At 40.2% G+C, this 288,358-nt stretch overlaps 1 protein-coding gene across 1 annotated transcript; it reads left to right on the top strand.

Annotated features, from left to right (window-relative positions):
- The first annotated feature begins 97,194 nt into the window (after positions 1–97,194).
- Positions 97,195–227,220, top strand: LOC126253253 (ATP-dependent DNA helicase 2 subunit 1). The gene is made up of 12 exons (XM_049954457.1): positions 97,195–97,427; positions 124,689–124,866; positions 126,919–127,012; positions 144,024–144,201; positions 163,031–163,248; positions 176,910–176,988; positions 183,466–183,543; positions 188,114–188,249; positions 192,386–192,577; positions 207,524–207,721; positions 209,781–209,977; positions 226,974–227,220. The coding sequence occupies exons 1-12, from the start codon at positions 97,248–97,250 to the stop codon at positions 227,088–227,090; spliced, it is 1,845 nt and encodes a 614-aa protein (XP_049810414.1). The 5' UTR covers positions 97,195–97,247; the 3' UTR covers positions 227,091–227,220.
- The last annotated feature ends 61,138 nt before the right edge of the window (positions 227,221–288,358 follow it).

Raw genomic sequence — 288,358 nt, forward strand, 5'->3', positions numbered from 1 at the left:
CAAAAATATTTCACAGGTCAAGAATTGGGTTACAAATCTGTAGAAACAAAAATCCTATGAATATAACAGTGTTCAAAAAGATTTTCGTCGGCATTGTGATACATTCACGCATTTACACACATTTCATAACTCTTAAAGTACGATTCTCGGTTTCCAACCAGAGTCCCTAACTTCTATTGATTATTCATATACATATAAACACGTAATCACATTCCTTATATAGCATCAGCTTATTGATCATAAACATACCTCAACAGCAGAATACACATCGTCGTCGTAAAAATAACGTCATAACACCTCAGTCAACTCTCAAAATCGTCGTAGCTTCCTCCAATAATATCAAAACTTAAAAAAAATTCTCTGCTCATGTCAAAAGTGTCATCTACCTCAAACGTACTTTAAAATCATGCTCCCTTACCAAATATATCATTCAAAGCTCTCATAGTATCACAATGGTTCTGAAAAAATATGAACAGTTCACAAAGTACAAACAACATACAATTTCGTAAGTGTGAAGTTATCCAACTGTGTAATTGCGTAAACATCTGTCACTGACGTAGTAAAAAGAATGTTTGTTTCTCTGTCAAATAATCAGATAGCTGTGTAATTTATGTGTTGGAGAAATATGGTACCGATGTGTAAAGTTGTATAAGCAAATACCATATTAGCTAGGGCTCCTTGTGCTCGCCAAACACATGGTACACAAAGTAAGCGTGTACCCCCCTGAGGATAAATGAATAATACCCTCAGGTGTTACAGATTACAGCAATGGAATGAAATGTATCACGAAATACCTTTGTATCATTGTACTTCAAATATCTTTAAAAATAAATGTTTTAAGTACAAAATTAATCACTCAAATGCGTGTACTGTAGCGCTAAACTGTGCGTCATGTTGTAAGATAATTCTGTGGAAGTCTCGTAGTTATCGTCCTCTGAAAGCTAAGTTCTGCAGAAGTCAATGTACTTACCTCATGATAAACAAAAGTGAAATGCTTTGCGTATAGATATCTTAGTTATTACGCTTATTGTTGTGATGAAGAAAGTACTGTGCTGTGACGTATTGTTGTGCCATGGAAAAGGCTGTCTCATTGTAGCTATACCACAAAAGTTAAATACTAAAACATGTTTTACTTTCCAGAAGAATTCAGAAAAACTGTGCAGATATAAAACAGATACACTGCAAATGCAACATTGTAAATTGTCACTCATTAGTAGCGTCGTGATAACATCGTGTAGCTGTCACATAAACTAACCACTGTGTCCTCTGGTATCTCACAGAAAGTACTTTAAATCCAGAATGTATTTTCAAGTAAACCAAAATGTTGCATTAAAATCTCATTAGCGTTGCCGGTATATGTTCTAAGTATGTGATCCTTATAGTCGTTACGTGATAGTGGAACTAACAAGCAAGAATGTACACACACAATAACACTGTGACGTCTGTTCACTATAACAATGCATTCGTAATTTCTGTTTAAATAAGTTCTCTTGGTTCTTGACTGGATATTTAACTTCAAACATTGTTGCATGTTAACAGTTTCTAAATCTGACAAGCATACTAGTAATGTAAAGTGAAAAATTTTATGGCAAAGACTAAGTTAAAAAGCAGATCATCTCTCAATAAACGGTTTTACATGTGAAATGTGGTGTAAACCTTTACTCTTCCTAGTACGCAGAGTTTCAACTTCAACGCAGTTATCATGTGGTATATGTCGGATTCTGTAAGGTCCATTGTAAACTAGAAAGAATTTGTGCCTCAAGGTTAGCGTCTATGTTATTTTTCCTTGAGCCAGCCGGCGCACGCGGCTGCCTGTGGTGCGAGTCATTGTCTGTTTCTTTGTTGGCGCGCGCCGTTATTGGGATTAGGAGACCTAATTTCTACAAATTCACTCTGACGAGAAGGCCCTGCCCTGTTTGAAGCTCGCCAGTTCTGATGGAATTCAGGTCTGTCGTTTTGTCGGTAGTTTACACAGTTTCTTTCTTGTCGGTCACGTGGTGAAGAATTTCTCCCTGAATCGTAACTGCGCGCTGGACCGTTGCGTCTAAAGTTATTCTGTCTCTCGTAATAATAATTGTTTTGGTTCCCATATTGTCTGTTTCTCTGATTGTCTCTGTGATAGTCATTACTACGGAAATGCGATCTTTCTCTGTAACTATTATTCTGCCAAAGGTTGGCATACGGGTCGTGTCTGTTTTGGTCACGATTTACGTTGTGAGAATAGCCTTGTCGCGTCCAGTTATTGTTTCTGTCGTCACGAAACTGTGACGTATGTGACCTGTAGTGATTGTTTTCCTGTTTTCGCATCCAGCGACTGTCTGTGTCAATTTCTAGTTCTTGTAACAGTCCCTGAAATGCTTCAGTGTCGTCTTTGCAACGTCCTGCTAAAATAATATGTCGTAAATGTTCAGGCAGTTTGATTAAGCAAATGCGGATGAGTTCTGAGGGGCTGTATGGGTTTGACAGGTACTGATTCTTGTGCAACATGTCTTCAAAATATTTCACAAGACTGGAGAATTCAGATTGTTCGAAATGTTTCATCATTATGATGCCATGTTTTACTCGGTCTTGTGTGGCTTGAGACCAATATGCTGAGAGGAAGGCATGGTAAAATTCTCCTTCACTATGACAATCGTGAATGACCGAACGCATTCTTACAGCTGGTTCATTCTCTAAATAGCCACACATAAATTCTAATCTGTGTTCTAATGACCAGTTGGGAGGAAAACAATGAGAGAATTGATGAAGCCACGCTTGTGGATGAATGTCGTTGGCAGAATTCTTAAACGTTTTGAATTTACGTGTAGTAATGAACAGCTTATAGTCAAAATCATCGTGTCGGCGAGTAGCATATCGGTCATTATTGCGTCGTGTCGGCGGATCAGTCTCAAAATTCGGTGCACATTGCCAATTTCTTACATAATTTCCGAAATGCCCTGTGTTATTATTTTGCGGCTTTTCCGTATTTCTAAGTCCCTCTTCCCGTGTTGGAGCGCGAGTGTCCTCTGAAATACGTAATTCTTGTATTACCTGTGTCAGCTGATCGTGTACTTCCCGGATTTCTCTTTGGTGTTGCGTATTAATTTGATTCAGATTTTGTTTCAGTTTCCTAATTTGTTCGCTCTCTTCTGTGTCATTAAAGACTACCGGTTTTGTGTCATTCAGATTATCATCTACTTTTGTAGATAAGTTAATGAACTGATCTGAAAGTTCGGCTACTTTCTCCGATAGTGTACTCATTTCCTCAGTGTATTTTTCTGAACCAAGTTTCAGAGTATCTACTGTGTCCTTTAAGTTTTCTTGAGTTTTTGCAAGTTGCGTAACCGAATCGGTAGATGCAACTGAATCAATTTTAGCTTGCAAGGTGTCGTGATTTTCATGAACAATGATTTGCAGTTGATTTATGGCTGCTTCGTGATTCTGTAATGCATTTTCATGCCGCGAAAAAATAGGTTGGAAATGCTCACAAATTTGTGTTTTTACGTCATTACAGACTTTTTGACATTTCGATTCAATGTTATGTAACTCAGTAGTTAAATCTTCACGTGTTTGTTCAAGAGTTTGTTCCAATGAGTCTAACTTTTTAAGATTTTGTTCCACTGTGTCTAACTTTTGAAGATTTTGTTCCATTGTGTCTAACTTTTGCTGTGTTTGACTCTGATTTTGTTCCATTTGTTTCTGATTTTGTTCAAGCGTTGTGTCTAACTTTTGTAGCCTTTGTCCCATTTGTTGCATTAACTGTAATAACAATGCAGTGGTGTCTGAAACACGTTCCTCAGTGCTTTTCGGCAGTGAAGTTGCACCGGCAACATTCACATTTTGACAAGCAGAAAATGTGTCTTGACTTATTTGAGAAAACGGTGAGGACCCAAATCCTGAATCCACAGCATTTGCGAGATTGTTTCCTGTCATTTCGGATTCCTGAGGCGAGCTGTCGCCGACCGATCGATCGATAATGCTTCCCTGTTCTCTAATTGTTTCGCTGTCTACACCATTGTTTGCCGCCCGCTCCATTTCCCTATGCACAATTACCAAATTACTACTTTGAACATTAGTTAATTCATTACTCGGTGGCGCTAACACACTGCTTTCGTCTTTACTGTCATTTCTCAGTTTACTTTGGAGCCTAGTATTACGTTTTTCACACGCCATTATTGTCACAGTATTTCACACGACAACACATAAAAACACAATTTGAAGAGCAAAAATAAGAGAACACATTAACATAACACTGAAAATAATATCTAGTTAATTGCAGCTGCGAAATACTTGGTGCAAATCTACATACATGCCACAACTGTTTTACTGTACAACAATGAAAAACTACAACTACAATGGAAATTCTCTCTATAATTACGCGCTAGCAATAAACAAAATCTACACTAATTACACAAACTACAAGAAAAAATCAGAAGATTCCAGTGAGGTATCCTAGGCTAAGGGTCGACATATGAAACGTCCCCTTTTTAACAATTATACACGAGACTGTGCTTAAACTGACACACAGTATTTTTTAGCGCAACGCAATCTGACTTTCAAAAATCTCTACAAAAGAATAGCCCTGACTAACATTAAACTATACCTTTCACAAATCACTAAATCACTTACCTCACAATAATCTTCGTTTCTCCCACTACTGCAATACAGCAAGCGCCACTACTGCCAGCTGATATCATCATATATAAATATAGCAGTTCATGACAAATTTCAAAACTCCGCCATCTCTCTCCCCACATCCACCACTGCTGGCGGCTCACCTCCAACTGCGCAACGCTACGCGCTGTTAACAGCCAGCTGCCTAACACTACAATGGCGAGTATTACAACAATGCAAAGCAGCCACAGACTGCACACAGCACAGCCAGTGATTTTCATACAGAGGTGGCGTTACCAATAAAAAAAACCTAAACAGCCTACTTACAAACCGCACTTACAGTCAAGCGAGATCGACCATGAAATTTCAAAATTTAAATTCATTTACAATGGACCATTTGTGATTATTAGTGTACCTCATACTAACGCTTACCGTTTAGCTTTTCCTAAATCAGGCAAGCTGTTAGGTGTGCGTAATATTGATGATTTAAAATTGTACCAGTCAAGGACTAATTAGTCCGAAATGAGAAAAGAGAAACCAAGCCATTACGTGCTATTCTTGTATTAATGAAGTTTGTGAACTTTGTGTATGTATGTATTATGAAAAAATTTTATTGTAATCTGTAAGCTGTTGCGGTTAAAGGCGCTGCAGTCTGGAACCGCAAGACCTCTACGGTCGCAGGTTCGAATCCTGCCTTGGGCATGGATGTTTGTGATGTCCTTAGGTTAGTTAGGTTTAGCTAGTTCTAAGTTCTAGGGGACTAATGACCTCAGCAGTTGAGTCCCATAGTGCTCAGAGCCATTTGAACCATTTTTTTCTGTAAGCTGTGTGTTATTACCGATGCACTTAGACGAACTGTAAGTTTCAGGTCTGTGTACACATTTGTAATAATGGACAGTGTTGAGTTATCCACTGTGATGGAATTAAAAAGAGGGCTCCTTGAGATCACTCGGGAGTGAGTAACAACGATTTGAGGCAGGTATTTATTTGTTTAATCGTATGGCTAGGCCAGGGCCCCCCGTCGGACAGGCCGTCCGCCTGGTGCCGATCTTTCAATTTGACGCCACTTCGGCGACCTGCAATCGATGAGGATGATTGGATGATGATGAGGACAGCACAACAGTCAGTCCCTGGGCGGAGAAAATCCCCCGACACAGTCGGGAATCGAACTCGGGCCCAGAGGATTGACAATCCGTCACGCTGACCATTCAGTTACCGGGGGCGTGTAACAACAACGACGCTGTACTATTGTACATATAAGTAAATTTTTTTTCATCTGATTTTTCGATAAACTAGTGTAATTGATGTTCTGATTTCATTTCTTTTTTTGTTTCATGTCATTGTGTTAAGAAAACTGTAAACAAGTTTCAATGTGAATATTAATGTTTATGTAAAATGTCAAGCAATATTGTAATAGAATTGAAATGTAACAAATGTTGAAACTATTGTAAGATGTTTAAAATTGTAACTGTGCGTCTGGTCCATACGTAGGCAATGTGTTAGAAAATGTAGAATGCAAAACCTCGGGTGAATACCCGGTCTGTCAAGGAGCGGTAAAAGGTGGATGGCAGGCGAGCGCGGGAAAATGCGCACGGGCACTGTACGGCACAACGGGCTCAGCAGAAGTAGTTGGAGTCTGGCACTGGTTTGAGCAACACCTTCTGGAGCGAGGAGGCTCTCCTGGAAGACGTAGTTTCATTGAGCCTCGGGTATGCCGTTCCAAATCCCACACAGCATGGCAAAATTCCATAGGCACTAAATGGAAAAGTGTTGCGACGCTAAGAAGAATTAAAGAAGTGCCGATACGTCAAGAGCCATAGCTGTGGTTGTATGTGTGCTCTGTGCCGCGCCATCTCGCCGCCCGCCAACCGCCGCATCGATACAAGCAGGTTGAAACTTTTAGTACTGTATTCGTATGGACCAGACAGTGAACTGTCCCATAATAACCTAAATTTTGCCAGAACTTTCCCATCATTTAATTATCCTCACAACTAACCTAGACAGGGTCTTTTCCAAATGTTGTGCAATCCGAGTGTCCCGAAATGAAAAATTAAATTTTGTGTTAATAAAAATTACTTGCAGACCTAGCTATGTTAGAATGGCGTTTAAAGAACTGTTTTGTTAATGAACCAGTAAATGAATAACGAAGGTCTAACGAAGTTGAAAGATAACTTTAATATTGATATAGTAATGAAGTTTAATTATTTCGAGACAGATATAAAGGTATTTAAATGAGCAGTAAATAAGATAAAAAGAGTAATAACTCATATACTGGAAATCTTGAACGCATAATAATTTCAGTAATCATTTTTTTAAATATAGTGATCATAACAGTTTCAGGGTCCCCCCCCCTTTTTATTCATTTGAATTCTGAAGTGTTCCACATTGGTTTGACCAGCAAAAGTTAAAGTCAATATAAAAGTCAAAATTTATCAGTGTTTTATCTTTATCAAAATTGACATTTTGTGTGTGGCACGAAAGTGATATTTCTAGGGTAACCTATGCCCGATTTTAATCAGATTAATAGACAGTATAAAGTTTTGTAGTATACATTGTAGTGTAGTGTTATGTATTCATGGTTTTTCCATACCAGTACAGAACGTGCTCGTGGTCTCGCGGTAGCATTCTCGCTTCCCGAGCATGGGGTCCCGGGTTCGATTCCCGGCGGGGTCAGGAATTTTTCCTCCCTCGAGATAACTGTTATTGTGTCTTCTTCATCATCATCATTCATTCCCATTACGGTCGGAGGAAGGCAATGGCAAACCACCTCCACTAGGACCTTGCCTAGTAAGGCGGCGCGGTTCTCCCGCGTCGCTCCCCTACGCTCTGTAAAGAAGTGTGGGACTCATCATCATCATCACAGAACGTGAAACTATCAGTTCAATAGATTTTCTGGTTCTAAAATTTTACTATGTTATGCAGTGTTACTACGTGTTGTTTTGCATGAATATACACCAACTTGTATAGGGAAGAAACTCAGTTAATGCCTAATTAGGCTGGCGACCATATTGTTATTAAATTGGTAGCATCTTCAGTGTTGCTTTTAGTCCATCCTGACGTGTAATTGCATTTTGAACTTACTTGACGGATCATTGTTATTACTGAGTGGGTGTAAGTCTGATTTGCCATCATTCAGGTACGCGCGGTCGATATCTGTAAGAAAATCCTTTCTCATAAGGTGAACCCCGCTCAATTACCATAGCACAGGCTTTAACGAGTATTGTGTGCCCCACGCGCATGTTACAGGCGGACTTGAGGACTGAATACACAAACACGGTGATCTAGCATGCCGCTATGTTGCATGCAACAATGCTCCGCTTGAACTGAGTCGTTGCTGGCTCTTGTAGAGCTGCGGCGTTCTTTGTGAATGTGCGTGTGGAACACGAATTGGTTTTCTTTCATCGCCAGCTGTTAAAAGCTTTTGATGTAAGTGTTTATGTTTGGTATCGACGTTATTTAAGGTCCGTTTCACATTGGGATACAGGTGACAGTCACCGACAGAGATACATTCGTTTGAACTGGAGCATTTACACCGGGACACTACACTGCCTCACCGAGCCACTGTGACCCAGCAGTGACTCATCCTCGCCACATGTGACCGCCACGGTCACTGTGTTCACAGCAGTCAACCGCCTGACGTACATTATTTTGAATTGGAGTGTTCGCACTGGGACACAGATCACAGACACAGCGCTGCATATTTTCCAAAAGACAGGCAGTCGTTTTCTGAGACAGTGCCGCGAAATATTCATTGCATATTTTACTGTACACATTTTAGCCATGAGTTTAGACTTCATTAACACGGAAGATTTTATAAGTGAAGTAGAAAGTCGTCCTGCTATTTGGGATGTCAAAAGCGATGACTATAGCAACAAAGTGGTGAAAACCAATGCGTGGCAAGACATTATAACGAAGTTTGTGCCTGATTTCAATGAGAAGAGCATGGATGAAAAAAACGAAATTGTTACGTTGTATGTTCTTTTTTCAAATTTAATACCTTATTTTTCGGACCATAAAAGACCAGCGAAATTTAGTTGCCATCCCTGTACGAGGCTAGGAGGGTAGTAACCTTCAAGCACATTTACATCCCTCACCCCTTTTCTTTTGCGTTAACCAGTATCAAGTGTACCGTTATGCAGTCTTAATGCGATAAGAAGGTAGAAAATGGATGAGCGTGAAAACCATGAACTCACCCCTACAGTGTGAATTGAGCCGTAGTTGTGTCCGGCTCTTCGAAAAGCGCGTCAGGCGGAGTGCTTTCGCTTCGCGTCTAGTGTTTGCGGTGGCACTTTCGGTTTGGCGCGCTGTTTGGATCTCTACCGCCCTCTGGCGTGACGATCGAGGAGTACGTACTGGGCAGTGACCGAGAGAGGTGGTGGCGCGAGCGGAGTCTGTTGGGGGTCGTCAACTGCTCGCCAGGAGCTTTGCCCGACCTCTTGGCTGTCAGGCGTAAGTCTGCCTTACCCGCATGTACGTGGTTTATGAAGCTTAGAAGCCGTGGTGCAGGAGATCAGCGCGTGGGATCGTATGTCTTCTTATCGGCCGTTGAAACCACTGGCAGCGGTTGGCTCTGACGAGCATTCGGAAGTGCAACGTGTCTCTGTGGTTCGGAGTCTGTGCAGGCACCGCCCTTGCTACATCTTCTGGTTTTGTGTAACTTGGGGAGGTGGTGGCTTGTAATGGAAGTTTTGGGGCTGATCTGCTGTGGCGCTGTAGACCACCAGTAACTATTCCGCCTATTGTGATTTGGGTCCCTTTACACATGTCAGTCCCTCACTGAACTAAGGAAAATTTGTTTGGGATCTGCCTTTAATGTGAAGGTTTGTGTGCTGACTTATTCATATTTATCTTGTAACAACTGACAGGTGTAATGTAAGTTATTTAACTGGCGAGAGACAACTATTTTAGCTTTAGTACAAACTAGCTATTTAAAGGTGTTTTTTAAGGAATTTTTCTCTTATAAATATAATAAGTTTAAAATCTTATTATTGGGATGTTGTTAACGTCATACCTTGCAATATCCTTTACATAGAGAAAATTTGCCAGCTATTTAAATGAGTTTTTTTTAAAACTGTTGTCTTATAAATATATGTCAAGTTAAAACCTTACTATTGGGAAGTTGTTAACGTCATACCTGGCAATCTCTTTTTGATAAATAAAATTTGTCAGCTATTCGAAATTGTTTTGAAATTTTTTTTTAAATGCCAGACTTAAAAATTTATTATTGAGAAAGCCTTTTAAAATAAAAAGATAACCTTAGCAGTGTGTGCTATTTCACCAGCACCTCCTGGCCCCTACATCCACGATAACGTTTTTGGAATAACATGTATACTTGAGTTGTTGTTTGTGAACCGGCCTTATTGACGGTTCATGAATGAAGAGAAAATCTAAAAAAAAAAAAAATACTAATATTTCAAAATGTTTATAACAAAATTAAGACGAAGATAGCTTGTTTATGCAGTCTTTAGTGTCTGAAATAAAAAAATTCCCAGTCATGCAAGACTGAAAGTGAAATCTGATCTGATGACTGTCATGCCCAACAATATTACAGCGCTTCCATTTCGTCGCAAATAGGATTTGTACCGGTACCGAATTACGCTACTGCGAGGCTATATCACGACCGTGCATATCGTGGAACAGTTCATGGCTACACTGGAGGACAGTGCAGATTGTTCGATCAGTTACCATCAGTGTGTTCGCCAACGGCCTCTGAGTACAGTGACGAATCCTTAATACACTTCGCAACAGCACATGCAGAGAAACAATGGAAGTAGAGTATCCATGAAAGTTTTACAGTAATTTGTAATGTATACTAATACCAGCTGAAATCTGTGAAATATGCTTTCAATAAAGTAACTTAATATTACAGTACCTACCTTAATGTGAGAGCAAGTTTTGCCTCTGCTGGGATATCCTTCCGTAGTGTAGTGTCCATTCCTCTGATTTCTTCTTTCACTTCTCCTAGCAGTTCATCAAATTAAGTTTTCGACATATGAAAATACTGAAAAAGCTTCTTCTGATCTTGTCTCAGATCGACATAAAGAGTATAAAACAATCCTTTCTCCAGCCGATCACACAGACGTGGATGTAAGTGTAATAAACGTTTTGTCTTCATTCCCCTCCTCCTCCTCCTCCTACTTAGAAATACTAACAAAATTTCGTCCTCGCTTGAGTCCATTTCACTAACTAATAAGTTGGCAATACCTGTGGTATCGGACACCGGTGATCCAGGAGTGTTCACCACAATTACCGGTGACTGTCACTGGTGACCGTCACCAGTGTCCCAGTGTGAAACGGGCCTAAAATACACTCACTGGCACAATGCGAGAGGACACTTGAAAAAAAAAATCATGTTCATTATACACATTTATGAAATGAATTTTGTAATTACTACTTCTTATTCTGTTTCTAAATTTTTTACTGTTCTTTATGTACCTTTAAATGATGCTTGAATTTTTCCATGCTAATATTGAGTATGCTTCTCATAATATGTGTAGTAATTTTAAAGTTACTGATTTCTTGAGGGAAGTGTTTGTTTTTTAGATGTGTTATCATACTACAATGTTTTGAGTAAAAATGGCACAGGGTTGTCATGTAAATATCGTGCGCCCAGCATAACTGCAATAATTATTTGAATTGATAACCCAGCGAGTAATGGATATTATGCAGACAAAATTGTTTAACTGTATGCATCTGCATTTCCGATTGTTTAAATTTTAGGACATTCTCTGAATTTGTTTCCGTCTGGAAAAAAAAGTCACGAAATGTGGGCACTTATAACACCGAAAATGCAGGATGCATGGCACCTGCTACAGACATATATTTTTTTCGGAATTGTATGTAAATGTCTGTAATTTAAATGATTTCTTTTAATAAGTAAGGACATTGCTTCACTATATGTGTAAATTTAGGTATAAGTCTGTTGACGTTTCATTGTATTTATCTGTGTCTTATTGTGAAACTTATAAGTTCTGATAAAAAGCCAAAAGAATTGTTATTTGCATCTACTAGCAATGATAACAGCAGTGCTTGTACGTTGTATAATCTTTGGGTAGGGAGTTTTTGCACGGAGCACGCGGAGAGGGAGAGAGATGTGTTCCAGCGCTTGTAGTGTGTGGAAGTGTGTTGTTAACGCGGGTTCCAGCGCTTGTAGTGTGTGGAAATGTGTTGTTAACGCTCTCACAGTAGAGAGTACCATTTTCGGCGGCATCATGTACGCGCGGCGGCCAGATATTTAGTAGCAGGAGTATAGACAGTGGCAGGCCGGGCAGAAGAGGCTGTATTAATTACGATTGCCCATTCCTGTAATTAGCCGTGGCTCCACAAGATGCTACTGTCTTCAATAACAGCAGCAATTCCAGCAACACAGTTTCGTCGTCGGCTCCGAGTTCGTCGTATGCACAGCGCTGAAGTAAGACTGTTGGTAGAAAGTATTAATGGCTAACCCAGCAGCACAACTATATGTGATTTGATTGATAAAATTTATTTAAATAATAATCAAACTCAAAGCGATTGTGTCCTCATTGACCCCAGACATTGTTATCAAGCAGGATACTTGTTCCTTTTTTCTCCTTATACGCTGAGTGTCATAAGAAACAAACTAAATAGTTACAGCCAGTTTATTAGTGAATAGTTTCACTTTTAAGAATTTTAGCCTCAGTCTACTTTCAACTAACTGTTGTACAAAGGAGGTTTCTGTATATGACTAAAGTAAAGCAATTTCATTTCTCAAGTTTGAGAATCAATCACTGGAAAAAATCCAAATCTAAAGAAATGCACAAATTAAGAGTGCGGAAGTTTTATTTGTCTTACATATAGCTTGGAGCACATGGCTGTTTGGTTTGGTACGTATTCTAGTGTTTAATTCTGTTCCAGTCAGTAAAAAAGGCTCAGTTGTTCAGACAATAATATGAAATCCAATTTGCAACATACGAAACGCCAAAGTAAAAAGTGCTTGTTTTTTTCTAAATTTCTTTGATGGCGTTATATTGAGGTCTCTGAAAATCATTGTTCACGTAACGAATTTCAATACTAACATAGAGTTCAATTATTTATTTATTTATTTATTTATGCATTTATTTTACCTGGCAAGATTAGGGCCTTCAGGCCCTCTCTTACACCTAACCAGGCATACTCAGATTCAACAAATTTCAGTTTCTACATAACATTAAGGACATATAACATGTTATACAGTATTAATGTTAAAGAAACAAATAGAGATTATAAACGTAGTACAATGATAATTACATATTTTCAAATCATTACTCCATTGCTTTTTTATTGTAATTTAATTTCAAAGACAACGTAAAAGTGACTTCTCAGTTTTCTTTATCATTACATACTCACCATCCCCCCATGAACTATGGACCTTGCCGTTGGTGGTGAGGATTGCGTGCCTCAGCGATACAGATGGCCGTATCGTAGGTGCAACAACAACGGAGGGGTATCTGTTGAGAGGCCAGACAAACGTCTGGTTCCTGAAGAGGGGCAGCAGCCTTTTCAGCAGTTGCAGGGGCAACAGTCTGGATGATTGACTGATCTGGCCTTGTAATACTAACCAAAACGGCCTTGCTGTGCTGGTACTGCGAACAGCTGAAAGCAAGGGGAAACTACAGCCGCAATTTTTCCCGAGGGCATGCAGCTTTACTGTATGATTAAATGATGATGGCGTCCTCTTGGGTAAAATATTCCGGAGGTAAAATAGTCCCCCATTCGGATCTCCGGGCAGGGACTACTCAAGAGGACGTCGTTATCAGGAGAAAGAAAACTGGCGTTCTACGGATTGGAGCGTGGAATGTCAGATCCCTTAATCGGGCAGGTAGGTTAGAAAATTTAAAAAGGGAAATGGATACGTTAAAGTTAGATATGGTGGGAATTAGCGATGTTCGGTGGCAGGAGGAACAGGACTTTTGGTCAGGTAAATACAGTGTTATAAATACAAAATCAAATTGCGGTAATGCAGGAGTAGGTTTAATAATGAATAAAAAAATAGGAGTGCGGGTAAGCTACTACAAACAGCATAGTGAACGCATTATTGTGGCCAAGATAGACACGAAGACCACGCCTACTGCAGTAGTACAAGTTTATATGCCAACTAGCTCTGCAGATGTCGAAGAAATTGAAGAAAGGTATGAGGGGATAAAAGAAATTATTCAGATAGTGAAGGGAGACGAAAATTTAGTAGTCATGGATGGCTGGAATTCAATAGCAGGAAAAGGAAGAGAAGGAAACGTAGTAGGTGAATATGGACTGGGGGGGAAGAAATGAAAGAGGAAGCTGCCTGGTAGAATTTTGCACAGAGCATAACTTAATCATAGCTAACACTTGGTTCAAGAATCATAAAAGGAGGTTGTATACATGGAAGAAGCCTTGAGATAGTGACAGGTTTCAGATAGATTATATAATGGTAAGACAGAGATTTAGGAACCAGGTTTTGAATTGTAAGGCATTTCCAGGGGCAGATGTGGACTCCGACCACGATCTATTGGTTATGAACTGTAGATTAAAACTGAAGAAACTGCAAAAAGGTGGGAACTTAAGGAGATGGGACCTGGATAAACTGAAAGAACCAGAGGTTGTACAGAGTTTCAGGGAGAGCATAAGGGAACAATTGACAGGAATGGGGGGAAAGAAATACAGTAGAAGAAGAATGGGTAGCTTTGAGGGATTTAGTAGTGAAGGCAGCAGAGGATCAAGTAGGTAAAAAGACGAAGGCTAGTAGAAATCCTTGGGTAACATAAGAAATATTGAATTTAAGTGATCAAAGGAGAAAATATAAAAATGCAATAAATGAAGCAGGCAAAAAGGAATACAAACGTCTCAAAAATGAGATCGACAGGAAGTGCAAAATGGCTAAGCAGGAATGGCTGGAGGACAAATGTAAGGATGTAGAGGCTTATCTCACTAGGGGTAAGATAGATACTGCCTACAGGAAAATTAAAGAGACCTTTGTAGAAAAGAGAACCATTTGTATGAATATCAAGAGCTCAGATGGAAACCCAGTTCTAAGCAAAGAAGGGAAAGCAGAAAGGTGGAAGGAGTATATAGAGGGTCTATACAAGGGCGATGTACTTGAGGACAATATTATGGAAAGGGAAGAGGATGTAGATGAAGATGAAATGGGAGATATGATACTGAGTGAAAAGTTTGAAAGAGCACTGAAAGACCTGAGTCGAAACAAGGCCCCGGAAGTAGACAACATTCCATTAGAACTACTGACAGCCTTGGGAGAGACAGTCCTGACAAAACTCTACCATCTGGTGAGCAAGATGTATTAGACAGGCGAAATACCCTCAGACTTCAAGAAGAATATAATAATTCCAATCCCAAAGAAAGCAGGTGTTGACAGATGTGAAAATTACCGAACTGTCAGTTTAATATGTCACAGCTGGAAAATACAAACACGAATTCTTTACATAAGAATGGAAAAACGTAGAAACCGACCTCGGGGAAGATCAGTTTGGATTCCGTAGAAATATTGGAACACGTGAGGCAATACTGACCTTACGACTCACCTTAGAAGAAAGATTAAGGAAAGGAAAACTTACGTTCCTAGCATTTGTAGACTTAAAGAAAGCTTTTGACAATGTTGACTGGAATACTCTCTTTCAAATTCTGAAGGTGGTAGGGGTAAAATACATTGAGCGAAAGGCTACTTACAATTTGTACAGAAACCAGATGGCAGTTATAAGTGTCGAGGGGCATGAAAGGGAAGCAGTGGTTTGGAAGGGAGTGAGACAGGGTTGTAGCCTCTCCCCGATGTTATTCAATCTGTATATTGAGCAAGCAGTAAAGGAAACAAAAGAAAAATTCGGAGCAGGTATTAAAATCCATGGAGAAGAAATAAAAACTTTGAGGTTCGCCGATGACATTGTAATTCTGTCAGAGACAGGAAAGGACTTGGAAGAGCAGTTGAACTGAATGGACAGTGTCTTCAAAGGAGGATATAAGATGAACATCAACAAAAGCAAAACGAGGATAATGGAATGTAGTCGAATTAAGTCGGGTGATGCTGAGGGTATTAGATTAGGAAATGAGACACTTAAAGTAGTAAAGGAGTTTTGCTATTTGGGGAGCAAAATAACTGATGATGGTCGAAGTAGAGAGGATATAAAATGTAGACAGGCAATGGCAAGGAAAGAGTTTCTGAAGAAGAGAAATTTGTTATCATCGAGTATAGATTTAAGTGTCAGGAAGTCGTTTCTGAAAGTATTTGTATGGAGCGTAGCCACGTATGGAAGTGAAACGTGGACAATAAATAGTTTGGACAAGAAGAGAATAAAAGCTTTCGAAATGTGGTGCTACAGAAGAATGCTGAAGATTAGATGGGTATATCACATAACTAATGAGGAGGTATTGAATAGGGTTGGGGAGAAGAGGAGTTTGTGGCACAACTTGACTAGAAGAATTGATCGGTTGGTAGGACATGTTCTGAGACATCGAGGGATCACCAATTTAGTATTGGAGGGCAGCATGGAGGGTAAAAATCGTAGAGGGAGACCAAGAGACGAATACACTAAGCAGATTCAGAAGGATGTAGGTTTTAGTAGTTACTGGGAGATGAAGAAGCTTGCACAGGATAGAGTAGCATGGAGAGCTGCTTCAAACCAGTCTCACGTCTGAAGACCGCAACAACAACAATACATACTCAATTAAAATTAATGTCAAAAAACGTGACTACCTTCAGTTTCCACGTCAGTGTTTAATAATATATGTTTTTCTTTCCCATTTTAGATGTAACTGCCCTAGTGGGCTGGCGACCATTGATTATTTCCTTTTCCTTGTAAGGCGTATGCTTCGCCGGCGATGGGCGAAGCTTGACAGAATCTCTGACCAGAGAGTAGTTTATTGTTAGCTGTTGCTAGTCTGCGCTTGACCGCGCGAGTGTTCAGTTGTACTCTGTCTGTAGTAGTAGTCAGTCGACAGTAGTAGCGAGTGGACGGTTGTACTGAGCGGGGGTCGGCATGCGTCGACGGCGTGCTCTTCTTGTGACTCTGGTCAGGATTGTGGTGGACGATGAGTATTGTTGTAGAAGGTAATGAAGCAGCATTGTGCACATCTAATAATGTAACGTTAATTGTAATTAATTTGTTCAAAGAAATGCCCCAATAATAATTTCATAATATAAAGCAACTCTTTTAAAGAAAAGCATTCATTTCAATTTAAAGAATTTCCAATCCATTATCATTGCATCCAAGAATCAAAAAAAAAAAATAATATATATGCCAGCATTGCACGAAGCTGTGTCAAAAAACATTGCAACATAAGAGCAGATATAGATGCAGTTTTTTATTGAGGTAAGAATTTTTGTTTTTTTATTCAGAATACAGGGCCGAAGGTCAGCTCTGCTGCCCTTATAAAATTTACCAGACATTATTATTTCTGTTAGGAAGTTACATTTCGTTCATGGTTCATTATTTAATTAATATTATTGTGGGTTTTATGCTCAATTTTCATTCCTTAATTTTTGTGGGGAATTTACATTTGGTTCACATTACCATTGACCATATTTCTGCGGGGAGGTTACACTTGGCGACATCCGGCCAGGATCGTATTTCTTTGTGAATCTTCTGAGAAGTAGTCATATATCTGCTCTTATTTACTTAAATGTAGTTTGTATCTGGCGCAACGCATTTACTAATTTGTCAGTTTTTCTTTCAAAGATCATCGGCAATTTGTTGCTCTTTGTTGTATTTGTGTTTGTTGGATTTTGAATTGTCTTTGTTTCATGTGTGATTAATTTTGTTTTATGAAAAATGCCGCGAAAGACTGTTAACAGTACATCGCGATGTATAATGAGTGAAACAGCCGACTTAAATAACTTGACCGATAGTACTTGCGACACGCAGTGTAATGATGACAATCCTCCATTTACGGACAATCAGTGCGTACCGACCACTTGTAATGATTTTTATCTTAACGATGAACAAACGAATTCAATTGTGTCCTCTGTTAATTTGACGACAATTGATGACGCGGGACGTTCTTTTACAATGAACGCTGCCCAGCTTGATACACCCGGTTTGCAAAATTTACGTGTGGAACAGACAAATTTTTCTAATGAAAATGAACAGTGTAATCAGAGTACGACAGATTTATTTAATTCCGGTGTAGTGACTAACAGTGCACATCCGATTGGTAAACATTTTCAAGAATCACAGAATAACCAAATGGTTACACAAAACGTGACAATTGCAGGTACGCCATCAAATAGCACAGAGAATAGAGCCGATAATTTTGGCTGGGATCAAGTTATGGCATTTTTACGACAAATGGATGAAAAACAAGACAACAATTCCAAACAGTCGAAGAAAGAACAAGACGAAAACCACAAACAACTTAGTGAACAGATCAAACAACTTAATGAAAAACATGACAACCTTAATGAAAAATTGGACAACAATTCCAGGCAGCTTAGTGAACAGATTGCAGCTGTTGCCGCGCAGTGTCATGATACTAAAGAACAATTACGTGTGGAAATTGAGGCTTGCGCTAGGAAAAGTAGTGAAGAAATTAGGTCTGTTGCTCAAGATTTAAGAGATATGCAAACAGCTACAACAGAATCACTTAGAGACAAAATAGTGCAGTCGGTAAACAATGCTCTAAAAAAGCAACACCGTTACGCGACGAGTTTAAATTAATGACAGCAGAACTTTCGCGCACGCTGGACGCAAAAGTAGACGCGAAATTCGACCAACAGAACAGTCAAATTGACGATCGTTTTAATCACCATCTGCAAAACAGTGAAACGCGTTTCCGTAAATTTATACAGGAACAGAATAAAGCAAAGCGACAAGTCATGGAAGCAATTACAGCACAGAGACAGGAAGATAAACGTAAATTGTTTGCGAAAGCAAAAACATACGTAGACAACAATATTGCTACAGTATTGGACAAAATTAATACCATCGAACAGTTGAACACCAAATTGCGTGATGAAATTTCCGATATTAAATCAAAAACAGATACACACACAGTAGATTTTCAAACAGTGACCGACATACTCGAACAATTAGAACTAACACAGGATTCCGATGTCATCAAAGCCGAAGTTAAAAATTGAACGAAACCACACGTAAATTACAAAAGCAGATTAATGCTTCTGACACTAAAAACGATGATCAGGTAAAAATACTGACTGAAAAATATGATGAATTGGCCAGTCGTATTGACGTTATTGAAAGTAATAATGATAACAAATCAGACGATACCTCACCGATTTCGTTTAACCAAACACCTAAATTCCAAAATTTACAGCAGACGATCAGTGAGATAGATTCGTCTAATAATACATTACGTAGGAAATTGTCAACTTTACAGCAAGAGGTTACAGAGATGAAAAATGTTTCAGTTAATAACACGTCACAGCATACGCCACATTCCGAACATTTCTCACACTTGTACAGCCAGTGTAACTTAAGCAATTTACAGAGACTACGCGACTTAAAATCTGAAAAGCTACGCGACTTAAAATCTGAAATGACACAGACAAACAGATTCTCACACAAACCTGAACGTGTTCTCAAATTCAGAGACGATAACGTTGATAACGAGCAATTTTTATCCGTAAGAAAATCTAAGGAATTTAATAATGAGAAAACACAGGTACACGTTTTGAACTGGATACGTCGATTTATTTTTGTACTTTCACCGCCATTGCATGTAATGCAGAAAGTAGCTTTGGACTTGATACAACAATTTATTTTTGAATTTTCACCGGCATTGCCTGTAACGCAAAAGCTAAAGTTTATTTGCAGGGCGTAATTGACCTCAGGGGATTCATTACGCTTTAATGAATATGTGCCATAGCGTGCACAGGGCCCCGAGCCGTAGTGGTGCTGTTTCATCTTTAGTTTTCTGCACTGCTGCCTTTTCTTCTACTATCCTTTATAACTATCAAAACAGCTCTTCAACTATTGCTCTATCTAGGATTAAGAAAGTGTACAGAAAACCCGATGTGACAATTTTTTACCGAAAGTGACAGTTCTCTTTAGACACTCTCGAAATGACAACTATCGCCGTAATTATAATAACAGATAAAATTGTAATCATCAGTATGTATAGCATTTTGAGCAATCGACAAAATTATCAACAGTCGCAAACACATTTTGGTAACAATAGAGGTTTTTCTCCACAACAGCATGAAAACCAGCCGGTTAGCATACCTAACCAACAATGTAATGCACAAGGTCAACCAAGCTTTAATGTTTCGCCGCGTACGCGTATAGCGTCGGCCCGAACGAATAGTAATGCACAGCAACAAGGAAATCAGTACGTACAGAAGACACACTACTTCAATTCCTATCGCAGTGCACCGTATAGAAATGACTATCATGAGAGACGTAAAAGTAATGAACACAATTACCAGCGTACATTTAATAATAGTCGGTCTTATCAGCAGCAAGAACATCCACAACAACACATTATCATGAATGAACCAGACAATAGGTATCATCCAGAACGTAATACGTCTGGAAGAAATAACAGAACAGTTCAAATAGTCGAAATGCCACAGCATCCTCCTGAAAATAACAACACGCGAGATAGAATTTGACTAGATACAGTGCAGGTTGCATCTTCCAGCAACGTAAGCAATCCTTCAGATACACAGAATCTTATTCACGAAAATGTTATTACTTTTGACGATATCCGAGACACTCTTTTGCAGGAAAGACCAGTTGTTCAAAAAACCATTTCACACCCTGTCATCGAAATTAAAATTGGATCATCGAAATTTTCAGCAGTAATCGATTCTGGATCACCTGTGTCAGTTATTAATGAAGAAACTTTCAACGAGTGTAACAAAGAGAATATCTATCCTACCATTAGGCAAAACAAAAGTGAAAGGAGCAGTATCGAGTAAAGGAGTAGATGTAAAATTACAGACACATTTATCATTTTGTATTGCAGGTCATACATTTCACTCAAATTTTTGGATTATTCCGTTATTGACGACAGACATTATTTTAGGTACGAATTTCCTGGTACAACACGATGCCATTATTGACTTTCAAAATTCCTATTTAATGTTAAAGGATGAAAATGTACAACTAGCTTTAGAATTTCAGCACTCTTTATCTGCAGAAGAACAAACAATTAATCGTACAGAGGTCATTTCCGCATCACGTAACATAGACTGTGATTCCATATTGTTCACAGATACGTACGTACACAACTATAATACTCCAGACGAAGCCGACTATGACGTTATACAGATGATTTCTGATAAAGTTAAACAGAGCAGTGCAACTACAGACGACGAACGTATTCAACTACGCAATATTCTTTTACAGCAAGCTCCTGTTTTTGACAACGTTCCTGGTACTATGTCCGGTTTTATGTATGAATTTCAAGTTAAACTGCACGACACATTTAAAGCCAAGCATTATCCCATTCCGTATATTCATAGACAACAGGTTAAGAAGGAATTGCAAGCTATGCTTGACCAAGGAATTATTGAACCGGCAGTTAGTCCTACATAAACCCGCTCCATATTGTTAAGAAAAAGGATGGTTCACTTCGCCTCGTACTTGATTCGCGTCACATCAATGACATTATTATTAATGAAACAGATCGGCCACAGACACTAGAAGAACTTCTACAGAAATTTCATGGTACTGCTATTTATTCCACATTAGATTTGAAATCGGGATTTTGGCAAATTCAACTCCATCCGAACTGCAGAAAGTACACAGCGTTTCTCTGTTTTGGTGACTGTTATCAATTTTGTAAATTACCGTTCAGTTTAACAATTCCTTCAGCAGCTTTTATTCGCGGTTTGAATACAATACTTCCGACAGAACTTAAAGACAGAATCACAACGTACGTAGACGACATTCTTATTGCAGAAGCTAACTGGTCTGAACACAATCAGATTCTTGAACAACTGTTGCAAACTTTTCGTGCACAAGGACTCACAGTTAATCTCAGTAAATCGCACTTTCATAAAACTTCTATAAAATTTCTTGGGCATTTAATTTCAGCAGAGGGCATTACGCCTGACCAGGAAAAACTTCAAGCTTTACGTGACATTACTGTTCCTACGACGAAGAAACAACTATGCAGTTTTTTGGGTTTAATTAACTTTTTTCGTAAATTTATTCATTACTCTGCTTTAGACACCCCTAGATTATGTCAATTGACAGGTAAAAACACTATTTGGTCCTGGGACAGGCAAGCACATTCTGAATTTGTGAAACTGAAAGAAGCCTTGTTGAATGCACCACTTTTATCGCACCCAAATCTTACTAGAAATTTTTCCATTGCCACCGACAGTTCTAACACCGCTTTAGGCGTACATATTTTTCAAGAAATTGAAGAAGATGGTTGTACAGTAATTAAAAACATCGCTTTTGCAAGTCGCATTCTATCACATGCTGAACGAAATTATTTCGTTACAGAACTTGAAACATTATGTGTTGTATGGGCTTTTACCAGATTTAGGCATTTTCTTTATGGAAGACACACTACAGTTTACACAGACCATAGAGCTATACAGTTTTTACTTTCGGCTAAATTTACACACGACAGATTAAGTAGATGGAAACTCTATTTGCAGGAATTTAATTTCACAATTGTTCACATTCCCGGTACACAAAATATTGTAGCAGACGCACTATCCCGTTCTCTCAGCAACAATCAGCAAGACATCGCAACCAACTTCTGCAAAGCAAATTTCAGCGTCATGTACATTCAACAAGTTGCATTTGAAAATTTCATTTCGTCGTCATTACAAGACATAGCACAGGAGCAGAGTAAAGACAACGTATGGAAAGAGATTAAACACCTTTGGCAAGACAGGAATAATGTTACCATTAGAAACCATTACACTGTACGCAATGACATTCTGTTTCGCCGCTCTCACCCTGACAGCAACAATTGGTTATTATGCATTCCTGACGAACTTGTTGACAAATTAATCTGGTATACTCATTTAAGTTACGCACATTACGGAGCCAGAAAATGTTTTCTTATACTGAGACAGAACTGTTGTTTTGCCAACATGGAGAAACGTATACGACGAGTTTTAACGTCATGTAAAATCTGCCAGAAAACTAAGTCAGACACAACTTCACATATTCCTCCATTACATCCCATTGTACCTGTTAAATTGAGACATATGGCCGCTGTAGACATTTTTGGTCCGATTCCCAGAACTAATAGAGGTTTTTGCTACATCTTTGTCGCTGTTGAACTCAAAATTTGTTACCTTCACTCCGTTACGCAAAGCTACTGCTAAAACTGTTTCGAAAGCATTTGTAAAACATTTTCTATTTCATGTAGGGCATGTATTGAAAGTAATTTCCGACAATGGATCACAGTTTCGATCTGCTATATGGACAAGAAATATTTCTCCGATCTATATATCCAGGTACCATGCTTCTTCGATCCCTTGTGAACGATTAATGAAAGAAATTGGTAAACTGTGTAGAATATACTGCCATAAAAGACATATTGATTGGGACACACACATACTCTCATTCCAAGATGTAATTAATTCCATGCCAAATGAATCTACTATGCTATCTCCGTCTGTTATACTGAAAAATGTTGAACCACCTAACAAAATTAAAGAATTAGTAACCTTTCCTACATGTCGTCGACTACGACACCATGAAATAATTGACACTGCGCTGAATAACATCAAACGTGCCGCAGAGCGCCGGAGAAGACAGCAAAAACAGGTTTGTACACGCCGTGACTTTCACATTGGACAGAAGATATTAGTACGTACACACTATTTATGCAACAGAATAAAAGGTAGGTGCAGTAAATTTGAACTTCTATACGCAGGTCCATATCGGATTCGCAGCATTCCTCACCCCAATGTTGTACACGCCGAAACTTTGAGAACCAGAAAATCCAAAGGAAACCACCACATATCGAATATTAAACCTTTTATTGAAGGAAGATACTTTATGATTTAACATGCTGTAGTGCCATTTCCTATTTTTTTTTGACCACTTATGCATTTATATTCACATGAATACTTACTGATGATTATCGTATTTTTTCTTGGCAATTGCCCGGCAAGGGAAGGTTAGCAGGTCGCTCTTCTTGTCGTTAATCATCAGACCGTGCATATTTTTCCAGATGAATTTACACATTTTATGACCATTTATGCAATTATATTTATGTGACTACTTACTGATGATTGTCGTATTTTTTCTTGGCAAGTGCCCGGCAAGGTAAGGTTAGCAGGCCGCTCTTCTTGTCGTTACATATCAGTCTGTGCACATTTTTCCAGATAAATTTACGTATCTTATGAATAATTATGTAATTTTATCTAGTGACATATTAATTCTATTAAATTCTCTCTCCATTAAAGTCTTTAATTCTCGCCTCTATTAACTACACAACATACAAGCTCAACACAAAGAAGGTCACATTTCTTGTCATCATTTTTTATGTATATACGATTGTTTCATGTTTTGTTTCTATGCACTATGAAATAGTTAAGATATAACAAACACCAGTTGACTTTGACATTTTGCCTTATGATATCTCAACATCGTGACTATTTTTACTTTTTTTTTTTTTTTTTTGCTACATTGTGATATTCTGTGTACATTTTTGCCTCTGAACACTGTCTATGTTTTTGACATATTACGTTGTCTGTCATGCTATGCTGTATGCTGAATTATGTTACTATAAACCAGTTTTTATTTAATGGGTATATGATTTAAATGCAAGACATTAATCTTTGTTCATCATTTTCAGAAAGAAATAACGTGTAAAAGAAATAAATTAAACAGAAATGGGAATTTCACCATCGGAAAGAGCGAAAGAAAATGCAATACCTCATGAGGAAGAGTAAATGGATCAGAATTAACAAGCATTAACAAGAATATACTATACACATCGTAGAATAGCAGTCTTAACTAATTTTTTCTTTCAGAATACGAGGCGATTGATGCAGGCTGTCAGACAGAACTACACACCTTAGTTTTAGTGAGGAAATATGCTAGACATAAGGATTAGTTGTATAATGAATAATGAAGTGACTTTTTTGCAGATGATAATGAATGACGATGAATAATGATGAAGAATATGCTACTATGGATAATGAAGTTTTTCTTTACAGGTGATGATAATAAAGGAGTTATGATAATATGGATAATGAAATTTTTTTCTTTACAGATGAGGATAATGTTGAAGTTTATGTATTTATGCTATGTAGTTATTTAAGTATTTGTTGCAGTTCGTTTTGACAGTATGTGTTATATTGCATAGTATGATGACTGAAGGTTTTGGAAAGGACAGCTAGGGAACACATTTTTTTTATACACATTTCACTACCTGTTAATTCGAAGTTCACTACTTTTCAGCATAAAATGCGTTTCTTCTTTCAGTTTAATAATCCATTTTTTTATATTTTGCAGGAGAAATTATTTATGAAATTAATGTGCTATAAGCAGTTGTTCATTAAACACATGTCATTTATGAATGTGATTACATATACTCTACTTGTTTCATAATCTTGCTACAGCTGACTCATGACAAATGACGTTACACATCTTCATTTGCAGCAATGACTCAAAAGCAAATATTTTCATTCCCCAGTAATTACCCAACGCAATGCATTGCTAGCAAAAAAAAAAATAATGCTTTGTAACTGGCCAATGTCTGCCAATGATTACTATAATTAGATTAATTATGTGCATTATTCTGTAATACTATGTCACTTATTAACTCCTGTTTTCAATGATGACTTCTGATGGTTTGTAATTAGGCAATGAGTGCCCATGTTCTCTGTAAAACGTCTCATGAATATTATTATATAATACTATGTCACTTATTAACTCCTGTTTTCAATGATGACTTCTGATGGTTTGTAATTAGGCAATGAGTGCCAATGTTCTCTGTAAAACGTCTCATGAATATTATTATATAATACTATGTCACTTATTAGCTCCTGTTTTCAATGATGACTTCTGATGGTTTGTAATTAGGCAATGAGTGCCCATGTTCTCTGTAAAACGTCTCATGAATATTATTATGTAATTCTATGTCATTTATTAGCTCCTGTTTTCAATGATGACTTCTGATGGTTTACAATTAGACAATGAATGCCAATGTTCTCTGTAAAACGTCTCATGAATATTATTATGTAATACTATGTCATTTATTAGCTCCTGTTTTCAATGATGACTTCTGATGGTTTGCAATTAGGCAATGAGTGCCAATGTTCTCTGTAAAACGTCTCATGAATATTATTATGTAATATTATGTCATTTATTGGCTCCTGTTTTCAATGGTGACTTCTGATGGTTTTCAATTAGGCAATGAGTGCCAATGTTCTCTGTAAAACGTCTCATGAATATTATTATGTAACACTATGTCATTTATTAGCTCCTGTTTTCAATGATGACTTATGATGGTTTGTAATTAGACAATGAATGCCAATGTTCTCTGTAAAACTACTCATGAACATTATTCTGTAATACTACATACATGGTACAGAAATGTTCAATAACTGGGCAATGAGTGCCACCCATTACTAGTGTAATTCTCAATGAAGACTAGTATGTGTCTTAATGTCCTTCACCTTCTACCCTAATTACCTGGAATTACTGCAATATCCGTTTGTCCTGTACATCCTCATGATCATGGAGCACTATATTTGGTTTTTGCACTAATTCTACTTTGGCATACCTTACAAGAACGTGGTGTTGACACGACATGCTGTCCACCACCATGAGCGATGGAGATGCTATTATGCTCCCACTGTTTGGTGTACCTAATGTACTACCAAAATGATAACATGGAATATTACTACAACATTTCAGTGTCTTGGCTACACTGATTAACACTTCTGGGAAAAGAACTTCAGATTGTCTCACTTGGTGTTGTGCTTCTGTAGAAAGATATGGACTTTCAGTGCAGCTGCGTGCAACTTAAAGTGCTACAACCATGACGCAATCCTTCCCTTTCCTATCCTAATTCTTGTAACATAGTAAAAATCATTTTGTTATCATGATTTGTATTCATGGCCTATACATTTTGTGATTTGCTGATATGTTCTGAACTACAGTGCATGTGCACTTTTGTCATTTTGTTAACATGATTTCTACTCATTGCATATACATTTTTTGTGATTTGCTGATATGTTCTGTACTACTGTGCGTGTGCACTTTATGTCATTTGTTAATATGATTTGTACTCATTGTATATATATTTTGTCATTGCCTGATATGTTCTGTACTCAGTGCATGTGCACTATATTTTATTTCATGTTCTGCACTTATATATATATATATATATATATATATATATATATATATATATATATATAGTGATTGTAAAGTTAATTAATTATGAAAAATTTGTTGCTCATGGCAAGTCCAATTGACTCACCATCGCTGCCAAATTTTTGCCCCTAGTGGAGGGTTATGTAAGGCGTATGCTTCACCGGCGATGGGCGAAGCATGACAGAATCTCTGACCAGAGAGTAGTTTATCGTTAGCAGTTGCTAGTCTGCGCTTGACCGCGCGAGTGTTCAGTTGTACTCTGTCTGTAGTAGTAGTCAGTCGACAGTAGTAGCAAGTGGACGGTTGTACTGAGCGGGGGTCGGCATGCGTCGACGGCGTGCTCTTCTTGTGATTCCTGTCAGGATTGTGGTGGACGATGAGTATTGTTGTAGAAGGTAATGAAGCAGCATTGCGCACATCTAATAATGTAATGTTAATTGTAATTAATTTGTTCAAAGAAATGCCCCAATAATAATTTCATAATATAAAGCAACTCTTTTAAAGAAAAGCATTCATTTCAATTTAAAGAATTTCCAATCCATTATCATTGCATCCAAGAATCAAAATAATAATAATAATAATATATACGCCAGCATTGCACGAAGCTGTGTCAAAAAAAATTGCAACATAAGAGCAGATATAGATGCAGTTTTTTATTGAGGTAAGAATTTTTGTTTTTTTATTCAGAATACAGGGCCGAAGGTCAGCTCTGCTGTCCTTATAAAATTTACCAGACATTATTATTTCTGTTAGGAAGTTACATTTCGTTCATGGTTCATTATTTAATTAATATTATTGTGGGTTTTATGCTCAATTTTCATTCCATAATTTTTGTGGGGAATTTACATTTGGCTCACATTATCATTGACCATATTTCTGCGGGAAGGTTACATCCTTCATTAGTGTAACTTTTGGATTCGTGATAACTGGTACCCCTTTTATGTCCAGTGTTGTTCGTGAGTGAATGCACAAAATAGCTTTCATTTTCGAAATTATAGCCCTGTTTCGTTTATTTACCTCTTATTTTTAGTAGTCTTTCCACCAGAAGGGTCGGTTGTACACTTTCCTCCCACTTATCGGTATCACTTCTTCGGGAAAGATAGCGTTATCCAATTAGAAAAAATCCATTAGGCATAGACACTATCCACGGTCATATTTTATATCGCAAGCAGGATAGGCCGATTAGTAAGAGGGAGGTCACAAGTAACATCGTGACACAAGGCCAGCGATCACAGCTAGTGAGTCCCATCACCACCGTCATGCCTTCACATTTGAGTTGATGCGCCATTTCGCTTTAGCCTACCTGTAGCTCTCCATGCTGCAAACCTCAATTTCTCATCCACAAGAGAGCGCTAGGGCCTGGCGCCTGTTCCTAGTTTTTCTTCTAAATACATGTCGCACAACCAGGTTATCAGTTACTACTTTCGTAACAAATCATTCTTTTCGTCTCCTGAACTGATTTTGATTCATCTGCTCACTTCACATAAACATATTTAGATCTCAAATGCAGAAGGTACATTTTGAATACATATAGCTTTCGTGTATTTTAATGGATCTGGAGGCTGGATTGTTTAAAATCTGCCATCTGTCTCTCACATTAGTTTTTTGTGGGAAAAACGTCATAGCAATGTCCTACACAGTGGACAAGTGTGCTCCTGTGATTTTTTAATTTCTCTTCCAGGACAACTGAAATAACATGGTGTAATTGGCAGTAGTTGTGTCGGAATAAATGTGTGGGTCATTGCATAACACATGAAATTTTGAACTTCAGACAATTTCGTATTTCTCTTCATTGAGCCTCTAGCATACACCTCAAATTATTTTAATTTCTCATCATCTAATGACATCTTGAATTTTTCAAAACTGAGGCCTTGGTGGTCATTTTAAATGGGTAGCAACTGGGGGTTTTTGAATTACTCTCTGTTTTAAACTTAACACAAGTGGGCTTTTATTTTCTTAACTTGGGACGCGGTGTCCATGATCTGGGTGTGAGTGTGGGGGTGGTGGAGGCAGTGTGGGCGTGCTGTGTGGACATTTCTGAATTTCCCAGCATTAGAATGAGTCCCCAACACTAGTTTTGAATTTCCTCCAATTTCAAATTAAACATAAGTGGGCTGTTGGTTTCTCGGCTTGGGGCTCAGTGCTCTTTACATGCTGCGGTAAAGGCTGTCTCATCATTTTAAACTGGAATTTTCTGCCAGTTTGCACAGGTGGGCTTGGTGCATTTTTTTTTCTTTTTAGGTTTGCATCATTAGCACAAGTGGCCATCTTGGATTCTAAACTTAGCACAAGTGATTTGGCAACCCTGAAGGCTGTCCTGGGGAACTGTGACATTCCAGTTTTAAACTAAAGGCAAGTGACCATCTTGGATTTGACAGGTAGTCATCTTGGATTTTATTCACAGCACAAATGACCTGGCTACCATGCAGGCTTTGTCAGTATCTATCTGGGATTCTAATGGCATATGGCAGAGGAAAACCTGGTAGCAAAATCAGTGCTCTCTGTTCACTATTTTGAATTCTGTACTGAGGGTGATTGAGCTAGGCCTGCCATCTTGACTTTGTCTGGCATCTTGGATTCTATAGTTCTACCACCTTGGATTTCACAATTGCCCATTTTTATTTTTTTTATTTCCCACTGATGTATACTTAGTGTAGTTGTGTTATGTCCACCTACTTGGATATTTTAATTTCCACCATATTTTACTAAGAACAATTGGACTATCTTGAATTTCCACCATTTTTTTAGTTTTTCACCTTGTTGTATACAGTGCAATTGGTCTAGGTCTGATGCAACATCAGTGGGGAGGGGGAGAAGTGGGACTGAAATCTGACAATAATGCATTTCATCATTGGATGATGTTGAACTCTGTCAACAATATAGATTGTCCCAGTATTGTCATTTCTCCACTACCTTTGTGCACACAGTAGTGTACAAAAGTCAGGGAATTAGCACCTTATTTCGTCCATTGTGCAAATCACAATTTAAATTTAGGCCTCAAATGCACTGTAGAAGCTAGTCAAGGAACAGACCAGTTTTTTTAAGGAATTGAGAAAAATACAATTTTTTTTGGCAGCAGTATGCTCCAGTGGCACGACACAAAACGTATTCCGTGAATACTTAAGTTAATGCTGAAGCTACTAAATAGAAGGTACTGGGCTGGGAGCTAGATTACCATCTGTGCACTCAAAGATCCTTTGTTCTGGGCTCTGAAGTACATAATTTTTGGGAGTAAGAAATGTAATGAAAAGAGTGTAGTAACAGGTCTTCAAAAAGTTGATCTTACAGCTCTCTTACCAATTTGGTACTTCAATGGAAGGTACGGTATTAGAAAAAAAATCAAAATTACATCTAAGGCTTTGCAGACTGAAAACATGGACATTGCAGCTGCACGCGACATCTTACGATCTGCGCTGTCAGAAATACTTGACATCCAAGAATCATTCATTGACAGATTGCTAGATGATGTTTTCAAATTGTATGAAATATAGGACATCGAGTTTAAATTCCATAGCAGATGAATGAGAATAGTAAACAAGCACTTTGATGGGCTCTGTGGCAACTATGGGCTGATATGCCATTAAGTAGATTTAGAATGACACTTTTTATCTGATGATTGATATCATTTATTTGCAAACTGATTACACAGTTTCAAGGAATGAAAGATGACAATTCAGTGTCTGTTCATATCTACCACTTGTGAAGAGGATCTGGAAAAAAGAAGCAGTTAAGTTCGCATTGGCATTTCTTAATGATGTTTCTCCTCTTTTTCCATCACAGCAGACATTGGTACAAAATTCATTTAAAATGTAAATACGGAAATGTCTGGTGTACAAGATCTAGTGGAGCTGTTATTAGTGAAACATGACTCATGGATGTTGAACTATCATGATGTCTTCAGAGCAGTCCTCATGAAGTCAATCAACAGTAACTTTTGAGTGTTTCAAAGGCTGAGCGTTCTCTTTTGATGCTAAAAACAAATGTTCTACAGTGAAACACGAATGTTTATCTGGTTTGGCAATAATACCAACAGAAAATGAAAACGCATAAAATACTGATTTATCTAAAATGTAGATCATTTTGCACATAAAAAGACGAGGAAAAAATCATTTATGTAAGACAGCAATTCAGGTTACTAAGCACATACATTTCACTAACGATTTTAATTTCAACATGAACATTCTAAATTCTACTTTCCACTAATTTTTCGTTTTTCTGTGCTATAATACTGTATTAGCCATTATTTGTAATTTCGTGATATTATTTTGTGTTGTAATTGAAAAATGTTTATTGTTTTAATTCTGAACGTCGGAAGGTTGGATTACTAGGCAAATACACGTTTTCTTAATATAGCGATTGTTTTTGTATTTGTTTATAATTTACCGTCGTTATTGTACAGCAGTCAAGTAGAAATCATCAGCTCTTTGGAGTATACAGGGTGGTCCATTGATCGTGACCGGGGCAAATATCTCACGAAATAAGCGTCAAACGAAAAAACTACAAAGAACAAAACTTGTCTAGCTTGAAGGGGGAAACCGGATGGCGCTATGGTTGGCCCACTAGATGGCGCTGCCATAGGTCAAACAGATATCAACTGCGTTTTCTTAAATAGGAACCCCCATTTTTTATTACTTATTCGTGTAGTAAGTAAATAAATATGAATGTTTTAGTTGGACCACTTTTATCGCTTTGTGATAGATGGCGCTGTAATAATCACAAACATATGCCTCACAATTTTAGACGAACAGTTGGTAACAGGTAGGTTTTTTTTTAATTAAAATACAGAACGTAGGTACGTCTGAACATTTTATTTCGGTTGTTCCAGTGTGATACATGTACCCTTGTGAACTTATCATTTCTGAGAACCCATGCTGTTATAGCGTGATTACCTGTAAATACCACATTAATGCAATAAATGCTCAAAATGATGTCCGTCAACCTCAATGCATCTGGCAATACGTGTAACATTCCTCTCAACAGCGAGTAGTTCGCCTTCCGTAATGTTCGTACATTCATTGACAATGCGCTGACGCATGTGTCAGGCGTTGTCGGTGGACCACAATAGCAAATAGCCTTCAACTTTCCCCCAGAAAGAAATCCGGGGACGTCAGATCCGGTGCACGTGCGGGCCATGGTATGGTGCTCCGATGACCAATCCACCTGTCATGAAATATGCTATTCAATACCGCTTCAACCGCACGCGAGCTATGTGCCGGACATCAATCATGTTGGAAGTACATTGCCATTCTGTCATGCAGTGAAACATCTTGTAGTAACATCGGTAGAACATTACGTAGGTAATCAGCATACATTGCACCATTTAGATTGCCATCGACAAAATGGGGGCCAATTATCCTTCCTCCCATAATGCCGCACCATACATTAACCCGCCAAGGTCGCTGATGTTCCATCTTTCGCAGCCATCGTGGATTTTCCGTTGCTCAATAGTGCATATTATGCCGGTTCACGTTACCGCTGTTGGTGAATGACACTTCGTCGCTAAATAGAGCGCGCGCAAAAAATCTGTCATCGTCCCGTAATTTCTCTTGTGCCCAGTGGCAGAAATGTAAATGACGTTCAAAGTCGTCGCCATGCAATTCCTGGTGCATAGAAATATGGTACGGGTCCAATCGATGTTGATGTAGCATTCTCAACACCGACGTTTTTGAGATTCCCGATTCTCGCGCAATTTGTCTGCTACTGATGTGCGGATTAGCCGCGACAGCAGCTAAAACACCTACTTGGGCATCATCATTTGTTGCAGGTCGTGGTTAACGTTTCACATGTAGCTGAACACTTCCTGTTTCCTTAAGTAACTTAACTATTCGGCGAACATTCTGGACACTTGGATGACGTCGTCCAGGATACCGCATACATGTCAGACGCCCGTTGGGCATTTTGATCACAATAGCCATACATCAACACGATTTCGACCTTTTCCGCAATTGGTAAACGGTCCATTTTAACACGGGTAATGTATCACGAAGCAAATACCGTCGGCACTGTCGGAATGTTACGTGATACCACGTACTTATACGTTTGTGGCTATTACAGCGCCATCTATCACAAAGCGAAAGAAGTGGTCAACTAAAACTTACATATTTCTTTACGTACTACACGAATATGTAATAGAAAAATGGGGGTTCCTATTTTAAAAAACGCAGTTGATATCCGTTTGACCTATGGCAGCGCCATCTAGTGGGCCAACCATAGCACCGTCTGGTTTCCCCCTTCAAGCTAGACGAGTTTCGTTCTTTGTAGTTTTTTCGTTTGATGCTTATTCCGTGAGATATTTGGCCCATTCACTATCAATGGACCACCCTGTAGATACATAAAAAAAGGATCGAAATAAGTGCGAGTAAGAGTCGCGCACCGAGGGTTCTGTACAAACGTAATTATGTATGTAGACAGGTCATCCATCCTGGGAAATTAGAATCTCGACTATTTTTGCCTGTTATCGATATCGATACTGGCAAGATATCAGTCCCGAGAATTCCAAGACTTTCAAGAATGACAAAAAAAACTATTTTTTCGTGTTATACATTTACAAATTAACAGTTTTCGATTTTTTTTCCTTTTGTTGTACTGTGAAGTCCTGCTTCTTGCCAAATTTCATGACTGTAGGTCACTGGGAAGTAAGCCATTATGAGTAGGTTTGCGAGTATCAAAGTATGTGACATAAATGACCGTATCTTTTGATTTAAGTGACTTAGAGGGTTACATTTGTTACACCGCCAAAAGACCATATGCGAAATTAATTTCAAAATTGATATATCCACCCGTTCCTTAGAAAACAGGTTTCTAACAGTCGGCAGACAGACAAACAGACGGACAATAAAGTGATCCTGTGGGGTTCCGTTTTTACCGATTTTGAACGGAACCATAAATTATGTTGTTTAGATTGTATTTAATTATCAAAAGTATTAAAAATAAAACAGACTGTTGTCTGAAAAAGATTTTTGCATTTATTTTACTTTTTGAGTCAAATGGGAGCGTACTAAGGCCACATAGTGTGTGTGTGTGTGTAGGGGAAAGGAAAGCTGCGAGCTGCGGGAGACGAGGTGTGGGCGACGTTCTGGTGCGCCGGGAACGATGGGGGGTGGGGGGTGGAGGGGGGAGTAAGGGCCCCCCACTTTAGGCTCTTGTCCCGGAGGCCGCACGACTGTAGTTAGCCCGTGCACGTATTCCCTGTTTCCGACATGTAAAAGCTTCAGGTCGCTACGTTTTCTTGACAAGGATGAAGTACAGAGGATAGTAGGAACCGAAATACAAACTTTCAGCGTGCCTACAGCACTGGAATTACCGGACGCGTACGACGGCTCTACATGAATACATGCATCAGTCGTCTATGCCCACTGAATATTCAGTGGATGGTCCACTGGAGGCCCTTTGGTGTACAGAGCTGGGTTACAGCTTCCTTCCTCCCCTTATTAGCCCTCAGTATTGACATGCCCAAACCCTTTACAACGGCGATGTACTTACTTAAACACAATTTTGCATCAATCTCTACGCTACTTGTATGGTTTATAATTGTATTTGAAATACAAATGTTACCTTGAAAGAATTAACTTCTAAAGCGGGTTACATTCCCCCAATTACTGAAAACTTGAATGTACTTTAAGCACTCATTTTAGTTTCGATGTATTATTATATTATTTTATATCCTCACCATCATTACACTTAAGCTGAAAAACAGGACATGGAAAAAGCAGCATATCCCAGGTAAGATGAGATGGAACTATGAGAAGCTAAGCACATTCACATTATTAGAATTTCACATCTGGTATATTCAACTCAGTGAAACACATACTGGTCCACGCATTTACAGTAATTAAGAACACTGGGCCTGGAAGCGATATGAAGTTGTATCGACGTGGAACTCTTTTTTTCTCCTTGTCCACACAGCCTCTATATATAGGGTTCACACAGAACGTTTGACTGGATGTAGGTTTTTCTTTCCAATTCAGTATAATCAATACGGCAGGGAGCCTTTCGTGTCACTCTCCCAGTCCTTTGACGCTTAAGTAAAGAAACATGCGAGGCTGTTGTATCCATCTGCTAGCACCAGACAGAGAATTATTCGTAAGTCTCACTTTTAAGCTAGCCTTTTTCCAACGGTGCTATTCTCGGTTGTCGCACAAACACCTCGAGCCTTCCGTCTTTTGCTTTGGCGCTTCGTCATCTTTCTACTTCAGATGGTTATCCCCTTCTTTTTCTTCTTAACTTTTCATATGTTCTTCTGTCGTTATCGCTATACATGGATGGGTCAAAACAGATAAAAATACATGCACGTCTCATTCAGACGAAATTTGAAATTCATTACAAAATTCCATCAGATATTTATTAAATGTTGACAAGCATTACCTGCGACTGTAGTGTAAATGTGGCACTGACTTAAAAGTATTAATAGTTATTCGGCAATTGTTCACAATGGCTTTACATTACTGTTTATTCTTACTACTGATAACGTATCCACAGCTTCTTCAGTCGATGATGGGAAGGTTTAGGTCACCAACCGTATGCAAGCGTACTTCTGTGCTATTTCGTTTATAGTATCTTTGAACTTTTCTAACACTAATGTGTCAATCTCGTCTACAGCAGAAATATCCAGTTACTAATCTATGTCCACTGACACTGTTTGATCTTGTCCATATTACTTCCCAGTCGGATTCAATCTGAACCTTGCAGCCTCCCTTCCCCTGTGCGTTTTGTCCTTGTTTCATACCACCAGCTCATTTCATTCCACCAGCTCAGTTTTTGGCAGTCGGTTTTGGGTTAAGGATGGTTACTAGAGAAATTTGCAAAATTTGGTCTTGTTGCATGAAACGAAAAACGTGTCTCTTTATAAATATTAAAGTTCCTCAAATATAAGTGGAAAAAAGTTACTTTCAAAGGACTTCGTTAACTGAATTCGTAAGCAACATACGTCCTACAAATGCCTAGACATAGCCATGTTTAGGTTAAAAACTAATTTTAGTTCTTCTTCCACGCTAAATGTGGCCAATGCTGTATTGCTTATCCAGATTAGTCTATCAAAATATAACAGTCCACGGCAGCCTTAATAACCGTTCAAACAATGATATGTCCCACCAACAGATGCTAATGACTAATATGACGATACTATTTTCTCCACTGATTTCGCGAATAATTACGAGCGCTTTCTGCAAATAAACCGAGTAATTACTGTCGGCTTCGCTACCAGTCGACGTTAAATTTTCAGACTCATATTTCATCACATTAGCAAACTTTTCAAATAATTTTTGGCACAATTCAACTGCATATGACTGTTCCACGTGGGACCCCAATGACGACCGCCTCCTCACTCTCTGGTGCGTAACCGATAGCACTTGGGTAATGCAGAACGTAAACGAGTCAGGCAATGCCACTGTTGGAAGCGACGCACTCAGCTCCGAAAATTCTAGAGCACAGGCGATGCGTAAGGGGTATGATTTACTACGTCATACCACTATCGATAGTACAGTCTTGCTATGCCAAATGTTTCTTTCTATCAATACAAACACTCCTCCGGTTTCTTTTATTTTCTTGAGAGGACAATCACAAATACATCTCAAAATTTAGTTATCGATTTCGACCAACCACGGATCTTCATCAGACTGTCTATATATAAAAAGGAGGAGACAATAAGAAACGTTATAGAATCTACAAAATCTGCTAAATAAATATTTACACAATGATAAAACTAGACAAATTATACGTAAACGTCATGCTACGAGCAGTGGGGTAAGGTTTCTGTTACGTTGTCGGCGGGTGTATAGGCTACTATTGGAAAACGTTGAGGCTTTATAGGCGAAATTCAATATTTAGTCAGTTAATTTATGTCTTCAAGTCGGCTGGAGTGGCCGAGTGGTTCTAGGCGCTTCAGTCTGGAACCGCGCGACCGCTACGGTCGCAGGTTCGAATCCTGCCTCGGGCATGGATGTGTGTGATGTTCTTAGGTTAGTTAGGTTTAAGTAGTTCTAAGTTCTAGGGGACTGATGACCTCAGACGTTAAGTCCCATAGTGCTCAGAGCCATATGAACCATTTGAACCACGTCTTCAATTGCAAAAGAAATAGCCACATTGTCAGACTGTATGATTGCATTATTAGAGCAACGTGACACGATATTTTAACCTTTTTTTTAAAATAATAAACATAAAAATTAAAACAAATTTTTAATTTCGTCATTTTTAAAGAGGGATTCGTGTGGGATGGTTCATATATCGTAGCCAAAGATCGATGAGCATGTATTAAGTAAGTAAATTGTCAGATGACCATTGTGTCTGAATCTGGTGGCTAGCAGAAATAACCGGTCAATAAGCTAACGCCCATGCCGTTGTTTGCTCTTGTCCAAGATACTAAAAGAGTTAGGTAAAGGAAGAAAAATAATTAGTTGTCTGCTATATATGTCTGCGGGAATAAATATGTGGTCCACGCCGACGTCTAGCTGTCAGTGTATTTCTGTCATGATATGGCGCCATTTCTTCGTAGCACGCAGGACTGGAAATGACGACACACCGTCGTCAAACACTGCGTCTGAGCGCTGGGCGCTAGTGGGGTCTCTGAAGGGCAGCCCGGCGTATGTTAGGTGAGCAGTTCGTCGCAGATGTTGAAAGAGACATCGGCAGAAGACTTCTCCTGTTCGTTCAGCAGAATGTTAACTCCCTTCCTTCTTGAAACATCTGTAGCTCACCTGGTCCTAGTTGCAGGTTACCTATCTACGGCTTCCAGGGGCAACACAAATTTGACTTTCAGTGCTTCATATAGTTATTGACCGAATTTTAAAATTTAAAATACGTACTTTCACAGTTTACTCATTACGAGGCATAATCTTATGTTAAAGGTTTAACACAGTAAGCAAAATATTATACGAGAAACTGCATATACAAAGTGATACAGGAGGAATGTCACAGAATTCTTGAGATGATTCTAAGTGTGAAAATAAAACAAAAAATTCCTATGAACGTGTGTCCGATTTTCGATCGTTACGGAACTGGAGAAGGTTGAAGACTACACATACCCATGAATGGATATGAAGACAGGTGTGAGTATAGCTTAACGAAATGCTGTGTTGGCGCTATGATGGACAGAGTAATGATGGGACAGATGATTGATCCATCTCCACCACAGAATGGATTGCTAGCCAGGGACTCGTATTTTAGCGAATCGACAGATTGTAATAATACATAGAAAGTGCATTTTTGTGCAAATATGAACATTTTATATGGCACAATGCTTGTTAAGAAACTAAATTAGAATGTCAGCAGTATTTGTTGCAGGATTCTAGTCCGAGTCGTTTACGAGAAACCGACACTTGTTTGTGCCATTTAACCTGTGTAGTTGCTAGGTACGATCTTGTTATGTTTGCTTATAGTGTGCTTACGTGTTCCTTGAGTACACAGCGACTTGTTGGTCAACTAGTGTGTGACAGTCCAAGCAGTAGGTCGTGAGTGGTTGGTGGATTTACCAATTCTTAAAAATCTGACACGTTTCTGGTACACGGAGAGTGTAGGAAGAATGCAATTCGTTCTTGTACGATGTATGCGGCAAAGTATCCCAATAAATGTCAACCGTCCCGGCAGTTATTTACCAACCTCTTGAACCAGTTACATGAAAGTGGCAGTGAAACTCCTACACAATATAACGGAAGGAAACAAGTGACGACAGAAGCGGGGGAAATTAATGTTTCAGATGCTACAGCAGTTGATTCTCACGTTAGCCCTCGCGCAATCCCACGAGGAAGTGGCATGAATCAGGCAAGTGTCCTACTGTGAGTTAACGAGCATTGCGCTCTCATTTAAATACAGTATATGGCCGAAAGAGTCAGCTTACAGGAATTGAGAAACAAACCTTGTCGTCCAGGACCGTGTGCCACAAAGGGCGCAGATTCACCACGAGATGGGAAAACTCACAACCGTCTATTGTCTATTGAGGCCTAAGCGCTGTAGACTGCGAGTGAGACAGACGAGAACCTACATCATAGGGAAATCCCGTAGAAGCCGTTTGTGGCCATGGAGACGTAGCAGTGTTAAATATGGCGGACCTCAGATCGGCCATAAAGGGACATTTATGGAAACTATTTAATTCCATAGTAATCACAGTTATTTTAATCTACCATCCTTAATAAATTTTCATGGTGATCCCAATAAAACTTGAATATTGATCTTATCTACACTCCTGGAAATGGAAAAAAGAACACATGGACACCGGTGTGTCAGACCCACCATACTTGCTCCGGACACTGCGAGAGGGCTGTACAAGCAATGATCACACGCACGGCACAGCGGACACACCAGGAACCGCGGTGTTGGCCGTCGAATGGCGCTAGCTGTGCAGCATTTGTGCACCGCCGCCGTCAGTGTCAGCCAGTTTGCCGTGGCATACGGAGCTGCATCGCAGTCTTTAACACTGGTAGCATGCCGCGACAGCGTGGACGTGAACCGTATGTGCAGTTGACGGACTTTGAGCGAGGGCGTATAGTGGGCTTGCGGGAGGCCGGGTGGACGTACCGCCGAATTGCTCAACACGTGGGGCGTGAGGTCTCCACAGTACATCGATGTTGTCGCCAGTGGTCGGCGGAAGGTGCACGTGCCCGTCGACCTGGGACCGGACCGCAGCGACGCACGGATGCACGCCAAGACCGTAGGATCCTACGCAGTGCCGTAGGGGACCGCACCGCCACTTCCCAGCAAATTAGGGACACTGTTGCTCCTGGGGTATCGGCGAGGACCATTCGCAACCGTCTCCATGAAGCTGGGCTACGGTCCCGCACACCGTTAGGCCGTCTTCCGCTCACGCCCCAACATCGTGCAGCCCGCCTCCAGTGGTGTCGCGACAGGCGTGAATGGAGGGACGAATGGAGACGTGTCGTCTTCAGCGATGAGAGTCGCTTCTGCCTTGGTGCCAATGATGGTCGTATGCGTGTTTGGCGCCGTGCAGGTGAGCGCCACAATCAGGACTGCATACGACCGAGGCACACAGGGCCAACACCCGGCATCATGGTGTGGGGAGCGATCTCCTACACTGGCCGTACACAACTGGTGATCGTCGAGGGGACACTGAATAGTGCACGGTACATCCAAACCGTCATCGAACCCATCGTTCTACCATTCCTAGACCGGCAAGGGAACTTGCTGTTCCAACAGGACAATGCACGTCCGCATGTATCCCGTGCCACCCAACGTGCTCTAGAAGGTGTAAGTCAACTACCCTGGCCAGCAAGATCTCCGGATCTGTCCCCCATTGAGTATGTTTGGGACTGGATGAAGCGTCGTCTCACGCGGTCTGCACGTCCAGCACGAACGCTGGTCCAACTGAGGCGCCAGGTGGAAATGGCATGGCAAGCCGTTCCACAGGACTACATCCAGCATCTCTACGATCGTCTCCATGGGAGAATAGCAGCCTGCATTGCTGCGAAAGGTAGATATACACTGTACTAGTGCCGACATTGTGCATGCTCTGTTGCCTGTGTCTATGTGCCTGTGGTTCTGTCAGTGTGATAATGTGATGTATCTGACCCCAGGAATGTGTCAATAAAGTTTCCCCTTCCTGGGACAATGAATTCACGGTGTTCTTATTTCAATTTCCAGGAGTGTATAATAGTTTAGGATTTACTGTTAAACTTTGTAACAAAGACCTGAATGCTAAAATCTGAACACTTTGGTCGATCTTAACGATCGACATTTCATATAGAAGCGCATCATTAAAATGACAAACATTGTAAATATCAACTCTGTAACTTCATTTGTTTAAAAGATATGGTAAAATTAAATCACTAGTATTTTCAGTTAAGCATCAGATTATCATTTCCTCCACACAAAGCACATTGAACGATGACAGCACATTATTGAATAATTTGATAATAGAATATTTATTGTAAAGTTTAGTGCATAATAGTTACTTTTGTTCTTTATTTATTTATCAGAAAGCACATGGGTCCAAGGCTACTGGCCGTGATATTCAAAGTTAAGAAGGAAATTGTATTGGTTTTATGTAAAAGAATTTAACGTTTATTAGGTAATGGATATTATTGTTACTTTATTTAGAACGTGAAAGTGGTCAAGATTTGATTATTTAAATATGTTAAAATGTAAAATAATGTAGAATAAGCTATAGCCAATCAGACGGACGGCTTCAGGAAAGGGAACTGCCCTAGTCAGTTGAGCGAAGATGTTCGGCGCGCGGGAAAATGCGGCTGGGGATGGGCAGAGACAGTGCTGGTGCAGACGCGAAAGCGCACAGTTCTGGGCTGGACACCAAAGGGTATGGGACGGATTGAGACGCGAAAGCGGATAGTCGGTCTTTAAGCAGCTAGGAAGTGAAACGACTTAGAAAATTTCACGTTGTGTGGTATCGCGGGACTTAGTCTCTGAGCGGTGAGCAGCCGCGCGCCTGGTGTGAACTCTAACTTCTCGTGAAAATGACGAGGTGGAGTATCGGACTTGTGTTTCGTGATGAGATTGTGAATGATCGAAATGTGTCAAATGGATATGCATTCGAGTATAACAGTAACTCTAAATACGACCACTTACGCTATTAGTTTTCTTTGTGAATAAACATTATTGTAACTAAATCGCAACTGTGTGGCCTACATCATTTATGGGTCGTTAATTTAGTTCCCGATATTATTGTTACTGTTATATGTTATATTAACTTCGTATTTCGCAAACTTGCCATCAGACAGACAATTTAACCAAAGGGGCACAAGCGTCTAATTTAGGGCGTGTAATGCGACACGTGTGTTTCAACCCCTAGACGATTTTGAGCCAAGACATTTCGACGAAGAGGAACCGCATGTGAGCCCGAAGATCTTTGTGATGTTAGCTCGCACTACTCATTCTCCATCGGTATAGGTTCCAGCCCTCCCACATCTCTCAGCATCAAGAGCTGTTTGGAAACGATTATGAGAATCGTGTTAACTTCTGTACGTGGGCATTAAGATAGGATACTCCAGATATATCAGAAACCACCCCTTAGAAAAATTTGAAAATGACAGTGCTGGAAAACCTCTTAGGTTATTTGATTTTCAAACAGCTGAGCACAACTGAACGTACTCAGACATTTCTCTCTTTACTTATTCTGATCAACACTAAACTGACACACAATATTTTTAGCGCAACGCACTCTGACTTTCAATAATCCCTACAAAAGAATGGCCCTGACTAACAATAACCTATACCTTTCATGAATCACTTAACTCAAAAAAATCTTCGTTACTCGAACTACTGCAACACAGCGAGCGCCAATGCTGCCAGCTAAATAAAAGATTCTAACTACTGAAGGCACTAACTACTGATTGGCATAGTCAGCAAACGAAAGATTTTGATAGAGAACAAACAATGTATTTACCTTAATAATGTTCAAAAGTCATAATATATGTATCAGTTAGTGACATCCAATCTTACAAATTTACTCTTTTTGACGGACACGCGTCCAGATCATCCGCTCTCAAAACTCCGCCATCTCTCTCCCCACATTCACCACTGCTAGCGGCTCACCTCCAACTGCGCAACGCTACGCGCTGTTCACGTCCAACACACTGCAATAGCAAATATTCCAACAATGCAAACCAGCCACAGACTGCACACAGCACAGTCGGTGATTTTCATACAGAGCGCTACGTGGCGTTACCAACATAAAAACCTAAACAGCCTACTTACATATCTTGTATGTTATTTAGTGATGAAGCCACATTAACTCACATTAACCAATCACAGTCTGATAAACGGCTGAAGCATGCACTTTTGCTACGTTGACAATCCTCATTTGCTTTGTCAGGTGGGACGTCAGTGTCCATGGAGTGTTAATGTGCAGTGGGATAGTGAACCATTGGCTCATAGGCCAGTTTTTCATAGAGGGGACACTGATCGCTCACAAGTATCGTAGTCCCCTAACGGACCAGTCCACGGATGCTAGAAAACGTTCCTCTGAAAACTAAGTGGAATCAGTGGTACCATCATGGTGGCTGTCCATCTTATGGGGTATTCGTACTACAGCATGACTTCAGGAATTGTTGGTCGTTCCGTTCCCCTTATGTCTAAGAGACATTATTCCGAGAGGAAAGCTTAAAGACGTTATCTACAAGGACATACCAACTACACCTGTTATATCCAACGACGTATTGCTGCAGCCTGGTAGGACATCATCCCTGAAATACTAATACGTGTGCAGCCCATACCAGATTAGAAGCGTGTATTGCCGCTGTCGGTGGTCATTTTGAACACAACCTGTGATGGTCAGTTGTCTCGTTACCGGTCAGAATCCACATAACTAGTGTATTCACTTGTCTATTCCTTAGTTTATGCTAACACAGGTACTGTACGAGTGCCGGTATGGGAACATTTCACAGTACGATATCTCGTAAAATACTCGCAAACGCCAGTGACATTCTAATTTACCCTACTTTTAGTTTGTTAATGTCAATACCCATTGTTTCATTTAAAAAGGTGTATGTTTGCACAAAAATACTCTTTCTAAGTATTATTCCAATCTGTTAATTGGCTAACAGTACGAGCCCCTGACTACTTTCTGTGAAATCGCACATCAATAGCACTTTCAATTTCTGCAATATCTGCGGTGCCCGTTTTAAGTGATTCACCCTGTTATATGCCTTGACGCTGCAAAATTCATGTCTGGCAAGTTACCCAGACTGTATTTATCTAGCTTTTAACCAATGAGAGAACTTATCGACTATCAACAAACTTAACGCAATTTCAAACCCTTCCAAAACTCACTGACAGCGGTGCAAAATATTGAAAAGAAAAATGTTATCACTTACCACATTTTCGTTGCTCACGCAATAACATTTCAGAAATAGGCACGACGTTTTAATTTATGACTTCTTTCTATACCACTGCATATAACTGCGAAATTACATCAGCGTAAAACACATAGATCAGGAGTAATGACGTCACAACATCGAGAAGGTTGGAAAAACAATCATTTCTTAAAACAGAGAGCGAATTATCCAGACTATATTCACCAAGTTTTGATTGTTTCGTCATTTTATGGGTGAATAATCAGAAATAAGTACAACCAACGTAATTAGGCGTTTGCGGCTTAAGCCATAAAGATTTTTTATGCTTAAGGTTAAATATTTCACACATTAACTCATTTGTAAAGTCAGCAGCCCTTTGAAGCTGTATAATGAGTGGAAGTCCGATTCTGTGAAAAATAAGGTTGGGAGCGGGGGAAAGGGGCAGAGGGATGGTTACTGGCAAATCTAGGTCTCCTCTAAAAATCTGTCTACTTACTTCTTTTAGATATAAGATCACTAACTGTTCTTAACTGCAGAGAATATTATGATTGCCGTTTGCAGTTTCTGAAGCTGTTTCATTGACTAGGGCTGGACTGTTCTATAAATTGTGTATAAGATGTTCTCTCCATCTGGTCTATATATTATACATCAAAATCTGGTATGAAACTTTCTGATTCTCGAGTGTTCGTACTTCTTTCACCGATAATTTATGTCGTATTTGTGTTTTAATATTATTTGCCATTCTAAAGGCGAATTTTATGTTAGTAATGAAGCAGTTACACAGAATAAACCACCTTATCAACATGGATCCTAAAGAAGATTTTTATATTGGTGGTGGAAGACAGAGGGTTGTAATAGAGATCTGCCATAATGATGAAACAATTATGCAGTGTTAACTGTCTGGATCGCACTTTGTTTATCCACATTAATTCTGAATAAGGTTAATTCTGAATAAGGTTTTTTATAATTCTGCCAAACGTGTGTTCGATTTTACCGTACGCCTCACCTACATATTTCACTGTGGTGTACTTTACTCTCTTTCATGGATCCAGAGACCACAAAGTGTTCTTCTTTTTCATAATTTTGTTAAATGTAGAGTCGACTATTTTGGGATTATTATTATGGATAATCTGTATTAGAATGCTGAGTTCTTTCCATACCTTGGACAGCTCTAAAGGGAGATGAACAATTAGGAATTAGTATGTTTATGCCATATAGGATAACAAGTTTGGCATTTATTATTTTGGTGCACTTTCGTTTGTGGAAAATTTGGAAGACGTGCTTGCTACTGTTGTTGCTGTGGAATTAATTTTAGGATGTGAGCCATTCATTTTGTTAGCTAGATCTTTGCACTGCGATTCCTCGCCCTTAATAAGAATGATGGATAATCTACGTATGTTTTGTAATAGAGAATTTCGTTTATCATCTCGGACTTTTGCTTGAAGAAAGAATTTTTTTTTATTCTTGGCTGTTATAGCTCGAGTAAAATAACTTTGTAACTGACTGGTTGCAGTGCGGTGGGTGGGTTGGGGGGGGGGGGGAGGAAGGAGCCTGAGTGCAACCAGCTACCCTTGACAAGGCTCTGCAGGCACCTAGAAAACAGGGAGAACCTGGTACCCACGAATGAGCTATGACTGACTGGCAGCGGGTTCCTAATACTTGACTCAGAGAAACATGAGTCACAAATTTATTTTAATTGAACTATAATGAAAATTTCAGCTCAGGTACTCACAGAGGCAAGATCCCATGACAAGTGCTTCTTCTTTCCGATGGTATTTACATTTAACACTTCTTTGTGGTGCAGATGTAGGACGAAACTGCGAAAAAAATTCGAATTGTTTTAATTACGTAATTTATTAGATTGATTCATTAAGAATAACATCGCAAAGTTTCATAATCTAATTCTGGATAGAACCATGTTTTAGAAAAGTTTGTTTATGCGTCTGCGCCTGCCACGCCCACTCTTTCTATGCTGTAATCCACACCTCCTCTACACTAGAAATTCTTTGTGCGTTAATTTTTAGTTCACACACTAGAAACGAACTTCAGATGAGTCTAGAAGGCTGTGAGAAAAATTATATTTGCTTGTTTCTTTGTTTAAAATGTGCTTTTTTTTAACAGTCTGTGCTACAAACTGATTTCAGGTTTTAGTTTCGTATATATCAACCTGGCCTGCTCGAAATGGGCTGTAACAGTGGATGCATATTCAAGAAAGAGAGGAAATGTCGAATTTCATGTGTAAAAGGTACAGGAAATTTAAATAACAATGTTATAGATGCTGCTTCTATGTGTGAAGAACAATTTTCCACAAGTCACTGAGTTCATCAAATACAAAAATTAGGAAGGAATAAATGATGCCATGTACAGCGCCAAAGATGAATTTTTCAGTGGATGTAGGTTAACTGACAGAAATATTTGACTATATGATTAAGTTTCACGTGCATGTGGTAATTGTGGGTCAAAGGGTCTTAGACTTATGATGACAGTGACAGAATTGGCATTGTAAGTACTATACACATTTTGTGTAAAGTTTGTAAATATGATGTTCGGTTCAAGACTTTTGCTCTCCGTGGGAAATGAGGCGAATACGACACTGTGTTACCCAATGAGATGCTTAGGTGTAGGCACAGAAGGCAGAAATTTGTTTTGTGGCTTGATGAACATCCCTGCACCAGAGACTAGATTCAGTGATTACAGCAGAAAACTCCTCAGTGCTCCTGAAGTTGGGTACAAGAAGCACAAGAAAGCAGCTGGTGAGGAAGCTGTAGATGTTATCATTGAAGGGGGAAGAAGGACACTATGTACTGAAGACAAATCTGTGTCTCTTGTGATGGAACCTGGATCAAGAGAGGCCATACATCATTGCATGGTGTATCATCTGTAGTTAGTGTGGATACAGGGAAAATCTTAGAGTTCCAAGTGATGAGCAAATATTGCTCTCAGTGTGAGACAAGAAAGAAAAATGTTGGCAGTGAAGAAGAAAGGTGGCAGCAGAAACACAAGAAAGTGTGCAGCAAGAATTACCAAGGGTCAAGTGGTGGAATGAAAGAAGCTAGGATGGAACTAATATTCCAAAGGTCAGTGTTGGGTATGTTAAGTGTCTAGGTAATAGAGATTCCATTGGTTCGAAAACTGTTTTAGAGAGAAATTCTTATGGCTCACAATCCAAAATTGAAAACAGGAACTTGTGGGGCATGTTCAAAAGTGAATGCTAAGTAGAATTCTCAGGCTGAAGAAAGAAATGAAAGGCAAGAAATTAGGAGATGGGAAACCACTGGGAGGTGTTAAGAGACTGACAGACAGAGAAACTCAAACTTTACAAACATATTATGAAAAGCTATCATAGATAACATACATAGTGTGAAAACAATGGAGCAAGAGATGTGGGCAATATTCTTTCATAAACTTTCCACTGATGGTACGCCTCAACATTCCCTTTGTGACCTATTGTGGTGCAAATGGCTTCAGTCAGCTGCCAGTGGAAGGCCATACACCCACAAAAACGGTTTACCACTTACTGTCTTAAATGTTACAAAACCTCCTTTCAGATACCTAGCCCATCCTGAAATGCTGAAAAAATATGTACATGGGAAAACAGAGAATACTTTGTGCAAATGAGACCTACAATCACCTTATATGGATGTGTTGTCGAAAAACAGTATTTTTGTTGTGAAGATAGCAGAATGTGATGCCTGTCTAGTGTTCCATAGTGGAAATGTAGGTAGGATTAAGTGCCTCCAGAGGCTAGGCTTTCATTCAGGTGCATTCCCACTGAAGATAATCAGAAGCATCGGTGAAGTGCGACTGGACAAAGTTCAACCAGCAGAAAAAAAAATGGAAAAGTTGGCACAGCAAAGGAGGCAGAGGAAGAGATTACTGCAGGAAGAAGAGGAAGGGAATAAAAATTAAGGACATGGGTAGCATTAGCACTAGCGGCATAGCAGTATTGTCAAAAATTGAAATAAAAACTTAAAGTGCGAATTGCCATAAAGTGACTTTTTTGAACTATAATGTACTTTTTCTCAGGAACTATAAAAGCTAACATCCTGAAGCTTGGTATAACTCTTAAGAATTTCTTACTGAATGATCATGTGCAGCACTTTTCTGTTTCCTTTCCTCTGAGAAAAGTTCTCCTTTAAAATCTGAGGAAATAGAGCAGTCCTCTGTAACACCAAACTGAAAAATTAATTTCAAAGCAACTATGACCTTAAACAAAAATCTGTTCCACACGTTTTATTAGCCTCTTATGCAGATGTACACTGTGAAATTCCAGTTTTATTGCTTGATAAGCTTAGCAGAAAAGGTACATTGCAGAAAAAATGTCAATTGTAAATAAAAATCCTTATTTTCAAACAAAAATTGCACAGTATATCAAGTATTACGTTGTACACAACAGTCTCAAGTTTTACTATTTTTGCTTTAATATTTTTGGAGACATATATGTTTAAGTACAAGAATGCATTTTACCCTATGTCTGTCCTTAAAAATCGCTATAGTTTCCTTAATCAGTATATTAAATTAATGGCTCTCGATATTCGTGGAACCGAAATGTCTTTACCTTCATGCACCTAAGGTAATACAATTTTTAATGCTTTAAGGAATATCAAACACGTAGTTTCTTCAAGACTTTGTCTGCCTCTTTGTTAATAGTATTAACTGGAGACGGAATGGATTTTTTCTCCTTGTGTAACTTTATTTGCATTCGTAATGCTGGAGTTGGTCGTGACATCCTCTCGATAATCTCGGTGGAATTTGCATGTGACATCACTCCTGACAGCAGTTTGGCACTACAGATTCGTTTATTCCCAAGAAAACTAGTAGCTGTAATATACTTGATGATCTTGTAAAAGTAGAAAATGCATTGTTAGTATTTGTGGGTCCAAAGTAGTAGCTCTTCAGAAATTTTACATTAAGGATTTTGTGAAAGTAATCGAAGCGAAGAGAAGGCCGTCAGTTCCAGCAATCCTAGTGGTTTATTGTAGTTTGTAGCACCACTAATATAGCATGCACATTAAAGTTTAAACATGGGCGCTAACAATGTGCAGTATTTCAACACATATCAAAATTGAAATTACGTCTTTTTCGCAATATATCTGGCAAGGATCTCACAACGCAGTTTTTCCATGCTAAACTTGACAACTTTCCAAAGTGAACACAGTTTTTGCGTATGGATTATGAAGATCACTGATAACTGCTCCGATGTAGAATAGAAATTATACAGTTATTGGTAACTGAAACATAATAACTGTATTTCTGTGATGATCACATTCTTTATAAATACACTTCGGAGTTCCTATTTCAAATAACCTTAGTAATTTAATATGGGTGGTTGTTGCTGATACTCCTGACGACAAAATTACCATTAAGGGTTTTCTTCCTTCTGAACATGATTTGTTCAGTTCTACATATTGTTTTAGTGTTACAAAAGTCCAAACATGGTGTTAATATCAGTATTTGTATGAATTAAGCACGTTTCTAAAATTCGATCTGAGACATAATTTATAAAATTAGTACTTGAATTTAATGACACCTTAAAAGTTTTGACATAATCTAAAGTTCATAGTGTTTGATCTGTCTCTGAAGCCTTTCGCTGAGCTGTAGACTATTGGTAGGTTACAACTTTTTATGAATACGCAAAATTGTGAATAATCTAAAATGCATTGTTTTTAATCTGGCCACCAAGCCTTTCACTGAGCTGTGAACTATCGCTAGGTTATAATTTTTTATAAATACGTGAATTCTGGAGCTAAGTTTTGCGCCAGATTGTATGTCAATTTGGCTTCTTTAATAATTTGGTTCCATTTTTATGCAAGACATGGTCATTACTGAAATACATCAAATATTAGCCACAGTTAAATTTCTTCTCAATATATTAACTTTAGATGTGTAGGTACTTGCAAACATCTTTATAATTTTTATGTGCCAAAATCCTGTATTTCTTTTACCACTATGCGAGAGTATAAAGTGAACATTATGTAATTCTAAGCGGTTAAATATCAAGGATAATAATTTGATGTGTTCTTCTTCACCTATAGATTTTCTCCTTGCTTACTTTTCAATGTTCCAAACGATGTAGTATCCAGTACTGGCCATTTTCGTCTCTACCTGCTTTCGTTATGTCTAACTGACATGTGACTGATTCCGAAGAATCAAAATTTAGGCTGTTGGTCTATAAACCCTGTCAGCTTTTTTATTACTCAACAAACAGACTCATAGATTTGGCTATAGTCTGAACCAACTTGGCCGCATGATAGGGTACAGTCATGTTCAAGTTCAAAGTGTTACCTCGCAGAACAAACCTCAAAAGTGACTGCAGAAAATGTCTTCACTGATTGCCATTAGCTGCGTTAGTGAAAAGGAGTGATAGTACTGTTGGATAATGCTCCAGCATGTGCAATGATAATGTTGTAGCTGTAAGCCGTTAATTTTCAAATTACAGACGAAGGTATAAGAGGCCAAGTATAGTGGATTCAAGTATCTGCTCCAAACAAGAAGAAGAAACGTGCACAGAATAAATATTCAACAGACAAAAACGTTAAATGCGTTAGTAGACAACAATTTCTACGACATTATGGAAAATACGACGAAACACCAACTTTGCAAAAACCAACTTTATATAACCAAAACTAGTTTTGGTTATATAAAAAGGAACTTCAAAACTAGGAAGGAAATTCCGAAAAATTGTTTCTATGGGACAAGTTTTCAAGGATGTCAGAATAAATGAGTCGTCATCCATGAATGAGAGGACACAGTTGCCAAAACTGCATGCTACAATAGATTTTTTACGAAAAATTAAGTGCCAAAATTGAAAATAATAGTGTTTTTTACAGTGAATTTGATTCACACTGTAAGAGGTATGCGCTATATGCGCTGCCTGCAACAGGCAAGACTTAGGAGAGTCTCTGACCAGAGAGCAGTATGTAGTTAGTTGTTGCTTGTCGCTAGTCGACAGTAGTCGACGGTAGTCTGCGTGAGTCGGTAGGAGTCTGCGCGTGTCTGCGCTTGTGTGCAGTCTGCTCTGCTCGGGACTCTGGAGGATGAGTATTATTGTAGAAGGTAAAGAAGCAGCCTTGCACATATCTAGTAATGTATGTTAACTGTCATCAATTTCCTTTTAAAAAAATGCCCCAATAATAATTTTTATAATATAAAGTAATTTTTTTTAAAAAAAAGCATTCATTTCAATTTAAAGATTTTATTCAATGGATTATCTTTCCTTTCATGAATCACAAAGCATAGGCCAGCATGGCACGGAGCTGTGCCGAAAATTTTTTTTGTTAGAGCAGATATATTCGCAGTTTTTATTGAGGTAAGAATTTTTGCTTTTTTTATTCAGAATACAGGGCTGTGGCGCAGCGCTGCTGTTGTCATAAAATTTACCAGGTTACTGAATTTTTTATTATACCCGGGTTTAGGAATTGAATTTTGTGGGTACATTAAATATGAACGCATTTCTGCACAGAGACTATAAATGGGAACCAATTTTGTTCAGAGGTTACAATATTTAAAAGTCATTTAATTCTTATTTCCGTGGTGAGGTTACACTTGGTTCATATTTTAAATTAATAATTTTTGTGAGGAGGTTACACTTGGTGACATCCGGCCAGGATCGTATTTCTTTGTGAATCTTCTGATAAGTAGTCATATATCTGCTCTTATTTATTTAAATGTAGTTTGCATATGGCGCAACGCATTTACTAATTTGTCACTCTTTCTTTCACAGATCATTGGCAATTTGTTGCTCTTTGCTGTAATTGTGTTTGTTGCATTTTTGCACTGTCTTTGTTTCATTTGTGCTTAATTTTGATTTGTGAAAAATGCCGCGAAAAACTGTTAACAGTACATCACGATGTACAATGAGTGAAATAGCCGACTCGAATAATTCGACCGATAGTACTTGCAACACTCAGTGTAATGATGATAATCCCCTAATTGTAGACAATCAGTGCGTACAGACCACTAATATTGATTTTGATCCTAGTGATGAGCAAACAAATTCAATTGTGTCGTCTGTCAATTTAACAACAATTGATGATGCGGCACGTTCTGTTACAATGAACGCTGCCCAGCTTGACACACCCGGTTTGCAAAATTTACGTAATGAACATTTAAATTTTTCTAACGAAAATGAACAATGTACTCAAAGTACGTCAAATTTATTTGATTCCGATTTAGCGACCAATAGTGCACATCCGATGGGCAAACCTTTTTGTGAATTACAGAATGACCAAATGGTTACAGAATACGTGACAAATGCAGATACACCAACACACAGTATAGAAAATAGAGTCGCTAATTTTGGCTTGGATCAAATTATGGCAGTATTACTACAGTTTAAGAAAGAATATGACAACAATCACAAACAACTTAATGAAAAACAAGACAACCTTAATGAAAATTTCAAACAACTTAATGAAAAACATGACAACCTTAATGAAAAATTAGACAACAATTCCAGACAGCTTAGTGAACAGATTACAGCCGTTGCCGCGCAATGTCATGATACTAAGGAACAATTACGTGAGGAAATTAAGGCTTGTGCTAGAAACAGTAGTGAAGAAATTAGATCTGTGGCACAAGAATTAAATAATAGACATACAGTTACAACAGAATCACTTAGAGACGAAATTAGTGCAGTCGGTAAACAATGCTCTGAAAACGCAACACAGTTACGCGACGAGTTTAAATTAATGTCAGCAGAACTTTCGCACACACTAGATGCAAAGGTAGACGCGAAATTTGAACAACAGAACAGCCAAATTGACGAACGTTTTAATCACCACCTACAAAACAGTGAAACGCGTTACCGTAAATTTATACAGGAACAGAATAAAATAAAACGACAAGTCATGGAACAATTACTGCACAGAGACAGGAAGATAAACGTAAATTGTTTACGAAAGCAAAAACATACGTAGACAACAATATTGCTACAGTATCAGACGAAATTAATTCTATCAAACAGTTGAACACCAAATTGCGTGATGAAATTTCTGATCTTAAATCAAAAACAGACACACACACAGTAGACTTTCAGACAGTGACTGACAGACTTGAACAATTAGAATTAATGCAGGATTCCGATGTCATCAAAGCAGACGTTAAAAAATTAAATGAAACCACACGTAAAATACAAAAACAAATTAATGCTTGTGACACTAAAAACGATGATCAGGTAAAAATACTGACTGAAAAATATGATGAATTGGCCAGTCGTATTGACGTTATTGAAAGTAATAATGACACCAAATCAGACGATACTTCACCGATTTCGTTTAATCAAACACCTGAATTCCAAAATTTACAGCAAACAATCAGTGAGATAGATTCGTCCAATAATACATTACGTAGAAAATTGTCAACTTTACATCAAGAAGTGACAGAGATGAAAAATGTTTCAGTCAATAACACGTCACAGCATACGGCACATTTCGAACATTTGTCACACTCATACAGCCAGTATAATTTAGGTAATTTACAGAGAGTACATGACTTAGATTCCGAACAATCACAGACAAATAGATTCTCATACAATCCTGAACCTGTTCAGACGTATAGAGACGATAATTTTGATTATAAACATTTTCTATCACTGAGAAAATTTAAAGTATTTAAAAATGACAGAACACAGAGTCACGCTTTGAACTGGATACGACAATTTCTTTTTGTACTTTCACCGCCATTGCGTGTAATGCAGAAACTAGAATTGGCATGGGTACAGCAATTTGCTTTTGTGTTTTCACTGGCATTGCCTGTAATGCAGAAGCTAAAATTTATTTGCAGCACGTAATAGACCTCAGGGGGTTCATTACGCTTTGATGAAAATGTGCCGTACCGTGCACAGGGCCCCGAGCCGTAGTAGTGCTGTTTCATCTTTAGTTTTCTGCACTGCTGCCTTCTCTTCTACTATCCTTTATATCTATTAAAACAGCTCTTTAACTATCGATCTATCTAGGATTAAGAATGAGTAAAGAAAACCTGATACGACAAGTTTTACCAAAAGTGACAATTTTATCATTATACTTTCCCGAAATGACAAGAACTACCAGTGTAATTTTAATAACAGACAAAATTTTCATTATCAGTATCGACAAAATTATCAGCAACAGGAACCACATTTTGGTAACAATAGAGGTTTTTTCCCAACAACAGCAACAAAACCAGTCGGTTAGCATACCTAACCAACAATGTCATGTACAAGGTCAACCAAGCTTTAATATTTCGCCGCCTACACGTATAGCGTCAGCACCAACAAATAGTAACGCACAGCAACAAGGAAATAACTACGTACAGAAAACACACTATTTCAATTCCTATCGCAATGCACCGTATAGAAATGACTATCATGACAAACGTAAAAGTAATGGTCACAATTTTCAGCGTACGTTTAATAACAGTCGGCCTTACCAGCAGCAAAATCATCCGCAACAACAAATTATCATGAATGAACCAGACAGTAGATATCATCCCGAACGTAATACGTCAGGAAGAAATAACAGAACAGTACAAACAGTGGAAATACCACAGCATCCTCCCGCAAATAATAGCACCTCAGATAGAATTTGACTAGATACGGTACAGGTTGCATCTTCCAGCAACGTAAGCAATACTTCAGATACACAGAATCTTGTTCACGAAAATGTTATTTGAAACATGCCTTGTTGAATGCACCTCTTTTATCATACCCAGATCTTACTAGAAATTTTTCCATTGCCACCTACAGTTCCAACACCGCTTAGGCGTACACATTTTTCAGGAGATTGAAGAAGATGGCACTACTGTAATTAAAAACATCGCCTTTGCGAGTCGCATTCTGTCACCTGCTGAACGCAATTATTCTGTTACAGAACTTGAAACATTATGTGTTGTATGGGCATTTACGAGATATCGGCATTTCCTTTATGGAAGACATACGACCGTTTACACAGACCATAGAGCGATACAGTTTTTACTTTCCGCTAAATTTACACACGACAGATTAAGCAGATGGAAACTTTATTTACAAGAATTTAATTTTACAATTGTTCACATTCCCGGTATACAAAATATTGTAGCATACACACTATCCCGTTCTCTCAGCAACAATCAGCAAGACATCGCAACCAACTTCCGCAAAGCAAATTTCAGCATCATGTACATTCAACAAGTTGCATTTGAGAATTTCATTTCGTCGTCATTGGAAGACATAGCACAAGAGCAGAGTAAAGACAACGTATGGAAAGAAATTAAACACCTTTGGCAAGATAGGAATAATGTTACCATTAGAAACCATTACACTGTACGCAATGACATTCTGTTTCGCCGCTCTCACCCTGACAGCAACAATTAGTTATTATGCATTCCTGACGAACTTGTTAACAAATTAATTTGGTATACTGATTTAAGTTACGCACATTACGGAGCCAGAAAATGTTTTCTTATACTGAGACAGAACTGTTATTTTACCATGGAGAAACGTATTCAACGAGTTTTAGCTTCATGTAAAATCTGCCAGAAAGCTAAGTCAGATACGACTTCACATATTCCTCCATTACATCCCATTGTACCTGTTAAATTGAGACACATGGCCTCTGTAGATATTTTTGGTCCGATTCCCAGAACCAATAGAGATTTTTGCTACATCTTTGTCGCTGTTGAACTCACTTCAAAATTTGTTACCTTCACTCCGTTACGCAAAGCTACTGCTAAAACTGTTTCGAAAGCATTTGTAAAACATTTTCTATTTCATGTAGGGCATGTGTTGAAAGTAATTTCCGACAATGGACCACAGTTTCTATCTGCTATATGGAGACGTATGTTACGAGCTAGAAACATTTCTCCGATCTATATATCCAGGTACCATGCTTCTTCGAACCCTTGTGAACGATTAATGAAAGAAATTGGTAAACTGTGTAGAATATACTGCCATAAAAAACATATTGATTGGGGGACACACATACTCTCATTCCAGGATGTAATTAATTCCATACCAAATGAATCTACTATACTATCTCCGTCTGTTATACTGAAAAATGTTGAACCACCTAACAAAATTAAAGAATTAGTTACCTTTCCTACATCTCATCGACTACGACACCATGAAATAATTGATATTGCGCTGAACAACATCAAACGTGCCGCAGAGCGCCGGAGAAGACAGCAAAAACAGGTTTGTACACACTGTGACTTTCACATTGGACAGAAGATATTAGTACGCACACTTTATTTATCTAATAGAGGAAAAAGTAGATGTAGTAAATTTGAGCTTTTATACGCAGGTCCATATCGAATTCGCAGCATTCCTCACCCCAATGAAGTACACGTCGAAACTTTGAGAACCAGAAAAACCAAAGGGAATCACTATAACTCCAGCATCAATCCCTTTTTGAATGAACATACTTAATGATTTATCACACTGTAATGCTATTTCCTGATTTTTTTTAGCACTTATGCAATTATATTCACATGAACACTTACTGATGATTATCATATTTTTTCTTGCCAAGTGCCCGGCAAGGTAAGGTTAGCAGGTCGCTTTTCTTGTCATTACACGTCAGACCGTGCACATTTTTTCAGATGAACTTACACTTTTTATGACCACTTATGCAATTATAGATATGTGATTACTTAGTGATGATTATCGTGAGTTTTCTTGGCAAGTGCCTGGCAAGGTAAGGTTAGCATGTCGCTCTTCTTGTCGTTACACATCAGACTGTGCACATTTTCCATTTTTCATGTATGTATGATTGTTTTCCTGTTTTGTTTGTATGCACTATGAAATAGTTAAGGTATAACAAACACCAGTTGACTTTGACATTTTGCCTTATGATATCTCAACATCGTGACTATTTTTCATTTTTTTTTTTTTTGCTGCTACATTGTGATACTCTGTGTACATTTTTGCATCTGAACACTGTCTATGTTTTTTGACATATTACGTTTTCTGTCATGCTACGCTGTATGTTCAATTATATCACTAGAAACCAGCTTTTATTTAATGGGTATATGATTTAAATGCAAGACATTAATAATTGTTCATCATTTCAGAAAGAAATAACGTTTAAAAGAAATAAATTAAACAGAAATGTGAATTTCACCTTCGGAATGACCGAAAGAAGATGCAATACCTCGTCACGAAGAGTAAATGGATCAGAATTAACAAGCATTAACAAGAATATACTACACACATCGTATGATAGCAGTCTTAACTAATTTTTTCTTTCAGAATACGAGGCGATTGATGCAGACTGTCAGACAGAACTACACATCTTAGTTTTAGTGATGAAACATGCTAGAAATAAGGAACTCTATACTATGAATAGTTGTATAATGAATAATGAAGTGACTTTTTGCAGATGATAATGAATGGTGATGAATAATGATGCAGAATATGCTAATATGGATAATTAAGTTTTTCTTTACAGGTGATGATAATAATGGAATTATGTTGATATGGATAATGAAGTTTTTCTTTGCCGGTGATGATAGTGATGACAATGAAGTTTTTCTCTGCAGATGAGGATAATGTTAAAGTTTATGTATTTATGCTATGTAGTTATTTAAGTATTTGTTGCAGTTCGTTTTGACAGTACGTCTTATGTCGCATGGTATGGTGACTGAATGCTTTGGAAAGAACAGCTACAGAACATATATATTTAATACACATTTCATTACCTGTTAATTCGAAGTTCACTACTTTTCGGCATAATATGCGTTCCTTCTTTCAGTTTAATAATCCATTTTGTATTTTTTGCAGGAGGAATTATTCATGAAATTAATGTGCTATAAGCAGTTGGTCATTAAACCTGTGTCATTCATGAATGTGATCACATATACTCTATTTGTTTCATAACCTTGCTACAGCTGACTCATGACAAATGACGTTACACATCTTCATTTGCAGCAATAAGTCAAATGCAAATATTGTTATGTCCTAGCAATTAATTATCGATCCCTACGCAATGCATTGCTAGCAAAAGTGTATTACCAGTCCCAAATAATACTACCAATTTAAAAGAGTTATGAGTAATACTGAATGATGTTTTCTAATCACAGACTTTGAGTAATAGTTACAGAGTGTTACATATTAATTATGTCTTATGTGACTTGAATGATGAGTTCTGAGTAATAGTGAATGATATTTTGTAATAATGCATGCATGCTCTACACTCATTAACTTCTGTTTTGATTGATGACTTCTGATGATTTGTAACTGGCCAATGAGTGCCAATAGCTATTTGTAAATACGTCATATGTCACTTGAATGATGAAAAATGTTTTGTAATACTCAATACTTGCTGGCCAACGAATGCCACTGTTCCTTATATTTTAAATTTATATTATGTCACTTTTATGCTATATATATGAATACCAGTAGCTTGATGCTACACTCATTAGCTCCTGTTTTGATTGATGACTTCTGATGGTTTGTAACTGGTCAATGAGTGCTAATGTTCTCTGTAAATAGATAACTTATGAACATTATTCTGTAATACTTCATACATGGTACAGAAATGTTCAGTAACTGGGCGATGAGTGCCTCCAATTAATCAAATCAGTTGATAGACCAGTAATTATCAATGATGACTGGCATAAGACTTAATGTCCTTCACCTTCTGATCTAATTACCAGAAATTACTGCAATATCCGTTTGTCCTGTCTATCCTCATGCTCATGGAGCACTATATTTGGTTTTTGCACTAATTCTACATTGGTGTACCTTACAAGAACGTGGTGTTGACATGATATGCTGTCCACCACCTTGAGCGATGGAGATGTTGTTATGGTCCCACTGTTTGGTGTACCTAATGTACTACCAAAATGATAACATGGAATATTACTACGACATTTCAGTGTCTTGGCTACACTGTTAATACTTCAGGGAAAAGAACTTCAGATTGTCTCACTTGGTGTTGTGCTTCTGTAGAAAGATATGGACTTTCAGTGCAGCTGCGTGCAACCTAATGTGCTACAACCATGATGCAATCCTTCCCTTTCCTATCCTAGTTCTTGTAAAATAGTAAAAAAAAAACTACAGTGCGTGTGCACTTATGTTATTTGTTAATATGATTTGTATCCATTGCGTATACATTTTGTGATTTGCTGATATATTCTGAACTTGATTGCGTGTGCACTTTATGTCATTTGTTAATATGATTTGTACTCATTGCCTATACATTTTGTGATTTCCTGGTATGTTCTGTACTACAGTGTGTGTGCACTTTCGACATTTGTTAATATGTTTTGTACTCATTGTGTATACATTTTGTCATTGCTTGATATGTTCTGTACTCAGTGCATGTGCACTATATTTTATTTCATGTTCTGCACTTATATATATATATATATATATATATATATATATATATATATATATATATATATATATATATATATATATATATATATATATATATATTCTGTGATTGTAAACTTAGTTAATTAGGAAAAATATGTTGCTCATGGCAAGTCCAATTGACTCACCATCGCTGCCAAATTTTTGCCCCCCCACTAGAGGGTTATGTAAGAGGTATGCACTATATGCGCTGCCTGCCACAGGCAAGACTTAGGAGAGTCTCTGACCAGAGAGCAGTATGTAGTTAGTTGTTGCTTGTCGCTAGTCGACAGTAGTCGACGGTAGTCTGCGTGAGTCGGTAGGAGTCTGCACGTGTCTGCGCTTGTGTGCAGTCTGCTCTGATCAGGACTCTGGAGGATGAGTATTATTGTAGAAGGTAAAGAAGCAGCCTTGCACATATCTAGTAATGTATGTTAACTGTCATCAATTTCTTTTAAATAATGCCCCAATAATAATTTTTATAATATAAAGTAATTTTTTTAAAAAAAAGGCTTTCATTTCAATTTAAAGATTTTATTCAATGGATTATCTTTCCTTTCATGAATCACAAAGTATAGGCCAGCATTGCACGGAGCTGTGCCGAAAATTTTTTATTTAAGAGCAGATATATTCGCAGTTTTTATTGAGGTAATTTTCCTTTTTTATTATTTTGGTGTTAGGCAATGCATTTCTGCACACAGATTATAAATGGGAGCCAATTTTTTTCAGAGGTTACAATATTTAAAATTCATTTAATTATTATTATTGTGGGGAGGTTACAACACATGTTGCACTGTTAATAAATATCAATTAATTCACAGGGTGCAAGGAGTATTGCCAAACAAATGTGCTAGTCATAGTTTAGTTTAACCTGACAATGAGTGATACCTTTAGCCATAGCCTCTAAATTAATAGAGTTGGTCTGGGAGCTTTGATGAATCCATGGATACACTGGTGGAATGCATATGCTGAATTCAGTCTGATATCTGTAATGAAACACTGGCGGTGTGAAACCTCTATAGTACTTGTACAATATCCCACAGTAGCACCAGAATTCCTGTTTTCAGATTTATGATGATGTGAAAGACCCATTTACTCGTTTGTCTGATCTGTACCATGACACCAGTGTCGATGACGATACTTTCCAAAACATTCATTCTTGTTGAGTTGCCCACATAAACAATCTTTTACCATAGAATGGTGATATTCACAATTTTACAGTTCGCTCGACAGAAATCCCTATCATTATGGATAATCAGAGGAAAGTGAAAGCTTATCTGTCAATTCATGACTCAAAAAAAGGAAGCGTTACTGGAATTGAAGACAAAGTTAACACTATGGATGAAAAACTTACAGACAAACTGCTACTACACACTGACACCCATTTTGCCAAAATAAATAAAGAATTTCATGACTGGGTTGATCAGAAAAATAAATATTTCGAACAGTGTATAGAGGAAAAATTACTGACGGTTTTGCACGACACCGTAGCCGAATTTATTAAAAATAACAATCATGTCATAGCTGAAGCAGCTCAGTCCAACGCAGCACAATAGAAACAACTAAACGATGACGTACGACCGGAGTGTAGTAATACTAATAATCAAAGTGCTCGCTTTGGTAATCAAAACAAATTTATGTGTGACACGTATTTTCCGTACACAACACACACCTCACAGCAACAACTGTACTCAGTTGTACACATGACACCTAATTGCAATCGCGACATTTATGGGCAGTACATTCCTTTCCATTCACCAGTCCATCACTACAATAATTACAGTGATAGCAATCGACATTACAGTGCCAAAGAAGAAGAAAGTCAGATTAAACATTGGCAATTTCAACCTTTCATCCCAGAAAAACATACTGTACATCCTGTAATTTTTCTGAAAGCATTTAGAAATGCGTTCCCAAGAGCATAGAGTGACCGAAAGAGAATTTCTTAGGTTGTAAATTACATTCAAGGTGACGCAGCTGTCCAGGCATATAATGAAGCCGACAGATGCGTCGCAGGCAATTTGAAAGAGCTTTTTTCTTGGCCTAATTTTAGTCGCAGTCGGTGCAAGAACGTCTAAGGAAACAGATTGTGGAACCTTAGCCTTTCAATGCTAAACATGACAATTTGCGCCGGTATTTTGAGAAATATTTGAATATGGACCACTTTCTTGATGAACCTGTACCTACGCGCGATATACTCCGCGCACTAAAAGCCAGATTGCCTTTTAACATTAAAGAGAAGTTACTGCACATTCCAGACAATGATGCAGAATATTTTCTGCCTGTGCTTGATTCTCTTGATACGTTATGTGAGGATCAACGTTCCGCACGGCAACCCGCTGCCACAATGTGCACGTCAGTGGCATGCAAAACGTACAGGCTAGCCAACTTAATCCTGGCGCTCCGGCCGCTGTCGGGTACGTACCGCAACAGGATGAACAGCTTCCTTCGGTAAACCAATACAAGTTCCAACACCAGCAGACACACCCTATTATGAACAATAATCATACATATCATACACAAGGAGCGACAACCCACACAAAAGGCGCCGCAACAATAGTAATAGAAATAACAGAAACGGAAACAATAAAAACTCGAACAAAAACACAAACAATTACCAGCCTGTACAAAAGCAACAGCAAAACTGGAACAGTAGCTACGGTAATACGTGCCAAAATACTGGTCCCCCACCTCAGTACAACATCAACACAAGTCCGTGGCAAATACTGCCCCAGCCAGTACAAAATCAAAATTGGGCTTTTCCCACCAATCAGCAGGTAAGTCATGGTGCTCAACCGCAAAAGCCACAACAGATTGGAGAGTGGAATACACAATGCCCTAATGAAAACATAATAGAAGTGTCAAGTGAATGTCCACCTCCGCCTTTATCATCACCTGCACCAATTACGACGACGTCTAACTAAAACCGGTCACTACTGTGCCCCAGGTCGTGGCTGAAGAAAGTTTGGGGGGCAACTTCAGGAACAAATCATTGTCTGATACACCCACTGATCAACAACACAATGATTATGTAGAAAATAATTTTAAGCAGCAACCACTGTTACTTATACGCTACAATCGTGTTGAGAGCGTAGCTGATGAACTACTTAATGAAAATACACAATGTCGTTCATCTAGCAATGAAACAAATTTAGCTACAGCAAATGGGATAGTAGGAGGAATTCCATCCAGTATGGTTCTGGACACAGGAGCGGCTGTGAGTGTTTTGTCGTATAATTTCTATAAGAAAATGATTGAATTTGAACCTGCACCAGAGTTTCTTGTTCAAAAGTGTAACATTTTAACTGACATAGGTAATAAGTCTAGTAGAGTTACGAAACAGGCTTTTGTTACCATTAAGATACGTAATGGAATATTACAATGGCCATTCCTCGTGGTCCAGAATCTAGTTACTAACTGTATTATAGGTTTAGATATGTTTTATGAGAAGGACAGTATTATTGACTTCTCGAAACGTAAATGTTTCCTTAGACATAAGGGCAGTGAAATAACGATTGACTTGGATACCAGGACTCTCAAACATGGCAAGTTTTGTACAGGGTACAAAATTCAATTTTTGCAACAGAGCGACTAAACAAACATACATGCACTCACGTCTGATAAAGAATATGATGACTTGAAAACACTGATTAGCCGTAAGTTAAGTGAAACCACTGCTATTACGCAATGAGCTTTATCAAGTACTATCTAAGTATATACAGGTCTTTACCAAACGATAAGGTGTGATTAAGACATATATTTATAAAATTAAAGTCAAGCTTCACCAAATTTTCTATCATAAAACCTATAATGTACCACTGTTTCAACAACCTGCGGTGTGGCAAGAACTTAAACAGATGTTAGAGTGGAAAATCATTGAACCTTCCACATTTCCCTACAACAGTCCATTACTTCTTGTCAAAAAACCTAACGTAAATATTAGAGTGGCTTTGGACGCACGTGCCATAAATAACATTATACTATCTGTACGCACTAAACCAGAAATCGACATAACAAATTCGTTTTGGCAAGTCCCAATCACGCCTGATTCCAGAATATATACTAATTTCATATTCGGGGGGGGGGGGGGCAACATATCAATTCTGTGTTCTTCCTTTCAGACTGAGCGTCAGTTCAGGCGTATTTGTATTTATTACTGCTTTGGATACTGTGCTTGGTGAAGAGTTAGTTGACACTGTTACACATGATGTCGATGATCTTTTCATAGGTACTAAGACTTGGAATGAACATCTTGACACCCTTAAAAAGATTCTGGATAAATTGCACAAATTGGTATAACAGCTAATCTAAAGAAGTCAAAATATGCTTGTCGTGAGATTAGGTATATTGGACACATAACTAATGCACAATGTATACGCCCTGATCCAGGTAAGTTAGACGCTATTAGGAATTTTCCTAGTTCTCGCACTAAAAAACAACTGAAGTCATTTCTAGAACTCTGTTCTTTCTTTCGACGTTGCCTGTCACAACAACTATTGAACAGTAAGCATCTCCTAGATTTACTTAAGAAGAATCAGGTATGTATCTGGTCTAAGCAGTGCCAGCAAGATTTTGATAACATTATGCAAGCATTGGTGAATGCAAAAATTTTAGACCATCCAGACTTTAGTTTAGATTTTTGTATGATGTTTGATGTGTCATGCGGTGGCTTGGGTTGTTGCCTATTTCAAGTAGTTAAAGATGGAGAAGAGGAACAGGTAAGAATCATTGGATTTGCCAGCCATACTTTAAGTGAATGTGGATGTACTTATTCAACCACTGAACTTGAAACTCTTTCTATTGTCTGGGCGTTCAAAAAATTCAACTATTATTTGTATGGTAAACACACGAAAATTTATACAGAGGACTAAGCTCTGATATTTTTGTTAGCATGTAAGTTAGTTCATCCTAGATTATCACACTGGGCTTTATCTCTGCAGAATTACTCATTTCATATTGTATACATTAAAGGTAAACACAACATCATTTCTGATGCTTTGTCCCGTCTTCCACAAGGTATGGATGATCGTAAGACAGATCTTGATAATGTCAACGACTACAGGATACTCCTAATGCAGGATGAACAGTATTATCAATATTATATTGATTTGTGTAGAAATATGGCAGCTTTACAAAAATCTGATCCACACTGGAACAAGGTAAGAACTATAGTCATAGATCAACCAGACCATCCACTGTCTAGCCGTTATCTTATATATTATGACGTGTTATAATATCGTCGTCATCCTGATGGCTTTAACTGGTGTGTATGTATTCCCAAGGACACTGTGGCGTCGATAGCTCGTAACGACCACGAAACTTAATATCTGTGAACTCTAAGTGCTCTGTCGAGCCTCCATCTTAACTTTACTTTAGTCAGTTTCTTTGTTATACTTCATTCTGTATGGACGCAGTGTCAAGTGTAAATATATACGAGCTACAACATAGATGGGAATTAAGTTTTCTACATCCAGATTACCGATCCCGTTCCCATAGTGGTGACCCCGCAGTTCGTTCGTGTTTCGCGTCTTCCGCGCTGGTGTTTATGCAACAGGTTATATGCAATACAAGCCGGCCGAAGTGGCCGTGCGGTTAAAGGCGCTGCAGTCTGGAACTGCAAGACCGCTACGGTCGCAGGTTCGAATCCTGCCTCGGGCATGGATGTTTGTGATGTCCTTAGGTTAGTTAGGTTTAACTAGTTCTAAGTTCTAGGGGACTAATGACCTCGGCAGTTGAGTCCCATAGTGCTCAGAGCCATTTTTTTTATATGCAATACACAATGACCACGCCAAACAATGCCTTGTTCGAAGATGTGGAAGCACAACTCCGCTCACCGAGTTTCGTCGTTTCTTCGCCAATGGCGTATTCATCATTTACGCACAGCGATTCGCGTTCTCAACCAACGCCGTGTGCTAACCTCATTAATTTTCAACGGTCGACAACTACGCCGTTAGAGAGAACAATGGTCTCAGGCTTCGCGTCACCGGATTATGCCTATCTGCCAGTGAAATGTAAACTGAACAATATTTCGAATTGTGTCTCTTCAAATCGAGTGTTTCAAGAACAAAGTGATCTCCATTCGAAGACGTGTTTAGCCATGCACCGGCATGCTACATCAGTTACTGTCAGGCCGTGTGCAACACCGCCATTACTACAAACCGCGCCGGATCCGTTCCGTGCAGATCGTGTTCCAGTTGTGTCTAATTTACCTGCACATTTCAGTGTTTCGCGTAACATGGACCCCTTACTTCGCCTCAGTGGCCCGCCACATGCGCTACAGGCATGTTATGCATCACATAGTTTCCATACGGGTGGCATTCTCAACACCACTGCCCTCCTCCCACTTGCGGGGGTCCCTGTTTCCGGTCGCTCAATCGCCTGCCACTCCCACAGCACCGCCTGTGTCTGCCGCTCCGGTCTTTCGCCCTGTTCCAGAAGCAGGTCGTTTCCATCTAGCACTTGTCACTCATGGTCCAGTTTCCGGGCCCCCCTTGTGTGCCATCCAACCACCCATTTCCACGGTACCGTCCGTGCCTGCCGCGCCGTGTTTTCGTGACACACAGTCAACTATGCCAGCTGCCGCTACTACAGATTCGCTCGCCTGGTTTAAATCCGGGCCTACCGCGCCGGCCTCTGACTTAACCTCAGCTCATCCGCTACCCCAGGAGACAGCGAAGCTGCCGTCGTCACCCCCTCCTGGCCGCCTGCCGAAGCTACCGCCCTTATACAAGGACAACCCGGCATTATGGTACGCGCTCGTCGAGCATCTGTCTGAGTTACATCATGTGTCTGACGGCAACTCAACGTTTCTCTGCTCGTCACACACCTCCATGACCACTGCTGTAAAGACATTCTACATACATTGCAATGCCTGTAACCGCGATGAAGTAAGTGTGAAAAATTGTTAAAACTATTCTTCATATATCGCTATGAGAATGATCGCGATGAAATATTTATGTAAAAACTTGATAACAAACATACTTTGTACGTCGCCAGATAAACTGTGAGCGCGATGGAACTGTGCATGTAAAGTGCAATAACATTTGTAGTGCACCGCCTAATGACATTTGCCATGATGTAACTGTGCAAAATAAGGAACTGATAAACCACTGGACCTACGGTCGCAACGCTCAAAAGCGTTGAAGACAGTTCCATGGGAGGAGCAATTTCCCATGGGACTTCAGGAAACGTAATGTTCTCAATGTTCTCGGAATAAGACGGCCACTCTTACCTGGACAAATCGAGGATCGATGTCAGCAGTTTGCTGTCCAAAGTCTTGCATCCATGCATTCACGGAACTTATGTTGTGGAATGGAAATTCTTCAGTCATGTGACGCATGACCTAGCAATAACAGTGTTATCAGTGAAAATAAACAGTGCAACGAGTGAACATGCCCACCTATTGGTTGTCAAATCTGTGAACAGTGACGTCGATATGCAATAACATTTAAGTTAGCCAAACTACTAAAACAATGCTCACATTTGCATTATTATTGTTTATTACGTATATGAACTGCAAAGGACGACACGTCGTACAAGGACAGCTACTCTGAAACAAAAAGACATTTTAAATGTTATACTTTCCATGAGGGACAATGACCAATAACGAAGTGTATTTTCCTTCAACATATGTAGTAATTTTAAGATTATTGTACCTCTTTTAGATGTTAGTGCATATTTTTTGTAAAAAAAAAAAACTTCTTGGAATGTCCTGTGACAGAGATGTCTTGCGCACACGAACTATATATATATAAACCGTGATCACCATGTCGCGAGTTCAACTGACAGCTACTGACAGACTGAAATACACATGACTGCATATGTGCGGCAATCGCAATACCAAAATCGAAATCTTCTGGGCGCACATGCCTCATTCAAATATTGTATACCATGAACTGTATTTGAATATGTGTGTAAATATTGTACTTAATGTGCTTTAGCGTGAATTGCTCGCCTGCAGGTGCGTCCTTTCGCCTCACAATTGAAGGGGCAATTTAAAGGCACATTTGTAGGATGGGCGTGGAAATATAGCAAAAACGTAGATCAAAATATAAACGTAGATCAGAATATAAAAACAGAATTACATAAGATATTAATTAGTATAAGCAGTTGTATCGATTGTGGCGTGCAACCGCTGAAACATTAGAATAATTACGCAGTTCAGTTGTCTTGGTGAGAAGACAGCACCTTTTTTCTTCTGGAAGTCGTCTGATCGGACGTATATCTGCCATCACTGCAGATAATTATTTGACACACCCTCATTATTATACAGGGTGATTCAAAAAGAATACCACAACTTTAAAAATGTGTATTTAATGAAAGAAACATAATATAACCTTCTGTTATACATCATTACAAAGAGTATTTAAAAAGGTTTTTTTTTCACTCAAAAACAAGTTCAGAGATGTTCAATATGGCCCCCTCCAGACACTCGAGCAATATCAACCCGATACTCCAACTCGTTCCACACTCTCTGTAGCATATCAGGCGTAACAGTTTGGATAGCTGCTGTTATTTCTCGTTTCAAATCATCAATGGTGGCTGGGAGAGGTGGCCGAAACACCATACCCTTAACATACCCCCATAAGAAAAAATCGCAGGGGGTAAGATCAGGGCTTCTTGGAGGCCAGTGATGAAGTGCTCTGTCACGGGCTGCCTGGCGGCCGATCCATCGCCTCGGGTAGTTGACGTTCAGGTAGTTACGGACAGATAAGTGCCAATGTGGTGGCGCTCCATCCTGCTGAAATATGAATTGTTGTGCTTCTTGTTCGAGCTGAGGGAACAGCCAATTCTCTAACATCTCCAGATACTGTAGTCCAGTTACAGTAGCACCTTCGAAGAAAAGGGACCAAAAACTTTATTGGCTGAAATGGCACAGAAAACGTTCACCTTAGGCGAGTCACGTTCATACTGAGTTGTTTCCCGCGGATTCTCAGTGCCCCATATACAGACATTGTGACAGTTGACTTTCCCGTTAGTGTGGAAAGTTGCTTCATCACTAAACACAATCTTTGAAACGAAAGATTCATCTTTTTCCATTTGAGCAAGGATAAAATCGCAGAAATCGATTCTTTTAATCTTATCAGCTGCAGACAGTGCTTGAACCAATTTCAGACGATAAGGTTTCATAACTAACCTTTTTCGTAGGACTCTCCATACAGTTGATTGTGGAATTTGCAGCTCTCTGCTAGCTCTGCGAGTCGATTTTCCTGGGCTGCGAACAAATGCTTGCTGGATGCGTGCTACATTTTCATCACTCGTTCTCGGCCGTCCAGAACTTTTCCCTTTGCACAAACACCCATTCTCTGTAAACTGTTTATACCAACATTTAATACACCACCTATCAGGAGGTTTAACACCATACTTCGTTCGAAATGCACGCTGAACAACTGTCGTCGATTCACTTCTGCTGTACTCAATAACACAAAAAGCTTTCTGTTGAGCGGTCGCCATATTAGCATCAACTGACGCTGACGCCTAGTCAACAGCGCCTCAAGCAAACAAATGTACAACTAAATGAAACTTTATAGCTCCCTTAATTCGCTGACAGATAGTGCTTAGCTCTGCCTTTTGTCGTTGCAGAGTTTTAAATTCCTAAAGTTGTGGTATTCTTTTTGAATCACCCTGTATATATTGAGATGCAGTCTCACTAGGCGTACTCATAGTTGTACACAGCAACAGAATTAACGTAAGTGTCTATGTTAATTTAGTGTAATATTTTGTGAATATACTGATATTATTTAATCTTGTATTTCATTTATGTTGCAAGCTATTGTTCCATTTAAACGGCGTCTTGGCAAGGTTATAGGTTCGGTGTTACAAACTATATAATTATATCAAAGGTCCAGTACAAACCATAGCTTTGCAATTATTCAGTGTACGAAGTCCAATAAAGAACCATACACGGTCAAACTTACACTGAACGGACGTTACTCAAAAAGGCATTGTCAAGCGAGCAAAGTTTGTATAAACTGATCACATGCTACTATTAATACTTATTATTATTTATCTGTTGTCTGATATTCACAAACCAGACAGGAAAAGCCACGGCGAGAAGAATCAAAACCTGATTAGTCTACCAAAGCCATCTTTACAAGATTGTTTGCCATTGATTTGGACGTATGAACAAAAGTGTCTATTTGCTGAAGCAATACACTATCACAATGGTGAAGTATTCAGTACCCTTGAACAACCAGCACGGCCAAGCAACCTGCAGAGAGAGATACCGGAAAACAAAGGAATGCACGCTACTCGACTTAAACAGCCAGAAAACTTTTTTAGAAATTCTAAACTACAAACTCTTTCACACTGGCGTAAAGCACAAAAGAGACGATTATTTCTATCGCAACAGGCGGTGTAATTACCGTAGAAAGACCGGACATAACGCTGAGGTGTGCAGAACGAAGCACAACCGACGAAAACAGCAGACTCTCAAGCACAGTAAAAATCATGTATTGTTAATAACAAACATGTGCAAATGCAAACACTTTCACTGACGAAACATCACGTGAATGTAATCTTTGCTAGCAGTAACAAGTCTTTAGCTGTAAGTGTTAGTTATCAAAACGTCGATCTGTTTTCAAATTGACATAGGCCGTCAATTTCAATCGATAACCTGCAGGCATACCGAAAGTTGGGAATGCTGAAGCAGTGATGAATTCAGGGGGTGACCCAGGGGGGAAAGTCCCCCCTGGAAATTGGAAATCCCCCCCCCCGAGAAATTCATATCTATAGTTGTGGTGAAACATAAAAATTATCACCTGGTCTGTTAACTTGTACCATTGTGACAAAATTTAAACTACGCCAGCTGCTGTTGCTAACGAAGTTTGGAGTCAACTATGGAGAAGTCGTGATGAGATGCAGTTTTTACAAGCAAAATGAATGGGTAACACAATATCTGGCAGCTGGGTCCCTATAGTTTGGTTTCGTTACTTATCGGTTCAGTTTGGAACACTTAACGTCGATTGTTCTGTTTTCATTATTATTATTAATATTATTATTTTTATTGCCAACGCCAACAAATTAGAAGTTGCTGTATAATAAGTGCGCAGTAAAGCTAAGCGTTGCAAGGTGTGTTGGCAATGCCGATTGTGGAGTAAGTCTGCCTTTCCTTTCTCATGTCTTCCCTCACCACACCTCCAATCGACCTAACGTGTAAGCTAATCCCTTAGCTACGCAGCCCACCCTCTCTGCGAACTTTATTCTTATCCGCCACTCGTATCTATACTTTATTTGCCCTTAGAATAAACCTGATGTCGCAAAACACCTCCCCGGGTATTGCTATGGAATAGGAAGTAGCATCTGACATTATAAAAGATTTTTTTATTGCATTACTGGGAATATTTCCAAGATTTAATAGCTATATAGATTTTTTCTAATCGATGAGTCCATAGCTCAAACCAAATCTTTGTGTAATGGGGATACACAATTTTTGCCTAAAGAAGCAGTACATTCCACCATGAGTGGGACGTTTGGCAACGCTGCTCTACGAGTATAATCTAAGCTTTCATTGTTGTATAAAAACTCAATTCATTGTTGAAACCGTTGTAAGGTTGTAACAGTCAGTCGACAGGTTACTATGGAAGTGTGATGTGATTATGTAGTGTACTACGTGCAGTCTTCGTCAGTTTATAAGATAAAAACAAGTGTTAGTGCCGAAATACAATGTTGAAACAACAAACTGTAATTTCTTTCTTTTCTAATAAAAGACAGTGTATTGCAAAAGACAAAGACGAGTGTGAGTCTACTGCAAAAAGTGCTAGTGATTGTGACGATGAATTGTGTAGGTCTACCAAGTTGTCAGTTACGCTTCCACAGTTTTCACACGATAAATGTGCTATTTCTGGCCCATCCGTAAATTGCAATTCTAAACAAAGTATTGAACGTGAGATTAAGTACCAGAAAAAGTGGGAGTGTAAGTACTATGGTTGTACTTTGATCACGAGTGGGGTGGGGCTTTCTGCAAATTGTGTGAAATGCATTTAAAAACGATATGGAAGCTCTACAGAAAACAGGAGGAGTGTTCATTTCTGTACCTTCCACTAAATTTAGAAAAGCTACCGGAAGTACAGGAAAACTAGAAAAGCACGCCAACTCAGAAAAACATGCAAGAGCCGTTGCACTTGAAAATTATAGATTACAGCAATTAAACGCTCCAATTCATACACAGATATTTAAACAAAATGAAAATGAAAAAGCTTTAAACTGCCAAGCATTGTCATCGTTAATTCGAAGTCTGTATTTCCTTAGTAAGGTATATGTACCCCACACAACAAAATGTGAACCTCTAATTCGTAAGGTAGTACAGAAAAGCGACATTAATCTTGAAAAGTGGTTAAACTATCTGAGCGAAAAGTCCAAATATCTTAGTAAGTATACTGCGTCAGAATTGTTTACATGTTTGGGAAAGTCTTTAGACTTTCAAGATGAAACATTTCTCCATGACAAATATTTTTCATTAATGACAGACGAATCTACAAATGTTTCCAACCAAAGTGAACTGTCTTTAGTATTTCGATATGTTTCACCGTCTTCATCATTTGAAGTGAAGGAAAGGTTTTTATGTCTCGTTGAATCCATATTTACAGCAATTGGTACTGAACTAAAGAAAAGAAAACTTTCTTACAACAGATTATTATCTTGTTCTTTCGACGGTACTGCTAATTTTAGTGTTTCTATCTCAGGAGTCCGCACTCAGTTGTCAGAGAGGAAGGGCCACAAGCTGCCATACATTCACTATAGAGCACATGTTTTGTCAATTGCTGCCACCAACTCAAGGAAGAAACACCCCATTATAAAACGCACATTACATGTTGTTAAAGACATTTACAAATGCTATTTTCCTAACATACAAGTCCATTATAATGGCATGTGAACAGATACACAAGGACAGCGCGGATTTAACAAGTTTAGCTGGAGGAATCTTGTTAGAAATGATGAATTTCAATTTCATTGTAGGTTTACTGATTTTAGACGATATGTTAAATGCAGTCTCAAATGTATGTAAAGTTTTGTAGGGCCAATCACTTAAAATTTCGTAAATCCCTCTACTTGTTTCTGCAACTCTGGAACATTTAAGACACATCGACCGTCTTTGTGACTGTGATGGACATAGTGCAGAAAATGAAACTCTTAATAAAATTAAAAAGCTGCAGGAGGAAGCAACAGAAGTTAAAGGTGTGCTATTCACGAACGTAGAGGAGCAGATTCAAGCTATGAAAAGCGCAAGGAAATTTGTTAAAAGTATGATTGATGAAATTGAGCAACGGTTTGATGAGAAGGCAATAAAAGTGATAGAACTAAGTGCATAATTTGAAAGTTTTAAAAAATTTCTAGAGTCTAGTGACAATGATTGTAAAGTTCTGTGCTTGATTTTGGGAGTTACAAACGTCGATGCTGTTATTGCAGACTTGCATTCTTTTAGATACGTTGTTACTAATAAATTAGATGATATGTCTTCTGATGTTGCTTTTTTCATTCTAAGAGCTGACATCGGCTACAAAACATTACGGACACTCGCTGAATTTGTACTGTGCATTCCCATTTCGACTTGCAGTGTGGAAAGGTCATTTAGTACAATGGAACAGGGTGATGACAAAATTAAAGAGTAGGATGGGTCAGGAAACGCTCCAAGCTTGTGTGACGATTTCAACTGAAGGGAGCGATGAGCTAACAGAAAGTTTTATTGATTACATCATCAAGAGATATACTGTAAAAAAGCCTCGATGGATTAGTTTGATGTAGATGTGAGTTTTCTGCATGCAATAAAATTACTTTATTATTTAATATAATTAACTTTGGCTTAGCCTAACAGCTTAGTACTTAGCCTACATATTATTTAATTATATATTAGCTACTCATGAAAAATTTTAAATATTAATAGCGCTGCTACGTCTTTAGAACGCTATCACTTAAATTTTAAACCTATAACTTTGTCCTCTCCCCTCCACCCCCGCCCCCCCATCAAGTTATATATGCCACATGGGGGAAAGTGGCTGTATTCATCACTGTGCCGAAGTTAACAGACTTTCAAAGTCCGCTGTTCAGTTACAGTACTCAGGAGGTACCAGTGGAACGATCATTTTCAACTGGTGTTATTTATACACAATTTACGAAACGGCTACATTCGTAGTTCTAAATTCTGGAAAGGGTGCGAATCAAATTCGAACTGACATTCGAAATGGAAAGTGAAATCAACTGCTGCAAAAATTTGACATCTCTTTCTGAGGCAAAAGGGGTATCGATGGTTATAAGGCACACATTGCAGTAAAACCGAAGACAGTGTCGAAATTTTTCAAAGCACACAACATTCATTTTGCATTAAAAGATAAAGTAAACCATGCACTTGGCAGTGTTGAATAGAACGAGGTTATTGTGGCCATAACTGGTAGTCAGTAGGCAACGCCGATTGTAGTTGCACAGAAACCGGACGACTCACTTAACATATGTGCAGATTTAAAAGCGACGGTTATGTCTCAGTCTGTTACTAACTCATATCCTATTCCAAAGCCAGAAGAATTTATGTCAAAATTAGCTGGTGGTGAGTATGTTGCCAAGCTGTATCTTAAAAAAGCAGTTTGCAAATTCCTTTGGACAAAGACACACAGGGCATAATGGTGATTAATACTCAATTTGGCTTCCATCAGTATAATAGCTTACACTGCAGAATAGCCAGTGAATAGAGTTTGTTCCAGCTGTATTTAGAACAGTTAATTCGAAAAGCTTCAAACGCTGTGAACTACATTGACAACATAACTGTCTCACACACAGCTGCACAGGAACATTTGCAGAATTTGGAATCTGGTTTCAAATTTTCTACAAGCGGCAAAGTTGAAATGCAAGAAAGACAAGTGCATCACCTTTCAATGCGAAGGGCAATACTTAGAACATATTGATTGACTGATTAATATGTTTATTCATCCATATAACAATACAAATTGTATGGATGTTCTCAATTTTGTATTATGAACTTAAACATACATGGGTTCTTACAATTTTTATAATTAAATTCTTACAATCTTTACATGTCCATTCTTACAAAATTTATAATTATGCCACATGCTGACACTTGATATAGGCCTCTGTGGTATTTGTGTCTACTAAATCGCTATCTACAATAATTCTAAATACTCATTTACTTTGTAAAAACTTTTTCTTAATAAATATGTTTTTAGCTTTTGGCAAAAATATAAAGTTCATTTACATCTTTTATTTCCTGTGGCAGTTTGTTGTACAGTTTTAGGCCATTATGTAGCACATTGTTCTGTGTTGTTGACTTGTTTTTTCCTGTTTAAGTATAAGTAGTTGCTGGATCTAGTTTGATGATCATGTACTGAGCGGTTTGTAACATACAGATGAGTATTTTTCATTACATGCATTGAGGTCTGGAAAATGTATTCACATGGAACAGTCTTAATTTCCAGTTTTTTGAATAAATCAGTACAATGGGCACTACTGCTGTTATTTGTTGTTATCCAGACAGCTCTTTTCTGTACCTTGAAGACAGACTGAATAGTCCCATCACTTGTTTCCCAAAACATGATTCCATAAGTAAAGATTGAGTGTATGTATCCATAAATATGTCATTTTGAGGCATGAAATATTGCACATTGTTGCAAGTATTCGTAGAGCATAGAATGCTGTGGATAGTCTCTTTCTTAAAGCTTTTACTTGTTCTGTCCATTTTAAATGACAATCTACCTCCAACCCCAAAAATTTGGTATCCATTACACATTCTATTACATCTTCATTAATTGTTAATTAATCATCATATTGTCTTTTATTCAATCTGAAGTACGTACAATTAGTTTTCTTTATGTTTAAAGTTATTTTATTTTTCAGTGACTACTTGTGAACATTTTTGAGGATTGCATTAGCCTTTTCTGTCAACTGTGTTGGAGTTTTGACTGTATCAGTATGTTGCTGTCATCAGCAAATGCCATATCTGATACTCTGTGGAAAATCGTTAATATAAATAATAAAAAGGATTGGACGTAATATACTACATTTGTGGGACACCTATATTAATATTTTTTGGATCTGATAAGTGTTTTAGTAGAAATCCTTCTGAAGTATGTGAAATCTCAACACACTGCATCCGGTTTTCTAGATATGACTTAAACCACTTCTTAACCACACCACTTATTCCTAGTAACTCTAATTAATGTAATACAATTATATGGTCCACTGTATCAAATGCCTTTGATAAGTCCAAGAAAATTCCATTCACATGGTCACCTTCGTCCAGTGCCTCAAGAATGGCCATTGTAAGCTGTGCAACAGTCGATTCTGTACCTCTTTTGGGCTTGAAACCATTTTGTTCACTGCAAAGAAGGTTAAACTTATTTAGATACTGTATTAACCTATTTTTCATTACTTTTTCAATCAATTTGGAAATAGTGGAAAGTAGGGTGACTGGCCTTTAGTTTTCTACATTTTCTGTATCACCATTTTTAAGTATTGGTACTACATTTGTTTGTTTTAGATGCTCCTGAAAACAGTCAGATTTGAACGATTCATTGATTATTTTTGTTAATAGAACTTTTATGGAATTTGCACATTCTTTAAGGACACAAGTTGGGATTTCATCTAGACCAATTGATTTTTTATTTTTTAACTGATGTATAACTTATGTGACACTTGCTCAGTTGAAGGATAGAGTGCCATTGAGTTTGGTGGATGGTTCTGGGTGGGTAAGACATACACGACTGTAATTTATTAGCAATGCTGTTGAAGTACACATTTACAAAGTTAGCTATTTCTTTTGGGTGGTTCGTTTGTCTATTTTTGTTCTTAAATTGCAAATTCAACAGCTTTTGCCCTGTGTTTTCTGTATCCCATTTGATGATATTCCAGGCTGCATATGGCATCAAGCTAACATTGCAACACATTGACACCATTAAAAACCTTCCAGCTCTCAAGGCTGTTAAGCAGTTGCATTATGTTTTAGGAAAAATAAACTGTTATTGGGAGCTTGTCCCTCATGCAGTTTCCATCAGTGAACGACTGTACAAGCCACCAATGGGAACTGGAACAGTCAATTCCAATATGCATTTAACAAATTAAAACGATGTTTACTAGACGCCAAATGTCTTGCGATATATGATCAGAACAAAATGCTTGCAATTGCTGTAGACTCTCAAGGCTATGGCAAAGGCGCCATTCTTCTGCATCGACTGCATGATTTTGAGCGACCAATTGCGTTCAATTCACACACTCTTGAAAGTAGCTCACAGAAATTACAGTCAGATCTTGAAGAAGACTCTTGCAATTATATTTGCACTCAAGAAGTTGTATGATTACATTTACGGATGCAAATCTATTCTTCCACAGACCACAAACCTTTAGTGGCTATATTTGGAACGAAAAATACTGTTCCTACATGGCCAGCTGAACTGTTGTAGTACTGGACTTTACTTTGTCAGATTACGACTACACGATTATATTCGAATCCACAGTGCACCAATGCAAATGCGTAGTTTCTTTCATGTCTTCCATAAGACAAATAAAAAAATTTGACTGATCAGCTGATGTATGTTTTTCAACAGATACCAGCAATCAAGATACAGTGGAAAATTTTCCCAGTAAACTCTAATTTGATTGCTAAACTTGTTCTGTAAGGCCCTTTTTTGTTTAAGATCAAATAGCATGTTCAAACAGGTGACTCACAGTTAAGAAGTTGCTTAATTAATCAGAGTTTAAATCTTACTGGAATATGAGGAATGCACTTAAATTGCATAAAGGTATCATTCTGATACTATCAGAACCACACAAGACACGAATGGCTGTTCTTTCGGTGCTTAAATATAAGATACAACAGATGCTACACCTATCCCATCGAGGCATAATGCATACCAAATACATTGCCACAAACTATTGCTACTGGAATAACCTTGACAAAGACATTGAAATTATTTTGGCTAAATGTCGCTTATTTAAAAAATACAATACTTTCCACGGTCGCAGGCAGCAGAATCCTAGTCACGTCCACGTACTGAGTTTGGAAGACCATGTTTCGGAAGCTACTGGCTCGTCCTCATCGACGCTTCCTCCAAATTTCCAATTGTGGTACAGATGTCATCGCTATCTTGAACAAAGACAATTCAGGCTTTGTCAAAATTCTTCTCTATTGAAGGACGCCAAAATATTGTCACTGACAATGGCACACAGCTTTTTGCCAGAAAGTTAAACAGTTTTTTTTTAAACCAATAGCACATTTCATACTTCAGGATTGCACCGTTACATCCTGAGGCCAATGGACTGACTGGAAAATTCGTATGAACTTACAAGCTACACATGACCAATGTGGTATAAGATTACAATAAAGACAATGTTTATTTGATGTTCCTCTCAGTAACGAGTCACTCCACACAATGCACAATCTCCCACTGAAAATACTCCATGGAAGACCGTGTTGAACATTAATGTCGGTTTTAGAGTCATTTGTGCTTCCATGTGCCAAAAATTTTTAAACTGAATGGTTCGGTAGACCTTTCAGTGTACAGGTATGAAAAAAAGATAAAGAGTGCAGCCCAGAAATGTTATGTTTGACATAAAAATCAAATCAGGCCGCTCATGCACACATGCATACAGGTAGGCTGATTTCTTTTGCAGAATAAGAAGACCTGTACGCAGCGAGCTGTCTGAGGGACGTTCCAATGCAAGTGGGAGCTGTCCCAGCCAGTGCCTCCAGCAGCTGCCCCAGCTGTATCAGCACAAGAGAGGGATGTTGTGTACCAAGCAACCGCAAGAGACAGCTACCACACAGGCACAACCGGTCACCTGGCGATTCTATTACGTGTAGCAACCTCTAGATGGCACTCACAGAGCCCGACCTCTTCCTGCTTCCACACCACTTCCTTCAGAGCGTCATATATGTCAACAGATAATGTAGACAAGCGCCATAGGGAGTTCTGTCAACCACAGAACATACTGCTTGAGCCTTGCACAGGCAGACATGAAAGTCCTTCCCCCGAAACGTACTAAAACACGTGCCGCATGTACTCACACAATTACGATCCAGCAGTCAGACAGATCAGTGCAGTGCCTGCAGCGAGCACGGTAAAGTACTCCATAAGCTTCCTTACGACTTACCACTTGCTATATAAGGAGTTACTGTACTATCAAAAATGACAGTAATCACTACTATCAGTTATAGTGACTATATCGTATTTGGGAAAGGGACAGCAAAGTTATTTACATTTCGTTTTATTAGGTTTGGTACATAAAGTGCCACATGTCAAGCTGTACCAAACTTAAGTACCATTTTGTAACATACTCTTAATAAATGTTGTTTAATGCATCTTATTTTGTTGCCATGCTTCTGTCATAGTGTAATTCTGTCAAGTAAGTGCTTAATTAACAGCCATGCAGTCATTGTTTAATTAATAAGAGTCCAATCAGACACCCTTTGGGAAGCATAGCAAGAAATCATTTTTCTGCTCTTTGGGCTAAATTAATAATAGCATTCAGTTACTGCATTCAGAATACTTACAAGTAATAATTCATGTACCTAATAGTGTGTAGATTATCACTAATTGTCATTATGTGTTTGCATACTTTAACAGAAGTTTTCTGCAGTGTCAGTTCCTCTCTGTGAATGTATGACTCGAGTCTAAACCACATGGCAAATTAAAACTGTGAGCCTGAAGATGACTTCAATCTGATACTTATCCTTCCATGGGCAATATCCTTATTGACTGAGCTATTTATACACAACTCAGAGCCTCTCTTCACAACTTATGTTTCTAAACTTCTCAGAAGCTTTTCTGCTGTAATTAGATCTCAACTATAGTCCATATGTAATTGGGATCTTCTATAAAGAATTTGTCTTTTATGTAAAATCCCTCAGATCTATTATTTAGAGCTTCTTCAATTGGTGAAGATGAAATCCCTAATCAGAAATGACAAAAGGACATTGGAATGACTTTTGTTATTGCATGTTCCCATCAATCTGATCCCCTACTGTTTACTCAAAATCTAACTATTCTAAAAACTTAACAGTATATATGTTCTTTAACTTTACATAAGTGAACTGATCATTTGCAGCTTGAAAAAATTCAATATTTATGCCAGTCTAAAAAAGTATGTACTGTACTTGAACTGAGAACGAAAATATGCCACTGGTATTCCTTACAGTGGAGTACGAAACATTGAACATCTATAGCTTTGTAATGTAAAGACCCCACGAAAGACAAACTTCTACAAGAATTGAAAACATGCACAAGATATATGGCAACCACGGCGTTTAACTGGTATGGACTATCTGTATTAGCAAGAACACAGAGATTTAACCGAATTATTGACCTGTTTGAGAAATTTAATCTGAACAAAAATACTTCAGTTTTCTTATCATTTACATATAGTACATTTACCTAATACCATAAGCTGCATCTGTCTATTGTTGTTCCTAAATTCCTCTAAGCTGAAATCCTGTATTATTAAAAAATTTCTTTATACTTCAAAGATTTAAAACTTCTCTTGACCTGAAATAAAATTCCATATAAATGCATTAGTGTTCATATTAGTATATTCACTGAATGATAATAAGTTCTACACAGTGGTACCAAGGTACCAAAACTAAATAGCGGAAAATTTATTTTTACAATATTTGTAACCTCTGAGAACGCTGAGCAGCTCTAGAAATCAAATAAAGCAGAACTTTTGACATAAAAGCCTTACTTTTTGAGATATCTTCAGGATGTTGTAGATAGTAACCAGAATTTTATACAAAAACTTAGAAATGTTACTGTTAGGAATGCAGAAGTATACTACACTGTCTGCAGTTTCAGTACATCAGTGTCACTTGTAACTTAGCAAGAGCTAGGATGACATCCTGCATATATGTTTCTGTCTTTTAGTAGGGAAAGAAATACAATGGAAAAGGAAATCATAATTAGTTTTACTCACCCAAAAATTATTTTTTAATGATGGTTCATTCCCTGGCAATAGGTCTTGTGTTAATGTGTTTGGAGCCCACGAATGATTTCTGCACTAAATTTATTTTCGTATCTGTATACAATTTCTGGGGTGTTCGTTTTCTCTTCATTAACGTTTCAGGAAGCTCTTGAGCCAAAACCAGCTCTGAAAGAAAGGAGGCGAAAACCATATGTTCTGTAGTAACATGATTCCTGGTGACTTCTTGTGCAAGTTGCCTGTTTGTCTCTATGAATGACGTTATCTTTGCTGAAGCGCCATCAATTTTTTAGGAGCAGTTCAGAAACAAGGATTTTCCCCTTTTTGAATCCCACTTAGGAGCATATCATCAGAGACATAAATCAACATAACATACAAATTTTCAGGGTGTAGAAAAGACAATAAATACCATAATGTATGTAGGTACGATAAGGAAAGTTCATTAACTCATTAATATCAGTCCACACTAAGGATATAACAAGCTTATAAATATTTTTCAGTTTAGATGGCAAATAGCTTAGCCAAGAGCATAATTTGATGTTCCACAAAAAAAGGGCACATGCATCAGAGAATAGCAGTACTAAGAAATTAAAACGTCCACTGTGTGATGATTTAGTTGCTTCTATGAAATACGTTTTAGATTGCTCAACATTGAAACATGATGTATCGACCACATCAGAAGAGATTAAATTTGAATCTTTCTAAGAATTTAGTGACTGGTAACGGCAGACTGAAAGAAATACATTGTCGCTTTGCATAAAAATAGTGTATCGAATTATATTTAAGACACCACATGGTATTTTTTTGTATACCACCTTTCATGATATTATGTATCTAAAAGTATGAACATATGCCAAATGAAATGCAACAGAATAAAAAACTGGCAGTGTCTGTCCTTCCACCACTGAAATAACTGTCATTGCAGATGGTAACTACAAATTGAAAACAACAAGACTCATTGAATCAACAGAATGTTATAAAGACTAACTCACACTAGATGTCACTGTCAAATGGTGGCATGTTCCTGCTAGATCTGTTCACTTCACTTAGGCCTTCACCAAATGGTGAAAGAGAGGTTATGAGACACTATCCAAGATGCAAAAAGTCGAAATACAGTATCAGAGCTAAGGAACTATTACTGGTAATGTTAAAGTTTCATAATGTAGAAGCTAACTTCGCAACAGATGTTCTTAATAAACTTTGTATGAAAAACTGCTGAGAACTAAAACTAATGGAAAACTGTCACCCAGACATCGACATTTATGTGCCAGTGAAATTATATACATACAAAGATATCGCAAAATATTGATAAGCCAATAAATGAAGCATGTTTACCTTATTCAATGAGTTTTTTCACTAGGTACCAAATAACATAAAAATTATTTAATTTTTCTCCTTTAATAGAGCTGATTGTTTCATTATTAAAAAGGATTATTTAATGAAAACTGCTTCATAAATTTATGTTTAGAATCATGTCGACTTTTTACTGTGGCCATTTAGTGTAACATCTAAATCACTTTTTACTGTCAGATATCTGCCTCTCTTGTGCAAGAACACCCAAGGGTATAAATATCCAAGTCAACATAAGACATTTGTCATGACTCACAAAAACAAGATAAAATCATAAAATAAAGACTAAGAAGATGGAAAGCATGAAATCCAAGGCTATACCTTCAGTGACCGCTATGAAAATAGATTTACTTCTGATATTAGTAGACAATGACACTATTCCATCATAAACCACCATCATCGACGTCAAAACTTCCTCTCTGAGAGGTCCTAATGTCACATTGTGTTCAAGTGACAGGCTGTGTGAATCCCACCGTTTAAAATGCATATTGGAATAGTTTTACATTCCACTTCATCAAGCATGACTTAAGGAGAAAGAAATATGCAATTTATTGATTACTAGCTGAGAAACCCAGCATTCCAAAGGTCAGAATATATGGCATGTTTGAAGGCATGAGTAGAATTCTACACATGAGATGCATATATTCTCATTAATGATATTATGAATGCAGTTTCCTGTTAGTAAGGTAGTTTAGTCATGGTGCATGGCAGTGGGTCAGTGTAATGCACCAAACTCTGCAAAATATAGAGCAGTAAACACTCTTATGTAAAGCTAAATAATATATGTCTTATGAATTTTACCATATATGTGAAAATTTATTTACTGTTTCATTCATGATGCAATATAATGGTGGTAAGGTCCTCAACATATTCATCCATACTGCACTGGGTGGAAGTCTGCATGACGAAACTGTGCAAGCATTGTATTATGTCAGACAAATAAAACAGTAAATTCATTCTCACATGTACAGTAAGGTACGGAAGTCACAGAGTACACAGCTTTTCCAAAAAGTATTTATTGCTTCAAATTTCACAGATTTTTGCTCGCCACACCCACCCACTGTCACACATCGCGAGCAAACTCCCCTGCTAACAGTATGAGGCTAAAAGCTATCAACAACCACACAAACGATATTGAAAAGCCTGCCAACATGGAATGAGACTAGCAGAATAAAGTTACCGAGTGGCAACTGTTCACTGGGTGAGATTGCAAATTAAGCCGACCAATTTGTGAGACTGCTGTTAATAAACAATTGTATTTGTTAAGTAATCATATCGATATGCATCTGACTATATGTACGTTTAAACAGATGCCAGTACACATATTGTGTGACAGTACAATCTATCATTACTTTGAAGATATTCCGATGACGCTCAAACAATAAACAACCTCTGTATGTCACTAACAGCCAGTTCCTACCCTTATAAATTGGATAAAGAAACTAAATCACAGATACATTTACTCTGACAGAAACTGACAATGCCACACCACCTAACTGTAAGTTAGTCTGATCTTAGAGGTTTTCAGTATGAAGTGCCTATTACTGTGAGTTCGTGCAGGCAATCAGCACAGATGGAAGAGGCTGTTTGAAAATTGTTTCTATCATATGCAGTCTGATAAGTCTGATGCCACTCAGTTGAAGAGAAGGAGTGCATAATATTGGTATCGTTACTAAGCATAGCTACAGTATTATGTCTCTAGAGAGGAAGCTATATTTCTTAAAGAGTCTACTATCCACAAGAACAGCACTGAGACTATACAACATGAAGGCTGAACCTATTGCATTGTATGGCATACTACTTATATACAGATACTCTATATACTCAAACAACTAGAGGAAATCGTGTTAGCTCAACTGAAAATCCTATGCATCTCAAAATACACTTAAGAACAATCTATACCTTGGTAACCACAACCTTCTGTAACACTGAAAGTAAAATGGTACTGAGTAGATGATAATGTAGTGCAATATGTTACAAAACCTACAGTCTCTCCCCCCTGCAGGTTCGAGGGTTAGAATTGGCCCACGGTATAACTGCCTGTCATAAGAGGCGACTAAAAGGAGTCTCACACGTTTCGGCCTTTATATGGTGGTCCCCTGTAGGGGTTGACCTCCTCACTTCCAAATTTTATTCCAAAGAGCGAGCCAGTTGGGGAAGGGTGCCTTACATGTTGCATAGTATCCATCGTGCATTGAGATCTTTAGCCCACATTCTCATTGTCGCATTGCAGTACCGCTCAATCTCCATCTGTTGGGCGAGGATACATTCCTGGGTGCAGTTTCCGCCATCCACTAGGCTGTGTCGCTTTCTGCGCCGACGACGACCATGGACTTCTTTGTACCTGATATCCAGCATGGTAGCCAGTCCGTTGTGGTGGGGCCACCATGTGCCCCCCTGTTGGTTGTAGCTCCCTGACAACACGGTGTCAAGTAGTAGATGCCTATCTCCCTGGGGCATCGGGACACCCGTCAATGGCCATCCTGCCAGGTGGCCCTTGCTGCGGCTGGGTGGCGCCTGTCGGGAGTGCCCTTGCTCGGCGTGCGTGGCATTAGGGCAGATGACATGCAATGAAGTGTGGCACATCTTCTCTTGCTTGTGGTAAGCCGCCAGCGGTCTCTAAGTGTTCCAGGGCTCAGTTTAATGCAAACACGTATGACCCCAAATCGTTTCCCTCCCTGGCCACACCATGGGAGAAGCGAAAGGCTAAGAATGGCAACAAAGCTTATTCGCCCCAGTAGCTAGTATGTACGAGAGCTGATAGGGAATCCTTTGTGTCCACGAAACCTCAGTTCTTTGTAGAGCATTTAGAGGGCAGGTTTGGGGAGGTGGAGGGCTTGTCTAAAATGCAGTCTGGGTCAGTCTTGATAAAAACAGCATCCTCTGCCCAGTCACGGGCAATACTCGCTTGTGACAATCTGGAGGATGTTTCTGTTACTATAACCCCCATAAAAGCTTAAACATGGTCCAGGGTATTATTTTCCATAGAGATCTTCTTTTACAGTTCGGCGACGAGCTGCGCGCCAACTTAGAGCGATGAGGAGTCCATTTCATCTGGCGCATCCACCGGGGTCTGAGGGACAACCAGGATGCCACCAGTGCCTTCATCTTGGCCTTCGAGGGTGACACATTACCCGAGAAGGTGAAGGTGATGGTCTACCACTGTGGTGTTAAGCCATATATCCCTCCCCTGATGCAGTGCTTTAAGTGTTGGAAGTTCGGCCATATGTCTTTTTGCTGTGCTTCCAGCCTCATATGTCGAGATTGTGGTCGTCCATCCCATCCCAATACTCCATGTGCCCTGCCTCCCATCTGTGTCAACTGTGGAGAGCACCATTCCCCTTGCTCGCTGGACTATTGGATTCTACAGAAGGAAAGGAAAATAAAGGAATACAAGACCCTGGACTGACTGACCTACACTGAGGCTAAAAGGAAATTTGAAAGGCTCCATCCCATGTGCATGAGAACATCTTATGCCGCTGCTATCACTACTGTTACAGCCCCATCCATTGCACCAATTCCAGTCAGCCCTCAGAGCAGTAAGATCACACCTGCCCCCTTGATGGTGGGGGACACTTCCCTCCCTGTTACTCCCACGCCACCTACCTCAGGAGCAGCACTCCCCCAACCATCAGAGACATAATTCCCCACTTCTAAGCCAGAGAAGCGTAAGTCTTCTTGAGCTTCTCTCGCTTGGAAGGGGTCCCTTGTGTCACTCCCTTCCCAGCTTCCTACCAGTGGCAAAGCAGACACCAATCAGTGGCTGAAGAAGCCACAGGTAGCTGGTCGTAGGGCTTCACAGTCCTCTTCAGTCCTGGAGACTGAATCAAAGAAGCCCTCCCAGCTAGAGCAACCCAAGGAACAGCGAGAGAAATCGAAACCGAAGACCCATAAGAAAAAGGAAATTGCAGTGGCACCCACACCACCGCTACCTACAAGCTGTACATCAGAGGATGAGGTGGAAATTCTGGTGTCTGCTGAGGACCTAGATCTCGCCAGACCCTCAGACACTATGGATGTCGTTCCCACAGGTACTCAATCGGTGGCAGCAGGTGACCCAGCTGCCTAATCTGCCTCCTCGGTCCCTTCCCGCCTTTTTCGGCTGTGGACAATGTCATCCTCCAGTGGAATTGCAGCGGTTTTTTCCACCACTTTGCTGAGCTCCGACAACTTATCAGCCTTCACCCTTTCTTTTGTATTTCTCTCCAGGAAACTTGGTTCCCAGCGATGCGCACCCCCGCTTTCCCTGGCTATCAGGGTCATTATAAGAATTGGGCAGCTCATGCGAGGATATCTGGTGGAGTCTGCATCTACGTCCTTAACTCTCTTTACAGCGAGTGTGTACCTCTACAAACACCTTTAGAGGCTGTCTCTGTTCGGGTGTGGACGCCTCAGGCAATTACTGTGTGCAGTATCTATCTTCCAGCGGATGGTAATGTCCCACAGCATGTATTGGATGCGCTGATAGCCCAACTGCCGGCCCCTTTTCTGTTACTGGGTGACTTTAACGCCCATAACCCTTTGTGGGGTGGATTGGTGGCAACAGGCTGAGGCACTGTCGTTGAGCAAGTGTTGGCACAGCTCGACCTTTCCCTCTTAAATAATGGTGCTCCCACACATTTCAGTGTGGCACATGGCACATACTCAGCCATCAACCTTTCGGTCTGCAGCCCTACCCTTCTACCATCTGTCCAATGGAGTGTGCATGACGACTTGTGCAGTAGTGACCACTTTCCGATCTTTCTGTCACTGCCAAAGCGTCACTCTTCTGGGCGCCTCCCCAGATGGGCTTTGAATAAGGCTGACTGGGACTTGCTCATCTCCATTGCCACTATTGAGCGTCTATCTCTTGACGCCATTCATGTGGTGGTTCACACAATCACCACCAGCATCGCTTCTGCAGCAGAATCTGCAATTCCCTGTTCTTCCAGGTCCCCTCGGTGGAGGGCTGTGCCTTGGTGGTCAGTGGAGATCGCTGAGGCGATTAGAGATCGCAGGCGGGCCCTCCAACATCATAAGTGACACCCATCACTGGAACACCTCATTACCTTTAAGCGGCTCTGTGCCTGCGCCCAACGCCTAATTCGCCAACAGAAGCAGGAGTTCTGGGAACGGTATGTCTCCACCACTGGCATCCGTACCTCTCCATTGCACATTTGGAGCAATGGGTATCAGACACCCATCAGCGCATCTGGGCTTTCCCTGAATGGAGCAGTCTGTATTGAATCAGACACAGTTGCAGAACTCTTAGCAGAGCATTATGTTCATAGTTCCCCTTCTACGAATTACCCACTGGCCTTCTGCTTCCTGAAAGAGTGGTTGGAACATTGGAGCCTTTCATTCCGTACGCGCCACCTCTAATGGTACAATGCTCCATTCAGTGAGTGGGAATTCCAAAGTGCCCTAGCCACTAGCCCTGATATGGCTCCCAGGGGCCCTATTCTGTACCGTTCATACCGATCGGTGTAGTAGGTTTGTCTCGGTAGTGACTTAATTTTCGGTTCTTTACCGAAATATCCTATTCAGTAACCTTCTGATACCTGTTACCGAACGGTCCTCCCAGTGATGTTACGACAGTTGTACAGAGAGGTTTTGGGTTTCGTGTGGCCCTGTCGATCGGTGAGCTGTGGTGTATGTACACCTATAATTTGTTATTTTAAGCATATTTAGAGGTTTTAGCTTTGGATTTAGTGATTGTGTTACTAAAGAATCACCAGAGGACGCATCCGGTTGGAAAGAGAGTTCATAATAGACTATTTTCCTTTGTTAGGTTGTTACTCTGAATGATTACATCAAAAAAAAGTTTTCGGACAATATTCTCTCAAAATACGTGTTATTTTTATGCAAATAAGAGTTTAAAGATCGTTAAATATCAAGTCATCGGCTGTGCTTACATATATTACATGAGTGTGAACTGACGTTACTAGTGACTGTGTACTTTTTCCCACAAATGGTTTAGTTAGTAATTATGGAAACGTGTTTACAACTTTCACGTAACAATGGAAGGCAATCATGTGATGCCTGATATTAGAAACCTTCCAAACTATCACGCATTTATGACTTACGCAACACAGTTTGGCAACGAAGTCAGCCTACGTTCCTCTCTCCTATAGTACAAGAATTGAGCGTTACTTTTACGTTGTTTTGCATGGCGAAGTGGTTAGCGCGCGGGAATGTGAAATGAAAGGATACGGGGGCGCCCACGGGTGGCTGCAGTTTTTTTTTTTTTTTTCCTCTTCATATATGCAACACGTTCTGAGACATAGTTATTCGTGTAAGTTAAGATTTTTCTGTAATATTCGTTATTACTTACATGTAGGGGCGCACTTCCTCAGTAATTATTTCGTGATTTGTGTGTGTTTAAAAAACCAAATATGAAATTGCTGGAGATGAAATTGCTGTGAGTGAAACAACCGACAGTGACCTTTATATTTTTTCTTGTGAGAAAAAATTCAGCATTTTTTCCGAATATGTACCGATTTCCGCGTATGCGGTTAGACAGGAATCCAAGAGAGCAACTTAAATTACTGGGAATGTAAGTAGCAGCAGCCATCTTCATAATCTTGCTTGTCACAACCATTCATCAGCGATCGAATCCTCAACAACAGTAGACCGAGATGAAAAATCTCCACCGTAATATTTTTAGACTTTAGCACCATATACGAAACATTTTCATTCATGAGATGCAGGTTATAAACTTCGACGAACTGCACGAGCTCTAGAAAATGCGTTTTTTCAGTTTTGTTATTAAGACCCAAACCGTTGACGTATCATATAGGGAAGTGGCTACTTAATCATTTGTATCTCTAGGAGCGAGTTATAACCACATTCTGTTTATCTTCTTATTCTTTGAACAGGTCAGATTTTTCTGATGTTTTTATAGATGTATTAGTACAGTGCGGTACTACACACTATTCCTAACTCATTTCCCGAAACGTAAACTCCAAAGCACGTCAGTGTGAATGAGAATAAGATGACATAACGCGGCATTTACGACAATCTGCAGAATGCAGTCAAATACGCTATCGTTATTATGCATGCATGGAAACATGTAGTCAGGGAAACTGTAAAAATTTCTATGCATTTCAGCTGAGAATCATGGAATTGGATATACTGCACCTGATACTGTTAAGGCGGAGGCAAGAGCGATGAAGGCGGACACGTCAGCTCGATGGAATGCGGCGTCATGCGTTATGGCATCGTAAACGCATTTTTCGGTACTTGGAAGAATAGCGCGCCTGTGTCGTCTGCTAGCCGCTTTGTGTTCGTGGTGCTGTGCGTGCTGCAGTGCGCAAGCGCGGATCTGCGGCCACTTGCTTTTGATTGGCTTGCGCGACTCGAACCGACAACAGCGCTTCTGTTCTCTAGACCCAAACAGTATCGCTTCCGAAATGCATACTGAATAACGCAGGGACTCTAATTCGAGTACTAGACCGTTCGGTGCTCTTGAGTACCGAAACGATCGGCACAGTGGCGTAAAGATACAGAATAGTCACCCAGGCCGGATCGCATCCACCATCAGATGTTCAAACACCTCTCGGTGGACTGCCAGCGACACCTCGTCGACGTTTTCAACTGTATCTGGGCTGAGGGTGAGTTCCCATCGCAATGGCGGGAAAGCATCGTCATCGCCGGATTGAAACTTGGCAAGAACCCACTGGAAGTGGACAGCTACCACCCCATTAGCTTCACCAACATTCTGTGCAAGTTGGTCGAACGCATGGTGAGCTGGAGGTTGAGTTGGCTACTTGAGTCTCGGAGCCTTCTGGCTCCATCCCAGGGTGGGTTCTGTAATGGCCACGCTGCCTCCAATAATCTGGTCTGCCTGGAGTCTGCCATCCGCATGGCATTTGCAAGCTATCAGCATCTGGTTGCTGTCTTTTTTTACATGCGGAAGGTGTATGATACAACGTGGCGACATCACGTCCTCACCACGCTTCAGGAATGTGGTCATAGAGGCCCACTCCCGATTTTTATTCAAAATTTTCTTTCGCTTCGTTTCTTCCACGTGCAAGTTGATTCCTCCCATAGTTCTTCCCGAGTCCAGAAGAATGGGGTCCTGCAAGGCTCAGTCTTGAGTGTCTGCCTCTTTTTAGTTGCTATCAATGGGCTAGCTGTACTATAGCTCCGCTGGCTTTGTGGCTGCTGAACGGCAGCTACAGGGCGCTATCCACAGGGTGCAGACTTGGGCCATCATGCATGGCTTCCAGTTCTCGGCTGCCAAGACCTGCGTCATGCATTTCTGCCGGCATCACACTGTCCACCCTGAGCCACAGCTTTATCTTGACAGCGAACGTCTTGCTGTGGTGGAGATGCATTGGTTTTTGGGCCTGCTTTTTGATGCCCAGTTGACTTGGTTCCATCATATTCGGCAGCTTAAACAAACGTGCTGGCGCCATCTTAACGCTCTTCATTGCTTGAGTCACACCAACTGGGGTGCCGATCGGTCTACCCTTCTACGACTGTATCCGGCGTTGATTCAGTCCCGTCTCTATTATGGGAGCCTGTCTTACAGTTTGGCATCGCCTTCCGCATGGCAGTTACTTGACCCCATACTTCACTGCAGGATCTGACTCGCAACTGGAGCTTTCCGTACAAGCCCTGAAAACAGCGTACTTGTAGAGGCTGGCGTCCTTCCATTGAGGATCCGGCGCCAATGACTACTGGCTGCTTATGCTGCACATGCTTGTAGTTTTCCCGGGCATCCAAATTACTGTCTCCTGGTACCCAACTTGGTCGTACATCTTCCAGAATGGCAGCCCTGGCCAGTGTGTACGCTCACAGTTCGTGTCCGGGTTCTTTTCTCTGGGCTTGAGTTTTTCCCCTCCCACGTCTTTTCCAGGGCCATATATACGTATACCCCCGTGGTATGTGCCCCACCCACGCCTTCGGCTGGATTTAGCACAGGGCCCAAAAGACTCAGTCCCTCCTGAGGCCCTCCGCAGCCGCTTTCTTTCCATCCTTGCCACGTTTCACGGCTCTGACGTTGTCTATACCGACGGTTCGATGGTTGCTGGTATATTGGGTTACGCTCTTACTCTTGGAGATCATTCTAAACAACGCTCATTGCCGGCTGGCTGCAGTGTTTTCACTACTGAGCTGGTAGCCATCTCTCGCACCCTATAGTATATCCACTCCTGCTCAGGTGGAGCCTTTGTTATCTATAGTGACTCCCTGAGCGATTTAAGAGGTATCGACCAGTTTTTCCTTGCTCTTGTCTGCTAATGGCTATCCAGGAGTCCATCCATACTCTTGCCTATTGCGGGCACTCTGTGGTTTTTATGTGGACCCCAGGTTATGTCGGCATCCCAGGTAGTGAATGTGTTGACACACTGGCCCTGGAGATTGGCCTTTTGGAGTGTGATCTCAGCGCTGTTGGTAAGTGGGGTGCACTCCACCCTTGTGAGGCCAATTGATGAGCTTCTTGATTGGAAGTAGCGGCCTCCGGTCACGAAAACTGACAATGGCTGAGAGTGCGATGACTCTCCCTATCCGCATCCATTGAAACCTGTGGCCTGAAGATGACACAGCAGTCAGTCAGTACTGTTGGGCCTTCAAGGCCAAGGTTCGAATTAATTAGGAAATTATTCGGACTAATGTGATTTAGCAAAACTGGTCCTGGTCTTATACTCTGAATTATAAAATGACAGCTTTCTCTTATGGCTCATGAAGAAAGCAGAAAAAAGGAACATTCAAGGAGGCAAATAACAAAACAAAATAGGATTGTGTCCCAGCTTGCTTTGCTGCATGGCATTGGCTACAGTGTGCAAGTCAAGATGTGTCTTTAAAAAGTAACAGTTGTAGAGTGTCAGAGTTTAGACCAGTGATTTTTGCTGCTTTAGGCCCAACCCACTCCTGCAGTTGCAACTAAGTGAAGACAGCAGTCACTAAGCAGTGACTATATTAACTATATGTCACAAAGTATGATCAGTAGACCTATGATCACTGTCCATAGTCTGTACCACTCTGCTTCAGATAACATCGTTTTTGCTGTGTCATGTTATCTTCTTTAGAACAGCCTGAATCTTCTGAAGTGTGTTGGTTATGGTCTTTTATCGATTACACCCTCAATCACCTACTTTGAGCTTTAATGTGAGGAATGAAAAAGAGAAATTAACTTTACGACACATGGGGCATGTTTCAGTCTAGGTGTGTATGTGTAATCTCATCTACAATCAACATGCTACAAAAATATCTATAGCTAAAATTTGAGACTTCAGATATTTTTATGTGTATCTGTACACCATGCATCAGCTATCTACAAATGAGTAATTGTTTGTCTTCAATTTTTGATTGTGCTGTCAATTTCTTGTAATTGCTAATTGTTTGCACATTAAGGTAACTGCCTAAGAACTAACAACCATCACATGTGAATGGAAGAATAAGAATGTATTGGCAGAATGTGCAGACAGAGGAGACTCAGATAGCAGATTCATAAGTAGGACAAAATTCCCTATGGAATCAAACCTGATGAAGACTCATATGTGTCAGTAGGTGTATGCAGCTGCAAGATTTCATCCAAGCGTAGGCTACCATTACTTGTTTTAGACCATTAAGAATGAACTCATGCCATATTTGATGTTTAGTATGGTTATGTTGTTTTTCTGAAGGTAACCTGCTACTTAAATGAACGTTTTTATAGATTCCATCGTAGGGTTTTGCTTATAGTTCATATGTTGCAATATATCTGTGTTGTGGGAACATCAACTGATGGCAGTTTATGCAGGCAACATCTGTCCTCATTACGTAGCTCTAATTGCAAAAGAAATATTGTAATGATCTGTCACATATACCTGACATCATGATTTGCTCTAAGCATCGTTGGCAGAGAATTCGGTCTTCAGATTCTCAGATATTACCTGCCATAAGAAAAAGCACTTAGGTCGTAAATTTTTGAATAGAAATTATTGTACACTTCACCTCACAAATATCTGAGATGGGTTTTCAAGATTTTCCTTACAACTGAAAACAATTACAGATAAGTGTACTGTTCAAATTTTGTAGCAGTATAGGCTAAGTAAAATCCTATCTGATGCAAATAACAGACTGATGAGTAATGCAGGTACTGTACATGAAAAATGTTGTTGTTGTTGTTGTGGTCTTCAGTCCCGAGACTGGTTGATGCAGCTCTCCATGCTACCCTATCCTGTGCAAGCTACTTCATCTCCCAGTACCTGCTGCAGCCTACATCCTTCTGAATCTGCTTAGTGTATTCATCTCTTGGTCTCCCTCTACGATTTTTACCCTCCATGCTACCCTCCAATACTGAATTGGTGATCCCTCGATGTCTCAGAACATGTCCTACCAACCGATCCCTTCTTCTAGTCAAGCTGTGCCACAAGCTCCTCTTCTCCCCAATTCTACTCAATACCTCCTCATTAGTTATGTGATCTACCCATCTAATCTTCAGCATTCTTCTGTAGCACCACATTTCGAAAGCTACTATTCTCTTCTTGTCTAAACTATTTATCGTCCACGTTTCACTTCCATACATGGCTACACTCCATACAAATACTTTCAGAAACAACTTCCTGACACTAGCAGTGAATTATCTGAATGGGCTGATGTGTCAGAATTATGTCGAGTTTCAGAAAACTGTCTTACGATAAAAAATCTTGAAAAAATATAGCTTTAATTATTATGCTTGTTAGCCTATTCAGCAATTAGAGACGCCTTATATGCTATTGCTCACAAAATAAATCTGAAATTGTGTGGATTGCCAAGTAAGTGGAACTACCCACAATAATTGTATAGATGTTCTCATTTTATTGGCTAGGGTCTCCTGTCGGGTAGACCAGTGAGCTGGTACAAATCTTTTGAGTTGACGCCACTTCGGTGACTTGCATGTCGATGAGTATGAGAAGATGATGAGGACAACTCAACACCCAGACCCTGAGCGGAGAAAAATCTCCGACCCAGCCGGTAATCGAACCCGGGCCCCTCTGCATGGCATTCGGTCGCACTGACCACTCAGCTACCGAGGCAGACAAGATCGTTCTACACGAACATGTACAAGAAGCCTCCACATGAGAATGCAGAATGTGCCTTAAGAGGTTCAAAGTATGAAAATAGTAAGCGTTCTGTTCTCAGGAGTGAGCCTGCTATAAGGAAGCTACAGAAGTGTAACAGGTGAACAAAGGGACACAATTCACTTATTATGTGGCCCACTAGAGAAATTATTTATACAGCATTTGTTGTAAAACCAAGAGGTAGCTAGCAATCAAGAAGTTGTTTCGCTCTATGTAGAGGACTGAGTAATGGCATGTTGATATAATACTTGGTGCCAGCATGTGCACAACAGAAATAAAACTAAATTTAATGGTGTACATTACAACTAAGCAATTACTTGGTGTTTAAGATTCTCGCTCTGTCTCTCTTTCTGTCTGTCTATCTCCCCACTCCCCGCTTTCGCTCTCCTCCCACCACTAAAACAATGTCATGTGTGTATTTTTCATCTTTTTAGCCTTTTAATGTTCAAATACCACAAGAGAGAGAGAGAGAGAGTGAGTAATGCAAATGATTTTTCCAGGGGAATGAGACATAGGAGACATGGGAAAATCTCTTGCATATCCAATTTCTTCAGCAAGATTGTACAGAGCTGTACTCATCCTATCCCAGCAGTATATTCTTATCTGCAAAACACGGTAGAAATTTCTTTGGATATTTCAGAGTTGTGGTTACATATTGCTCCTTTCACACCTGCGTCCCAAAGGGTGTCTTACTCCCTCTGATTGTTTTTCCAGATAGGGCGCGAAATATGGATGAAGTTGACTGAAATGCCCCCAGGTGCTCCAGAGGTATGATTGCACTTATGGCAGTGCCTGCCTGCATTATCTGTTAAACCCTTGGACTCAAAATCTTGGAGACCAGCCATAAACAGAATTATAGGAATCATGCAAATGATGCACACTGCACAATTTCAAAGTAACATGACTTTTTCCATATTATTAACACCAGAAAGACTGAGATGACCAAATTTTATTGCACATCAAAATGTTTCTATGCAAGTAGATAGCCTCATTCACCTACCACACAGTTCCACAGTGGAACATATAATCACTGTCTGTAGTTACAGTGCTTTCTAGACACAATGTTTTCAGTAGATAGTTTGTCAAATGGTAACATGCTTTTGTGTAGCAAACAGTTACTGCTGTTTAAATGAGTCAGCAGTTTCGAAACTTTCTTTCTATACAACATCCTTTTATTAAATAGTTCTTTTTTCCCCCATCCTAAATGACTGTGTAACCATATTTGTAGATACTCCATGCAAGATGTTTGTTCAGTCACAGCCCTAAATTCAAATACTATATTGCTTTCAATTGGAAAATAAATAGAACCAGATGTCCAGTTCCTCACATGCATTTCCCTTACTCATCTCTAACTTTTTACTATGGGAATATTTAAAGCGTATTACACTACACCAGTAAGAATAGTAGTTAGGTTTTACCAGTGTATGTGTTCAGCTTTCTATAGTGAAACATAATGCTTTTAGCAACAGTCTTAAGGCATCACTAATGCTTTATTTGGACTTGATGGCATTATTAGGTATATTTCAATATACTGCAAGCATATGAAAACTGATGTGCACCATTCACTATTACTATTAATAATTCTTTGTTGCTAAATGTTTTCATTAGATACAATTTATCAGTGGAACATTATTCCCCAAACTCTGAAACCAACTCTCAGCAACGCAACACTTTTGATTTTTACCTGTAGGATGATTGTTCCTCTATATCTGAATGAAGTAAGGAGATGCATAATGTTTATTTAACACAAATAAAACAGTTGACCACCTGCTTGAAAGCTTCTTAATCAAACAAAAAATTATTTTCACACTCTTTATGAGACTTATTGTGCAAAAATCGTACATACAACAATTACATTACAATATACAATTTAACAAGAAGACTGATGAATCATAAACTGTCCAAATGTATCAACATTTTTTCATTTCAATTTTTCATAAATACGATTATAATTTTCTTTCTACATGAGACACTGCCTTTCTTCTACCAACTGTATTACTGAAACATGGTAGTTTGAACATTATCGATGTTTCTAAAAAGTCTAACTGTCTATCATTTGATGCAGAGAGCAATTCCAACATAAAATAATCTCCAGTTATTGTTTCTTTTTTTTAAGAAAAAAGATACATTACTATTTCATAGTAATAATTAACTTAAGTCTTCATACTGGAGTGACTTGGTAAATGTGTTTCAAATAGCATTTGAGCAACATTGGTTTGGATTATACAATTCACATAGGTATACTGCAAACTTTGAATGAATAGAAATTTTGATACAAGTTTTTTTTTTCTTGGAGAATGCTAGGAAGTTCTTTTGTTGGAGTGAGAGAGACAAAGCTTTACACTGCTCCACTCTGGTATTCACATACATGTTGCCACAAAAATGTCCCCTGTAAGAAGCCCAACAATAGAACAATACCTGATATCTATCTTGCACCTGATTTTCAGTGCAATACATTGTCTTGAGGGCATCTTCAGGTTGACAACTGCCGTAGGTTGACAGTTATAGCAGGCTGATAAAAGCTGTGGGTCAGTAACAGCAACAAGTTGTTGACAGCATGGAGATGGCAATAGGAACATGACTCTGTGTACTCTTCAGGATCTTGTGATAGTGGTCATGTTGCACATGCAACATATTGTACTGTACATATTAGTTTCATGCCACAGTAAACAACACCAGGGTTGGGCAAGTGTTCACAGGCCCATACGTTCAGCCTGCAGTGGTGTGAAAAACATAATGACAAAAATAATTTATGGGTGGTGTGTCACCGTCTAGTAACATAGCTTAAGTACCACAGCTTGATCAAACCATACAAAGAAATAAGTACTTGACTACAGGACAGAGGTTAACCAAAAGAAATATATAAGTCAAAAACAGAAATGATGCTTTCATTCAAAAACAATAGTTACCATGAAGTCACTGTGGTTTATAAAGGTTTCCTTGACATTACACAAGGTAGAAGATGGTTCTTAATAGGGTGTGTGATAACTATGGATGGCCATACATGCTCTGCTACATGCTCCCACGTTGGTCACAAGTTTACTAAGGAGTACTTGTGGTAGGTTGTTTCCATTTCTCCACCAGTGACGTTGAAAGCAACTGGGTAGTCGTTTTGCACGTGGCCATGCTGCAAAACTTCTCCCCATCATGCTCGATGGGATTTAAGCTAGGGAACAGGCAGGACAGTCCATTCTCCGAATATCCTTGCGTTCCAAGAGCTCCTCCACGCATTTGCTAACACACAAATCAACGTCAGAAGTTAATTTCCAGTCGATTCGAGTCGATCATTTTCATTGATTGGTGGTAACTTCGTTCCCAATGGTTGAGTGCACTGCCGAGACTTATGATTGGAATAGAATGTATTGTAGGTCAAGGTAATAAGCGCTCGTCTTACCAAGCAGATATAATTACTTCACAGATTCTATACAATTTTACTAATTGTGTTTGTTGATAACAGAACAAAGCATCAAGTATGCGAATGACCTGCCTGTCATCAGATATATCAGAGTTACTCCTAATCTCTCAGCGAAACCGACTGATAACTCATTAACGTAAGTTATACGCTGTTCATTTTTATCGACACTCGTAATTTGTCATATGATGCAACACTGATCCGAAAATAGTTTATGAAATCTTTCGGGAACGTGATTCTGATTTCAGTCAGTAATTTCGCATGTGACAATTGGCTCCTGTTTTTCAGCTATTTTCTGACCAATTTCCCCGTTTCCGTTGTTTAGTGCTGTTGCAGCTAATAAAATTTCGCCACGCGCTTTCTTCTGGCTGTTCGACATCTTAACGTTGTAAAATCGCTTTGCCAATTGAAAACATTAACAATAATACAAATGGTGTACTGGTTGCTATAATACACTGAAGGTCTGTCAAACTACTATTTCCAATAGTGCAGGTCCCCTTATAGGTTTAGCCCATAGATTAACTTACTGGCGTAGTGGTTTAGGGGAGTATGTCTTTGATACACAACGCATGATCTCTGCTCAGCGATAAGACGCGCGTGTTTTTGTTTTGGTGCAAGGTATCAAAACACAAAATGGATATAGCTGCGTTGTTGGAGGAGGTAGATGATAAACTGGACAATGCTTCTGCAGTACATTATGGAGGCACTGATGGCACTATTTTTGTGATAGATTGCACGGACGTCATGTACGAAAAATGTCAATATAATGTCAGTGAACTGAACGGTGAGAAACTGCTCACGATCTGCTTACAGGTACACTTATCTATTCCTTTGTTTAGTAAGTGAAATAGGTGATGTCATTTGGGTCTGTTCCAGAGGTTTGAATTACAATACTTAAATTTATGCAGTAGATGCATAACATATTTATTTCTACTAACAAACATTTATTTTGATTGAATCTGAAATATCAATATACTGTATACAGATTGATTTGCGTCAATTTGTTCGCCGATTTTGCTTCTGTATCGCCATTTGACATAACAATTATTTGTTTGTGGAGACCACACTCGCGCAGAATAAGAAAACTTTAGACGTGCAAATAGATTAATAAATATTTGGAAACTGGGATTACAGAAGCGTCTGATTCCACCCGTCTGCTTCGACCCATGACATCACCAATATGACGGAAAGACCATTCTCGACGCCTCCAATATGGCGCCTGTGACGTCATTACATAATCGACATCAAACACAAAAATAAATACAAAACCAACAATCATAGCTCTCTCCAAAAATATAATCAAACTAACGGGACCAAGGCGCGAAATTGGGGGGGGGGGGGGTTTGGGGTAGGGACAAACGAAATATAAACACATACAGACATGCACCACGATCCCAAACCACAAAAGCCGGCCGCGGTGGTCTCGCGGTTCTAGGCGCGCAGTCCGGAACCGTGGGACTGCTATGGTCGCAGGTTCGAATCCTGCCTCGGGCATGGATGTGTGTGATGTCCTTAGGTTAGTTAGGTTTAAGTAGTTCTAAGTTCTGGGGGACTGATAACCACGGCAGTTGAGTCCCATAGTGCTCAGAGCCATTTGAACCTTTTTGAACCAAACCACAAAAACGACGACCTAAAAACACCACAAAATTCCGCTACTTACAATATCGATAGGAATCAGTCACTTCCCTTCACCTATAGAGCTCAACCACGATTGTCGATACATCAAAATAAAAACCAGCTACTCCACAAATCATATTCACACCGCAACTATCTATACCACAAAACCAGCACGTAGAACAACAACAATTGGAATAGGACACTTCCCTTGACCTATATAGGTCAACAGCAACTCACGATACCAAAACACACAGTTACGTCAAATTGGAATCGGTCACTTCTCATGACCTATACAACTCAGATACAAAAAACTTAAATTGAGTACTTCCCCTAAGATACATAAATGAACCACAAGTGCCGATACCAAAACATCAACCAACAACACATGCAGTAAATAACACCAACCCCACAACACACACGAACCCCACCAAACATCATAACATGTGAACAATAGAAAAAAAAAAAAAAAAAAAACGACTACTTACCATAAAAAAGTTCCGGCGCTACACGCTAACCCCCAACTCTCATATTCTGCTTGGTTGGTTGGTTGGTTGGTTGTTTTGGGGAAGGAGACCAGACAGCGAGGTCATCGGTCTCATCGGATTACGGAAGGAAGTCGGCCGTGCCCTTTGAAAGGAACCATCCCGGCATTTGTCTGGAGCGATTTAGGGAAATCACGGAAAACCTAAATCAGGATGGTCGGACGCGGGATTGAACCGTCGTCCTCCCGAATGCGAGTCCAGTGTCTAACCACTGCGCCACCTCGCTCGGTACAATTCTGCTTGGATACGCTGCATTTCACTATCTCCGTCACAAGCCCAAAAAGTTGCAGAAACGTAATGATGGGCAACATGTCGTCCCCCATTTCAGCCCGCAGACACGCACTATTAAACTTAGCAGTCACATCCATACCTAACAAAAGAAACCATAAATTTAATTAAACGACTTACTGCGCAGCAAACAGCAAACCAATAACATCAAACGACAGCGCAATAACGTAAACCGACTTACCGCGTGACAAACAGCAAACCAATAACACCAAACGACAGCACAGTAACGTAAGCACAATGGAAACTTAATTCTTAACTCACTGAAACTAATTTCCGTTCTTCTACAACAGTCATGACCGATAAATTGACATTTCAAGCACTGACACCCCAATTACCCCAATACACCACATAACACGCGGACTATACACACAGCACCAGAAGACACTAGCAACTGCAACAAGACGACATCTACAAACACAACACACTCATAAACTAAACTCCGCACCATCATGACATCACACAACACCCTTACGTCACGGGTCAAAGCCGACGGGTGGGATCGGACGCCGCCAATGACCCTTGCAAAATATAATCGTCCAATAAGAAGGTACTGCTAATAGAAACGTTTCCCTTTTCAATTCTCTGTTGGATACAAAACCTTAGACATTTTGTCTTTTTGTTTATTGAGGCTTTTTAGTCGTGATGCGCTGAACTGTAGTGTACCTCGATATCTACTCATGCTCATAAATTATGGATAATTGCAGAATGTGGTGCCATACAATGTGGCACCACACAAAACTGGCGCTAATAGCATAGGCACATAGAGAACACACAATACACAGATTTGTAAGCGCATGGTATTGGTGATAAATTGAGAAAACCATCCTAAAACACATGTGCTACAAAACACCACTGTTTCCTGTGCATGTAGCCCGACATCGATGTGGGATGTGATCACTATCCACGTTTACACAGGCCGCACAACGGGTTGGCATACCCTGGATCAGGTGGTCGAGCAGCTGCTGGGGTATAGCCTCCCATTCTTGCACCAGTGCTTGTCGGAGCTCCTGAAGTGTCCTCGGGGTTTGAAGATGTGCAGTGATACGTCGACCGAGAGCATCCTAGACGTGCTCGGTGGGGTTTAAGTCTGGAGAACAAGCAGGCCACTCCATTCGCGTGATATCTTCTGTTTCAAGGTACTCCTCCACAGTGGCAGCTCGGTGGGGCTGTGCATTATCATCCATCAAGAGGAAGGTGGGACCCACTGCTCCCCTGCACTGGTGCAAAATGACGTCCCGACGCACGCGACCTGTTACAGTTCCTCTGTCAAAGACACGCAGGGGTATATGTGCACCAATCATAATACCACCCCACACCATCAAACCACGACCTCCATGCTGCGGTCCTGCAGTACTCCGTGGCTGTGTGCGGGCACTGATGGTGAGATATCGGTCTTCTTGTGGTGTTGTACACTGTGGACGTCCCATACTGTAGTGCCTGGACACGTTTCCTGTCTGCTGGAATCATTGCCATAATCTTGAGATCACACTTTGTGGCACACAGAGGGCCCGTGCTATGACCTGCTGTGTTTGACCAGCCTCCAGTCGCCCTAATCTTCTATCCCTCATAACGTCATCAATATGTGTTCTTTGAGCCATTTTCAACACACAGTCACCATTAGCACATCTGAAAACGACTGTACACTTACTCGCTGAACTGTATTCTGACATGCACCAACACACCTCTGCGTATGTGGACTGCTGTCAGCGCCAATCTGCGACGACCGCAGGTCAAATGCGCCGCATGGTCATACCCCAAGGTGATTTAAACCCGCAGACTACCCACCAGAGCGTTGTTTCACCATGTATCAGCATTATCCGTAATTTATGAGCATGAGTGTAGATTTGAAAGGTGCCAGTGTGGTTGTCAGTTGGTGAAGTAGTATTGAACACTTCACTTAATCAGCAGTCTTAGTTCTGAAAATGGAGTTAAGTAGTGGTTTGTCTCTAGCGTTTTGCCGACATTGTCAGTCAGAGCAAGCAGGTAGTATACAAAAAAATCTAACTTTGCTGCATAATCTTAAACTGGTCTCAGAAGCTAGAATCTAAGCTGGGCCACTGCATATAAAATCCAGCAAAGGTTTAGAAGGAAGCTTACTGTTTAACAACCCAGTAGTGACATGGCCATCAGCCTTGGAGCATATGCTCGAATTGAGGAAGGAAAGTGGCCACACCCTTTCAAAGGAATAAGTCAGGCATTTGTCTTAGGCTACCTGTGCAGTAATAGAGAGAGGCTAAGTTTCAGTAGCTTGACAGTGATTTTAACTGCAAATCTCCTGAGTTTGTTACCATTGCGCCATCTCACTCTGTTTTGAGGCATGGACCTCACAGTGTCAAAAATATTTATTACCTTTGTTTATTGTAAGTGCTTATGGGGTAAATAAGAAATACAAGATTACTTATTCTTTTGATGCATAGATCTCAAGTATGAGAGACAATGATCTTCATGACTTCAAAAGTTCTGATGTCACTGTGAATGTCTTGGTTCAGACTTAAATTTAATATGGGATAACACAATAGCGCTGTAACATTTGTCTGATTTTACTAAAACCCATAGATTTTGCTAAACCTCAATATCCTTACACACACTCAGTCACTCTGCGTGACCAAAAAACGTGACACACCCAGAGTAAATTGTCGGATGTGAATAGTGTATTAATATTGTTCATGTTTAGTGTTGTTACCAGGCCTGGTTGAGTATATAAGGGATGTGAACAGTGTCAGATGTTGTGTGGTTGCCATGAAGGACATGGAGATGTCATGTATGCCGTGAGACAGCGTTATCAGCACCTGAAGGAGTTTGAAAGCAGCTTCATTGTGTATCTCCATTTGGCTGTCTGATTGAACTGTGCAATAACCAGATTTGTGGGAAGGCATACTTGTTGTCAAGTAATGTCAGTTTACTGTTTGCAACATCTAGTATCATCCCCCATGATTGATTGCAGACCAGAAGTAGTCAGACTAGGGAATTACTGTCCCATTCTCAGGCTGCCATTAACGTGATACGAACAACTGCATTTGGAGTGGCACCTTGATAGGGAAGCATTGACTGCTTGTGAATAGATCACATTGTGTTCAGTGATGAATTACAGTCCTGCACTGTCCTGGATGACCGTTGTTGACAAGTATGGCGGTGACCTGGGGAGAGGTTCCATTCTTCCATTAATTTGGAGAGGCACCGCAGTGTTACTCCTGGCATCATGGTGTGGGAAGCGATCAGGTATGACTTCATGCCACAACTGGTAATGATTGTGCAAATTCTGACAGCACAAAGGTATGTCACGAAGCCCCATGTGCTAGCTTTCATGCAACAGTGTAATCACATCATTTTTGAACAGGGCAGTGGTCTGAATTTATGGTTGAGAAATAGTCGTTCTCCATTGTTGTTATTCTGCTTTTTTAAAACTATTTTTCATGTTATCAACCAAATTCATTTCATTGTGTATTGTACACTGGTAAAAATCAAACGAAATAGTACATTTGTTAAGGCACTGGCCTCAGATTTGGGAGGATAAAAGTATGTGCTCTGTTTGGTCATCCTTATTTAAATTTCTCATGGGTTTTGTGAATTGTTTCAGACATGCTGACATGATTTCTTCAACAATTTTACAACCATCCACTTTATCCCATCTTTGTTTACACATGTGTACATGTATGTGCCTGCTCATATGACTGTTTTTTTCTATATGTTAAGCTGGAAAATTCTCTTTCATTGTAAAATAGTTGCCTTGATGAATAAATTGCTATACTACAGGCTTGTATCACTAACTTAGCTGTTCTTGGATTTAATGCCTTTTTACATTTAGCATTTGAAATGCTCAGAGTACTCTTTTCCGTAACCAGTTTTTTAATTGGATGGGCATGTAGTTTGAAGAGCCAAATGTTTTATATATTATTAACACTCCAACTCATTGGCAAGGGAATGGTACCATTATTCCCTCCCCTCTCTTCCCCAACCCCATTTATTCATTCACACATTGTGTTAATGTAAGTATCATAATGAAGGAGATCTTTCAGGGATATGTAAAGAATCAAGTAATAGCTTAACAGGTAAAAGCAACCACTGCTGGCTTCTTCTGTAAATTGTAGAAACAACAAATTATAGTCAACACTAGTCTTCTCAAAGAGGAGGAGGAGGAGATTAGTGTTTAACGTCCCGTCGACAACGAGGTCATTAGAGACCTCAAGCTCGGGTGAGGGAAGGACGGGGAAGGAAATCGGCCGTGCCCTTTCAAAGGAACCATCCCTGCATTTGCCTGAAGCTATTTAGGGAAATCACGGAAAACCTAAATCAGGATGGCCGGAGACGGGATTGAACCGTCGTCCTCCCGAATGCGAGTCCAGTGTGCTAACCACAGTCTTCTCAAAGAGATAATTGCATTAATTACTAGTAGATTACTTTATATGTGTGTGTGTGTTAGGAAGAAAAACTGACAGATTGACAAAACTCAGTACTCCACCTGTTGTACCATTTTTTGAGGTTTTCATCTCATACTTCTAAGAAAGCATTTTTGTTATTTACATAAACTTCTACCAGATGTCACAATATTGTCGTGCAGAAGCTCAAATATTATGGTACTGAGCCATTCCAAATCAAATCAACATCCTGTAAATTAAAATTTTACATCACCATGTTAGATTTTGCTAAAATTTGGTATACTCATAGTGGGTGCTGAGACTAAGACAAATACCAAATTACAATTTTTATCTCAAACCATTTCTGAAATATTTTCCAAAACTGGCCAAAAAGCATGATTTTTTTTAAATTGCTCTAGGAGCTGGCCTAATTGGCAGAGAAATTGTGACAGCTGGGGAAGGTGGGTCATTTAGCTGCATATTTTATGCTCCTTCCAGTAATTTGCAACATGACATAGGCTCTAATTAAGACTTTTCAAAATACAAATTGAAATCTTGATTTAATTTTTTTCTGAAAAATGTGTAATTTAAAATTTCCATAAATACTTAGTAATGTTGTAAATCACATCACAAAATATAGATATAGGATGATGAAGTGCCCAATGTTTAAAAAAAAAAAAAAATTCTAACTCCTATTTTTCAGTAACAGTCCCATTTTGATAAGCCTACCTTTAACAAACGGGAATTTGATTAAAATATGTGGAAAAATAACTAAAAATCATCTTCTTGAAACAAAACCAGTCAGCATATTGTATAATTAAATTAAGTTGATTGCTTACTTTAATTTTATACAGTTTAAACTGGCAGCCTATTAATTGGCAAAACAAAAATATTAGACATGGGACCTGTAACTATGAATTAAAAGCAGGTATGAAAAATGTGTAAGTATTAATGTAATAGTTCTGGTCCAAACAGATTAATCAGACTGTACATTTCATTTCTTACAATTAAGCCAGAGTATGCCAGGCTGAACAAATTGGTTCTTGTCCATGCATGCTCACCGTGAACAAGTTGAAATAAGCACAGTCTGCCTGCAGCCATGCACTTGCTGTCTGTACAATCATTCAGCGACTAAAGCCTTTGTGGAGAGGGTGTATTCTGTATTGTTTCCGTCTGAGGAGGATAATTAATTTTTCTATATTAGTGTTCCTAAGTCATTGTAATGCACCATGGTGTTAGTGTAAAACGGTTATTACCCCTATGTTGAACAATTTTTATCTAATATATTTTAGTGGAACTTGGTATTTTTTAATAGTGCAGTTACAAGTGAAATTGGAAACTGAAGGAGTGTTTTTTGTATCAATATGGAACATAGTAACAAGTGCAGTGTTGAAATCAAATAATTGTATTAGAGACAGAAAAAAGCTAAGATTTGTCACAGCTTGGATGCCAGACTTATTGCCACAAATACCTAAAGAATCCGTGATTTGTGATGAATGAAGAAAAGAGGTAACGATGTTGATAAATACAGAGCTAATCAGTGATCAAAATGCCGAAGATGAAGATTCTTCTGCATTGAAGGTAATCATCGCAGTCAAAGACCCAGACTTCACTACAACTTCAATGTTCGTTTCAACACTTAACACATTACTTCAAGAATTATGAGAGTCCCCATTTGATAAGATAAAAATAATATGTAAGCACTATGTTAAATTAAAAGTGGAAAAAAACTCCTCATCAGTGAACATAAACTTTCTGTTGCTGGTGAAAATTCATTGTCTGATAATGATATCAATCTTGACACATCTGTTCCAAATTCTCAGAACGAACTTATTTAATTCTACAAGCAGGAAAAAATCTCTAATTAGTATTAGAAATTTACCAGAAAAGTGGAGTATCAGGAACATAATGAGCAAATTTAGTGCTCCTAATTACATTATTTGACAGTTCAAAAAAATTTTGAAAGAAAAAGACACTGTGGAAGGTCAAAACGAAAAACCAGGGAAATATTTACCAGTAGAAACTGTCAGAATTGTACATTCATTTTGTGAAAACAATGAAGTGCTGAGCAGTGCCAGGTATTCAAGATTGCCCAACTGTTACAGAACAAAATGGAAATAAAAATGGAAATAAAACAAAAATATGAAAAAGACTTATTTTGGATAACCTTAAAGAAGCTTACAAATGTTTCAAACACGAATTTCCTAACATAAAAATAGGTTCCTCTAAATTTGCTGTTTTTACACTAAAACATTATGTATTCGCTGGACATAGTGGCACGCACTCTGCTTGTGTATGCACAGCTCACCAAAATATAAAATTTATGATAGGAAACACTAAACTGAAGACAGTAACAAATGGCAACTTAAACAATTACTTGTGCTAAAAAATGCTTTGCAAACCCATAATTAGTCGATTGCAAAATGGGGAAAAAGTGAATATTGCCCAGGAGAAACTGTAATACGTAATTTTTACAAAACACTCTTGATAAAAACTTTATTGGACAAGTTCATTTCCACCAGTGGGAGTCAGATGACTACTGTAATCTGGAAATCGTACAGATAAGTTCCGAAGAATTTATAAATTTATTCTGTAGTAATCGAATGAGTTCTTTGCCAAACAACAAAGAGCATTCCTTAACTCCACAAAAGAAAATCTAAGTGCCTCAGAATTTGTTGTTATATGTGATTTTTCAGAAAATTATAGTGTAGTTCTACAGCATGAAGCTCAGAGTTATCACTGGACAATCCAGCAGATTACTATACATCTTTTTGTTATATATTACAAACAGGGAGGCAAAATTGGGCATGAGAGCTTTGTCATTGTTTCTGATTGTCTAGATCGCATTCAAGAGCGTGATGGTTCAAACCCGGTTTCGGCCATCCTGGTTAGGTTTTCTGTGATTTCCACAAATCGCTTCAGGCAAATGCCAGGATAGTTCCTTTGGAAGGACGTCCGCTATTTCCTTCCCCATTCTTCTCTAATCCGAGCTTGTGCTCTGTCTCTAATGACCTTGTTGTCGGCGGGGCATTAATCACTAAAGTCCTCCTCCGATTGCCTAGAGCACAATACAGCTTCTGTTTACACATTTCAAAAGAAGCTAATTTTGTATCAAACAAGTAAATTTTGAAAGCTTCCCAAAAAATATTTACTGTTTTTCAGACAGTTTTCTGGTCAATACAAATCTAAGAAAAACTTTCTGGACCTTTGCTTTCATAAGGAAAGACTTCAAAATAAAAGTCAAGTGGCGCTTTTCAACAACAGCACATAGAAAATGGCCTTGCTATGGAGTAGGGGATTCCTTTAAGAGATTGACAGTTTGTGCAAGTTTGCAAAGGCCGTGTCACGACCAGATCCAAACCTCTTGAGATCTATTTGAGTGGGCAGTAGATAACATACCAAAAATAAATTTTGCGTGTTGCACTCAAGAAGATTACGCTGCTTCAGAAATGTTCTTAAACAGCCAGGATGAAGAATCATGGGCAATCAAAAGAGCACAGCAATTTCATGCATTCATCCCCAACACTACATCAAAATTATTAGTAAAACGCTTTTTACACAATGTGCAGGATTGGGAGACAGAGGTGACTACATCACTGGATAAATTGAAGTTACAAGACATAGCAGGTTATGTCACCACAGTGTATGACAGAAACTAGTGGCTTGGTACATTTTAGAAAAAAATTAAGAACTTGGTGAAGTGAAAATAACTTCTCTTTATCCATGTGGACTAGCTGCATCATTCTCCTGTCTTACACTTGTGGATGCCCTTTGGGTGTCAGTTGTGGATGTTCTGCCGGAAAGTTTCTTATTGATAGTTGTTTAAAAATTAATGTTAGTACATATTGTCTTACATGTAGCTATATATAGATATCTGTTATTCAAAAACAAGCATCATGTCTTTAATTTTTGTGTATTTAATAGTTCTGGCCCAAGCCTCGTGCACAAGAAGTATTACCAGCACATAAATACTTACACGTTTTTCATACCTTATTTAGGTTTGTAGTTACTGGTCCATTGTTCAATATATTTGTTTTACCAGTTAGTAGGTTATTAGTCTGAATTTTATAAAATTAAAGTAAGCAATCAACTCAGTTTAATTATAGAATATGCTGATAAGCTTTGTTTTAAGATGATGATATTTTGATATTTTTAATTTTTTAGTTACCGTTCTGTATATTTAAATTAAATTCTTATTCGTTAAAGGTAGATTTAGTCAAAATATAGCTATTAGTGAAAAACAAGAGTCAGAAATAATTTTGTTTAATGATGAACCCACCATCATCACATTATTATATTTTACCATGTGACTTATAACAGTACTAAATATTTATGGAAATATTTTGAAAATTTTAACTTGTGTACTTCCTGGAAAAAATTGAATCAAAGTTGCCGGTTGTATTTTGAAAAAAATCTTAATTAGAACCTATGTTGTGTTGTATATCACTGGAAGGAGTATAAAAAATACTGCAGAATGACTTCTTTTCCAATTGTCCGGATCAGTTAGGACAGCGCCTGGAGCGATTTTTAAAGAAGTCCATTTATGCTTTTTTGGCCAGTTTTTGAAAATTTCACGTAGCAATAGATCAAAAATGGTTTGAGATTTAAAAAATGAAATTTGATATTTTTCTTAAACCCACTATGAGTATACCAAATTTTAGTAATATCTAAAATGGTGGGGTAAGTTGGTGTGACATGGAATGGACCTATCAGAGATCTTGCTTGTAACTGTTTTGCATCCTACCTAAAAGAATGTAGAGTGTTGCATTATGAAACAGAGATTATATACAATGAAACAGCATTCTTCTGGATACTACAGGTCGATACTGGATCTGCACTTGTTCTTGATATATACCAGTTATCTTCCATCATATATCCAAGAAACATGAATAGATCTCTTTGTTGTGGATGCTGGTACTATAATCAAACACAGAAAATCTAAATAATATTTACATGAAAATTAAAAACTGGTTCTCTGCAAACAGGCTGTCTCTGAATTTAAATAAAACCAATATGTTAAGTTTGGGGCTGCACAATGCCTGACCGTACCATTAGAAACAATGTGTGGTGGTAAACCAATTAATGAGGTAGAATATTCTAAATTCGTAGGTGTTTATATCAATAAGAACATGAACATGAAGTCACACATTACAGTTCTTCTTAAATGTGTAAGCCCAGCAAATTTTACAACTAAATCTGCTAAGACAAGCATTATATATTCACATCTCTATTCACATCTGTAGTAGCAGTGATTTGATGTCATGATCTGTGGTCACCAATTTTCTGTTAATTTATTTGTTCGTTTGTTTATTCAGTCATCCATCGATCCATGCATTGTCTTACAGTGCCGTAGGACTTCTCATCATAATACAATGAAAATAAATACACACAGAATATGTATGTATGCTTTTAAACAGTGGAAAATCCTGGATGGAATAATGACAATATTATGAAAAGGATAGATTGCTACTCACCATATAGTGGAAATGTTGAGCTGCAGACAGGCACAACAAAAAGACTATTAAATATGTAAGTTTCCGGCCGAAAGCTTACATGTTTAGTAGTTTTTTTGTTTGGCCTGTCTGCCACTCACCATTTCTGCTATATGAGGAGTAGCAATCTATCTGTTTCATAATACTGTAAGTATGCTTTTTTGGGTGGGGATAGGACAGTTGGTCAGCTGTGGCCTTACCAACATTTGCCTGAAATTATTTAGAAAAAAACCTAAATCGGGATGACCAGACAGAGCAAACTCCATCCTCCTGAATATGAAGTCAGTGTCTTAACAACTTCATGCCTTCATTCAGCTGGTCTTTATTGAACAATGTTCTTTGATATAAAATCAGTTTTCTGCAGATAACTTATATTATAAAAGTAATATTCCTCTTTATCGCTGCACACATCAATACTACCCGCTGCTGGCTCCTGAGCCATGAAGATGCTGCTGTGGCCCTTGCACTAGCCCCAGTCTGATCGTAAAACTGACACCAGGACCATAAACATGCCACTATATTTTATGTATGTCTTCATATCCTCCCCTTAGTCCACCTGGAAAAACTGATTCTGCATCCCCCAATGATGAGTGATATGTGAGATGTTGAACTCAGGAGAATGACAAGATGTTACTGTCATGCATTATGGATCTTGGCACATGACTTCCTTGTAAAATAGTTACATTTTGATTGCCTGGGGAATTTCATCTCAAATCGTACAAGTCAAGATCAAATTTCAAAGTTTGCGGAAAAAAATTTATGTTGAAGTTCCACATGATACCTCTCCGAAACTACAATATTTTGATTTTCTGCTGATTTGTTACATGCCTATCTAATTTTTAACTTTTGTGAATTTCAAAATTATATTTTGAAAATATGTATAGTCATAGGATGTTAACTGACTTGATAAATGATGAAGTGGAAGGACTGCTAACTGTCAGCTATGAAATTAATGCATGAAATTCTTAAACTGTCAAAATATTTGTGCATAAAGGTGAAAGAATCTGAAATTTTTGGTTATTTAGAAATTATTTTCTCCAAATCACCCATCCTAAATGTCCTAAAATTCCATGGTACGTTAGTTGAGTATTGTACTTAGGGAATGAACAATCAGAAATTTTGTCTGTACAAAATGTGAGAAATTTTTTAGGTAGACGTAGCTCTACTCTCACAGTCAAAAAATCATGAACACTTACATATTTAAATTTATCTCTGATTTTAAGTAAATGTCACGCAAAACTGGTATTTCTGCATCAAAATAATTACATTACAACATTATAAGTGAGTGGTAAAACAATTCATAATTTTGTTCCTTAGCATTTTGTAACAAAAATGTGATATAAAATATTTATACCCATTTTTCTTTTTATGATATTATTCACAAATTTTAATGTCTTCTGTCATGATTTTACCTCACCTCATGACTTTCCATGATTTAAAATTGCCTACAATGTAACAATCAGCAGTGCACTGTTGGAAAAAGTAATTTATTTTATTTTTTATTTCTTCATCTGCTTCTCATTGAATTTGTATAGCCAAGCTGAATTTACACATGGACAAGGATGATCCAACAAGAGCAGTACTTGGATAATGGGAACTACAATTTTGATGAGGCTATTTGAAAGCATTAGCAGGACCATGAGGCGTCATAAAGGAGACAGTTATATCTTGCAGCTCATGAGAGACACTTGGTATCTGTTCCACCAACCACTGATTGTCATATGAGTGTTGAAACTTTAATATTGGCAGCTATTTATTTACAGCTCATACAAAATAGATACGAGTTTCAAAGTTTTACTGACCTTCAAAGTAGTCACTGGAATTGTGTATAACCCATTGCCAGTGATGTGTGGAAGTCACAGGATACTCTTAGCAGTGCCAGTTGTGTTGACAGTTTGAGTGGCACGGTCTATTGCCTGACGAATTTGAAGCAGTTCTGAAGCGAATGCTGTCAAATGTTTCCTTCAGTTTAGAAATTGAGTTGAACTCACGAGGGCTTAAGTCACGGGAGTGCAGTAGGTGGTATAGCACTTAGCAGCCCCATCAGTCAAACAAATCAGTAACAGCTTGCACTGTACGTGTTTGAGCATTGTCCTGCAAAATGATGGTCAGGTCCTGCAGAAAATGTCATCACTTCTGTCTCTATGCGGTTCATTTTTGGAATACAACCTACGACCAGCTTAGAGACAGAAGTGATGACACTTTCTGCAGGACCTGACTATCATTTTGCAGGACAATGCTCAAGCACGTACAGTTCAAGCTGTTACTGATTTGTTTGACTGATGGGGCTGCTAAATGCTATACAACCTACTGCACTCCCGTGACTTAAGCCCTCGTGAGTTCAACTCAGTTTCTAAACTGAAGGAAACACTTCACAGCATTCGCTTCAGAACTGCTTCAGATTCGTCACGCAATAGACCACGCCGCTCAAACTGTCAACACAACTGGCATTGCTAAGAGTATCCTACAACTTCCACACTGCTGGCAACGGGTTATACACAATGCTGGTAACTACTTTGAAGGTCAGTAAAACTTTGGAACACATATATATTTTCTACGAGCTGTAAATAAATAGTTGCCACTATTAAAGTTCCAACCCTCGTACACACAAGAAATAAAGTGGTTCACTACAAAGTCTTCTAATGAATACTACGGTCTCTGCATTTCACACACACTAACAGGGTGCATTTCGTGGAGAACCATTCTTGCAATGTATTTGCCACCCCGGGATGCTATCCAGTAGTGGCTTCATTGAGTTTCTACCACGTGCTTCATAGCAGACCACTCTTCTCTCTCTCTTTTAAACAGAATTTCCTTAATGTACTTTCATTTAGAATTAAGAGTTGCATGTTTGTTACTAATGTTGATATGGTGTCTACAAATCCAGTATAGCAACAACAGCTTCACACTGGAGATTAAATCTTGTTGCAAGATGTTTACAGAGACCTCCTACCTCATCATATGCACTTTTTCCATGATCTGTTGCTGAAACTATCCAATTTTTCTTCTTAATTCCTGTACTACAGTGTTGACAAAGCTCACAAAGCTGAAAGTGGTTTCTAAAATGAGATGCTGCACCATCAGTCACATACACTTGTTTAGGAAATACATGGCCTCTGGATGATGTGTCACCAATTATCATGCTGACAGATAGCATGCTTGTGTCTGTCATGAATGAGATCATCACAGACAATAGCAAAATAGTGTGACATTCCAAGGAAGTGAGCAACACATGTGAATATTGATACCTCTGATGTGTGCCAGTGGTAACTTTCAATTTTGCTCTGCAAAGCTACAAACCAGTTCTCAGCAAAGTCAAAATGATGAACACGTGTCAGTATTCTGGGATTTGGCTGATTTTAGTTCTGCTATGGCCTGACTCTGAATCCCCTGGATATGATGGTGAGCTATTCCTTTCATGACCCAATGCCTAACCCCTGTAATGAAGTTCTCTGGCTCTACTATCTTCTTCGTCAACTATCCTCACCCCCCCCCTCCCCCCCACACACAATGCATAGGTTATGTTATTGTCAGTGCCCTAAAGGTGTAATGCTTCAACAGTCACTATTTCAGCACAGGGACACATTGCACACTCCTACAACCAACATTTATCTTGCAACTCTTGACATATACACAAAAGCGATCCATCTCTGTGTACATCTTTTCTGTGACACTGCTTATGGTGAAACAGACAATTTTCGGATTAGTGCAGTAAATACATGTGGTTACTTCCTTCATTGGTTGGTATTTTACCCATTATGGTTGTAAGGAGAAGAATTTTGTGAGACCAATTTTTAAATTCAGTTTCTACTTTTTCATTAGGAGATATGCTTCTCTTATTGATCTTGTCATATATCTTTCTACCTTTTTCACCGTTTTCACTAACAGAGATAACATCCGCCCAGTTGGGACTGTGCCTACTGCAATCTTTGTCATCACTTAGGTAATATTCCAGAGCTACAGTAAATGTATCATCTTGCAATGGATGCCCATGAATCTGGGCATGCCCCAAGGCCTTTCTCATTCTTTATTTTATGAGCTTTTGAAATTGTCAATAACTGTATCTTCTGAGTAAAGGTGCTGCTGAGATAGCAGTATTTAGGTTTTGAAACCACACATCACATTTCATGCGCGTATCACTATCTTCACGTTCTGCACCAAGTGCATCTGCATTATACACTTCGCAAAGTTTTGAAGATGTTGCTTGTGTAAAACTTGTTTTAATTTCTTCCACTTTTCTTTTTACATACAGTTTTCTCCTTGTGCTTCTTACCTGACCTGGCCATTTAAGGGAGGATAAAGTTAGCATTTCTGCTAACATTCAATGCATCAATAACTTCACACCAAGGAATTTAAACATCTCAACTGTCTTCTTCAGTTTCATGTTTGGATGATGGTGATTGTTCAGGTGGGTTGTCACTAAATTTCCTCTTGCAATGAATGTAGCGATTCCTGCACAATGGATATGACACTAATACCATTACTTGAGGACCAAGATATTTCTGCAATACCTCTGACAGATTTCCAGCAACTGTGAAGGGTTTTTAACTTTTCTTAAACACCACCTTCTTGGCTTTTTTCATAGTCCACACACCTCACTCTTTCACTACTGTATTTCCTCACTGACATTGTCTCTAACAAAAAGTTCAAACCAAGCGCAAAACTCGATGCAGAATGGTTTATGTGCAGGTTCTCATTCTTTTGTTATAAACATAAGAGCAGTGGAAACAGTGTTGCTAACATGCATATTTTACACTAAAAATTCAATGATGCAAAATATGCAGAATGTTTGAAAATTTTTAACATTTTACACAAAGATATTACCCACTGTGTTTGTACTGACTACTAACATATTAACCAAACAATATTTTGTGTAGTTCTGAAAAGTTTTTGGATGAGGGTTTTCGAGTAAATAATTCATAAAAATGCAGTTTTTTTACATTTTTACTTATAAACATTTACATGATACAGATAGCTGTAGCGGGGAAGATTCTATTTATAATGACATCAGTAGTGTCTGGCAATATGACAGAAAAGGTAGCATTCTCTGACTTTCCAAATTAGAAAAAAAAAATCTGTGGAAAAATTAACTTAAATTTCATATTTTTATCTTAAATTTGTTAGTTCAATGAAGTCCATTAGTGTGCGGTTGTCAACTAAACTTTAACGCACTATGAGGGAGCTGTAATGCAAAACATCTGTCAGGTACCCAGTACTTTTGGGGTTTATATATATATATATATATATATATATATATATATATATATATATATATATATATAGGGAAACATTCCACATGGGAAAAATATATCTAAAAACAAAGATGATGTGACTTACCGAACGAAAGCGCTGGCAGGTCGATAGACACACAAACAAACACAAACACACACACACAAAATTCAAGCTTTCGCAACAAACTGTTGCCTCATCAGGAAAGAGGGAAGGAGAGGGAAAGACGAAAGGATGTGGGTTTTAAGGGAGAGGGTAAGGAGTCATTCCAATCCCAGGAGCGGAAAGACTTACCTTAGGGGGAAAAAAGGACGGGTATACCCTTGCGCACACACACACATCCATCCACACATATACAGACACAAGCAGACATCTCACATGCAGACATATTTGAAGACAAAGAGTTTGGGCAGAGATGTCAGTCGAGGCAGAAGTGAAGAGGCAAAGATGATGTTGAATGACAGGTGAGGTATGAGTGGCAGCAACTTGAAATTAGCGGAGATTGAGGCCTGGTGGGTAACGGGAAGAGAGGATATATTGAAGAGCAAGTTCCCATCTCCAGAGTTCGGATAGGTTGGTGTTGGTGGGAAGTATCCAGATAACCCGGAGGGTGTAACACTGTGCCAAGATGTGCTGGCCGTGCACCAAGGCATGTTTAGCCACAGGGTGATCCTCATTACCAACAAACACTGTCTGCCTGTGTCCATTCATGCGAATGGACAGTTTGTTGCTGGTCATTCCCACATAGAATGCATCACAGTGTAGGCAGGTCAGTTGGTAAATCACGTGGGTGCTTTCACATGTGGCTCTGCCTTTGATCGTGTACACCTTCCGGGTTACAGGACTGGAGTAGGTGGTGGTGGGAGGGTGCATGGGACAGGTTTTACACCGGGGGCGGTTACAAGGATAGGAGCCAGAGGGTAGGGAAGGTGGTTTGGGGATTTCATAGGGATGAACTAACAGGTTAGGTGGCCAGCGGAAAGACACTCTTGGTGGAGTGGGGAGGATTTCATGAAGGATGGATCTCATTTCAGGGCAGGATTTGAGGAAGTCGTATCCCTGCTGGAGAGCCACATTCAGAGTCTGGTCCAGTCCCGGAAAGTATCCTGTCACAAGTGGGGCACTTTTGTGGTTCTTCTGTGGGGGATTCTGGGTTCGAGGGGATGAGGAGGTGGCTCTGGTTATTTGCTTCTGTACCAGGTCGGGAGGGTAGTTGCGAGATGCGAAAGCTGTTGTCAGGTTGTGGGTGTAATGGTTCAGGGATTCCGGACTGGACCAGATTCGTTTGCCACGAAGACCTAGGCTGTAGGGAAGGGACTGTTTGATGTGGAATGGGTGGCAGCTGTCATAATGGAGGTACTGTTGCTTGTTGGTGGGTTTGATGTGGACGGACGTGTGAAGCTGGCTATTGGATAGGTGGAGGTCAACGTCAAGGAAAGTGGCATGGGATTTGGAGTAGGACCAGGTGAATCTGATGGAACCAAAGGAGTTGAGGTTGGAGAGGAAATTCTGGAGTTCTTCTTCACTGTGAATCCAGATCATGAAGATGTCATCAATAAATCTGTACCAAACTTTGGGTTGGCAGGCCTGGGTAACCAAGAAGGCTTCCTCTAAGCGACCCATGAATAGGTTGGCATACGAGGGGGCCATCCTGGTACCCATGGCTGTTCCCTTTAGTTGTTGGTATGTCTGGCCTTCAAAAGTGAAGAAGTTGTGGGTCAGGATGAAGCTGGCTAGGGTGATGAGGAAAGAGGTTTTAGGTAGGGTGGCAGGTGATCGGCGTGAAAGGAAATGCTCCATCGCAGCGAGGCCCTGGACGTGCGGAATATTTGTGTTTAAGGAAGTGGCATCAATGGTTACAAGGATGGTTTCCGGGGGTAACAGATTGGGTAAGGATTCCAGGCGTTCGAGAAAGTGGTTGGTGTCTTTGATGAAGGATGGGAGACTGCATGTAATGGGTTGAAGGTGTTGATCTACGTAGGCAGAGATACGTTCTGTGGGGGCTTGGTAACCAGCTACAATGGGGCGGCCGCGATGATTGGGTTTGTGGATTTTAGGAAGAAGGTAGAAGGTAGGGGTGCGGGGTGTCGGTGGGGTCAGGAGGTTGATGGAATCAGGTGAAAGGTTTTGCAGGGGGCCTAAGGTTCTGAGGATTCCTTGAAGCTCCGCCTGGACATCGGGAATGGGGTTACCTTGGCAAACTTTGTATGTGGTGTTGTCTGAAAGCTGACGCAGTCCCTCAGCCACATACTCCCGACGATCAAGTACCACGGTCGTGGAACCCTTGTCCGCCGGAAGAATGACGATGGATCGGTCAGCCTTCAGATCACGGATAGCCTGGGCTTCAGCAGTGGTGATGTTGGGAGTAGGATTAAGGTTTTTTAAGAAGGATTGAGATGCAAGGCTGGAAGTCAGAAATTCCTGGAAGGTTTGGAGAGGGTGATTTTGAGGAAGAGGAGGTGGGTCCCGCTGCGACGGAGGACGGAACTGTTCCAGGCAGGGTTCAATTTGGATGGTGACTTGGGGAGTTGGATCATTAGGAGTAGGATTAGGATCATTTTTCTTCGTGGCAAAGTGATATTTCCAGCAGAGAGTACGAGTGTAGGACAGTAAATCTTTGACGAGGGCTGTTTGGTTGAATCTGGGAGTGGGGCTGAAGGTGAGGCCTTTGGATAGGACAGAGGTTTCGGATTGGGAGAGAGGTTTGGAGGAAAGGTTAACTACTGAATTAGGGTGTTGTGGTTCCAGATTGTGTTGATTGGAATTTTGAGGTTTTGGAGGGAGTGGAGCTGGAAGTGGGAGATTGAGTAGATGGGAGAGACTGGGTTTGTGTGCAATGAGAGGAGGTTGAGGTTTGCTGGAAAGGTTGTGAAGGGTGAGTGAGTTGCCTTTCCGGAGGTGGGAAACTAGGAGATTGGATAGTTTTTTGAGGTGGAGGGTGGCATGCTGTTCTAATTTACGGTTGGCCTGTAGGAGGATGCTCTGAACAGCCGGTGTGGATGTGGGAGAGGAAAGATTAAGGACTTTTATTAAGGATAGGAGTTGACGGGTGTGTTCATTGGCTGAGTTGATGTGTAGGTGAAGGATTAGGTGGGTAAGGGCAATGGATTGTTCGTTTTGGAACTGGTATAGGGACTGATGGAAAGAGGAGTTGCAGCCAGAGATGGGAACTTTAAGTGTGAGGCCTTTGGGGGTAATGCCAAATGTCAGACAAGCCTGAGAAAATAGAATATGGGAGCGTAATCTGGCTAGGGCGAAGGCATGTTTGCGGAGGGAATGTAAATAAAACTTAATGGGGTCGTTGTGGGGGTGTTGTGAGGGTGACATGGTATTAGAAGGTGGAAAGTGTAAAATGAGGCTGAAATGAAAATGAAAATAAAAATAAAAATATATGGGGAGAGATAAAGGAGAACTGGAAAGTAACTGGAGATCTGGTGTGAAAAAGGGCGAGAAGGTGTTGGTTACAGCTGGGCTATGTTGGACTTGGGTTGGTAGACAACGATGTGCACAAAGGTTAGGTGGTTGTGTTGCCGCCAAAACACGTTAAAGGACGGAGAAATTCGGGAAAATTTCGAAAAACTGCGTGTCATATATTAAAAGGAGTGGTTTTGTGGTGGCAGATTATGAAAATGAGGCTAACAATTGTCTGAAGGAGAAATAATGACGTTAAAACCTGTGGGAAGCGGATGAAAATTATCAGTGATGTGCGAAAAACGGAAATGGAAATAAAGCAAAAGATATTAGAACTAGCCGAAATGGTTGTTAAAAAGGTGAAAGGAAATGTTTGTGAACTAGAAATGGTGGATTTTATAGCGGCGGTAGTGTTGAAAGCAGCAAAAAAAATTTATTTTTCCTCCCCAACCTCAACTCCTTTGGTTCCATCAGATTCACCTGGTTCTACTCCAAATCCCATGCCACTTTCCTTGACGTTGACCTCCACCTATCCAATGGCCAGCTTCACACGTCCGTCCACATCAAACCCACCAACAAGCAACAGTACCTCCATTATGACAGCTGCCACCCATTCCACATCAAACGGTCCCTTCCCTACAGCCTAGGTCTTCGTGGCAAACGAATCTGGTCCAGTCCGGAATCCCTGAACCATTACACCCACAACCTGACAACAGCTTTCGCATCTCGCAACTACCCTCCCGACCTGGTACAGAAGCAAATAACCAGAGCCACCTCCTCATCCCCTCGAACCCAGAATCCCCCACAGAAGAACCACAAAAGTGCCCCACTTGTGACAGGATACTTTCCGGGACTGGACCAGACTCTGAATGTGGCTCTCCAGCAGGGATACGACTTCCTCAAATCCTGCCCTGAAATGAGATCCATCCTTCATGAAATCCTCCCCACTCCACCAAGAGTGTCTTTCCGCCGTCCACCTAACCTTCGTAACCTGTTAATTCATCCCTATGAAATCCCCAAACCACCTTCCCTACCCTCTGGCTCCTATCCTTGTAACCGCCCCCGGTGTAAAACCTGTCCCATGCACCCTCCCACCACCACCTACTCCAGTCCTGTAACCCGGAAGGTGTACACGATCAAAGGCAGAGCCACATGTGAAAGCACCCACGTGATTTACCAACTGACCTGCCTACACTGTGATGCATTCTATGTGGGAATGACCAGCAACAAACTGTCCATTCGCATGAATGGACATAGGCAGACAATGTTTGTTGGTAATGAGGATCACCCTGTGGCTAAACATGCCTTGGTGCACAGCCAGCACATCTTGACACAGTGTTACACCGTCCGGGTTATCTGGATACTTCCCACCAACACCAACCTATCCGAACTCCGGAGATGGGAACTTGCTCTTCAATATATCCTCTCTTCCCGTTACCCACCAGGCCTCAATCTCCGCTAATTTCAAGTTGCCGCCACTCATACCTCACCTGTCATTCAACATCATCTTTGCCTCTTCACTTCTGCCTCGACTGACATCTCTGCCCAAACTCTTTGTCTTCAAATATGTCTGCATGTGAGATGTCTGCTTGTGTCTGTATATGTATGGATGGATATGTGTGTGTGTGCGAGTGTATACCCGTCCTTTTTTCCCCCTAAGGTAAGTCTTTCCGCTCCCGGGATTGGAATGACTCCTTACCCTCTCCCTTAAAACCCACATCCTTTCGTCTTTCCCTCTCCTTCCCTCTTTCCTGATGAGACAACAGTTTGTTGCGAAAGCTTGAATTTTGTGTGTGTGTTTGTGTTTGTTTGTGGGTCTATCGACCTGCCAGCGCTTTCGTTCGGTAAGTCACATCATCTTTGTTTTTAGATATATTTTTCCCACGTGGAATGTTTACCTCTATTATATATATATATATATATATATATATATATATATATATATATATATATATATATATATATATATATATTTATCTACTGTTTTAAGAATTATTTACAAAATATACATTTTTCGAAGGTCCATACCATTTACAAAAATTAAGGTAAAACGCAAACACTTTATTTCTTAACACTTATGATGTAGAGATCCAATATATATTTTTTCCAGAAAAATTGATGGTCACGAGTTGACATGATCTGTATGATTTGAGATGAAATCACCCATCTGTAGTACTACATGAAGACAAGTTGTTTAACATTGTTTCCACAGATCTCTAATAGTCCAGGACTGATTTACTTCAAATTTTTACATGATGCTCTAACAAACATTCAGATGGACGTGAGCTATTTATTTTTTTAAACAACAATGTGCAAGTGTTTGTTAAAACCAACAGCAGGAAAGAAAATGTCATACTGTGCTGAAAACATGCAGTTTTGATTTCTTTCTTGCAGTCAGTTTCAGTTATGATAAGAGGGCATATATTAAAACAGAGAAGCTGTATTTGCAGCATTTGGCTTATGATTCTGGAATCTGAATCATCTAAAATTTTGTAATGTGTCTCTCATCCCTTTTTACCAATGATCCCAACCGATTTACCCATTCATCTTAAGCTTATTCAGTTCCCAGGAAAAGTGTTGTTAGCAAGGCTCAAGGTCAGAGAGAGAAATAGGTCAGAGACGGGGGAGGGTCAGGGGGGGAGGTGGACATAGAGAGGTGAGAGGGATGCACAGGCAAAGGGGGGAGGGGGTGGAGATGGAGGTGGACAGAGAGGGGAGGGAGGGAAGGAGTTTAGGATGTATGTCCAATTCCCATACATATAAGGGGTGTTCAAAAAGAAATGAGCCGGAGTCTTGAATACACAAACCGGTGACAGAAGGTTAATATCATGGCATGTGTAATGAGGTGTGGTTCCGACCAGAGTGTGGAAGTTCACGGCCCATCGCTAGAGGGCACGCGTGCACATCACGTGACTATACAGAGCTAGCAGCAGCATGGCTCAATCGTCCAACGCTGCCAGTCACATTGCATACAGTGACATGGAGGTGTCAACAGAAGAGCAAAGAGGTGTTGGAGCAAAGAGGCGGTGTTTGTTTTCTGACAGTGGAAGCAGTAGGAGGAATGGTCATTCATCGACAAATGTCACAAGTGTACGGCAAACACTGTATGTCCCTTGCAAGGGTCAAGGTGTGGCACAAGCGCTTCAGGTAAGAGCGGGTGTCGTTAGCCGATGATGCACGGTCTGGAGCACCACACTGCATTACCAATGACACCGTCCAGCTGGTGGATGCAGTCATTACCTAGGACTGCCGAGTAACAGTGAAAGCCATAGCCACCGTGGTCGGATTGAGTGTCGGAAGTGTTCACACTATCATGAAGGAACGACTGCACATGTGCAAAGTGTGTGCCCAATGGGTGCCCCATAGTCTTCAACCACACCAGGAAGCATGTTGAAGGCCTACCATCATGCTCATCTGCAGCGCTATGCTCGGGAAGGGAATGCATTCCTGGCACGATTGGTGGCTGGAGATAGTCATGGTGTCATCACTTCGAGCCAGAATCATAACGACAAAGTCTCCAATGGAAGCATCCAGGGTAAACACCACCAAAAAAGGCCAAGGCCATCCACACGAGTGCAGGAAAGGTTATGCTGACGTTCTTCTTTGACCAAGATGGCCCCCTTCTGATTCACTTCCTGCAGCATGTGACAACAGTGAATGCCCAGCGTTACTTGCATACCTTCACCACCCTTCTCCAAATGACCAAAAAGACCAGGCAATCTCTCCCGTGGGGTCATTCTGCTCCATGACAATGCAAAGCCTCATTTGGCCAACACAGTCATGGCACTCCTGCAGAAATTCAAATGGGAGGTTCTCAGCCACCCTCCAGTAAGTCCGGAAATCTCTCTCTGTGATTATGCCATTTTTGGTCCCCTTAGAAAGGCTCTGAGGAGCAACCGATTCACCTCAGACTACGACGTCCAGCTGTATGTGCAAAACTGGTTAACATCACAGCCCCAGCAATTTTATGAGACAGCCATTCACCACCTTGTGTCACAGTGAGACAAGTGTCGCTACAGCCAAGGTCAATACTTCTAACATACAGGTACTGGTTTCTGTAATTATTTCTCCGGCTTGTTTCTTTTTGAACGCCCCTTATAGTATTTTTACTACCCATGAACCTTTCTGTGTTGCTAAATTCTCCCCCAAATCACTAGGACAAGAAATGGATGTTCAAAGGTGGGAGTATCTGCTGCAGTCCTAGGCTGTCAATAAAAAGGAGATAGCTGTCCACTTTGAAAATGTGATGAGTGACGTTAGACTAATACAAATAGTATTACATGGACAAAGCAGTACCTGCCTCAAAAATTGAGCATTGTAGTGCAGTAGTTAAGACATTGGATTTGTGTTATTTAGGGCGGGGGTTCAAATCCTTATCTGGCCAGTCAGATTCTTTATGGTTCCTGTAAATCAATTTAGATGAATGGTAGAATGATTCTTTTGACAAGGACACAGCCAGTATCCTTCCCATGCCTGTCCAATCTGAGTTTGTGGTGCATAGACCTTACTGACTTCATGGTCAATGAACCATTAAACCCTAACCTTCCTTTCTTGTTTCTGCACACACACTTTTAATTAATGTATGTCAAGCTGAGAAAGTACCTTTCACAGGTGATACTAGTGTTATAATTAATCCTATTAGAGAGTTCAAAACAGAAGACATTTTTAATAATCATTAAGTAGTTTACTTCAGATTGATTTTCCTTCATTTCGTGTGTGTGTGTGGGGGGGGGGGGGGGGGGGGGGAGAATGTTCATACACTGTATATTCATCCCATTCTGTACCACACAAAGATTAACACAGATGGTAAATTTACAACAGGACTGAATTTTCAAAGTTTTGAGTGCACATGTTGACAAACATTTAAGGGAAAGTAACAGATTATTGAGCTACTCAAACCATAAGTTCATCTTTTTGCACTTCATGTAATTGCTAGTTTTGGGAAAAAACAAATCAGTAACTTTAAATGTTTAACATATTTCCACTCTTTAACAGTCTCGGGTAATGAATTTCAGAACTTAGCAAGAAAGTATGTATTGCACCAGAGCAAGCATTGGAATAATTTACAGTTTACCAAGTGTCATCCCGTTTCCACTCCTCCAAGGAGTTTGGAAAGAATGGTAATGTCCACAGAAAGAACATTAGAAAAAAATTATGTTAATAGCTTACCATTAAAGATGTAAATGGCTCCGAAAGTGTTTATAATGTTTACCTGTGCCTCACTGAGATTATCCTTCAAAGAAAAAGTGTGAAGTGAGTTATTGAGCAATTTCTTCCTCTTCAGCTTGCAAAATTTCTCACTCATTCAGAAAATATGACATATTTGTTGCAGAATTACAACAAATTGTGAAATGTAACAAGTACACACATGAAATTACGTCATCTCCTCATCAACGAACATAAACTTTTTGTTACTGCTGAAAATTCATCTGATCATGACATCAATTTTGATGAATCAGTTCTCCAAGCTTTCAGAACTAACTTATTTAATTCTACGAGTAGGGCAAAAACTCTTAACGATTCTTACAAGTTTATTTGAAAAGTAGTGTATCAGGAACATAATGAGTGAATTTTGTGCTCCTAATTACATTGCTCAGCAATCCAAATGAATTTTGAATTAAAAATTGTTTATGGAAGGTCCAAACCAAAAACCAAGGAAATGTTCACCAGTAGAAACTGTCAAAGCTGTACATTCACTTTATGAAAACAATTAAGGTAGCCGAGCAGTGCCAGGTATTACAAATTGCATAACAGTTAAAGAACCAAATGGAAGTAAAACAAAAATATCAAAAAGATTTATTTTTGGCAACCTTAAAGAAGCTTACAAGTATTTTAAACAAAAGTTTCCTAACATAAAAATAAATTTCTCTAAATTTGCTGAGTTAGAGCAAAAAATGATAATGTTAACCTGTGCCTCACTGAGATTATGCTCCAAAGAAAATAGTGTGAGGTGAGTTATTGAGCAATTTCTTTCTCTTCAGATTCCAAAATTTCTCGCTCATTCAGAAAATGTGGCATATTTGTAGCTGAAATTACGTTATCTCCTAGTCATCGAATGTAAACTTTTTGTTGCTGCTGAAATGATATTATGGCATTGCAATCATATTAGCTCTGCCATTCATGACAGCAGCTGTTAAGTTCACAAATGTTTCTTTCGAAATAATTCTGAAAATTGGCCACAGAGGGCAGCACGAGTCAAGGGGCAGGTCACGAGACATCTGTACATTGTCCTCCCATGAAATGAGTCCAGTTTCTGAGCAATGGGTGGCTCACATGATGAGAAGATGGCAGCCCGACCTGTACTCAGGGACAGTCTTTTTAACACAAAGTTGTGGCCCAAGCTATACTTGTGCTTTGTCTCCAAAGTGTTAAAATACATCTCTGAACCAGTTGTAAAATAGTGTGGTCACCATCCAACCTTCTTCTCTTGCTGACATTGTAGTCTATGTAGGCACCTCTCTGTCAGTCCAGTTTTCCAATACTTACTTTCCTTCAAACACACAAAGAATTTTTGTTATTTTATCTTAAGTTGATGAGCACAGTAAGAAGGTAGTATTTTCTTGCCAAGAACAACTAGTTTTATGTTTGGTTTTGATGCTAACTGTTCCAACAACTCCAGTTTTAGAAGGAAATGATAAAATTCTATAGAGAAAATAAAGCCTTTACCTAAATGAAAGAAAAATCTATGACTGACTGATTTTTCAGTTGTTTTTAAACCACTCCATAATATCAAGGATGACAGTCCAAATTCATTTTTGTCCATTGTGCAGATTAAAATTGACAGTTCTTCTTCATCTTCATCATCATCTTCATCATCTACGTGTGTGCATGTGTGTGCGTGCTTTTTCTCTTTTCTCTTGTACCATAACATAACGTTTTAACATGGAGTGAGTACTGTAGAAAACTGCTGCACTACGGATAGCCTCATTTCCATTTTTCATCACCTATTGCTTGGTCAGGACTTAAACATCGTAAGTAAATCCAGCCCATTTTCTCCCATATGTCTACACCATGTCATTGTGACAATTATTGTGTTTGAATGCCTCAAACTTATTTTCATCACATGTGACCTGATGTTTTTTCTTATAATGGTTGCATGTGTCTCTTGTGAATTATGTAATCATTTAAATAAATTTTTAGTGTTGCAGAGGGACAATTCTCAGTATGCTGCACAATGCTCCCCGTGATTTTGTAAGCATTGTTTTATTTGGAACACAATTAAGTAACAATCCTCTCAGTGTTAATCATATATATATACTACAAGACCTCGACTTCCCAAAAGTGGAGAGAATAAAACAGTTAGATGAAGCAATAAAAGGTAACATTTTAATTTCTATACCATCTTCCTCCCACATTTATTATAACTGTTGCTGTTTTATGTAATTATAACATATAGAGATAATATTAGAGAAAAGGGAGTTTAATTGTGAATGCTGTTAAGTTTAGTAACAGTACCCATAGTTTTACCCATTAAAAGTGAATTTACTTATTGAATGTAATGGTATAGATTCTGCCAAGCATAATTGGAATTTAGTTAAAGATGTGAAAAGTAATATTTCTTTCTGTTTTCATAGTTACAAACTATTACATTTGTAACTAAAATAAGCCATTCACATTCACTGTGTTGTCAGATTTACGTAACACAGTAATTACTTCTGGCTTCATTGCTAATACAAACTTTTATTAACACCTTCCTCTTTTACCCCAATACTAGTCATACTTTCACTGTCATTGCTACCTTGACTGTAATTACGAGACTTCTTCTGCTGTTAGTTTATTCGTTAAGTCATCTCTTCCCTTGTGGAACTAAATATTTCAAAACTGTTAAGGGTTGTTTTATGCCACTGGGTTCATCATGAAATAAGCCTAGTCATCAGCCATTGCCTGTCGGATTCTATTATTACAAATATACTTGTGCTATTGGGAAGTTTGATTTTCTTAACAGAAATAATATCTCAGTCCCTATTATGATTACTCAGCTTGAGACTTGTCATTTTGCTCCAGTTTACTGTCTTCATTTACTTGAGCTCTAAGCTTGTGACTTGTCACTTTGCTCTAGTTTACCATCATCGTTTACTTAGCTCTAAAACATGTCCATAAAGTATTTTCAGATTGGCTTTTTTGTATGTCTCCTATTTGATAATTGATTCTGATACACTATTGAAAAAGCAGTTGTGTAATTTTCCTGTTGCTGTGTCGCAGTATGTGTTTACTGTGTCAGATGTAAACATTTGGTACAACAGAATGGTTTGCCTATCACTATATTCTAGTTCATAGAACTCAGTAATTTCATTATCTGCCATCATTGTTTTGTCACTCAAAATTGGTTTTACAGTGCATCTTAAACCTCCCATACTACAGTTTTCGAAGTGAATCATGTCTGTTTCATGTCCTTTAGTCTCCACTTCATCCCATAAAACATATAGCTAAATTAAAATCTTAGTTATAGCCGAATTATAGAAGCATGTTATACAATTTGAGGTATAAAATAAACTTTCATAAATTTTAAGACAGATGATTTTTTTGAAACATCAGCAATTCTAATGCTAATTCTTTTCTCCTTATTTTACACACATAGTGTGGAAATTCAGGATATTAAATAAGAAAATAGAGATATGTCAGTGACACTAACTCCTTTCACCTGTTCTACTTCACTTTTTTATTTAATAAGCAATGTTTGTGGCTTTTTAGTGTCCAGCAAAGCTGATTCTGTAAGCAAACTTTACAATATATATTTGCTTCCTGTTGCTTTTACCTGATTGTCCCTTCATTTCTTTAAAGTACTTATTTTGGTGAACAATTTCTATGGGATATCAGGAACAACATTCTTTTACCTTAGGTCAGCAAACTATAATTCAATTTTATCTTCAAACATCTCAGTGATATGCTCTTACCAACATATCAGTGGTATGCTTTTACCATCAGGTAATATTGTTTATAAGCTTTTACAAACAGATTTTTGTGCTAGAGATTATTACTTTTCACTGTTAACGATGAGGGGCAATCAAGTAAAAACTGAAGACCCACCACAACAGGACCACGGAATGGCTCCATTCAAAAGTAATCACTACACTCATCAAGACATTTATCCCAGTGGGAGATGAGATGATCAGTTCCATCCCTGTTTCCTTCCTCAGAAAGGAACTTTTATAAGTGTTTATAAGCAGTAACTGCAGTTTTACGTTTTAAGGTAGTACTGACCAGCGAATACTCCCCTTGTAATTCTGTTGTTAAATACTTTTAATGTTTAATTGTGTGTTATCTATTGATATCCTTATACATGTTTTAGGAGGTCTGGATATATTCAGACTGATGTTTAATTATGTGTTTAATTATATATTTTCTTGTGATATCACTGAACACATTTCAGGAGGTCTGGATAAATTCAGACAAGAATATGGATGTTCTGATGATTACGAAATGCATGATGTATTCTGGGTGTGTCACAGGATTTTTACTGAGAGGTTAGTTGATTTACAAATAGCATTCAAACTTAAAATAAAATTGTATTGGCAGTAGTGTGCATTACATACAACAGTTATTGTAAAATATTTTACAACAAAGTGTCCTTCAAAACTAGTTCATATTGTTTAGTTTGTTCTAAGAGTTACTGGAGTGCTGTGCCTGCATATATGATGGCCGTCCCAGAAGTATCTGACCTAACAAAGAAAAAACAAAAATTTTGGGTGAAATGTTCATTTCTTTACGGATTTTTCATTTGTTACACCTTTCCCAATGATGATCAATAGCTTTGATACCCTGTTCATAGTAAGAACTGTTGAGCTCTGTGATCAACTGTGGACTCCACCTTTTCATTTTTGGCAAGTCTTTTGCCACCAAGACATTTCTTGAAGTTTGGAAATGGAAAATAATCAGAGGGGCTAAATCTGGCAAATAGGATAAATCAGCAAGTAATTCAAATTTTACTCATGGATTTTGGCCATGATGATAATGAGTGTGTGAACTGGTGCACTGTTGTGATGAAACAAAAGTTTCTTTTTTTCTAAGTGTTACCATTTTTGCTGGATTACATCACAACACTACAATAAGATCACATTATAATCAGTACTTTCCCTTTTTGAAGATAATCAGTGAAAATTATCCTGTGTGCATCCCAAAAAAATCTAATGCTAGGACTTTGCATGCAAATGGAACTGTCTTCACCTTCTTTGTAGCCAATTCTTTCAGTTCACTGTTCTGTCTGTTCCTTCTTCTCAGGTGTGAAGTGGTGGTTGCTTGTATCATTCATAGTTATGAGTTGAAGCAAAAACTTGGCTTTATTGGAGTGATACGTCACCATTCAATCACCTGAAACATAGTTATAGGAATAACCAAATGAAAACAGTTGATTCATTTGGTTGCTGGAAAACAATCGACTCATTCAGTTTTAGTTATACATATTGATCGAATTAATCATTCATTCTTTTAAGTGAAATTAGTCTGTGAGAACAACCAAATGAAAACAATCATTCAGATGGTTGGACTACTCATTCCTTTTTTTGAATGAAACTAGTATGTAGGATCAACTGAAAGAAAACAATCATGTCAAGTCGGTTGTAGTTTGTACCTGTTGGTTGGATTATTATTCATTTTTTCTTTTTGAGTGAAAGCAGTCATTAGGAGCAATCAAATGAAAAGATAAGGCACCATTATAACTTAACATATTGACTGAATTATTCCACTATTTCTTTTCAACTGAAAACAGTAGTTTTTCCATCGGTTGAACCATGTACTCATTCTTTTAACTGAAAATGCTCTTCAGTGTTTCAGGTGACCAAGCTATCCATTCATTCTTCTGAGTGAGTGAAACCAGGCTGCAATACTTTAATTAGCTGAATTAAAGCAGCGCTACATTATACTGACAGAGGGTGGTCCTAAGTGAAGACGTATTTCAGGGATATTCCAAAGTTAACATAAGCAGAATACATGTTCCTTTAATTATGAACTGAATGGAGTGATTTTTCTTTTCATCATTTAAAACTGATTCATATACTACTCTGGATAAAATTGTTCCAGGTGCCATTAACACGTGACTAATTAATCTGAGGTATCAGTGGGTAGTTTTGCCTCACTTAAATTGCCAACCTTAGATGAAAACTTCGAAAATCCCGGACGTGTAGGTCAGATCAGAGTATTTTCCCAGACACAAACAGTCTGTAGACAATAATTTGACAGATGGCCTCGATGTTCCGCAGGGAGCAGGGACACGTTCTCAGATTTACAGATAGTGTCATAGCTATTAAAAATTCACAAGCACAAATTTTCAGGACTATCTGTATGGCGTTAGGAATCTGTGTGGGGTTAGGCGAGATTATTTAATATTTATTAGTCTATTTTAGAATGATGTTATATTAAAAAGTTTTTTATTTAAATAGTTATTGTCTGCTTTTTAGTCTTGTGTGTGTGAAATTTTTCAGTTGCTTTCAAACATTTTGATGAGATTACAGCAGGGCATGTGGTAAACTTCATGTTTATTTCAGTTTCTCTTCAAATGAGTCAACCAGTATATTGCTTCCTCATAGATATATCTCACAAGAAGACTGTGAATGTGAAAATTAGAGAGAATTGAGCTGACAGGGAAGCTTAGCAGCAATTGTTCTTAAGTGCGAAACATCCGTGACTGGAACAAGAAAACAGGGAAATAGCAGTGGTACACCAAGTATCTACTCTCAGTCACACAACAGAAAAGAAAGCAAGTTAATTTTCATTGTCATCCAGTTCTGAGTTAAGTTAGTTTCAAGACTGTAGCTTATCGGAAAGTTAGTTTAAAATTGGTTGCAAAATTTGTACTGAACAGACACAGCAGACAGGAAAACAAAGTACCCTCCATCACACACCAGACTTGAAAGTGAGTTAATATTACAGTATCACCCAGTTCTGAACTATGTTGAAACTTTGAAGTCTCTAGCTTATCGGGAAACTAGTTTAAAACCAATTGCAAAATTTGTACCAATGAAAAAAAAAAAAGAAAAAAGAAACCGACCTAATAAAAACATGTCAAAAAGTGATTTTTGATTTATACATATACACACAGATTTACAGTGTAGCTCCAGATATTACATTTTTAAAACCAAGCAAAAATCAATATTTAATGTCACAGTGAAAATTCGTATTTCAGTAAGTAAATACATACATTTCAAATGTACTTTATTTTTAGAGATATACTTTTTATTCAGTTCTCCTTGAAATAATATACTGTATTTGTCTCTAAAAAAGTTCTCAACCCTAATCATATTTCATGTACAACTGGAAAGGCTGAAAAAGAATATAAATGAAAATTAGTCAAATCTGGTGTGTGAGTGAAAACATCATATAATGGCCAAAACCGATGAAGACTTGTTTCAGTCGATTGTCTCTCATTAAGTGGAACCACTCAAACCTGGTGTGTGAGTGAAAACATTCATATAGCTGACATGGGCACTGAGAATAGTTTCATTCAGTTCTTTCATTCGACTGACTGAATGAAATTGTCCCATCACTACTAAAACATCCTCGTGACACTTTTGTGTTCCATTGTGAGTCAACCTGGCACCCATCTTGTGCACAGCTTTCTCATGTCCAAATTTTCAGTCAGTATGTGATATACAACTCTTTTTGAAATTCTTATGGTGTCTACTAACTTGTGCACTTTCAGTCAATGGTCACCCGCTATCATTTTGTGGATTTTCATCACAATTTCCACTGTGGTCTTCTCATTTGGTAGACTACTGTGCTGTTTGTCTTGACAGCTCTTATGGCCTCGCTTAAACTCTACGTTTTACTGTTACTGTTGCAAATGAAGGAGCAGAGTTTCACAAGCTAGAATCTTGCTCAGCCTTAATATTTGTTGGACCAAGACCTTTCAGATGAAAGTATTGTATCACATAATGACGACCACTTTTTTCATTATTTACAAATTCACTGAGAATGGTCAATATTGACACCTGCCAAACGAATATTAAACATCATAGCATAGTCAAACTTCAAACTTAAGTTGGGTTTTACAGTCCTGACACAAGGAGTCTCACCTCAGATTATCAATAGCCTTCAGATATGTTGGAGAATCAAACTGTATTTGATAACATTCCCATATCCTGACAATTGAAAAATAAACTTGTGAATGGAACAGCTCATGTCTTGAGTGTGGATGCTGAAGGAGAGGAGCAAGAATTGCCTGACTATGTTCTCAGGAAATTTGACAATTTAGCCTTTTTTTTCTTAAAATATTCCCTACTTATATGTCTGTCAGACATTACTTAAGACTGGAATTCAGGAGAGTAAGAGGAATGAAGCCAAAGCTCTGCATAATGACAGGATTTTAGGTATTTTTATATGATTAAATGATTTTAAAATGTAAAGATAGAGAGGAATAAATTTAAGTTAGATTTCATTAAGAGAGCTAACATCAAATGGGAGGAACAGAAATTGTTGACATTCGGTAGTACACAAAATGGCAAGACAGAAACAAAAATTGAATGTGTAGTTTGCTTAAAGCAATGAAATTTGAAGGAGACAGACAATATTTCCTTGAGCAGTACTGAAATATATTGAATTTCATTATTTCTGTGAGCAGAAGACAATGGAAGACAAAAATATGCAAGAGCTTTTGGCAAGTACTACCCTACATAAATTTGATGCAGTTTATTAATCCTGTAACGAAAATCTTGGTGACTTCAGAGAAATGCATACATTATAAAATTTGACTGTTAATAAATAGTTCAAATCTTATTGGAAAAAAGTGATTGTTGAGCTCTTTGAATGGTTTGGAAATTCTCCAGTTGTATTAGTAGTAAATTTTTCATTTGCAATTATTAGCATTTCATCTTTGTGGCTTTTTTGAACACGAGGAAGCTTTTCTTTAAAAAAAATGTGTGTTTAACCTGGTATTTACAATGGTTGATTATGTCATTAAATAAAAATTTAAGAGCATTAAAAAACTGTGTCTAACTCAAAAGTAAAATTCAATTGTTTATTGACTTCCAAGTTCCCCAAATGAATTATGTTTAACCATAGCACAACTACTAAAAATCAGTCATTAAAAAGACCTTCCTTAGAAGCAAATACTGGTGTTTCGAAATGAGATATACGTATTTGCAGCTGTTGGAACATTATAATCTTCAAAGCAACAAGCTGTACATGAACTTCTAGCCTGCCTATGATGAACTTTGTTCAAGTCTTTGTAAGAAGAGGTGTGATAACCCTTACAAGTCTCCATATTGGATATTGCTCTTAGACTGTCACTTACCTCATCCACTGAGAAGATAGTGTGGAATGCTGTACCTGTGGTGTATCACTCATTATAAACATCATCATAACTCTTTTTATATGGCGGCAAGATTGACCCTTTCCATTGCCAAAATCATTTACCCTCAATTTTGGTCAGTGGTGACAGTTTTAAATGAGTTCTAAAATGTTGTGTTTTTTCCTATCCTTTCAAGCACTGATACAAAGTTTTCAAAATGAACAGTAGTTTATTTCAGTATATATCAATATTGCTGTGGACTAAAAATTAAATGAACATGGTAATGTCCGAAAACACAATAAATAAAACAGTATTTGATTTCAGAGATTAGGGAAAAGAAAGGCAGTACGTACACCTTTGACATAGGATTGATAACACCAACTCTAGTTAAAAGACAATTGTAGCTGAGGAACCAAAGTGATCGCTGCAGCTGAGTCGCAAGATGTAATCTTTTATTTGTGTGTTCTGCCACCGCTTGATGAGTAGATTTTTTTTATCTATACAGTTACCTTATTTTTGAGAAGTTAATTAGATAGAGCTGTGATGTACTACAAACAGTTGGCAAGACCTGATACTCAGTGTGCTGGATATAGGCTGTCAAGTGCTGGTTTAAATTCTGGAACTTCAGAGAATGTGATGTGATCCTTTTCCTCAACTGATAATATCTGTACCAAGGATACTGGAATGTCACATCACTATTTTACACAAATTCTTAGACAAAAATTTGAACATATCTCAGGGTAGCCATTTCATCCTATACTTTCAGCAGTCAACCACCCAATATATTTATTTCTTTTTTATTATATTGTAGCCTGTTACCTATAACTTAAACACAGGCTGTATTCATTCTCATGCAAATTATTACTATCAACAGCCATTTCTTTCCTTGACATTGACAACTACAATAATACAACCATTTTTGTCTGCCACATTCTGTAGTACCCTCCATCATACCTGTCCTTTTTTCCACCTAAGGTAAGTCTTTCCGCTCCCGGGATTGGAATGACTCCTTACCCTCTCCCTTAAAACCCACATCCTTTCATCTTTCCCTCTCCTTCCCTCTTTCCTGATGAGGCAACAGTTTGTTGCGAAAGCTTGAATTTCGTGTGTATGTTTGTGTTTGTTTGTGTGTCTATCGACCTGCCAGCACTTTCGTTCGGTAAGTCACATCATCTGTGTTTTTAGATATATAAATATATTGTAGCTTTCATGTTACTGGGTCAGGTGTCCTAGAGGGCAGGACCACTTGTGGATGCCTGTGGCCAACCTTTTAAAATTTCTTTTTTAATTGTCTCTTCTGGGCACAACAGTGTTGCTTCTATTTTTTGAGAACAGCTACAGCATGTTTATGTGGAGCATTATTTGCAAGTCTTATTGCTTCATTTACAGTGTCCCAAATTGACTTCCCAACTTTTAATCCATATTGTTGGGAGTCCATTCCATGAATAAGTCTTTTCTCTTGTAATTTGCTGCATAGCAGCTTCTCCACCACTTTCCCTGAGGTATTGAGAAGGCAAATTTGTCTTTAGGGCTTTGTTAGTAAGAAATCCTTGTCTTCTCCGTTTCTCAAGATAATCACATTTGCTTTCTTCCATATATCTAGTATTCTTCCTTGCAATAAACATGTGTTATACAATTGGCACAAATATAAAGTTATGGGCATATGAAGGGCATGAAGAACTTCAGCAGGGGTGCTGTCAGGATCAGGTGATTTATTGCTTTTCAGTCTCATGATTTGTTTTTTGATCTCCTCTGAAAATGGAAAAACTATCCTGTCTCCATGTAAGATTCCCTGCCTTTGTTCCTGTTCTCCATGTTTATCATATTTGTCGTCTGCCACTTGTGCAGCCTGCTGCCAGTTCTCTGTCCTGCCGCTGTCTGCTCATTTTAGAGGTGATAACATTGTCAGAGATTTTATATTTTGACATATGAATTTGTACGATGCACCCCATATGTCAAAATGCAGTCTTCTATGCCACAAATCAGTTCCTGCTCTACTCTTGCATGGTTGTCTCTAAATTGCTGCTTAATATTTCTGTATCTGCCCAGTCTGTGAACTCTTTCTTTCGCTGTGTGCCATTTCTTTTAGCATTTTCATGCCCTTCTGACTTCCATTCTCAGTCTTTGGAAATGCAGTCCCATGATGCTTTTGAAATCCAGCCCATTTGTCTTATTACTGGTGTAGCACCTTTGTGGCATCTTGTATTGTGGTGACAGTTTTATGAGCTTTTGTGTTTACATTATCATCTACTTCCAGTGGGTCTGGACAGTAGAAAATACCCCTCATGTGGTTCCAGTTGGCCTTTCTTATGTTGTGTCATGTCTTGAACATGTTTAATGCACTGTCATCTCTAAGTTCAGTTCTGTTGGAGTCAACCATAAAGATTATTTGTGGTTGCTCACAGTGACATCTCTTTCAACTGTCTATGATCTGGTCATCCTGACTGCATTTAATTAAATATTGTCACATCTATATTGGACTGTGCACCAGTCCTTCATTCGTGTGTTGGTGCATTCCCACTTCTGTTTGCCACTTCCGTATTTAATTCCGTAATGGCTTCGTATAGTGTGCATCATACCTGCTCAGTAAGTTGTCTTCTTGTCTGGCAAATTATTTTCTTGTTTTGTAGTACTCAGTCATCTGGTATTATCAGTGTTTTGCTCATAACCGATGTATAGGATAACTCTGTCTAAAACATCCAGTCTTTTCAGTTTGCATTACATGACGATATACACATTAAGCTTCGTTTTTCCACAGTGTACCTTCTCTGCCCATCTTCCCCACTGTGAACACAAGTGGTTCCTGTACTAGCACAGTTTTTTGCCATGTGATTGTAATTCTGACATTTACTGTGTTAGTACGAGGCAGTCCTTCACAGCTATACCTTTGAAGCCTACATATACCTTCTGCTTGTTGAGAAGGGTTTTCCGTATATTAGGTCCTATCTTCATGATGTGATGAACTGCTTTGTTTTGTTGCTGTTAAATTTTGTAATAAACTTTAAGTCAGATTGATCCCTATTGAATTCCGCTCAGACAAATATAACCATTTCGTACTGTCAACTAATTTTCAGTTCCTTTTTGAAATGTTTGTAAACTGTAGGAACTTACAGATTTTAATGTAGTGTGCCTGATAATTAGTGTTTGCAGTTTGTGTGCAAGTGTAGTCCAAATGATTTAATATTAGTTTTGATACAATTATCACATTTTAGAATTAATGTTAACTACACTCACTCGTTCAGACTCCATTTTCTATAAAGCCCATAATTATGGCAACACTTCAGGGATGTCAATTGAGTCAAATTATTTGTCAGAAGACAGAAGCAGCAATTGCAGTTGTCTTCTGAAATATATATTAACTATTAATTACAAGTAGTTTTACATTGACTTAGAATTATGGGAATTACTTCTGGATTAATTTACATACTATCAGAAAAATATCTACTTTGAAAAATGCCACTGCTCTTCCTTTTACACCATTCAGTTGCTGTTTTTATCTACTACTTCAAATTTAAATATACTCTTTATGTAACTTTGCACAGAACACTTTGGTCTGTATACCAATTAAGTTAAAGCTTGTTTAATGTGAGCAATAGTGTCAACCAAAATTACATGCCATGGTCCAGATATTCTGAGAAATTATACAGTAGAGGAGTGGCTAATGAAGTCATCTTTTGCTTTAATTTTGAATATTTGAGGATTCTGAGTGTCTGATGTCTGCTGGAAATCTGTCAAAAGGCTTTGGCACCAGATTATAATACTCCGTTCTGAATCCCAAACAGAAATTATTTTTACGTTTAGTATTGTGATTGTCAGTTATAGTTACACAGCTCATCTGAAATTCATGGTTATTGTTAACTGCAATAACCTTTAGGGGGCAAATGTGTTAGCACATAATCTAAGCCATAAGGTGCCTGACTATGCTTCTGCACAATGTTTGTTTATCAGGTTTACATACTATTCGTACTGCATCCTTCTGTAGGTTTTTACCTTTTCTGCAGTGCCCCAAAAGATTATGCTATGGGAAAGTTACCGAGAATGTCAACAGTTGCAGCTGCAGCTAAACAAATTTTGAAGGGCAAAGTAGGCCAAACTGATCCTAGCACTGATTGAGGATCAAATCCCAGACCTTTAAATCCATAGTGTGGCACTTAACCACTGAGCCTCACTACTGTAAGCATTAAGTCATTGTCGGCAGACTGTTTAATGAAATCAACAGCAGATTTTACATTACACGAGCAGGAATGATTATTAAAGATTTCGGTCCAAAGTAACAGTAGTACCATGGTTCTTTATAATTGAATTACTCTGCTGATATTTCTGTGACATACAAATTCTGTAATATAATAGAAAATTATTGCATATACTTGACTATATAATGAGGTTTCGTTTTCCAAAATCGTCATTCGAAAAGTACAAAGTCATCTTACATTTGCATTAAACTTTTGTTGTTGAGGGTCAGTGGTTTTAAATTGTGTAATGGCTTATTGTAGGGATGTCTTAGATTTTACAAATGAAGGTTTGAAACTGAGCCCATGAACAGATGTGATTTAAAGAATTTGGAAGGATGGGAGGGGGAGGAGTGACATTGACTTGGTCGAGCACTAGGACAAATGTGGAGAGAGAGGAGTGGTGATTGGATAGTTAAATTTTAACATGCTGCAAACAATGGAAATATATACCTCATACTTTAGCTTTTTATGAACATCTGCCATGCTCAAACTGCAGTTTGCCTGAATCCAGTTGTAATTGGAATTGAACTGACTTAAAATTGGACATAACTTCAACAGTAGTATAGATTTCTCTAGTAGACAAATTAATGCTGAAAAAAATATTACGCACAGAACATGTGAAACTCAGCGCAACAAATGAAACATGAGCTTAAATGACAAAGCTAAAGCACCGTTGATTTTCAGGGACGGTGATATGATCCTGGTGATTCAGCAATAGGAAGCCGAAAGAACAACCTATAGTTGTCATTCACTGTGCTTATACAGTCAGCACTGTAAGAATTGTAAAACAGTAGCAATCAATAATGGGTGCAAGTCACAGCCAAATCTCTGTTGAGAAATGTGACTCATGTAATTGTTTGTGGTTCACAGTTGGTTCACAGTTGGTTCACACAGGCAACACAGAACTAATTTTAAGTAAATGGTTATTCATAAAGCAGAGATTTTAAACAACAATGCAACAGGAAGAACAACTGGTTTTACAGAAATGAATGTTTGTAGATGGTGTCAAATAACGAATAATTTAAAGAATGCCAGTTCTACATTCCCGACATTAACGGGACTGAAGCAGGGGAAGGTTTCATGAATTTTAAACCCAACTCCCACTTTTCTCACATGACATTTTGAAAGCCGTGGATCAAGGAAGTCAGTTAGATACAGTAGTCCTTGATTTCTGAAAAGCATTTGATTGATTACCATAAGGGGCTATTAAGCAAGATTTTTGACAGGATTGAGGGCTGTTTGGTAGTGAATATGCAGCAAATTATTTAGAATTCAGAGTCGTTTACAGAATTAAAAGTAATTTCAGGTGTACTCCGGAGAAGTGTGTTGGGGTCCTTGCTGTTCTTGTTGTGTATTAATGACCTTGCAGATGACATTAATAATAACCTTAGACTTGTCACAGCAAGTGCAGTTATCTGTAATGAAGTACTGTCTGAAAGAAGCAATACAAATATTCAGTCAGGTCTTGATAAGATTTCAAAGTGTTGCAAAGAGTGGTCACTTGCTTTGAATGTTCATAAATGTAAAATTATGCTTGTCACAAAACAAAAACTCATAATATCCTAGTCATAGTATAGTATCAGTGAGACACAGTTGGAATCAGTCAGTTCATTCAAGAGCCTGGACGTATTAATTTTGTAAGGATATGAAATGGAATGATCGCATAGTCTCAATCGTAGGTGAAGCAGGTCGCAGACTGCAGTTCATTGGTAGAATGCTAGCGAAATGCAATCATTATACAAAGGAGACTATGCAATACACATGTGCAACACATCCTAGAATATTGCTCACATGTGTGGAACTGATACTAAATATGACAAAAAGAGGATACTGAATGGATACGAAGAAGGGCAGCACAAATGATTACATGTTTGTTTGACCCACAGGAGTGTGTGTCCAAGATGTTGAAAGAACTAAACTTGAAGATAGGCACAAGCTATCCCACGAAAACCTACTTAGAAAGTGTCTAGAACCAGCGTTAAGTGACAAATCTAGGAATATGTTAAAATAACCAGCGTTAAGTGACAAATCTAGGAATATGTTAAAATAACCTACATATCACTCCCTTTGAGATTGTGAAGACCATGCACAGAGGCATTTAGACAGTCATTCTTCCTGCAATCTACATAATGGAACGGGCACACACTTCACGGTGGATAACAGGTAATAGATGTGGATGTAGATTGAAAGGGGATTTTTTCCAGCTGCATGCATCACAGAATTGAAAGCAAGTTCTGGATGGTACATGAGGATGAGGAAAAGGATGGGGCATATGTTGCAGCATAGAACAGTGCTACCTCAAGCGACTTCTCATGGTGTTTGATGAAGAAATATATGCGCATCAGTGTTATATAATCAATCTAAGAAAATGACACAACTGTATGCTAGGCCATATGGGCTATGTTGGTCAGATGCCTGTTTATTTTGATGTACCTTCAAATGTTTTTGATGTGAGGGCCATAAAAAGTGTTCCTGTAAGAAGTCATGGCAGTGAAGAGGCTAGGATGTAAGGAAGCTTGACCCATTCTTTGCAGGAAAACTGTACCAAAAGAAAGAGAAATTGCTTGCAGGACTTACCTTTAGATACCAAGGAAAGAGATGGATGATAAATGACCTGTAGCTAGACTGGTTAAAGGTTGTTTAGAACAGAGTACCAGGCTCTTTTCTTAACAGAAGGAAAATGTTGGAGCTCTATTTTTTTTAATGTTAAACCTCAGCCAGAAAGTTAAGGATCTGATACCAAAGAACAACACAGACCTGGTAGCAATTCTTGGTAGCATGACCACACAGTTTCAAATAAGCGATGCTGTTGTGAATAGACCTTTTAAGGCTCACCTGTGACAGCTTTACAGTGAGTGACTTTTTCAAGGAGACTGTCATCACTTCAGTGGCATAAGTTGAAGACACCATCAGAATTCATGTCAGGCCAGAGGATGCTTACTGTCTGGTGCAGAGCCTCAAGTGACTCTGTAATGAAAGTATTCAGAAAGTGCTACATATCCAATGAATGCATGACTTAGTGTGGAAGGAGTGCCAAGAAGTGGCAGTAGGCTTACAATGAAGGATGGTGATACCAGTGGGGCATCAGCGATGATGATGATGATGATGATGATGATGATGATGATGGGTAGGACAATGATTAAAAGTAGTGGTGCTCTGACTTCCGGCACAAGTTTAAAATAGGTATGATGTTAACTTTTCTTAACAGATATGTTATATCAATAAAACAATCAGTAATTTTAGTCAGTCAGAATGTGTTAAAATTTGTCAAGAACCCTCTTAGAAAAGGTAAATAGTATATATAAGACAAAACATTTCTCCTAGCAGTTACCAGAATTTTTATATTTGCATACTGGCTCCAGAGCATTGTAAATCAGTTTACAATGTATTAAAAGTTAGGTGATATAAATTATTACTTCCAAACAAAAGAAAGTTAAAAATATTCATCTCTATATAAAACGTGTTAACATATGCAACTTGTCTCATTAATTTAGACTTGTACTTAAATTGCATTAGGGCATTGACTATTCCCAATGTAAAACAATAAATGCTCCCTGTGGCGGACCCAACACATTCTACCAGTATGTGGAAAAGCCTAAAATTGTAATAAATGTCGTCCCTCTTTATTGTTTCTTATTGAGTTCATACAGATTTTCATTAAAATTTGTGACTGTCACTTTATACTGCTATAGTTGATTGCAACTTTGATCATATATTTTTCAGGTAATTTTACCACATCATTTTTTATGATAATCATTAAATACGATACTCCATGACAACCTAAAAGCTAGTAATCAACAATTACTATGCTATATACCCAATATGCTTTATGCAAAATAAACTGCGGAGCTTTGATAAATTGTTCTCTTGAAGGTTTTTTGATAAACATGGGACATTTAAGTCTCCTGAACCTTTAGATTAAGTTTAATGGTCCAAACTTAGCATATAACTCACCGTACTGCTTGACATCTTTCAGCAAGTGAATCTTCATTGTGTCATTGGTCACAACATACATATCTTCGCTTGTAGGAGACAGTAAGATCAGTAAGTGGTAAAAGTCTTCAGCCAAAAAAGTTTATTAACCCACTGGCTTATATAACCGGATCACAGCTGGTGCAGGTCTCATGTCCATTGTTAAGTTGCCAGCTGTGAGACAAGCCAAACAGCTATAGCTTCTGTCAATAGATTGCATGACTTATTCCATTGGAAAGCTGATAACTTGATCTATATAATTCTGTATATAACTCAACGTCTTCAGTATTTTGCTAGTTATAAGTAATTGTTTTCAGGGTTTTTCACCAGCTGTGTAGTAGCAAGCATTGTTGTACAAGTTTCTTTCATACAAGGAAATTGAAAGTCTATTGAATAAAAGTGACAGTGATGTTTCTGAAAGTGATATTTCTGATAGTTCTGATAATGAAGACAGCAAGGCAAATGATACTAGTGATCACATGAAGCAAGTGAAAGAGAGAGTGACAGTGATGTTGCAGCAACAGATGCAATTGTTGCTTTAAAAAAAAAAATCTGAAGGTAGAAAAAATGGAAATGAGGACTAAATCAGGATAAACCTTTCCTTTTCTTGTTCTAGTGGCATCAATCCTAGGGTTTAAAGACAATTCTTTCAACAAGTAACCTCCTTAGATATGTGCAGAAAAATGGTTCATATGTCTTTCTGGGAGAATGTAGCAGTAGAAACAAATAAATAAGCAACAGGTTATTAAAAAAAAATGTCCTACTTCGAATTCAAGCAGTGCTTGGTTTCGTACTACATCTGATGAAATTCAAGCATGTTTTGCTTTATGTGTTCTTACGGCACATCTGAAGAAGCCAACCCTTCTATCATACTGGTCCATAAAAATCAATTCGTACTCCTTATTTTTCTGATGTCATGCCATACAGAAGATTCTTACCTGTTTGTAAATTCCTTCATTTAGGAAATAATGAAAATGCTGATCCTGCAAACCATATGAACAAGTTGCAGCCTGTTAGTGGCCATCTCAAACAAAATTTCTAATGTGTTTATTACCCTGAAGAAGATATTGCAATTGATGAAAGATTCATGAAATTCAGTCTGCTACATCCAGTTCAGTTCTCAAAAATGGTCATGTCTTGAAATAAAGTTCTTCAAAATTTTTGAGTCAGATAGTGGCTACTGTTCAGGATTTGATATTTAAACAGGAAAAAAAATTGAGCCAAGTAATAAAGAAATCCTGCTGTTATGGACCTCATGCAACTATACTTGGGCAATGGTCATACAGTACATGTCGACAACTGGTAATGTTTCTCTGTCATTGTTCGTAAGGCTCACTGAAAGGGGCACAAATGCAGTAGGGACACTTAGATCAACAAGACAAAATATGCCAGACTAGTTCCAAATATCTAAACTAAAAAATGGAGAGACTCCTGTGTTATTTTCACACAATCTCATGGCCCTGAAGTAGATGGATGAAAAAGAAGTAAATATTCTATGCAGTATCCATATAGATGTCAGTATGACAGCAACATGAAAAGCTTACAGGAAAACCAAAACCCCATCCAGAAGTCCCAAGCAATTATACAACAACTCAATGAATGCACTTGGAAGACAGGACCAGCAGTTGCCATCTTTCCGTCTCATGAGAAGGTATGCCGAAGGATATTAGAAAATTTTCTTTTACCTGATAGACACTGGGATTTTAAATTCATATGTTCTACTAAACAAAGTGACAGGAAAATATCTTGTTTGTCTTTTTAGAATTCAGCTGGCTGAGGACATAACAGAGCAGGTCACTTTACTAGACTACCCTAGACATGGATGGCCCCTGTCTGAAATTTCCTCTGTTAGACTGCAAGCAGCACATGGGGCACATTTCGTTAGGTTTATACCCCCAGTCCCATCAAGAAAACACCCTTCAGAAACTGTGTACCGTGCAGAGCAAGGAAGAAGAAAAGTGACAAACGGTACGAAATGAGAAATGTCTAGTGGCCTTGCCCAGTCTGAATGTTTTGTGTATACCAAACCAATAAAAACTTCCGAAACAGCTTTATCTTCACTCCTCATCACTTCAATAAATAGTAAGCCAAGATTTGTAAAGAATTCTTATCAAAAAAATTGTTAATTTTCAGAAAAGTGTGTAAGACAAAGTGTGCTTATTTTTGTAAATTTAAGTGGTAAATATAGGGTCGACTATGGAAGAAAACATTTATTAGTCATGGGTTAAATGTCCATTTGTGGAGATACTCTGTAGAGTGTTCAGCCAAAAAGTATGTTGTCCTCTTTGCAGAACAACAGGAAAACATCATATAGTTGCCAGCAGGAAATTTTCTCATTAGTAAACCAGAAAAATTTTGTTTATGTATTGAAATCAAATCTTCCTTCAGAGAGAGTAGTGCTACTTCCGAGGCATCTGAACAAATACTTTTAAACATTGTGATGGTCTAGCATAGCAAAACATACAGATAGCTAATTTAAAATGAATAAAAAGTAATGCTTTCTAAGTGCAAAAGTTTATGAAATCCAAATACAAGAAGTGGTGTTGGATACAGTACTAACAGTGGTGGAGAGAAGTTGGTGCAGTGAATAAAAGTTGTCGGTAAAGCAAACACAAAGGGTTAATAAAAATAGAAACAACAAGGTAAATGGCCTCAGCTGTCAAAGACAGTGGTCATATGTGTGTGAACTGCAATTGCTTGAATATGTGTGTGTGTGTGTGTGTGTGTGTGTGTGTGTGTGTGTGTGTGTGTTTTATCTAAATCAGAATAATACTTTTTGGCTGAAAGTGTACTTGTTTAGCAGTATTTTTTGTGCCCACTCAACATTTCCACTATATGGTGAGTATCAATCTAACCTTTTTTACAATATTATCATTGTTCCATCCTGGATTTTGCAAGGTAAATAAAACTGTCTGTGGCAGTTGTGGTTGATGAATACAATACTCACTAACTAGGAAGACAGCTACATTCACCTGGTTGATTCAACTGTTAATCGTGATTAAAATACACAAATGGAATGCGTGCTTGGATTTGTCAAATTTTGTTTTGATTAATCTGAGGTCAAAGCAACAGAATAGAACTACCTGCTTCTCCTTCTGAGATTTAACAACAGTTTTGCAGCCACAGCAAGGCATGTTGTTCTGTACGAGGTTAAAATACTTTCTCCTGCTGCTGCACAAATGTGAAAAATATGAAAAATTCGAATTTCATGCACTGATAACATTCAGCCTCCATTTTCTTTACTTTGGTGTTACTTTGAACTGTTAGGAATATTACTGTTGACATAACCATTAGAAAGCACACAAGTTTGTAACAAATGTGAAAGAGAGAACCTGGTAGCTGTTAGATATTTAATGATACCGTGCTCCAGGGAAACAGACTACAATGTTAATAATCAATCACTGTGGAAGATCCACAAGTGAGTGTCTTTGAAACATCTTCAGTTAGTATTTATATACTGTTATTTTAAGAGTCTGTTGTTTTTGTAACTAATGTCTGTCTTTGTCAAATCATGTTTATGATGTCTTCCTTCCAGTTAATTGCAGTGCATCACATTAAGTATTTCATTTGCTTGTGTGCACCAAATTAGTCTTTCCATGTGCTTCCTTCCTACTTTGCCATTTGGAATTTTTCATTTTAATTGCTGATTGATCAGACGAAGGATGGGCAACCAGCAGGGCTGTGGGCTGCACCCGGCCTGTGATTTGTTTTAATTCAGCCTGGGGAAGAAATTCAATGTGAAAATGAAATGAATATGCTCTCAGATTGTGTTTTGAGGCACAATTTGTTGGCGTGGTGTGATGGGAAATGGGTGCCATTTGAATTGGTGTTTTACTCCATAAACATTAATGTCATGGATAGTACAGTTTTTACTTAATGTCCTAGAAGTGGTGCTGTCATGTTGCGTCACATGAGGCGGCCCACATGCTTAAATATGTGAATCACACCCATTGGTTACTAAAGGTTGCCCATGCCTGGATCAGACCATATATATTAGACAAGGAACAAAATTCCAAAAGAAATTTCTAAAGTAATTTACTTCTGTTGCAGTCGAAAAAAGTTGGGGTCCAAAAGAATTGTATTAATGACCAATTCAGATGATCCTCACAATGGTTCACTAACCAAACAACATAATGCAAGAATCACAGCAAAAAATTTACGTAAAGACAGAGTTGACCTGTCTTTAGTATATTTCAGTGACACCTTTGATCCTTCCAGATTTTATGAGGTATGTTCTTCAATTTACTTCGTATGAGCTATTCTGTGCTGTGACGTAATATTAAATATTTATGTTTGTATTAACTTTTTTCAGCACCGTAGAACAGGATGTACATGGTGCCCCGAACAAGACTAATTTTTATTATTGAAATTTTTGTAAGGAGTCCACCTATTTCATCTGTCCCCTTTCAGCTGATGTGACGACGATGACTGGTTCATGTCGGAAGAGGCCAAATCATTAGCAGCAAAACTGCCTAACCCATCAAATCACATCACAAAATCACCTGACATGAGAGTTTGAGGGCTCTCAGAGTCACAACCAAAAACCATCTCTCTCTTTATGTTGCGAGCTGCCACCTAGAGGAGACACCAAATGGCTTACTTTCTCCACCTTTGAATTTCCCCTTCTCCTTCGAGATGGGTCTAGGTGTGCTGGGGTTATCTACTCTTGTCCCCCTGTCAAGCCTCACCATGTAATCCCCTTGAGCAAATAAACTGATATGGTGTTTTTTTTTTTTTTTTTTTTTTTTTTTTTAAACTGAGTACCCTATATTATTGGGTTGGTGCGTAAGTTTGTAGCTTTTTTCCCCTAAGTTTAATTAACACTGCAGGTACTTACAACAGACTTTAGTCATCAATAATATATTCTCCTTCACTATTTCCAACAGTCTGCCAATGGTGGGATGACTTTTCGATTCTGCAACTGTAGAAATCATGTGGTTTTGAGGTGAAGAACTTGTCGAGACATGTTCGGCTCGCATTTTCTTCCAGAAAGGAAGTTCCGAAGTTGTTTGATAGAGAGTAGAGAAGGTGAAAATCTGAGGGTGCAAGATCAGATAAATAAGATGAGTGCAGAATGACTTCCAAACCCAACTCCTGTATAATGTAATTTTTTTCAGTATAACAGAACGTGGGCAGGTGTTATCGTGGAATAGCAGCACTTCATTCAGTCCTCCTGGTTCTTGTTCTTGAATTGTGTCTGCAAGTGTCACATTTGTTGACAGTAAATGTCAGCAGTGATGCTTACACCTCAGGGAAGCAATTTGTAGTCCATCACACCGTTACTGTTCCACCAGATGTATAACATTATATTTTGTGTGCATAGGTCTTTGTGTGGGGAGTTGCTGCTTTTCGTCGATTCAACGATTCCTGTCTTTCCGTATGTTATCTTAAAGATACCATTTCTCATCCCCGGTAATGACACAAGATAGGTTTTGTGATTTTGGGTTACAGCATGTGGTACCCTTACACCCAATTTTTGAACCTTGTCCACTGCAAGCAAATGTCACATGATGGTGTAACAATCACATTTCAGTGCATTTGCCAGTTCTTGAGTAAAGTTTCATAGTGCATTGTGAATTAGTACGTTTAACCGATCTCCATCAAACACTGAAGGTCTTCCTGAATGTGGAGAGTCATTAATGTCAAAATGATCCTCCTTAAAACAAGGAAACCATTTTCTTGTTGTGCTGTGTCCAATGGCATTACCGGCATACTTGGTGCAAATGTTTCTCACTGCCTCTACTGCTGTCACCACTCTATTGAATTCAAACAGAAAAATATGTCGGAAACGATCCAATTTCTTCACTGGACACTATTTTTTGGTGTCCACTACTCCACTCACTATCTCCAAATGACAAAATGACAATATGTAAACTCAAATAGCAGCAGTGAACTACCAATAAAAGTAACAATCATTAAATAAAGCCATAGCAACTTGAATACCAATGTATGAAACAGAAATGCTGTTTTCTTATGCACCAACTTTATAACTGCAAGCCAACACTACTTTCTAATCCAGACTACACCTTGGAGAGGGTGTACAAACTGGTGCCAGAAAAATAAAATTTGTTTGCAGGATTACACAGCAGATAAAAAATGGTTTACATGTGCCAATAAAGAAATATAAAAAAAGTGACCATGTGATGTACCAGGTGTGTTTTACAATGAGATTTCACTCTTAACAGTGCTCACTTGTACCCTGCCAGACCAAATAAACTTAAACAGAACTCCCCCCCAAGGGACTCGTTGTTCTTTTGCGAGTTCATGCATGGCACACATGGGGCCCCGAGCTATTGTGGCCCATTCTTCATTCCCTGGCTACAATTCCTTCCCCCTGCCCCCTCCTTCCCTATCCTTGCTCCTTTCCCATTGTCACCTCCTTCCCCTCTCTCGGTGATTTATGTCAACCTGGCTATCCACCTAGTTTCCTGTATTGGTTACAGTTTTGTTCCTTTTGCCTCTTCTTTCATCCTTTTTGGCATTTAGGTCCCTACTTGAGGTTTGACCTCCACTTCACAATTTCCTGTTTTTGGCGTGAGCCTTATGGGGAAGAACTCACTCCTTAGTATCTACGGTGTGGATTCTTTCCCCTCTCCCTTCCCCACTGTAGCCGCCTTCCACCCTCCTAGGTCACCAGCATGTGTAGCTAGTCTGTGTGGTGGGGCTGTTATGTACCCATATGGCTGAGCCCCCTGACCCCACTACTGGTAGCTGAGCTGTTGCCTCCCCATGTATGTCAAGGAGTGGTTGCTTATCTTCATGGAGCATTGGAACTCCCTGCAATGGCCGCTGTGCCAGACGACCCTCTCTGTGGCTGTGTGGCGCCCATGGGGACAGCCCCTAGTCAGAGTTGGTCTGAGTGGGTAGTATCAGGGCAGATGCTTGGTTCATGAAGTGTATCAACCTGCAAAAATCTGTCTGTTCTCAAACAGCCATCTCTTCGAATGGTGGAGGATCCTTGAATGCTGCTTCGTATGACCCGGAAACATTCCCTTATTGTTTTTTGTGAAAAATATCAAGGACAAGTTTGATGAAGTGGAGTCTCTTAGTAAGATGTGGTTGGGCTCCCTGTTGATCACAGCTTCTTCTGCCACCTAATCCGCAGCTCTTCGAGCCTGTGATCATCTTGGCACTGCCCTGGTGTGTATCACTCCTCACCAATCTCTGACTATGGTCCAGGGAGTAATTTTTCATAGGTACCTCATCCTGCAAACTGATGAGGAACTCTGGGCTAATCTGGAGTGGCGTGGTGTTCATTTTGTTCGATGTGTGCAGAAGGGTCGCAAAGACAACCGCATCGATACTGCCGCCTTCATTCTGGCTTTTGAGGGGGATGCCCTCGCAGAGAAGTCGAGGTTATGTGCTACAGATATGAGGTGAAGCCGTACAGCCCTCCACCTAGGCGGTGTTTTTGATGCATGCGTTTTGGGCATATGTCTTCCCACTGTATGGTAGACTCTTTGTGTAGTGACTGTGGCCACCCACTCCATGAGGTAAGCCCCTGTGTTCCGCCGCAGTGTGTGTGTATTGTGCTGACTGCCGCTCCCCTCACTCGCCAGATTGCCCGGCTTACAAGAGAGAAAAGAAGATCCAAGAATACAAGTCCCTGGATTGCCTGTCTCACACTGAGTGTCGCCAAAAGTATGAGAGACTCCATCCAGTGTCACTATCTTCAACTTTTGCTTCTGTAACTTCCTTTCCTCCACCTCCCCCATCCTTACCCCAGCCCCGTCCAACTCTCCCCTCCCCCTCCCCCACCCCCTCCCCTCCCATGCAGTCCCCACAACCACCAGTCAGGGAGCCACCCCCCCTCCCTGGTCGTAGAAGTACTCCCCTTCTTCGGCATCTGCCAGTGACCAGGCTCCCTCCCGGGATCCCTCTCCCCAGCTTCTCTCAGGCCAAAAGACTGTTACCACCACTCAGCCACAAGGCACATCATCTGTGTGCCCCAAGGTTGCTTGCTCTCTTTTAGTTCCCGATCTTGCAGAAGCCTGTACTCCCCCTGTGCCCTGTCCTCCTCCACCTCAGAAAGAGAAGAAGAAACATAAATCCCAAGACAAGGCACCTCCGGAGGTGCCATCTTCCCCTCGCAACCTGAGTCTGACATCTTATGCGGTAGCGTTCTCGCTTCCCGCGCCCGGGTTCTCGGGTTCGATTCCCGGCGGGGTCAGGGATTTTCTCTGCCTCATGATGACTGGGTGTTGTGTGCTGTCCTTAGGTTAGTTAGGTTTAAGTAGTTCTGAGTTCTAGGGGACTGATGACCATAGATGTTAAGTCCCATAGTGCTCAGAGCCATTTGAACCATTTGAATCTGACATCTTATTTATGGATGTCATCCCATCCTTGTCGGTGACAACTACTGACTGAGTGACCTGACCTCCTCCTTGGCTTCTTGATGTCTACCTTGGACTCACACCACACGATCATCCAGTGGAATTTCAACTGGAAATGTGTCTTGTCTCCTCTTATTCTGGGTTCTATCTTGTTCTTCAAGAAAGGCATTTCCGTGATGCTCTCGAACTATTCGTGGTTATCGGGCGTTCTGTCAGAACCATCCAGGCCCTGGGGTAGCATCTGGTGGGGTCTGCGCTTTGGTTCGCTCTGATGTCATTAGTGACTGGATCCCCCTACGTACCACCTTGGAAGCAATAGCGGTTTGAGTGCAAATGACTCCGGCAATCACCATTTGCAATGTCTACCTCCCTCCAGGTAGGCCTGTTGCTTATGTTGTGCTGTCTCCCATAATCCAGCAACTCCCACCCCTGTTTCTGCTTCTTGGGGACTTCAATGCCCACCATCCACTGTGGGGGAGTGTCATTTCAACACCTAGGGGAATCCTACTTGACCAACTTATCATGGAACTCGATTTGTGTCTACTCGATGATGGTTCCACTACCCACTTCAGTGCCGCTCATGGCACCTTCTGTGCCATTGATCTCACGATCTCCTCCCCTGCTCTCGTGGCTTGCCTACATTGGTCATCCCATGATGACCTTTGTGACAGTGACCACTTTCCAGTGATTCTATCATTCCCCTGCTGCCGCGAAGTGGACAGGCCCCTGCATTGGGATTCTGCAGGGCCAGTTGGCCTTTATATATGTCTGATGTCTACTTTGACACATCCCTCTTTAATTCCGTTGATGTAGTCGTGAAAGGCATATCTGCCGCTCTTCTTCATGCTGCTGGCGCTGCTGTCCCCCTATCCACAGGTCCCTTTCATTGTTGGTTGGTACCATGGTGGACCAAGGATGTCACAGTTGCTGTCCAGGACTGCTGATGGGCACTGCAGCGATTTAAGTGACACCCTTCACAGACGAACCTCCTCACTTTTAAGTGTCTCCGTGTAAGGCTCGTTATCTTATTAAGTGGAGTAAAAAGGAATGCTGGGAGTGCTACATTTCCTCCCTGTGGACATATGCCTCTTCATCGCAGATTTGGTCAAAGCTCGGTAGCCTTTTGGCCAGGGTCTGAACCTCCAAGGTGCTCTGCGCACTGATCCATTGGTTCTCGCAGAACACCTCGCGACACACTTTAAGATGTCATCATCGTCTGCTTCCTACCCTACTACCTTTCTCTGGCAGAAACCAGAAACGCAGAGTTGAACAGACCCCCCCTCTGTTTCATCCCACACCACGTTGAGCCCTATAATGCACCTTTCACTGAATGGGAATTGGTGCAGGCTCTTAGCTCTTCACTAGACACAGCCCCAGGACTGGATTCCATCCACAACCAGATGATCCAACATTTGGACGTTCCCCAGAGGCAACAGCTCTTCAGGGTCTTCAACCACATTTGGCTCATGATTGCTTTTCCATCACAATGGTGAGAGAGTACCGTTATCCCTGTTCTTAAGTCCAGGAAAAACCCAATGTCTCTCGATGGCTACTGCCCAATTAGCATTACGAATGTACCTTGTAAACTGCTTGAAAGGATGGTCAACTTCAGATTATGTTGGGTACACGAATCTTGGGACCTTTTGTCCCCGTATCAGTGTGGCTTCTGGGCAGGGCAATCTCCAACTGACCATTTACTCCGATTGGAATGAATCAGCCATCTGACAGGCTTTTACTCACTGCCGGCACCTTGTTGCGGTCTTCTTTGACCTACATAAGGCATGTGACGTGGCTTGGGGCCATCACATTTTAGTTACCCTCCATGACAGGGGCTTCCGTGGTCCTCTTCTGATTTTTAGCTGCGAGTTTCTATCTTACCGGCTCTTCCAGGTTCGAGTTGGCACTTCATTCAGTGCCCCCCAGATTCAGGAGAATGGTATCCCACAGGGTTCTGTGCTAAGTGTCACACTCTTCCACATTGCCATGAATGGGCCTGCGATCTCTGTGTTGGGCCTCTGGTTACTCCGGTGTTGTAAGTTGATGATTTTTGCATGTGGTGCAGCTACGACTCAGTAGTGTCTACTGAGTGCCAGCTCCAAGGTGACATGTGGCGAGCCTCTGAATGGGCCACCACTGATGGCTTCCAGTTTTCTCCCTCCAAAACGCCCACAGTACACCCCGAGTCAGAACTTTATTTAAGCAATGAGCCCCTCAATGTTGTAGCACAGTCCCATTTCTTGGGCCTTATTTTTGATAACAAGCTGACATGGTTGCCCCACATTCACCACCTAAAAACTACATGTATGCGGAAGCTTAATACTCCGACTCCTAGCCCACACATCTTGGGGTGCAGACCATTCCACTGTTCTCCATCTTTACTGTGCTCTGGTCTTGTCCAGACTAGATTATGGCAGTCAGGTTTATGGCTCAACAGCTCCTTCCAATCTGAAACTCCTTCACCCTGTCAATCATTGTGGGATGCGTATGGCTGTTGGTGTCTTTCGCACTAGTCCTGTTGGTAGTCTCCTCACAGAAGTGGGGATTCCCACTCTACACATTCGACGGAGCCAACTCCTTGCTTCTTACGCAAGTTGCCATTCGCCAGTTCCCTGACCATCCTGTGTACCCTGTGCTCTTCGCCAATGAGGGATGTCTCCCTCCTAACACCTGCCCATGGGTGGGATTGCCGATTGGCATGCGTCTCACTTCCCCCTATCGGAATCTCCATCTCCACTCACTGGACTGCACTCCCGTGTCTTTCCTCCAATACCCCCATCCCCCCAACCCCTCGATGGTGCCTAGATTACGGATTAGGACCGATCTATTTCAGGGTCCTAAGGTCTCTGCTGTTCCTGTGGTTTACCAGTGTCTTGTATGTGCCATCCTTGCAGGGTTCTAGGGTGCCACCATCTTTTACACTGATGGTTCTAAGACTATTGATAAGAAGGGATAAGCTTTCACGTCTCGTACTGGCTTCAGGCAACATTTCTTGCTGGGATCATGCAGTGTGTTCACAGCAGAGGTTCTAGCCATTCAAAGGGCCCTCCTTTTTGTTTCTCAGGCCTCCCTCCAGCATGTTTTAATTTGTTCAGACTCCATGAGCCGTTGCAGGCTATCGATTGATGCTACTCTCATCACCCTTTGGTCTCTGCTGTCCATAGCTTCTCTCTTTGTCCTTGAGTGTGGCTCCTGTTCAGTCGTCTTTCTCTGGGTCCCAAGTCATGTGGGAAGCAAATACTTACCCCCGTTTCCTTTCATGATTCCAGCTGCAGATAAGGGGATCTATGTCAAATCTCTCTTTGCCCAACAGTGGAATGCCATCTGGAGCACTACTGCTCGTGGTAATAAACTCCGCGCAACCAACGAGTCTGTGGCAATTTGGCGCTCTTTTTTCCGCTCCTCTCGGAAGGAGGCTGCTGTTTTATACCATTTACGCATTGGTCATACCTGGCTCACCCATTGTTTCCTCCTACATAACGATCCACCCCCACAATGTGGTTGTGGAGCCAGACTGACGATATCTCACATATTGGTGGAATGTCTCCTTCTTTCGGCCCTTCGTGTTAAGTATAATCTTCCCAATTCCTTAAATTTAATATTAGGAGACGATCCACAGATGGTTGAACTGGTTGTTGGTTTCCTCCATGAAAGTGGTTTTTATTTCCAGAGAGAAAGTTCTCCTGTAGTCTTGGAACAGGGGCAGGTTGGTTGTGGTTGGGACTTATTTTACAGTCTTCTCGGTCTGTGACACCTTGACTGCCCCCCTTTTTATCCAGTTTTTAGATTTGGTCTCACCTTTTATGCTTTTATTGTGTGTGTTTAATGTTCATTATTTTATAATTTGACTCCCCTGACTGGATCCGTCCACTTTTAGCAGACCCTCTTTCTTCTGTAACTCACTTTGTAATCATAGGACTGGTGACCTCGCTTTTTGGTCCCCTACCCCTCAATTAATCAATAAATCAAACAGAACTCAGTGTTACAACATTCTAGATACAGGACGGGGCAAGAAGGACGTTTCCTTCTCATCCCGTTCGGTATTGCACAGAAACCAGTACCCTCATAGGCAGGCAGTATTTGGTGCTCAGTGCTCTGGCTTTTTTCTAAAACTGTCACAGGTGCCGTATTGGTTTTAGCCGAGAAAAACTAGATTGCGGCCTCAGAAAGAAGTCTGAGAAAATTGTTGCATCATTTAGCACTTCGGACTGGTGTGTCAGTAGCCTCAGCAAGATTATGCAGAAAATCCAGCTGACACCATACAGAGTACCAATAGTGCATCTTCTGATCAATTCAGATACTGTTGCTCAGCGTCAGTACTGCAACTTGCTATTGCAATATGTTCGTGAGGGAGAGATTGGTCCTGAAGTGCTTCTTTTTTTTCTGATGAACCTCGTCTTCAGTTATCAGTTACATGAACTTGCAGAACAATTGACGTTGAAGTTGTGAAAATCCTCGTAGGTTACATCAAAGAGTCCGTGCATTACATGAAAACAGGAGAGTGGCGTGCAACCAATCTTTTGCCTACAAACCATTTCTTCAGTATGTGAACAATGGACTGCAACCTTTTTCTCAGAGAGGAAACAACTTGACATGCGGTTATTTCATGCAGTACATTGCCACTGTGTGTATGACAGTTTTTTCGAACAAAGAACAAACTGTTCTTCATCAGAAGAAGAGGATTTCAGGATCAGTCTCTCTAAAACCCACAGACAGCAATTGCCAGTTGCATTAATGTTATTGAGCGACAGTATCTGAATTGATCAGTTGATGCACTGCTGTTACTTTGTAAGGATTCTGTTTGAATTTGTGCACTGCTCTGTGAACAGCTGCTAATGACCAGCCTGAAGTGCTAAATGTCACAATGATTTCCTCAGGTGTCTTTCCAAAATCACCCCTAAATTTTCTAGTTTATTCTCTGTTAAAGACAATATGCCATGTGCTGCAGTCTGAGCAATGGGCAAGGTATCATGCAGCAGTTGCAGTTATTGGTTCCCATGCAACATCAGAAACAGTGCTTGCATAAGTGAAATGCACTGCATAAGGATTCATTTGTCCTTTTGCTCATTCTGTAACCTACGTTATCTCGACTACCATGGCTTTATTGTTCCTGGCTATACCAGTGCAGTACATTAGTGAGCTACAGCAATTAAATGATTGATGTTGTACTCTTCAGTCCAGAGACTCCTGACTAGTGTGTCCTCTGTCAGTCTCTTCATCTCTGTCTACTACTGCAACCTGCATCCACATGAACCTGCTTGCTGCAGTCAAACATTAGTCTCCTCCTACAATTTTTACTCCACATATTTCCCTCTATCACTAAATTAACTTTTGCTTGATGCCTGAGGATGTGTCCAATCAACGCACCCCACATTTATGTCAAGTTATATCATAGAGCTCTATTTTTTCCAACCCAGTTCAGTATCTCTTCATTAGGTACTCAGTGTGCTCATCTAATATTTAACGTTCTTCCATAGCACCACATTTCCAAAGCTTCTAATCTCTTGTTTGTAATGTGTTTCATCCTTGTTTTATATCCCAGACAAATACTTTCAAAAATACTTCTTAACACTTAAATTTATATTCAGTCTTAACACATTTCTCTTTTCCAGAACACTTTTCTTGCTGTTGCCAGCTTGTATCTTCTACAATCTTTACTTCAGTCATTGTCGGTAATTTTGTTGCACAAGTAGCAAAACTCTTTTACTACTTTTAGTGTTCAGTTTCCTAATCTAATTGTGTGAGCAGTGCATGATTCCATTTGGATACACTGCATTATTTGTTTTACTTTTGTTGATATTCATCCCATTATTTCATTTCAAGATGCTATTCATTGTGTTCAACTGATCTTCCATCCGCCCCAATAGCTGAGTGGTCCGCGTGATGGATTGCCGTCCTACGGGCCCGGGTTCAATTCTCGGCTGGGTCAGGGATTTTCTCTACTCAGGGACTGGGTGTTGTGTTGTCTTCATCATCATTTCATCCCCATCCGGCACGCAGGTCACCCAATGTGGTGTCGAATGTAATAAGACCTGCACCAAGGCGGCCTCCCAGCCAATGACGCAAAAACGCTTATTTCATTTCAACTGATCTTCCGAGCTTTCTGCCATCCCTGACAGAACTACACACAGTTACTGGCTAACCTCAAAGTTATATTTCTTCTACTATTAATTTTGATTACTTTTACATATCTTTCTTTGGAGTCCTTTTATATTTGTTCTGTGTACAGACTAAATAATGTGGGTCATAGGCTGCGATCTTAACTCACTCACTTTCCTTTCATGTCCTTCAACCGCAGTAACTGCAATCTGTTTTCTGTACAAGTTACAGATAGCCCCTGATAACTTCAAAATATCACAGATGTATATCATTTAGAATCATCAAAAGTATTTTATTCTGATTCTACAAATGCTAAAAATGTACTCCCCATTCCCTTCCTTTCCCTTCAGTTTATCTCCTAAGGTAAGTTATAGGATTAGTATTGTCTCACATGTTTCTGTATTTTACTGGAGCCCAAACTCACCTCTGCTCATATTGGCTTAAACTAGTCAATCCATTCACTGTGTACTAAATAAACAGTCACTAGTCAATATCCTCATTCATCAGTTATGTCAGTATTGACTTAATTTCTATATATATACACTGGTCAGGGATCAGTTGAGATGTATAGGTTCTGAAGTATTGTCATCAGCAGAATAAACTAAAATGGTTTGATGCCTTTCTGTTGGTTCTGCGGAGTGGAGACGACAGCATTACAGTCACTGAGATAGTGGTAATGACAGAAAGTTGCTGCAGAAGGGGTTGGTGTTGACTTGTGTTTTCTCTACCAAACCAATTACAGAAGCAGTTGGGTTCAGATAGTGTAGTGAGCAACATGACTTACCTGAAGCTATGGCATGGAGAGCCATAGGACAGTCAGAAGTAGAACAGACACAGATGGAGGTGACTGCAGCTATTGGAGTGTCCCAAAGTGTAATATCCAGGACCTGTTTGTGATTTCAAACAATAGGAACCATTAAAAGAAGGCAATGCTGAGGTCGTCCATGGATAACATCAGCAAGAGATGACCATTATCTCCGGTGAACAGCCTGTTGAGGCAGGAAGCTGAATGCAACTCAGCTGCAATGCACCCTCCAGGCAGCAACAAGACGTGCAATATCAACACAAGCAGTCCGAAATCGCCTTCAGGAATGTGGCCTCTATGCACGGAGGCCTATGGTGTATGTCCTATTAAAAACACGACACCATTTAGCCCACAGAAACTGGGTGGAGGAAAATCAGGATTGGAGTCGTAATGAATGGTGCCGGGTGCTGTTCACAGGTGAGTCAAGATTTTGTGTTCAGCCGGACAATCGTCGCTCCCTCATCTGGAGAGAACGTGGAACTCGGTACAATCCTGCTTATGTGCAGGAACATAACGATATCACGGTGGTGGGCGAATGGTGTGGGCAGGAGTCAATATTGGTGGACGTATGGACCTCTGTGCCATTCAGAATGGTGCTTTGACTGCTCAGAGATATAGAGATAAGATCCTTCGACCTTTTGTTGTTCACTAAGCTGGTGTCATAGGTGATGGGTTCCTTCTATTGGACGATAATGCTCATCCCCACAGAGGTGCACTGGTGGACAACATGTTTGAAGCTGAGGGAATTGAATGAATGAAGTGACCAGCTTGTTCACAGGACTTAAACCCGATTTAGCATGTTTGGAATGCAGGGCAATGCGAATGACTTGTTTCTCTATTTTGGTAGCCCCATGGTGCCTTGTTCTATGTAAACGCCATGTAAACCTCAAGTAAAGAGTTGAGACAGCAAAATATCGTACTGTATCACACACAAATTACAATTGCAATGGATATCTGAATAAAATACGTTACCATATGTCTATTGTGTATGATATCTCACCCAATCGCCAAATTGTTTTGAGCAGTGTATATTAGTAGAAACAGCCAAATTGAGTCCAGTCTGTAACCAAGTATAGACAACCACATTATATGGAAACTGCAAATACAGCAAGTTAGTACTACTAAGGACAAGTTAGTACTAGTAAGGATAGACAATACAAGTCATGCCAGGTTGTTCTGACAAGACATCACCCCACTACAAACAGCCAAGGACAGTTAGTATCCATAGCTAAGTGTTGTCAACTATGTAAGCAATAAGAGTGCATATAATATCCAGTACGTTGAAAACTATGTAAATACTAGGTTGAAATACTCTGTGCAGCATTTTAATGTACAACGAGTGAGGTTGTTTTCTCACAGTGTTGCTCCTTTATGATCTGCATTGGTAACTTGATTTGTCTAGTGTGCTGTTGAGTGGTGGAGTGGTGCGTTATGGTCACACCTGTCACCTTTGATGACTTTCCGTCCTCAAAGTAAGACTGGGATCCGGAAAAAAAAGGCAACATATGAGCTGACGTGTGAAATACACTTGCAGCAGAGCAGAAGAAACAAAAACTCAGGAGACCAATTGAGGGTGAAAGAAAGACTACAAAGAGAATCAGCCTGAAATAATTAAGAGGAAAACTGGATTCCTGAATACAGGAAACCAAAGCACACATGCAAATATTTGCGCAAGCTCTTAGGTCACTACCCCAACAAAAAAGAGAGATTGTTGCAGCATAATTAAGTCCAAATCTGAAAGCAGAGTTGTCCGTGAAGTACAAAATTTACCACTGAAAGCCCATTTATTACTGACACATACCAACATACAGAACAAAACTGATGTCGTGGATGGAGAGTGCTGCTGTTTATACAAACATCAAATATTCTATAGTATTCAAACATTATAAACGTATGAAATTGTGATAATCTTGCAGAAATGATAAATGCTATATAACAAATAATTGCTGATTGTCAGGTTTGAACCGGTGATCTGCAGCATGCCAGTCAGTGACACTAACTGCTACACCACATAGCATGGAACACAGCTCACAGCATTTCTCCCTTTCCTGTAGAAACAGTGGTGTGAGCCTCTACAGCACCATGGATCTAAATCTTGTCTGTGTTACCCTCTATGTCAACACTGGCAGGTCTTCGTATTCTGATCATGTTGTTACATTCTCTTCCCTGTGATGAATGTTGAAGGCAGCCCCCGTCATCGAAGTTTTGTGATTGTTGAGTGGGTCTTCCTCAGAACGGAAGCCCTCCTCATCAATCTATACCACAGGACGTTAATGGGGCTACATATGACATATGACAGTTCTGTGCTTTTGTCTTCTTGATGAAAGGCCGTGCTTGATTTGTGATGGTACACAGCGGTATGCCATAGTGGTACCTCTGATGCGAAAAAAAGTGTTAAAGTAATCTTTGAAGATGTCTAAATTTCTAAAAACTTACCCAGATGGCTACAGTACTGGAAACTATTTTTTTACAAATTAAGCACTAATGAAGGGTATAACCCTCAACTGTGTATATGATGCCTAACAAGCGATGAAGGAAGCCGAAAGTAGTGCTTCAGTTACTTTTCCAGTAGTCACTATCCACATATGTGTAATAATTCATACTAAACATGGTTGTATCTCAGTGGTCGTGTTCGGCAATGTAGTGATCTCTATTTTCTTCTAGGCATTCAGGGTCCACATGCATTCAAGTCCTAGTGATGAGATGTTTCATGTAGTCATACTGCAGATGGTCTGGTTGAAAAAGGGATGGTGTATCCAGGAAGAGTGTACCCATTGTCATTTCAGTCTTGTGTCCATAAAGCAGTTTATTACCTTGTTTTGCTGTGTTATTTGCATCACAAAAGGCAGTGTTGCACCACAATCTCTCAATTCGACATCAGTGTACCTCAAGAGCACATCTGCCAATGTCTTATTAAAGCATTCTGTGAGGCCATTAGTCTATGGGTGTTTAGGCAGTTGTCATTCTGTGGCTGATATCTCAAAATGAAATTAACTCTGAGTCTAGTGTTGACTGGAAAACTTTTCCACTATTAGATATCATCACATGGGGTGGTCCAGCTTCAAAATAATGTCTTCTATAAGGGACCTTTCAATTTCTTGAGCTTCAGCAGTTGGCACAGCTTTGGTGACACTGTAGTGGTTGAGGGTAGTTAGAACTGACCATCCATTAATTCTCATTTGCCAACTTCAGGAACCTCCCAAAAGGTCGAGTTCAGTTTGGTGGAATGGCGCTGCAGGCAGAATTAGTACCAGATGCCCTGGAGGGAAAAGTGGCAAGTGCTCTCATCACTGGAATTCCTTACAGTGGCCCACATAGTGCCAGAATGGTTGGGTAGAGATCTGACCTGTCGTGAAACCCGGGTGACCAGATGTTGGAGCATCATTGAGGAACTTCAGGCTAGCTGGCCATAGATGTGCTGGGATTACAAGCAACTATTCCCGTACCTTTAGGGTTGAGTTGTTGCTGCTCTTCATAGTTAGTGATCCAAAGTTTGACTTGACCGTCTGCAATGCTTATGACTGTTGCTGCTATTTACATTTCTTTTGTGAGCCTGTTTAGCTTTCTGCAGTCGACAAAAGCATCACAGTTTAACTGAGCATCTAAATTGACAAATGGGGGCACACACTGTTAATGATTGCGAGATAACAATGTCTTCATCGCCAAACAACCTCCCAGAGAAAGTTTTATCATGTATACTTATTGGAATAGCTTTTTCAATCTGGAGCTCTCATCTTCCGCAGTCTGTGACTGCTTATGGTGCTTGCAAGAAGTTCCATCAGAAAACATTATAATGTCTACATTTTGTTAAAATGACAAATTCAAAGAGCTTTGTCATGTCATTGTTAGCTATTCTTGCAATAGATCTTCCTGTTGGCTAGACGTATTTCCTATTTGTGACTTCCAGCATAATCGATTTTTTATCACATAAAATGGTGTTTTTAGCTGGCAACAATAAGCATTTGATTTTACAGAAAAAGAAGCCCCTGATTTGACTGGCACCTAGACATTTTGCCTGTCAATGATAAGGTGTCTCTCTTCTGTAGATTGTCACCTTATTTAGTTTTCCTGAATTTGGCAGCTAAGCACGTGGTTGATATTTTGTTTACTGTTGTCCACTGAGGACTTTCACCAGTGATGCTAACCTCCATGGATGGCTGTATTGCTTAGTTTTCCTAAAATCATCTGCTAGGTGAGTGGCAGTTACATCTTTTTCTCCATGGATGGCTGTGTTGCTTAGTTTTCCTAAAATCATCTGCTAGGTGAGTGGCTGGTACATCTTTTTGGCAGTAGAGAATGGAGTGACCTTGTCCAGGAAATGGTGGTGGACCTCATTCTACAGGTTGAATATAATTTTTTGCAATTGACTGGTGTGAATAGAACTGTTTTAATGATTGATGTCTGGTGGCATAGTGTTCATCAAACACTCGTCTTCTCTCTCTGTAGTAGTGTACAACATGTCTGGGATGTTGACAGTGGAAATATGCCAACATGTTAACCTCCTTCCTCCAAAGGCCAGTTCCTCACAACACTTGGCAGAGGAGTTGGCTGGACACTGGATTATTGTAACATTTGTGGCATAAGTCCAAGTTAGCCAAGTCAGTTCTTTCTGGTACGTTCGACTGGTGGCAGAGATTGATGCTAAAGATTGATACACCTCTTCTTCAGCATTCTGTGTAACATCCTGCAAGGGGTCAACGTTCATGGTTGCTACCTCTCGCTTACTTGGTTCGACAGTTCTGGGTACCTTAGCAAACTATATTTTTTCTCTTACAACCTTTCATATGAGAGAGGCCGAGGTCATAGTGGTCTTCTGCAAGTACTATAGGGACCACATTCAGAAGTCAGTCATACTATTTTTGTTTGACTTTTTTCCATTGAATTTCCTCAGTGCAAACATTATAAATGTAAGAAATTTTGAGAGCATTACAGAAATGGCAAATACTAAATAACAAATACACTGCCTACCAAAAAAATCGAAGCACCCTGAAGTCACAGTCTGATGTCATTGTCACATACACACCATCAGTGGGTACATAAATGATTAAGAGTTGGAATTCTCTATGACTGGTAGGGCATCCAGAGGGCATTAGTGTTGTTCATGTTTAGTGTTGTTACCAGGTCTGGTAATTTATATAAAGATGTGAACAACATCAGATATTGATGATCACTGTGAAGGACATGGAGATGATGGGTATTCGTGTGAGACAGTGTTATCAGACCAGAAAGGGGCCTCATTGTGGGTCTTTATTTGGCCAGCTGGTCGAATCTTGCAGTGTCCTGTATTGTGTAGCATTTGGATGTGACAGAACAATATTGGACTGCATTGGAATGTAAGGGCAGGTATACTTGTTGTCAGAGTTCTGTTCAACCACATCTGACCACCACAAGGGAGGATCACCATATTGTGCCTGCTGTCCGAGAACAAGTAATGAACGCCCTACGACATTCTGCGTCATCCCGAAGCTTTTGGTCAAAGACTAGCAGCAGCTAGACTAGGTAATTACTGTCCCACGCATAAGTTCCATTAACATCACAACACAAACAGCTATGTTTGGAGTGATGATGTGTTAAGGAAATGTAGACTGTTGATGAATGGTGTCGCATTGTACTGAGCGGGGAGTTGCAATTCTGCACTATCACAGGTTACCATTGACAATGAGTTTGACTGTGACCTTGGGAGAGGTCCCACCCCTCCAATACTCTGGAGAGGCACAGCAGAGTTAATCCTGGCTTCATGCTGTGGGAAGCCATTGGGTATGACTTCGGGTCATAGCAGGTAGTGATTCACAGAACACTGATGCGACAATGGTATGTCATGGACATCTTGCATCCTCATGTGTTACTTCTCATGTGACAGTATTGAGGTGCCATTTTTCAGCAGGACAGAGTTTGTCCAAAAGTGGCACATGTCTCTGTGAACTATGTGCATGATGTTGAGGTACACCTGTGGCCAACAAGATCACCAGCTCTGTCCACGATAGGACATATGTGGGACCAGTTCAGGTGCCAACTCCTTCTGAGCCAGTATCCAGGATATCAAGGATCAGTTACAACCATTATGGGTCAGCTTGCCTCAAGAAAGGATATAACGGCTTTGACAGCTTCCCAACCAAATCAGTGTTTGCATCCAACCAGAGAAATTACTGAAATACCGTGTCAACATGTGAAGTTTTATTTAGTTTCTTCCGCTCCTTCTTGATGTTCACTTTTTTTCTCAGGCAATGTAACTGCTGGTCGTCGGGTTTGAATTGACAAACTCCAGCTTCCCAGTCAGCGATGCTAACTTCTGTACCACACCATGTGCAGCACAACTCACAGCTATGTGATAGGCACACTCATAGGTCATGTTAACAGTGAATGTAGGCAAGATGCAATACTTTTAGAAGTGGTCTACGTACTATGGCAGAAATTAAAAAGGCTCAGGTCAAATCCTGGCCTGTGATGAATGATACTTCATTGGGCAAATCTTCCCAGCAACAATAGATATAATTGGCTGGATATTACAGAAAATAATCAAATCAAGGAATTAATCCAAAATAAGCAAGGTGAGCATAGTATTGCAAGAGTGTGTCTTATTCCAGATATCTGCAGAAGATTGAATGTTGGTATATTAAAGATAATGTGAAAATTAGGACTCCATGCCATGAGAAGGAATGAAAATTGTGAGAGATGAAAAATAAATATTTCTAATGTCATGGTGATTGTGTTAGTTTAACACTTGACTAAAAAAAAGGGGGAGGGGGGTACATGCAGTTCATTAATACTAAATGGGGAACACTTCCTAATTTCTGCAATATTTTTTTTTTAATTTGGTCACAAATTTGCTTTCGGTTTCTTGTGGTCACCTAAGGATAGCATAAGAAACCAAAAGCCAGATTGTCACCAAATAAATATAATTTTGCAGAACATTAGAAAATGTTTCCTATTTAATACTGTTATCACGTTCTGCCAGGCACTGACGGAAAATTCGGTTAATGGGAGTTCATTGTTTGACTCCCGCAACATACTGTGCTTGTGCAATTGCTGCAGAATTTTTAGATATGTTGCTGTAATATAGCTTTCGATGCTTAGGGCTCTTTGAATCAAAATAGGGAAAAAAATGGCTGGATGAAATGAGAATTTTTGTTGATTATGTTGAAGGCAATTTTGATACCTTGGGAAGGAACTAGCAGTACGTTAGAATGAAAATGGTATGTCAGTAGTGAAATATGTGCAGACAGAATAAGATAATAGAGGTCATAGGAGCTTCAATGCAATTTAGTATACTTCATTCTCGAGTACTGTAAGTTCTGTAGATATAGGTTATGACTTCTTTGTTTCCGGTGGACTATTAAGTTTCATAACTGTAATTATTGTGCTCTTGTGAATTAATATTGTTGTAAATGGTAGTGCAAATCTTTTGATAGTATATGTGGTATTAAAGCAAATACAGCTCGTATCTCACTTTGTGTGCAACAGTGTACTGAATATAGTCAGCTCTTAGTTTGATCTTTTCTTAACTACTCTGATAGTGCTCAAAATCTGAAATGAAGGATGTAGTGCAGTGGCTAACACATTGGACTCATATTCAAGAGGAGTGGGCTCATAATCCTCATCTGGGCATCCTGATTTATGTTTCCTCTAAGGCTATGTCTGATTTTCTTCCTCATCCTTGCCTCATCTGAGATTGAATTGCAGCTGCACAACCACATCAAAGCAGAATATAAAAATGTAACTTTCCTGCCTTCAAAACCTTAAAATGTACTGAAACCAGTTTCACATTTAGGGGAATTCTTTGAGCATTTTGGATATACTATTAAGTTTTGCTTTTTTATTTGTAGGCATTGTATGAGAAAGATGCAGATGAATTTGGAGTAGAATGGAGTTTCTTGCAGAAAGAACTAATTCTTTCTGATTTGAAAAATCGTACTATGATTAGGAGTCATACCATGCGTGCCTACGCAACATTACGATTCAAACTGAAGCCTAAAGATGCGACAGAAGCACAAAAAGATGAAAATGATCTGGAATTTGCTGTTCGCCTCTTTCATCTCATGAGGTAAGTTAACTAACTTGCACTTCTTGCTAGTATTCCATACATGAGTAATGCCAGTTGCAAATCTAATGTAAAAAGTACATCATTGTACTAATGAGTATATAAAATCGCTCACCTCACACTTAACCCTCGTTCAGCATGGCTGTGAAGCACTGAAAGTTTGCCACCATATTGGTCAGCACTGACATAATAGTGGGAATCTCTCTCTCTGTACATCTCCGTATGGTGTGTGGCAAAATGAGCCATGTAACACTGCTAGTCATTCCCTTTCATGTCCCACTCACAAATGGAGTGAGAGATAAATGACAGCCTGTATTCCTCTGCACAAGCCCTGATTTATCTTGTCTTTGCAGTCCTTAAGCAAAATATATGTTGGTGGCAGCAGTATCGTTTTGCAGGCTGTAACAAATGCCATTTCTCTAAACTTTCTCAGTAGTAGTTTATGAAAAGGATGTCTTCTCTCCTCCAGAATTTTGCTTGTCGAGCAAACCTACCAGTCTATTTGAAAACTACAAAATTCATTTTTTCCCTTCTCATCATTATTAATTTACATTTTTCCAAGGTTTGTCATTTCCGTGTAGCAGTGTTGCTGCTAAAGACTGCTACACTTAACACTCCATTATCCAATGTGTATTTGCTGAAATTGTATAGATAATCAGAGAAGATAAAATAGTATGTATGCAGCAGAACACAATTTCAGATCACATCTAAATATTAAATACAGAAGAGACTTTTTGGAAGGTTTAATTGTATACATGGTGTTGTCCCAGTATTTGTAGTGAATGTGTTACACATCATTCATTTGTGGGTGAATATGATGGTCGAAGTAGAGGGGATATAAAATGAAGACTGGCAATGGCAAGGAAAGTGTTACTGAAGAAGAGAAATTTGTTAACATCAAGTATAGATTTAAGTGTCAGGAAGTTGTTTCTGAAACAAGAAGAGAATAGAAGCTTTCAAAATGTGGTGCTACAGAAGAATGTTGAAGATTAGATGGGTAGATCACATAACTAATGAGGAGGTATTGAATAGAAATGGAGAGAAGAGAAATTTGTGGCACATCTTGACTAGAAGAAGGGATCGGTTGGTTGGGCATATTCTGAGGCATCAAGGGATCACCAATTTAGTATTGGAGGGCAGTGTGGAGGGTAAAAATCGTAGAGGGAGACCAGGAGATGAATACACTAAACAGATTCAGAAGGATGTAGGTTGCAGTAAGTACTGGGAGATGAAGAAGCTTGCACAGGATAGAGTAGCGTGGAGAGCTGCATCAAACCAATCTCTGGACTGAAGATCACAACAACAACATGTAAGTAACATTATTATTTTGGAAAGATTCATTGTTTTTTATTGTTTAGATTTAGAGAAACAGCATATTACTGTTCTGATTTGAGTTACTACATTATTTCCCTTTTTAAGGAAAAAATAAATAAAACACACTATTTACCACTTATTCAAGACGATAATCTGTGAAGACATGTTCTAACAAGTTCCTACAGCAACAACAAAAGCCGACATGACTCTGATACTGTTGAGTTAGTAAATTCTATTTGTAATGGGTGCTTTCATAATAGTTCTGACAATCCTGAGAAAGAATGGCTTAAACTTGATATTTATGATTCTCTTTGGCTTTCTTAATAATCGATTTTTCTGTATATAATTTCAAGACATCTGAGAATTTGTTGCCATTCTTCATTGGGAACTCATTTATAGCCTAGATCTTAAAAACGTCCAGATGAAACTGTACCGATCTCAGATCTTTAACAGTAAGTTTTTTAAAGCTCTTTCACATATGTTTTGCACCATAGTTAGTTAAATAGAAGTCATGTAAGTTATAAACTTCACAAAAAATTCCTTGCCTCTTTCGCTCTACATCTACATACATACTCCACAAATTACCCAACGGTGCATGGTGAAGGGTACCTTGTACCAGTACTAGCTGTTCCCTTCTCTTTTCTGCTTTCAAGGAGTGAGGGACAAATGACTGCATATGTGGCTCTATATGGGCCCTAATTTCTCTTATCTTGTTCTTACTTGAAGTGTACATTGGTAGACCCATTCTGCAGTCAGCCACAAATGCTGATTCTCCAAATTTTTCAGTATTGTTTCTCAAAAAGAACATCATCTTTCCTCCAGTGATTCCCATTTGAGTTCACAAAGCGTATCTATAATATTCGCATGTTTATCAAATGTATCAGTAAAAAATCTAGCAGCATGCCTCTGAATTGATTTGATGTCTTCCCTAAATCCAATCTGGTGGGGATTTCAAGCACTCCAACAGTACTCAGGAATGAGTTGTACTAGTATTTTATACACAGTTTCCTTTATAGGAGAGCTAAACTTTCCTAAAATTCTCCCAATAAACTGAAGTGTATCTTTCACATTCCTTGCTACTGACCTTATGTGGTCATTGCATTTCATTTTTCTTTGCAACATTACACCTGGATACTTAATCGACATGACTGGGTCAGACAACACACCACAAATACTGTATTCGAACATTACAGGGTTGTTTCTCCTTCTTACCTGCATTAACTTACATTTTGGAACAAGCTGCCATTTGTCACACCAAATAGAAATAACTAGGAATATTAATTAGGAATTGTACCTTTATGTCCTATAAGCTTACACTCCATTGAATAGTGTATTGAGTCATATTCCATCTGAATAGTGATCTGAGTCACTTCCCATCTAAATATGACTTTTGAAAAATTTGGCATATTCAATACCCAGAATGAGATTTTCACTCTGCAGCGGAGTGTGCGCTGATATGAAACTTCCTGGCAGATTAAAACTGTGTGCCCGACCGAGACTCGAACTCGGGACCTTTGCCTTTCGCGGGCAAGTGCTCTACCAACTGAGCCACCGAAGCACGACTCACGCCCGGTACTCACAGCTTTACTTCTGCCAGTACCTCGTCTCCTACCTTCCAAACTTTACAGAAGCTCTCCTGCGAACCTTGCAGAACTAGCACTCCTGAAAGAAAGGATATTGCGGAGACATGGCTTAGCCACAGCCTGGGGGATGTTTCCAGAATGAGATTTTCACTCTGCAGCGGAGTGTGCGCTGATATGAAACTTCCTGGCAGATTAAAACTGTGTGCCCGACCGAGACTCGAACTCGGGACCTTTGCCTTTCGCGGGCAAGTGCTCTACCAACTGAGCTACCGAAGCACGACTCACGCCCGGTACTCACAGCTTTACTTCTGCCAGTACCTCGTCTCCTACCTTCCAAACTTTACAGAAGCTCTCCTGCGAACCTTGCAGAACTAGCACTCCTGAAAGCACATTCTGGAAACATCCCCCAGGCTGTGGCTAAGCCATGTCTCCGCAATATCCTTTCTTTCAGGAGTGCTAGTTCTGCAAGGTTCGCAGGAGAGCTTCTGTAAAGTTTGGAAGGTAGGAGACGAGGTACTGGCAGAAGTAAAGCTGTGAGTACCGGGCGTGAGTCGTGCTTCGGTAGCTCAGTTGGTAGAGCACTTGCCCGCGAAAGGCAAAGGTCCCGAGTTCGAGTCTCGGTCGGGCACACAGTTTTAATCTGCCAGGAAGTTTCATATTCAATACCCTTCTATCACCATTGTATCAATTACTAATAATAGAAGAGCATTTGATACTGTCACTTTTCTATCCTGAGATGTGCAAACCTCAGAATATAGAATGACTTGAAGAGGATTTTCCATAAACTTTCTGGACAGGATGTTAATGACACATGAGGTAAGCTATGTTGAAACCAATTCTCGTTGAGTGTCTCAGAACCAGAAGCACACTGCGTCATGGCTTTATAAAATGTACATTGTCAAGTTAGAAACAACCAACTTCGTTTTCTTCCATTCTCTGTGCCACACCATATGCCACCACTAAGGTTCTCAGCTCTCTAACTGCAACACGTTTTCCACTTGTTAAAGTTAAAAGTGGTTTAGTTTAGGGTGGAACAATCTCCACATTGAAGTTTTCTTTGTAGACTCCATAAGGCTGTTGTTTGGATTTTACAGAGTGCTCACTGAACAACTTAGAGGGGCATTTCCTGCAGTAGTGTGATGGCATTTTTGGAACACTGTCCAGGAATTCTTTTGTGTAGATATTCCCGTACTTTTCTTTTGTTTGGTTTATTTGAGAACTTGAAGCTTCTGAATGAGGACTCAGCCTATCCAAGGAATGAATGTCAGTGAGTCCATTCTTTGATCTCAGGGGCATTCAGAAACATATTTTTTATGAAGTCTTGTTTCCTCATTTCATTTCATTTCTCAAATATCAATTGTCAAGTGATCTTTCACAGAACCATTTGTCAAGTGACCTTTTACAGAACCCAAAGACATTCTGGTCATATGTAAAGGCCGTTTGTGGCACCAGAGTTAGTGTCCAGTCCCTAGTTAATGAGACAGGAACTGAAATTGAAGGTAGCAAAGAAAAATTTGAATGCTTAACTCCCTTTTTAAATGTTCCTTTACAATGGGAAACCTAGGAGAATTACCCCAACGTAATACTCATACCACTGAAAAGATGAATGAAGTAAGTATTAGTGTCAGTGGTGTTGAAAAACAGCTGAAATAATTAAAATTGAACAAACTTCCAGAGCGTGATGGAATACCTGTCAGATTCTATACTGATTTTGCAGGTGAGTTAGGCCCTCTTCTAACTCTAATCTATTGTAGATCCCTTGAACAAAAAACCATGCCTAGTTCTTGGAAAAAAATACAGGCCACACCTTAAATGCCCTCTAAACCCGCTGGGCAGAACAGGTAACTAGGATTGAGGAAAGGGCCAAATAAGGTTGGGGTCAGTTTCACCTTCTAATTGTAATTTATTGTAATTTAATAACACATTTACAACCAAAGTGGCACATACCCGAACCTTTACCAAATGCAACTCTTTCACAGCTGAAGGCCTCCAAACAAGAAATCTTAAAAATCAACAAGATAAAAATGCAGTGAAAATAGCAAATAAAATAATTAAAAAACATATATCACAACTAGGTGGAAAGCCTCAAGGCAAAGTAGATAGAACAAACATATGCAAGGTGCAATACAAATGGCTGAAGGCCACAATTAAGTTTCAAAATTTTAAAATATATTACCATAATCTTTTAAAGGCAGAAGGGCGCAGTGTTTAAGCTTGAAAGATAATTTTAAAAATAAGGTTGCTCTCGTTCACTTAGGTGAGACAGGTTGTGAGCCCACCTACACTTGATCCGTCGGAACCCAACCAGGGGACAGCCACGGACTGACCGACACAACTTGCTTGCCATCAATCAGTACACGAGAACCCAAACACAAAAGGTTACGCACGTGATAATCCACAATTAAGTATGTATTAGCTGTCAAAATTACACACCAAGTTGGACAGCGACAACAGGTGAGGAAAGGACACTGCCTGAAATAAGGCTAGTGGCCAGGGCAGGTAACTGAAACACTAACGGCCACAAGGCAGAAAATTCCACTGGTACACTTGAATTTGAAATACGGGAATATAGTTAACTTCACCCAAAAAGAACACTGCATGAATTTACATCAGTGACCAGGGAAGGTAACCAGAACACTAACGGCCACTAGACAGAAAATTCCGCTGGTGCACTCAAAATGTAGTCAACAAATATAGTTAATTGTAGTGCATGCTGGCTAAATTTCAGCAATAGAAACACTCGGTGTTGCTCACAGGAAAACCTCTTCAACAGCAAACCACCGAAATGAACCACCAGAACATGAACGGACATGACTTGGGTAGTTGAAACCACTACTCAACTTTGACATCGTGGGTCGGTGAACCACGAAGCTAGTAGTGATTGGACAGCTCCACACATGCTCTGACACTGCTCAGGGACTGCCTGCAGACCCAGCCAACTGCACCACGTGGAGATAACTTCCCTGGTCCGCAGCAACCAACCGACTCCCCTCAGAATGCCGAGAACATGAAAATAATCATCAGTGGACATAACGCCAACTACACACACAACCTGACAAACACTTGCACGAAGACCTCAATGATACACAGCAGTAACTAAGCACACACAAAGACAAATTGGGAGTCAATGCACACACGCACAGCCGACTCATGAACGATTGGCGAGCCAAAACGCATCGTCCAGCAGGACAACCGACCGACAAACCACCAATACCGTGGCCTGGCTCAAGTGATGCATGGCAGCAATGGTTGGGCGAGCCAAGTTGATGCAGGTCTCACTTCTCCAACCCAACTGCACTAGTGCCACATTGCAACTCCCCGACTGGAAGGTCCGGACTGTGCTCCAGATGCGTTCCAACTGACTGGCAGCCCGAACTCGCGACCCACACTGGCTTATGACAGACAACGACCGGGAAGTAATAGCAGTCAAGCAAAGATACTACGAGAGGGGATATATCGATAAGCACTGCTAATGCCGCTACAGTCACACAAAGCAGCAACTCAGTGACAGCAGTAACTTAAATTAACGTAGTGAGGTGGAAGTACGTCAAAAATAGGGTGTAAAATACATGATGGCGGGAATACGAGCCACGCACGGATCAACACCTGTCCAAAAGAAGGGTAGTGAAAGTGATACACGTAACTACCGTCCAATATCCTTGACATTGATTTGTTGTAGATTCTTAGAACATATTCTGAGCTCAAACATAATGAGTTGTCATGAAAGGAATCGCCTCATCAATACCAATCAGCGTGGATTTCAAAAACATCAATCATGTGAAACCTAAATGCACTTTTCTCACTTTGGATCAAGGCCATCAGGTAGGTGCTGTATTTCTTGTTTTTGTAAAAGCATCTGACTCGGTACCACACCAACACGTATTGTCAAAAGTACAATCATATGGGGTATCAAGTGAAATCAGTGACTGGACCGAAGGCTTTTTGTTAGAGAGGGTGTAGCATGTTATCTTGGATGGAGAGTAATTGTCAGATGTAGAAGTAACTTTGGGTGTACCCTAGGGAAGAGTGTTGGCACCCTTGCTGTTCATGTTGTATATTAATGACCTTGCAGACAGTATTAATAGTAAAATAGGCTTCTTGCAGATGATGCAGTTACCTATAGTGAAGTACTATCTGAAAGAAGCAGCATAAATATTCAGTGAGATATTGATAAGATTTCAAAGTGGTGCAGAGATTGGCAGCTTGCTTTAAATGTTCAGAAATGCACTTCACAAAACGAAAAAACATAGTATTCTATGACTATAATATCAATGAGTCACTGCTAGAATTGGTCAACTCGTGCAATACAAATACCTGGCTGTAACACTTTATAGGGATATGAAATGGAGTGATCACATAGGTTCAGTCATGGGTAAAGCAGGTGGTAGACTTCAGTTTACTGATAGAATACTGGGGAAATACCATCAATCTACAAAGGAGATTCCAGTGGGACTTATCCTCTGCCACACACCTCACAGTGTTTTGCAGAGTATAGCTGTAGATGTGGATGATAAACCACAGTACCCTTTCTCCTGAATTCACCATTGATCTTCCCAGGATGTTTGGTTGTATAATGTCAACAATCCTGATAACTTAAATTTTCCTCTGATCCTATGATGTCATTTTCCAGAATGTCAGTTGCTACCTGCTGTCATCAGCAGAAAATTCATGACACTTTCTTTGAGTGAGTTTCTGACACATCTTCAGTGTACATGTGAAATCCAATTTTCTTGGGTCCCCAGATTGTAATGGATAATTTTGTCGCACTGCTTTTTAGTATACAGTTGCCAGTTGTGTAGCAATATAAGTCAATGAAATTTTCAGTAACATCTGTAAAACAATAATCATCACATGGCAGTTTGAACAGAGTCTCTGAACATCACTAGCTTCAAAGCCATAATGGACCTCTAATGGGTCACATAAAAAAGATTAATTTTTATCTCCTCCAAACACTGTAAAACTTCTGTACACTAAGTGGTGTTTCTTTATATCCTTGTATATAAACTCACTTTTCCATGAGTTCTCAGCAGGTTATTGGCATATTTCTCATAGTCTTTTGGTCTTCATTTTCAAGTCACCACTAAGTTATCGTAAAATGCTTGGCATTAACTTTCACTATCCTTACTTTTTCCATCTTCCTGTGAGTTTTCATAATTATTTGGTAAAATTTCAATATCATCATTTAGCATTGAGTGTACAGATAACTTGTACAAACGGTGACTGCAGTATTGTTGAGACTTCATTTCTGTCGGTCCCATTGAGAAGTAGAAGCTCCAAAGATGTGTAATGAGGTATGCATTAACAAAAAAGAAACGATATCATAGAATATTAATCTGTCTACTGCGTCAACAACAAATAATCACTATAGCGCTATTCATGCTTATGCCATCTAAAATTAATCAAGTCAGTTTGAAAGAAAGCTGCTTTTCTTTGAAAAGCTTCTGTGTCCTCATTACCCTAATTAGCTGCTGCTTATCTGCTTTTCTTAACTTATACACTTCTGACCATTAACAGTGCAGCTTCAAGAACGATAGCAAATAACTGAATTTTACTTATTGTGCTTACATAGTACAATAAGGAGAATACATTACTATATACGTTGGTGATTTTGTTGTATATAAGGTACAAAATTTAGTACACAGACCTGCCACTTCCAGCAAGAACAATGACTAACTCATCTGAACTTGGATGGCAGCTACAGGTACATCTGTGTCAAAATTCATCTACACAGTGTCTGGGGAATGGTGACATACTAGTCTGTCAGCAGTCTGTCATATACCCTCTGCTTCGAGGTAGTGCAAGAAAGCAAGAGCGACATGCGGCCTTGCTTATCTTCTTGAAGGATAACATCATGGAGACCTCGAAGATAGGGCGAAGCCATCAGTCTTAACATATCAGGCCTGCTATCTTAAATTACCTGCTTTGTGAATCAAAAATAAGATTATGATGATGGTGAATGCAATGTGGCAACATTTCTTCTCTTTGGAGACTCCACACATGAATAGCTCTAGCGTGATGATGTATAAGGAACCAGGACTCATCTTAAAAGACTATGTGGTGCCATTCCTCTGTCAAGTGTTGTTGTTGGTTGCACCACTGTTGGTGTACACTGTGCTGCTGTCAAGCAAAGCCACACACAATAGTCACTATGCTGACATTGTGTGTTGCTTCAGATGTCATCGCACAGTCTGTAAGTATACTTGTCTAAAGAAGTTTATTTCCTGACTCTGTGTTGCTTGACTATATGATCCTGTACTGGTGAGCAAACAATGGCTTTTCTCTTGGGCACAGTAACATTGGCCTGCTGAGATCCTGCATCATGTTAAGGATGGCCCTCCTAAACCCATTGATTCCATATTCGCATGATGGTCGTTGGATCCCAACCAACACAAGCAGCAGTATCATAAACAGTAAAACCACAGTTACGATAGACCACGGTCCTATGACTGTCAAATGCTGTCACATGCCAATTTGGAATTTGTTGCATGCCATCATCATGATGTTGCAGTTTTAATGGGTGGCAGCATATTTACTTGATTACAATGATAATTTTTAAACAAAATATTACAATACAGTCCTTGTGAGTTCACTTCATACTTTTATCAAAAATGCGTTTGGTAGGTGCCTAGCTCTGACGTCATCTGAGGCAGAATGTATGCCGGTGTTTGACTGATGTGGATATATTTATAGCTTGGTGCAAAGTGTCTCTTCGCTGCCTTCCTGGCTGTATTTGTATATGGGCTCAGTGGACTGCCAAAAGGAACATCTGCTATCAGCAGCCATAGGCAGAATTTGCAGCATCTAAATTGCCCCCGTCTCGGATTTGTATTAATTAATATCTCTGTTGTGTAATAATTTACAATCTTCATAATTTTTGTATAACTGAAGTTAAGTTTAACAATGGAAAATCCAGGATGGGAAGTAACAGTATTGAAACGGATAGGTGCTGCTGACCATACAGCACCTTCATTACTCTGTAAATCACTGATTTTGACCAAAATACTGCACCAATCTAGTTGAGACTTGTAACTTCTGCTTGTGACATACATTTGAACATTCTAAACAATTTTCTATTTTCTAGCTTCATTATTGAGCACCACTTAATTTTTCTCAAAATAATGTATTTAACAAAACTTATTCATCTGATCATTGTGAGATTTAACAATTTTAACATTAATATATTGAAGGATACACTGACAAAGTTTGGAAAAGCTGTTTCAATTTTTTTTCTTAATTTGACTCTTAGATTACGACGCAATACTTTGTGTGCAATGCACAGGCATGTTATGATAACGTGGCACTAGTAGTAGGGAACTGGGGTAAGTCCCAGCTTACTCACTTGCATCTGTATCTTTCACAATGATACAGCACTTGTTTTGCCACGGCACTTCAAACTGAACAGCGAGCACTAAGCCGCACCCTTTTAGTACAAAGAGGCTTTCCCATGAGTGATGCTAACTCAATGGAACAAAGATGCATAAGGGTAGTTTCAATCTATCCAGAGTACCTTACATCATGCAGTTTTACAATGAACACAGCAACCTGACATGTACCTAACAAAGCTTTTCAGCACCAGAATCTAGATATACAGGTAAGATATAGGTGTTTGTTTTTTCCATTTGCTGTTTGAGACTGGAATAGTAGAGAATTATTGTGAAGGTGGTTTGATGAACCCTCTGCCATGCATTTAAGTGTGGTTTGTGGAGTATCGATGTAGATGTAGATACTGCATTCAGGGAGTGAAAGATCCCTAGAGGTATCACTTGGAAGAGAAACAGTGACCTCGCCCCAGGGACCAACAATTGTAGAATCAGAACTGCCATCCATACTGCAGAGGGGAGGGGGTCATCGGCTAAACACCAGGCTGGTTTGAGCCAGTTTACAGACACTGCTTCTTCCCATTAAATAGAATTTCCTGCTGTCTACTGAGGACTCTGTGCAGGCCAGAGTAGGGGGGTTGGAGTGTGGCTTAACTGACTCATCACATAGCATAATGTAGTGTCACTGTTTGAGGTCTTTATATAGGAATACGCGAGGAATGGTATGATCTCTTGGAGGGAGGAGAGAGTGTATGTATTTTAGAAATGCATTCATGCGTTCGTTTAACAGTTCTGGAAGTTTATCTGTGGTTAGAATTGGCGCTGGCTCAACAAACTGAGTGAGTAGGACAAGGACTTCGCTGTATAAGACTCTGTTAATGAGGCTTGGAGGTCATCTTTACATGCTGTGTGCATCCTAAGTAGAACCCACGGAAATGTGGAGGGCCGAGAGCCACCTTGGCACATAAGTGCCGCCTTCAGAGTGCAATGACATCTATCCAGTATGCCTTTACTCTTGGGATGATATGCTGTCATGTGGAATTTCTCCACCCCACAGAGCAGGCAGAAGAACAATGCTGACTCGAAGAGTGGGACGGCGTCAGCTGATATCAGAGAGGGGAACGGCTTCAACCCACTGTGTTGTATAATCAGTAGTAGACAGTACATAACGGAAGCAGTTCGGTAGGTGTAGAGGGCTGATGATGTCGATGTGGAGGTGTTGTAACCTGTCCTTCGGTGTGCCAAATGTTTTGAGGGATGGCTGGGCATGTCTGCCAACTTTGCTCCTTTTACATGGTTCTCATGCATGTGTCCACTCCCTGCAGTCATTTGAATCCCTGACCAGACGAAGTGTTTCAGTGATGGTAGTTGTAGCCTTAATCCCTGAATGGGTGAGGCCATGAAGGGCGTTGAAAAGTGCACGACGGAGGGAGTTGGGGACGGCCGGGTGGAGTGTACCTGTGGAAGTGCCGCCGAAGATAAGTGTTGTGGAGCCTGGGAGGAGGTATTGCTTGAACATTGGAGTACAATTCAATTCCTGAAGCATTTGCGACAACTCTGAATCATTCACGTGTATGTTGGGAAGCTCATCCATATTGATGGGGGAGGTTATAGATTTCACACAAGAGAGCTAGTCCGCAGCGATATTGTCTGCACCTCGTATACGCCACAAATTGGGGGACTATTGACAGATGAAGTTCGTGTAGTGTAGGCATCGTGCAGATACATCTTTGCTTGGGTTTCGTATTGCATCTGCTAGGGGACTGTGATCTGTGTTGATGGTGAACTCACAGCCCTCAATGTTATCACAAAAACCAGCATACCACTTCGTAGACTGTCATTAATTTGCAGTCAAATGTGAAGCATTTGTGCTGAGAGGCTGTCAGTTTCTTGGAAAAAAATTTCAAAGGCTCTGTTGTATTGCCCAAGTATTGCTGTAACACTGCACCTATTCACGAATCACTCGCGCCGTAATGGAAATATGAGTGTCTGCAACAGGAGGTGTCAAAGTTCCAGTGCAGGAAAGAGCTCATTTCAGTGTGTTGAAAGCCTGATGTATGTTTTCCAGAGCGGAGCCAAAACACCAGGTCACTAATAGGGTAGTCTTGAAGGTAGGTGATTAGGTACACAAAACAAGAATTGTTGTCCACTATACCATGCAAGTTGAATAAATTCTCGAAGATAGAAACCCAAGTGCATTGAGAGTGGAGGCAACTTTGACACTTTGCTCCTAAGTGTATGGTATGAGTAAGCAGGCAAATGCAGGAGGTTGGTGGGCTTGCGTTGAGAGGCGAAATCTTGATTGAGTACAGCAGGTTGTCCAGTGGGGTCGTCGCCTTTGGCCATCGTGGTGTAGTGCTCGCCGAGGGGAGTAGGAGGCATGGAGACAAGGTCGACTCGCGTGATAGAAGGCAGTACCATTGTCAGATACAAGCAGCAAATGCTGCAACACCTGAGGCCCCAATGCTGGGCACTGTAGATGACAAAAAACGGGATGGTGACAAAGGCATGTACGGAGTACAAGTTGCCCCAGGCACCATATGTGGGACATAACAGTTTGTGGGACCCAGGCCAAAAAATGTCTTTTCCAGGGAGTAACATACACCAGACCCGAACTGTGCAGTAAAGTCGAGTCTGATACACACATGGGATAAGGTTAAAGTGTCTGAGCAGGTACGTATGAATCCAGTCCAGGCAGAGATGCGGAAGGGTGAGATGCCAAAACCAGGCTATTGTGAAGTCGTATAGGTTAGGCCATGTGAATATGGGGAAACAATGGGTGCACGTTCATGTTCCGTTTTAACGATTGTTTGCCCTTTATATTTCACTGGGTTCTCACAATCTTGATGTGAAATGCCTTGTGGAAGCACTTGGAAGTGTATTGGTAATGGCAGAAGGTCCGTTGCTTGTAGCAAACAACACTACTGATCAAAAAATTTTTGCAGGGACAAAATGAACGATGAACACAGTCCGGGGTCACCAATGTGGATATTACATATGGTAGTTACGTAAACTACATTAGTAATAGTCAACCACATGATGATTGAATAGATTTATTCGGCATGAGAACACAATATGACACGAAACTTTACAAAGCATGGCATGAAAATGTCCAAATGTCAAAGAAGTCAGCGTAGAGGAGAATACAAAACCAGTGCTATACTTTGCTGTGGTCAACACTCACCACAGACATACATAAACCTCCCCCATTCTGTACTCTTTTCTCACAGAGGAAAGAAAGTTTTGAAAGTCTGTTCTACTTTTATGTGTGTCTGTATACAGTACTAAAAATTTCATGTCTTGGAGATAACTGCAGGCCAACTGTTCTGTCCCCTTGTAATTTTATACATAGTTTTTTTCTTAAGATGATCCTTTTTGATTGAAAATGCAAAAATGTTTGCAGTAACCATTAATTCGCTACTTTCAGCATATATCTATTTCATTTCAGAAAGGTACCAAAACCTAAGAAAACTCATGTTCATAGAGAGACAAATGAAACAGTACATCGTGGAGGTCGCATCAATGCAGTAAGTGATCTAATTCTGTTCAAATTAGTGTTTTTTGTGTAACAATTATGTTTGAATTTTATAGTTGTGGACTGCAAGTCATGTTGCTGGTAGAACAGGTGATGTGCCTTGAGAATGAGAAAATCTAATGGGGGATGAAAGACCAGCTATTGGATTAGATTTAGATTTACAACAGCCAAGTGCATGTAATGTGAAGTTCTCTGGTGGGAGGTTGGTAGAAAGCTCAGCACCATATACTGCACTATACACTGTGTATTCAATTTTGGAAGATAAGTTTATGTGTGGATGACAGGGACATAGGTAGCAGAAATAAGATGCCCGAAAGAAGATGCCTAGACTGTCGTATGAATCACTCAACAGATATGTGTGTGCTGGATTTTCTCATTTATCAGCAAATACCCATCACGCCCAGAACCAAAATAGACCAATGACACAAAGAGAGAAAGGAACTATGAAATTGGCTGTTTGTTCAAGTAATAACAACAGTGTAGCTTTAGAGTAGAGTTGCTAACTTTTTTCATTCTAATTACAGCAGACATGAGTTCTCTTAAGAGACTGAATGAAAGAAAAATAGCATTAATGTCATTGTAGAAGTATCACATGTGTATGTTGGCTGAGTTGTTATGTTGTCCACAAGAAAAGTCAAGCCTAGTGCTGATTTTGCACATCCCTTAATTGGATAATATTTACATTGCCCATTCTATTTTCACTCTCACTCCCTCATGGTTTTTTTCTCCTGTATGCAGATAGGCTAGTCACACCAAATACTACACAGCAAAATAAGTTTTGTGAATAATCAAATGTTTATGTTAAAGGGGAGAATGTGGTAAAACTTTTACTTTCTGTGTAATTTGTTACAAGAAGAATTTTCTGGGGCCGCGCGGCTATCTGCGTTGTCTGGGGCGCCTTGCCATGGTTCACGCGGCTCCCCCATCAGAGGTTCGAGTCCTCCCTTGGGCATGGGTGTGTGTGGTGTCTTTAGAGTTAAGTAGCATGTAAGCCTAGGGACCGATGACCTCAGCAGTTTGGTCCCATAGGAACTTACCACAAATTCCCAATTTTCTGGAACTAGCACTCTCATATGTCCATTATCTACAGTTAAATGAATATGCAAAGGAACATTCTCCTCTTCCTCCTCCTCAAATATCCAGGATTTCAGTCTTGTTAGAATGTCAGTGGATCATGTAGTAACAGAGTTGCTACTTGGATAGCATATTGTGGAGCCGAATTTTAAAATTGCTATCAGTGTGCCAGATATGCAGAGAGATACATTCAGATTTTAGTATGCCTAAAATTCTTGTAAGTGCTCTGGCATTGGTCCTAAAACTCAAGAGATTTTGGCTGAAATCATGCATTTCACAGTGTTTTGTAAGTATTAATAGTGAATTCTAGTACATGAACTTCAAATTAATTATGCCATTCAGCAAGACAACTAAAAGATGAGCTTCGATGTTGTCAGCCAAGAAACAGTCTCTAGGAGCTGCTGTTATCCAATAGCATAAGATTTTAGCCTAGTTGAATACTGTGATACAGGAAAATTAACATGTTCTATAGCTCCTGCGATGCATGTAACATTCCAACAAAACTTTCCAAGAATGTCAGAAGTGTCATCACTCAGCAGAGTGATGCTCACTTGTCAGCTGACTCCAAATTTAAGTTACACACTAACTCTTCATACACATTTACTTTGATCCCTCTGCATTATTATGAGTTATTCAAAACACCAATTTCATGGTGACAATTTAATGGTACACATAGAATCTGTGAGATTGTTTATACACACTACTGCTATTTACTGGGGGTTGTATTACCACTCGGAGACACTGAAGTTCCATTATTCTGCTTTATAGAAGTAAAAAGTACATACAAATTCCATTCTATTCAGCAATAATGCTTATATTCGTAGCTCTGTTGATGGGTTGCTTCCTAGGCGGGAAAAATTGAGGTTAATTCAGTGCCCGATTTAAAATGTTTCTGTTGGACATGTGTTATCTAATAAACTGCTTCATCTGATAAACTGCTTGAGATTATTGATTTTAACAGAACATTAAGCCTGTGCCTCCCTTTGTTACATGGATGTTGGGTGGACACAACAGACTTGATAAATTTAAAGAACAACATTGTTTCCATCAAGCTCTTATTTTAAATAGTAATTTATTAGGCATTACTACCAAATTCTAAGCTTTGGCCATTCTCAAATGCATCTACAAACATAACAGCACACCAGAATGAAGTGGAAATCAAAATATAAAAGTCTACAACTGCACTGGACATAGAGTTTTCCCAAAACAGACTGAGTAATTAAAATAGATGTAGATACTTCATCCTTGTATGTAGTGTAAAGCAGAAATTTCATGCCATGCACAGTTAAGCGTGTCATGGTCATCAGTATACACAACCTAAAATGTAACATGGGGAGAGTAATTGTAGGTGTAAGAATAACGCTAATAATAGACAGCAAAAACTCAAATATAACCACAAACAATAGGAAGAGACATCTACTGACAGCTATCCCCAGACCACACATACACAAAGCTGTTTACAGTTTCACCATGTGTGAACAAGTATATGCACCTACTGTTACTACATGCATATTGTAATTTAGGTCTGTACATTAATGTCCCCCCTCCCCCATGAACCATGGACCTTGCCATTGGAGGGGAGGCTTGCGTGGCTCAGCTATACAGATAGCCGTATCGTAGGTGCAACCACAACGGAGGGGTATCTTTTGAGAGGCCAGACAAACATGTGGTTCCTGAAGAGGGGCAGCAGCCTTTTCAGTAGTTGCAGGGGCAACAGTCTGGATGATTGACTGATCTGGCCTTGTAATACTAACCAAAACGTCCTTGTTGTGCTGGTACTGCGAATGGCTGAAAGCAAGGGGAAACTACAGCCGTAATTTTTCCCGAGGACATGCTGCTTTACTGAATGGTTAAATGATGATGGCGTCCTCTTGGGTAAAATATTCCGGAGGTAAAATAGTCCCCCATTCGGATCTCCAGGCGGGGACTACTCAGGAGGACGTTATCAGGAGAAAGAAAACTGGCGTTCTACGGGTCAGAGCGTGGAATGTCAGATCCCTTAATTGGGCATATAGGTTAGAAAATTTAAAAAGGGAAATAGATAGGTGAAAGTTAGATATAGTGTGAATTATTGAAGTTCGGTGGCAGGTGGAACAAAACTTCTGGTCAGGTGAATACAGGGTTATAAATACAAAATCAAATAGGGGTAATGCAGGAGTAGGTTTAATAATGAATTAAAAAATAGGAATGCGGGTATGCATAGTGAATGCATTATTGTGGGCAAGATACATACTAAGCCCACGCCTACCACAGTAGAACAAGTTTATATGCCGACTAGCTCCACAGATGACGAAGAGATTGATGAAATGTGTGATGAGATAAAAGAAATGATTCATATAGTGAAGGGAGGCGAAAATTTAATAGTCATGGGCGACTGGTATTCGATATTAGGAAAAGGAAGAGAAGGAAACTTAGTAGGTGAATATGGAATTGGGGTAAGAAATGAAAGAGGAAGCCGCCTGGTAGAATTTTGCACAGAGCATAACTTAATCATAACTAACACATGGTTCAAGAATCATAAAAGAAGGTTGTATACGTAGGAGAGGCCTGGAGATACTCGAAAGTATATAATGGTAAGAGTATATAATGGTAAGGCAGAGATTTAGGAACCAGGTTTTAAATTGTAAGACATTTCCAGGGGCACATGTGGACTCTGACCACAATCTATTGGTTATTAACTGTAGATTAAAACTGAAGAAATTGCAAAAAGGTGGGAATTTAAGGATATGGGACCTGGATAAACTGACAGAACCAGAGGTTGTAGAGAGTTTCAGGGGGAGCATTATGGAATGATTGACAAGAGTGGGAGAAAGAAATACTGTAGAACAAGAATGGGTAGCTTTGGGAGATGAAATATTGAAGGCAGCAGAGGATCAAGTAGGTGAAAAGACGAGGGCTAATAGAAATCCTTGGGTAACAGAAGAGATTCTGAATTTAATTGATGAAAGGAGAAAATACAAAAATGCACTAAATGAAGCAGGCAAAAAGGAATACAAACGTCTCAAAAATGAGATCGACAGGAAGTGCAAAATGGCTAAGCAGGGATGGCTAGAGGACAAAGGTAAGGCTGTAGAGGCGTATATCACTAGGGGTAAGATAGATACAGCCTACAGGAAAATTAGAGAGACCTTTGGAGAAAAGAGAACCACTTGCATGAATATCAAGAGCTCAGATGGAAACCCAGTTCTAAGTAATGAAGGCAAAGCAGAAAGGTGGAAGGAGTATATAGAGGGTCTATACAAGGGCGATGTTCTTCAGGACAATATTATGGCAATGGAAGAGGATGTAGATGAAGGTGAAATGGAAGATATGATACTGCGTGAAGAGTTTGACAGAGCACTGAAAGACCTCAGTCGAAACAAGACCCCAGGAGTAAACAACATTCCATTAGAACTACTCATAGCCTTGGGAGAGCCAGTCATGACAGAACTCTTCCATCTGGTGAGCAAGATGTATGAGACAGGCGAAATACCTTCAGACTTGAGGAAGAATATAATAATTCCAATCCCAAACAAAACAGGTGTTGACAGATGTGAAAATTACCGAACTATCAGTTTAATACTCCACAGCTGCAAAATACTAACACGAATTCATTATTGACGAATGGGAAAACTGGTAGAAGCTGACCTCGGGGAAGATCAGTTTGGATTCCGTAGAAATGTTGGAACACGTGAAGCAATAGTTGGAACACGTGAGGCAATACTGACCCTACGACTTATCTTAGAAAATAGATTAAGGAAAGGCAAACCTATGTTTCTAGCATTTGTAGAGACAGAGAAAGCTTTTGACAATGTTGACTGGAAAACTCTCTTTCAAATTCTGAAGGTGGCAGGGGCAAAATACAGGGAGCGAAAGGCTATTTACAATTTGTACAGAAATCAGTTGGCAGTTATAGGAGTCGACGGGCATGAAAGGGAAGCAGTGATTGGGAAGCAAGTGACACAGGGTTTTAGCCTATCCCTGATGTTATTCAGTCTGTATATTGAGCAAGCAGTAAAGGAAACAAAAGAAAAATTTGGATTAGGGATTAAAATCCATGGAGAAGAAATAAAAACTTTGAGGTTTGCCGATGACATTGTAATTCTGTCAGAGACAGCAAAGGACTTGGAAGAGCAGTTGAATGGAATGAGCAGTGTCTTGAAAGAAGGATATAAGATGAACATCAATAAAAGCAAAACAAGGATAATGGAATGTGGTCGAATTAAATCGGGTGATGCTGAGGGAATTAGATTAGGAAATGAGACGCTTAAAGTAGTAAATGAGTTTTGCTATTTGGGAAGCAAAATAACTGATGGTGGTCAAAGTAGAGAGATATAAAATGTAGACTGGCAATGGCAAGGAAAGCGTTTCTGAAGAAGAGAAATTTGTTAACATCGAGTATAGATTTAAGTGTCAGGAAGTCTTTTCTGAAACTATTTGTATGGAATGTAGCCATGTATGGAAGCGAAACATGGACGATAAATAGTTATGACAAAAAGAGAATAGGAAGTTTTCGAAATTTGGTGCTACAGAAGAATGCTGAAGATTAGATGGGTAGATCACTTAACCAATGAGGAGGTATTGAATAGAATTGGGCAGAAGAGAAATTTGTGACTCATCTTGACTAGAAGAAGGGATCGGTTGGTAGAGCATATTCTGAGGTATCAAGGGATCACCAATTTAGTATTGGAGGGCAGCGCAGAGGGTAACAATCGTAGAGGGAGACCAAGAGATGAATACGCTAAACAGATTCAGAAGGATGTTGGATGCAGTAGGTACAGGGAGATGAAGAAGCTTGCACAGGATAGAGCAGCGTGGAGAGCTGCATCAAACCAGTCTCTGGACTGAAGACAACAACAACATTAATGTCTATGCTATGTATAACTGTGCGTGGTATGTGGTTTCTGTTTTATTCTACATCAGACTATTGAGAAAACATTACATTCAGCACAGTAGAGTGTTTAATATTTTGACTTCCCTTTAATTCTGGTGTATTGCTGTTTTTGTAGATACAACCCAAAAATTGCTAACACTCAAAACTAGTTAATAGTATTAATAAAGTACAATTTTAAATGACATCCTGATGGAAACAATATTTTACTTTTGATTTATATCTGTAGAGAACTACCTGCTCACAACATAGTTATTTGTGTCTTGTAAACATTATAACTGTCAAAGATCAGTAAATAAATAAGTATCCACTGAAGATGATGTGACAGTATTAAACTTATTGGGCATATAAAAACGTAAATAACTGTATCTGCAAAGGTGAAAACTCTGTATGTACTTTAAGCAGCAAGCACAGAATCAGAGCAGTTAGCTTCCAAGTGGTCAAGTACATAAAGTACTTCGTGTGTTATCAAACTTTATTTCTGAATTTTGTTATTTACTTTGCTTTCTGTTTATATTTTTCCAGGACACAGGGGAATTGGTCGAAACATTCAATGTTTCCTATTCAAAAGTATTTGCTGGCGAGAAAGTGGAATTCACTTCTGTAAGTATATTTAGAATCGTACCTAGTATCAGGTTAATATGTTTATTTATCAGTGAAAAATATGTTAGTTTTTGTAATTCAGAATCAGTTTTTAAACTGTTAAGTCTCTGTATTGCACTGAACAGGATGAGAAGGAAAGACTGACTGACTGGGGCTGCACCAGATGAGATTTGAAAACCTGAGAGCTTAAAGGTGGAAGCCAGGGTAATATGCAAGGCAGAAATTACTACTAAAACATTGTACATGAGTTAATAAGAGTGAAAACCTAACTGCATTTTATGTAACACTGGTGGAAGGGTGGATGGTGAAAAATAGGCAAGGCAGAAAATGAAAGACATAGAAAACTAAAATGGAATTAAGAAATGAGTAGTTAACAGTGAAGAAATGCTGAGACAGAAGGAATTAATGTGAATTAAGGCCAGGTGGATGGCGAGAACCAGGGGCATTGTGGTGCTAGTGCCCACCTGCATAGTTTTGAGAAACTGATGTCTGAATCCAAATGGTGAAACAGGCACCAAGGCCAAGACTGTCATGTTTTAGAGCATACTCTGCAACATGATATTGTGTGTTGCCAGTATACACCCTCTGCCTATGTCCATTCATCCTAGCTGATAATTGGATGGTAGTTTTTTGGAGGGATCAGCATCACCAGGATTTGACGTGATGGCTTGGAAATCTGCTTTTGAACTAGGCTGGGGGAGTAGTTACATTCAGTGATGGCTGTGGTGCACCCAAACAGATATGTTTGCTATGAAAGCCAAAGCTGTATGGGAGAGAATGTTTGACATGGAAAGGATGACAACTCTTAAAAATGTAAGTATTGTTGTTTGTTAGTAGGTTTAATGTGGACAGAAGCACATAGCTGGCCTATGGTGAGGATGAAATCAACATCAAGGAAAGTGGTATGGAATTCGGAATAAAACTACATGAAATTTAATTGGGAGAAGGTATTTAGAGATTCCAGAAATTTTAACAGGTCATCTTCACCATGAGTCCATATGACAAAGATGTCATCAATGAATGTAATCCAAACCTGGGGCTGAAGGCTTATGGACCCAGGAAAGCCCCCCTCCAAGCGACCAATGAAAAGTTTAACATAGGAAGGAGCCATCCTGGTTCCCATGGCCATACCACTGATCTGTTTTATGTCTGCTCCTCAAAGGCGAAGTAATTGTTGGTAAGTATAAAGTTTATTAAGGTAAGCAGGAAGGATGTCATAGGTTTGGACTCAGGTGGCCACTGACAGAGTAAATGTTCAGCAGCAGACAGACCATGTATGTGGGTGCGTGGGGTTTGCTGGTATAGAAAGAGATGACATCAGTGGCGACAAGCAAGGTGTGTGGTGGGAGTGCGACAGCATGGATTTCAGATGATCTTGGAAATGGTTGGTATCTTTAATACAGGAGGGAAGTCTTTGTACTATGGGTTTCAGGTGTTGATCAACTAAGGCAGATACACATTCGGTGGGTGCTTTGAAGACAGGAACTATAGGGTGAGTGGGTTTGTGGATCTTAGGAAGAATGTAAAAGGTGGTTTGTAGTTTGGGTGTGGTAAGAAGTTCTGCAGATTGAGGTGTAAGTCCTAGTGAGGGGCCTGAGGTTTTTAGGAGGGACTGCAGGTCAATTTGAATCGCAGGGATGGGATCTTGATGGCAGGTGCTTTATGTAGAGGTGTCAGACATCTGGCATAGACCTTCATTAATATATGCCTGCCAGTCAAGTATCAAAGTGGTAGAGCCTTTGTCTTCACATAGAGACTGGAGTTCTACAGAGGACAGGTTAGGGTCATGTTGTAGGGACCTGAGGAAGGGCGGTGAAGAAATGCTGGATGTGTGTAGTTCTTGGAAGGCTTGTAGGGGATGAATTTGAGGTAGTGGTGATGGATCAAGTTGGGATTGTGGTCGGAACTGTTCTAGGCAGGGTTCAGTGTCAGGTTTGCTGTTGGAAAGATTTTGGGATGGGTTGCCAAGTGATATTTCAAGTCGATATTACAATTAAAGGAAAGTAGTTGCTTCAACAAAGCAGCATGTTTAAGTGCAGGTGTACGGCTGAAAGTGAGACCCTTGCATAATACAATTAATTCAGAAGGGGAGAGAATTTTAGACAAGAGTTTGGAAACACTGTACTGTTGTGACGGGTTCTTGTGATTATGAATTATTATTGGTCTGGGAGGCAGTGGTGAAGGCTGTGGGATGTTAAGGAGTTTGGCCAAGCTCGGTTTGTAGGAGAGGAGTGGTGGTTGATGGTGTGACTGTTTGGGTGCTGCGGATGAACAAGATGGGAAATACCACTGCTGAGGTAGATTAGGAGAAGGTGGGATAGCTTTTTGAGTTGAAGTCTGGCGTTTTGTTGCAGTCTGAAGTTGGCGTGTTGGATGATACGATCCAAGGAAACATGAGGGGCAGATAACTGTAGTATTTTGTAGAAGAAGAGAAGTCTGGTGGTATGGAAATTGGCAGATGAGGCATGTAGGTCACAGATTAGCAGAGGAAGTGCAAGAGATTGCTTTATTTGAAACTGTAAAAGAGCCTGGTGTACAGTAGGATTACATCCAGAAACAGGGATTTTCAATGTTAGGCCTTTGGAAGTAACTCCAAGGGACAAGCACCGTTTCAAGAAACAAAATGTGGGACCATAGTTTTTATGTACCATCGAAGGGAGAGCCCTGTGTGAAATGACACCTTGTATACTGGTTGTTACGTAAACACTGTTCAGCCTTTTACATCAGCGTGACTACCACCCAGTTACCAGTTAGGATGAATGGGTGTAAGCAGAGGGTGTATATCGGTAACACACAATATCCTGTTGCAGAGAGTGTAACAGGACCTCAGTGTCTGTTTCACCACACACACCATCTGGTTTCTTCCCCCAGACACCAGTTTCTCAGAACTTCGTACCGAGCGAGGTGGCGCAGTGGTTAGCACACTGGACTCGCATTCGGGAGGACGACGGTTCAATCCCGTCTCCGGCCATCCTGATTTAGGTTTTCCGTGATTTCCCTAAATCGTTTCAGGCAAATGCCGGGATGGTTCCTTTGAAAGGGCACGGCCAATTTCCTTCCCAATCCTTCCCTAACCCGAGCTTGCGCTCCATCTCTAATGACCTCGTTGTCGACGGGACGTTAAACACTAACCACCACCACCAGAACTTCGCAGTTGGGAACCAGCACCACAACATGTCCTTTGTTCTCACCACCCACCTGACCTTAATTTACTTTAATTATTTCTGTCTCAGCATTTCTTCACAGTGATTACTCCTTGCTTCACTCCATTTTAGTTTTCTATATCTTTTTTTCTGACCTGTCTATTTTTCACCATTCCCCATCCCACCTCTGTTACATAGAATGTACTTAGCTTTTCATCCTCACTAACTCATGCGAGATGTTTTAGCAGTAATCTCTGTCTTGCATATTACCCTGTCTTTAAGCTCTCTGGTTTTCAAATCTTGGCTGGCACAGTTCCCAACAATCAGCCCTTCCTTCTCATCCCGTCTGGTAAGTCTCCCCAGACCCGGGGTTCTGGGTTACTTTCCAAACTGAACCCCTTTTTGTAAACCTCTCCAGTCCTTTTCCTTCATTCCTCTTCCCACATGAAGATGGACCTTAGTGTTCATCTTCATTTTGTGTGAACAAAGGATGAAGGGGGGGGGGGGGGGGGAGCAGGAAACAGAGGTTACAAAGTAAAGGTTGAGTTTGAAAGCTAAAAAATTCATGCTGCCCAAAAACTACCAGTATTATATCATCATTCAATTCAGTGGCCAAAACAAAATTTCAAAATCAGAATTTTGCATTGTGTATTTAGGAACTGAAAGCAGCATTAACCTTGCACTTGCAATTGTGTACCAGAGCTTAAATCAGTGCTTCCCCATGCCCCACCCCCATCATCCCCACTTCCTTCAGTGATACTATCAGTTCTCATAAATATGTGCAGATCAACAATATTATATAAAGGTTAGATAGCTACTCACTGTAAAGATGGCATGTTGAGATGATCCCTGTGACAAATGGTTGGACATAGGGGTGGACTAGGATGGGGAGGTTGGGTGGGTGATGAAACACCACTTGAGGGGAGCTGGGAAGGACCTTACATAGGATGTACCTCATTTCAGGTGAACATAACGTGCTTCAATCTAAGGTAACCTACTGTCCCAACATCCTCCACCCAATAGTTTCCATCCCCTCTGCCCTGTCACCTCCTCCCAATTTATGTTCCTCACCCTCATTGTGCTCCACTCTCTTCCAATGCCACTGGTCTTTTCCCCTCTCTGTAGCTTCACCAGAAAGCCACATGTTCATCCCTTCAGGCAGAAATAGAACTGTTAAATATCGCCTCCTCAGAAAGAGGAGACCCAAGGTGTGTGTGTGTGTGTGTGTGTGTGTGTGTGTGTGTGTGTGTGTGTGTGTGAGAGAGAGAGAGAGAGAGAGAGAGAGAGAGAGAGAGAGTGAGAGTGTAGGTGAAACACTTACCTCCCAGCAATCCCTATATCAAAGGAATTATTTTTAGTTCCACTCTATGGTGTTTGTGTTTGAAGGTCTTTGGTGTACGTGATTTCATTGCTCTTTTTTTTTCCAGCTAGAGTTGAAAGAGATTAAGAATATCGTGGAGCCTGGAATTCAGTTAGTAGGCTTCAAGCCAAAGACAATGATAAAACCAGAACTGCATGTGAAACGTCCAACATTCATCTACCCTGCAAATGATGTTATTAAAGGTGATTTTTGACTTTTTTTAATTTAAGATAAATTTAATATATTTAAGGTAAAATGCTTACCAGATTGGTCATATTTTGAAATGAAAACTAGATAGTTGCTATGGAGACACTAGAACTGTGAACATATTTTCTACTAAAACACCTTTCCTGCATGATATTTCCAACCTCTATGAAATTACACAAGATATTTCATGTTTTGTTTGCATTTCTCATAGTGTCACTAATCCATTTATGCAGCAGGTGTAACCTCTATTAGTTTATTGCTTTTTTACACACTTGGTTTATACTTTTATTCATAGCATTTTCATTTGACTCATGCATCACATCCAGATTCATGTTTTTCATTGCCTCCCATTACAATAATTTGCACTGTTTTGGGATTTATAACTGTTGCATTAAAGGCTTTTTTTCATGTATTTTCATCAGAATGTGATTTATGCTCTTAAAAATTTCCAGTTCTCATGCTTGGAAAGGAAAGATGAGTGATCAGTCTTACAAGATTTATATACTTGATTATGTACTCAGTAACCTTAAGGATATGGTTATCAAAATTAAGAAAGAAAGAAAGACAGACACCATCTGGGTCCTTTTTAAGTTTATTGGGATTAGTTGTTTCGACCCTTGTCACAGCTCACTTCCAGATCCAAATCTAATTACTGCGAATGACAGTTCTGCATTTTAAATGTGATTCATAGTACCTGTAATTAGAATCAAACTTGAAGATGAAATGTGGTCACATTGTCATCAGATAGCGTCATGTCTAATAATATAATCAAAAGTGGCCAAGGGGCATCCTTCCCACTGTCACCTCTCTTGTCTTGCAGTACTTTGGATATAGGTGCTATTTGTCATTTTACGTAATAGTACAAAAATCACAGCCAAAGGTACAGTCTTGTGCCGGCTGACTAAACTGAAATGCAGCATGCCACTTTTTTACCCACAATAGGGCACCAGTAACCCACAATAGGGCACCAGTAACCCAGAATGGGAAATACTAACCTATAAGGGCCCTTCAGTATTTTGGAACTATCCCAAGAAGACACAAGAACTTTCCTGCGAATAGGATACATTGTCATTTTTATATTTAATGCATTGTATGTTCTTATTGCCGTTGAGGTCCCCTGCAGGTGGAATCCGATCAAGACCAACAATAGAACAATATCTAATTGTTTGGCAAACCTTCACGAATGTGTGTGTGTTGGAGACTGGTCCTGATGGAAACAGGTTACTCCTTTATGATATAGCTTTTGCACTCGTGAGAGTATGAAATTATAAAATTACTCATAATATGATTATATTGTGAAGCATCAAGTAGATCATCTTCTCTGTGAAGTATTTGTTGTATACATAAAAGGATCCAGCCAAATGTCGCTACTCACTCATGGCTTTTGTAAAATATCTGATGGATTTAATGGACATCAAAACAGGACAAAATGCAGTCAGTTTACTTGTGAGAGGCATTCAATCGTTGAAGAAATTGATTTCCCAGAAAATACGTCACCAATTAACATTTATATTGTCCTCAACAGATGAATGGTGGGTAAATTAATGATCATTTTTGCAGATTATGAGTAAGATAAATTAGAAAGAGGTTTCTTTTGACAAAGGAAGATTCTGGTCTTCTGGTTTGTTAAAATTTGAATAAAGGCTGCACAAAACTTTTTGTAGCTGGTTGGTGTCAGATTATGAAATCCTTTATGTCACGGATAAATAATTTGGTTTCATCTCACCTTTACTCAGATTGGCACGCAGCAGTTTGGCATTGCTTGACACAAGACACATGAAGACTGTGATAGAGATATTGTAAAAGCACGTATGGCGAGGTGACACAACAGTTAGCACGCTGGTGTTGCTTTCAGGAGGGTGATGGTTCAAATCTGCATCTGGCCATCCAGATTTAGGTTTTACACATTTTCTCTAATCACTCATAGAAAATGCCAGGATGGTTCCTTTGAAGGGATGTGGCCATCCTTGAAACGTTTGAAGTTTGTGCTCCATCTCTAATAACCTCGATGTCAACAGGACGTTAAACCCTGATCTTCCTCCCTTCCTTCCGCACCTTGCATACTGTCTCAAACACTGCCTCCCACCTGAGACAACAATCAAAGGCTTCATTAATATACTATTAGCTTTTTCTTTGGTTCTCTGTGTATGTCATATAGAATATATTAGGACTGTCAGCATCATGTTCTATTGAAAACCTCACACGATATGAGCTATCAAGTTTACATACTTCCTTAAGTCCTCTGACCATTCTAGAACATATGTGGTCCATTCGAGTGTCACAAATAATGTTTTGCTACACTTACAAAAGCTATATTAACACTAAACCGTAGCATGTCCTGTGCAAGTTGTGTGTCACAATACAGTTCACTGACAAGCAGGAAGTGAGTCACGTACTTAATGAAATGGAACATAGCTAGCTATTGCCTATAATATGTGCATAGAAATAAAATTAAGGTCATGGTGTATTCATAGACAGAGATGCTGAATGGCTAAGTGTGAGACTCTTGAACAGGTTGCTCAGTTTTGCTAACTTGAGAGTTGAACAGTAGAAAAAAGATGTAGTAGCAAGGATTGTGCAAAGCAAAAGGGCTTTCTGTAAAAAGCCACAGCTGCAAACATTCAAAAATGTACACCTTGAGATCAGGAAAATGGTTCATCTAAATAATTGTCATACGGTCAGTGAAGGCTTCAGTGAGACACTCAATATATTCCGAGAGGGACAGCTCGTCACTGCACATGCGATGACCGCGGGTGGCTGGGCTGTACAGAAGGGACTTCTTGGTATGAAACGAGTGCCTCATGTAAGTACATTAAATCTTTCAGATATCATGGTTTAAAAATGAGACTGTTCATCTAAATAATTGTCGTACAGTCAAGCACAAGCTTCAGTATCTTGAGACAATGTGGCATTTCTTCTGTTGTATTTATACAAGGTGAAAGTGTCAGTTGCTACATCATATATACGGACACTCCATGTCAAGTGGTCCACATGATCCTCTCCAATTTTGATGAAGTTTTTATGGGGTGTACATATAGGTCTTACATGAAGCCGTGCCAAATTACTGTTTGATAAGTAGTGTGGTGGGACCATTAGTAATGCTGCATAAAGGACAGTTTTTCCATGGTGCGACAGATAGGAATAAATCATCAAGTTTGCTTTGCTGCTGTTCATGATCTGATAGGACTTCCATGCTGAAACTTGGAGATTCTACTTTGTGGGTACAACAGTCTAATTGCTGAACATGTGCTCAATTTACAGCAGATTTATTAATTTTCTGTCACAGTAACTCAGAAATATTGTTAGAGGAAATTTGGATCATGTTTGGCAGTTTTTATCATATGACAGAATGACTTTCTGCTTCTGATGTGTTCTTCATTTGCAGCCTACCTGCGTGTAATGTGTCTGTACAAGCAGCGTCTTGATTACTCAGATAATAACTGAGTTATCCAAGATTAAAATTGATTCAAAAAATTTATTCATCAATTTCGTCAGATTTTTCAAAAGACGATATCTCAAAAGAGTCATCTCAGATTTAACTTTTCTTTGCACCATTTCCTGATAAAACGGAATGAGCTCTTTTCAGTGGTGCAAAGAAAAATCAAATCTGAGATGACCCCTTTTTGAGATATAGTCTTTTGAAAATCAGACAAAATTGATGAATAAATTTTTGGAATCATCTTTAATTGTGGATAAATCAGTAATTATTTCAGCAACGAAAATTCTAGGTTCTAAAATCTGCAATTTAGTGAGAGGTACATTGCTTCTCACTATAAAGATGACATGTTAAGTGGCAGGCAAGTACAGTTAAGACACACAAAAGCTTTCAGCCACAGCCTTCTTCTGAAAAAGAAAGAAAAATACACACCATTCATTCACACAAGCAACCACACCTCACACACACATGGCCACCATGGTAGCTCGGACCAAAATGCCAATCATTCTACCACCTGTATATACAACCTATAAAAATTTAATCAAAACTCTGGAGGCATGAGAGGGGAGCTTCTTTAAATTTATGCCACTTGACTTAGGGTGACCTATAGATTTATTCAGTTCTAAACTTTAATGGAGTTATTACATCATCTGGTATTAGAGATGTACATCCTTTGACTTTTCTTTTATTTTTCAGGTAGTTCAACAATATTTTCTGCCTTGCTGTTGAAATGCATTGCACGAAGTGTAGTTCCTATATGCTGGGTATGTGAACGCAGAGGGGCAAGTCCCCGTTTGGGAGCTTTGCTTCCACAAAGACAGGAATTTGATAAACACAACAGGCCAAAGGCATATGATGGGTTCCATATCATCTACATACCCTTTAGAAGTAAGTGCATTATGTTACTTACCTAATCCTACAAAGTTGCCAAGAATTAGAAAAAGGTTTTTTTGTTATTTTCATTGATTGGTACGGAACAGTAACAGTAATATTGGGATAATGTAAGAGAATAAGGAATGATGATAATGAGTAAAGTGAAACATATTGTTGTTCATAAAATTTGATGTTCATGTTTATAAATGTTTATCTACAATCCCTAATCTCATTTTTACACTTGTAAGACGCATTTGGAATTGCAGTTCATGCTTCACCATTGTTTGCATTGTTACATCTCACCATTGTGAGGGTATGTATGCATGCATGCATGTCTCTATTCCATTTGTTTCCCACGTGTTAAAGTGTACCATTCGTTAACAAGAGGTGAAACACTAATCTTCCATTATTTTTTATGTTATCTGAGCTGTTGTGTGGATTGAAAGAGGATCTTATCAAATCCATCTTGAAGGCCTTTATGTGTAGATTAGTTTATTGGCAACTTTCAATTTTAATTACAGCTTAAATTCAATAGGTTAATTTTTTCCCAAGCCTAATGTAACATCAAAGAGAGTCCTCAATGTATGATAATTTTTGTGAAGCTCTTTCAGCAAAACATTTTAGTTTTTCCAACACATTTTAATTTTATTTTGGGTAACTGCTTATGTGCTTGAATAGATGAGAATACAGAATGGAATATAATATGTACTTGAGGATTGATTGCAGTGCATCAAATAAAGGAGTATTGGTTGTTTCCTTATAACTTGTAGTTGACACTTGATAGGAATCTCTTTTGTGGGCTCTTATGGTTAATATTCTTATGTGTAGTAGATGTGGTGACAGACAGACAAAAACAGTTATATATGTCCACTGAAAAAGACATGTCCTACTATTAACATTAATCTCCATTTGTCACCTGATTACACATAGTCATTGAGAAGATTGTAATGGCTTTGCCCCTGATAGTGAGAACCATTGTCTTATAATGCAGTGTCGTTCTGTTATTTGCTTGACTCACATGTTTTAATGAATTGGTTCCAAATCTCTCTGACATCATATTCTGAGAGACTGTTTAATTGCCTCAGCTTAAATACAATCTTTGAATAAATAGTGTTGCCTGGAAGGTTCCTGTAGAGATGCACATCATAATCATTTATATAGTAAAATCATGTACCACAATGATGACTCCCAGAACAAGAGATAGAAATACATTGAATCAACAAGCATGAGTGGCCACAGTCACCGATCGAAATGTTCTTACAGCAGTCTGTTAGCAATAACTGATAAATGTAAGCAGGGTCAGCTCAGTGTAGTCGTAACATTAATCAAAAAGCTGCTGGTACATAGATGAAGATGAAGCTGGGCAACTGTTGCTGTATCATCTGCTGAGGAGAGACGGTCTAGAATTTCAGCCATGCAATATTCCTTCACTCACAGTCTTACAGTATGACTTCATGCTGTGAAGGAACCTCTGAGACATGGTCCAGCATTTCAACCAGTGTGATATTCCGTCATTCATAATCTTGCAATATGAATTCTTGCTGTGAAGGAACCACGGTGGAGATCTGCCAATGCCTTGCTCTCTGAGTCTGATCGACATTCAACAATTGTGAGTAAAGATTAGTTTGGCACGAACTGTGGAATTTTGATGAATGTAATATCAGGAGGTGACTCACGAATTCCTCAGAATGCTAGTGCCTTGAAAGTTAGTCAAAGAACTGCTAAAGAATAGATCTGTATATATGTTGATCACAGTAAAGCTAGGTAAAGTTAATTTAGAAGTTGTAATAACCTCAGAAAATAATCTACAATGATAATGAAACCTGCATTTGTTTTTTTTAACCTAGTTTTCCCATCGGTCAGTGTACTTTTCCAACATTTAGCCTATGAGTGGATTCAGTTTCTGAAACCAAATTTTACGAGGTTTCCAAAATAGTCTTAGACTTTTTAGTGGACTTGGAAGTTTTCAGTCATAGATATATTTAGATGTGGAAATTAGTGACCTTAGAAGACTCACCAGGCTTCTTCTCTTACATGTTTTCACCCATTTGGTCCAGAAGGTGTGTGCCGTATTCACCTGTAATTGTGTTACCATTTGTAAGATAAATAGTAGTGAGAATTCCTTTTCTAAGAAAACTCTAACTATAATGATTCCAGTAGATGAAACAGACTTCACCTTTCCCTGTGAATGGCCTCTGTTTTTGTACCTTGTAGGAAGTGGTGCATCTGTGTTCCATTCTACTATCATATTGATACACAAAATAAATTTGATTATTTTCAAAACAGTTTAAACATTGTTGAAAAATTACTTTTTGGTTTGATGTTTGAATACAGTGAAAAAAACACTGTAAATCACACAATAGGTTGTTCTCCTAATTTTCATAGCCAAACACAGAGTGGGAAATGGAAAACTGGGAAATCAAAATGACCAGTGTGAGGTCTAGTACAGAGAGGGAGGGATCACAAAAAATTGCTTGAAAGTAGTCAGCGTACTTAAGAAAATCATAATTAGTAATTTGACAGAAAATTGAAATATTTCATGAACAGATGCTGCTAGCAATGTAAATTAAATGTAAAAATGTTCATCTCTTTAAGTCGTAGCTATTTTATGCGTAAAAAGTTAAATTTATGTTTTATTTAAGTGCCAAAATTGCTTCCTTTGAATCAAATATTAAATTCAAGAACAAAAGATTCTTGCGAAATAAATAAGGAAAGTTCATCTATTCAAGGCATAGCCATTTTGCATACAAGAAGTTGCATTAGTGTGATACTTGATTTTTAACATGGTTTCTTTTGAATCAGGTGCTAAATTCAGGACATTCCGAGAACATCAGACAATAGGATGACAAGTAAGGTGTCAAAAAGTTTATCCTTTCTTCCTGAACAAAACATGAAAATAAAAAAATGGAACAAAAGATAAATGAAATGGAACAAAAGATAAATGTTTTGTGACGTGATTTTTGTAAAGATAGGAAATAAACCAGATTAGAGAAACATTTGATGAGCCTTTGAATGAAGCTGAAAATTATGTAGAGCAATTGAAGCATGTCAAATGTCTCTGTGATCTGTTTTATTTCATACTTTTAGGCAAATAATTTTACAAAACATTTGACTGATCCTTACCTCCTACCAACCCCCCCCCCCCCCCCACCTTACAAAAAGAAAGAAAAAAGCCCACATTGCAAAAAGCTTCCTCATAGTTAATTCTTCATGTGGTATATTCTTAATTTGTCTATAGCATCAGCTGTTTTATATACTATACCTCTAATTATTCATTGTCCAATATAGTATTGGTTGCAGGGATAAAAAAAGAGTACATTCTCTGGAGAAGATTCTCAAAGCAAAAGAACATCCTCTGAGAAAGTTCTCAATTTTGTATGAATAAAACAATCGAAGCATTTTCTCTAAACAGGCAGTACTTTCTTGCTACTTCCCCTCCTTCTTGAGTAAGTTCTCAGCAAGAAGGTTCTCAGTTTGTTTACATTTGTGTGCCAAAGAGTGTGTGTGTGTATGCAGAAAAGTACGTGTTGTGTAATTTATGTAACTGAAATGGAAGATGCTGAATTTGCTTTTGTAAATATTATAAAAAGATTATTTAGCAATAATAAGTAAATTGAAAACTCCTATTGCGAGAAAGGAGAAGGCTGAAAGTTGAAATTAAGTGTCGCTATATGGCAACTTTTGGAAAAGAAAATAGCTATCACAAATATTAAAATACTGCACAATATGAAGTGATGAATTAAGTGTAAGATCAATGTCAAAAAATGGGGAATATGAAGTTCGCATTAAAAAATAGGAAGAGCTGTTTTTTAGATGGGGATGACTGCAACTCTCTATTATACATGAAACTTGGTAAGTCCCCTTCTGTCCATTTTTTATTATGTACTTAAACGCTCTGAAATTGTGAATTAGAAAACAATTCCTTGGAGAAAGAAGGTACTGTAGTTGGGGCTTGTGCCTCTGCCTGTCTCTCTTCCCAGAACCTAGCTTTGAATTTGTAGATCAGAATGAATTATTAGAGTCTGACTCTACATATTTTGAGACACAATCAGTTCTGCTACACTCCAATTTTAATCGAAAATGTTCTGGATGTAGTGGATCCAGAAGTTACAGTAGCTGCTTCACCAACCTCACCTAGTTTGGGTCCTGAAAGAACACAGAAGGGAAGGTGATTAAACATGGAAACAGAGGAGGTGATCAGTTTGTCAAATCCTGAATTACAGAGACTAGTTTTGCTGTACCAGTTAGTTATATTGAAGAGAAAACGGCAGAAATTGATGAGAGAGGAGAGTGAAAAGTAATATGTTTTCTAATGTAACACTAGAAAACTGTTTTATTATTATTATTATTATTATTAAGGATTATTTTTTAAATTTAAAGTTCATTTACACTATTCATTCACACAGGTTCACTACAATTTGTGTTCAGTGAAACAATAAGGGTAACATGTTCCAGTTTCGAATGTTTAGGTTGAACAATTTGTGCAGTTACTCACTGTAGTATCTGGCAAGTACTTTCACCATACCCTTGGAACAATTTTTGGTACAAGTAAAATTTCCAAATCTAATTTCAGGAAGTTCCAAGAAAAATCAAAATACTATGGAATTAAAAAAATCAAAATACTATGGGATTTAAAAAAGGAATTAGACCTACTTATACAAAATTTACTGACAAATACCCCATGCATTACAGTTGATGTATAACATTAGCGTTTTTTCTCTTCTGTTACTACCACGTATATGTATGTATGCTGATCCTTCCTCTTCCATCACTGTAATAGTATTGTCTTCTCTAGGTGCACCAAAATCATCACCCCCATTTGTTTTGCAACAGTGTACAAAAAACAAAAACTATGATCACTTTGGGGGTTTTTGTATGAGCAAGTTTTATTTTGTTTTACAGAATTGGGAAACTGCTTTCACCTGTCGAAAGCAACGTTGATCATCATCCTGTCTTTGGAGTGCAGTCTATTGCAGACCCTCTCCTCAGGTGTTTGTGGATTCTGGAATAATGTCATGGCTATGGTGCAATGGTATAGCTCTCATCTCCTAAAAGTAAAGCCTTACACTGATTCGCTTCTGGTGTCTGGCATACATCAGAGTCTCTCCATACATCAGAGTCTCTCCATATTTTAAACTCAGACGGTGAAGCATTGATACTAGTAAGCATTTCTCTATAATCAAATGTTGCATGCACATTGATACCATGGAAAGCCATTTCAGTTAATATATCTATCCCCATGCACAAAAAGTTTCATGATTCGTATGTGTGTGCAGTCAAGAGCCTTCACTGCACAGGGAAACTCAGACCATGATCGCTACTTAACTTTTGCTGTTTCTAGTTTACCTACATTTTTGGTGAATCGGATCCACAAAGGTGCTTGAACCATATCCAAAAATATAAGTGACAGTCATCTGATGTATATGTAAGTCTTCTCCTACACCTTTCTGAAAACCTGCATCAGCTAAATAGCACAAGGAAGTTTTCATTTTCAATTCATTTGAAAGGGTGACCCTTCTTCTTTCATGATTTTTGGAAAGAAAGTGATTGCCAGCCAAATAATGTTTTCATTGTCAAATGTATATAAACTTCTAAAATTTCTGTCAACAGTATTTTTTCAGACTCTGTACGCCTCTATCAGTTTTTGCTGTTCAAGCACCATAAATTCTACTGTTTTCATGCACTAAGTAAGACCTTACCTCAACAAACTTCTCCCAGCTCAAAGTACACTACAGAGTTCGCTTCAGAACTCTGAGAATGCTCTCCATTGTGAGAAACTCATCCAATTTTATTCATAGGAAATCAATGAATATTCTTCATGTTAAGCGACTTCCCCTACCCTTTTACTCATGCTGAGGACATTCTTGTGTGAAGTATGAGGGTGAGTCAAATTAAAACCTTAAATATTTTTTAAATATTATTTATTGTGCAGAAGTGGTACAAAGCTCTATCACTTTTCAACATAATCTCCCCCACACTCAATGCAAGTCCTCCAGCACTGACGAAGTGCATAAATTCCTTAGAAAAAAATTCTTTTGGTAGTTCGCGCAAACCACTCATGAACCGCGTGTCGTTCCTCTTCATCAGAACGGAACTTCTTTCCTCCCATTGCATCTTTGAGTGGACCAAACATATGGAAATCACTTGGGGCAAGGTCTGGTGAGTATGGTGGATGAGGAAGACACTCAAAATTCAAGTCTGTGATTGTTGCAACTGTTGTAAGGGCAGTGTGGGACCTTGCATTGTCTTGTTGCAAAAGGACACGTGCTGACAGCAATCCACGTCACTTTGATTTGATTGCAGGCCGCAGATGATTTTTTAGGAGATCTGTGTATGATGCACTGGTGACAGTGGTCCCTCTAGGCATGTAATGCTCCAAAATGATGCCCTTTTCATCCCAAAAGAGAGTCAGCATAACCTTCCCTGCTGATGGTTCTGTTCGAGACTTCTTTGGTTTTGGTGACGAGGAATGGCACTATTTTTAGAAATTCTCAATTTCTTGCACTCGACAAGGTGGTACAGTGGATAACTGCTTGATTCACATTTGGGATGAGAGAAGTTCAAATACCCATCCAGCCAGATTATGTAGATTTTCTATGGGTTGAAAATCCAATTGAGTTGGTCAAATGCCATTTGTGAACTTTTGAGATGGAAATGACCAGCTTCCTTTCGAGAGTCTTTACCCATTCTGAGCTTGTGCCCCATATTAAATGGTATTGTCGTCTAGAAAATTGATTTTAAAATATGATTTTCTGTACTTCTTTCAGTTCTTGGCTTTATGTTATATGGAAGCTTGTTAAGACCTTCAAACTAGAATACAGAACCACATTCTTGTACCATACACAAAAATATAAAGTCTACTTACTTTATTATTAGTAACAAATACCATTAAGGAGTAAGTGTACTGTGAGGTGGGTGTAAGCAAAGTTATTTGGAGGTGCCTCTGCAGAATTTGTAGCTATTTAATTAAAACCATATTCTTACTGTACACTGTCACTAAATAAATGCTGTAGTTAATTAGCTGCATTGTCTCAGAACATAATTCTGTAAGACAACATAATGTGCTAGCATGAAAAATAAGTCATCGGTCTGGTCTTAAATCTCGATAACATTAAATATAAGTGCAAAATGTGCATAACTGAGCTTCTTGATTAGTTTGTTTTTGTGTTGACTGCACTTTAGCTCATTATCCCAACTGGATTTGTAATCCAGTTGGGATAATGAAATTTTAGAAATAGTTTTATATTTAGTGTTTGACATGGTCTGTTTTTGGAACTAGCATGTCATCTTTATTTGTTTGAAATTGTGTAATATGAGATTTCTAGAAACTGTTTCTTTGCAAAACGAGGAAGAGAGTGCCACTGAATGATACAGGAATTAGGGTGGTAATCATTAAAAGAAAGCTATTTTTCACTGTGGCAGGATCTTCTCATGAAATTTTAATCACCAAGTTTCTCCTCCGGTTGCAAAAATATTCTGTTGGTGCTCACCTACATAGGGAGAAATGATTACCATGATAAAAGAAAAGAAATCAGAGCTAGCACAGAAAAATTTAAGTGCTCGTTTTTCCCATGCACTGCTAGAGAGTGGAACAGCAGACAAATAGCTTGAAGGTTGTTCAGTGAACCCTCTGCAAGGCACTTAATTGTGAATTGCAGAGGTATCATGTAGATACAGCAGTAGATTAATAACAGCAACAGTGAATCCATCCAGGAAAGTACATCAGTAGGTTTTGACACCACATACCTATTATTAGAAGACAACGAAAACAGAAAAACCATAATACTTTTTCATGTAGAATTGTTTGGATTGTCAAAACAAATTAGTGAGAAAAGGCTCAGAAATCTGTATCACAGATTTTGATCAACATCATTACCTTTACTTCAGATTCATCTACATGTACATGGATACTCTGCAAATCACATTTAAGAGCCGGCAGCAGGTTTATCAAATTTCCTTCATAATTCTCTATTATTCCAATCTCGTACAGTGTGCGGAAAGAATGAACACCTATAACTTTCTGTATGAGCTCTGATTTCCCTTATTTTATCATGGTGATCATTTCTTGCTATGTAGGTCAGAGTCAACTAAATATATTTGCATTCAGATGAAAAAGTTGGTGATTGGAATTTCATAAGAAGATTCTGCATCAGTGAAAAAGTCTTTGTTTTAATGATGTTCACCCCAAATCCTGTATCATTTCATGACACGCTCTCCCCTATTTCGCAATAATACAAAATGTGCTGCCCTTCTGCAAACTTTTTTGATGTTCTCCGTCAATCCTGTCTAGTAAGGATCCTACACCATGGAGCCGTATTCTAAAAGAGGACGGACAAGCATAGTCTAGGCAGTCTCCTTAGTAGATCTGTAACATTTCCTAAGTGTCCTGCCAATAAAACACAGTCTTTAGTTAGTCCTCAGGTATTTAGTTGAATTTACACTAAAAGCCACTTGTGTGATACAGTGTCAAAAGCCTTCTAGAAATCCAGAAATATGGAATCAGTCTGAAATCCCATGTGTCAGTAACACTTCATGCGGGTAAAGAGCTAGTTGTGTTTCACAAGAATGATGTTTTCTAGATCCATGTTGACTCTGTGTCAATAGACCGTTTTCTTCTGCTTGTAATTTAGTGGATTACTCCTACTACCTTTCTTGAATATTGGTGTGACCTGGATAACTTTCCAGTCATTGGGTACGGATCGTTCATTGAGCGAACAGTTGTGTATGATTGTTAAGTATGGAGCTATTGCATCAGCATACTCTGAAAGGAACCTAATTGTTATACAGTCTGGACCAGAAGACTTGCTTTTATTAAGTGATTTAAGTTGCTTCACTACTCTGAGGATATCTACTTCTATGTTACTCATGTTGGCAGCTGTTCTTGATTAGAATTTTGGAATATTTACTTTGTCTTATTTTGTGAAGGCATGTCGGACAGCTGTGTTTAGTAACTCTGCTTTAGCAGCACTGACGTCGATAATATCTCCATTGCTATCGCGCAGAGAAGGCATTGATTGAGTCTTGCCGCTAGCATACTTGGCATACGACCAAAATCTTTTTGGATTTCCTGCCAGGTTTTGAGACAAAGTTTCATTGTGGAAACTATTATAATCATCTCGCATTGAAGTCCGCGCAAAATTTCAAGCTTCTGTAGAAGATCACCAATCTTGGGGATTTTGCATCTGTTTAAATTTGGCATGTTTGTTTCATTGTTTCTGCAACAGTGTTCTGACCCGTTTCATGTCCCAAGGAGGATCAGCTCCATCATTTGTTAATTTGTTTGGTATAAATCTCTCAATTGCTGTCAGTACTATTTCTATGAATTCAAGCCACATCTGGTCCACACTTATTTTGTTAATGGAGGAATGGAGATTGACTTGACTCCCAGGAAGGCATCAAGTGAATTTTTATCTGATATTTTGAATAGGTATATTTTTGGTTTATTTTTGGAGGATTTCGTGGTTAGAATATTCAATCTCGCTATGACAACCCTGTGTTCACTAATCCCTGTGTCTGTTTCAATGCTCTCTGTTAACTCTGGGTTATTTGTTGCTAAGAGGTCAAATGTGTTTTCACACCCATTTACTATTTGTGTGGGCTCATGAACTAATCGCTCGAAATATTTTTCAAAGAATGCATTTAGCACAATTTCGGATGATGTTTTATGCATACCTATGGAATTAAACATGTATTTTCTCCAACATAGCAAGGGTAAATTAAAGTCACCACTACCTATAATCGTATGAGTCAAGTACATGTTTGAAATCAAACTCAAGTTTTCTTTGAACCTTTCAGCAACTGTATCATCTGAATTGGGAGGTCGGTAAAAGGATCCGATTATTATTTTATTCTGTTTGCCAACAATGACCTCTGCCCATACTAACTCACAGGAACCATCTACTTCAATTTCACGACAAGATGAACCACTTCCAACAGCAACAGACACGACACCGCCAACCGTGTTTAGCCTATCCATTCAGAACACCATTACATTCTTCGTAAAAATTTCAGCTGAGCTTATCTCCGGTTTTAGCCGGCTTTCAGTGCCTATAACGATTTGAGTGTCAGTGCTTACTATTAGCACTTGGAGCTCTGGTACTTGCCCAACACAGCTATGACAATTTACAACTATCATATCAGTGGATCCTATATCTACGTCTTTCTTCCTGTGTTCTGCCTGCAGCCTTTGTGACTGAATTCCTTTTTGTGTTTTCCCAAGATCCTCTAACCTAAAAAACCGCCCAGTCCACACCACAAAGCCCCTGCTACCCATGTAGCCACTTCCTGTGTATAGTGGACTCCTGACCTAGTCATCAGAACCCAAAAGCCAACAACCTTTGGCGCAAGTTGAGCAATCTGCAGCCTACACAGTTGCAGAACCGTCTGAGCCTCTAATTCAGACTCTCCACTTGGCTCTGTACCAGAGGTCAGCAATCGGTCCTGTCGACTATGCTGCAAATGGTCAGCTCTGCTTTCATCTCACAAACAAGACTGGCAGCCTTTACTACTTCTGTTAGCCGCTTGAAACCAGAGAATCTCTTCTGATCCAAAGTGACACACATCATTGGTACTGACGGGAGCCACCACCTGCACCTTGTGCTCTTCATGGCATCCGGGAGGACCCGTTCCATCAGTGGTGGATTTAAAAATGTTGCGCCCCTAGGCACACCATATTACATGCCTGCCCCCCCCCCCCCCCCCAAAAAAAAACCAAAGAAAACATTTTTTTAAAGTAATAATCATTACCTGATTACTTCACAATTGCCTTTCTGGGTTGGTGTGCTGTGAGCAATTTCCGTACTCTGCTACTCATTGTTCTGAAGGATGTGTCAGCGGTCTAGTCGCGCTCAACCAAAATGTAATATCGTTCCTGAACTGTACTTGGTGTATGGCACCAGATAAAACAAACTTAAAACTGCTCTTCTGTCGAAAGACAGCAGAAATGAACACAAGGAAAATAACTTCTCTTTTATGGCCTAATAATTCAGCAGAGCATGTAGGAGACAACAGATTTTTGTTATACATTCACTTTTAATATGTTCTTTTACAGGAAACCATTGAAAATGAAAATAAAAAAAGTTGTGATATGATCTAAAAATTGAGTCGAACATGTCATACATTAGAAATTAATATGTACTTTTACAGAGACGCATTCAAAATTAAAATTAAGCTATCGTTTTACAATCTAATAACTTGAATGTGTAGTAGATAAAAAAACATGTTCGGTATTAATACGTGAATCTATAGGAAAGCGTAAGAAATGAAAATAAAATACAGATTTTTGTGCATGAACTAATAACTAATTACAGATGACCAAACACAGAACTGGATTTGCTATTACATAATTTTACAGACTACAGTGGAAAAACCAAATTTGTTTTATAATCCAATAATTAATGTGCAAAGCGTTAGGGTCTGTGTAGCTAGATGCTGCATAATAAGTGTTCACAATACCTTTAACCTATGCAAGGGCTGAACAGATTTGTACTGCAACTACTGCTGTCACCACAGCTCTTTCTAATGGTATTAGCAAAGCTTTTACGTATTTATCGACAGAACTGAACTGTGTTATTTATTAACACTTTTTCATCTGAGCATACTCTCTGATAACGTATATTTCCACAATAACTATACATTTCAGAAAATGCCAAGAATATGCATCAGTTGTAATATACTACAGTATCGGTATGACCTGACTGTACAGCGACGAGCGGCCTGGCCATTTGGGTATTGTTTAGTATTGTCGGGCACCTTTGGTCATGTCTGCATGTAAAGGAGGTTTAGTTCTGCATTCTGCCATCATCAGTTGTAAAATGAACAGGTAATATAGTTTGTAAATCCAGTGAATGTGCTCTAAGTTATAATAAAAATCACAGTATAATCCTAAATTTTTAAAACTAATATCTCCAGTCGCAAAGTTTGCATCTGGCTTTGACGGCAGAAAACTCTTTGATCATATATTCATAGTTCAGACAGTTATCAGTTAGGAGGTCGGATTCGATGTGAAAATGGACAAGGCGTTCAACCTCTTCTCACACAATGTAGAACGTAGGTATGATTTCAATCTTTAAGAGTTGAAAACGAACATTCTGCTGAGCAATTTGCAAGTGCCATACATAGAAATATTCTAAGACCAATGTCAACATTTGGAAACATGGTCTGTAGCCTCTCTTTTTGTAAAAATTTATTCATTTCGACTGGTATATCACTAATCTCAGAAGATTTCAAAAGTTCGGCAAAATATACACATTCAATAGGGAAGGAAGGCTCTAAATCATTGTCATATTACACTTGGAGTTTTGCTGTACTTTCAGCAATATTGTCAGGTGAATTGTTCTTAAGGTTACTGAAAACTGTGAAGGAGTCCAACCGTATTCTATAGCTTTCCTTCCTCCTCACTAATACGTTGTACAACTTGTCGAGTACTGGGAGAAATGTTTTGACTCTAAATTTTTTCCTTCCAGTCAGAAAACCTTCATCAGAGTCTGCTTCTTTGTCATAATGAAGTTTGCATGTCTGTGATCTTTTATAGGTGCATCCATAGTCTATATCAGTCACAATCTCCATGGATTTATTTTCATAATAGTTGAACATGCCACAAATAGATGCAATAAATCCTACAAGTGATTCGTATAATTCATGCACTATTTTAGTATCAATATTTACACTTTGCAATTTCAGATTTACACTATTATATCTCTGGAGTATGTCCTTCCAAACTGTCATCATGAATACTGTTTCTAGTCTGCGAGTCGATACAGTAAAGCTGAAGCCTCTTTTCGCACAAGTGGTTTTTCAAATGTATTATCGGCAATACATGTGAAGGCATTGATAATGCCCTCCCAGTTTTCATATAGACTTACACACGCTTCCTCTCTTGCTGACCAACATGTTTTTGATAAACTTTTTACCGTTTTGCTTCCTCGTTTCATGAAAGAAATAAGTTTATCCCAGCACTGTGTAGAAGCAGAGAAAAAATTATAAAGTTTTTGCACTACATTGAAAAATGAACATGCTTCCCGATAACAGCTTGCAGCACTAGTGCTAACTAAATTCAAAGAATGTGCTGCACAAGGCACATAATGCACTTTCAGATTTCGTTCTTTAATGGGTGCCTGCAAACCAGTGTAGGTTCCTGACATATTGCTTTCGTTGTCGTATGACTGGCCTCTACAGTCAGTAATGTCAATGGAATTTGTATACAAGACTTTTAGTATGGCCTCAGCTAAGTTTTCAGACTTGTGTCCCGGGTTTGGTAAAAACAGAAGGAAACGTTCAACAGGTTCACCATTCTTGTTCACGTATCTTAATATGAAAGGTAATTGATCAATATGTGAAATGTCCACAATAGAATCTACTATTATAGAGAAATATTTGGCCTGTTTTATTTCACTTATGATAATTCTTTTTATTTGTTAAGATTGTGGAAGAAAGATAACTTGTATGTCCCTGCCCTGGATTCCCATATCGTTCAATGTGCTCTGCGAGGAAAGGATCAAACTTGGCTATAAGTTCAAGAGACATCATGAATTGACCATTATGTAATGAATGGAATCTTTCAATGTATCCACATAGGGAAAGTCCTCAACTTTTTAGCTTCTTTGCTACTGCAAACACCCTTTTCAATACACTGCACCAGTACATTTTTTTCTGTCTCAATATATGACTCGAAATGAGTGATAACTCAGAATTTTTGTGTTCAAGTGAATTCTCATGATGAGATAAAATATTGGAAATATTTTTCCAATCTGCAATACCATTAGTAGCAATTGGGGCCTTACCTATGAACAACGTACATGGTGCACAAAAAACAGCACCGGTGCTACAGGAGTATACTAGAAACCTGCTCAAAGTTGAGTCACCATTTAAAAGTTCACAGTAAAACAGTAAAATACATTTTTGTTCAAATATCTGGTTTTATTGGCTATTGATCTTCTTGAATTAGAAAAACCACCGTTAAAATTTTGATTAATGCCACGTTGTTAGAGAATGTCAATTGTTGATTCATTGACACACCATTCTGCAGGATCATCACTAACAAGGTTATTTCTTTTTGTAATGTCTGACTTGACACTTAGTTTTTTGAGAAACTCGAAATCAGGAACAATTTGCTTCTCTTCATTTTTAACTTTTGTTTCATTTGTATTTACTTCTTTTACAACAGCTGCAGTGCCACAAACATCATCCGTACTTCTTGAACTCGAAGTTGAACCAGCAACACTTTTTTGTGAAAAATTTATCTACTCTGCCAAGCGTTTTTAGAACATTGGCTTCTCGTTCTCACCTTTTCTTCAATAATTTCCGTGATTGTCCAAATCTCGCAGGCTGAGAGGTTTCCTCTGAAACAGGACAGGCAGCAGCATCTGGCTTAGCAACAGTGTCAGCCATAGACAGCACCTGGAACCTGTCTGTCAGACTAACTGGGGAGACCTTACGTGCCCTCCCCCCCCCCCCCTGGGAAGTCTTTCACCACCTGCTATGCCCCAGGGCGACCTCCCACTCGACCACAGGTGAGGGGTCAACCTCAATGGAAGCAGTAACTGGGATGGCCACAGGCGAGGACCGATTGGAGGACTCAGACATGCTAGATGTCCGTTGGATCTCCACAGCTGGTCCAAAACAGTGGTGCCCATTCACTGCAGCCTCAAGCTGTGTAACTGAAGCCATCACAGCCTGGAGCTGAGAGTGAAGTGTCACCAATTCGGCTTGCATTCGCCCACAATTATTACAAACATTACCGAGCAATGGCACCTCCCGAACTCTTGGTCTCTATTCACACTTATTGAGTTATGGCCATAAAAATTTCAATTATAGAGGAATTATATGTGACTGTATTATTTTGTAATTAAATTTTGTAGTGTATTAAGGTGTGTGGCAGTTATACTAAAATGTTCAGCTCCTTATATTAGTGTGTGCGTATTTCTATTATATAGTAAAATAAAACAATGTTTTCTCTCTCAGGTGAAATCAGAGACTGTTCTTTGCAGAACGTGGAAGAAGCATCACCTGAAATGGTCAGTGTGGCAGAGAAAGTTATTTCAAAACTTAAAATGACTTACAATCCACGTGTTTTTACCAATCCCAAGATCCAGAAGATGCGGCAGTATCTGGAAGCTGCGGCATTAGATTACCCAACTCCTGAGTTTGAAGACTCGACAAGTAATTTGTTCTTCATTATATATATCTTTTAAACTTACTTTGTTACATAGTAACTTTTTATTTTTAAATGTTGACTGTGAAACTGAAATTTTGAACTTCTTGCTTTAATTCCTTATCACTCTATTTGTGATGACTGGTTTGCTATATTTTTAATAGTTATAATCAGATTTTCTTCCCAAATAATCCTTAAAATTTACAATACATGGCAAATAATGTATTGGTCCTTTATTTGCTATAAAATAACAGTTTACTTCGCTTCACTCTGTAACACTTTGATCCACATAATTCCAAGTGGGTGGTGCAGCATCTATGTGCTGTAAACCTTGAAATCAGGTGTTTGAAAACTATAATAATAATAATAATAATTTAATGAAATTGGTTTTTAATCTACCCATTAAAGGTAAATTAAAACTTGTTATTAAAAGTATCTACAAAGAAAAGAATTGATAAAATGAAATTCAAACCAAATAAAAACGTGTAAAACTTCTTTCTCTGCCTGGGTTCCAGCACAGAACTATAGATTTTGCTCCAAGTGTTCATTCTCTGAGTAAAGGAACTGGTTTCGTACATCTAAATATACACCCTCCAAGGCACTTTACAGTGGATGGCGGAGGGAACTCCGTACTTGTGTTAGCAGTTTTCCGTTCTAATCTGTTCTCACATGGGTTGAGAAGTTCTTTGCCTTGGCACAAGTCCATTATGTACTGTGCTTCATTCTCCTTGTATCTCTATGACTTACATAGAGGAGGAAAATACTGGTTCTTTAAATTTACCCAGTTAGGTTTTGTGAGAACAATGTTCCATTTCTGCTGTCAATTGGCACTGAAAGTCCCTGAGCATGTTTGTTAAACTTTCTGTGCTTATGGAAGGGATGACTTTGGTCCTGGGGTTCCTAACGATACTTTTCTTTCTGTTTTAAAGAAATTAATTGAATCAGTCATGCCAATGCAAAGCAAAACTTCATTCCAGGTTTCAGGAAATGCTGTATGTATCCACTGTGAATAAGAGTTTCTGAGCAAATTTCAAAGTTATGAAGAGTTTTATAAATTATACTACAACATCCACAAGAAAGACATAGAGATGTTGAAGGAGCTGGATAGCAAGAAAGAATGCTAATTGTACTACTGGGCAGAATATCACTTTTGGTAATCTGAGAGAAAAAAGCCAAAGATGCAGTTAGGACACTCAAAGAATGCTGTTATCTTGAATGATAATGAGGATTCAACTAACCTGAAATGGAACTGGGATCTGATGACCAAAGTGAGGCTGTCAGTTATTCTGAAGTTGAAAATGCCACTTGTGATTAATTGGGTTTATAATTACGACAGAGGAAATAGTTTGAAAAGGATGTCTTAGTGTCTGTTAGTTATAGTGAAGGAAAGTGTAGAGAGATTACCCAGAAACTTCCTGAAATAAAGGACCCACTTTTGTACTCAATGAAATATTTTAGGAGAAGATGGAAATGGCCTGACAGAGATTCTTTACAATATGAATAGGAGAATGTAATTGGAAAAGTAATACCACCAATGCTATAGAGTAAAAAGGGACTCTTTAGTGTACAGAACTTAATTATTTTGCATAAGTAGAAAATTAGTGGCTGGTCGATAGGAATTACCTTGAACTTTGAAATAATACTCGTATTATTAATGAAATCTTATTGTGGCATCTAATGCAGAAGAGCATTATTATTTAAAAAGAAAAGCATGTTTTTGTGATTCTTTGCTTTTGATTTCTATATTTTGCCCAGTAATATAAACTTTGGGATGTTGGTACATAATATATTCTTTGAATATACATTCAGCTATTCCTGAACAGAAAAGTTTTTTGTAAAAAAAGTATTCGCTGCATAGAATAGCTACATTACCCTGGATAAACTTGGTCATAAAACTATCATATCATTTCTTCATTCTTTAGAAACTCTTAATTGAGTGTTTCTTAACTTATCTGAAATGCAGAATCCTGAAAAAGAATCAATCTCACCTCAGTTGATGGTATTGCTGTATACACATACCATCCAGAATACTATTTACACTTTTGTTTCTTTCTTTTTTTTTTCCAGTGCCGGACATGGATGCTATGAGAGAGAGACTAGGATCACTTTCAATAGATTTTGCTAAAGCTACAAACTTGGCCAGCTACACATCAGAAAAACCACCACCAAAAAAACGGGCTGGTCCTGAAGGAAATGCAGAAAATACTGGTAAAGTCAGAAAACTTGACAAAAGTGAGATTCAGAAGCTGGCAGAACAAGGACAGGTAATAAATATTTGATCTGTATTTTGGAACTTCTGCTGTGAGAAATGATAGTTGGTCCCTGCAGGCACTAATGGGCTTTAAGTCATACAAATCTAAACAGCTCTGTTCTCAGGTCCCACGATAACCACAACCACAGAAATCACGACATATTCATAAGAAACAGCCAAACATTTGTGACAACAGAGACTATAAATTTCATTGCCGGTCATATATAAAAATACATTGCCCTTACCACAGACAACTGATGTAGATAACGATTAATATTTGAAGAAATACTCCAGATCCAAGATCACATTTAAATATTTATTTTGAACTGATGACAGGTTTCAACACTTTTTTGCTGCCCATCTCCAGATCCACAATGTGGCAAGACACACATTGCATTTGTAAACATTTTTTTCTGTACCAATAGTAATGAAATACGTACGTACAATATTTTACATATAAGTAACATACCTCATCTTTTTCAAAATTATGCCATATATTTTGACAGTGTTGAAAATTTAAGTAGTTTGGAGATGCATACCAGCATGCCATTAATAAAAATATTATTTACAGTCATGTTGCCATGCAGCTTTCACCGATTATGTCCGACCACACACTACCACTGTACAATGTCAGGTGCTATGACAGGCAAGCTACATCTTGTGTCCACTAGGTGGCAGTGCGGTAACAGATGTTACTGTTTGCATTTATGTTAGATAAATTATACAATTCACTTGTCAGGAATTTGTACAGTAATTAAAATAGTCCAAATCTGAAGATAAAGAAAATTACAAACATTTTATAAACATTATATATAATAATAAGTGTCATTATACGAGCTTTCATAAAAGAGCAGTATCATCATTTAAGTAATACACTGCCCAAAACAAAACAAAAAAAACAAAACAAAAAGGAGGGGGGGTCTGCTGTAAGGTGCATCTCATATTTATTTAAAAGAAATCCAACAAAACCTTTTTTTTTTAATTTTATTGTCACTACACATTGCAAGTTCTGTATGAATTTTTTTTTAAAGATCAGTCAGTGACCAATGTGGTATATGGCATGCAATATTTCTTCTCAAAATTTCATAGTTTGATTTCTAAAGCAACCTTTTCTGGATAATTCACCCATTTATGTGTAAGGTATTTTTTATCATGAGACCTAGCATCAAAAAATTACAAACCATTAACATATGCAGGTCAGAGCAGGGAGAGATTAGGGAATGATTGTCAAGAATGGGGGAAAGAAATACAGTAGAAGAAGAATGGGTAGCTTTGAGAGATGAAATAGTGAGGGCAGCAGAGGATCAAGTAGGTAAAAAGACGAGGGCTAGTAGAAATCCTTGGGTAACAGAAGAAATATTGAATTTAATTGATGGAAGCAGAAAATATAAAAATGGAGCAAATGAAGCAGGCAAAAAGGAATACAAATGTCTCAAAAATGATGTTGACAGGAAGTGCAAAATGGCTAAGCAGGGATGGCTAGAGGACAAATGTAAGGATGCAGAGACATATATCACTATGGGTAAGATAGATACTGCCTACAGGAAAATTAAAGAGACCTTTGGAGAAAAGAGAACCACTTGTATGAATATCAAGAGCTCAGATGGGCAGCCAGTTCTAAGCAAAGAAAGGAAAGCAGAAAGATGGAAGGAGTACATAGATTGTCTATACAAGGGCGACGTACTTGAGGACAGTATTATGGAAATAAAAGAGTATGTAAACAAAGATACTGATAGCCTTGGGAGAGCCAGCTCTGACAAATCTCTACCATCTCATGAGCAAGATGTATGAGACAGGCGAAATACCCTCAGACTTCAAGAAGAATATAATAATTCCAATCCCAAAGAAAGCAGGTGTTGACAGTTGTGAAAATTAATGAACTATCAGTTTAATAAGTCATGGCTGCAAAATACTAACATGAATTCTTTACAGACGAATGGGAAAACTGGTAGAAGCTGACCTCAGGGAAGATCAGTTTGGATTCTGTAGAAATGTTGGAACACATGAGGGAATACTGACTCTACGACTTTGTAGACTTAGAGAAAGCTTTTGACAATGTTGACTGGAATACTGTCTTTCAAATTCTGAAGGTGGCAAGGGTAAAATACAGGGAGCGAAAGGCTATTTACAATTTTACAGAACTAGATGGCAGTTATAAGAGTCGATGGGCGTGAAAGGGAAGCAGTGGTTGGGAAGAGAGTGAGACAGGGTTGCAGCCTATCCCCGATGTTATTCGATCTGTATATTGAGCAAGCAGTAAAGGAAACAAAAGAAAAATTCGGAGTAGGAATTAAAAGCCATGGAGAAGAAATAACAACTTTGAGGTTCGCCGATGACATTGTAATTCTGTCAGAGACAGCAAAGAACTTGGTAGAGCAGTTGAACGGAATGGACAGTGTCTTGAAAGGAGAATATAAGATGAACATCAACAAAAGCAAAACGAGGATAATGGAATGTAGTCGAATTAAATCGGGTGATGCTGAGGGAATTAGATTAGGAAATGAGACACTTAAAATAGTAAATGAGTTTTGCTATTTGGGGAGCAAAATAACTGATGGTGGTCGAATTAGAGGGAATATAAAATGTAGACTGGCAGTGGCAAGGAAAGCGTTTCTGAAGAAGAGAAATTTGTTAACATTGAGTATAGATTTAAATGTCAGGAAGTCGTTTCTGAAAGTATTTGTGTGGAGTGTGGCCATGTATGGAAGTGAAACATGAATGATAAATAGTTTAGACAAGAAGAGAATAGAAGCTCTTGAAATGTGGTGCTACAGAAAAATGCTGAAGATTAGATGGGTAGACCACACAACTAATGAGGAGGTATTGAACAGAATTGGGGAGAAGAGGAGCTTGTAGCACAACTTGACTAAGGGATCAGTTGGTAGGACATGTTCTGAGGCATCAAAGGATCACCAATTTAGTACTGGAGGGCAGTGTGGAGGGTAAAAATCATAGAGGAAGACCAAGAGATGAATACACTAAGCAGATTCAGAAGGATGTAGGTTGCAGTAGGTACTGGAAGATGAAGAAGCTTGCACAGGATAGAGTAGCATGGAGAGCTGCATCAAACCAGTCTCAGGACTGAAAACCACAACAACAACAATGCAGGTCAGAAACAAGCCGAACATGCACTTCATTCAAGGAAAGTGCGTTGGGTAGCTGTGTGTGTGTGTGTGTGTGTGTGTGTGTGTGTGTGTGTGTGTGTGTGTTTGGTGCACAAGAATATTCCCTAGCTAGCCATGAACCAGACACTGATATTTGTTTTAAAGTGAAAACATTTAATTATAAATCCAAGAAAAAAAATGTTAACCTAATACTAATAACTGCTGGAGTATTTGAAGTATGTCAGAGAATAGCCCTCACTTATAAATGCACTTAGAGTAAATTGGAACAGAAAGTTGATTCAGTTGAGAAGTAAATACAATATTCACCAATAAAATGAAAAGATTTTAAAAAAATTATCATTAGAGGATTAATTTTTTCTTGTAATTCAAAGTACAAGAATAGCCATGAGGTTACAATACAAAGAAAACTTGGAAGTTTAGCATAACCATCATATTGACAGGTAGTAACACAGTCTCATTGAAAATACATTGTTAGAGGGCTCTGATTGTTGTTGGAGCACCAGTTTGAAACTCTCTTGGGTTTTGAGACACCTTATAATAAAAATCACAGTTTGTTTTCTTCAAGAATTGTGATCATATTCTCATAGAATCGGATTTATGGCTGATAGGCACTTGAATTAAGAAATTGCACAGTCTGAAGTTTATAAGGATAAAAATGAAGATCATCATGGAGAATCCTTTTTACTGGTGTGTCAGCTACTCCAATGTATAGGGCACATTGTCTGGCTGATCAGCATAGACTTCTAATCATTGCCTGTTACAGAGTTGCTATGTTTTTGGGGATCTGAATAGTTCCTACTACTGTGAAACAGTGATGTTGAAAGGCATGTGTTTTCATCAGACTTATCATTTTGATAAAATACTTTCACAGTGAAGCCACACTGTTCACCCAACCAGTGAATCATTGCAGCTAAATGGTAGACCATGGGTATAATGTGGGGCAGTAACTTCTATATCCAAGTCCTCCCTACTATGCCTCATTTCCACATATAAACTTCCTCCTTCACTGGCAGACCCTGTAGTTGTGATATTTTAAATTCTGAATGGATGCCAGTCATAAATTAGTATGTATTGCAGTGGAGAACTCTTTAATATTTAGTGAGATAAATCAATAGTTATTTGCATTCGCCATGGATCAAAATTGTGACCTCTTGCTATGATGTGGAAAGAGTCAGTTCTAAAATTTGTAGTACAGCTTTACAGCAGACAATATGGCAGTGTGCTGACCATTTGCCTCATTCCTTAAGTGGTGTGTGCACTCCATTCTGCCATGTTGAAACATTTCCTGAAATGTTTTTGTACACGAAGAATACACCAAAAGGAACATTATGTCATAATTTAAGCTGCTATGACACACTGCAAGTATTTTTTTGGAAAAAAGGTAGAAAACTGCAAAATTCATGGTTTACCAGGTGGCTGGAGAAATCTACACATCTATCATAGCTATAGCAGACAGCATACACGAAACACTGCAGTTGTTTAGCCTCAGTTGATGGTGTATCAGTGAATAGGTAAACAGCACACTGCAATCATAATTTGTAAAGTGAATTTCAGATTCCATTGATACAATATTATGAAAAGGTAAGTACTACTCATTATATAGCGAAGATGCTTAGTCGCACATAGGCACAACAAAAAGACTGTCACAAATAAAGCTTTCAGCCAGTAAGGCCTTCATCAAAAATAGACATCCCCCCCCCCACACACACACACACACACGGCACGACTGCGGTCTCAGCCAGCTGAAACCACACTGCGAGCAGCAGCACCAGTGCATGATGGGAGTGACTACTGGGTGGGGGAGGGATAGTAGGGTAGGGGTGGTGGACAGTGAAGTGCTGCAGGTTAGAGAGAGTGTTGCGGGGGAGGGGGGGGGGGTAGTGGAAAAGGAAAGAAGTAAGTAGTGGAATGATGGCTGTGTAGCACTGGAATCGGAACAGGGAAGGGGCTGGATGGGTGAGGACAGTGGCTAACAAAGGTTGAGGCCAGGAAGATTACGGGAACGTAGGATGTATTGCAGGGAAAGTTCCCACCTGCGCAATTCAGAAAAGCTGATGTTGGTAGGAAGGAACCATATGGCACAGGCTGTGAAGCAATCGTTGACATGACGGATATCATGTTTGGCAGTGTGCTCAGCAACAGGGTGCTCCACTTTTTGCTTGGCCACAGTTTGTCGGTGGCCATTCATGCAGACAGACAGGTTGTTGGTTGTCATACCCACATAGAATGCAGCATATTGGTTGCAGCTCAGCTTGTAAATCGCACGATTGGTTTCACAGGTAGCCCTGCCTTTGATGGGATAGTTGATGTTGTTACTGGACTGGAATATGTGGTGGTGGTGTGGTGATGTATGGAACAGGTTTTGCATCTAGTCATGAGGTAAGGGGTTGGGAACAGGGGTTGCGTAGGGATGGACGATTATACTGTGTGGGTTTGGTGCACGTCAGAATACCACTATGGGAGGGGTGGGAAGTACATTGGGCAGGACATTTCTAATTTCAGGGCATGATGAGAGGTAGTTGAAACCCTGGTAATGAATGTAATTCAGTTGCTCTAGTCCTGCGTGGTACTGAGTTACAAGGGAAAGCTCCTCTGTGGCCAGACGGTGGGACTTTGGGAGGTGGTGGGAAACTGTAAAGATCAGGGATGGGAGATTTGTTTTTGTACAAGGTTGGGAGGATAATTACAGTCTGTGAAGGCTTCAGTGAGACCCTCTGTATATTTCAAGAGGGACCTCTCGTCATTGCAGATGCGACGACCATGTTTGGCTAGGTTGTATGAAAGGGATTTCTTGGTATGGAACGGGTGGCAGCTGTCGAAGTGGAGGAATTGCTGGTGGTTAGTAGGTTTGATATGGATGGAGATACTGATGTAGCCATCCTTGTGATGGAGGTCAACATCTAGGAAGGTGGTTTGTTGGGTTGAGTAGGACCAGGTGAAGCAAATAGGGGTGAAGTTGTTGAGGTTCTGGAGGAACGTGGATGGAGTGTCCTCACCCTCAATCCAGATTGCAAAGATATCACTAATGAATCTAAACCAGGTGAGGGATTTAGGATTCTGGGTGTTAAGGAAGGATTCCTCTAGATGGTCCACGAATATGTTGGCATAGGATGGTGCCATACGGGTGCCGATAGCTGTGATCCGGATTTGTTTGTAGGTAATGCCTTCAAAGGATAAGTAATTGTGGGTTAGGATATAGTTGGTCATGTCGACTAAGGAGGAGGTTGTTGGTTTGGAATACATTGGGCATAGGGGAAGGTAGTGTCCAATAGCGTTAAGGCCATGGGCATTAGAAATGTTAGTGTAAAGGGAGGTGGTGTCCACAGTGATGAGCAGGGCACCGTGTCGTAAAGAGACAGGAACTGTGGAGAGTCATTGGTGAAAATGGTTGGTATCCTTTATGTAGGAGGGTAGGTTCCGGATAATGTTGAAGGCGTTGGTCTACGAGAGCAGAGATTCTCTGAGTGGGGGCACAGTAACCAACCACAAGGGGGCATCCTGGTGGTTGAGTTTATGGACTTTAGGAAGCATGTAGAAGGTAGGAGTGTGGGGAGTGGTAGGGGTGAGGTTCTTGAATGGGCCTAAGGATTTGAGGAGTGATTGACTTTCTGGGATGGGGTCACTGTGGCAAGGTTTGTAGGTGGAAGTATCTGACAGCTGGCACAGTCCTTCCACCAGGTAATGCTTGCAGTTCAAAACAACGGTGGTGGAGCCTTTGTCTGCAGGCAGGATTATAAGGTCGGGGTCAATTTTTAGAATGCGGTTCTTTTTGCAGATGTAAGGTTAGTTTGCATGTTGAGAGATTTGGGGGATGATGGTGAGGCAAGGTTCGAGGTTAAGAAAATCTGGTAAGTTGACAGGGTGGTTTGGGGGCTGTGGAGGTGGATCACATTTGGATGGAGGAGTGAACTGAGTCAGGCAGGGTTCAACAATGGTCTTGGTTGAGTCTAATTGGTAGGGTTGGTGGCGAACAAGTGTTTCCATTGTAGTGACTGGGAGAAGGACTTCAACAAGTCCTGCATGATTAAATTTGGGAGTGGGACAAAAGGTGAGGCCTTTGGAAAGGACTGATATTTCAGTGGGGCTAAGGATTCTGGAGGAAAGGTTCAGGACTGTGTTACGGGTCTGTTTAGTTTCTGGATTCTGCATGGTGGAGAGAGGGAGTTTTGGAGGGTGGGGTAAGTGTAGTACAACTGTGACACATGGTTTGTCAGTTATGAGGTTATGTGGGGGAGGTTTGGAGGTGGTGGACATCGGTACTCCAGGGCAGGAGTAGGAAGTAAGAATGGTGGAGAGCTTTTTGGGGTGGCATTGTACATGTATCTCTAGTTCCTGGAGGGCAAGAGTTTGTGTATGTTATGGGTTCCAGGAAGTTGTGATTGCATAGAAGACAAATTTTGCAGATGGAGAGGAGGTACTGCAAGAAGGTTTGGGCTTGGTTGATATGGTTTTGCAGGGCTGTGTTGGTGAGAGCTAATTATTGGCGGAATCTGAACAGGTGGAGATCATTGTAGAAGAAGGGGTGGCAGCCGGAGATGGGTAATTTGATGGTAAGACCATTCCGGGGGGGGGGGGGGGGGGGGGGGGGGGGATTCCATGAGTCAAGCAATAATACAGGAACAGTATGTCAGATTGGGTTCTGGCTAAGGATAAGGAAACTTTTCTGTATTGACGCAGATGGAAGGAGGAAGGATCTGTGGTGGTGGAAAAAAGTGCAAAAAATTATGTAAATAACATAGAATTACGCCCGAAAAAAATTCGCAAAAATACACCCAAATGTGTGTGAAAAATCACGAGAAGGGTGGAAAAGATGTGTAGAAAGAGTGGAGGGTGAGAGGGGTTTGTAGGATGAGATACAAGATCATGTGGGATCATGTGGCACCGGAAAGGTGCAGGAAATAACACGCGAAAATACGGGAGAGTGACACAGGGAGAGCGATCAATTTGAAGGTATAGGATTAATGATATCAATGGGAGTAGTGTGGGACATGAAAAATGCTGCACAAACAATCATCGTGGTCTTGTAGTTGTACGCGGACATGACGGTTATACAGTGTAGCTCATAAGTAGAGCGTGCAGTGCAACTTGTAAGGTGACAAGAGGAACACAAGAAAGAAGAGGAAGGAGGATGGACATTGAGTATAGAGATGCATTAGAAAATAGTAATAAAGGAAAACAGCACTGCCTTACTGACCAAAAGCTTTATTTATGACAGTCTTTTTGTTGTGCCTATCTGCGACTCAGCATCTCCGCTATATGGTGAGTAACAACTTTCCTTTTCGTAATATTGTTACATTTCATGCTGGGTTTCCCAATGTTAATTTCTTTGATAGTTTCTCTGACACAATTGTACACAGTTACTATTTGTTCAAATTTGAAACTCATTTGATGTATGTAATAATTAGCAGTTGCATTGCTGTATTGCTAAGTGTTAACAATGAAAATAAAACAGAATTAATTTTCTTTGTGTTTTCTTCGTATACGCTTGCTAATAACATCTGCCTTTGTGCAGCTTCCAGCGTTCCACAATAATGTGGAATCGAGTTAGTGGTTTTAATCTTACAAAGATGAAATATGAAGAACAAGGCATACAGTTTAAATCATCTACTTCTCCTGAAGATGTACATATGTATTATTTAGTAGTTAACTTCTTCGACTTTCATTCAGATGATGTTGACATTTCTTAGAAATTGTGGAATTAGAAGAAACGGAAAATAAATCTAATGATTCCAGGAATTTTGGTTCAAAAGTTGATTGCTGCGCTAATTAAAGCCCAGAACAAAAAGACAGTACCTTCCTAGCTGGAAGAAAACCTTACAGTAATAGCTTTCATTGACAAAAAGATAGGCTGTTTTTTGTTAAAACAAAAGAAAGAAGAAAATGCTTATGGCTAAGCGGTACACAGCACACTATGCAGAACAGTGGTCACGACCATTTCTTTCCCCATCTCAACTTTGTCTAAATAAAACTAGTAATTAAATTCTTAATTTGTGTGGCCATATTGTCCGCAGTTGCTTTACAAATACTGAGAGTATTTTCATTCTGTCATTGCAACTACAAGAAATAGCATTTTTTTTCACCAGACGGGGTTTTCCTTTGTTGAGGTAAAGCCTCATCAGTGGTCTATAAGTAAACGTATTTACAATATAATGAAAAGGATAGTTGCGACTCACCATAAAGCGGAGATGCTGAGTCGCAGAAAGGCACAACAAAACAAAGTTAGCTTTTGGAAAACAAGCCCTTTATCAAAAACAGACAACATACACACACACACGCAAACACATCTCACACACTCATGACTGCAGTCTCTGGCAGCTGGATCCAGTTGACTTTCCAACAGTCTTTTTGTTGTGCCTCTCTGCTACTCAGCATATCCACTGTATGGTGAGTAGCAAGTATCCTTTTCGTCATATTGTTACAGACCATCCTGGATTTTCCAATATTTAAACATATTTATAATTTGATTTGTGTTTGAGGTCGAAAAGCAGTTTGTTAACAATATGTTGCCTTTTACTTAAGGTGATTTCGGCTTGGTTTGTCACCTACATTGGGAAATGCAGTCTGATAACACAGCTTTGGTGTTTTTCTTCATTAGAGACTGATACTTGTAGTCTAATTTTTTTAGTTACTTTGCAGAACTATGCGTTTCTTACATTTCACACTGCACTTTTTTTCGTGCACCACTGTTTTCTGTTTATTTTTATACCTCTAAATATGCACTGTGGTTTGTGTTTTGAAGTGTTGCTAACATAACATTGCCATTAGTTTGCTGTTGACCTATATGTCTTTTTTTAATTTTAGTTAATTGTTTGTTTTTAATTCTATATAATTATGTAGCTGTGTATTTATATACTGTTTAAGAGTAGAGAAGGAATACTCCCTCACTACTCTTACACAGCATATAAATACACAGCAACATAATTAAATAGAATTACACACATACAATTAACTAATATACAAAAGAAGAGTATAGGTCAAAGACAAACTAGTGGCAATGTTTATGTTGGCAACACTACAGAACACAAACCACAATACCTACATAGAAGTATAAAAAGAAACAGAAAACAGTGGTGTGCAAAAAATTGTGCTGTGTAAAATGTAAGAAATGCATAGCTGTGCTGAGCAACTAAAAATTAGGCTACAAGTATCAGTTTCTAACAAAGAAAAACACCAAAGATGTGCTAGCATGTGGCATTCCTCAATGTAGGCAAGAAACCAAGTGGAAATCACTGTAAGTAAAAAGCAGCATATTGTTAATAAACTGTTTTTCATTCTTAAAAACAAATTAAATTATTAATATCTTTAATTACAGACCACTGATGATGCTTTACCTCAATAAAGCAAAATGCATGGGAAACTTCGCATTTTTGAGACAACTACAGGGAATAAACAAGGAACTTGTTGAGTTAGTAAAAACACACTATTTACAAATCGTCATAAGAACTGTGCTACAGGAGTTGTTATAAAATATCTCATCTCAGCAAATTAAAGTCCCGATTGATTAAAGTCCCGATTGATTAAAGTCCCGATTGATGAAAGTCATCTGTAATGTAACAACATACATTTCTTTCATTTTCTTTCCTCTACTAGTGATTTGTGTAACAATTACATCTGCAACAGTTTATCTGTCAATGTGAACTACAAGTTATTCAAAAATTTAATGATTTGAAGCATTTTTGGTATGGTTTATGCTGAAAATTTGCATGTGTGCATTTTGGGCTTCACAGCACTGTGTCCTCTTGTCATGGCTGCATCTGCTTATTCACCATTCCTGCACCAGGCAGGAAGGACTGTATAAACTTTCGTTATAAGTAGCTCTTCATGTGGCAAAAATGGGTAAATTTAACATTTTTTAAATACTTGCAGTGTGCTTTAGCAGCTAAAATTTTTGACAGTGAATTTCTCTTGGTGAATCCTTCCTGTGTGAAAAATTTCAGGGTAGGTTTCAACATATTGGGCTAGACCATTCCCTTGTAAGTTACTCTCTCCCTCTCTCCTCTCTCAAAACTACACACACACACACACACACACACACACACACACACACACACACACACACTACACATTCAGGAATTCTTCTGTGGAATAGGAGGAGTTGTCAAGCAGATATGATTTCAGTGTGTAATTCACTTCTCATTCTGATATTACACACATGAATGTTGCTTTTGTTTTCGAACTGTGATTGTTGGCAACAAACTTTATAAGTGAATAAATGTGCTTTGAGTCTGTAAGTGTCCTCAGTTGTTTAAAGAGCTGTCTACAAGGGATTCTAAAACAGACACCATACATTATCTTTGCACACTTCTCTTAAACACCATTTTTTCCCTCAGTTACCTCTGAACACGATGCCATAAGACACTAGAGAATGAAAATAGGACAAATAAATCTACTTTTTTTACATTTTCATCACTAAAATCTCACATTATTTGCAGAGATAAGAATTGCAACTTACAGTTCAGTTTCTTATCAATATAAACACCTAAGAATTTGGAATTTTCTGTCTTGTTTACTGATTTATCCTCATGCATTATTTTTAATGGCATAGTTAGGCCTTGTGCAGGCCTTGTGCAGTGTCCGGCCACTTGCAGAGAACCAGTTATTAATGTTGAAGAAAATGTTAGTTTAACTCCAGTAGGCTTAATTATACTTGAATCATCAGCAAAGATGATTCAATGTAGAGCCCTGTGGTACACTTGTAGTGATTAGTCACAATTCTGAAGTGCTTTTTACTGTGGACACTCTCCATGTTTCTCAATGTAACATTCTGCTTGCTTTTGATCAGAAAGGATGAAAATCAGTTGCCAGCAAGGTCTCTGATACCGTAATTTTTGACCGTTTCTAGAACCCCATACTAAGAATTCTTTTGACAAGTTGGCAATATTTCGTCATTAAAATTTTGTGTTATCTGATTTGTTAATTGAAAAAATAGCGTATTCTGTGGAAGTACCCTTTTGAAATCCAAACTGCCTTTCAAAAGACAAGTTGAGGCAAAGTATGAGTCTTGGATACATCATTTTTTCCAGAACTGTCAAGAAGAAAGTAAGCAGTGAGACTAGTTGGTAATTGTTAATATCCGTAATACTTCCTTTATTATAAATGTACTGAATATTTCAGTGTATCAGGAAATATTTCCTCTGATAGTGATGTGTTGCACGAATGAAAACATTGCATGTATGTAAAAAACATAATTTTAGTGTTGCAGATATTTTCAACTCTGTGAGAGTTGTTTTTTGTATTGAAGGAATTAATTACCTTCTTAATTTCTTTGGCAGAGAATGGAGTAATTGTAATTTATGTTTACTTATGAAGCACTGCTTCTTGCGTATATGGGGTGTGCTCATAAAGTAAGGTGACTTTATATTTTTATGAAAAAATATTTATTCATCAATATTCATGTTGTCCCCTACAAAGTAATCCCCCCCAGATACAATACGCTTGTGCCAATGCTTCTTCCAGTCCTCACAGCACTTTCTGGTACAGCATTGAGTACTACCAATGATGCAGTTTTTTATTTTCTCAATTGTTGAAAATCTTCATCCTTTCATATGTCTCTTCAGTTTTGGGAACAGGGAAAAGTCACAGGGGGCTAAATGTGGTGAACATTGTGGCTGAGGCATGATTGTCATCTTGTTTTTGGCCAAAAAATTTCTCACAATCAACAATGAATGAGTAGGTGCATTGTTGTGATGCAAAAGCCATGAATTATTTTTCCACAATTCTGAACGTTTTCTGCATATTGCTTTCCGCAAACAGCGCATAATGTTTACGTAATGCTCCTCATTGACCGTACAACCTTGAGGCAAAAATTCATGATGCACTGGAGCAAAACTTTGAAATTAGGTCAAACTTGGCGTGCTTTTTTCGGTCTTGGCTTTCCGGGATGCTTCCATTGGGATGACTGGGCTTTGGTTTCAACATCTCAACCTTAAACCTATGTTTTGTCACCTGTTATGACCCTTTTGAGTAAATCAGGTTCATGATTGACATCATTCAAGAGCCCTGAACTATGCTTAGGTGATGGTCCTTCTGATCAAAATTGACAAGTTTTGGAACAAACTTCACTGAGACATCTCTCATCCCCAAAACATCCGAAAAAATTGCATGATACGAGCCGACTGACATGCCAACATCCTCAGCAATTTCTCCTATGATAATTTGACGATTTTCCAAAACAATTTTCTTCACAGCTTCAATGTTATCATCTGTTGTTGATGTGCTGGGGCATCCAGAGCGAGGTTCATCATTGGAATCTTCTCGGCCATATTGGAAGAGCTTGTACCTCTTTTATATATATATATATATATATATATATATATATATATATATATATATATATATATATATATATATATAAGCGCTGGCAGGTCGATAGACACACAAACAAACACAAATATACACACAAAATTCAAGCTTTCGCAACAAACTGTTGCCTCATCAGGAAAGAGGGAAGGAGAGGGAAAGACGAAAGGATGTAGGTTTTAAGGGAGAGGGTAAGGAGTCATTCCAATCCCGGGAGCGGAAAGACTTACCTTAGGGGGAAAAAAGGACAGGTATACACTCGCACACACACACATATCCATCCACACATACAGACACAAGCAGAAATATGTCTGCTTGTGTCTGTATGTGTGGATGGATATGTGTGTGTGTGCGAGTGTATACCTGTCCTTTTTTCCCCCTAAGGTAAGTCTTTCCGCTCCCGGGATTGGAATGACTCCTTACCCTCTCCCTTAAAACCCACATCCTTTCGTCTTTCCCTCTCCTTCCCTCTTTCCTGATGAGGCAACAGTTTGTTGCGAAAGCTTGAATTTTGTGTGTATATTTGTGTTTGTTTGTGTGTCTATCGACCTGCCAGCGCTTTTGTTTGGTAAGTCTCATCATCTTTCTTTTTAGATATATTTTTTCCACGTGGAATGTTTCCCTCTGTTATATATATATATATATATATATATATATATATATATATATATATATATATATATATATATATATATATATATATATATATACAGAGGGAAACATTCCACGTGGAAAAAATATATCTAAAAAGAAAGATGATGAGACTTACCAAACAAAAGCGCTGGCAGGTCGATAGACACACAAACAAACACAAATATACACACAAAATTCAAGCTTTCGCAACAAACTGTTGCCTCATCAGGAAAGAGGGAAGGAGAGGGAAAGACGAAAGGATGTGGGTTTTAAGGGAGAGGGTAAGGAGTCATTCCAATCCCGGGAGCGGAAAGACTTACCTTAGGGGGAAAAAAGGACAGGTATACACTCGCACACACACACATATCCATCCACACATACAGACACAAGCAGACATATTTAAAGACCAAATATGTCTGCTTGTGTCTGTATGTGTGGATGGATATGTGTGTGAGTGCGAGTGTATACCTGTCCTTTTTTCCCCCTAAGGTAAGTCTTTCCGCTCCCGGGATTGGAATGACTCCTTACCCTCTCCCTTAAAACCCACATCCTTTCGTCTTTCCCTCTCCTTCCCTCTTTCCTGATGAGGCAACAGTTTGTTGCGAAAGCTTGAATTTTGTGTGTATATTTGTGTTTGTTTGTGTGTCTATCGACCTGCCAGCGCTTTTGTTTGGTAAGTCTCATCATCTTTCTTTTTACACTCCTGGAAATGGAAAAAAGAACACATTGACACCGGTGTGTCAGACCCACCATACTTGCTCCGGACACTGCGAGAGGGCTGTACAAGCAATGATCACACGCACGGCACAGCGGACACACCAGGAACCGCGGTGTTGGCCGTCGAATGGCGCTAGCTGCGCAGCATTTGTGCACCGCCGCCGTCAGTGTCAGCCAGTTTGCCGTGGCATACGGAGCTCCATCGCAGTCTTTAACACTGGTAGCATGCCGCGACAGCGTGGACGTGAACCGTATGTGCAGTTGACGGACTTTGCGCGAGGGCGTATAGTGGGCTTGCGGGAGGCCGGGTGGACGTACCGCCGACTTGCTCAACACGTGGGGCGTGAGGTCTCCACAGTACATCGATGTTGTCGCCAGTAGGTGCACGTGCCCGTCGACCCGGGACCGGACCGCAGCGACGCACGGATGCACGCCAAGACCATAGGATCCTACGCAGTGCCGTAGGGAACCGCACCGCCACTTCCCAGCAAATTAGGGACACTGTTGCTCCTGGGGTATCGGCGAGGACCATTCGCAACCGTCTCCATGAAGCTGGGCTACGGTCCCGCACACCGTTAGGCCGTCTTCCGCTCACGCCCCAACATCGTGCAGCCCGCCTCCAGTGGTGTCGCGACAGGCGTGAATGGAGGGACGAATGGAGACGTGTCGTCTTCAGAGATGAGAGTCGCTTCTGCCTTGGTGCCAATGATGGTCGTATGCGTGTTTGGCGCCGTGCAGGTGAGCGCCACAATCAGGACTGCATACGACCGAGGCACACAGGGCCAGCACCCGGCATCATGGTGTGGGGAGCGATCTCCTACACTGGCCGTACACCACTGGTGATCGTCGAGGGGACACTGAATAGTGCACGGTACATCAAACCGTCATCGAACCCATCGTTCTACCATTCCTAGACCGGCAAGGGAACTTGCTGTTCCAACAGGACAATGCACGTCTGCATTATCCCGTGCCACCCAACGTGCTCTAGAAGGTGTAAGTCAACTACCCTGGCCAGCAAGATCTCCGGATCTGTCCCCCATTGAGCATGTGTGGGACTGGATGAAGCGTCGTCTCACGCGGTCTGCACGTCCAGCACGAACGCTGGTCCAACTGAGGCGCCAGGTGGAAATGGCATGGCAAGCCGTTCCACAGGACTACATCCAGCATCTCTACGATTGTCTCCATGGGAGAATAGCAGCCTGCATTGCTGCGAAAGGTGGATATACACTGTACTAGTGCCGACATTGTGCATGCTCTGTTGCCTGTGTCTATGTGCCTGTGGTTCTGTCAGTGTGATCATGTGATGTATCTGACCCCAGGAATGTGTCAATAAAGTTTCCCCTTCCTGGGACAATGAATTCACGGTGTTCTTATTTCAATTTCCAGGAGTATATATATATATATATATATATATATATATATATATATATATATATATATATATATATATATATATATATATATTACTTTGAGGAGACTCACCATATACCATTGTCAAAATTTCAAGTGTTTTAGAGCATTTGATTCCACTTTTCCCACAAAATTTGATGCAAATTCTTTGCTCCATTTTTTTTATTTTATTTTTTTTTTTTTATAATAATCGAAAATCACTGAGCACACTAAAGTATGTCTAACCTTTCTATCTGTCAAAAACAAATGAAGTACGCTAGATGATGATCTCTTGTTTAAAAAAACCTTAAGGCAGTTGCTATTGCAAGGATCATTTTATACATTAGGAGAGTTCCTGAACTACAGTGTTTAACATCTCTTGTATTGTAAATTGCAAATGTATGCCCAAATTTGTATTTGTAATACCGAATATTTTTATTGTAAACATATATTTTGAAATATTTATTTCTCTGTAACACTTATTATTTTGTAATCTTTATCTCTCTCTAAAATGTATTTTTGTAGTGGGACCTAAGTTACTGTTTACTGTTTTTGTTTTGTTTTATGTATTACCATAAATTCTGGCCAAAAGCTTGTAAAATTAACACGTTCCATATCCTGTGATAGTGTCACAACATGGATCACCAGAACAAGAGATAAATAAATAAATAAATAAACACTTGAAACTGTGGGCATATGTTTGGGACAAGTGTACCAACATAACCAAAAAAGATCAATAATCAAATGTACATTGCCCGCACAATTTGAAAAGGCAACTTACTTTTTGAACAATCCTCATATTCCATTGCATTGTTCTTTGAGCTGTCCATGCTAATCTTATTTCAGATAGAGAAACTGACAGTAAACCAGCTAAAGGAGTACCTGCAATCTGAAGGTGTCAGAGGAATTTCAACAAAGAAGAAACAAGAACTTGTTGAAATGGTTTACAATTCAGTGAACTGAATGTATGCAAGTGCTGTTTTTACACAACTGTTACCACAAGATTGCATACTTGAAATGTATTCACTATTTGTATTTATTGGTTCACAAGATGCTTTTACTTTTTTCTAATTAAATTACAAATGCCTATTTTTTAAAATTATCTCTTTATCAAACCCCTCACTTATAAAATGGAGCATAACAATTTTTAAACAAAACCTCTCATCTTGTCCCTCCTCCACCCGTGCTCCCAACCCTGTGCTTAATGGCTCATATCAGTGTAATAGACATAGATCTGAGACCATACATACTCCCACTACAACCTACACAAGTCATGTCACTGACATCTCATACCTCGTCAAAGACGTCTCCCTGTGAAAGCAACCATGTGATCTACAAATTAAGCTGCAATCACTGTGCCACTTACTACATGAGCATGACAGCTAACAAGCTGAAACTTGCTGGTAGATTGGGACCTGAAACCACAACCTTTGCTTTTTGCACGCACGTGTTTTACCAACTGAGCTACCAATGCAAGACCCACAACCTGTCCTCATGGCTTTACTTCCACTAGTACCTCACCTTCTACCTTCCAAACTCCACAGATGTCCAGTACACAGTTTTAATTTACCAGGAAGTTTCATAACAGCCCACACACTTAGTGAAAATTCATTCTGGAAACAATCCCCTAGGCTGTGCCTAAGCCTTGTATTTGCAATATGCTTTCTTGCAGGAGTGCTAGTCATGCAAGCTACACAGGAGAGCTTTTGTTAAGTTTGGAAGGTATGAGATGGCAGAAGCAAAGCTGTGAAGACAGGTTGTGAGTGATGCTGAGGCAGCTCAGTTGGTAGAGCAGTTGTCCACAAAAGGCAAATCTCCTGGCCAGGAAGTTTCATTTCAGCACACACTTCACTGCCGAGTGAAAATTCATTCTGGAATTTAACAAGCTGTCTCTCCAAATGAATGGCCAGCGCCAAACTGCACCAAGAGTCAGCTGGACCATCTAGTTGCTGAACACGCCACCCAACACAATGCTCTTCACTTTAACGATTGCTGCACAGCCTGTGCATTCTAGATTTTCTGAATGGATGGTAACTCTCCTTACAACAGATCGTTTGTTCCTATGATCTATCTGTCCTTAACCTTCACTAGTCCCTGTTCTGCTACTACTTATCCCTTCCCTGTTCTCACTTCAGTACTACTCATGCCTTCTATCCTGCCAACACACTTACATAGTCATTTCCTCTTTCACTCCTCTTCCTTTCCTCCTCCACCTCCCGCACCCTGCCAGCACAGCTCTCCAATGTGCACCTAGCAACAGCAGCAGCAGCAGCCCCATCCTGCCCCCATGACATTCCTGCACACTCTCACAGCCAACACTAGCACTTTCCCCACCGCTACCCTGCTGTACTTCAACCTCCCCAACCTACAATCTTTCCTTACTCCCACTACTTACCCCAGTTAGATTGCTGCTCACATCAGGTGCAGTCGGGCCTCAGTGTCTGAGACAGTCGCCATGTGTGTGTGAGTTGTGTTTGAGTGACTGTGTGTGTGCTCCTACTTCAAAAGGAGGACCTCGTCCAAAAAAGACAAAATGTGTCCCCACCATAGCATTGTGGTGGGGGATGGCTGTGTAGACTAGGTCTTCAACTCCCTTTGGGGAACTAATCTCAGAATGAAGCCTGGTTCTCCATGTTGAGAACTGAGTAGAGGGTTGATACCCCTGCCCTGTAAAAAACCTACCATCAATATTAATTTAACAGTGAATGCCAGACTGTCCCCACAAAGATGAATGTGCCAAGGGACAGGAATATGGATATACTGGTGCTTATATCATATCGAATACTAATACAACATTTTATAGGGTGATTACAGAGTTGATTGTTTCTGCAAGTACATTCATTTGCAGTAGTTCAGATTCATTCAGAAGATGGAACATGAATGCACTACTGTGGTTAGAAACTACGAACAGTATTGCTGAAGAGAAGCTGAGGGATGAAATGAGATTTGTTGCACTCCAGGAAGTAGAAGTAGTAGTAGTAGTAGTAATAGTAGTAGTAGTTTCATTTGTCTGTAGAACTCTCGTATGAGGATATTGCACATGTCTTAGTATTACAATTTGAGAATAACAAAAATAAAGTATTGCACTTATACAGACATTTACAGACTTACAGGTATGGAATTAGAAAGATGGGACTGGTAATGGTAAGATATGTGATAAGAAATTCTTCCTCTGTTAATCAGGATAAAATGAAAGACAAGGAGAGTAGGGAGTTGGTTTTATACTCTCCAAAGACATGTGTGGAACTATTATTGCTTTCATTCCACGTAATGAAGGAATATGTACTCAGCATATTGAAGACAAGTTTCACAGTGTCACATTCATGAACAATTAGTAGTCTCTCAGAGACCAGTGTGGCCTGAGCTCCCAGTTGGTGCACATCGACAGCGTAGAAAGATAAGTATATAGCTTCTTTTCTGTGTTTACTTCGTAGATTCTTGCTTACATTGCGTGTGAGTTTCGTATAGGAGGTGTAATTTCGAGTTTTAGTTACTGTAATCGTAAATTCAGGCAGATTGTAGCGCAGTCGTTAGGCATTTGTACAGGTTAGTTCGTACATTCTTTGCGTGTTTCCCTTGCGTTACCTAGGCACAGACTCGTGTTTCAGTAACTGTTGTTCAACATCGATTAGAATGGACAGGGACTGCGATTGCTGTGTTCGGATGACGGCTGAGTTGGCAACCCTTCGCTCACAGCTGCAGGCGGCACTGACTTCGGTTGCGCAGCTTGAGGCTGTTGCCAATGGGCACCACTGTGGGGAGCCGGACTTGGGTATCACAGGGATGTCAACCTCGTCCCGTCTGTCCCCAGATCGGTCTGTCACTGTAGTTGTCCCGGTTGCTGCCCGCAGTGGGGCTGAGCCCTCGCCTGTGGTTGATTGGGAGGTCGTTCCAAGGCATGGCAGGCAGCGAAAGACGTCCCCAGAGGCTGATCAGAAAGCCTCCCCGGTGCGTCTGACAAACAGGTTTCGGGTACTGTCTCTGGCTGAGCCAGATGCAGATGCCTGCCCTGTTTCAGAGGATGATTCTCAGCCTTCAAGGTCTGGGCAGTCGCAGAGGGTGGGCTTATTGGTAGTTGGGAACTCCAATGTTAAGCACGTAATGGGGCCCCTTAGAGATATGACGGCTAAGGAGGGGACGAAATCCAGTGTGCACTCTGTATGCATTCCGGGTGGAGTCATTCCTGATGTGGAAAGGGTCCTTCCGTACGCCATGAAGAGCACAGGGTGCAGCCAGCTGCAGGTATTGGCACATGTCGGCACTAATGACGTGTGTCGATTTGGATCTGAGGAAATTCTCTCTGGATTCCAGCGGCTATCTGATTTGGTGAAGGCGGCCGGTCTTACTTACGAGATGAAGGCAAAGCTCACCATCTGCAGCATCGCTGACAGAACCGACTGCTGACCTTTGGTGCAGAGCCGGGTGGAGGGTCTGAATCAGAGGCGCAGACGGTTTTGTGACCTAGTTGGCTGCAGATTCCTTGACTTGCGCCATAGGGTGGTGGGGTTTCGGGTTCTGCTGAATAGGTCAGGAGTTCACTACACTCAGCTGGCGGCTACACGGGTAGCGGAGGCTGTGTGGCGTGGACTGGGCGGTTTTTTAGGTTAGAAGGCCTTGGGAAAGTACGGGGTGGGCTGCAATCTCAAAGGGTGCATGGCAAATACAGGACGTGCTTGGATCAAGGAACAGTCGGAATTGTAGTTGTAAATTGTTGTAGTTGTGCTGGGAAAGTCCCTGAGCTTCAAGCGCTAATAGAAAGCGCAGAAGCTGAAATCGTTATCGGCACAGAAAGCTGGCTAAAGCCTGAAATAAGTATCTGCAGAAATTTTTACGAAGTCTCAGACGGTGTTCAGGAAAGATAGATTAGGCAGAATTGGTGGTGGAGTGTTTGTGTTTGTCAGTAGTGGTTTATCTGGTAGTGAAGTCGAAGTAGATACTCAATGCGAATTGGTATGGGTGGAGGTTATACTTAACAGCCGAACTAAGTTAATAATTGGGTCCTTCTACCGACCCCCAGACTCCCACGATATAGTTGCTGAACAGTTCAGAGAAAATTTGAGTCTCGTAACAAATAAATACCCCACTCATACGGTTATAGTTGGTGGGGGCTTCAACCTTCCCTCGATATGTTGGCAAAAATACTTGTTCAAAACCGGTGGTAGGCAGAAAACATCTTCTGAGATTGTCCTAAATGCTTCCTCTGAAAATTATTTCGAGCAGTTAGTCCACGAACCCACGCGAATTGTAAATGGTTGCGAAAACACACTTGACCTCTTAGCCACAAACAATCCAGAGCTGATAGAGAGCATCATGACTGATACAGGGATTAGTGATCACAAGGTCGTTGTAGCTAGGCTCAATACCGTTTCTTCCAAACAAACGCAAAATAATTTTATTTAAAAAAGCGGATAAAGTGTCACTAGAAGCCTTCCTAAGAGACAATCTCCATTCCTTCCGAACTGACTATGCAAATGTAGACGAGATGTGGCTCAAATTCAAAGATATAGTAGCAAGAGCAATTGAGAGATTCATACTTCATAAATTGGTAAGAGATGGAACTGATCCTCCATGGTACACAAAACAGGTCCAAACGCTGTTGCAGAGGCAACGGAAAAAGCATGCGAAGTTCAGAAGAACGCGAAATCTTGAAGATTGGCTAAAATTTACAGACGCGCGAAATTTGGCACAGACTTCAATGCGAGATGCCTTTAATAGGTTCCACAATGAAACATTGTCTCAAAATTTGGTAGAAAATCCCAAGAAATTCTGGTCGTATGTAAAGTACACAAGCGGCAAGATACAGTCAATACCTTCACTGCGCAGTGCCGATGGTACTGTTACCGACGACTGTGCCGCTAAAGCGGAGTTATTGAACGCAGTTTTCCGAAATTCCTTCACCAGGGAAGACAAATGGAATATTCCAGAATTTGAAACACGAACAGCTGCTACCATGAGTTTCTTAGAAGTAGATACCTTAGGGGTTGTGAATCAACTTAAATCACTTGATACAGGCAAGTCTTCAGGTCCAGATTGTGTACCGATTAGGTTTCTTTCAGATTACGCTGATACAATAGCTCCCTATTTAGCAATCATATACAACCGCTCGCTCATCGATAGATCTGTACCTACAGATTGGAAAATTGTGCAGGTCGCACCAGTGTTTAAGAAGGGTAGTAGGAGTAATCCATCGTTATTTCCTGTCAGGAAGGTCGCAGTTCATAGTAATAGACGGCAAATCATCGAGTAAAACGGAAGTGATATCAGGTGTTTCCCAGGGAAGCGTCCTGGGACCTCTGCTGTTCCTGATCTATGTAAATGACCTGGGTGTCAATCTGAGCAGTTCTCTTAGGTTGTTCACAGATGATGCTGTAATTTACCGTCTAGTAAGATCATCCGAAGACCAGTATCAGTTGCAAAGCGATTTAGAAAAGATTGCTGTATGGTGTGGCAGGTGGCAGTTGACGCTAAATAACGAAAAGTGTGAGGTTCTCCACATGAGTTCCAAAAGAAATCTGTTGGAATTCGATTACTTGATAAATAGTACAACTCTCAAGGCCGTCAATTCAACTAAGTACCTGGGTGTTAAAATTACGAACAACTTCAGTTGGAAAGACCACATAGATAATATTGTGGGGAAGGGGAGCCAAAGGTTGCGTTTCATTGGCAGGACACTTAGAAGATGCAGCAAGTCCACTAAAGAGACAGCTTACACTACACTCGTTTGTCCTCTGTTAGAATATTGCTGTGCGGTGTGGGATGGTGGGATTGACGGAGGACATCGAAAGGGTGCAAAAAAGGGTAGCTCGTTTTGTATTATCACGTAATAGGGGAGAGAGTGTGGCAGATATGATACGCGAGTTGGGATGGAAGTCATTAAAGCAAAGACGTTTTTCGTCGCAGCGAGATCTATTTACGAAATTTCAGTCACCAACTTTCTCTCCCGAATGCGAAAATATTTTGTTGAGTCCAACCTACATAGGTAGGAATGATCATCAAAATAAAATAAGAGAAATCAGTGCTCGAACAGAAAGGTTTAGGTGTTCGTTTTTCCCGCGCGCTGTTCGGGAGTGGAATGGTAGAGAGATAGTATGATTGTGGTTTGATGAACCCTCTGCCAAGCACTTAAATGTGAATTCCAGAGTAGTCATGTAGATGTAGAAGATGTGGTAGATGACTTCTATGATTAGCTACAGAAAGTTTGTAATAAAATACCTGTATATGGCTCCAGAATGATCCCAGGTGACTATAATACTAAAATGGACAAGGAAGAGGCTTTCAGAAGTGTGTTTAGTAAGGAAGTGGGCACTATGAAACCAGTTATAACAGTATGAGGATTGACCAGATTGCTGTCACAAACCAGTTAAAAGCAGGAAGTACAAGTTCCCCATATACGCACATACGCACAAATGGACCTGTAACACACCGGGAGCAAATTAACCGAACCAAATAGACTATATATTGGTTTAAAAGAAGTAGGCATCTAATATGAAAACGTGCAGACTTTCGGAAGAGCTAATTCTGATTGTGACATTTACATAGCGAGGCAGATACTTGCTATTGCTACCAAAGGAAATAGTACCAGAGTAAGAAAAATAGAATGTAGAACAACGGAAAGGCAGGTCTACTCAGGAATATCAGATCCGATTGAGACCGAAGATGATGCAGTCTATAAAGACAAAAAATTAAACACTATTAAAAATGGTGTTTTGACAACAGTTCATGAAATATTGGGGGAAACAGAGAGACTTAGAAATGAAGAGTTATATGATGACAAACATAGTCAATGGAATAGAAAACATAAGCAAAACTTAATGCTTATAATGAAATACAAGGTCAAACCCGGGCATTATATAATGAAAATACAAGTAGACAGCAAGGATGTGTAGGAGTAAAAAAAGAGAAGCCATAAGGAGAAAGATGAGCTGGAAGATCTCTACCAAAGGAATGAAAGCAGAAAAGTTTATAAGAAAATTAAAGAAGGAACTCAAGAATATAGATTCAAAAAAACAGCATGTAAAGATAAAAAGGAAAATTTGCTAACAAATAAACAAGATGTCCTGCCAAGGCGGAGAGCGTACTTCAAGCGAATTGTGGAAGTCAATGCTATAAGGAGTGAGCAGCTACTCCATTACACTGCAGATCTACAATAGAAGAGCCAACAGTATAGGAAATGTGGAAGAAAGCCCACAATCTGAAAAATTACGAAGTGCCAGGATCTGATGGAACAGCTGCAGAACTGTTAAAAAATGTGGGTACTGGTTGCCACAAGTGAAGGCACAAACTTATTAAGTTGATTTGGAAACAAGAAAGAATCTTGGGAGAGAGGACCTTATATGTAATTCAACCAATACGTAAGAAAAGAGACAAGACTTGTTTGAATCATCAAGGAATTACACTACTGAATGAAACCTAAAAAATTCTCCCTGCTATTTTCTACAGCAGCAAAACAGATTCTGGAAGAATATCAGTGTGGTTTTTGGCCTAACAGGTCAACAAAAGACATTTGTGTGGAGGCAAATACATGAAAAGGCATATGAGTGTAATACTTAGCTTTATAACCTCTATGCAGACTTCCAACCAGGCCTTTGATATTCTTGACCAGGCAGAACTGCTAGATGATTTGATACTGCTTGGTATACCATTTAAGTATATTTCACTCACTCAACTAACTTTGCTGGTTCCAAGACTGCAGTGTGAATGGGTGGAGAACTAATTAGTTTAACATTAGTACAATAGTCAGACAAGGGGATGTCCTCTTTACAATGTTTGTTTTTCAATCTGACTCTTGAAGCAGTCATATGGAACACTTAAACATCTGGTTATTAGGCACAAAGTCAATTCAGATGTGTGCATATGCGGATGATGTTGCATTTATAGTAGAAGAAGAGTTTCGTTAGAGAGAATGATATGTGATCTAAAAGAAGCCATACAACAAAGATGCCTTGATATCAGTGAAATGAAGAATAAGTACATGAATCTCACCAGGAAGGAAAATAATCACTTTGATAAACTATTAACAGCAGGCCTCAACTTTGAACATCTGCTGATGTTTGACTTCTGCAGTGTAATATTAGCAAGACAAATTCCATGTCAACTGGAATAATACTTCTCATCCTAAGCAGTAACAGGTGCTTCCACATGTTTAAGAAAATTACTGGCTTACAGGTTATTAAATAGACAGCTGATATTGCAAATATGTAGGGTCATGATCAGGCCAGTTGCAACCTATGGCTGTGAAACATGAAGATTAACAAGTACCAATGAGAAGCAGCTCAGGTTATTTGAACAAGGAGTTCTGCATAAGATTTATAGGGCAGTTCAAGACAACAGTGGCTTCTGGAGTTCTACGGTGAATGCTGAGTTGGACCATGACATATACAAGGAGTTAAAATTGTAAGATTAATAAGAAATAAGAGAATAACCCTGCCTTGGTCTCATCCCCAGACTGGATACTGGAAGAAAAATAAAAAAGGTTTTTAAATTGAGGACAAGTGGAAGAAGACAGAGGAAGACCACAGAAGCAGTTGAAAAACAATGTGGAAGAAGGTATAAAATCTCTGAGTCAGAGGATGGCGGAGAACCACACTGTAGAGAGCAGAATGGAGAGGATTTTTTGAAGAGGATAAGACAAGGCACGCTGTTGTGCCATGAGGAATAGTAATGATTCAGAATGACAAACTTTCAGGGAACCAAAGTAGGAAAGGTTTCATGAATTGGAGTAGCAGGTTGCTCAGTATGTGTGAGAGAAGTGCAACGAAGACTTCTCGAGAAATTATCCAAATGAATGTGCTGGAAAGAGGAGTTTTCCAACTGGTTGTGTTGCAGAATTCAAAGCAGGCACTGGCTGTTGTGTGAGAATGATGAAGAGGTCAGGGCTCACAATCAACACGTAACAATACTAGCTCATTGATTTCCCACAGCATTGGACTAAAAACTGTGTGTGCATCAGTGTTGTATAATCAGTGATAACAGCATGACTATTTGCTAAGCCATGTTGGCAATGCCGATCAGATGCCTTTTTATTTTGATATGCCATCAACTGTTACTGTTGACTTGAAGGGAGTTAATAATGTTTGTGTGAGAAGTTCTGGCAATGAAATGGCCCAAATAACAGTAATGCTGGGGGTGCTCCTCTCACTTGTGACACTTCACAGGGAAACTATACCAAAAGATCACCAAGTGAGGTGGCACAGTGGTTAGCACACTGGACTCGCATTCTGGAGGACAACGGTTCAATCCTGCGTCCGGCCATCCTGATTTAGGTTTTCCGTGATTTCTCTAAATCACTTCAGGCAAATGCCGGGATGATTCCTCTGAAAGGGAACGGCCAACTTCCTTCTTCATCCTTCCCTAATCGGATGAGACTGATGACCTCAATGTTTGGTCTCTTCCTCCAAATCAACCAACCAACCAAAAGATCAATTTCCTGCAGGGCCAATCTTTGGATGCCAAGAAAAAGGATGACTGATAAATGACCTGATACTAGATTGTTTGAAGGTTGTTTGGCACAGAATACCAGACTCTTTGCTTAACAGAAGCCTTACTACCTGAGGCACAACCTCAACTGAATCTATTATGAAAGGATCCAAAAAGTGCTGCATATCAAATGCTATAGACGGCTTAGAGGATGCCTAATATGGTAGGAGTGCCAGGTTAGAAGAAACAGTCAGTAGGCTTAGAAATAAAGATGATACAAGTGATAGTGATCATGATAAAAAATAGTAGTACCAAGTACTACTTGTGCTGGTAGTAAGCAAAAAATGGAATATAAAAATTAATATAGACAATTTCCCCCTCCTTGCATTATAGGCAATCAATAAATGATATAAGTTTGCAGTAGGTATAGTGTTAACATTTGTAGGCAGATGCTTTATACATTGAAGCAATTTGTAATTTTGGTTAATCAGACTATGTTAAAAATAAAAAATTCTCAACAAGCCTCATCAAAAAAGGGGATCATCTTATATTCAAGGTCATCTTACAGTCAGGTCATTTTTGTACAGTATTTCTTTACAGCACCAAAGTTGCTGGAACAGCGTGTGGCTCTAAATTGTTTGGCACTTGGTTATCTGTGAGAGTGATGACACACATCTGTGCTCGAGTTCAAAATCCCTGCTTCTGACATCTTTTAAACATATCAATCAAAGCATATCAATCACCAAAACAACTGACAGCACAAGAAGTTTCAAAACAACCAAACACAACAACAAAGACAAGCACACAAAGAAATCATCGATAACCAAACCAAATATGACACCATAGAGTGTAAATAGTACATAACACCAGTACGATTTGTTTGTGGTGGAAGTACCCATGACTCAAACAGACAAGAGTTTGAGACCACAACAGTAGAAACAGGAATGTACCATCACAAAGACAGAAACTACAAAAGACAAATAACATATTAAAAACATACACATATCAGACAAACCAAAACCTCATATACGGCATACCCATCAACAAGCAACAAAGATAAACAAAATTACTACGGATACACCAATAGCAAACACAGACAACAAATTTGACCTATTATAAGATACAAACAGTAGAGTACAAATAACAAAGGCAAGCACAACTACCACAGAAGCAACCATGACGAACAGACAGGAGCAAACCAACACATCACAAGATTTGAGCAGTAAATGGGAACACAACAGAAGAACAATAGAGTACAGGGATCTTGAGGAGAAAGTACACTTTGGCACGCTCGAAAATAGAGATGTATTTCAAACTATCCTATGCTTAGCAACATGACTAAATTACCCAGAAGGGAATAAAATATGTTGGCACCATTGGAACAGACTGATTGCCTTGTCCTACAAACAGAAAATTTCACAGCTGACAAATGAGAACTCCGTAGACTCCTGGGGTACCATGCACGCGGAGGGGACAGGGTTTGGACCTAAATAATGTCTACAAGAACCTTGTAGGAGCACATGGGTGTGTTTACTTTGATCCTAAAGAAACTGAACCCAAAATCTTTGCATGAACAAGATATCCTCTGTGAAAATTGCACAACTGAATTGTGTGAAGAATAAAATGGTTAGTACAGAATTAAGCAAGTTGATGGATGGTGTGGACTGATGGTCTTTGTAGTCTGGTCCCCTCAACCCTCACAAATCAACCAACCATGGATGATGTACAGGTGGATTTCGGTTGTTTATAGGAACCCTGCACATGTGACGGTAAAATGTCTGGTCTCCCAACACAACATATGACATGACAAAATTAACACAACTACTTACTGAACTCTTCGTAACAGCAGAGACTTCACTGGGAAGAGAATCCTGGATATTCATATTATATGTACAGTACTCATGACACAGACCCCTTCGCAAACTCAGTTAGGGAAATAGCAGCTTCCTCCAGGGGCAAAAGACTGCTCATCCTCATAAACGTAAACACACACTCAGCACTCTGGCGTGCTGATAGGACAGATGCCAAAGGACCATTAATAATGGACATCATAAATGAGTGCAGCCTTTTTGTGCTCAATAAGACACAATGGGCCCCAACATACCACGAAAATGCCGGAGGCATCAATAATATAGACATTTGATTAGCAAATGGAACAGCTGTAACACATATCATTGATTGTCAAGTACATGACAGAGCAACACACAGCGATTACAGTGCAATAATAATAATACACACTGTACACACATAAACACAAACACACTCGCTTAACACCACCCATGACTGCTGCTGAGCAAGGCAAACTGGCAGATACAAAAAAATACTATAGAATAATTTCAGTTGGACACCATCTGAGGAAGTATTGATTGTGGAGCACACGCATTAACTGAGCTACTACAGAAAGCTTAGATTCCTGCAATTCCACAAATCAGTGACAGAAGCATATAATACTGTGGTCAACATTTTCAACAAAACTAAGGAAGGACTCGCAGGACAAAAGATAATACTACCAATGAGTGAAGACAACACAAGATAACGAAGTCAGACTGCAACAATACTTTGAAACCCAACTAAGTAATACAAACACAAATTACAAAAAACTAGGCAGGACCATTGGGACAATTTTCTTAGGACCAGCTTCTAGAATAACATATGGTGAGAGCCCTTCAAAAGAATGACGTATGACTGGAGGTGCTCAGCAGAGTACCTGCTAAACAAGCTACTATCAGACGAAGACCCACACAAACAAATGGACATTAACTACATAAATGGTGGAATCACTACTACTTTCGCTCATGAGTGATTGTGCTGGCAATTAGGAAACTAAAATGAACAGAAAAATCTCCGGTCCCAGATGGAGCCCACTCAGAAACTGTTAAAACTGCTGCACCACTGATTGTCCCCTACCTGATGCACTTACTTAACAACCCTTTACAGAAAGGGAGAATACCCATCTATTGGAAGATGGCTAATGCAGTGATTATCAAAAAATGACAGGACAAGGACTCAACAGACCCAAAATTATACAGACTAATCTGTCTACAGAATGTACTACACAAGGTCCAAGAAAGGTTACTGTGTAACAGACTACAGTCTTACAGACAGCTTCATGGCCTCTTCCACATCAGTATGTGTTCAGGCTACACAAGACTATTGACAGTGCAGTGAATAGGGAACCCGGAGCACACAGGACAAATATGTGATGTCAATATTAACTGATATATCTGGCACTTTTGACAACCTTTGCTGACCTGCACTGTTCACAAAGTTAAGACAAATTCAAATACCAACAGCTTTATATCATAGCTACAGAGTTGTAGAATGACGAGCAGACCACTGAAGGGTGGTCAAGAAAAGCACCAATGAATGCCCACAGGGGTCCATATGTGGACTCATATTCTGAGATGTTGTGATTGAGCCAGTGATAGTAGTAGCATACACTGATGATTTGCTCATAATAGTATTGGCAAACTCAAGAAGACACTGATAACAAAATACTACGCAACTCCTCATAAACTCCAATGAATGGTGTAACAACAATAAACTAACTGTTGCGGCTAATAAAATGGTGCACTTATAAGTGAAAGGCAAACTTAAAAGAATCCTCAGCTTCAACCTAAATAACACAACCTTGCAAAGCAAAAGGGTATCAAGGTACCTAGGTTTACACATTGACGACAAACTGGACTTCACTGAAAGATGAACAAAGCAATGAAAATAATGAATAAATTAGCAAGACTAAATACTACAAAATATAGACAGCCCATAAAGACAATACACACACATCGTTCTGTACTATTTGAATCCATAGTATGCTTTGCAGCGACTACAGCATGCTACACACAAAATAATTCTGAGATATGGCTAAAGAAGTGTTCTGCTCAGGATGTCGGTTGTCTTCGGCACATCATCAGTGGAGAGACAATACATGGTGAGTGTGCGCCTCAGTGACATTAACACCCATGAAAGAACAGCAGCAGTTGGACTTGGCATAGAGAATGGTATTTGACAGAAAAGGGGCATCATGTCTACACTTTTTTTCCCAAACATCACGGAATGAATGAGGCTAAAACATATAAATACTTTATGTGGCATGGTCCATTTCCTCACGACCCATGGTTTTACCCAGAACACCTCCATCAGTTTGGTCTTGGCCGAACACCCACGTGCACTTGTGAGAGCTAGGAGCTCTGGAATACATCACTTTTCACTGTGACAGTCATACCCCGAGCTTAGTACGACAACATAGGAGAAATTCTACTACAGCAGGATGATTGGTGCATACTGAATGACATAACTGATAACCTTACATGAATCAAACAACGGAAAATCCAGGACACTATTATAAAAAGTATAGTTGCTACTCACCATTTAGCAGAGATGCTAAGTTACAGATAGGTACAACAAAAAGACTGCTGCAATATAAACTTTCAGCCAAAACAAACACACACACACACGACTGCAGTCTCTGGCAGCTGAACCCACAATTGTGAGTTGCATTTGTGTGTGTGTGCGTGTGTGTGTGTGTGTGTGTGTGTGTGTGTGTGTCATCTATAACCTTACATTAAGTGTACTAACAAGAACAATTGCATACACAAATAAGGACAAACACAGGAACAGTATGACACAGACGCAAACATAGAAACATACTCAGGTACAGGCAGTGAGTTTAATACATAGACGTAGCTGTAAATTAAGACAAATTTAAGGAGCACAGAAATGGATCTACTGTAATAAAATATTTTGATATATGTAGGAATATCTTTTGTATTATCTGCAATAATATATAATGGTGTATTCAGCCTAGTAATACATGTAATGAAAATGATATAATGTGTTATTAAACTTAGATTAAGTTTTGCCTTACAGGCAATACAAACATCATCCACACAACAGGAGAAATAAGGAAGTCAGAGGTGCACAGATAATACACTGTTTATGCCCTGTGTAAAGCTCATATGACCTTTAACAAATGTAATATAAGAGTAACACAAATATATGTCTGTACACACAAATTTATCAAATTAATATTCAAGTTATATTTTGAGCACTAACTTAAATGTGACAGGCCTAATGATTTGCTGAACTGTCACACTCGCAATAGCTAGGTGGTGGGATCCCTAATACAGATCTATGTACTTTCCTATTGTCTCCTATTTCTCCTTCTTAAGCTTCAAGAAAATTTTTCTGAATTTATAATATGTCGTAAAGTTATAATACACCATAATCTCTCTTCTTTGTCATAAGTTGATATCTTCTGTAAATAAACTGTTAATTTTAGGATTTTCTGTTACTTGATTACTTTTAAGTTGTAAGTATTTATAGCTGCAATGTTGTTAAACTACTTTAAAAATAAGAACTGTCAAGTGAGTTTCACATTCTGTATGTGTACAATTTCATATTGTGAAAATATAGTAACAAGGTGGCAGGACATTCATAAATGGCAGCAAATAAAATAAAGATATAAGCTACAGTCTTTCGCCAAATAACTCTACATATTTAAGTGCTGTAAAATAAGCTGAAGCCTGTCACCAACTAACCTGTATACTCCAGTTTTGAGTGTTTAATTTAAATTACCAAAGTTTGGAGCCACGGCACGAAAGTTCTACTAAGTCCAATGTGATGCGCCACAGGAATAATTCAGACTTTGTCATGGCAGACTGATTTTTACTAGTACGTCTGAAACTTGTGCATCTGCACTTACTTGTATAAAATTCTGCACTGTGATATTCCAGCTGCCCAGAATTTGTATTTGTAACTTCCACTCAACTTACTGACTCATGTAATATGTGAATCCTACTCAGGTAACGCCTTGTTCACACACAGTCTCTCACTCTGCACACCCAGTCCCAATGTACCAGTATGCCCAGTCTGTCTCCAAATCTCGTACTTTCCGCGTCTAAATACAGAAAAAATGAAGGTAAAATCTACGCCTTATAATCTATACTAAAACTGTTGGTGCCACAGTGTGCCACTTTCAAAGGCATGTCTACTAATACCTAGCAGTGCAGTGTTTGCATTTGCTGTTTGGTTTCAGCAATCGTTTATTATTTTCATCTTATTGTTAAATTACTATGGTTTAATTAATTTAAAAAATATCATTAAAATGTAGCATGAGCCATTCATCTCCAAAGCATTTTTCCTGCTCTTCCTATTGATAATTGCCATTTGTTCCTAACTACAATAATTCTTGCTGAATATTTAAATTAATCATATCTAAGACTTAAAGTCTGATTAATCCTATGAAATGGCCATCACCCAGTTTTTTTATAGATACATTGTATAATATTATTGTTCTCTTCAGTATTATATAATTTCCTGTTGTGATTTGTTAATTCACTCCAAAATCAATTACATAATTATAATTCCAGTTATGTCAAATAAATGTTTTAATTTTTTGTATTAATTAAACTTTTTACATACCATTTGCTATTGTGAAGCAGGCCACTGAACAATATCAAGATTACAGTTGTGACATATTTTTCTGTGAAAGTATTTAATGTCCGAAGTAAATGTTACACAATTTGAATATTTTTCTGTGTCGAACGGTGTTTTTGGCTACTGAATACTGCCTATAGTGGTTAAGTTATTGTGTCTTTATACAGATAGGATACGGAAATAGCAGCATTCTCTGGCAGCATCCAGCAGCAGCTCTCATGCGCAATCTTGGGTGACAAACTTGTGGGACATGTGATACACTTGTGCAGCACACTCTTTATCAGTACTGGCTCACATGCTTAGGGTCTCTGACCATCAACATGGACATCTATTGAGCTCTCACTGGGCCACACCCATCGTAACTCAGGCTTGCCTATCACTAATTGGAGATCCACCATTATGTCTCACAGTTTATTCACTATTATACAGGGTGAAAATTAGTATGTGGTCATAATGTCAGGGTATACAAGTAGTGCAGTAACTCAACATGGCATGGGCTCAAGTCGCTGGAAGTCCACCACAGAAATATTGAGCCATGCTCCCTGTACATCTGTCCATTATAGCGAAAGTGTTGCCAGTGCTGGACATTGTGCACTAAATGATCTTTCAATTTTTTCCTACAGATGTTCTATGGGATTCATGTTGGATGATTTGGATGGCTATATCATTCCTTCAAATTGTCCATAATGTTCTTCAAACCAGTTGCGAACAATTATGGCCCTGTGACATGACATCATTGTCTGTGAACATGAAGTCCAAGAATGGCTCCAGGTGGTCTTCAGATTTGCTGAACATAACCATTGCCAGTCAGTGATCAATTCAGTTGGACCAGAGGACCCAGTCCACTCCAGGTACACAGCCTACACCATTATGGAACCACCACCAGCTTGCATAGTGCCCTGCTGACAACTTGGGTCCATGGCTTCATGGGGTCTGCACCTTATTCAAACCCTTCAATCAGCTCTTACCAACTGAAACAGGGACTCATCTGTCCATAGCCCATTAATGTCAAATTCTGGTGCACTGTCCTAACGGATATGATAATTTGTACATCCCACATTGATTTCGGTTGTTATTTCACACAGTGTTGCTTGTTTGTTAGTGCTGACAACTCTATGCAAATGTCATTGCTCTTGGTTGTTAAGTAAGGCTGTCTGCTGCTGTATTGTCCTTGGTTGAGAGGTAATGCCTGAAATCTGGCAATCCTGCCACACTCTTGACACTGTGGATCTGAGAATATTGAACCCCATGACTTCTGTCACCTCCATGTCATTTCAGTCCTGTTCAAAATGTTCCCTCGCTGACACTTCCCAAAAAAAAAAATAATGAAAAGAATAAAGTTTATCACTTACCAAAGCCCAACCAATATTTGATGTATGTATATTAACATAAAAACATATATTTTGTTTTTAAATGGTTCTCTGGTATTCAGTCAATTGGCCATTTTCAGTCCTGATGACTGGTTCATCTTCCATTGTGTGTTGTCTTATACATCCTTTCCGTCTTGCTGTTGGTCACTGGCCTGCAGTTGCGTGCCCAGTTTCATTGGTGGGGTGGCCCTAGTACTTCAAATGTACCACCTTTGCTCCAGCAGTGTCCAAAATCTGCTGGTGGGGCCATGACTGAGGAAGGTGCTGAAGTGAGTTTTGAGGCTGCACTCCATGGCAAAACTACTGTTTGTAGCTCCCAGTGCAGGTCACTTGAATTCAAATCCACAGGACAGAAATATATATGTTTTACCTCTCCAGAAGCATTGAGACCTAGCACCCTAAACCACGGAGTACACTGACCAGCCAGCTGTCCCTCGCCAAGCCAATACACACTCCCCCCACAGCATTTGCTGCCTTCCTATCACATGACCAGTACAGCAGCCAGTTTCCTGTGGTGCTCATGTAAGCATGTCACTGCTCAGGCTGCCACCATCGCCCATTGTGCTGAGTGGACTGGTGCAGCACAAAACACAGACAGCCATCCGGACAGCCTTGCTGTTGTGGGGAAGGCCAAAACCAACATTCTGACTAAACTCAATCAGACCTACCCTGCATCTGATAGCGGCTATAAATCCACCACACCTGCCCACCAAGGCTGTTAGACTAATAGGACTAAATGTGAGCAACTGGAATGCAAACAGAATAAGAAGCAAAGGCAGTGAATTTTGGCAATTCCTGCAACAGGAGGAAATTCGTGTGCCACATCACAGAGACATACCAAAACGTGAGCATAAATCTGCAAGTAGCATACTACGAATGCTATCACAGCAGGAGGTGACTACCCTATACATGTACATTTGCATGTCTTTCCAACACAACTTCACACAACCCTGTGTGTAAAGAAAACAACAAAGATGAGCGTTTAACATCCTGTAGACACTGAGGTCATTAGAGACAGAGCACAAGCTCGGATTGTTCCAAGGGCGGGCAAGGAAATTGACTGTGCTGTTTCAAAGGAACTACCACAGCATTTGCCCGGGATGATTTAGAGAAATCACAGAAAACCTAAATCTGAATTATTTGGATGCAGATTTCTATGTCCTGAAACCCGCAGGCATTGACAGTGAGAACTTTCGTGGATGAGTTCTTTCTATCGTTGCTTATATAGAGCCCCACAGTGACATGGAGTCTAGACAATGTTCTTGACGAATTTGCTTCATATTTTAAACACTTTCGTGAACGTTCCTATCGACCTATGAGTAGCTTCCTTACGTATTATATGTGGATGAGTTCTTTCTATCGTTGCTTATATAGAGCCCCACAGTGACATGGAGTCTATCAACATCAAAGCTCTACTGCTGTGGAGTGGCATCATCTCTGGTGGAGACTTTGACACAAATGATGATCTTGAAACTCCAGGGTTACTAAAATAAGTATCAGTAGCTACTGAGAGCTGCAGGGAGGTAAAACACTATCATCATTGCAACCAGAAAATATTCCCACAGTGTAGACACCCTGATGTCTTGGATGTTGCACACAATGGTGATGTCTCACACTGCAACAGTCCCCACAGCTAGACACGTGCTGTCATCTGAGGATGTACTGGACATGTATCTAGATAGTCCACCAAAGCCAGGCATTGACTAGCAGGATGTCGTTTTGGTAGCCTACTGTCTAGCACTCATCTACAGCCTGGAGACACCTGCCCCCAGCTAAGGTGACCTCATCACCGCCAGTTCCCTTGCAGTCCCCTTGGTGGTTACTCCCTATACCACAACAACCGGTGCAGCCTTGTGAGGCAGTTGTTACTGGCTCTCCTGGAATCCATAACAGAAAAGAACCATGTCTGCAATGAGTTGGTGGTTACACAAAACCTTATCACTGAAAGCTGCCTGAAAATGAAGAAACGAGAGATTCAGACAGCCACTGAAGCATGTAAACAGACAGGATAGCAACAATATCAATTAAGTGATGGGATGACGTGGTAGGCTGCCAAATGATTGCTATGATGAGTTCAACAAAAACTGTCACTCCATATGGGAGACCATGATGCAATCATTGAGACAGACAGAAATGCTAACTCTGGCAAACACGTTGCTGCCGTCGTCCAGCTTACTAACAACCCAAACAGTCCTGTTCACATCCAGCTGTTCGCTGACGGCTACTAAATTACTTGACTGCTCAATTTGCAGACGAGTTTGCCCCCACCATGGCGGAGAAAGCCAACGAGGTAACTCAATTGTCTAAAAGCAAGAAAAGTCAATGGGTCCAACCAAATGATCAGTGACAATGAACACGTGGCTAGCTAGCGCCTTCAACTCCCATTTTCAGCTTTGGGCAATATCCAGCTGCCTAAAACACGCGGAGATCCCAATCACCAAGCCACAGAAGAACCCACTCTCTCGCCTGACCTGGTAGCTAACGACCAATCACTCTCTTACCACAGCTCCCAAAAGTCTTTGTGAGAATCTACACTCCTGTCTGACGGCAGAATGACTGCTACCCAGAAAGTTTTGATTTCGTAGAGACCACATCACGACCCTCATCAATTCCTACGCCTCGTCTAAGCGGCGAAGCGCTGAAAGTATTTTCAGGAATCGCAGCTGAAGTAAGCTGTGCATAAAACAGAGTTACAGAGTTAACTTTGTTTCAATAAGTAACTGGTGACATATCGCAATACAGAAACGCTATTTTTTCTCCCACATTCACTGGTAATATGATTCTCATAAAGCATCATGATGCACTGCATCCTGAGTGTGTATCTCAAGGAGGTTATTCACAATCGTCGACTCTTGCGACATTTATTTTGCTCTCTGTGCAAATAGGCACGTTCCAATTAGTGAATTCGTTCGTCCGTGCCATGGCGCAGTATTAAATTAGTCGTTCGATTACTCTTCGGGCTGATACTTCGCGCGGTGTCCGCTAGGACATGGCGTGTCGTGCGCCCGATGCGGTGGTGGTGAGCTCTACCGGCGGGAAAGCAAAGCTGGGAGTCAATACCGCCGTTGAGTACCGAGACGGGCCGCGATCCGCCGCAGGTCCGCCGAGTCCGGCTAGCCGCGCCTCTCCGGGGAAGGTGGCGGGTGAACTTTTCTCACATACGACTGGGACCACGTCGCTCGTGACACAGACTACTGCTCGCCCGGGTTTCTCAGCGCAGCGCGCGTCTGTTCCTGATTACTGAACCACAACCTACTGTTCGGCGCGTTTGCAGCAGTCTCTTGGCCTGCACGAAGACCGCTGTCAGTGGGGAAGACAGAGGGTAGAGGATGCTCTTCTGCTTTCTGATGGCACCCCAGTTGCTGCATTGCTGAGGTAACCTAGCAGTTGTTGTAATTGTGTGCAGATTCAACACTCTAATATTAACTTTTTTTCCCTCTCATAACATAGGCTATTAGCAATGGTTTTACTAGAAGCACCCAGTACTTATATTGACCCGTCTAAGAAATAACTTGCTACATCCCTTTCAACGCAGATTTTCGTATATTTTGACTTCTAATCCATATTATTCGCTTATTTCCTTTACGAATCTGAGAGCTTTCATTGTTTCCGTCTCCAGCATGAGCAAATACACAGATGTTATTGCCTGTTACATTGTTGTTTCTTTGTCAGACGCTGAAGTCCATTAGTATCGATGAATACATGTTGAATATTACCTTAAATGCCACAGACTGATTTCATCATGTGCTAGTAGTGTAGATGCTTTTAAAGGGAGAGTTTTATTGAGAAAGACGTCAACTTGCAGAAATATCAATATGTCAGATATCAGCACCGTTTATTATTATTCATAACTGGAAATGCGTGTTATTCACTTTCATCCTCATTACGGGAAGACCGTTCAGTGGTCTGCGTCTTCTACGAGAACGGCTGATTGGAGAAACAGTAGCTCCTAGAAAGATGCTGGGAGATGGTAGTAAGCACGGTGTTCCAGATTCATCTAATGTACTACCTGATGGACAGGCAACAGAATCTCCGAATTCTTAAGAAAAAAGCAAAGAAATGCGTTAGATATTGCGAATGTTTGATTTGTATAGCTTAAATAATTTGTCAATACTTTAATAAATGAAAAGCACCAGTTTGCTTTTGTTCTACAATATTTTATTGTTAACCGGTTTTCGGCTTACAAGGCCATCTTCAGACATTTAAATGTCAATACTTTGCCAATAGTCTGTCAGTTGCAATTACAACGCCAACAATTACGAAAATAAAAGGTGTGCGCAAATACACACAGTACTCTTAAGTAGTAGGCTGTAAATTATTGTATAATAACGGTTATATTTGACCATGTGCGGTTTTTGATGTAGACCTTTCTAGCTAATTTCACTGCATGCTCATTTCCATTGTGTCTTTACACTTTACAGACGCGATAGCGTTAAGAACCAACGATCGCAAGGCTAAATTTGCGAACCGAACGACAAGTAACTGAATTAATACATTTTTGTCATTTAATTGCTTTACCTTACATATGTTGTACAGACCCAATAATAGCAATATGAATTATCACACCCTATGTATCCTATATGATGACTGAATGCGGGGGACCTGATAATTTCAGCTCACCCTGTAAATACCTTTATTACTCGTGCAACGCACCGTCGACGCGCCCTTTTCACCTCACTTGTTATTAATGCTCTGTTGTTTCGAAGGTGGTGAAGAGTACTTGCATTTCCTGGCCCTCGCGTCTTGTTTTACAAGCAGTTATACGCAATACAAAGTGCGAACTAGAAGCTCCCGTTGTTTCACACTGTATCTCTCGGCTTTCACAGTGGCCTCTATTAAACGAGAACCACTTGTTTCCTGAGTGTTCCAGTAATCTGTTTAGCGGCGCGCCTGTTTGTTGATTAAATCCCAGTCTATTCCGCGGAATTCATTTAGCTTCGCATGGTTGTGCCATGCAGTGCTGCCAACCCATGCATGCGTGACATCAGGGCTGTTGTCTTGATATCGGAGTATATCCAAAAGTGTCTACCCATTGAAGCGTAAACGGAAAAGTCGTGTAGTTCTACAACGAATTATCTTACCAAGAGAGACTTTCCGGGAGACGTCAAACGTTTACTCTCTCTACGGGTAAGTTATATGTTTTGTCAGTAACAAGAGGCCTCCTTTTTGATAACATCGTTCAGTTCTGATAGTTCTCGAGTTTTCATTTATACTAAAGGATCCGGGACCGATTTCTTACTGAGTAAGCCAACGCAATGGTGCGTGGCAAAGTGTACATTTTACCACAACTAGTCATCGTCTCCCGTGTTCCTCTCGCAAAAGCAGTGAGGGAAAGAGACTGACTGTTTCCTTACGAACCCTGAATTCTGCCTTTACGCGAGATGTACGTTCGCGGCAGTGTAATCGTTCTGCATTCTGTCGCAAATGCTGGTTCTCTACACTTACTGAATCGTGTTTCACGAACTCAACCGTGTTTCACGAAAAGAACGTCCTCTACCTTCCAGGGATACCCATTTGAGTTCACGCAGCATTTTCGTAGTACTCGTGTGATGATCGAACTTGCCGGTAACAACTCTAGCAGCACACCTCTGAATTCTTTCGATGTCTTTCTTTAATCTGACGTTGTGAGGTTCCCAATCACTCGAGTGGAATTCGAGTGCGTCACACAAGTGATCTGTACGAGATCTCCTTCATATATGAGCTATACTTCCCTCGAATTATCTCTGCAAACGAAGTCGGCCATTCATTTTCCCTTTAGTCGACCTGTCATGCTCATTCCATTTCATGTCGCTTTGCAGCGTTACACATAGATATTTGATCGAAGTGACTTCCAGGCAACACGTCACTAATACTGCATTGTTTTTCCACTTATCTGCATTAACATACATTTTTCCACATCTAGAGCAAGCTGCCAATCATAATACAAAATAGAAATTCTGGCCTTCCTCCTAAATTCCCCTACAGTCATACGACAACACTACAGAATCATCAGCAAACAGTCAAAGATTACTGCTCCCCCTATCCGTCAAATCATTTATGTATACAGAGAACAAGAACGGTCCTATCACACTTCTCTGGGGCACCCTTGACGACACCCTTGTCTCTGATGAACACTCGCCGTCGAGGACGACTTACTTGGTTGTATTACTTAAGAAGTCTTCGAGTCATACATATATCTGGAAATTGATTCCGTGTATTCGTACCTTCGTTAAGTCTGTAGTGCCTCACCGCGTCAAACGCTTGCCGGGGGTACAGGGATATGGAATTTCGCCGTTAGCCTTCATGCATGATTCGCACGACATTGTGCGAGAAAAGAGCAAGCTGAGTTCCGCAGGAACGATGCTTTTTCAAATGGCTCTGAGCACTATGGGATTTAACTGCTGAGGTCATCAGTCCTCTAGAACTTAGAACTACTTAAACCTAACTAACCTAAGGACATCACACACATCCATGCCCGAGGCAGGATTCGAACCTGCGACCGTAGCGGTCGCGCGGTTCCAGACTGTAGCGCCTAGAACCGCTCGGCCACCCCGGCCGGCGATGCTTTTTCAATTCTTGCTGATTTGCGGACAAAATCTTTACTGTTTCAAGGAAATTTGTCATATTCTAACTTAGAATATGCCCACGAATTCTGCAGCAAACCATTGTTATGGACATTGGTTTGTAATTTTGCGTGCTCTTTCTTTTACCCTCATCATATGAAGGGCTTATTTCAATGGCGGTACAAGTCCATTTTTGTTCATTTTGAGATACAGAGTCCTAAAGTTAAATGAGCGCTGAAAAATCTGCAGTTGAGAGACCAGAAATATTCAAGTATATGGCTTCTTGCTAGAGATGGACCTTTCTTTCTGTTTGTCTGGATCATTAATTTCAGAAGCATTATAGGCAGAAAAGTGAATGTAATGGACTTGTACCACTATCGAAATAAGCCCTTCATATACAGGAGTCACCTGCGCTTTTTTCCAGTAGCTAGAGACTTTACGCTGGGATATTCATTCATGCTTAATAAGGAGCCAATGCAGAAGAGTACTCACTGTAAGAATGAACTGAAATTCCACCCGGACCTGGCGACATAACGCCAGAGATGCCTCTTTCCATGTCCCCCATACGGGAGTCTGTGTGAAGATTAGACGATGTTAATAATTTTTAACGCGAAATTTAATGTCTAGCTTCTCTTTTGTTGCCGTCAGTTACCACACCTGACCGATCGACGAGTGGCCGAACAGAAGCCTTCAACCCGCTGAGCGACTGCAATGTTAAGGCGTTCTGAGGGATCTGGGTTCAAATCCTCGTACTATCGTCCAGATTCAGGCTTTCCGTGGATTTTCTAAATTGCTTAAGGCGTATGCCGCTGTGATTCTTGTGAAATTGACACAGGAAATTCCCTACCCCATTCTCGTTCAACCAATGAAACATTAGCGACTGGACGTCAAATACGATTGTACCATTTTCGTTTAAATCCCAACAGAGCTGTCCTCATATGAATTAAACTTGTCTGTTCGAAAACACAATTGACGACTTTCAGAATGGTTGCATCTTGAAATTAGCGACCGAGCACCTCCTCAGTTCGTCCCAAAAATGGGTATCATTTGTCATGTAAGCCTTTGCTGTGACGAAACACTAAAGCTTGTCAAGGAAAACAGATTTAATCTGTAATGTACTATCACCCAGGCATGCTTTGCACCTCATGTATTCAGTTTAAAATTTCGGTTTACGCTATATTCGTTGATAGGAGCATGGTATTTGTTCATCAGTGCGTTCCAGGGGATGAATTCCTTCCTTGGGACTGATTACAATATTTGTCTGATATTTTTGTTATAAACAGTGACGGCTTTCTTTAGGACTCTATCATGTACTGCATTCTGCGTTAATACTGCAGTGTGTTGAATATGGAAGTTTAAGCCAGTACACTGCCTTTCTCGGTGTAATATGAATAGTGTTACTGCGGTAAAGATGAGATGTCAGTATGAAGTAATATACACTGGTGTCCAGAGTTAAAGCAACAAAGGGAAATTTTGCAAGGTTGCGTTTATTTTGCCATAAACAGTATAAACAGGTGATACTAAAGCACAAACATTGTAAAGAATACAGAACGTAAACAACTGCAACATGCACAACGGTAGACTAAAACGTTCTTCCTGTTTTCAACTTAAGGGATTTGCACACACATTCCGACAACTGGTTAATGTTCTCAGCATGGGGTTTGACCACCTCTGGGAGCAATACAGGCGTGACAACGACGGTGCATGCTATGAATGATGTCATCAATCTCATGTTGAGGCAATATTGCCGACTCTTCCTGCAGAACTACTCACAAGTCTTGGAGAGCAGTTGGTGGATGCTGATGCAAACTGTGTTCCTAGTACACCCCAGACATGCTCTATAGAATCCAAATCGGGAGAGTGAGCAGGCCACGCCATGCACACAATATCTTCCGTTTTCAAGAAAACGTCAACCATCCGTGCCCTACGAGGTCGAACATTATCGTCCATCGATGCGAAGTGTGGGTCCATAGCACCTCGCAACAACCGCACATGAAATCCCAATTTCATGAAGAAGTGTTCGAGTGGTCAACACAATCCCTGCCCACACCGTTAGGGATCCTCCTCGAGATCAGTTTCTTTTCACAATGTTTTGGTCCCGAAATCGTGTTCCACGTTTCTTCCAGATGCGAATCCGAGAATCACTCTCCAGACCAATTCGGGGCACATCTGTGAAATGAACATTGGCGCACTGTTTGACCGTGCAGGTGGCTTGTTGACGACTTCTCTCTAGACTTTCCCTTCTGTGAAGATACGTCAGAGGTACACATAGAGCAGATCTCTGACATTAAAGGACACTCTGCCAAACCTTCTGCATCCCGTTTGCCTCGATACAACACGTCCACGGGATGCTGAGAGGTTATATGTCAATCGCCTTGCAGTACTAAGACGGTACCGTCGTGCCATTACAGCCAAATAACGGTCCTCTTTTTCTGATGTCACACGTGGTCGGTCCTGCCCTGGTCTTTGGGATACAATATCTTTCTCTACAAACTGTCGCCACATCCGAGAAACAACAGAACGATTCACATTAAGGCATCGGGCCACATCAGTTTACATCCGTCCTGCCTCCATTTTTCCTATGGTCCTCCACTGCAAAGAGTCTGGTAGATGTCTTCTCTGTGCCATTCTGCACTGTCTTTGACTGTGTACACAGCGATTTTGAATGTGGGACTACCCGGCAAAAATTATCCCGTTTGGTAGGTGCCCTGGCGTCATAATTGGCATGGTTGTGCGTGGACAGGAATGTCATCTTCCGTGCAGAACATGATCGTATGGACATTTGTTGACAGATTGTACGATTATGTCGTGAATTAGACACAGGACGGGGAAATAGAGGTTTGTTGCTTTAATTTTGGACACCAGTGTAGTATTAAAGTCGTCAGTAGAAGCTATCTAATTGCTAAGGATAAAAGCGTTTCTAATCCTGAAATTAATCGACCTACCCAATTGCTTTGCAGTTTGCCGATGAAACTGTAGTTCTGTCAGAGACAGCAGAGAATTTGAAAGTACTGTTAAACGGAGCAGTGTCATGATAGAAGTATGTGAGAAGAAGATAAACAGAAGCAAAACGAGGGTAATGGAATAGAATCGATTGAAATGAGTCGATGCTAAGGGAATTAGATTAGGAAATGAGACACAAAAAGTAGTAGACGAGTTTTGCTATTTTGGAGTAACATACGAGGAGCGTTCAATAAGTAACACAACCCTTTTTCTCGGCCAATTTTGGTTGAAAAAATTCGAAATTTGCTGTGGGACATCGTGCAATATTCCCGCTTCAGCTGCTTATAGTTTCACGAAACTCTGATAGGTGGCGGCGCTATACGTTTCCTTCAAAATGGCGTCTGTAACGCAGATGCGTTACAAGCAGAGAGTTTATTTTGGCGGAAAACCAGAGCATCGAAGATATTTATAGGCGCTCTCAGAATGTCTACGGAGATATGGTAGTGACCAAAAGTACGGTGAGTCGATGGGCGAGGCGTCTGTCAACATTGTAAAAAGATCGCGCAAACCTGACCAATCTCCCGCGTGCCGCGTGCACACAGCTGAGACTCCTGCAGTGTTGGAACGTGTGGACACAGTCAATCGATGTGATCGACGGATCACAATCAGACACCTCGTTGCGCAACTGGTTGTCCGTGTTGGTTGTGCTGACACACTCGTCCACCATTTGAAGTACTCGAAAAGTGTGTGTCCACTGGTTTCCTAGCCACCTAACAAGACCATAAAGAGCAACGAACGACCATCTGCGTGTAATTGCTTGCGCGCTGTGAGACTGATCGTGAGAATTTTTTTGTCGAACATCGCCACACGCCATGAAACACGGGCCCATCACTTCGAACCGTAAACAAAACGGTAATCCATGAAGTGGCGCCATACCACATCTCCTCAGAAGAAAAGGTTCAGAGCCGCAGCGACAGCCGGAAAAGTCATGACGACGGTCTTCTAGGACTCTGAAGGGGTTATTCTGTGTGATTTCCTCTCTCATGGTGCAACGATCGACTTTGAAGTGTAGTGTGCTACCCTTAGGAAATTAAAAAAAAAAGACTTGAGCGTGTTCGTCGTCACAAAAATGCAAACGAACTTCTTCTCCGTGACAGCACAGGGCCTCACACATGTCTGCACACCCGAGAGGAGCTCTTAAAACTTCATTGACTCTTCTCCCTCATCCACCCTACCTCCGACTTCCATCTTTTCGGACGAATGAAGGATGAACTACGCGGGAAGCAGTACGTTGATAAGGGGGAGTTCACTGATGCAGCAAGACGTTGGCCCCGACGTCGACCAGTAGAATGATACCATGCGGCCATACAGGCTCTCTTGGCAATGTGGCATTAGGCCTTCTCACTGAGTGGAGATTATGTTACGAAATAGGGTTTTGTAGCCAAAAGATTGGGAAATAATATGAGGTATTGGAATCCTGAAAAAAAACCTGCTTTCAGAACAAAATAGGTTACATTACCTATTGAACGTCCCTCGTAACTGATGATGACCGGGGTGGACATAAAATGTAGAATAGCAGTGGAAAAAATAGCGTTGCTGAAGAAGATAAATTTGTTCAAATGGTTCAAATGGCTCTGAGCACTATGGGACTTAACATCTGAGGTCATCAGTCCCCTAGACTTAGAACTACTTAAACCTAACTAACCTAAGGACATCACATACATCCATCCCCGCGGCAGGATTCGAACCTGCGACCGTAGCAGCAGCGCGGTTCCGGACTGAAGTGCCTAGAACCGCTCGGCCACAGCGGCTGGCGATAAATTTGTTAATATCGATTATAAATTTAAGTGTTAGTAAGTCTTTTCTGAAGGTATTTTTCTGGAGTGTAGCTTCGCACGGAGGTGAAACATGGACGATACGCAGTTTAGACAAGAGAATAGCAGCTTTTGATATGTGGTGCTACAGAAGAATGTTGAAGAATGGATGGGTAGATCGCTAACCAATGAGGAGGTACTGAATGGAAACGGGGAGAAAACAAATTTGTGGCGTAACTTGACTACAGGAAGGGATCGGTTGATAGGACACATTCTGAGACATCGAGGGATCACCAGTTTAGTATTAGAGGGAAGTGTGTGTGGGGGGGGGGGGGGAGGGGGGGGTGAAAAATCGCAGATGGTAACCAAGAGATGAATACAGTAAGCAGATTCATAAGGACGTGGACTGCAGTAGTTACTCGGAGATGAGGAGGCTTGCAAACGATAGAATTAGAATAGCTTGGAGAGTTGTAGCGAACCATTCTTCGGACTGAAGACAGGAACAACAACTCAGCTGCTTATGGACACAAGGCAGATGTCAGCGACGAACGAACTGCTGCAATATAACAAATGAAATATAATTGTTCACCAGATGATAGGCGGAATCCCGAAACCCGAAGTGCAGCGTGAACGTGATAATAAAGAAAACCTCTGTACTACAGTTTCATTAATTATCACCCGTTTCAGCGTAGTTGGGCGCTGACACTGACTCAACGTACCACATGGCATACAAACTGTGAGAAAGCTTCGTTAATTACTATTTAGGAAATTTTCAACATTACCATTGTGTCGCACGGTAGCTAGCTTAAGATACTGCGTGACTTAGGCTACAGTGTTTCGCTATGGTATTTGTAATGATACGGTAATGCAGTGATGCATGTGAAAATTTCTGTCGGGGTAAGGTAAATTAGTCCTTGCGTTATTTTTATGTACTTTCAGCTGTTTTGTCATAGACATATTACTGTGTCATCTTTTGTGCACATATATGACCCATAAAGAGTTAGGCACGCCAAATTTTCATTAATTTTACATCACGATTTATACACAGTATGCGTAGTGAATATCCACTCTGCTGTCTTCAGAGTTTCACCAGGATCCAGGTTTGGAATCTGTGTGTTCTGTAGATACTTCAGGGGCATTTACCAGTGTATACACAAATAAAATCACGTCGTTACAAGCACGTTTTCGTGGTTGTCGTCCCCACGTTCTGCCGTGCAATATGTTGTGGAGAGCTCACATCTGTTGACCGAGTGAGTCACAGAAGTGTCTGGATGTCTTTCAAGCTTAGGCCTTTCCAGGAAAATTTCCAAGAGTGCGAGCTTTCATTATTGGAGCCAAGTCTTATCAAGAAAATAGAACAAAATACCATTCTTTTTTACGTTAATATTGGTAACGCTTTTCGAATACCAATGTTTGAAATATCATATCGGAGCATAACAAATGATCAATCAATCGTTTTTAATCAAATGAAACTATGTGGTTCCAGAGACCTTTTCAAGTCTCAAACATCTACGATGCGTATATGCAGACTGAAGTGATGAATGAGAAACCCGAGCCATCTGCTCACTAGGCAGAGGCACTAACCCCTATGTCATCCTGGCACAGTGGCTTTGCACAACCGCAGGTAGTCCGCGCAGTTGTGCAAAGCCACTGTTCCAGGGAAGCATTGTGATTAGTAGACCTGCTTAGTGTGCAGAAGACCAGGGTTCGAATCCTGGCCATGGTACAAATTTTCATTCATCACTTCAGTCTGCATACATACATCATCATTTTTAAGTTTTGACGCTGCTGATTCTAGAGATGTTCTTGACTGGCCACTTCAACATATTCAGACCCACATATTGCACGAGTACTGAGCAGAAACACCACTCGTGTGCTTTAGGACCCACTCCCTGATACCACACAGCAATGGCCACACTGAAATTGGGATTTGTTTTCATTTTCCGTATTGCTTACCCCGTGCTGTCGTACTGCCGCTCCAAGCAGCATCAATGTTGCGGAGAACTTTGTTATTAATAGCGTTATCATTGTATTGCCCGTGGTGCAATATTCAATTTAGGGCAATTGGTCTCTCGCATGTATCATCCCCATTTCCCATTTTGTTCCACAAATAACAACTAAAATTCATCTCTCTTGGGCTTGGCCCTGGAATTACAACACATCTGAAATAGTGTTTTTACATACCAATCTGTAAAGTAAAACGTTTTACTGGACACCCGTTAGGTAAAGATGCCCACAATTCAAAGTTTGGCTTGAACACTGTTTCAGTGGGCATTATCCCGTTGGAAGAGGAATGGCCTTGTTTCCAAAATGATTTAGACAATGAGTGATAGAGGGACCTACAATTCAGTGTAGACTCAGCGAAACTTGCGTTTCTCACGCCTACAGATTATTGCCGGAGGCACAAAATAAATGTATACTGATAAAACAAGCAACCAGTTGAGAAGAGAAAAAAAGCAAAATTAACGCCAAGAACTTGAAACATTCTGGAGAGTACAATCTAGTGGATCATAAAATGAGACCCATAAATGAACCACAGACTTACATAACAAAATTTTATCCCAGTTCAGAAAAGTCGATTTGAACATGATCAGAATTAGATTAGAAAACAGCACTAGCGTTCTGAACATTATAAAATCCCGAATGAATGGCCTGAATGAATCTAAAATGTGCAGAACGGGGTACAAGCGATAAGTGAAGGAAGGAAGGAAGAAAGATTACGATTTAATGTCTTGTCGACGACGGGGGTCATTAGAGATATGGCACAAGCTCGGATTGGGGAGGAAGTCGGCTCCTGCTCTTTCAAAGGACCCATCTGGGCATTCGCTTTAAACGAATAAGAGAAATCATGGAAAACCTAAATGTGAATGGTAGATGGGGATTTGAAGTGCCGTCCAACCGAATTCGTGTCCAAAGCGTTACCACTGCGCCATATCGCTCGGTATCAGTTAGTAATACTGAAGGGAATTGGCGTGCACGTAGACCCAACAGCATCTCTCATATGTAACTGAAAATGTCAGTGGTGCACCAAGTTCTAAGAGCTGACAACGAAATGGAAATGTGAAAGCCAGGTTCCTAAGGAGCACGTTACTACGACAGACATGCAAGTCAAAACCAAATGGTAGAAGAGTGGACACTGTGACTGCACCGCAAGACGATCACCATCTCGTCCACATGACTATAGCGAGTGAGATGGTGCAGCGGCTAGAGAGCTAGGCTCAATTCGAGAGGAAAAGGGGTTCAAAGCACCTTTTTGTCATCCAGACGTAGGTTTTCCGTGGTTAAGGTGAAGACCGGAATGGTTTCTTTGGAATGAACATGGCCCATTTTCCTTTTCGAATATTGTCCTAAATAAGCTTGTGCTCCCCCTCATTGCCGACGGGATGCCAAACTCTAATAATCTTTTTCACACTACCATAATGGATCATACAGCATCGTCCCCAGTGCTTGCTCGACGCGGTAGCATTGAAAGAGATGTGGAAGCTGCTTGCACAGAAGGTTGATACCGATTGCGTCGGTTTGGCCTGATGACACGAGTTCCATTGCGACGGTTTCCATTACCCAAACAGATTCTAAAGATGTTGAAAACTATCGAAATTGTTTGTTGTTGTGGTCTTCAGTCCTGAGACTGGTTTGATGCAGCTCTCCATGCTACTCTATCCTGTGCAAGCTTCTTCATCTCCCAGTACCTACTGCAACCTACATCCTTCTGAATCTGCTTAGTGTATACATCTCTTGGTCTCCCTCTACGATTTTTACCCTCCACGCTGCCCTCCAATGCTAAATTTGTGATCCCTTGATGCCTCAAAACATGTCCTACCAACCGATCCCTTCTTCTAGTCAAGTTGTGCCACAAACTTCTCTTCTCCCCAATCCTATTCAATACCTCCTCATTAGTTACGTGATCTACCCACCTTATCTTCAGCATTCTTCTGTAGCACCACATTTCGAAAGCTTCTATTCTCTTCTTGTCCAAACTAGTTATCGTCCATATTTCACTTCCATACATGGCTACACTCCATACAAATACTTTCAGAAACGACTTCCTGACACTTAAATCTATACTCGACGTTAACAAATTTCTCTTCTTCAGAAACGATTTCCTTGCCATTGCCAGTCTACATTTTATATCCTCTCTACTTCGACCATCATCAGTTATTTTACTCCCTAAATAGCAAAACTCCTTTACTACTTTAAGTGTCTCATTTCCTAATTTAATTCCCTCAGCATCACCCGATTTAATTTGACTACATTCCATATCCTCGTTTAGCTTTTGTTGATGTTCATCTTATATCCTCCTTTCAAGACACTGTCCATTCCATTCAACTGCTCCTCCAAGTCCTTTGCTGTCTCTGACAGAATTACAATGTCATCGGCGAACCTCAAAGTTTTTACTTCTTCTCCATGAATTTTAATACCTACTCCAAATTTTTCTTTTGTTTCCTTTACTGCTTGCTCAATATACAGATTGAATAACATCGGGGAGAGGCTACAACCCTGTCTCACTCCTTTCCCAACCACTGCTTCCCTTTCATGCCCCTCGACTCTTAAAACTGCCATCTGGTTTCTGTACAAATTGTAAATAGCCTTTCGCTACTTGTATTTTACCCCTGACACCTTCAGAATTTGAAAGAGAGTATTCCAGTCAACATTGTCAAAAGCTTTCTCTAAGTCTGCAAATGCTAGAAACGTAGGTTTGCCTTTTGTTAATCTTTCTTCTAAGATAAGTCGTAAGGTTAGCATTGCCTCATGTGTTCCAACATTTCTACGGAATCCAAACTGATCTTCCCCGAGGTCGGCTTCTACCAGTTTTTCCATTCGTCTGTAAAGAATTCGCGTTAGTATTTTGCAGCTGTGACTTATTAAACTGATAGTTCGGTAATTTTCACATCTGTCAACACCTGCTTTCTTTGGGATTGGAATTATTATATTCTTCTTGAAGTCTGAGGGTATTTAGCCTGTCTCATACATCTTGCTCACCAGATGGTAGAGTTTTGTCATGACTGGCTCTCCCAAGGCCATCAGTAGTTCTAATGGAATGTTGTCTACTCCCGGGGCCTTGTTTCGACTCAGGTCTTTCAGTGCTCTGTCAAACTCTTCACGCAGTATCTTATCTCCCATTTCGTCTTCATCTACATTCTCTTCCATTTCCATAATATTGTTCTCAAGTAAATCGCCCTTGTATAAACCTTCTATATACTGCTTCCACCTTTCTGCCTTCCCTTCTTTGCTTAGAACTGGGTTGCCATCTGAGCTCTTGATATTCATACAAGTGGTTCTCTTCTCACTAAAGGTCGCTTTAATTTTCCTGTAGGCAGTATCTATCTTACCCCTAGTGAGACAAGCCTCTACATCCTTACATTTGTCCTCTAGCCATCCCTGCTTAGCCATTTTGCACTTCCTGTCGATCTCATTTTTGAGACGTTTGTATTCCTTTTTGCCTGCTTCATTTACTGCATTTTTATATTTTCTCCTTTCATCAATTAAATTCAATATTTCTTCTGTTACCCAAGGATTTCTATTAGCCCTCGTCTTTTTACCTACTTGATCGTCTACTGCCTTCACTACTTCATCCCTCAGAGCTACCAATTCTACTTCTACTGTATTTCTTTCCCCCATTCCTGTCAATTCTTCCCTTATGCTCTCCCTGAAACTCTCTACAACCTCTGGTTCTTTCAGTTTATCCAGGTCCCATCTCCTTAAATTCCCACCTTTTTGCAGTTTCTTCAGTTTCAATCTGCAGTTCATAACCAATAGATTGTGGTCAGAGTCCACATCTGCCCCTGGAAATGTCTTACAATTTAAAACCTGGTTCCTAAATCTCTGTCTTACCATTATATAATCTATCTGATACCTTTTAGTATCTCCAGGATTCTTCCAGGTATACAACCTTCTTTTATGATTCTTGAACCAAGTGTTAGCTATGATTAAGTTATGCTCTGTGCAAAATTCTACAAGGCGGCTTCCTCTTTCATTTCTTCCCCCCAATCCATATTCACCTACTATGTTTCCTTCTCTCCCTTTTCCTACTGATGAATTCCAGTCACCCATGACTATTAAATTTTCGTCTCCCTTCACTACCTGAATAATTTCTTTTATCCCGTCATACATTTCATCTATTTCTTATGTTGAATTCCCGATTCCTAAGCATATCATCATCAGCCCCTTCCAGAGTTTTTCGCTCATATCCGTGCGTCTTCTTCATCCGAGGGTATGGCATTTGCTTCCTGATGAATTTCATTACGTCGTCATCAACGTCGTTTCTTATTACTAGGAATGCAGCAAGTGCTTCATTCAGTTCACCTGGTTGTGTGTCCCACCCATCCCCATTTCTGTTTGATAACAGGTAGTTCGGTATCTTCAACTCTAGTCTTGACGATCACCCGTTTATTTGTCTTCCTATCCCGTTTCGTTATTCCCACCACGCCTCATTCTATCGCTCATTAAGTACCACGCAAGGCCTGAGCGTGCGTCTGCCCGCTTTTCCCCTATAACATATCATTTCATGGTTTGCGCCTGTGTGATAGTCCAATTTGCTATTATGGCCGCCATGGCCAGTTTCGAGTTGGGGGGTGAAGGGGGAACTCTGCTTGGCCAGAGGATGATGGGTAGATCTTCCCTAACCTTCCTAAGTGGGCGGTGATTTGAGCCGACTAGGCTGATTTCAAGAGCCTACAATTTTCTCATGACGGCCAGTGCTTTCCAACACCCGTTGCAAAGAACCTTCTGAATGTCCCGGCAGAAAGCAGCCTCACGGTAGTCAACCAAAAAGCCAAGACTTCGCACCATGTTATGACTGGCTGGAAGGTTTAATGTTAAATAATTTCATGAAGCCTTTTGGGGCTCGCACAATCACGGAGTCTGGCAGCAGCCCTCGGTGACCCCTCTCAGGCGGAGGTTTTTTATTTTTCTTTTTTGAAGTGTTTATTACAGTACACTTTCGTTAGTCCGGCACCCAACAGTCCGGAACGCCTGCTGATGCAGCATTATCCCAGGTTCAAAAAATGGTTCAAATGGCTCTGAGCACTATGGGACTTAACATCTTAGGTCATCAGTCACCTAGAACTTAGAACTACTTAAACCTAACTAACCTAAGAACATTACACACATCCATGCCCGAGGCAGGATTCGAACCTGCGACCGTAGCGGTCGCGCGGTTCCAGACAGTAGCGCCTAGAACCGCTCGGCCACCCCGGCCGGCCATTATCCCAGGTTCGGAATCACTCGGAAGTGTCCACTAGGCGTCTGCTACTGTTAAACGCGATCGGCATTGTTCGGAATTAGTCGGAGGAGTTCGGACTTTACTCGGCTAATTTCAGCTGTCACCACACACAGGTTCAGGAATAAAAGGAGAAATCAGCTAGACAAAAGCCGTCGAGTCCCTAAATAAATTCATCGCTTTTGCTGAGTGTAATGCTAATAATAACACCCCTGAACTCTTTGTTTTACATATTATTGGAAAAACTTTTAGGCCAAGCGACAACGATCTTGAAAATGTGTAGAATAAAAATTTGGTAGTGGCCTTATTTTGAGCTTAAGTTATTAACCTAATGATTTTGCTAATCAACATTTTACTGCAAAACACGGCGTTACAGCAGTTTTCGCTTGCGGGTTAGCCAATACCGGTAATAAGAAGTGCCGCTCGGTAAAAGACTGGCACTTTCGGTAATCCGGCACTGTGCTGGTTCGGAACGTGTTGGACTATCTGACTTCTACAGTGTTCCGGAAGTCGGGAGTTGATGATTAAACTTTTCCAGCTCGGAGGGCCTACACAGCATTCGAAATTATTTTCCCGTCCACAGGTGTCGAACTCAATTAAGTACCTTCTGTTTCTTCGACGAATGTTACGGCTTAGTTAATGTGGAGAAGAGTAATAAAACTGCTCATGGCATAGCGTGGAACCATTAGCTAGCTGGAGCTGGTGTTTAATGAGCGAGATGGAGTTGGCAAGCTTAACTTGCAGCAAATAAATTACATTCGTTTCCGTGGGAATTTGAATGTGATGCTTTTGTGCGACTTTTCCCCTGCTGACTTTGAAGTGTATTCCTGTTTGTTATGTGGATACTATAGGGAAGTGTTTCCCAACCTTTCTATGGCTATTACTCCTGAGTGCTGTCAGGTATTACCTAGTACCCCCCAGCACAAACGTCATCAACATCAGTGCCTATCTAAATTTTAAAATGAAAAACAAAATCTGATAACACTTTTATTTTTAGAATGATGAAAGATAATTTCTGCACGTGTTTTATTGCATCATGAAATAATAATTCTACTTATTTCTAACAATCTTTTTTTTTTTTTTTAATAGAATGATGAAACAGTTAGCAGCGCACAGCAAGTGCTACGTATAACTCCTCTTCTGAAAAGAAAGTTAACTATCCCCACTGAGGGCAGACACTTGTTACAAAATATGCTTACTGTTTGTAAATTACTTCATTGATGGACTCCTTACTTCTCAGCTGGTAGAAATTGGAAGACTTTAGGCTGCCAAAGCATTACGTCTGACAGCTGCTACTAATAATATTAATACTGTGAAGGTCCTGTAGCAATTTAATAACCATTACGTGGTTATTCTTGTGTCGTGCCGTCAGTTAGATGGATTATCTATTGCCAAATGAATAATGAAACAATTTTTGGCCCGTTGTGGGAACTGCCAACTCAGACAAGGCGTTTCGATGAGATTTCAAAGCATGTGTGATATAAATGTCGCAGTTTTACTGTCATAGATGCATAGCACAAAGTAAAAAATTTGTGTGTAAAAAGTGGACTATGTGACTATGTGACTCAGACAAGGCGTTTTGATGAGATTTCAAAGCATGTGTGATATAAATGTCGCAGTTTTACTGTAATAGATGCATAGCACAAAGTAAAAAATTTGTGTGTAAAAAGTGGACTATGTGACTAGACGATGTTCATACATTCGTTTCATAAGCTTTAACCTCAACCAAATAGTGTCACGGGTTAATGCTCGTGTTTGAAAAAAAGATAAGGACTGGTAACTTAGTAACCAGCATTACAGTCTCACGAAATAGTGATAGCAATAACGATCTTTAAAAAAATAATTTAGTTTCGTAACCGTAACACAATCAAATTCTTTTGTTTTTTACCCCTTAGAAAATTTCGTTTTACCGCTCTGTGTGGTCTGGCGTTGTCCTGCTGAAGGAGAGGGTGTTCCATGTGTGTACGAACTCTTCGAATTCGAAACTCGATTACAACACGCTGTTTCCCACGCACCGACACAGTTACGTTACACACCGCCATGTTACACGCTACAATTCGGAGCCCTCTGCAAAAGGGGGCTGCAGATACGTAGACGTGAAGAATGAAAGTCTAGAAAGTTAATAACATTTGGTTTATTTAAAAAGCTTTAAGAGTTTCCTCATAAAAATTCAGTCATTAATTTTCAGCACGGTCTCCTAAACGCATAGACGACATGTGGAACAGCCCCTTTAACAGGAACAAATTAAATAAATTGTAACATGCTACGTACTGAAGCAGTGTAAAGGGGGGCCATCATGAAGTTGGAGCTCAACTAGACAGGGATTCAATCTAAAAGTTTGCATTGCAAATGCGTTTGTACTAACTAGGTCAATATTTCATGTTGAAGTCAGTAGCGGCCCATAACTGTGAGGGGCAGTCAAATCCAAACAGAACACCCGCCACAACGGGACCATGGAATGGTTCAATTCAAACGTGATAACCATACGCATTAAGGCATTTACCTCACTGGGGCCGGCCGGTGTGGCCGAACGCTTCTAGGCGCTTCAGTCTGGAACCGCGCGGCCGCTACGGTCGCAGGTTCGAATCCTGCCTCGGGCATGGGTGTGTGTGATGTCCTTAGGTTGGTTAGGTTTAAGTAGTTCTAAGTTCTAGGGGACTGATGACCTCAGGTGTTAAGTCCCATAGTGCTCAGAGCCATTTGAACCATTTTTTGAACCTCACTGGGGACAAGATGATCTAAGGACTTCCACGTCCCATTGAAACCGACGTCCACACATTTCTGTCTCAAGGTCGCCAAAGTTGTGAAACTGACACGGTGAAACATCTGGGCTGTGCGGAGGATGTTGCAGTGTTTCCCAACCAAATCGCTGAAGTGTAGTCTTCGTCCGACTGGCAGTGTGGGGCAGGCGTTATCGTGCATCAGGATGATTCCGTCCGACAGCAATCCTGGAAGTTTTGACTTTCTGGCGCGCCGCAATTTCTGCAAAGTGTCTTTATAGCCCTGCGCAGCGATTGTGGTTCGACGCTCGAGAAACTCGACTAGCAGAGGGGCCCTGCAGTCGGAGAAAAGGTTATCATGACGTTACTGGAACTTATACGAACAGCTTTATTTTTCTTTGGCGGGAGAGATGTGGGGTGTCTCCACTGTTGGCTTTGCCGGATTCCCTCGGGCTGTCGGAATACTGTCCGACGGACTCATGCTGTTGCACGATAGCGTCCGCCCCCACACTGCCAGTTGGACGAAGACTACGCTTCAGCGACTTGGTTGGGAAACACTGCAACATCCTCCGTACGGTCCGGATCTTTCACCGTGACATTTTCACACCTTTAGCCACCCGAAGAAAGACACACGTGTATGTTGGTTTCAGTCGGACGAGGAAGTGCAAGAGTGGGTGTGGTCATGGATCCGTCAGCGGCTGACCGCATTCTACGAAACAGAAAGTGATTGTCTCGTCTTCCAATGGTATAAATGTCTTAACGCGTGTAGCGATTACTTTTGAATGGGACCATTCCATGGTCTCGTTGTGATAGGTGCTCGACTTTCATTTGATAGCCCATTATTTATTTACAGTTAAGTTTTAGTTTCTATTACCTTATATTTTGACACTTGTCAGTTCTTGTTATTAATTATGATACTCCCTGCATATTTTCTCATCATTCATCTAAAGCAATTAAACTCGTAGTGGTGTGGCCGAGCGGTTCTAGGCACTTCAGTCTGGAACCGCGCGACCGCTACGGTCGCAGGTTCGAATCCTGCCTCGGGCATGGATGTGTGTGATGTCCTTAGGTTAGTTAGGTTTAAGTAGTTCTAAGTTCTAGGGGACTGATGACCTCAGATGTTGAGTTCCATAGTGCTGAGAGCCAAACTCGTAGTACACTGTAGAAAGTCTCTCAACACTGACCTCCAGCCGCTGTTCGCTATTTTAGCATTATGTTTTGATTTCTTTCGAACAGGACATCAGAATGCTCGAACACTTATGAAACAAAATGATAATAAAGTGATCATTAATACACTTACAGTGACATTATTACATTAGCCATATCGTGTCTCCGTGTATATTAGTGCCAAAAGGAAGAGAGAGTTCACACGTAAGTAAGCAAAGAGGTTTTCATGAACGTGCTGCGTCAGTGATTTCACCCACTAGCGATATTTAAGTTAGAAGTGAATGAACGTGAGGTTTCGTCTCATACTGAGGCACGCAATTAAATTTATCGTGTGGAACGTGACTGCGACACCGTCCGTTTCCTCTCCCCTTTCTCCAAAGTAGGACACAGACTATTGAGCTAGAGGTGGCAGAGTGTGACGCACTGCGATCCCACGTGAAGTATTCTGGGAAGGCCGCGCTCACACCGCGCGCTGAGAATCGCATACAAAATTCAGTGCGGTTTCTCTTCTCTGAAGAGGATTATTTAATCCATACCTCAAGTTAGCTAGAAATCCTCCACATTGCCGCGAACGTCTTCTTGGTGCATTCAGGTTCTTTTCGTGCAGAATTTCGAGGTCAGTTGTCTCTTGCATCTACATGCACTATTTATACCTGAAGCCCCTGTATAGTACATTGTAGAGAGTACTTCATATCACCGAACTAGGTGTCGTAGTGATAATCACAATGGACTAGCGTTCGAGAGGCTCTGCGTCATTTCATCGTCCAGCCATTAATGCTCAGGTTATACTTAGTTTCCTTAAACACATTAAGGTGAATGCCGGGATGGTTCCTTTGAAAAGGAAGCGACAGATTTCCCTTAACATTCGTCCCTTATGAGAGCTTGTACACCAATTCTAATGACCTTGTCGTCGATATTCATCTTTTTCTTTTAGCAAATACTATTGTCATTCCATTTCCCATTTCACTTGGCGAAGAGAACTCCGGAAAATGGCTTTTGTTGTCCTACAAGCCCTAATCCCTTCTTTGTTGTGGTTATTACGTGAATTGTATAATGAAAGCAACTGAATCGTTTTCTGTCCGTTTCAAATATTGCTTCTCTAAACTTTTACGACATGACTCCGCCTAATGCACGTCGTCCTTTCAAATTTCCCCACATAATCTCCACAACATATCAGTAAAACTCGTTCTTATCGAATCGGCTGGTACTCGTAACTTCGCCCCGGGACTTTAGATGTTTCCCTTCATGCCGACTCGGCTGAGAACACAGTCACTCGAACAGCACTCAGCAAAAGACTGAGCAGGAATTGAGCACGTCGCCTCCTTTTGGAAATAGTCTTCATATTCCGGAATTCCCCAAATAAATCAGTGTCTGCTATTCGCTCTTGCTACAGTTGATGTGTGTAGTCGTCTCACTTTGCATCATTCCGTGATGTCTCGCTTAGATATTTAACCTATATGACAAAGTACAGCGGCGTACTAATAATTCTCGACACAATATCTCTTTTCTCCTAGTCATGTGTATCATCTCGCTATTACCCACGTTTAAAACAAAGTTTCATTCACGATACCAAGCGCCTATTTCATGTTACCTACAGTTATACACCGATTCTACTTCCGTGTACTCAAGAGCACTGTAATGATGCAATTTCGACAACCTGCTTCGCTCACGCCAGCTGCGCAAACACCACCTGTAGACGGGTGACTGACCTCAAGCCTCCCATCACCACGACGAGCCCTTTAGCACGGTGCGCACTAGACAGCCTGTCTCTGTACAGATAGTACGTCCTCACTCCGCTACATCGCACTGCACGGTGTTAAACAGTGAAGTTTAGATTACAAGAGACCTTCCGTCCCAAAACGAAGTCGTAATTTACTGTCACAATCAGCAAGAAATAACTTACAACAGTTGTAGCTGCATTTATTAAGGCCTGTAGCAAAGTTCATCATAGATATTTCTAATTAAGTCTGGTGAATTTTAGATACCACAGGGAACGCTAAAAAGACGTAAAACATTGTAAAAATATTTTAAGACACTATCATATTAACACTGATTTTCTGAAGAAACTGTCGTCCAATGTAGACAAGAAAAATAAATACAACATATATCAGACCGCCTCCTTCCCTGAGTATCTCAACCATTGCAAATTGTATCAACAAAACTGTAGCAATGACACAAAGAATAAGAAACAGTAGCAGCACATATTCTGCTAACACAAGTACTCTCAGAGAGAATCAGTTGAAGCTAGGCTCCCAAGTGCATAGAAAACTTAGCGATTCATACTTCCATTGAGAGCCTCGGACGAAAGCTACTGTTCCATTTGCCAAGGCCGCAATTTCAGACGGCACTGTTTCCTACGTGGCGTCAACCGAAGTAACTAGTGCGGGCTACTTTATAGTAGTCCAGGAGCTTAGAGAAGCGATAACAAACAAATATCGAGTACGAAAGTTGATTTCTCGTAGAAACCTTTGTGAAATGAAAAGCAGCTAATGTGCATCAATGCGTGATAATATTAATAACAAAGAGAAATTACCCGATAGTATCCGATTACGGGGTTAGTACTAACATTTGAAGAACTTCATATCATTCAAATATTCGGGTGTAATATTTGTAATAATATTAACGCATGTAATTCACATTTTCTTTTAATGCCTTCGCCATGTTATGTAACGAAATAGTTACAGACGAAGTGCACATCCTTGCCATCGTAATAGATAATTAAGTTTACAAAAAAATAACTCGAGAACGATGCGACTGATTGTACGCAGGCAGACAGAAGGAATTTCGTCAAGGTGACATCCAACTGGCAATTCTTCAACATCTTCGCCGCCTGCAAGTCATGCGGAAGAAAGTTTTACGCATCATACGCAAATACTGCACGCTACACACATACTGTCGACAAGCACAACGGTGAGCTATTTAAGAAACTTGTCCCAGAGCTGTACAGTAGCTCTGGACACCCAAGTTACCCCGTCATTCTGGATCTGGCAAAATACGAGGGTTGCCCAGAAAGTAATGCGCCGCATTTTTTCCCTTCAACAATTCTTTATTGAACATAATGAGAATTACACACACGAAAGAATGGTGTTTTATCTACACACCCTAGTTTTCCACGTAATCCCCAAGCCGTTCAATGGCCTTCCTCCAGCGCGAAACGAGGGCGTGTATGCCCTGTCGGTACCAATCCCTGTCCTGGTGGCGGAGCCAGTGGTTCACTGTGTGAATCACCTCCTCGTCGTCCTCCAATTCTTTAATGGCCCAAACAAGTGGAAGTCCGAGGGAGCTAGGCCAGGGCAGTCAGGTGTAACAGCCGTGGATGGTCTCCCTGACCGCTGCAAATTTTGGAGCCCCCCAGAACCGCCTTCTGAATCACCTCCTCGTCGTCCTCCAATCCTTTAATGGCCCAAACAAGTGGAAGTCCGAGGGAGCTAGGCCAGGGCTGTCAGGTGTAACAGCCATGGATGGTCTCCCTGACCACTGCAAATCTTGGAGCTCCCCAAAACCGCCTTCTGATGATCTCACCCTCTGTGCCGAGCGACTAACTGTATTCTGTCGACAGCAGATGTTCCATAGCCTTTGCACAAACATTTTTGAAGCACTGGCGCCGCCACCAGGACAAAGATTGGTACCGACAGGGCATACACGCCCTTGTTTCGCGCTGGAGGAAGGCCATTGAAAGGGATGGGGATTACGTGGATAACTAGGATGTGTAGATAAAACACCATTCTTTCTTTGCAGTGAGAAATTCATGACAGCACGTTGCTTGTTACGTGCATCAGCTACAGACGCCATTTTGAAAGTGTCCTGCAGCTACGCTATCTGTCGGAGGTGAAGGAAACTTGGCGAGCTCACTCAGGAGACTTCAAATGATACACACGTCACCTTCCGCATTCGTAGCATTGTTTTCGGCTGAGAAAAAAAAATACGGTGCATTACTTTCTGGACACCCCTCGTAACATCGCCCAAGAAGGTAACCACCTATGCAAGTTCATACCCTCATATTTCAGACAACACGGTATCAGTGAGTCCCATTTCACCTACCGTCGCGCAGGATTAGCCGAGCGGTCTCGGCGCTGCAGTCAGGTGGAGGTTCGAGTCCCCCCTCGGGCATGGGTGTATGTGTTTGTCCTTAGGATAATTTAGGTTAAGTAGTGTGTAAGCTTAGGGCAGTTAAGTCCCATAAGATTTCACACACACCTCGACACCTCACCTCACCTACCGTCGAACGACTTAAAAATTTCAGGCTAATTAATTGCACGTTATCTCGTATTACATTATGCATTTTCCGTGGCTGCCTACTCATTTCAGGTTCGTGTCTATACTCAATGCAGCAGTGTAAACTACAAAACAGGAAAAATCTATATCGAAAATTTTAGGCCTAGATTATAACCTCAAGAAATAGTCTCTTCAAGTTAGAAAAGTGGCGTGTATCAATTTTAACGCTTAAAGTTACTGTAAGTGGGTCCTTTTCAGACTATGGTAGGCGGACATTAGTCGTCTACGAATTGTTGTTGCACTTACTTGTGTTTCTGTGTCAGTAGGGTGGTGATCGACTTTTCAGTGCTTTCGGTGTTCAGAGTATCTTACTCTAAAATTTATCTTCGTCTTTCACGAACGTGCTAAATGCCAGTCATTACAGGTTAATTGGAAAATGCGTGTTTTGCTGAATTTGTTTGAAGTTGTGCAGAGTGTTTGTAATCTTGCTTTTCAGTGTCACTTCGAGACTGTAATAGACCGTTTCTCCCTTCATCTCACCTCTCGTCTGGTTTGTTCAACAACTGAGAAAAGAGTGTACGGCACTCGCCAAGTTCTTTTCGAGGCGGATAAGAGTCATTCACACACATTCGATGTCGTTTTAATAGCAGAACCGCAATGCAGTCGGGGCATTCATCGCTACAAAAACTGGTGAAGTATATCGGACGCACTGTGACCAAACTGTCGGTTGACGTCATCGGGCGATCCCTGCCGAGTGCCGACAGTGTCTGGCGTCCGTTGTCGGTGCCACTGCGACTGCAGCCTTATTGTCACGTCAACAAGAGAAATGAAATGTCGTGTGACGAGGGCCTCCCGTCGGGTAGACCGTTCGCCTGGTGCAAGTCTTTCGATTTGACGCCACTTCGGCGACTTGCGCGTCGATGGGGACGAAATGATGATGATTAGGACAACACAACACCCAGTCCCTGAGCGGAGAAAATCTCCGACACAGCCGGGAATCGAAACCGGGCCCTGAGGATTGACAGTCTGTCGCGCTGACCACTCAGCTACCGGGGGTGGACGTCAACAAGAGAAAAACTGGGCAATAGAATGTAGTCGAATTATAATGCGTTTGCTGGCCGCTGTGGCCGAGCGGTTCTAGGCGCTTCAGTCCGGAACCGCGCTGCTGTGATGCCCTTGGGTTAGTTAGGTTTAAGTAGTTTCTAAGTCTAGGGGACTGATGACCTCAGATGTTAAGTCCCATAGTGCTTAGAGCCATTTTAACCATTCTTATAGTGCATTTAAAATTAGTTGCGACTTTTGACAGTTCAGCGCGGAACGAGTGGAGAGAAGCTAGTTGCCAGAGTGAGCTGGGCGCGTCAGCAGCTGACTGTGAACAACAAACCGCGCAAGCTGGCCGATCTGCGATCTTTCTCAGAAGACTGTAAAGAAACTATCAGCTAAAAATATCTGATTCTCGCAAATCTTGTAGGTTAATTCGTCAGCTTCATGGTGAACTGCATATAATTTCGTTAATGCTCATAGTTATTGTGATAGCCGGCCGCTGGTGGCCGAGCGGTTCTGGCGCTACAGTCTGGAACCGCGCGACCGCTACGGTCGCAGGTTCGAATCCTGCCTCGGGCATGGATGTGTGTGTTGTCCTTAGGTTAGTTAGGTTTAAGTAGTTCTCTAAGTTCTAGGGGACTTATGACCTCAGCAGTTGAGTCCCATAGTGCTCAGAGCCATTTGATAGTTATTGTGATATTTCAGTACTACTGAAAGAAATTCTTAAAGTTTGCAGTGAAAAATAAGTGCCGCTATGCATTTGCATTTCGTGCGTGTTAGGTCGGTCATATGTCGCCTCATATGAAATGTAGAAACATACTGAATTATTATTTAAACTTCGAGGGATCTGTCTGCAATCTCGCGAAAATGGAATGTATATAATCCATTATATCATGAAATGACACGCCGGCGAAAAAGCCAGCAACAAATAGTTATAAATCGCACTTGTCAAATAAACCGTTCGAGGTATCGAAACAAGATTTTGGCAAATGAGAGCACACAAAAAGCAGAGTATTTTGCCATATTATTAATATGTCGAACTTTCATATCCGCTGCGATAACAGAGCAGCTACAGATTTTTTTCGGTGAAATAATGTAATTTTTAAGGACCATCGATAGCTAGTGAAATGAGAACTGCTGTGAGTTTTATAGTGAAGTTACGCGTTTATGTTATTCTGAGAATGGGCTGTTTCATAAACTGCTGACCTGACCTGCCCTCATTTACTAGTTTAATAACACACGATTCTGTCGCAATTTCAACTGCGTTAGAATGAGATGAATATTTGTACACCATGCTCTGTTTTGAGAAAAGAAGTAGATTTTAACATGAAAACAAGAGAAGGTACGTGTTACTCAAAACTCGTCACAGTCCTTCATGAACCCATCCCTCCTCAACTACCTTCTTGGTATCGCTGACAGCTCAAGACCTGTCCTGTGGTGCAACGTTTCAAATGGCTTCTTTTTCAGCATTTTAGTCTCACTGAGCGTATTCTCAGTTGGATTTCAACTAGCGTGAGACAGACTAAGCCTGATTAAACTGTGTCCTTTAGCGTTAGCCAGTTTGTCGGCCTGGTACCGTGGGGTTTTAGGCTTGTAGAGCCCTTCAAGTTCCATTAACTTCGCCTTACACGAGAGTAATCCCAAAAGTAAGCTCTCCTATTTTTTTTTATAAGTACATAGACCTGTTTATTTCTACAGTGGTTTACATCAGTTTGCAGCTTTGACATTTAGCTATTTTTCGACATAATCACCATTTCTGCCGATGCATTTTTGTAGACGCTGTGGCAGTTTTTGTACGCCCATGTCATGGCAGCTAGCCGCCATGCTGTTCAGAAAGTTATGAACCTCTTCTTTCACCTCGTCGTCGGAGCTGAATCACTTCACGGCCAAAAGTTCTTTTTACCTAGGGACCGGGTAATAGTCACTGGGCGACAAGTCAGGACTATAGGGTGGGTGGGTGATTATGTTCCACTGAAACTGTTGCAGGAGAGCAACGGTTTGCGAGCGATGTATGGGCGAGCGTTGTCATGGAGAATGTGTACGTCCTTATTCAACATTCCTCTTCTCCGGTTCTGAATTGCCCGTTTGAGTTTTTTCAGAGTCTCACAGTACCTGTCAGCGTTAAGTGTGGTCTCAGTGGGCATAATGTCGACCAACAGTACCCCTTTCCGAGCCCAAAAAACGGTTGTCATGACTTTACCGGCAGACTGTGTTTGTTTGAATATCCGTGGGTTTGGCGAAGAAGGAATCCGACACTGGCGTGATTGTAGCTTGGTCTCAGGTGTAAAGTGGTATGCCCAGGTTGAGTCCAGAAAGTTGTCCTGTTCGACGGCAAGGCGGTGAAGAAATACGCGGGAGGCATCAGCTCGTTGCCGCATGTGGTCCTCAGTCAGCATGCGTGGCACCCATCTTGCGCACACCTTCCGGTAGTTCAATGTTTCCGTTAAAATTATGTGAGCGGTGCTTCGGGAAACCTCAGGAACCAACGTGCAGAGATCATCCAGGATGATCCGCCGATCTTCACGCATGCTTTGCTCAACCTTCAACACTGTCGCCTCAGAAATTGACGGCCTCCTGCTCCTTTGTTCGTCGTGAATTTCGGTCCGACCAGCTGCAAACTCTCTACACCACTTACGGACATTTTTGACATCCACGCACGTCTCACCATACACTTCCGTCAATTGGCGATGGATTTCAGTCGGCGCAGTGCCCTTTGCATTCAAAAACCGAATAACTGCGCGCAATTCGCACTTGGCGGTAATATCCAACGGGAGCTCCATTCTCAACGGCTGCCAAGCCAAGACTGAGCGCCTCAGCGCGGCGTGCGCATGTTTACACACAGCGCATGAAGCACTCTTCATAACAGTGTGACCAACTGCCACACAAACAGAGTTCTGTACCTATAAAAAAAATAGGAGACCTTACTTTTGGGATTACCCTCGTACATGCTACGTTCAGCAATTCCAGTGGAACATTTCTTTTGTACCCGGAGCGAAACATTGGCTTTCGACCACCGGATTGTTGTAGCTTTATCCATCACAACAGAGTAGTATGGCGCAGTGTCCATTATTATTGTTGAATTCAGAGGAATATTTTGCAGCAGAACATTATTTTCAAAGCCATTGAATGTGTTCCTGAAAGTCCATTTTGATTGCGAATCTTGTGTTTTCAGACGTGGTGCACTGTTTTTATTAATACAGATCGAACACAAAACACTTGTGCACAATACCTGATGACGGCATAACACTTCAGCCCCAGAACATTCCATGCTCCAACGGAAGATGGCGAACGTAGATACATCTATTGCGAGACACAACGTGGTAATGTTTATCCACGGTGTGGCAACAGAGGCGCTTCACCAACCGAAGCGCTGGTGGTGTGGTAGGGAAAGACTGCTCGCCCGTGTTACCTGGGCAACAGTCACATCCCCTCCGCTGTGCCAAACGTCAGAAGTTGCAAGTAATTTTAAGCGTACTTTAAGTCAGGCGAAGCTGAGGGAATTAGATTAAGAAATGAGACACTAAAAGTAGTAGTTCTGTTATTTGGAATGCAAACTGACGATCGGCTAGGCTGACGTTGAGCAGATATAAAGCATAGTCTGACAGTGCAAGGAAAGTATTTCTGGAAAAGTGACATTTGCCAACACGGAATATCAATTTAAATGTTAACAAGTCTTTTCTGGAGTATTCATTTGGAGTGTAGGCTTGTATGAAAGTGAAATGTGGAAGACAAACAGTGCAGACAAGAAGACAATAGAAGCTTTTGATATGTGGTGCAACAGAAGAATGTTGAGGGTTAGATGGGTAGAGATCGTATAACTAAGAAAGAGGTATTAAATCGAACTGAAGAGAAAAGAAATCTATAAAATAACTTGACTAAATTAAAGGCTCGGTTGACAGTAGACAACCTGTGACAAAAAGGAATTGTCAGTTTGGTTACAGAGGAAAGTGCGGATAAAGATTGTTGCAGACCAAGGTTTTTGACTGCAATAAGTAGGTTCAAATTGATGTGCGTTGCAGTAGTTATGCAGAGGTGAAAAGGCTTGCACAGGGTAGACTAGCATGGAGAGCTATAGCATACGAGGTTTCTGACTGAAAACGACAACAGTAAGCTACTGGGAGAAGTCCAGTCGGGGCTTAATTATTACCATATGGCAGCGAATCTTTGTAGATATTCTAACGCGTTAATGAGAAAAAAATTAGTTCCAGTTTTTGTCACCATGTGCAAACCTGGTGCTGTTAACGAAGGAATGAGGTACAGAAATTTTTCCATATGTAATGGATTAAGAAAGGGACGTGGACAAAAAAGGTTAAACAAGTGAGAAAGACATAATACTCGTATTAATGTTGTTATTAACTGTCGTTTATGCAGTTTGTTCTTTACGAGCATTGGAGACGTCGAACGGAAGCTGCATCTGTAAAACGACGTGATCAACAGTTGCTCGCAGCAGTTACAGAGGAATCTGAATAAAATGTTCCTGTATACTGGCCTTTAGATCAGTAGAGACCTAACGTGTCCCTGGTAGACGCCTTCTTTTAGATATCGCCAAAGCCAAAAGTCACATGTGATTTTGCACGCCATGCATCTGGAAAACGTCTGGCGATAACACGTTCGTGGAAGGTTACATTAAGCAGGTGTTTCACTGGGCGCGTGACATGAGGTGTTGGCCGATCTTGCTTGCAAGTGGTTTCCATACAGCTGCGCTCTTCCGAAGCAGGGGTCACATGCTGTACGAGGAGGTCCCGACAACGTTTATACGTCAAGGTACACTTGACAGGCCCTCTGGGTGTATTCTATTCAAAGAATAACGGGCCGAGGGTAAAAGTGCTTGTGAATCCACACCACATAGTCACATACGGCGAGTGCTGTGGCTCTTTGTGCACATCACGCAGTTTAACAGTACCCCAAATTCGGCAGTTCTGTGTATTCACTGGGCCTCATAGTGAAAACGTGCCTCGTTACTCCATAGAACAGGCTGTTTAGCCAACAGTCCTGTGGTCTCTGCTATACTCCATGTTTTCCAAGCCAATATGTTAGCATCTGGAAAAGCTTCAAGGCCACCATAATCTGCTTGGTTGCCCCATACAACAGCCAGTGTGAGCCATGTACTACCTCCAAACACAGCCTGAGCATCACAAGTGAAGTTCAGATGCAGTCCACGAAAAACATTTGGACCTCCAATCAATTGCTGTTTATTAAACTGCCCAGCCAAGTCAATATCAGTCGCCTTCAAACTGCGATACACAGGTAAGCTGCGCCGCCAGCGACGACGCCATGCACGTCGCAGAGGCATTGAAGGCGATTGATATTGACTTGGCTGGGCAGTTTAATAAACAGCAATTGATTGGAGGTCCAAATGTTTTTCGTGGACTGCATCTGAACTTCACTTGTGATGTTCAGGCTGTGTTTGGAGGTAGTACATGGCTCACACTGGCTGTTGTACGGGGCAACCAAGCAGATTATGGTGGCCTTGAAGCTTTTCCAGATGCTAACATATTGGCTTGGAAAACATGGAGTATAGCAGAGACCACAGGACTGTTGGCTAAACAGCCTTATGGTACGCTTGTTCCAAGCATGCCATTTGTTTTGACTACGAGAAGGAAGAAGAAATTAAATGCTGATGAGTACCTGTCCACATGTCATCAACTTCATTGTGTGACAGTCCGCCCCCGTTAGCTGAGTGGTCAGTGCGGCGGAATGCCACGCCAAGGGGCCCAGGTTCGATTCTCGGCTGTGGCAGGAAATTTTCTCCGCTCAGGGACTGGGTGTTGTGTTATCGTCCTCATCATTTCATCCCCATCTTCGCCGCGCAGGTCGCCCAACGTGGCGTCGAATACAGTAAGTACTTGCCCTCGGCGGCCGAACTTCCCCGAATGGGGAACTCCCGAGCTACAATGCCTGACGCTCATTTGCATTTTTTTTTTCTTTTTTTTTTTTTTTTTTTTTTTTTTTTGTGGGAGATGAACAGAAGAGGCTCCAGATATCAAGAGGTTTCAGTTGTTGCACAGACTAGATTTTTTACAGTACCAGCGTAAAATATACCGCAAAACTTTTCGTACTGTTGACCATGGGATGGACATTGTCGTGTCACTGTACGAGCGCTAGCACTACGTATGGCAGGTGCTGTATGGTCAGTTACAGCAATAAAAACAGCAACCTCGTCAATAACTTCCACCGGGATAGGACGCCTTTCTCTTCCATGTGCCACACCAAGCTCACCAGTGTTTTCGAATTTCCTTATCATCTTCTCTAAACCATTGAATGAGATCGGAGCTCTCCTCACACCTGTCAGTCGATGCTACTCTCTCAGCGCTGCACTGTAGCTGCTGCCGCTCACATAAAACAGTTTCACTAACAGCGCACTGTCTCTCTTCTTGATAGCCATAGTGTTCACTCACGTTATGACTGTCAAATGACAGCGTGGATGTCATATGTCACACAAGCAGTGTGCAGCACCAGAACTGCACCTGGAGGGCACAATTGGAACTACACTACTGGCCGTTAAAATTGCTACACCAAGAAGATGACATGTTACAGACGCGAAATTTAACCGACAGGAAGAAGGTACTGTATTATGCAAATGATAGCTTTTCAGAGCATTCACACAATGTTAGCGCCGGTGGCGACACCCACAATGTGGTGACATGAGGAAAGTTTCAAAACGATTTCCCATACACAAACAGCAGTTGACCGGCGTTGCCTGGTGAAACATTGTTGTGATGCTTCGTGTAAGGAGGAGAAATGGGTACCATCACGTTTCCGACTTTGATAAAGGTCGGACTGTAGACTATCGCGATTGCGGTTTATCGTATCGCGACATTGCTGCTCGCGTTGGTCGAGATCCAATGACTGATAGCAGAATAGGGAATCGGTGGGTTCAGGAGGGTAATACGGAACGCCGTGCTGGATCCCAACGGCCTCGTATCACTAGCAGTCGAGATGACAGGCATCTTATCCGCATGGCTGTAACGGATCGTGCAGCCCCGTGTCGATCCCTGAGTCAACAGATGGGGACGTTTGCAAGACAACAACCATCTGCACGAACAGTTCGACGACGTTTGCAGCAGCATGGACTATCACCTCGGAGACCGTGGCTGCGGTTACCCTTGACGTTGCATCACAGACAGGAGCGCCTGCGATGGTGTACTCAACGACGAACCTGGGTGCACGAATGGCAAAACGTCATTTTTTCGGATGAATCCAGGTTCTGTTTACAGCATCATGATGGTCGCATCCGTGTTTGACGACATCGTGGTGAACGCACATTAGAAGCGTGTATTCGTCATCGCCATAGTGACGTATCACCCGGCGTGATGGTATCGGGTGCCATAGGTTACACGTCTCGGTCACCTCTTGTTCGCATTGACGGCACTTTGAACAGTGGACGTTACATTTCGGATATGTTACGACCCGTGGCTCTACCCTTCAGTCGATCCCTGCGAAACCCTTCATTTCAGCAGGATAAAGCACGACCGCATGTTGCAGGTCCTATACGGGCGTTTCTGGATACAGAAAATGTTCGACTGCTGCCCTGACCAGCACAGTCTCCAGATCTCTCACCAATTGAAAACGTCTGGTCAATGGTGGCCGAGCAACCGGCTCGTCACAATACGCCAGTCACTACTCTTGATGAACTGTGGTATCGTGTTGAAGCTGCATGGGCAGCTGTACCTGTTCACGCCATCCAAGCTCTGTTTGACTCAATGCCCAGGCGTATCAAGGCCGTTATTACGGCCAGAGGTGGTTGTTCTGGGTACTGATTTCTCAGGATCTATGCACCCAAATTGCGTGAAAATGTAATCACATGTCAGTTCTAGTATAATATATTTGTGCAATGAATACCCGTTTATCGTCTGCATTTCTTCTAGGTGTAGCAATTTTTTATGTCCAGTAGTGTAATTTTTTCCGACGTGAATCGGTTCTGCATTAATGCAGCAAGTTTCGCTGTCATACGGTAATTACAGCCGACCTGGACCTCAGTGAGTAGCTGCACTTTAATTATAACCACCCGGTATAACCAGCAATAGAAGTCGAGGCTCTCGCTTTGAGAACTTCGCAGAGGACGATGTGGCTGACGAATGGCTGTGGGCAGGACGCACCTGCCGGGCCGGGGGAGTTTGTCTTCCGGCCCGCGTCGCCAGGCGTGCTTCCTGATGACACAAGACCGGTTCCGCGAGGCTATTACATTAAGCCCGCTTCCGCGTTGCCACCTGCCCTTACCTGACCGATCCACAGAGTTATGTCACCACTTTCTAGTCACTCTTCCTCATATCTGCTCGGATAACGTGCGTACAGTCTTGTGACCTATGGGAACCAAGGCACAAAGCCTTCTCTGGTCCTTACTCTGAGGGGAAAAAAAGGTATATTTTTACGTCTCCGCCTTGATAAAAACTAATTTTCTTGTTTTTACCTGTTTTTCAGCTAAACGTCAAAAAAACTAACGCATTCCACATAAATAAGTGAAGACATCATTATCCTTTAATTACCGGCACAGTTTTGGTAAAAAATCGGTAGAACCAGTAACAACTGTAAAATACCATAGAAAACGGTTCGGAGTGACCTAAAGTAGAATGACAAGATAAATCTAATTGTAGAAAAATGTGATACAAGGATGCGATTCATTATTCATTATTTACAGGAAGGAAAGTGTGCAATCGACAGCGGACCGCCGCGCGGGATTAGCCGAGCGGTCTCGGCGCTGCAGCATGGACTGTGCGGCTGGTTCCGGCGGAGGTTAGAGTCCTCCCTCGGGCATGGGTGTGTGTGTTTGTCCTTAGGATAATTTAGGTTAAGTAGTGTGTAAGCGTAGGGACTGATGACCTTAGCAGTTAAGTCCCATAAGATTTCACACACTTTTTGACAGCGGACCTCGAATTACACTGAAATGCAAAAGAAACTGGTATAGGCTTATTCAAATAAAGAGATATGTAAACATGCAGAATACGGCGCTGCGGGCGGCAACGCCTGTATAAGATAACAAATGTCTGGCGCAGTTGTTAGATCGGTTACTGCTGCTACAATGGCTGGTTATCAAGATTTAAGGGAGTCTGGACGCCGTTACAGTCGGCGCACGAGCGATGGGACACAGCGTACCGATGCAGTGGGGATTCCGATAAAACATCAAATCTCAGACATCGCTGCTGCCGGAAAAAGGCCCAGCAAAAACGAGACCGACGATGACCGAAGAGAATCATTCAACGTCACAGAAGTGTAACCCTTCCGCAAATTACTGCAGGTTTCAATGCTGAGCCATCAACGTGCGAACCATTGAAAGAAACATCATCGGTATGGATTTTCGGAGCCGAAGGCCCACTCGTGAACCTTTGATGACTGCACGGCACGAAGCTTTACGCCGCGCCTGGGCCCGTCGACACCGACATTGGACTGTTGATGACTGGAAACGTGTTGCCTGGTCGGACGAGTCATGTTTCAAATTGTATCGAGTTGATGGAAGTGTACGGGTATGGAGACAACCTCATGAATCCATGGACCCTGCATGTCAGCAGGGGACTGTTCAAGGTGGTGGACGCTCTGTGATGGTGTGGGGCGTGTGCAGTTGGAGTGATATGAGACCCCTGATACATCTAGACACGATTCTGACAGGTGCCTGATCACCTGCATCCATTCTTGTCCATTGTGTTTTCCGACGGACTTGGGCAATTCCAGCAGGACAGTGCGACACCCCACAGGTCCAGAATTGCTACAGAGTGGCTCCAGGAACACTCTTCCGAGTTTAAACACTTCCGATGGCCACTTAACTCCTCAGACATTAACATTATAGAGCATATCTGGGATGCCTTGCAACGTGCTGTTCAGAAGAGATCTCCACCCTCTCGTACTCTTACAAATTTTTGGACAGCCCTGCGGGATTCATGGTGTCAGTTCCGTCCAGCACTACTTCAGACATTAACCGAGACCTTGCCACGTCGTGTTGCTGCACTTTTGCGTGCTCGCGGGGACCCTACAAAATATTAGGCGGGAGTACAAGCTTGTTTGGCTCTTCTGTGTAATTCCATATTTATACATTTGCTGAAGGCTTTTGATACCATTCCTCACAAGCAAGTTCTGATCAAACAGCGTGCCTATGGAGTATAGTCTCAGTTGTGCGACTGCATTTCTGAATTCCTGTCAGAAATGTTCGTAGTAACTGACGGACAATCAGAGTAAAACAGAATTGATATCTGGCGTTCCCCAAGGAAGTGTTATAGTACAACTGCTGTTCCTAATCGATATTAGGAGACTATCTGAGCAGCTCTCTTACATTGTTTGCAGATGATGCTGTCTTAAAGTCATCAGATTAAAACCAATTTCAAAATGATTTAGACAGAATATCTATATGGCGTGAAAAGTGGTATTTGTCTCTCAATAAGGAAAAGTGTGACATCATTCCCACAAATACTACACGGAATCTGTTAAATTTCTCTTACACGATAAATCACACAAATCCAGAGGCTGTCAGTTCAACTAACTACTTCAGGATTGCAATTACGAGTAACCAGATTGGCCCGGGAGGTGACCTGGGAGAGTCGCTGCTACAACCTTGCGACTCTAGCTAAAAAGAGGGGTGAGATGCGAATGTAAGAACTCAACAAGAGAGTTCTCTTAGCCTCTCTCGCCTTAATTCTCCACAATCCTACCTACACGTGGTGCCCCTGTTAAGCTGAGCAACCCAGTGGAAGGTTGGGTAACCAACCCCAGCGGGAAACTGGGTCAGCGAGCCGACAGTATGTGGAGGACAGTGGGAGGCAACGGTAAAGCACCACTGGAATTACTTCCCTAGACGCTCATGGGATGGACCTCTTTGTAAAATATTCCGGAGGTAAAGCTTCCCCTCAATCGGATCTCTGGGAGGAGAATACAACGACTCCAGACATTAGGGCAAATGGAAAAGGAAGGAAGGAGAAGAATAAGGAAGTCGTATTGAGGATTGGGACTTGGAATGTTTTAACCTTTCTCCAGGAAGGGAAATTAGAGAACACTAAACATGAAATGACAAGAAACAAATTGGATGTAATCGTAATGTGTGAGTTGAGATGGGGTGATTGTGAAGAACTAGAAAGTGCCAACTTCCGATTGTACTATTCAGGTGGAGATAAAAATGGAATGTATGGGGTTGGAATTTTGATAGGTAAAAGACTGCAGGACAAGGTTAGCAAGGTTGAATAAGTTAGTGGAAGAATAATGATGATGTGACAGAAAGGGAAAAAGAAAGACTTAGTTATCATCCAGGTCTATATGCCAACAAGTAATCATTCAGATGAAGAGGCAGAAGAATGATACGAGAAGATAAAAAACTTAGCAGAGAGAGAGAAAAGAAATGCATGTATTGTTGTAATGGTTGATTGGAATGCGGTAGTTGGTGAAGCACCAGAAGGAAAAGCTCTGGGAAAATTTGGGCTGGGAGAAGAAATGAGAGAGGGCAAATATTGTTGGAATATTGCAATGAAAATTTCATGGTAGTTGGATGTATTCGATTTGATAACCACAAAAGACGACGGTATACTGGCATATCTTGATTTGACAACAAAAGATATCAAATTGATTACATAATGATACAACAAAGATACCGAAATGGTCTAAAGAGTGTCAAAAGTTATCCAGGGGCAGATATTCATTCAGATCATATGTTAGTAATAACTGAGGTTTTATTTATTTATTTATTTATTTTTTACACGTCAAGTTCCGTAGGAGCAAATTGAGGAGAAAATCTCCAAGGTCATGGAACGTGTCAGTACACGAAATTACAACATAAAAATAATAACAGGTAAAAATAAAATGTTAATGAACACGAAAAAGTCTATCCATAAGTTTAAGTAAACGCAATCAAAAATACAATAAGAATTAGCATACTTTTTGAAGAAACTCCTTGACAGAATAGAAGGAGTGACCCATGAGGAAACTCTTCAGTTTCGATTTTAAAGCGCGTGGATGACTGCTAAGATTTTTTAATTCAAGCGGTAGCTTATTGAAAATGGATGCAGCAGTATACTGCACACCTTTCTGCACAAGAGTGAAGGAAGTCCGATCAGATGCAGGTTTGATTTCTGCCGAGTGTTAACTGAGTGAAAGCTGCTTATTCTTGGGAATAAGCTAATACTGTTAACAAGAAATGACAGTAAGGAATATATATATATTGAGAGGCCAATGTCAAAATACCCAGACTCGTGAACAGGGGTCGACAAGAACCTGGAAAGGACAGAACTTTGAGAAACTGAAAGGCAAAGGTAATTGTGAAAAATTAGAGAATGCATATTGTGAAATCATGATGCAAGGACAGGAAACGGAATGTGCAGAAGGAAGATAGGATCGTTTTAAAAATGGGATGAAAAAGGCAGCTAAGGAAACGCTTGGAGTCAAGGAGAGGAGAAAAGTAAAGAAAGAATGGGTAAAAAATGGCTCTGAGCACTATGGGACTTAACATCAATGGTCATCAGTCCCCTAGAACTTAGAACTACTTAAACCTAACTAACCTAAGGACATCACACAACACCCAGCCATCACGAGGCAGAGAAAATCCCTGACCCCGCCGGGAATCGAACCCGGGAACCCGGGCGTGGGAAGCGAGAACGCTACCGCACGACCACGAGATGCGGGCAAAGAATGGGTAACACCAGATATGATAACCAAGATGAATGACGGCAGGAAATGGAAAATTGTAAACACAGAAGAAGGGAAGTGCAACTACAGGAGGTTAAATAAGGAATTAAAAAGGGTGACAGAAAAAGCAAAGGAGAAATGGCTAAAAGAAAAGTGTGACGAGATAGAGAAATTAGAGAAAGAAGGAAAATATGATTTTATGTACAAAGAAGCAATGGATTTGACATTCAGGGAAAAGAGAAACAACAATGGACTAAAGGAAGTAGAGGCAGCAGTCGGTAAAATTGTGAGTGAACCCAAAGAAATAATGAGAAGATGAAGAATATAGAGAATGGCTGGCTATACGCTGCGGACAGCCGATCAAGTGAAGAAGGGCTTGGGATAGGAGAAGAAGATAAAGCTGCCGATGAGCTTGGGATAGAAGAAGAAGATAAAGTTGCAGATGATGAAAAAGGAAATGCAATACTAACTAGTGAGATTGAAGCCTCTATGAAGGAGATGAAAAATGTAAAGGCAATGGGAATTGATGAGATTCCTGCGGAACTGTTAAAGTCACTGGAGAAAGAAGGGAAAAGGGAGTTGACTGAATTCTGTAATGAAATTGACAGTAAAATGGCCAAAGGACTTTACAAAAAGTATCTTAATACCTATAGAAAAGAAAAAGTACAACAAAAATTGTGAGAAACATAGAACAGCGAGCCTGATATCGCATGCAGCTAAAGTCTTGCTGAGGACGCTCAACAGAAGGCTATATGGAAAATTGAATTGCGTAGTAGGAGACGAACAATTTGGTTTCAGGCGAAGAGTGGGAACTAGAGATGCCATTGGGCTACTGAGAGTGATTGGGAGAGGTTCATGGAGAAGAAAAGGAAGGTGTATGTTGTGTTCATTGATCTTGAGAAGGCTTTTGACTGTGTCAGATGGCACAAACTGATGGAAATCCGAAGGAAACATGGAGTTGACTGGAGGGATGGACGGCTAATTAGAAATTTATATTTGAACCAGAGAGAAAGAGTAAGAATAGGAGGTGTGGTGAGTGAAGAAACTGAGCTGGGAAGAGGTTTAAGACAAGGTTGTTGTTTATTACCAACACTGTTCAATATCTATCTGGAGGAAGTTATTAATGACAGTTTTGATGGAAGGAGAAGAGTTTGTATAGGGAGTCGGAGGGTGGAGTGCATAAGATTTGCAGACGACATGGTTGTGATGGCAGAGAGTACAGGAGAGATGGAACAAATGTTAGATGATCTAAACACAAAATTAGACGAATATGGAATGAAGATTAAGAAGAAGAAGAAAAGGAAAAGCATGGTAATTGGAGGAAAGGGGAGAAAATGCCGTATGAAAATAGGGGGAGAGGAAATAGAGCAAGTGAATAACTTCATTTACTTGGGAAGTGTAATAATGGATGATATGTATTGCACAACAGAAATTAGGAAAAGAATTGCAATGGCAAAAGAAGGATTCAAGAGGAAACAGAAATTACTCTGCGGACCACTAAACAAGGATCTAAGGAAATAACTTGCCAAGTGTTACATCTGGAGCGTTGGACCATATGGTACGGACACCTGGACATTGAGGAAGGAAGATGAAAGAAGATTGGAGGTACTAGAGACGTAGATATGGAGAAGAATGGAAATAGTGAAATGGGAAGACCGAGTAACGATCGAAGAAGTATTAAGAAGAGTTGGAGAAGAAAGAAACTTGCTGAAAGTCATTAGAAAGAGAAAACGGAACTGGATATGGCGTTGATTGAGGAGGGACTGTTCACTGAAGGAAGGAATAGAAGGAATGGTGGAGGGAAAAAGGGGAAGAGGAAGATATCAAATTCTAGACAATATCCAAGGAGACAAATATTCAGAATTGAACAGACTGGCTATGGACAGACAAAAGTGGAAAAGGCTTAATCCACTACAAGACCTTCTGTAAGGCAGAATACCTACTACTACTACTACTACTACTACTACTAAAGTGGAACGATCACATACGTAATGCTGAGGGGAAGGAGAATCAAGGACTGCGATTACTTGGCAGGACATTCAGAAAATGCAACAGGTCTACTGAAGAGACTGCTTACACTACGTTTGTCCGCCCTTTTCTAGAGTACTGCTGCGCAGTGTGGGTTCCTTACCAGACGGAAATGGCAGATCATTTTACACTCCTGGAAATGGAAAAAAGAACACATTGACACCGGTGTGTCAGACCCACCATACTTGCTCCGGACACTGCGAGAGGGCTGTACAAGCAATGATCACACGCACGGCACAGCGGACACACCAGGAACCGCGGTGTTGGCCGTCGAATGGCGCTAGCTGCGCAGCATTTGTGCACCGCCGCCGTCAGTGTCAGCCAGTTTGCCGTGGCATACGGAGCTCCATCGCAGTCTTTAACACTGGTAGCATGCCGCGACAGCGTGGACGTGAACCGTATGTGCAGTTGACAGACTTTGAGCGAGGGCGTATAGTGGGCATGCGGGAGGCCGGGTGGACGTACCGCCGAATTGCTCAACATGTGGGGCGTGAGGTCTCCACAGTACATTGATGTTGTCGCCAGTGGTCGGCGGAAGGTGCACGTGCACGTCGACCTGGGACCGGACCGCAGCGACGCACGGATGCACGCCAAGACCGTAGGATCCTACGCAGTGCCGTAGGGGACCGCACCGCCACTTCCCAGCAAATTAGGGACACTGTTGCTCCTGGGGTATCGGCGAGGACCATTCGCAACCGTCTCCATGAAGCTGGGCTACGGTCCCGCACACCGTTAGGCCGTCTTCCGCTCACGCCCCAACATCGTGCAGCCCGCCTCCAGTGGTGTCGCGACAGGCGTGAATGGAGGGACGAATGGAGACGTGTCGTCTTCAGCGATGAGAGTCGCTTCTGCCTTGGTGCCAATGATGGTCGTATGCGTGTTTGGCGCCGTGCAGGTGAGCGCCACAATCAGGACTGCATACGACCGAGGCACACAGGGCCAACACCCGGCATCATGGTGTGGGGAGCGATCTCCTACACTGGCCGTACACCACTGGTGATCGTCGAGGGGACACTGAATAGTGCACGGTACATCCAAACCGTCATCGAACCCATCGTTCTACCATTCCTAGGCTGGCAAGGGAACTTGCTGTTCCAACAGGGCAATGCACGTCCGCATGTATCCCGTGCCACCCAACGTGCTCTAGAAGGTGTAAGTCAACTACCCTGGCCAGCAAGATCTCCGGATCTGTCCCCCATTGAGCATGTTTGGGACTGGATGAAGCGTCGTCTCACGCGGTCTGCACGTCCAGCACGAACGCTGGTCCAACTGAGGCGCCAGGTGGAAATGGCATGGCAAGCCGTTCCACAGGACTACATCCAGCATCTCTACGATCGTCTCCATGGGAGAATAGCAGCCAGCATTGCTGCGAAAGGTGGATATACACTGTACTAGTGCCGACATTGTGCATGCTCTGTTGCCTGTGTCTATGTGCCTGTGGTTCTGTCAGTGTGATCATGTGATGTATCTGACCCCAGGAATGTGTCAATAAAGTTTCCCCTTCCTGGGACAATGAATTCACGGTGTTCTTATTTCAATTTCCAGGAGTGTATATCATTGCGAAACAGGAGAGAGAGCGCCACGGATATGGTACGCGAGTTGGATTGGCAAACACTAAAATTTTTCGTTGCTGCGAGATCTTTTTACAAAATTTAAATCACCAACGTTCTCCTCCGAATGTGAAAGTATTTTGTTGACACCCACCTGCATAGTAAGAA

Source organism: Schistocerca nitens, chromosome 4, assembly GCF_023898315.1.
Source record: "Schistocerca nitens isolate TAMUIC-IGC-003100 chromosome 4, iqSchNite1.1, whole genome shotgun sequence".
NCBI lineage: Eukaryota > Metazoa > Arthropoda > Insecta > Orthoptera > Acrididae > Schistocerca > Schistocerca nitens.

What these genes read in the sequence shown, in the direction of transcription:
- LOC126253253 (XM_049954457.1), top strand. Translation starts at nt 97,248, where the DNA reads ATGGATATAGCTGCGTTGTTGGAGGAGGTAGATGATAAACTGGACAAT. An exon ending in CGCCTCTTTCATCTCATGAG is followed by an intron (nt 163,249 to 176,909) that starts GTAAGTTAACTA and finishes ATTTCATTTCAG; the next exon opens with AAAGGTACCAAAACCTAAGA. An exon ending in AGCTGGCAGAACAAGGACAG is followed by an intron (nt 209,978 to 226,973) that starts GTAATAAATATT and finishes ATCTTATTTCAG; the next exon opens with ATAGAGAAACTGACAGTAAA.